Raw genomic sequence first — 288,358 nt, forward strand, 5'->3', positions numbered from 1 at the left:
GATGTCAGGTAAATCTGTGGGTGTTGTCACAGACGGGAGATACATTTCTGCCTTGTTTAGACAATATACCAATTATTATCAGGTGTCGGCTGCAGAAGCAGCCAGAAAGATGGAAAACTTCAGCTGTTCAGAATGAGGCAATTACGGCCTCTATAAGTAATCCAGAGGATTACTACTGATTGCTGCATCCTGAGGCTTTTTGAGTGAAGGAGAGCAGTGAACAGAAATACTTCTGAAGAGGTGAGGTGCTTTTTCCTGTGGGATAAAAATCAAAAAGACTATTTGTTTTCTGCTGTATGACCAGCAGTGTCTGCCCAGCACTAGGCTGTGCCAGACTCCATAGATAGGTTCCTGTGTGGTGAAGGTAGACGCCCCAAGTGGCCAGGGTTTATTTTATGTTATTTTGTCTATGCTGTTTGGATGCTTGCAATTGTTTCCAGCAAGATGGAAGAATAAACCAAATTCTTTGTTTTCAACCGTCTTCGGCTGTTTCTCTGTATCGTTCCGTGTGTAGTGAACCCATGCAGGGGGTAACACCCCCCCGCTACCGAGCTAATCCCTTACAAGTGCTATAAAAATGCACTGATTACTGTGTGAATGATACTGGCAGTGAAGGGGTTAACCAGTAGGGGGCAAGGAAGGGGTTAAGTGTGTCCTAGGGAGTGATTCTAAAGGCCCGTACACACAATCTGACTTTTTGACAACAAACCTTCGACGGACCTGTTTTTGCAGACAATCCAGCTGTGTGTACGCTCCATCAGACAAACTTTTTACTTTTTCATCGTACAAATGTTCGCTGTGAGAACTGACAAACTTTCCGGCAACAAATGTCCTACGTCGGCTATTCCGATCATGTGTTCACAAGTCCATCGGACTAAAGTTCAAAGTACAAACACGCATGCTCAGAAACAATGCTAAAGATCAGACAACAATAGCAAAAGCTGCCCAAAGGGTGGCGGTAAAGATCAGAAAAAACACGTAGTACGTCTATTATGTCACTACGTTCATGTTTGTTGGCTGAAAAAGTCCTGCCGTGTGTATGCAAATCAAGTTCACGGCCAACGCCCATTCCGAGCACAATCCACAGAAAAGTCAGTTGGAAGTCCGATCGTGTGTATGAGGCTTAACTGTGAGGGGGCTGGGCTACCAGTGACACAACAGTGATCACTGCTCCCGATCACAGGGAAAAGTAGATCACTGTCCTGTCACTAGGCAGAACAGGGAAATGCCTTGTTTACAAAGGCATCTCCCCGTTCTGCCTCTCGGTGACACGATCGCGGGACACCGGTGGACAAAGAGTCTGCGGGTCCCGGGGACACAGTCACTGAAACCGCGGCGGGCACACGCACGTGCCTGCTAGGCGGCAGATTCAAAGCAACGTACCTGTACGTTGCTTTGCCTGCCTGTGCCATTCTGCCAAGGTAAATGTACGTTAGGCAGTCAGCAAGCGATTAATGACCAAGCCATTTTTTGCGTCGCTTTAACTGACAACTGTGCGACCGTGCAATGTTGTACCCAAACTAAATTAATGTCCTTTTTTTCCCCACAAATAGAGATTTATTTTGGTGGTATTTGATCACCTCTGTGGTTTTAATTTTTGCGCTATAAACAAAAAAAGTGAAAATTTTGAAAAAAAAACAATATTTTTTACTTTTTGCTATAATAAATATCCCCCAAAAAAATAATTCAGTTTATGCCAATATGTATTCTTCTACATATTTTTGTAAAAAGAATCGCAATAAGCGCATATTGATTGGTTTGAGCAAAATTTATATCGTCTACAAAATAGGGGATAATTTATGGTATTTTTATTATTATATATATTTTTTTTACTATTAACGGCGGTGATCTGCGATTTTTAGCGGGACTGCGACATTGCGGCGGACAGATCGGACTTTTGACACTTTTTTGGGACCATTGACATTTATACAGCGATCAGAGCTAAAAATAGCCACTGATTACTGTATAAATGTCACTGGCAGGGAAGGGGCTAACACTAAGGGGCGATCAAGCGATTAAGTGTCTTCCCTGGGAGGTGTTGCTAACTGTATGGGGGCTGGGCTGACTGGAGTAGGAGACAGATAGTTGTTTCTAATCATTAGGAACAGACAATCTTTCTCTCCCAGAAACAGAACGGGGATCTGTTTGTTAACACTGACACATCTCATTTCCACCTGTCTCTGGAGCAATCGCGGGTGGCCGATGGACATCGAGTCCTACAGACCCGCTGGTTGGCTCCCCCATGGTGTTCTGCCAGAAGCGAAGGCACTGCGGGAGGGATTCCCCCATCCACACAGACTGTGTTGATGGGGGAATCAAGCAACTTTTTTCCTTCCACCCATGGTGGATGGAAAGGAAATTGCGTCAGCTCCTATCAGTCTCCCAGCCCCATAGAAGTCCATGGGGAAGAACTGTGCAGGCACAGATGTCAGATCAAGAAGCCAACGGAGGGATGTAAACAATTCTGTGGGCCTCAGGGTGAGATCTAGGTAAGTATAGCATTTTGGGGTGTTAGACCTACTTTGAAAGTGGGGAGCAAAAGGGAACGGAAACTGGAAAAGTTTCCTTAGCCATTATGCCGCGTAAACACGATAATTTTTCGGCATGAAAAAAACGTAGTTTTTCAGCATGTCCAAAAAACGAAGTTTTTCCAACTTCATCATTAAAAACGATGTTGCCCACACACCATTGTTTTTGAAAAATGATAAACAAAGTGCGGTGACATACACCACGTACGACGGCACTCTAAAGGGGAAGTTCTATTCGCCTTTGGGCTGCTTTTAGCTGATTCCTTGTTAGTAAAAGACAATTTGCGCTTTTTTGTCTGTTACAGCGTGATGAATGTGCTTACTCCATTATGAACGGTAGTTTTACCAGAAGGAGCGCTCCCGTCTCATAACTTGCTTCTGGGCATGCGCGGGTTTAAAACGTTGTTTTTGCCCACACACGATCATTTTTAACAACACGAAAAACGACATTTTAAAAAACGACGTGAAAAAATGCAGCATGTTCAAAAAAAAAATTGTCGTTTTTCAGAAGCCGAAAAACGATGTGAGGCCCACACACGATCATTTTAAATGACGTTTTAAAAAAACTTCGTTTTTTTTCATGCCGAAAAATGATCGTGTGTATGCGGCATTAAGTTCAGAGATAAGCACAGCATTGATCATGTCCACTCACAGAAATTACTAATCATTTACTAATAGACAGACAGATTTATCTTAATTTGAATATCTGCAATCTATTCTTTAAGTACCTTTATATCTTGCTCTTTCAATACTATTTCTTATCTTTAATATGGGATGTCACCTTGAAGGCAAACATTATTTCCAAAGTACATTCAGATAAAAAAGACAAAACTTCCATTAATGAGTCTCGAAAACATGAAACAAAAGAGACGTTAAATTTACGCTGATATGGATAGTTCTATATTTATTTCTCAGTTGCAGGAAATAAAAAGAAGTCAGTAAAACATATTTGCCCATTATCTTCTGAGGAAGTCCATGGAGATTAATTTGCAGTCACTTTCCCATTATAGTTTTGCTGGAAGAAATAATCGAGAAGATGGATTCGAAGTTTCAATGTTATTTTAAATTTACAGAAAATTTGCTCGGCCTTAGTTTGTTATTTCAATTAGTCTGCGTGAGCCAATCAGCTCACAATAGAGGAGCATGCAACGCTCTATAAAAGATGAAATACCGTAGAACCGCTTAAACTCTTCATTATAGAAAGTCAGTTTTTCTATCCTAGAGGCCGTATAGAATCATTGATCTATGTGTAATGTAGGCTGAATGACTGTACTACATATCAAAGGACAAATACTGAGAAAAATTGATTTAATTGAATACTTCAGCCCCGGACCATTTTGCTGCTCAATGACCGGGCCACTTTTTGCGATTCGGCACTGCGTCGCTTTAACTGACGATTGCGTGGTCGTGCGACGTGGCTCCCAAACAAAATTGCCGTCTTTTTTTTCCCACAAATAGAGCTTTCTTTTGGTCATATTTGATCACCTCTGCGTTTTTTTGCGCTATAAACAAAAATAGAGCAAAATTTTGAAAAAAAATGAATATTTTAAACTTTTTGCTGTAATAAATATCCCCCAAAAATATATAAAAAAAACTATTTGTTCCTCAGTTTAGGCCAATACGTATTCTTCTACAAATTTTTTGTTAAAAAAAATCACAATAAGCGTTTATTGATTGGTTTGCGCAAAAGTTTTAGCGTCTAAAACATAGGGGATAGTTTTATGGCATTTTTATAAAAAAAAAATGTTTTTACTAGTAATGGTGGCGATCTGCAATTTGTATCAGTACTGCGACCTTATGGTGGACACTTCGGACACTTTTGACACATTTTTGGGACCATTGGCATTTTTATAGCGATCAGTGCTATACAAATGCATTGATTACTGTTATAATGTCACTGGCAGGGAAGGGGTTAACACTAGGACGAGGAAGGGGTTAATTATGTTTCCTAGGTGTGTTCTAACTGAAGGGGGGGTGGGACTGACTAGGGGAAATGACAGATCGCTGTTCATACATTGTTCATACGCGCGCCCCTAGTGGCTGAAATGCAAAATCACGTAATATTACGTGATTTTGACCAGCCGAGCCGACCTGCCACCGTAAAACGGCGGCGACTGGTCGGCAACTGGTTAAAAAGATTCTGTCACTTTGATTGTGCAGGGTAAACTAACCGTGAATCTTCAAAGGGGCGACCCCATCCCCCCTATGTTCACCTAACTAGCAACCCCTCTTCCAGCTCTGCAGCTGTACTGAAATTATTGGTATTGGTGACCCAGTAGGTAAAGGTGTCACCCCCCTGATCATGTGACAGTGATCAAGCCTTATTATTGGCTGCTACAGCAGAGCACTGTCACAGGGGAGGAAGTCAACTGCTCCTCCATATCCAGAAGTGAGACAGAGGATGGAGCAGTTATTAGACATGTGCAGAACGAACGTATTTGTTTTGTTTCGATTCGTTATTTACATAAATTAATTTAGTTAAATTTGTTTCATTCATTTCATTTGTTTTCATGATTCGTTTAGTTTATTTCTTTTTTTTTATCGATTTCAACTAGTTTTCAAATTCAAAAAGTTTTCGAAATCAATTTAGAAAAGTTTTTGAAATCAATTTAGAAAAGTTTTCAAATTTGAAAAGTTTTCGATTTCAAATAGTCTTTGAACAGTTTTCCAATTTCAACGTGGAGAGCTGATGCTATGCATGTAAAATAGAATAGATAATAAGGGAATAGAATATAATTTTTTTTCTATTATATTCCTTTATTTTCTATTCTATTTTATTCTCTTTGGAAATTGGAAAACTTTTCGAAAACGATTTGAATTTCGTACGAATCGAATTTCGTCATTATGGATTTGTTTAAATTCGGTACTATTCTAATTCGGAAATTCAGATATATCCAAATTTCCGAATAACAAAAATTGGTCCGATTTTTAATTCGGAACAAAACAAACCGCACATGTCTAGCAGTTATGCAGCACTGATAAGTGCAGCACTATAAGAGGATCAGGGGACCCATGACAGATACAGATACACCGGCGTAATTCGAAAATCCCGCCGGCGTATCATTGTTTTGTATTCTCAAAACAAGATACGTCAGAATTAGGCTCGGATCTGACTGGTGTAAGTCACTTACACCGTCGGATCCTAAATGCAATACTACGCTGGCCGCTAGGTGGCTTTTACGTCGATTTCAGCGCTGCATATGCAAATGAGCCGATTCCCGAACGTTTTTGCGCCGCTTCGCCGTAGTTTACGTCGTTTCCGTAAGCGTAAGGTTACCCCTGCTATATGAGGGGTAACCTTACGTCAGTCCGCCGTATGCCATGTTAAGAATGGCTGTCGGGACAGCGTCTGCTTTTTCTGTCGTTTACGTAACTCGTCACGAATAGGGCTGTGCGTTAATTACGTTCACGTCGAAACCAATGTATTTGCGGCGTACTACGGAGCATGCGCACTCGGCTACGTTTAAGGCTGGCGCATGCGCAGTTCGTTCGGCATGGGGGCGCGCTTAATTAAACACAAGCCGCCCCCTTTGAATTACGTGGTGATACGCCGGGCCATTTACACCACGCCTCCGCAAATTACAGAGCAAGTGCTTTGAGAATAAGGCACTTGCTCCACAAAGTTGCGGCGGCGTAGTGTAAATAGCTTACGCCGGAATCTACGTGAATCTGGCCCATTGTGTTTTTTTTCAAAATTGTCGCTCTTCTTTTGTTTATAGCGCAAAAAATAAAAACCACAGAGGTGATCAAATACCATCAAAAGAAAGCTCTATTTGTGGGGAAAAAGGGGGGTCAATTTTGTTTGGGAGCCACGTCACACGACCGTGCAATTGTCATTCAAAGTGCGACAGCGCTGAAAACTAAAAATTGGTCTGGGCAGGAAGGGGGTGAAAATGCCCGGTATGGAAGTGGTTAAATCTATGCATGTGCTGTTGATGTGTTTTTGCAACCCATTTTGCGATTTTTGCGAAACATTGATTTTGCTAGAAGGAGGTGTCTGTTGTCATGCAGGAAAATGTACCAAAAACGCATGTACATGTGTTTTTCACGTGTTTTTGATGCAAAACCATTGAAGTCTATGGAGCCAAAAACATAAATGCCTAGCAGGAAACTGCATAGATGGGAACAAGACCCATAGTTAAATGTTAAAGGTTAAATGGATTTTAGTGCGTTTCTGTGGCTCTGCAAACTCACTAAAAAAATGCATAGATTTTGGCCAGTTTTGTTTAATTCTGTTGATTTTTGAAACAGCTCAATTATATTAGATGTGTGTACCGGTACCCCTGAACTTGTCAGACATAATCACAGGTATGAGCATACTGCTGGTAGAGCCTGTTGCCATTACTGATAAACTATTCATTATGTTGTACAACATGGCCCTCTGCTGGCCAAAAATATTACTAATGCCAAAAGTCTCAGAATTACAGTGGATGTAAAGGCAGGATATTTTAGGTAGATTCAGAAAGAGTTAGGCCGGCTTATCTACAGATAAGCCGACCTAACTCTGAATCTGCACCAACCTATGTTTAAGTGTATTCTCTAACAGAGATACACAAGATACGACGGCTTGCGCCATCCTAGCTTAGATTGCAATGTTTCTGATGGCCGCTAGATGGCGCTTCCATTGCGGCCGGCGTAGATTATGTAAATGAGGGGATACGCCGATTCACGAACGAACGCCAGGCCGATGCAGTACTTTTACGCCGTTTACGTAAGAGATAGGCCACGTAAAGTTAGTGCTAGGCTCTAGTGGAATAGTAATGTTAAGTATGGCCGCCGTTCCCGCCGCGAAATTCGAAATTTTTACGTTGTTTGCGTAAGTCGTCCGCGAATCGGGATTTATGTCGTTTACGTCCACGTCGAAATCAATAGACCCGTACGGCGTACTTACCCGCAATGCGCACTGGGAAATGTAGTCGCCCGGCGCATGCGCAGTGACAAAAAACGTCGAAAACGTGAGGTCAAGCCTCATTACCATGATACACGCCCCCCTCCAAGTCATTTGAATTAGGCGCCCTTACGCCCGCTCGTTTGAGGCTACGCCGCCGTAGATTAGCAGGTAAGAAGATTGAGAATCATTACTAGCCTAGCTAATTTACGCGGTGTAGCCTAAACAGGCTAGGCCGCCCTAAAGTTAATCCCTTGTACCTGAATCTACCTATTTGTTTTAGTTCATTCCCTGCATTCCCTTTTACAGTTTCCCACTGTAGGTCTTCAATCACTAAGCTCCGAGTCTCTCACTAGACAACCAGATCCCAGCCTCCCGCTGGATCCCCTGAGCTCTTCAACAACTAACCTGCTGTATACTCCTCAAGCGTCACCCCCACTAACCCGCTGGGTATGCATGGCAGAAGGAAGCCTCTTCTAAGGATGATGCACAAGAAAGCCTGCAAAGACAAGACAAGCAGACTAAGGACACGGATTACTGGAACCATGTCCTGTGGTCTTGTGAGACCAAGATAAACTCATTTGGTTCAGATGGCGTCAAGCATGTGTGGCGGCATCCAGGTGAGGAGTACAAACAGGGCCGGCCTTAGGGCTCTTTCACACATACGGACAAACGGTCCGTTAATTACAAGTCCATTTACGGACTTGTAATGAAGCCCTATGGGATTGCAGACGTTAGCGGATGATGCATCCGCTAACGTCCACAACCATCCGCGTCCGCAAAGATCCGCTTTTGCGGACGGAAGAAAACCCTATTTTTCTTCCGTCCGGCGGAACGGATCGGATGAATACGGACACGCGGTCCGTATTCATCCGATTCCCCATAGGGGAGAGCGGAGGAGAGACAGGGCGGTCTCTGCACAGACATTAAGCAGTACACTGCACTTATAAAAAAAAGAATTTACTTACAGAAAAAAGTTTTTACATCCGCTGCCTGCCTCTGTGGATTCTTGCCCTCCTTTGTCTTCTCAGTGCGCATGGCATATGAGCTCCTCATTCCTGCTCCTCATAGCAAGGCAAGGACAGCCGCCCATGCCGTCTTTCCGTCAGAATCCGCCTGTTGCCTGCCAGGCGTACCTAGAGCATTTGGCACCCGGGGCAGATCCTATTTCTCCCCCCCCCCCCCCCACATTAAAATATAAAAACACCCCACTGTGCCCCCTGCATCCTCCAATATCTCTGTCACTACTGTGTACCCCTCTCCACAACTGCATCCCTCTACATTACACAGCACCCTGCACCTCTGGACCCCTTTACATTTCACAGCACCCTGCACCTCTGGACCCCTTTACATTACACAGCACCCTGCACTTCTGGGCCCCTTTACATTACACAGCACCCTGCACCTCTGAGTCCCTTTACATTACACAGCACCCTGCACCTCTGAGCCCCTTTACATTACACAGCACCCTGCACCTCTGGACCCCTTTACATTACACAGCACCCTGCACTTCTGGGCCCCTTTACATTACACTGCACCCTGCACTTCTGGGCCCCTTTACATTACACAGCACCCTGCACCTCTGAGTCCCTTTACATTACACAGCACCCTGCACTTCTGGGCCCCTTTACATTACACAGCACCCTGCACCTCTGAGCCCCTTTACATTACACAGCACCCTGCACCTCTGGGCCCCTTTACATTACACAGCACCCTGCACTTCTGGGCCCCTTTACATTACACTGCACCCTGCACCTCTGGACCCCTTTACATTACACAGCACCCTGCACCTCTTTACATTACACAGCACCCTGCACCTCTGGGCCCCTTTACATTACACAGCACCCTGCACCTCTGGGCCCTGTTACATTACACAGCACCCTGCACCTCTGGGCCCTGTTACATTACACAGCACCCTGCACTTTGGACCCCTTTACACTACACAGCACCTTGCACCACTGGGTCCCTTACATTACACATTAACCCTGCACCACTAAACCCCTTTACATTACACAACACCCTTGCACCACTGGACCCCTTTACATTACATAGAACCCTGCATCTCTTGACCCCTATACATTACACAGCACCCTGCACCCCTTTACATTACACAGCCCCCCACAGCTCTAGACACCTGTATGTTACACAGACACCCCCTACAGTGCAGACCCCTCCCCCTACAGTGCAGACCCCCCCTTACAATACACACCCACCCCTACAGTGCAGACCCCCTCACCTACAATACAGACCCCTCCTTACAATACAGAACCCCCTCTACAATACAGATTCACCCCTAAAGAGCAGACCCCCCTACAATACATACCCCCCTACAATACAGAACCCCCCTCCTACAATACAGAACCCCCCTACAATACAGACCCCCCTACAGTGCTGACCCCCCTACAATACAATACCCCCCCTTACAATACAGACCCCCCCCTACAATACAGACCCCCCCTACAGTGCCGACCCCCCCTACAATACAGAACCCCCCTACAGTGCCGACCCCCTAAAATACAGACCCTACAGTGGGGACCCCCCTCACCTACAATACAGACCCCTCCTTACAATACAGAACCCCCTCTACAATACAGATTCACCCCTAAAGAGCAGACCCCCTACAATACAGACCCCCCCTACAATACAGAACCCCCTCCTACAATACAGACCCCCCCTACAGTGCCGACCCCCCTACAATACAGAACCCCCCTACAATACAGAACCCCCTCTACAGTGCCGACCCCCCATACAATACAGAACCCCCCTACAGTGTCGACCCCCCTACAATACAAAACCCCCCCTACAATACAGACCCCCCCCCCCCCCCCCCCGACAATACATAAATTTTAAAACGTGTTCTATTTTTTTTCACCGATGGAAAAAAAAAAAACGATGGGGCCCTCACACAATCGATTTGTCCGATGAAAGACTGTTTTCATCGGATAAACCGATCGTGTGTACACGGCTTTACTGTTTAGATGTTGAATTGTAAAAGCTGCGGCAACTGCAAGCGTGCTGATCTTACAGGCTTCTCAATCTGACAGAAGTTCGCTGCTTTTAAAATTCAGCATGTAAACATTGACACTGAGTTATAAGTACTGTATTTTACTATATAAGCTCAGTTAACTGTTAAAAAAAACCGTATAGAATGCAAAATTCCGGTGGGTGTAACAAGATGTCCGCTTGCCACCTTCTCTGTGTATCCTTACTATGTACGAGGGCAGGTGTAGCAAGATGGCGGCGATGAAACGTCACTTCAGTTACACTTTCAGATAGGTCGCCTAATCTGATGAAACACAGGCAGAGGGAATGCTGGGAGTTGTAGTTCTGCACAGCCAGTAGGGGGGGAAGTTTGCCATTGTGATGTAATAGGAACCCTGCTAGCTGCAATGTTTTCCCTCAATGGGAGGTCAGTATAGAGGAGGGGGGATGGGGACTGCCCCTTAGATGTGTGTATTGCTGTCTCTGGTTTCCGGGGGAGCTGCAGACCTCCTTCCTCCTTCTATCACAGCACACAGTCTGCATGGAGAGCACAGTAAGTAATGGGATGTTATGTGGTTTGCATGCTTCCTCTTTGTTGTATGGCAGAGTGCAGATCACATGATGTCTGCCAGCACCCCTCACCCCCCTGTACATGGGCACAGTGTGATCAGAACTCTGTGTATCACTGTGATTGATAAGACTTGCTCCTCTATGTGGACACATTGGAGCTGATTTACTAAAGCAATATGGGCAGCTGGGGGAGGGTAAAAACAGGAGGTGCAGCTTCATCTTGCCCCCCCCAGCCCCCACCTATATTCTATCTTTACAAGCAGATGGGGTAATGATAGGAGGAGGATATGCATCTTTAACTGGTGGCACCAGCATTTGTGTGGACCTGGCACACAGATCTGTATGATTTATCTATTTTTTTTTTTATCTCATATGAATTTGGATCCTTCTTGAATATTTTGTGGCATTAACCACTTGCTTACTGGGCACATATACCCCCTCCTGCCCAGGTGAAATTTCAGCTTCTGGCACTGCGTCGCTTTAACTGACAATTGCGCAGTCGTGCGACGTGGCTCCCAAACAAAATTGACGTTCTTTTTTCCCCACAAGTAGAGCTTTATTTTGGTGGTATTTGATCACCTCTGCGGTTTTTATTTTTTGCGCCATAAACAAACAAACAAAATCAACGTTTTTTACTTGTTGCTATAATAAATAGCCCATTTTTTAAAAAAAAAAACATTTTTTTTCTCAGTCTAGGCCGATACGTATTCTACATATTTTTGGTAAAAAAAAAAATCGCAATAAGCGAATGGTTTGCGCAAAAGTTTTAGCGCCTACAAAATAGGGGACAGAATTATTATTATTATTTTTTTACTAGTAATGGCGGCGATCTGCAATTTTTATCGGCACTGCGACATTACGGCGGACACTTTTGACACATTTTTGGCACCATTCACATTTATACTGCAATCAGTGCTATAAATATGCACTAATTACTGTATAAATGTGACTGGCAGGGAAGGGGTTAACACTAGGGGGTGAGGAAGGGGTTAAATGTATTCCCTATATAGTGTTCTTACTGTGTGGGGGAAGGGGGGTGACTGGGGGGGTGACCGATCTGTGTCCCTATGTACAAGAGACACAGATCCGTCTCCTCTCTCCCCAACAGCACGCTGTCATTGTGAGAGCCGGCAATGAGAAATGATCTCATATGTAAACATATGAGATCATCTCTCATTGGCCGCACAGATCGCCTAGCAAACGGCCACTCCGATTGGCCGTTCACGGCGATCTGTGATTGGCTGTGTCCAAGGGACACGGCCAGCACAGAGGTTCCCCGCTGCGCGTGCGGGGAACGCGGAAAGGGGCGGCCGTAAAAACACGGCGCCCCAGAGAAGTAGAACCACCCTGCGGCCGTATATAGTCCTACGGCCGTCGGGAAGTGGTTAAAACAAAAAAAAAAAAACATTTTTTTTTTCTCAGTTTAGGCCGATAAGTATTCTTCTACATTTTTTTGGTAAAAAAAAAAATCGCAATAAGCGACTGGTTTGCGCAAAAGTTATAGCGCCTACAAAATAGGGGACAGAATAATTTTTTTTTACTAGTAATGGCGGCGATCTGCGATTTTTATCGGCACTGCGACATTATGTCGGACACTTTTGGCACCATTCACATTTATACTGCGATCAGTGCTATAAATATGCACTGATTACTGTATAAATGTGACTGGCATTGAAGGGGTTAACACTAGGGGGTGAGGAAGGGGTTAAATGTGCACCTGCATAGTGTTTCTAACTATGGGGGAAGGGGACTGACTGGGGGAGGTGACCGATCTGTGTCCCTATGTACAAGGGACACAGATCGGTCTCCTCTCTCCTGACAGGACGTGGATCTGTGTGTTTACACACACAGATCCACGTCCTTGTCTCTGTAACCGCCGATCGCGGGTGCCTGGTGGACATCGCGGCCGCCAGGCACGCGCATTGGCATCTCTGTGATGTGGCGGGTACACGGCCCCCCAGTGGCTGGAGGCCGTATATAGACGGCCTTCCGGTAATTAAGATCCACACAGCGGCCGTATAAAGTCGGACGGCCGTCAGGAAGTGGTTAAAGTGGTATTAACCACGTCAGCCCCGAGCCTCTTTCTGAGATTTGGTGTTTACGGTTTTGTTTTGCTAGAAAATTACTTATAACCCCCCAAACATTAGAAAAAAAATTAAAATAAATGATATATATATATATATATATATATATATATATATATACACACACACACACACACACACACACACACACACACACACACACACACACACACACACACACACACACTTACACCCTAGAGAATAAAATGGCGGTCGTTCCATGTCACACCGTATTTGCACAGCGGTCTTTCAAGCGCACTTTTTTTTTTTTTTAAAGTAAGACAACATTACAGTTAGCCCAATTTTTTGTTTTTCATATTGTGAAAGATAATGTTATGCCGAGTAAATGGATACCCATCATGTCACGCTTCAAAATTGCACCCGCTCGTTTTATTATTATTTTTTATTTATCCCTTTTTATTTTTTTACACTGTCACTTTTATTCCTATTACAAGAAATGTAAACATCCCTTGTAATAGAAAACAAGCATGACAGGTCCTCTTAAATATAAGATCTGGGGGCAAAAAGACCTCCGATCTCAAATTTACACTAAAATGCAATAAAAAATAAATAAAATGTAATGTCATTTGAAAAAAAAATGTCTCTTTAAGAGCCCTTTAACACCGAGCTGCCCCGAGCGTCGGCGGTAAAATGCAGCTATTTTTAGCGGCGCTTTACCGTCGCATTTGCGGCGCTTTTCGGCCCCCCGCTAGCAGCCGGAAAAGGGTTAAAACCGCTCGCAAGGCGCCGCTGCCCATTGATTTCAGATAGAGAAAGGAGCTGTGTGTTAGTGGGCGTCCTGACTCTCCCGTAGTCCAAGGAAGGGGGCGAGCACGACACTCCACACCAGGGAGAAAGCCTTGCATTACTGTGTGGAGTTACAGACAGAAGAACAGGAAGTGAGGATTTCTCAGAAGAGAAAAGGACATTTAAAAGCAAAATGGAAGGATGAGGTAAGTGAGGGAGGACTGCACTAAGGTAAAGGAAGCTATTTAGGGGGGAAAAAAATTCCTTTAGAAGCCCTTTAAGGTTCGGTTCACACTGCCACGGCTTGTCATGCAGCTTGAGAGTTTAAAGTCGCATGACAAGTCGCACCCCATTAATTGCAATGGAACTGTTCTAAGGCTCCATGCACACTTGCGTTTTTTTAAGCTCCTAGAAGATAAATCTTGTTATCTTTATGTGTTCATGCACGCTACCTTAGGTCACGGCAGTTTACACCCAGCCTTAGTGTAAGACTGCCATCCACTCCTTATACACTGTGCTGCACAATCTACACTGCTGGCCGTGTGCACAGTGATTGTACAATATACTCTGCTGTACATTATACACCCCACACTCTGTGACTGTATAGAAGACATTGGACTAGATTTAGAAAGAATTTACGCCGGCGTATCTATTGATACGCCGCGTAAATTAAAAGTTGCGCCGGCGTATCTTCTTTCTGGATTCAGAAAGCAAGATACGCCAAAATTAGGCTAAGATCCGACTGACGTAAGTCTCTTACGCCGTCGTATCTTAGGGTGCATGTTTACGCTGGCCGCTAGGGGGCGCTGCCGTAGATTTCAGCGTAGAATGTGCAAATGAGCTGGATATGCCGATTCAGAAACGTAGGTGCGCCCGGCGGATTTTTTTACGTCGTTTGCGTAAGGCTTTTTCCGGCGTAACGTTACTCCTGCTATATGAGGCATAGCCAATGTTAAAGCGGGAGTTCACCCGAAAAACAATTTTTAACATTAGATTGAGGCTCATTTTGTCTAGGGGAATCGGGTGTTTTTTTTTAAATCGAAGCAGTACTTACCGTTTTAGAGAGCGATCTTCTCCGCCGCTTCCGGGTATGGTCTTCGAGACTGGGCGTTCCTATTTGATTGACAGGCTTCCGACGGTCGCATTCATCGCGTCACGAGTAGCCGAAAGAAGCCAAACGTCGGTGCGGCTCTATACGGCGCCTGCGCACCGACGTTCGGCTACTTTCGGAAAATCGTGACGCGATGTATGCAACAGTCGGAAGCCTGTCAATCAAATAGGAACGCCCAGTCCCGCAGCCCATACCCAGAAGCGGCGGAGAAGATCTCTCTCTAAAACGGTAAGTACTGCTTCGATTTAAAAAAAACTACCCGATTCCCCTAGACAAAATTAGCCTCAATCTAATGTTAAAAATAAAGTTTTTGGGTGAACCTCCACTTTAAGTATGGACGTCGTTCCCGCGTCGAATTGTGAAAATTTTACGTTGTTTGCGTAAGTCGTTCGCGAATAGGGCTTTGCGTAAATTACGTTCACATCGAAACCATTGACTATTTGCGACGTGATTAGGAGCATGCGCACTGGGATACGTTCACGGCGGGCACATGCGCCGTTCGCGAGAAACATCATTTACGTGGGGTCATGTTTTATTTGCATAAAACACGCCCACCTCTTGACAATTTGAATTTGGCGCGCTTACGCCGACAGATGTACGCTACGCCGCCGTAACTTAGGGCGCAGGTTCTTTGTGAATCCAGCCCCAGCCTCACTAAGTTACGGCGGCGTAGCGTATCTGAGATACGCTACGCCCACACAAACTTACGGCGGGCTATCTGAATCTAGCCCATTGTTTATAAAGAAAATAAATATTTTTAACAATTTTTATAATTTGATTTATTATTCTTTCAATCTTTAAAGCAGTGTTAAACTCCTGCTAACAAAAATGAAATAAAATAGTCTCCTAGAAGCTTTATTGCTTAACCACTTCCCGCCTATGGCCGATTTACGTCCGGGAAGTGGTTTTGAAATCCTGACTGGACGTCCATGGACGTCCTGCAGGATTTCATGCCGCGCGCGGCTGTGGGGGCGCGCAGCGCGGCGATCGGTGATGCGGGGTGTCAGTCTGACACCCTGCATCTCCGATCTCGGTAAAGAGCCTCCGGTGGAGGCTCTTTACCACGTGATCAGCCGTGTCCAATCACGGCTGATCACGATGTAAACAGGAAGAGCCGTTGATAGCTCTTCCACACTCGCTTCTGACAGACGCGAGTAGAGGAGAGCCGATCGGCGGCTCTCCTGACAGGGGGGGGTTCGCGCTGATTGTTTATCAGCGCAGCCCCCCCTCGGATCGCCACACTGGACCACCAGGGAAGCCCACCCTGGACCACCAGGGAAGGGCAAAAAAAAAAAAAAGCCTGAAAAACAAAAACAAAAAAAGTCTGAAAAAAAAAAAGCATTAAAAAAAAAAAAAAAGATGCCAATCAGTGCCCACAAATGGGCACTGATTGGCAACATGGGAATCAGTGCTGCCCCACAGTGTCCATCAGTGCCACCCCACAGTGCCCATCCATGCCCAGTGCCCACCTATCAGTGCCCATCTGTGCCACCCATAAGTATCCATCAGTGCTGCCTATGTGTGCCCATCAGTGCTGCCTATGTGTGCCCATCAGTGCTGCCTATGTGTGCCCATCAGTGCTGCCTATGTGTGCCCATCAGTGCTGCCTATGTGTGCCCATCAGTGCCGCCTATGTGTGCCCATCAGTGCCGCCTATGTGTGCCCATCAGTGCCGCCTATGTGTGCCCATCAGTGCCGCCTATGAGTGCCCATCAGTGCCGCATACCAGCGCCGCCAATCAGTGCCACCTCATCTGTGCCCGTCAGTACTACCTCATCGATGTCCATCAATGCCATCTCATCGGTGCCTATCAGTGCCGCCATATCAGTGCCCGTAATTGAAAGAGAAAACTTACTTATTTACAAAAAAATTAACAGAAAAAAATTAAAACGTAATTTTTTTTCAAAATTTTCAGTCTTTTTTTAGTTGTTGCGCAAAAAAAAAAATCGCAGAGGTGATCAAATACCACCAAAAGAAAGCTCTATTTGTGGGAAAAAGGACGCCAATTTTGTTTGGGTACAGTGTAGCATGACCGCGCAATTGGCATTCAAAGTGCAACAGTGCTGAAAATTGGCTTGAGCGGGAAGGTGCGTAAGTGCCTGGTATGGAAGTGGTTAATGTACTACACTTGCACCACATACAGTATGTATGCACCACATATTGGCACTTTATGGCAGACTTGCCTCTCAAACCTCCAGTGCTGTGCTGTCACCGCTCCAGCTTAATCCAGGTGCTTCTTCCTTCTCCCGGTCTTCTTTTTGCGGTCGCCCTCTCCAGCTGCTTGAATGGCCGGGCCGCGATAACATCCCTTCTACACATGGAAGTCACTTCATCACAGCACAGAGCGGTGCCGTAAATGTGGTCTGAGTTGCACAAGCGCCAATTGGATTACCTTACTGCCGACAGGCTGGGAGAGGCATTTATGATGGTAGAGACCACTAGGGTCTCCTCTGTTATAAAACTCTGCCTGTCAGTGCTTTCTTTTTATTTTTTACCTTAAAGCGGGAGTTCACCCGAAAAACATTTTTTTACATTAGATTGGGTCTAATTACAGGAAGCAGAATCGGGTGTTTTGATTAAAATCAATGCAGTACTTACCGTTGTAGAGATAGATGTTCTCCGCCGCTTCCGCGTATGGTCTTCAGGACTGGGCGTTCCTATTTGATTGACAGCCTTCCGACGGTCGCATACAGCGCGTCACAAGTTGCCGAACGTCGGTGCGGCGCTATATGGTGCCTGCGCACCGACGTTCGGCTACTTTCGGAAACTGGTGACGCGCTGTATGCGACGGTCGGAAGGCTGTCAATCAAATAGGATACCCGGAAGCGGCGGAGAACATCTATCTAAAAAAAGGTAAGTACTGCATTGATTTTAATCAAAACACCCGATTCTGCTTCCCGTAATTGGGCTAATGTTAAAAAATAGATTTTTTTGGGTGAACCTTCACTTTAAAGTGATACTCCTAGTCATACTTGACTCAACTGTGCAGTTTGTTTTGCACAGAGTGGCCCCGAACGATCCTCTTCTGGGGTCCCACGGCGGCTTTCTCGGCTCCTCCCTGCATCAGATAACCCCCTCTGGGAAGCGCTCTCCCAAGGGGGTTACCTTGCGGGTGCACTCCCGTGTCCAGCATTTGGTGTCCATAGCCGCCGAATGCTGGACTCGTTGCCCGTGTCATTGGATTTGATTGACAGCAATGGGAGCCAATGGCTGCGCTGCTATCTATCCAATGAAGAGCCGAGAACCCATGGTGAGAGCGACGGCGGGATCGCGCTCACGGAAATTTGGGGCTCAGGTTAGTAAAATGGCGCTGGGGTGCTGGACAAGGCAAGGTGTTTTTTTACCGTAATGCATAGGATGCATTAAAGGAGTTGTAAAGGAAACCTTTTTTTTTTTTCTGAAATGACTGTTTACAGGGTATAGTTACATAATAGTTAACTGATTCCTTTTAAAAATGATTAAAAATAGATAAAAATCAATCATATAATGTACCTGTAGTTTCTAGTTTCGTTGTTGCATGTTGTTTCCTGCTTCTGTGATGTACAGAGCCACAGAGCCAATACAGGGCAGTGATGGTTTGGAAAACAAAACTGATTGGTGCTGTGGGGTTTTAGACACACAGTAATCACACCTCCTTGATTTGTGACCACAGTGAGAAAGCTCCCAGTACTGTGGTTATCAGGAAACAGACAACCAGGAAGTGTGGAGATCAGAGAAGAATTACAGCAACTTGAGAGCAAAAACGTATGAAAAAGATCTTCTACATTGTTTTTATTGGTATTTTATCAAATATTTGTGAACTACATGGTGAACTTGCTTACCAAGCTGTCTCTTTTTTTTTTTTTCAGGCATGAAATTGCAACTAGAATTGTGACCTGGCCTAGACAATGGAATTAGTATATGGTACGTTTTTTAGTCAATTACACCAAAGTCTGTTTTTACAATGCCATTTATACTGTATGCGTTATCTCCTGGCTATTTCACTTCAAATACACAAATAGTCGTGTAGCAGGGAGCTGGCTACCTTACTTGCAGCATCAGAAGACACTCTGCAACATTGTTGCAGTGAGACTGTTTCCCTCTAGTGCCGGTGTTCCGTCAGATTAGCTGACCCGTCAAAACTTGTAACGGAAATGACCTTCCATCACGGCCATCTTGGTACACCCCGCAGTAAGCCTGCAGTCTGAAGTCACCAAGCGGACATCTTTTTTACAGGATGTCTTGCATTCCACACTTATTTTTACCACTAAACTGAGCTTGTATCGTGAAATACAGGATTTAGAAATCCATGACCCTGTTTTGATGTTGAATTTTAAAAGCAGCAGTGTTCTGTCAGACTAGCAAACCTGTGAGATCAGCAGGCTTGCCGCTGATTTTAAGATTCAACATCAAAACAGTGTCGCGGGTTTCTAAATGCTGTATTTCACGGTGTAAGCTCAGTTTAGTGGTAAAAATGTGCAAGATTTCAGTGGGTGTAATAAGATGTCCGCTTGGCGACTTCTAACTGTAGGCTTAGTGTGGCCAAGTGCGGGGTGTACCAAGATGGCTGTGACGGAATTTCACTTCCGTTACGAAATCTGACAGAGGTCGCCTTATCTGATGGAACTCCAGCTAAGACTCTGTGCTGTCACATCCTGTCAGCAGAGTGAGTACCACCAGGGAGCAAAGCTACATGGAATTTGTAGTCCCAGGACTCAAGTTTCACATCCAGATTGAACTGTATGGAACTACAAGAGCCAGCGTGCTCTAGAAAAAAGGATCCAAAGACTCCATCTTGTTTGCCTGAGGGAATTCAGTTACCACGAGGCAAGGGAAGAGTGGACTTAGGAGAGAGGTGCTGCCTCCCGGGTTTTTTTGTGGGTATCCATATACGGTTGAGGACATCCAACCCGAGAGAGGGGGATCCCAGGTGCATATCCAGATGCACCTGCATTGACGGTGTGAGGTGAGCAGTCGGGTCCCTAGAAGAGCCTGCCTGTTCCAGGACATTCGTTTGAGCCTTGACCGCAGGATCGGTGAGAGGCCTTTTGCCCATTTTCAGGAAACAAAGACACTGCATACAGAGTTGAATGGACACTGTATACAGACATTATTGCTGTTAGTCACCTTGCTGACACTTGTAGTGCCACAAGACATCAGGCCACTCGGATATAGAGACGCTGTATACAGACACCATTCCCCTTATTCACCTTCCTGAGGAAGATCCTGTATTCTTTGTTTGGTAATCTGTGCCCATTGTACTGATTTGCTCTGCCATTCAGGGTTTGAATCCCCTGAGAGCAGCCTTTAATATAGTATTGAGCTAGTCTCTGTCTCTATTTCTCTCTCTCTCTCTCTCTCTCTCTCTCTCTCTCTCTCTTCTGTCTGTCTGTCTGTCTGTCTCTCTGTCTCTCTCTCTCTCTGTGTCTCTCTGTGTCTCTGTGTCTCTCTGTCTCTCTCTCTCTCTCTCTCTCTCTCTGTGTCTCTCTGTCTCTCTCTCTCTCTCTCTGTCTCTCTCTGTGTCTCTCTCTCTCTCTCTCTCTCTCTGTGTCTCTCTCTGTGTGTCTGTCTCTCTCTGTCTTTCTGTCTCTGTCTCTGTCTGTCTCTGTCTGTGTGTGTGTGTGTGTGTGTGTGTGTGTGTGTGTCTGTCTCTCTCTCTCTCTCTGTCTGTCTCTCTCTCTCTCTCTGTCTGTCTCTCTCTCTCTGTCTGTCTCTCTCTCTCTGTCTGTCTCTCTCTGTCTGTCTGTCTCTGTCTGTCTGTGTGTCTCTGTCTGTGTCTGTGTCTCTCTCTCTCTCTCTCTCTCTCTCTCTCTCTCTCTCTCTCTCTCTCTCTCTCTCTCTCTCTCTCTCTCTCTCTCTCTCTCTCTCTCTCTCTCTCTCTCTGTCTCGTTAACATCTCGGGAAATCAGGGGTTAAATGTGTGCCTAGCAATGTTTACTGTGTGTTTTTTTTTAACTAGGCAATGTGCTGCTTTTTAATCCCTGTTTTGCACCTCATCAAATTTTCTGAGATTGTGGATTTGAGGTTTTCATGAGCTGTAAGCCATAATCATCACAATTATGAAAAATCACGGCTTGAACTCTCTTGCTTTGCATGTAATGAGTCTATCTCATATATTAGTTTCACCTTTTAAGTTGCATTAGTGAAATAAATGAACTTTTGCACGATATTCAAATTTTTCGAGATACACCCGTATGTGTGTGCACAGACTTTGTCTTTTGCGGGACCCGATCGCCGCCGGTGTCCCGCGATCGGGTCACAGGAGCTGAAGAACAAGGAGTGGTGTGTGTGTAAACACACCTTCCCCGTTCTTCTGTGTGGCAGTGTCACTGATCATCTGATATAGGGAACGACGATCAGTGACGTCACACCTACAGCCACACACCCCTACAGTAAGAATTACTCCCTTAGGCTGCATTCACACCTAATCGCAGCGTTTTGTCCCGCGAATTGCGGCGAAAAATTGCAGCGTTTTGTCACCGCGATTTTAACCCCCAGGTCCACATCTCCTATGCCGAACGCAGAAGCCGCCTGAAAAAAAGGGTTCGGGACTTGTTTTGAGCTTCAGGCGCTCGGCGTTTCGGCATTCGGTTTGGAGATGTGAACCATCTCCATAGAGGGCAATGGTATTTCTCCCCTCCAGCATATCGAGCGTCGGGCGTAAATACGCCTAGGTGTGAATGGAGCCTTAGGGCACACTTAACCCCTTAGCACCCCTAGTGGTTAACCCCTTTACTGCCATTGGCATTTTCACAGTAATCGGTGCATTTTTATAGCACTTTTCGCTGTGAAAATGACAATGGTCCCAAAAATGTGTCCGATGTGTCCGCCATAATGTCGCAGTCACGAAAAAAATCGATGATCGCCGCCATTACTGGTAAAAAAAAAAAATATTAATAAAAATGCCATAAAACTATCCCCTATTTTGTAGACGCTATAACTTTTGCACAAACCAATCAATAAACACTTATTGCGATTTATTTATTTTTCTACCAAAAATATGTAGAAGAATACGTATCGGCCTAAACTGAGGAAAATTGTTTTTTTATATATTTTTTGGGGATATTTATTATAGCAAAAATTAAAAAATATTGCATCTTTTTTTTTTTTTAAATTGTCGCACTATTTTGTTTATAGCGCAAAAAATAAAAATCGCAGAGGTGATCAAATACCACCAAAAGAAAGCTCTATTTGTGGGAAAAAAAGGACACCCATTTTGTTTGGGAGCCATGTCGCGCGACCGCGCAATTGTCAGTTAAAGCGACGCAGTGCCGAATCACAAAAACTGGCCAGGTCCTTTACCTGCATAATGGTCCGGGGCTGAAGTGGTTAAAATGCAACTGTATAAATGGGTTCCAAGATGGGTTCATCACTTTCTAGAGGATAAAGTACACAGCATACATTTAGTTCCTTGATTATCTATGAATGAATGTATAGATAAAAAAAACAGTACAAAGAGCACAGGCAATCCTGCTAACCATTAAACATTGTTTTCTACACAGGGCACAATGGGCAGAAGGTACCCCTGGAAGATCTGCAGTGGTTTTTGGCAAAGTCAAAGGTCTCCATCAGTCTGGCGGTTACCGAATACTCTTCTTTTTTCGATGGTTTAAAGGAGGGAAGTTTTCTGTCTGAAGAGGAGTCACTGGTAAAGTGCTTTTATTCACTATATAGTCCTTTACAGCTGGAAGAAATGTCAGCTAAAAGAAATACCTTTTATGCCCACAAGAGGGCCCTCAAGTACCGATTAGAATAATACCTTTAGCAGGGGTCTTGAATTTTACAGAGGTCCGGACAGCAAAATGTGTTGGCCCAGATTCAGTAAGAATCTGCGCCTTTCTTACGCAGGCACAGGGCAGTGTTTTTGCCCTGCGCCCGCGCAAATTTTCTGCGCTGCCAGCGATTCACGGAGCAGAAGCTCCGTAAATTGCGGGGGCGCTGTTTTAACTTGCCCGGCGTACGGGCGCCTAATGTAAATGATCCCGCCGGGGGCAGGAATCATTTAAATTAGGCGCGCTCCCGCGCCGAGCGTAGAGCGCATGCTCCGTCGGGAAACTTTCCCGATGTGCATTGCGGCAAATGACGTTGCAAGGACGTCATTTGCTTCAAAGTGAACGTGAATGGCGTCCAGCGCCATTCACGATCCACTTACGCAAACGACGTAAAATTTGAACGTCGCGACGCGGGAACGTGGCCATCCTATAGCATTGGCTGCGCTTGCTATTAGGATGTGTAACGTTGCGTGAAACCCGACGTACGCAAATTTCGTAATTTGCGTATGCAGGGCCAGCGCAAGTTTGTGAATCGGTGTTAGTATGCAATTTGCATACTATACACAGATCACAATGGGAGCGCCCCCTAGCGGTTTTCGCTAGAATGCAGCCTAAAATCTGCGTGGCATAAGAGCCTTATGCCGCGCAGATTTTAGGCTGCAGTCGGCTTAGCGATGTTCCTGAATCAGGAGCATTCGCTACGCCGGAGCAAGTAAGCAATTGCGCCGTGTAACATATGGTTACACGGGCGCAATTGCTTCTTGAATCCACCCCATTGTTAAAAAACATGATCTCAGTTCAAATCTGACCCCCCCCCCCCCACGATCTTTATCCTTCATTTCCTCGATTCTATGTAACCTGTTCTCTGCTCAAAGCTGTCGGGGGGGGGGGGGGAGCTGGAAATAGAGAAGAGATACAAAATATAATTTTATTCTTTTAGATCAAAAGGATAAACTTCTGTCTGTAAATTAAATCAGTTTAACCACTTCCAGACCGCCGCAGTAGTTTTACGTTGCTACTTTGAAAAGGAATACCGTTGTTATGGTAGCAGCGGGCGGTGCGCTTCAAGATAAAAGTGGTCTCTGCGGCGATTCGCTGCAAGATCACTTTTATGGGGCAGCGGGTGCCCCTCCCGCCGTTCCCTGGTGCCCTCCGCCGCTTACCGGAGCCGTCGGTAGCGGTGGAGGCGATCGCGTCCTCTCCACAGGCTGACATGGAGACTAGTGAGGGGAAGATGGCCCCTACCCGTCTCCATATCATTGCAGGGCGGAAGCGACGTCAAAACATCACTTCTGCCCAATGCTCTTAAAGGGATTTTTTTTTTTTTTTTTTTTTAAATGAGATTCTTTTATTTATTTATTTTTTTATTGCATTTTAGTGTAAATATGAGATCTGAGGTGTTTTTGATCCCAGATCTCATATTTGAGAGGACCCGTCATGCTTTTTTTCTATTACAAGAAACATCCTTTGTAATAGGAATAAAAGTGACCCAATTTTTTTTTTAAAAAAGAACAGTGTAAAAATGTAAAAAAAAAGTCAATGTAAATAAGAAACATGCCCCGTCCCTCCGAGCTCGCGTGCAGAAACAAATGCATACGTTGGTAGCGCCTGCATGTGAAAATGGTGTTCAAAACACACATGTGAGGTATCGCCAAGATCGTTAGAGTGAGAGCAATAATTCTAGTCCTAGACCTCTGTAACTCAAAACATGCAACCTATAGAATTTTTTTTTTTTTTTTTTTTTTTTTAAACGTCACCTATGGAGATTTTTAAGGGTAAAAGTTTGTCGCCATTCCACGAGCGGGTGCAACTTTGAAGCGTGACATGTTTGGTACCAATTTACTCGGCGTAATGTTATCTTTCACAAAATAAAAAAAAAATATTTAGGCTAACTTTATTGTTATTATTAATATTATTATTATTTTTTTTTTTATTATTTATTTTAAAAAAAAAGTGTATTTTTCCCCCAAAAAAGTGCGATTGTAAGACCACTGCTCAAATACGTGTGACAGAAAGGGTGTTAAAAAAAATATATATATATATAATGTTTGGGGGTTCTAAGTAAATTTCTTTAAAAACAAATATTTTTTTTTAACTTCTAAATACCAAATCTCCGGCGGAAGGAGCTGCAGATCAGGACTGAATGGCAGAAGCTGCCCAAGTTATATGTGAACAAGCGGGTGATTACCCTGCTTGTTAGTTTGTTTCGTGGCCCATGCACCCCCTGGTCTCCGCATTTCACATTGAGAATCACAGCGTTGATGCTGTCACTCAGGGTGCACACACGTGGGTTGTGAGCACCGCTGCGTGTAGCCATCTCAGGACCATCGACCATGTCAACAGTAACAACTGTAAAAGTGCTTAACCATATATACAGTGCCTTGCGAAAGTATTCGGCCCCCGTGAACTTTGCGACCTTTTGCCACATTTCAGGCTTCAAACATAAAGATATAAAACTATTTTTTTTTTTTTTTAAGAATCAACAACAAGTGGGACACAATCATGAAGTGGAACGAAATTTATTGGATATTTCAAACTTTTTTAACAAATAAAAAACTGAAAAATTGGGCGTGCAAAATTATTCAGCCCCTTTACTTTCAGTGCAGCAAACTCTCTCCAGAAGTTCAGTGAGGATCTCTGAATGATCCAATGTTGACCTAAATGACTAATGATGATAAATAGAATCCACCTGTGTGTAATCAAGTCTCCGTATAAATGCACCTGCACTGTGATAGTCTCAGAGGTCCGTTTAAAGCGCAGAGAGCATCATGAAGAACAAGGAACACACCAGGCAGGTCCGAGATACTGTTGTGGAGAAGTTTAAAGCCGGATTTGGATACAAAGATTTCCCAAGCTTTAAACATCTCAAGGAGCACTGTGCAAGCGATAATATTGAAATGGAAGGAGTATCAGACCACTGCAAATATACAAAGACCTGGCCGTCCCTCTAAACTTTCAGCTCATACAAGGAGAAGACTGATCAGAGATGCAGCCAAGAGGCCCATGATCACTCTGGATGAACTGCAGAGATCTACAGCTGAGGTGGGAGACTCTGTCCATAGGACAACAATCAGTCGTATACTGCACAAATCTGGCCTTTATGGAAGAGTGGCAAGAAGAAAGCCATTTTTTAAAAATATCCATAAAAAATGTCGTTTAAAGTTGGCCACAAGCCACCTGGGAGACACACCAAACATGTGGAAGAAGGTGCTCTGGTCAGATGAAACCAAAATCGAACTTTTTGGCAACAATGAAAAACGTTATGTTTGGCGTAAAAGCAACACAGCTCATCACCCTGAACACACCATCCCCACTGTGAAACATGGTGGTGGCAGCATCATGGTTTGGGCCTGCTTTTCTTCAGCAGGGACAGGCAAGATGGTTAAAATTGATGGGAAGATGGGTGGAGCCAAATACAGGACTATTCTGGAAGAAAACCTGATGGAGTCTGCAAAAGACCTGAGACTGGGACGGAGATTTGTCTTCCAACAAGACAATGATCCAAAACATAAAGCAAAATCTACAATGGAATGGTTCACAAATAAACATATCCAGGTGTTAGAATGGCCAAGTCAAAGTCCAGACCTGAATCCAATCGAGAATCTGTGGAAAGAACTGAAAACTGCTGTTCACAAACGCTCTCCATCCAACCTCACTGAGCTCGAGCGGTTTTGCAAGGAGGAAGGGGCAAAAATTTCAGTCTCTGGATGTGCAAAACTGATAGAGACATACCCCAAGCGACTTACAGCTGTAATCGCAGCAAAATGTGGCGCTACAAAGTATTAACTTAAGGGGCTGAATAATTTTGCACGCCCAATTTTTCCGTTTTTTATTTGTTAAAAAAGTTTGAAATATCCAATAAATTTCGTTCCACTTCATGATTGTGTCCCACTTGTTGATTCTTCAAAAAAAATTACAGTTTTATATCTTTATGTTTGAAGCCTGAAATGTGGCAAAAGGTCGAAAACGAATACTTTCGCAAGGCACTAATATATATATATAGGGGGGGGGAAGACAGAGAAAGATCGGAATCTCACCACAGATGCATGAGGGGTTCACCCTGTCCGCACCGGACCACCAGTCGCCAGGCTATCGCGCTGAAAGAAAAACCGGTTACCGTATTTATCGGCATATACCGCGCACTTTTTTGCCCTGAAAATCAGGGCAAAATCGTGGGTGTGCGGTATACGCCGATACCCGCTTTCCCGCGCCGAGTTTGAATACTGCGCCGGCATATACCGAGCGCAGTACACTCGTGTATAGTTGGGCAGGCTCGGCTCCTCTCGCGCTCACGTCCTGGACATGAGCTCGAGAGTAGCCGAGCCTGCCCGACTATACACGAGTGTACTGCGCTCTGTATATGCCGGCGCAGTATTCAAACTCGGCGCGGGGATCGAGCGGGGAGGACGCCGCAGATGGACGCCGGACCCGACGAAAAGGACACCCAAAGCCGCAGACGGACGCCGGACCCGACGAGGCCGCCGATGGACACCGCACAAGACACCAAAACTGTAAGTACTAAAATGTTTTTTTTTACAAGAATGTCGGGTCCACTTTAGGGGTGCGCGCTATACGCCGGAGCGCGCAATACCCCGATAAATACGGTATGTTAAGCAATGTCCGCAGTCTACGCTCCGTATCATGGGGGGTTTACATTCCTGTTGTGACCTAGAGTTGGGTCCGCTAGCTTTAGCAGGGATTCGTCCAAACTAGAGGGGATATAATTGGGGTCTGAAAAATGATCTGTCCAGAGAATCCATCGGGCAGTGTGCGCATCTCTAGTGTCTTTACAGGTTGCGATCCTGCTTGTTAGTTTGAAAAGACTTCTGCTCTCTGTCCCGATCTGCAGCAGTGAGGCCCAGGAGAGGACACCCAGCTGTGGCAGGACTGCGGTCCGGACAGGACTGTCGCTCACTTTTCTTTAGCCAGTGAATTGATTCAAGCTTCTTTTGAAGTTGCTTTTGCATTCATTGACCTTTACTGGCAAGAAAAGCCGATTGGACCAAAACAAAATCCCGCACACCAAGTCGACGCATGCTTGGAAGCATTGAACTTCGATTTTTTCAGCACGTCGTTGTGTTTTACGTCACCGCGTTCTGACACGATCGGTTATTTAACCAATGGTGTGTAGGCACGACTGACCATCAGTCAGCTTAATCGGTTAACCAATGACAACGGTCCTTCAGACCGTTTTCATCGGATGGACTGATCGTTTGTACGAGGCTTTAGATGTTGTGGCTGCATTCGTTTTTTCCCATTTCCTTTTTTAGGCTGTCTCTTTCCTTTTTATTTTCACCTGGTGATCCTGCCAGTAAGTCTGTTCTTCAAAAGAACAAGCTCTCCTGCAATTGTGTCACTTATAGAGATGAGACAAACCATTTAACACACTCGTGGGGTGCTTACAGTGATTAGCTTTTTATTTATTCATGTAAAACCTTTATCCCAAAAAGAAAGAAACTGCTGTAACTGCTTATTAACTGTGAGCTGGAGCTTGTCTTCAATTTGTTAGTGCATTTGAATCTGCTAGTATATTTAACACATTCCCTTCCCCCAAAACAAACAATACTGCTGTACCCCCTGTGCTCCTTCATCCAGATTTAGGGCACGCTAACACAGGAGGTGTGTTACTGGCCAGATCACTAGGTGAAAATGAGGGGGGGGGGCATAAAAAAAAGAAAACAAATGCAGCCACCAAATCTAGTGATGGGTAAGCTGCAATATTTTACCTTTTTTGGTTTGTGGTTTAATACAGGGCTCGACAAATCCCGGTCGCCAGGTCACCATGGCGACTAGAAATAGCGTACTGGCGACTTGGCTTTTTTTTTTTGTGAGCTGGCACCATCTGGTGGTGGCCGTTGGTATTACAAGTTAAGCATTACAAGTTAAACAGCAATTCTAATGTTATTTTTCACTATTTTCACTGACATCTTCTTCCCTCTAATTAGAACCCCCAAACATTATATATATTTTTTATCCTAACACCCTAGAGAATAAAATGGCGATCGTTGCAATACTTTCTGTCACGCCGTATTTGCGCAGCGGTCTTACAAGCACACTTTTTTGGGAAAAAATTACACTTTTTTTAATTAAAAAATAAGACAACAGTAAAGTTATCCCCATTTTTTGTAATATTATGAAAGATAATGTTATGCCGAGTAAATTCATACACAACATGTCACGCTTCAAAATTGTGTCCGCTCGTGGAATGCCGACAAACTTTTACCCTTTAAAATCTTCATAGGCGACGTTTAAAAAAATCTACAGGTTGCATGTTTTGAGTTACAGAGGAGGTCTAGGGCTAGAATTATTGCTCTCGCTCTACCAATCGCGGCGATACCTCACATGTGTGGTTTGAACACCGTTTACATATGCGGGCGCTGCTCACGTATGTGTTCGCTTCTGCGCGCAAGCTCGTCGGGACGGGGTGCGTTTTCTGGCTCCTAACTTTTTTAGCTGGCTCCTAGATTCCAAGCAAATTTGTCAAACCCTGGTTTAATACCTCTTTACCCTAGGGTTATACTTCTGCGTGTGGTTGTGGGTGCAGCAATCGCATCGATTCGGTGAAAACGCACTGCTCGGTGGAAATTCTGAATGGCACCCCCACGCATGTAAAATTGCGGTGCGGGTGCGAGAACCACAGGGAAATCCCATGGTCAAAAAGACCACGCGATTTTCCTGCGGCCACGTTTTGGGAAAGGCGCATGCACAACGCGGCCCGCAGAGATGTGAACTTGGGGTTAGAATAAACAGTAAAGAATGATGGTGTATGCAGAGTGTGAATATGACTGTCCCTTGTATAAATATATAAAATAAACACACATTAATACAGTTGGATATGTCAAGCGGATGTATTTTACAAAGTGATCTCTCATCTAGGAGCTGCAGGCCGATAAGAAGTCTGTCCATCAAATTGTATATGACTGTCTATGCCGCATAGAAGAAAAACCCTTGCTGTTGCAACATTTCTTTTGGCACTTATTGCAGAAACCCCTGCGGAAGCAATATCCTGATCTAAAACCCATTTATAAAGGTAGGTTAGAAAACCATCAAAGTGCTTGTAAACCCTTACCTATATCCAGTAACATGACTAGTCTTCAGGTGATACACAGAGAATAAACCAATCTATTCTACAGAAGTTGTACCTGTTTATCTTCTCTTCTTTCCAACTATTAAAAATGCAGAATTTTATAAAGCTTGTCTAAACTTTCAGAAAACGGGGTGCGGAGTGTTGAAATTGCACACTGTGTAGCGTCGGGCTGGCCGATTTAATTAAAGTAGATGTAAACCCTCCATACACCCAGTGAAGTTAACAGCCTCAGATGATGCACAGGGATGAAACATATCTCCCTACATAGGGCCAGATTCTCAAAGAATCTGCGTTGGCGTAGTGTAAGCCATTTACACCACGCCACCGCAACTTACAGGAGCAAGTGCCGTATTCTCCAAGCACTTGCTCCGTAATTTGCGGCGGCGTAGTGTAAATGGCCCGGCGTATGGCCGCGTAATTCAAAGGGGGCGGCTTGTATTCAAATTAAGCGCGGCCACGCGCCGATCGAACTGCGCATGCGCCGGGCGGAAAAAGAGCCCAGTGCGCATGCTCCAGCTCACGACGGAAAACCTCAATGACGCCGACGTGAGCGTCATTGATGTAAAGTCGTATTCGCGGACGACTTAGTAAAACAACGTAACCGACGGAAAAAGACGACGCTGACCCGACGCCATACTTAACATGGCATACGGCGGACTGGCGTAAGGTTACCCCTCATATAGCAGGGGTAACCTTACGCTTACGGAAACGACGACTACGCGACGCAAATTCGTTCGGGAATCGGCGTATCAGGCTCATTTGCATAGTTAAATGAGAACTGAACGTAAACGCCACCTAGCGGCCAGCGTCGAATTACATCTAAGATCCGACGGTGTAAGTGACTTACACCTGTCGGATCTTGGCCGTATCTATGCGAAAATGATTCTAGGAATCACTCGCATAGATACCCGGGGCCAAAAACAGGGATACAACGGTGTTTCCTGAGATACACCGTCGTAACTCTTTTGAGAATCTGGCCCATAAGCTTTACATGTATATCTGCGGTGTTCACATTTATATACTGTTTAGAAAGTTTAGATCGTGTTGGGAGATTTTCTCTTCCTGTTTAACACAGAGTGTGATGTCTCGGCATACGGCCAAGATAGCTAAAATTGCTGATTGGAGGAAAGGCACACACCCCCTCTCATCATAGGCAGAGACTCTCAGAGGTGTTTTGTAATGGGGCCAGCTCCCTGTTAATCTATTTTAGCAACCTCCCCTGACAGAAATGTCAGGCTGCTTTTATTTGATGTGTCCAAGAATTTGTCAGGGGGTTATCAGGCTGATAACAGAGGAACTGGTTAGGAGAGAGCTATGGGACTTGGCTCACTGAAGAGAGATAACAAAATACTGCAGATATATGTGCCCAGCTCAAATTTCATGAATCGGATTTACATCCACTTAAAGGCTGCGGCTTTGCCCCCTGCTGGAGCAGGATGCACACTCCGAACCGGCGCCCTCTGGTGGACCGTGCTGTGATGAGCGTGGCTTGCTCTCACTGCCCGCCCACCTCCGACATCATCTTCCCAGGTTGATAGGGGTTGAGGTTGTGGGTTTGATCGGTCGCCCGCTGCTGAGTGGCAGGGAGTGCTGTCTATCGGTGATCATCAGTGTTGCCTATCGGTCCCCATTAGTGCCACCTATCAGTGCTTATCAACGCAGTCTCATCAGTGCTGCTTATTAGTGCCACCTCATCAGTGCCCATATGTTCTGCCTATTGGTGCTTATCAGCGCATACTTATCAGTGTCGCCTGTCAATGCCCACCGGTGCCACCTAATCAGGGCAGCCTCTATGCCACCTATCAGTGCTCATCAGCGCAGCCTATCAGTGCCACTTTTTTCGCTTGGCACCAGACGTGAGCAATTCTTATTGCCTGATGCCCTGGACATGTATTTCTTTGCACTGGGCAGCTGATTTAAAAAACTGGCTCCTAACATTTTTAGCTGGCTCCTAGATTCTAAGCAAATTTGTCAAGCCCTGCTTTTACATATACAGCTGCAATATTTATTTATTTATTACCTGTTTTAAAGGGGTTGTAAAGAGAAATAAAAAAAAAAAATAACAAACATGTTATACTTACCTCTACTGTGCAGCTCGTTTTGCACAGAGTGGCCCTAAGCCTGGTCTTCCGGGGTCCCTTGGCGGCTGTCTCTGGTCCTGCCCGCAAGAACTTTCCACCTTCATGCGAGCGAGCTTGCATGGTGGTAAGTTCTTGCGGGCGCGCTCCCGTGATACAGCCGGCGGCTATAGCCGCTCACCGTATCACTCGGGCACGCCCCCCGGCGCGTTGCGTCATTGGGTGTGATTGACAGCCAATGGCTGCGCTTCTTTCAGTCCATCCACTCTAGATTAATCAATGACCAGGCTGAGCGGCGAAGAGGATGTTGGGTGAGCGCCGCAGGTGAAACGGGCTCAGGTAAGTAAAATGGGGGGGCCGGTATTGTTGGATGTTTTTTTACCTTCATGCATAGGATGTATTAAGGTGAAAAAAACTTTACCTTTAGTGTCCCTTTTAACTGTACAAAGTTTGTGTCTACGGAATATGTTTTCAGTTTTTTCTCCTTTTTTTTTAATAGCTTTCTGTTCTTCTTGCAGAATACAAAGAAGGAAAATACAAGAAAAGTGCCCTGGTCAGTAGTGACATGGATAAAGACCGGATGACATTTACTCAGGATAAAGTAAAGATATGTTTGGCAGTCACCGATCTTTTCCCATTTGTACATGGATTGCAGGATCTGACTTTTCTCTCTGAAGTAGAATCTCTGGTAAGTATTTGTATTTATTTCTGTGAGTTTACTAAGCAATATTTTTCTTACTGACACTATGGGAAGAAGAATCCTTAAGCAGTATTAAACAAAAAAAACAAGCATTTATTATATTGCAGCTTACCAATTCTTCGATGTGATGTCTTTTTATTTTTTTTACTTTTATTTTTAACCTGGTGATCCAGTTGGTAAGTCTGTTACTCAACTTTCTTTACCACAGGGCTCGACAAATCCCGGGCGCCAGGTCGCCATGGCGACTAGAAATGGGGTCCTGGCGACTTGACTTTTTTTTTGTGAGCTGGCGCCATCTGGTGGTGAGCCATTGGTATTACAAGTTATTACCACCAGATGTGTGAGTTGGCGCCATCTGGTGGTGGCCTTTGGTATTACAAGTTAAGCATTACAAGTTAAACAGCAATTCTACTGTCATTTTTCACTATTTTCACTGCCATCTTCTTCCCTCTAATTGGAACCCCCAAACATTATATATATTTATTTTTTATCCTAACACCCTAGAGAATAAAATGGCGATCGTTGCAATACTTTCTGTCATGCCGTATTTGCGCAGCGGTCTTACAAGCGCACTTTTTTGGGAAAAAATTACATTACTTTTTTTAATTAAAAAATAAGACAACGGTAAAGTTATCCCCATTTTTTTTAATATTATGAAAGATAATGTTACGCCGAGTAAATTCATACCCAACATGTCACGCTTCAAAATTGCGTCCGCTCGTGGAATGCCGACAAACTTTTACCCTTTAAAATCTTCATAGGCGACGTTTAAAAAAATCTACAGGTTGCATGTTTTGAGTTACAGAGGAGGTCTAGGGCTAGAATTATTGCTCTCGCTCTACCAATCGCGGCGATACCTCACATGTGTGGTTTGAACACCGTTTACATATGCGGGCGCTGGCCACGTATGTGTTAGCTTCTGCGCGCAAGCTCGTCGGGACGGGGCGCGTTTTCTGGCTCCTAACTTTTTTAGCTGGCTCCTAGATTCCAAACAAATTTGTCAAACCCTGCTTTACCATACCAAGCTGTCCAGACAAAGTGGCAGTTAAAGGATTGGGGCAAACCATATACCCCTGACCGGGGTGCCTACAATGGTCAGCTCTTTATTTATGTAAAGCTTTTATCCCAAAAGGAAAAAAAAAATATTGTCATAATTGCTCAAAAGTGTTAGCTGGCATTCAGCTTTAATTTGTTAGTCAAGTCCATCTAAATCTTCTAGCGCATCTAACACTACCTTCTCCGCAGATTAACAATGTTGCTGTCCAAAGGTGTCTCCGTTGCTCCTCCATCCAGATCTGACCATTGTAACACAGAGCTGCAACACAGACAAAACCGGACAGCGAGGCACAATCTGAGAACTACGGTCTCCCCCCGCTGTTTCTATAGGTTTCAATTGTATATTACTGGCAGAATCACAAGGTGAAAATAAAACAAAAAGCCTAATGAAAAGAAAAACGAATGCAACCACCACAGTTAAGGATTGGTAAGTTGCAATATATTAAAGTTTTTTGTTTTTGGGTTTAATACTGCTATCAGGATCTTCTAAAAAACATTTTTTAGAGTAAGGCAGAGCACACACTAGCACTACCCGCTCTGCTTTATGGGTGGCTGGGTGTAAACGGACTTCACTGTCTGTTTAGGCCCCATGCACACGAGATGCTGGTAAACGCGAGTTCAGAGGCATTTGGACAGCTTTTTCAACTGCCCCTGAACACATTCAATGTTATTCTATGTGTCCATGCACACAGTCACGTTTTTCGGCAGTTGTGTTTATGCTCTATTTTTCAGAAGCAAATAAATGGGTTCAGACGCAAAAGTTTCCGCGGTTCAGACGCAAAAGGCGGTACCAGCGTTTTGCCGCGATTTCGTTTATAGGCGTTTTTAAAGGTGACATATTTTTTTACATTAGAGATCTCAAAAATGATGGCAAATGATGAAAAACCATTAAAAACACATACAAAATTTAATTGCTTGCATTGCATTGTGGACAATCAACAACTTGTGGCAGGTGACGTGGCAAGTGGACAATCCACAACTTGTGGCAGGTGACATGGCAAGTGGACAATCCACAACTTGTGGCAGGTGACGTGGCAAGTGGACAATCCACAACTTGTGGCAGGTGACATGGCCAGGTGATGTGGCAAGTGGACAATCCACAACTTGTGTTAGGTGACATGGCCAGGTGATGTGGCAGGTGACGTGGCCAGGTCATGTGGCAAGTGGACAATCCACAACTTGTGGCCAGGTGACATGGCCAGGTGACGTGGCAGGTGATGTGGCCAGTGGACAATCCACAGCTTGTGGCAGGTGATGTGGCAAGTGACACGCTAAATACACGTACACTACTCTCTCAGCTGCTACTCACTCTGGTCTCACAAAATGGCTGAAATGGTTAAATAATACAGTTTTTTTAGCTTGGGGAGGGTCTTATGATGTTTCTTAACTAAACGCTTATAAACGCAAACGTGGTAAAACGCTGCAAAATTCGCGGCAAAAATGGGCGTTTTAAACGCAGTTTTTTGCGTTTGAAAACGTGTGTTCAGATGAGTTTGCATCTGCGTCTCGTGTGCATGGGGCCTTACATCTGACTGCCTTTAAATCCAGTCTGTTTAAATGGACAGATATCCTTCGTTTTTTTTTTTCATATCGGACCTGATCAGACCTGGTGGTAGGCCGGGGGAAACTGGCACAAGTTCATTTACACCCGCCTCTCCATAGGATTGCATGGACCTTCTGATCAGGCTCACCTGAAAAAAAATGACAGGCGGACTATTTTGGATTGCCCGTGTGAAAAGGGTCTTAAGCTGGACATTGAATTTCAGCCGAAATATGTTCTGTGGGGTTTCCTGTTTATTTTAATTGACTTTTGTCAAAGTAGCTGGCAGGAAATTCTCAGCTGAACGGTGCCCGATTCCAAGGCATTGGTCATGTAGTTTCTATTGAAGGGAAGGATCCATGTTCCAGCAAAGCCACCAATTTCTATGGCTCTTGCTGAATGCCGGTCCCCCCCAAGAACCTTTTGTCAGTGGCCATGTCATGTCTTTGACCATCTGATTGCTGACGGAGGAAGCGCCTTTCTATGATTTCTGAGGTATATATGGTCAAAAGATACGTGTGTAGTGGTGTGTTTCTACGAGTTCCTAACATCCATACACGTCCATACGTCACACTTGTGGACAATAAAGAGTCTTTTGCTTTGTTTTGTTTATTTGGGGATTAAACTTGGTTGGGGGAAGGGATATGGGATGCCCATAGAACAAATTGGTATTTGCCATGTTAGAGTGGATCCAGCTTTACATGGACAAATGGTTTACTCATTAGCGATTTATATGTTACACTCCTCAGATGGGATAAAAAGGCGGACCCTAATCCTGGCAGACTTTTCACCTCAGAACTTTCCCGCCTCTGCACTCTCCCTGCAGATCCTTACCTCAGGACACTTCTCCTCCTGCATATCACTTTCCTGTCGCAGATTAGTACTCCTGTCCTGCCATCTTCAGCCCACTAGGCCTTACTCTGAATAAGTTCTAGTAGTTTCAGTTGATCCTGAATAGGCCAGGGGCCTGCAGTACAGTACCCCTTTTTGTGGACATGAACATTACTTGAGGAAAATATTTGATGATACCAGTGCTCCCGACTTGCAAATCCTGCGCCCTCGGGCTGCATCAATATAACACAAACTCCACAGTCTCTCCTCTGGCTCTACACCCAGCTCCTGTTCCAGGACACCTTTCCATGACCGTGTCAGGAATGGCTCCCTTCCAGATCTCCCTGGCGTGCCTCTTCCAGATCTCCACTGTGCATTACTCACCGACTCCTGCCATGAGTCCTTCCTGAAGAATTTGCCCGGACCATGCAGACCAACTGCTCTCCAGCTCCTATTCCAGGACACCTCTCCATGACCGTGTAAAGAGAGGCTCCTTCCCAGCTCCCGAGCTCCTCCGCTGGATCCTTCTGTTCACCCAGACGACAACACCCTTACAGTAGGCTGACTGAGGGAATATATAGGAGGCCCGCCCCCTGCCAATTCCAATTTGGGGATTGGTCAGAGCTCCCACATACACCCCATGCCACACCAACTCTCAGTCCTGCCCCTTTTCCAGAACATTCTCACTGGTTACTAGTTTGACAAAAAGACCTGGAAGCTGATTGGTTTCTATGCAGAGCTGCACCAGCTTTTGCACTCTCCAGTTTTCATAAATGAACCCCACAGATCCGCACTGCAGCTATTGGTTTCAAGTGCTAATCGAATGGTGGTTTTGCAGCAAAACTGTTTTGACAGAAGTCGTTCGTTAGAAGCCGGTATTGAACAGACTGTGGTACACATGGACCTAACTTTGGCCAGATCAGCAGAATTTCCAGTCTGTGTATAACTGCTTAAACTGAATGTAAAAGTAAACATACTTGCCTGCTCTGTGCAGTGCAAACACATGAGCGGTGCTATATACGTTTAAGGACTACATCACCTGCCCTGCTGCTCTGCTACCACTACACGTAAATGGGTGCAGGCCCTGCTGCAAACCGGAACATAAGAAGAAAAAAGTGGCTGGGTGGCCACACTGCAACGCAGTCTTTTATTGGTAGATAAAAACATAGACCATACAGCTCTACTGACGTGTTTCACGCCCAAAAGTGGTGCTTAATCATAGCTCCATAGCTATGATTAACCACTTCCTGCCCCCAGTACGCCATATGACGTCCTTGACTTTCAGTGGGGATATCTGAATGATGCCTGCATCATTCAGATATCATTCTTTTCTGCCGGAAATTTTGTGCACCGTAAGAAGGACCATAGCGGCAGTTCCGCCATTTGATCGTTCTTACAGGGGACGGGTTGCTCCGCTGCTTCTCCAGGTGCTCCCATGCCATCGGGGACCTGGAAAAAGAATCTCCCACCGCCGGATGAAGAGCACAGAGCTTTCCGTTGATTCCGTCGGAGGCCTGGGCGCAACATTATGTTGTCACGTCCGGGCCACGGATGTCAACAAAGCGGCGATCTCGGCTGGAAAGCGTATGATCTGTCTTTTTTTTTTTTTTTTTTTTTGATTCTTCGATTTCATTCTTCGATTCTTCGATCTGATGCTTTCCAGCCTGGAGGAGAGATGTGGAGTCTTATAGACCCCATATCTCTCCATAAAGAGGACCTGTCACATACCATTCTTAGGGATGTTTACATAACTTGTAATAGGAATAAGTGTTACTAAAAAAAAATGAAAATAAACACAGAAGTGACCACACGCAAGTCCCGCCCACATATGTAAATACCGTTTAAACCACACATGTGAGGTATCGCCGCGTGCGTTGGAGCGAGAGCAACAATTCAAGCACTAGACCTCCTCTCTAACTCTGAACAGGTACACACATACACAGGTTCTCACAGCACACATGAACTGATGTACTCGCGGGCACCTCTGTACTCGGGTATTCACAGCACTCTACACAGGTACTCACAATACATAGGTACTCGCAATCCTAACAATACATGAGTGCTTCCAGCATTGCTGCAGAAGTTGAAGGGTCAGCCTGTCAGTGCTCAGACCATACGCTGCATCAAATTGGTCTGCATGGCTGTCGTCCCAGAAGGAAGCCTCTTCTAAAGATGATGCACAAGGAAGTCTGCAAACCGCTTGCTGAAGACAAGCAGACCAAGGACATGGATTACTGGAACCAGGATAAAACTTATTTGGTTCAGATGGTGTCAAGCATGTGTTGAGGCAACCAGTTGAGGATTACAAAGACGAGTGTGTCTTGCCTACGATGGAGTGTCATGGTCTGGGGCTGCATGAGTGCTGCAGGCACTGGGGAGCTACAGTTCATTGAGGGAACCATGAATGCCACCATGTACTGTGACATACTAAAGCAGAGCATGATCCCCTCTCTTTGGAGACTGGGAAGCAGGGCAGTATTCCAACATAACGACCCCAAACACACCTCTGCCTTGCTAAAGAAGGTTAGGGTAAAGGTTATGGACTTGTCAAGCATGTCTATAGACCTAAACCCTATTGAGCATCTGTGGGGCATCCTCGAATGGAAGGTGGAGGAGCACAAGATCTCTAACGTCCACCAGCTCTGTGATGTCCTTATGGAGGAGGGGAAGAGGACTCCAGTGGCAACCTATGAAGCTTTGGTGAACTCCATCCCCAAGAGGGTTCAGGCAGTGCTGGAAAATAATGGTGACCACACAAAATATTGACACTTTGGGTCCAATTTGGACATTTTCACTTAGGAGTGTTATCACTTTTGTTGCTAGCGGTTTAGAAATTGGCTGTGTGGTGTTATATTGAGGGGACAACCAAATTGACACTCTTATACAAGCTGTACACTCACTACTTTACATTGTAGCAAAGTGTAATTTCTTCAGTGTTGTCACATGAAAAGATATAATAAAATATATATTCACAAAAATGTGAGGGATGTACTCACTTTTGTGAGATACTGTATATAGAAGCAGGAGATGATTGTTACCAAATCGGACTGAAATCACTATTTATGGGTAATCCTTTTTAGGGGAACTTATGCTTAGTTTGGATGAGGTTTGCCACGGATGACTGCCAGCTTTTTTCCCCAAAAAATTAAAATGCACACGTGACTGTGTGTCCTTATTAGTGGAACAGTCAATGGAAAAACAGTAGTTTTGGTGATCGGATCGTGCCTGCACGTCTATACGCTATTTAACTGCTTGGGACCCGCGTTATAGTCAAATGACGGCTACAGCACGGATCCCAAAATCCAAGTGGACGTCAATTGACGTCCGCCCCTTTGTGCGTTCCCCGCGCGCGCTCCAGAGCGCGCAGCGGGGAAACTCAGTGTTGCCCGTGTCCCTTGGACACAGCCAATTACAGATCGCCGCGAACGGCCAATCAGAGTGGCCGTTTGCGATGCGATCTGTGCGGCCAATGAGAGATGATCTCATATGTAAACATATGAGATCATCTCTCATTGCCGGCTCACACAGAGACAGCGTCCTGTCTCTGGAGAGGAGACCGATCTGTGTCCCTTGTACATAGGGACATAGATCGGTCACCCCCCCTCCACCTACAGTTAGAACACAATGCAGGGAATACATTTAACCCCTTCATCACCTCCTAGTGTTAACCCCTTCAATGCCAGTCACATTTATACTGTAATTAGTGCATATTTATAGCACTGATCGCAGTATAAATGTGAATGGCGCCAAAAATGTGTCAAAAGTGTTCGATGTGTCCACCATAACGTCGCAGTCCCAATAAAAATCGCAGATCGCCGCCATTTCTAGTAAAAAAAAAAAAAATAATAAAAAATAATAATTCTGTCCCCTATTTTGTAGGCGCTATAACTTTTGCGCAAACCAGTCGCTTATTGCGATTTTATTTTTTATTTTTTTTTTTACCAAAAATATGTAGAAGAATACGTATCGGCCTAAACTGAGATAAAAAAATGTGTTTTTTTTTTTTTTTTATTGGGATATTTATTATAGCAACAAGTAAAAAATATTGTATTTTTTTCAAAATTGTCGCTCTTTTTTGTTTATAGTGCAAAAAATAAAAACCGCACAGGCGATCAAATACCACCAAAAGAAAGCTCTATTTGTGGGGGAAAAAAATACGTTAATTTTGTTTGGGAGCCACGTCGCACGACCGCGCAATTGTTAGTTAAAGCGACGCAGTGCCGGAAGCTGAAATTTCACCTGGGCAGGAGGGGGGTATATGTTCCCAGTAAGCAAGTGGTTAATGTCTTCAGCCAAGAAACCACGGCAGTGCAACTGTTATACATTATCTAACATCTAGCAACCAGTTTTCTTAGTCTATTGTAGAGTAAAAGGTGAAAATGCATTGGTTTCAAATTGCTAATTGCCCTGTCGGTGTAATGATAATTCACATTAACCCTGCAAATCTGATTGGTCATGTTTTACAGAAACTGCAGGCTGATCGAAGGCCAGTGTCACGAGTTATATACGAGTGCCTCTCGCTGATTGAGAAGAAGGATATGAAGTTAAGCATTGTCTTTGAATATATATTCCAGGAATGTTACCTGAAGTTATACCCGGGTCTCCAGGAAATATTACAAGGTTCTTTTTTACCTATGTTTTTTATTTATTTTTTAACTAGCAAAAGTGTGTCCGTTCCAGAATGGGCAAGGTTGGACATATGACAAACAATTTGCTTGTTGGGGGATAAAAGGGACCACACACACACACACTACACGCATCTCCCCCTCCTTGCAAACGGTATAGAGCCCTGGTGCCCAACCTGTGGCCTGAGCGCTGCATGCGGCCCTTTTGGTAAATGATGTGTGGCCCTCGGACCTCAGCAGTCTGTATTAGGAACATTGATTAAAGCGGAGTTCCGGCCACAATTTCACTTTCTAAATATAAATACCCCTGTAATACACAAGCTTAATGTATTCTAGTAAAGTTAGTCTGTAAACTAAGGTCCGTTTTGTTAGGTTGTTACAGCATTTAGACACTTTATAAAATAGAAATTGACTGGGGCCATCTTAAGTGTGGGCATCATGAAGCCAGACTGTATGACTTCCTGGATTTCAGCCTTGCAGATCTAGCACATGCTCAGTGCTGCACAAGCAGTGTCAGATCAGGTTTCAGCACCTGTACTGTCCAAGTCACATGATTCTTTGAGACTGGGGAGTGCACAGACTCCTGGAAAGTTACACCCACCACATTCCCAGGAGTCTGTGCGGTGTAGGTTAGGAAGCATTAAGCACCTAGGTGCAGGAAGTGGGAAGATTAACTATTCTGCCTAGCAACAACATTTTGAAGGCATCTAAAAAAAAAAAAAAAAATTCGTAAAGGACTAATGACATTTTTTTAAAACTACTGATGTAATGTTATATTTATGGGTGGAACTCCACTTTAAGGTAATTGCATTGATCTCTACTAGCCTCATGTTACTATCGTGGCACTGTACTACTCTGGGCAGGAGATTTTAACATTGATGATCACTGTTAGAAGCAATCAGTTTTATGCATGACATCCGTTCATGGCCATTATGTACTATTGGGATAGCTGTGATTGAGCACAGATATCACATGGTACAGTGCACTGTGATTGGCCCTGTCTGTGACCAATCACAGAGATCATTACATTAGTAAACAATAAATGACTATGAATGTAAGCCATTCATTGTGTATAACTGTCATACATCACATGATACCAGGGCCAGCCCAAGACACTGATCTGTCATCCGCTGTGTTAAGTAAACACAGTGGGCGTCAAATGGAGCTGCACTGTGGCTGCCAGAGCGCACAGGAGGCATGTGACTAGGAGGAAGCCATATGTTGTCCTCCCAAAACCAGTGAGCTCCCACCCAGCTGTTATATATATATATATATATATATATATATATATATATATATATATATATATATATATATATATATATATATATATATATATATATATATATATATATATACTGCAAGGGGGGCAATTAAACCACTCTGTGTCTCCTCTTGCCTTGGTTGACTAGAATCTCCATAATCCAGACGGGACAGAAAGCCCATAGAAAGATGTTACAAATGATCACCAGCACCACAATAGAGGGCCATCTGCATGAAGTTTGTTTTGTTAAGTTCGCCTCTCTCTCTCTCTCTCTCTCTCTCTCTCTCTCTCTCTCTCTCTCTCTCTCTCTCTCTCTCTTCCCCCCCCCCCCCCCCAATTTTTGCCTCCAATACCACATGGAGGCTCCACTTATTGGTCAGTGTAGAGAATTTACATGCTCCCACTTTTATCCCATAATGCAGTGTCTGGAGACTGAGAGGCCTATCGCCAGGTCTGGTCATTGTTGCATGAGATGCTTATACTATAAGCAGAAAGCCACTGGTCCAGTTTGCTTACCAGACCTATTCTGTGACCCTTATTATTTTACATTTTGTAGCAGTTACCGTATTTTCCGGCGTATAAGACGACTTTTTGGATGCAAAAAAATGCATCCAAAGTCGGGGGTCGTCCTTTACGCCAGTGACAGTCTCCGTGCTGCGAGCGTCCATGATTTAAAAGCCGCTCCTTTATCTCAGCGTGTCCTGTGATAGGCGGAACACAAAACTTCCCAGCAGCGCCTATCACAGGACACGCTGAGAAGAAGGCGCGTCTTTCAAATCATGGACGCTCGTGGCACGGAGACTGTCACCGGCCTGGAAACAAATCAGCAAAACGTGAGTGTTGGCACAGTGGGGGGCAAGTGATAGCACAGTGGAGGGCAAGTGATGGCACAGTGGGGGCATGTAATGTAATGGCACAGTGAGGCATGTAATGTAATGGCACAGTGAGGCATGTAATGTAATGGCACAGTGAGGAATGTAATGTAATGGCACAGTGAGGCATGTAATGTAATGGCACAGTGAGATTTGATAAAAGCCTGTTTCTGTCAGCGGTTCCGGCTACCCCTCAGCTTCCAGAAAGACTAGTAGGAAGGGGGAAGTCTTATATGGCGAGTATATCCCAAAACCCAAATTTTTCCTGGAAAATTAGGGGGTCGTCTTATACGCCCAGTCGTCTTATACCCTGACAATTACGGTATTCTATAATCATAGCTACGGCAAGAGGGAGAGACCGGACCTGGAGAGAAGGGATTTTTTTTTTTCCCCAGATTTTGAACTTACTCATTTTATTCTTCTTTGCTTTCCCCACGCAGAACCCGGTGAAGAACAAGTGGAGCTGTTCGTTGGGTGGAAACACTGTTCTGAATATATGCAGAACGTTTTTCAGGTTACCAAAACTGGCATCTGCCAAGCTATAAATGAACTGTTTCCATTCATATATGGCCTGCATGATGTTGGACTGCTATCGAGGATAGAATTACTGGTAAGAAGCATGCAAGCAAGTCTATTGTGAGTTTAAGGCTTCATTTCCATGGAAGTTTTTACAGCCACTTTTCTGAGCTTTTTTTGCAGCTTAAAAACGGCTCTACATGTTAGTCTATGGCCTCATGCCCACCATGACGTTTTTGAGCTGTAGATGGCTGAGCCGTTTTTAAGCTGCAAAAAAAACCCAGGACCAGTGCGTTCTAAAGCTCCACCCTTAGAGCTGTAAAAACGCCAGACGTTAAACGCTCAAACACGCAAAAACGCTAAAAACGCTACCGCTGCGTTTTTGAGCTCCAGCTAAAAAAAAAAAAAAAATGGGAATGAAGCCTAACCCTAAAGATTTTGTAGTATTTGATATTGTAAGGCAAGGCAATCACAGACATTTTATATAGAAAAATGTCTTCCAACGACTACACTGAAGTAAAAGCATTAAATAAATGGAGTATTAACCACAAAATGTATCACAAAGTCCTTTAAATCACAACTAAGGTATATCTTTCTTAATGATTAATGAAATATTAATATTAATGGTGCAGTCTGTGTATTTTCGTGCCTTCCTGGGTAGCATGGTGTCAATGAAAGTTTTTAAAAGCAGATTGTGGAAAAATGAGGATTACATACACTTTAATAGAATAATGGTACACTTGCTCCTACTGCAAGTGGCCAGGCACTATAGCTAGCTTTTGTGTTCTTCACCTATAGTGCCTGGCTACCACTCCAGGGCAGGCGCAAACTGAGCACAGCAAGCAGTTGGCAGACAAAGGCAGGCTGAGTTCTAAGTGTATTCAATATCTGGTCTGAGGTCTTCAACAAGGAAATCCAAACTAGCAGACAAACGGGGAGCATGTATCGCATGTTAAACACAATATCGCAAGCATTAGTCTGTAGACTTGGCTGGCCTAAATCAGGTTTGGTCTCCACCCAGAGACTGGCCACATCAATCACCTTGCAGGTAGACAAACAGACAAGGAGAATGCAACACAACCAAACCCAGGTTGCTGTGATGGAGCAGGAGTGTTACAAGCTCCCGGCAAATGCCTTGTGATTCTTTTTACCAGCTGTGTAACATCCATCCAAAATAACTGATTAAACCTGAACTTTGGGATGCAAAAGAAATCCTTGCATGGGGGTTTCCTGCACTGCAAGGGTTGAATGCTTAATACTTCTAGGGACAGAATAAAAGGCTGTAATACCCTGCCTCTTCTTACCAAATCAGCGTTGAACACAGTATGCGGATGTGACGTCACATCCAAATACTGAGTTCCACGCTGGTTCTGGCAGCGTGGCGGATCTTCCAGGGTGTCTGACACACACCTGCACACCTCCGGCCAGCTAGGAGACCAGCAGATTGGATAACCTGGGGAGAACCTCTCACTGGCATCCCATAATATTTTAGGAGTCTGTTTACACATTCCTTCTTGTAAGTGTTTTTAACTGTTTTGACCAATTAAAGTTTTTTTGTTTTTACTACACTTAGAAGCACCTTCTTTGTGCTAGATTCAGCAAGAATTTACGCTGGCGTATCTATTGATACGCCACGTAAATTCAAAGCTGCGCCGGCGTATCTTCTTTCTGTATTCAGAATGCAAGATACCCTGAAATTAGGCTAAGATCCGACTGGCGTAAGTCTCTTACGCCGTCGTATCTTAGTTGCATATTTACGCTGGCCGCTAGGTGGCGCTGCCGTCGATTTCAGCGTAGAATATGCAAATGAGCTGGATACGCCGATACAGAAACGTACGTGCGCCCGGCGGATTTTTTTACGTCGCTTGCGTAAGGCTTTTTCCGGCGTAACGTTACTCCTGCTATATGAGGCATAGCCAATGTTAAGTATGGACGTCGTTCCCGTGTCGAATTTAGAAAATTTTACGTTGTTTGCGTAAGTCGTTTGCGAATAGGGCTTTGCGTAAATTACGTCCACGTCGAAAGCATTGACTATTTGCGACGTGATTAGGAGCATGCGCACTGGGATACGTTCACGGACGGCGCATGCGCCCTTCGTGAGAAACGTAATTTACGTGGGGTCATGTTTTATTTACATAAAACACGCCCACCTCTTCAGAATTTGAATTCGGCGCGCTTCCCCCGGCAAATGTACGCTATGCCGCCGTAACTTAGGGCGCAGGTTCTTTGTGAATCCAGCCCCAGCCTCACTAAGTTACGGTGGCGTAGCGTATCTCAGATACACTACGCCCGCACAAACTTATGGCGGGCTTTATGAATCTAGCCCTTTCTGTTCAATTACTCGCTTTGCTAGCCTGGGCTCATATTATTGCTTAATGTGTCTATAAAGGGAATAAAAAATTATTGGTGGGGGGGGGTTCAAGTTTGAGAGATGCCAAAAGCTGGGATGGGTTTTAATCCAATTTGGCGTGTACAATTTTTTTCTGGCTTGCTTTAATATAAAATGACATTCATCCCCTGTTCTTGTGTACTCTGCAAAGGCTGTGGCTGAGCTAGCTGTCATGGTGAGGTTGGAAGTGACAGACACCACATCCTAACACTAAAATGGGAAATAGGAACATAGGGCCTAATCCACAAAAGGGATACGCCGGCGTTTCTACTGATACGCCGTCGTATCCCTGTTTCTATCTATGGAACTGATCCACAGAATCAGTTTTCCATAGTTAGGCAGAAGATCCGACATGTGTAAGGGACTTACACTGTCGGATCTTAGGATGCAGTACCGCAGCCGTCGCTGGGGGCATTTCTCGTCGAAATGCCGCTTCGGGTATGCAAATTAGCACTTACGGAGATCCACAAAGCTTTTACGCTTCGTTTTTTCTCCCTAAGTATTAGTTTGCCATCGCAAAATTAGGGCTGCTTTTACAAGGCCTAAACTGTTTACACCTTGTAAAAGTAGACCCTTCTATCCCGCGTCGCTGTCTTTTTTTATCTTTTTTTTTATTTTTTTCCGTCGCAACTCGTTTTTTTTTGTTTTTTTTACGCCCGTCACGATTCTCAAAACCCGGTGCAACGTAAAATCACGCAAAGCACGTCGGGAAAATGACGTCGGGAGCATTCGCACTACGTCCGGCGCGGGAGCGCGCCTAATTTAAATGGGACTCGCCCCATTAAATTAGGAACGCCTTGCGCCGGACGGATTTAAGTTACACAGCCGAAAATTTCTAGGTAAGTGCTTTGTGGATCGGGCACTTAGGTAGAGATTTTGCGGCGGTGTAACTTAAACGGGAAAAAATATGTTGCGCCGGGTTTTTATGGATTAGGCCCATAGTGGCAGCACACTAATTGGTAACAGTAATCAAAGAAAACATAATTTTATTGCCTCCTTATAGTTTAAACCCAACAAATCGATTAATTACGGGGGTTTCGTTTACATTGGAAAAGATGCTATCCACCGAGTTGTGTAAAAATATGTTTTGCATAACATATACCAGGGATATGCAATTAGCGGACCTCCAGCTGTTGCAGAACTACAATTCCCATGAGGCATAGGAAGACTCTGACAGCCACAAGCATGACACCCAGAGGCAGAGGCATGATGGAACTTGTAGTTTTGCAACAGCTGGAGGTCCGCTAATTGCATACCCCTGACATATACTATTCTACGAGCTCTAGTGGTAGATTAATGGTTGGCATTTGCATCGAGCCAACAGTATACGTTGATTGATCATATTTTTTTTTTTTTGTTATTTATTGTATTTTACCTTGTCTTGTATCTAACAAGTGATTACATTTTTTTTAACATGCACACTGTCATTATAATTGTATTTAAAGAATTGTTTGTTTGACAGACGCTGCAGGCTGACAAGAGACCCACAAAGGATGTATTGTACGAAGCCCTGTCTTTCATCGAGCAGAAGAATGAAATAGAAGCACTTTGTGCCTATGTGTTTTGTGAGTTCTACATAAAGCTGTTTCCTCCCCTCAAGGTCATCCTGCGGAGTAAGTTTTTCATAGATGTTATTCTAACACTAGACTTAAAGTGGTTGTAAACCCTAACCTATACGCAGTGCACTGACTGCTCTCAGGTGATACACAGAGATTAAACAAATCCTGCTACGTAAATTGTACCTGTTTATCTGCAGCCCTCTCTCCTCTACAGTCATTCAAAGTGCAGAATTTATACAGAATCTCTCAGCCCTGAAAAGCATGGGGTGAGAAGCTAAAGTTTCACACTGCAGAGTTTTAGTGAGAGCTGATTGGAGGGAAGGGACACCCCACCCTTTCACACTGCACACAGGAACTTAGGCTGTCAATCACAGGCTGTGTGATGGAGCTCCCTCCCCATAATTTTTTTCTTTTGGTGTCAGGAAAGCATGTCAAAAGTGACACATGCTAATAGCAGAATAAGGAGGCAGCAGAGTGAAGTTACACTTAATTCCCTGGATTGATGCAAGTACACACTATAGAGACATACAGTGAGGAAAATAAGTATTTGAACACCCTGCTATTTTGCAAGTTCTCCCACTTGGAAATCATGGAGGGGTCTGAAATTGTTATCGTAGGTGCATGTCCACTGTGAGAGACATAATAAAAAAAAAAAATCCAGAAATCACAATGTATGATTTTTTTAACTATTTATTTGTATGATACAGCTGCAAATAAGTATTTGAACACCTGAGAAAAACAATGTTAATATTTGGTACAGTAGCCTTTGTTTGCAATTACAGAGGTCAAACGTTTCTTGTAGTTTTTCACCAGGTTTGCACACACTGGAGGAGGGATTTTGGCCCACTCCTCCACACAGATCTTCTCTACATCAGTCAGGTTTCTGGGCTCTCGCTGAGAAACACGGAGTTTGAGCTCCCTCCAAAGATTCTCTATTGGGTTTAGGTCTGGAGACTGGCTAGGCCACGCCAGAACCTTGATATGCTTCTTACAGAGCCACTCCTTGGTTATCCTGGCTGTGTGCTTCGGGTCATTGTCATGTTGGAAGACCCAGCCTCGACCCATCTTCAAAGCTCTAACTGAGGGAAGGAGGTTGTTGCCCAAAATCTCGCAATACATGGCCCCGGTCATCCTCTCCTTAATGCAGTGCAGTCGCCCTGTCCCATGTGCAGAAAAACACCCCCAAAGCATGATGCTACCACCCCCATGCTTCACAGTAGGGGTGGTGTTCTTGGGATGGTACTCATCATTCTTCTTCCTCCAAACACGGTTAGTGGAATTATGACCAAAAAGTTCTATTTTGGTCTCATCTGACCACATGACTTTCTCCCATGACTCCTCTGGATCATCCAAATGGTCATTGGCAAACTTAAGACGGGCCTTGACATGTGCTGGTTTAAGCAGGGGAACCTTCTGTGCCATGCATGATTTCAAACCATGACGTCTTAGTGTATTACCAACAGTAACCTTGGAAACGGTGGTCCCAGCTCTTTTCAGGTCATTGACCAGCTCCTCCCGTGTAGTCCTGGGCTGATTTCTCACCTTTCTTAGGATCATTGAGACCCCACGAGGTGAGATTTTGCATGGAGCCCCAGTCCGAGGGAGATTGACAGTCATGTTTAGCTTCTTCCATTTTCTAATGATTGCTCCAACAGTGGACCTTTTTTCACCAAGCTGCTTGGCAATTTCCCCGTAGCCCTTTCCAGCCTTGTGGAGGTGTACAATTTTGTCTCTAGTGTCTTTGGACAGCTCTTTGGTCTTGGCCATGTTAGTAGTTGGATTCTTACTGATTGTATGGGGTGGACAGGTGTCTTTATGCAGCTAATGACCTCAAACAGGTGCATCTAATTTAGGATAATAAATGGAGTGGAGGTGGACATTTTAAAGGCAGACTAACAGGTCTTTGAGGGTCAGAATTCTAGCTGATAGACAGGTGTTCAAATACTTATTTGCAGCTGTATCATACAAATAAATAGTTAAAAAATCATAAATTGTGATTTCTGGATTTTTTTTTTTGATTATGTCTCTCACAGTGGACATGCACATACGATGACAATTTCAGACCCCTCCATGATTTCCAAGTGGGAGAACTTGCAAAATAGCAGGGTGTTCAAATACTTATTTTCCTCACTGTATGCTTTGTTCTTATTTCATGTTTTTCTACTTACTTGAAAATCTTTTTCTTGGAGTACATCGAGGGACACGGAAAAAGGGATTTTTAATACAGCTTACCTGTAAAATCCTTTTCTTGGAGTACATCACGGGACACAGAGCGGCATATTCATTACTATATGGGTTATATGGAGTACCTTCAGGTGTTGACACTGGCAATCTCAAACAGGAAATGCCCCTCCCTATATAACCCCCTCCCATAGGAGGAGTACCTCAGTTTTGTAGCAAGCAGTATGCCTCCCAAAATGGTCCCCAAAAAGAGGGGTGGGAGCTCTGTGTCCCGTGATGTACTCCAAGAAAAGGATTTTACAGGTAAGCTGTATTAAAAATCCCTTTTTCTTTATCGTACATCACGGGACACAGAGCGGCATATTCATTACTATATGGGATGTCCCAAAGCAATGCTCACAATGAGGGGAGGGAGAACATCTCCAAGACAAAAGGATTTAATTTAGAGAAATACTCAAATCATAATAAATCCAACTTAGTTGAGAAAAATAATCTTAAATTTTAAATTTAACTCAAAAAAGAGGAGCCCCCGGAATCCGAGGGTCTCAAACTGCAGCCTGCAGCACTGCCTGCCCAAAGGCTGTATCAGTATTCCTTCTTACGTCCAACTGGTAGAATTTTGTAAACGTGTGGACAGAAGACCAGGTTGCCGCCTTGCAAACTTGAGCCATAGAGATCTGGTGGTGTGCTGCCCAGGAGGCGCCCATGGCCCTAGTAGAATGAGCCTTTAATGATACTGGAGGAGGCAACCCTTTCAAGCCGTAGGCCTGAGTGATTAATTGCTTAATCCACCTAGAAATGGTGGACTTTGCAGCTGCCTGCCCCTTCTTGGGCCCATCCGGTAATATGAACAGCACATCTGTTTTCCGGATCTTCTTTGTAGCTTTAAGATAGGCCTTCATGGCCCTGACGATATCCAAGGTATGCAGCAACCCTTCCTTTCTGGAAGTAGGTTTAGGGAAGAAGGATGGTAATACCAAATCCTGGTTCAAATGAAAACTGGATATAACCTTCGGTAGGAAGGAAGGATGAGGGCGGAGAACGACCCTGTCCTTATGAAAAATAAGATATGGTTCCTTACAGGATAAGGCCGCCAGTTCCGATACTCTTCTTGCGGAAACTATGGCGACCAAAAATACTAACTTTCTTGTCAGTAAAACTAAAGGAATTTCAGCCAACGGCTCAAACGGTTGTTTCTGTAAACTTGACAGAACAAGGTTTAAATCCCACGGGCAAAGCGGGGATTTAACTGGAGGTTTAATACGTAAGACCCCTTGAAGGAAGGTCTTAACCAGCGAGTGGGTGGCCAGCGGCCGCTGAAACCACACTGACAGAGCAGAAATCTGTCCTTTGATTGTGCTTAATGCCAATCCTTTATCCACTCCTAGCTGGAGAAAACTTAATACTCTATCGATGGTAAATTTGCGAGAAAGCCATCGCTTGGACTCACACCAGCCTACATAGGCCTTCCAGACCCTGTAATAAATCACCCTAGAGACCGGTTTCCTGGCTCTGATTAGGGTAGAGATTACTTTCTGAGACAGACCTCTACCCCTGAGAATCAGGGATTCAGCTTCCAGGCCGTCAAATTTAGATGCCGTAAGGCAGGGTGGAGGATCGGACCTTGCGATAGCAGGTCTGGCCGTAGAGGAAGAGTCCAAGGGTCTCCCACTACCATCCTTAAGATTAGTGAGTACCATGCCCTTCTGGGCCATGCTGGAGCTACCAGGATGACTGGTATGTGCTCCACCCGGATCCTGCGCAGCAGGCGGGGTAGTAACTGGAGCGGGGGAAACGCATAAAGAAGTTTGAACTGATGCCAAGGGCAAACCAACGCATCGGTTCCGCAGGCCATCGGATCCCTTGAGCGGGACATGAACCTGTCTAGCTTCTTGTTGAGTCTCGATGCCATGATATCCACGTCCGGCACTCCCCATCTTTGGCAGAGTGCTTGAAAGATTTGTGGATGCAGAGACCATTCCCCCGGCAAAAGAGTCTGGCGGCTTAAGAAGTCCGCCTGAAAGTTGTCCACTCCTGGAATGAATATTGCCGATATGCAGGGCACATGAGCCTCTGCCCATAGGAGAATCAAGCTCACCTCTCTCTGAGCGGCTTGACTCCTGGTTCCCCCTTGGTGATTTATGTATGCCACGGCCGTGGCATTGTCTGATTGAATTCTCACCGGGAACCCCTGCAATTTTGACGTCCAAGCCCTGAGGGCTAGTCGAGCAGCTCTGAGCTCCAAGATGTTGATGGGCAACTGCTTCTCTGGCGTTGCCCAAGTACCTTGGCGAGTGCAACCATCCAAAATTGCTCCCCAGCCCGTCAGGCTGGCGTCTGTGGTCACTATCTTCCAAGCCACTGGGCTGAAAGACTTCCCCTTCAGTAGATTCTGAGGGTCTAACCACCAACACAGACTTTGTCGGACTCTTGATGAGAGCGGCAACGGGATATCCAAGGCCTGTGGCCTTCTGCTCCATGCTGACAGGATGGCTGCCTGCAGGATGCGAGTGTGGCTCTGGGCATATGGTACCGCCTCGAATGTGGCCACCATCTTGCCTAGTAACCTCATACATAGGCGAATAGTCGGTTCCTTCTTGCTTAGAACCAGTAGGATTAATTCCTTGATGGCTTTGACCTTCCTCAGAGGTAGAAACACTCTTTGTTGTTCTGTGTCTAATCTCATGCCGAGATATTCCAACTGCCTTGTGGGCAGGAAAGCTGACTTTTCTCGATTTAGGACCCAGCCGAACTTCTCGAGGTATTGGACCGTGAGGGCCACTGCTCGCTCCAAGCCGGGAGACGAGTGATCTATGACTAGGAGGTCGTCCAGGTATGCTAGGATCGTGACCCCTTGGATCCTTAGTTTGGCTAGGATTGGAGCTAGGACCTTCGTGAACACCCGGGGGGCCGTAGCCAACCCGAAGGGAAGCGCCACGAATTGGAAGTGACGCGAAGCCACCATGAAGCGTAGATATTTTTGATGTGGCTGATAAATTGGAAGATGAAGGTAGGCATCCTTTATGTCTATGGACGCCATGAAGTCGTCCTTTTGGAGTGTGGTAGCTGCTGACCGCATGGATTCCATCCGAAATGAGCGGATCTTTAGGTATGTATTTACCATCTTTAGGTCCAAAATTGGCCTGACATCTCCATTGGACTTCGGGATGATGAATAGGTTGGAGTAGAAACCTAGCCCCTGTTCCAGGACTGGTACCTCTACTATTACTTCCTGGGAAAGTAGATGATTTAATGCCGACATTAATGCGGCTCCTTTCTCCGGATCGTTTGGAATCCTCGACTCCTGGAAATGAAGAGGAGGAAACTTTAGGAAATCTAATTTGTAGCCCGTGGCCACGGAAGACCGTACCCACTCGTCGGGAATGCTGGCTTCCCAAACCTCTGAAAAGAGTCGCAGCCTTCCCCCCACCTTCGTGGGTGGGGGCGCCCCTTCATAAGGTCGGCTTGGGGGCTGGTTTTGCTGGTTTGCGAACCCACTGCTTTCTGCCTCTAGCAGCCTGTCCTTGTGATTTGCTGTTGAAGCCGAAGTTTGCTTTCGCAGGAGGCCGTCGATACTGTTTGGCATTAGAGGGCCCCTGCCCAGGGGAGTACTGTCGTTTAAACGCAGGCCCCTGAAACTTCCTCTTAGTTGGCAAGAGAGTACTTTTGCCATTTGAAATGGTTTGAATGTATTTATCTAGGTCTTCTCCGAAGAGTCGTCCTCCATGGAAGGGGAACCCTACCAGGAGCTTCTTGCATGGGGGCTCGGCCTCCCAGCTTTTTAACCATAAGAGTCTTCTCATATGGATAAGGGATAACGATAAACGTGACGCTTGCTGGATAGAATCCTTAATTGCGTCTACTGTAAAACATATGGCCCTAGGGACATCCGAAAATTCTTCTGCCTGCTGGGCAGGAATAAGTTTAAGCATCTGCTTAACTTGATCCGATAATGCTTGAGCAACCCCAATCGCAGCCACAGCTGGCTGTACTACTGCCCCTGCAGTAGTGAAGGAGTTCTTAAGTAGTGCTTCCAAGCGTTTATCAACTGGATCCTTGAATACCTGTATGTTTTCTACAGGGCATGTTAATGATTTGTTAATACATGAGATGGCTGCGTCCACTGCAGGAGTAGCCCATTTCTTGGAAAATTTATCTTCCATAGGATATAGGGCAGAGAATCTTTTAGGTGGTAAGAAGATTTTATCTGGCTTGTTCCAATCTTGGAACAAAACTCCCTCTAGTAGAGGGTGGATCGGAAATACTGCATTGCTTTGAGGCGCCCTCAGTGAGCCCAAAGCTGAAACCGTAGATACCTGGAGATCTGGTACTGGCAAGTTGAATGCATTATGGACCAAGTCCATTAAGGCTTGAATCCACCAGCTCTCCCCTTGGGAGACTGCTCCCGACTCCTCTGTATCCGGATCTTCGATCCCTGAACCTACTTGGTCCTTGTCCAAGAGGTCGTCCAATTCCCCTGAGGAAAGGACCTCCTCTTCTGAGGGTCCGCGCTCAAGCGACGGAGATCTAATCCGTTTACTGCCCCGCATAGCTGTGGCTATCATTTTTCCCATTCTTTTCTCCATCTCTCTTAAAGAGGTGAGTAATACCTCGTCCGTGACCATCTTAGGGTTGGACTGACCCGCGCCAGCTCCAGCCCCAGATCCCGATGGCCCCAAGGCTCCCTGTGGGGAAAGCAGCGGCATAGCTTTGTCCGAGACCTCAGACTCTCTGGGGGAATCCCCACCTCTTGTACCCTCTGACCCGGATGCCATGGTACAATACCGAGGTACACCTGCTACCTATTGGTATTTGGAACTATAAAAGTTAATTGCCCAAACACCTGTTTGGGGGATAAAAAATGCTTCCTCTCCCCTAGGTGACTTTTCTTTTTTTTTTTTTTTTTCGTTTTTGTTTCAAATCCAGGAAAGAAAAAACATTCTGTCCCCCTGAGTAGTATTGCAAAGAAAAACTATGAGATGGAAAAGAAACAGCCTATTTCTAGGCTTGAAAACAGTTTTCTGAAGACTGCAATATCCTTTCTGGCCACTGTGTGTCCTCGGCGCCCCGTGCTGCCGCTCTGGTCTTTCCTCCCCAGTTCCAAAGTATTGAATGAGCTGTATGGAACAAACAAGGAAGGGCCGCCCCCTCCTTAAGCCACTGACCCGCCCTTCCCCCCCCCAGCAATCTCAAACAGGAAATGCCCCTCCCGACAGGGGGGGGGGGGGGTTGGGAGGAAGGGACCTCTCTGCTCCAGCAAACTGCAGCCTGCAGCCTGGAACCACGAGGAGGTCAGCGTTTTGCCTGCTTTGCAGGCTCTGAGGAGGAAGACTGAATGGAGCATCGCCTGGAGGCTTGCAGGTAAGCACAGCTCTCTGACACACACATATACTTTTATATCACACAGGCCCCACTCAATGCTTTTCCAACACTACAAGGGAGGTCACATCTTATGGGGAATAATACATATAGAGCCATCCTATCTTTATGATATGTGACTAGTTTGCCAGATGCAGTGCATAACTTTAGGCATGTCCCCTGTGACCCCCCAGAAAAAACCTGCTAAGAACCAAGTTCCGCAAGTTTTCCCCTCACTTACCTGCTCCATGCCGCAGGACTTTGCCAAGCAAGAGGCCCAATCTTCCCCCATCTCCGTGGGGATGTCTAGACCTTCAGGCCCTGGGTTCCTATGAAGGATCCACTGTCCTGGGCCCATATAGCACTCTGGCAACAGAAACATTAGGCACCCAAAGGTTTCTAAGTTCTGGGCCCAGGGTCCAGCTCTCTAAAAAGAAAAGCATTATGGGCTATACCCCAAGGGTTTGGGGTCCGGTTACTGACCACTTTAGCGCTGAGGCTTTTTTGGACAGAACCGGTAGCTCACCTAATCCCAAGGATGCGGAAAGGCAAGCTAAACCATGACTAACACCTAAGACACTGGCGTAAAAACTGAGGTACTCCTCCTATGGGAGGGGGTTATATAGGGAGGGGCATTTCCTGTTTGAGATTGCCAGTGTCAACACCTGAAGGTACTCCATATAACCCATATAGTAATGAATATGCCGCTCTGTGTCCCGTGATGTACGATAAAGAAAGTAATTTAGTTTTGGGTTATACTGAAACCTACAAGAGTATTGGACACAAGCAAACAAACAAACAAACTGTAGGCCAGCGCAGCATAGCTCTTCCTTCTACTAGTAGCATGCCTCAGTTTGGTAAGAAAGCAGTGCTGAGAGGAGAGCATGATTATAAACACAAAAGGGGTGGGACTTATGTTCCTCAATGGACTCCAAGAAAAGTATTTTAAAGAGGAAGTAAACCCTCCAGAAACGTTTCCTTAAAAAAAAAAAAAAAAAAAAAAAAAACAGCAAGAGAAATGCATAATGAGTTAGTATGCATATCATACTAGCGCATTAAGAATTACTTACCTGAGATCGAAGCCTCCGCAGCAACCCTCGTTCCTCGCCACCGCCATGATACCCGGAGTGCCTTTTGGGTATCGCTGCTCCGGAGCAGCGATGACATCCGTGCGGGAGCCGTCAGGGACGGCACGATCCCATTCATTTACGGCACGCTCATTGTGCCAGCGACATCGGCGCAATCTTTTCTGCAAATATCTCCTTAACCGTGTAGGTTAAGGAGATATTTCTTGCACCTACAGGTAAGCCTTAATCTAGGCTTACCTGTAGTGTCTAGTGGTCTGTAAGGGTTTTGTTTCCAATGAGGGACAAAGGAAGTTCATGGGGACAACCAAAATGACTGTATTTATTGGCGTATAACACTCACTTTTTGACCCTGAAAATAGAGGGTAACTGTGCCTGCGTGTTATACGCAGGGGGCTGTGTAAGGTTTTTTTCCTGAAACTTCCCTCTTAAAGTTAGGGTGCGTGTTATACGCCTGTGCGGCTGGTCGGCAAGTAGTTAAAAGAGGCACATCTAAGTATGCAGGAATCCAGGGTAAAGCGATCCACATAGACCTTCCTCCTCACCGCCGGCTCTCACCACTGTCAGTCTGCAGTCATTACTGGGAAGACTACCCTGCAGTAGAGCGATCTGAAAGCGAGGCTTGAACCGCTCGTGGACGGGACGACATCAATGGTGGTGAGGAGGATGGTCTATGTGGACAGCTTTACCCCCGGATCCCTGCGTACTTAGATGTGCCTTTTTTAATCATCAACCACGCGTGTTTCTAAATGTTGTACCTTAAATACTCCGTCGTATCTCTCAGAGTATCTATGCGGCTGATTCATAGAATCAGTTACGCATAGATAGCCCTAAGATCCGACAGGTGTAAGTGTTTTACACTGTCGGATCTTAGGATGCAATACCGCGGCCGCCGCTGGGGGGAGTTTGCGTCGTAAACCAGCGTTGGGTATGCAAATTAGTAGTTACGGCGATCCACGACGGTTTTCCGCGTTCGCTACGTCGCTGCTAGTCTAGTTTCCCGTCGCAAAGTTAGTAGTCGTTTTAGGTGCCCTAACTTTACACAGCACACGTATGTGCTGTATAAAGTATGGCCGTCGTTCCCGCGTCGAAATGTAAAAATTTTTTCTTCTTGCGCAAGACGTCCGGGAATACGGAAGTACGCTACGCACGTCGAAAAAATGACATCACTTCGCGCAAAGCACGGCGGGAAATTCAAAAGGGAGCATGCGCAGTAGGTCCGCCGCGGGAGCGCGCCTAATTTAAATGGCACACGCCCCTTTGAATTACGCGGGCTTACGCCGGAGGCCGCCAGCGTAAGTTTTCATGCAAGTGCTTTGAGAATCAGGCACTTGCGATGAAAACTTGCGGCGGTGTAACGTATCTACGATACGCTACGCCGCCGCGATTCTACGTGAATCTGGGCCAATGTGTATGATAAGTAATGATAACGTTATGGCCAAATTAACCACTTCCCGACCACCTCATGTAGATATACGTCGGCAGAATGGCACGGACCGGCACATCAACGTACCTGTACGTGCCTGCCTAGACGTGGGTCGGGGGTCCGATCGGGACCCCCCCCCCCCCGCTACATGCGGCGGTTGGATCCCCTCGGGGAGCGATCCGGAACGACGGCGCGGCTATTCGTTTATAGCCGCTTCGTCGCGATCGCTCCCCGGAGCTGAAGATCGGGGAGAGCCGTATGTAAACACGGCTTCCCCGTTCTTCACTGTGGCGGCGTATCGATCGAGTGATCCCTTATATAAGGGAGACTCGATCGATGACGTCAGCCACACCCCCCTACAGTTGTAAACACACACAAAGTGAACACTAACTCCTACAGCGCCCCCTGTGGTTAACTCCCAAACTGCAACTGTCATTTTCACAATAAACAATGCAATTTAAATGCATTTTTTGCTGTGAAAATGACAGTGGTCCCAAAAATGTGTCAAAATTGTCCGAAGTGTCCGCCATAATGTCGCAGTCACGAAAAAAAATCGCTGACCGCCGCCATTAGTAGTAAAAAAAAAAAAAATTAATAAAAATGCACTATCCCCTATTTTGTAAACGCTATAAATTGTGAGCAAACCAATCGATAAACGCTTATTGCGTTTTTTTTTTTACCAAAAATAGGTAGAATAATACGTATCGGCCTAAACTGAGGAAAAAAAAAAATTTAGATATGTTTTTGGGGGATATTTATTATAGCAAAAAGTAAAAAATATTGCATTTTTTCCGAAATTGTCGCTCTATTTTTGTTTATAGCGCAAAAAATGAAAACCGCAGAGGTGATCAAATACCACCAAAAGAAAGCTCTATTTGTGGGGAAAAAAGGACGCCAATTTTGTTTGGGAGCCACGTCGCACGACCGCGCAATTGTCTGTTAAAGCGACGCAGTGCCGAATTGTAAAAACCCCTTGGGTCATTTAGCTGCATATTGGTCCGGTCCTTAAGTGGTTAATAGGTTCACAGATGAATGTGAAAATGGCTCTGGCATCTACCTGAAAAATGTTCTGGTTTCTTGCAGGGTTGAAAGAAGCAATAATGTTGGATAAGAATCTACCCTCAGCAGGTAATCTACTACAGAACCACGTGTGGAATTTGTGTCTTTATTTAAAAGAGAAGAACATATAAGAAATAGACTCAAAAACAGACCAACAGTAGGTCAAAGTGTATGCCAGGACAGAAGAACAGATATAGTACATCTCTGCCATACGTGTGCTTTTACCCAAGTTTTATTCTTTGAACCTCTTCACTACACTAAATGCATTGTGTATGTCTTGGCTTAAAAAGAGTGAAGGCTCAGGGCTGTTTAGTCAAAGTGATCTGGATCAGTCAATCCAAAAAAATGTAAATCTAATACAGTAAATAAAAGAAAAAAAAAATGGAAAGCCCATTTCCCCCTGCTCTCTGTTACAGCAAAAGCAGAGTCTACAAATCAGCTCATTGTTTCAGTGAATCGCGTTGTTCAGATGCATTAAAGCAGAACTTTACCTATAACGACTTGATAAAAGGTAATGTTCTTTAGCAAGGAACATAGGGCCAGATTCACGTAGGGGAGCGGCGGCGTAACTTATCGTAGATACGTTACATCGCCGCAAGTTTTCTTCGCAAGTGCCTGATTCACAAAGCACTTGCGATGAATACTACGCTGGCAGCCTCCGGCGCAAGGCGGGCCAATTCAAATGGGCGTGTGCCATTTAAATTGTGCGCGCTCCCGCGCAATTCCCGTGACGTAATTTTTTCGAACGGTGACGCGCGTAGCCCACAACTGGGCACTGACTGGCAACATAAGTAAATCAGTGCCGCCCCACAGTGTCCATCAGTGCCGCCCATGAGTGCCCATCTGTGCCGCCCATGAGTGCCCATCTGTGCCGCCCATGAGTGCCCATCTGTGCCGCCCATGAGTGCCCATCTGTGCCGCCCATGAGTGCCCATCTGTGCCGCCCATGAGTGCCCATCTGTGCCGCCCATGAGTGCCCGTCTGTGCCGCCCATGAGTGCCCGTCTGTGCCGCCCATGAGTGCCCGTCTGTGCCGCCCATGAGTGCCCGTCTGTGCCGCCCATGAGTGCCCGTCTGTGCCGCCCATGAGTGCCCGTCTGTGCCGCCCATGAGTGCCCGTCTGTGCCGCCCATGAGTGCCCGTCTGTGCCGCCCATGAGTGCCCGTCTGTGCCGCCCATGAGTGCCCATCAGTGCCACATACCAGCGCCGCCAATCAGTACTACCTCATCGATGTCCATCAGTGCCATCTCATCTGTGCCCATCAGTGCCGCCATATCAGTGCCCGTAATTGAAAGAGAAAATGTACTTATTTACAAAAAAAATTACAGAAAAAATAAAAACGTAATTTTTTTTCAAAATTTCCAGTCTTTTTTTAGTTGTTGCGCAAAACAAAAAAAAAATTGCAGAGGTGATCAAATACCACCAAAAGAAAGCTCTATTTGTGGGGAAAAAAGGACGCCAATTTTGTTTGGGTACAGTGTAGCACGACCGCGCAATTGCCATTCAAAGTGCGACAGTGCTGAAAGCTGAAAATTGGCTTGGGCGGGAAGGTGCATAAGTGCACTGTATGGAAGTGGTTAAGGAGATGATGGATCCCTGAGTGGGCAGATGGTCAGTAGGGGAGTGTTGGTTATTTGACTATAGAGATGGGCTCAGGCGTGATCCCATAGCCCCAACCCACCTGAGCAATCCTGCCAGGAAGGCGTCCCTACCCACCACCAATCACAGGCAGCGTGTGTATGTGCTGCTGTGGGCTATGAAATGCCTCACTAGCTATTATTGGCGGTGTGCAGTGAGGTTTTCCTGGTGGGATTGCTCAGGTGGGAAGGGACTATGATTCAAACACGCCTGAGCCCATCCCTACTTCCCTACATATTGGATATCAACCTGCAAGCTGGAAAGAAATAATTCTAGGTCCCTCATTAATTTTTAACTCTAAACTTATGAGCTGTAAAGGCATTTAACCACTTGACATCCCGGCAATTGACTAAAGACGGCCACAAGGTGGCTCTCAATTGCCGGGAGGACGTCTATAGACGTCCTCCGCTCCTCCGGCCACTGGAGGGCGCACGAGTGTGTCCCCGCCGCATCACTGAAGTGCCGATGCGCGTGCCTAGTGGCCCCGATGTCTGCCAGGTACCCGCGATCGGCAGATACACAGACAAGGACGTGGATCTGTGGGTGTAAACCCACAGATCCACATCCTGTCAGGGAGAGGAGACCGATGCTGTGTCCCTTTTACATAGGGACACTGATCGGTCACCTCCCCCAGTCAGTCCCCTTCCCCCACAGTTAGAAACACTATGCAGGGCACACATTTAACCCCTTCGGGGGCGAGGGCCCCCGAGTGTTAACCTCTTCCCTGCCAGTCACTTTTATACAGTAACCAGTGCATATTTATAGCACTGGTCGCTGTGTAAATGTGAATAGTCCCAAAAATGTGTCAAGTGTCCGATGTGTCCGCCATAATGTCGCAGTCCCAATAAAAATCGCAGATCGCCGCCATTTCTAGTAAAAAAAAAAAAAAAATCCTAATTCTGTCCCCTATTTTGTAGGCACTATAACGTTCGCGCTATTTTTTTATTTTTTTACAAAAATACATAGAATACATATCGGCCTAAACTAAGAAAAAAATAGTTTTTGCTATAATAAATATCCCAATTTGTTTTAAAAAAAGTAAAAAATATTGCATTTTTTTCAAAATTGCAAACCAATCAAACCCTTATTGCGATTTTTTTTTTTTACGAAAAATCTGTAGAATACGTATCGGCCTAAACTGAGGAAAACATTTTTTTTTTTATATATATTTTTGGGGGATATTTATTAGAGCAAAAAGTAAAAAAATAAAATTTTTTTTCTAAATTGTCGCTCTATTTTTGTTTATAGTGCAAAAAATAAAAACCGCAGAGGTGATCAAATACCACCAAAAGAAAGCTCTATTTGTGGGAAAAAAGGACGCAGATTTTGTTTGGGAGCCACGTCGCACAACCGCACAATTATCTGTTAAAGCGACGCAGTGCCGAAACCTGGCCGTGTCCTTTAGCTGCCTAAAGGTCCGGGTCTTAAGTGGTTAATGTAGTTTTAATCCGTTTAATAACACTATAATGTGTTGTGTGAAGTAAAGTCATGCTACATAAAAACCATGTCTTTTTTTTCCAGATTCTATAACGTCTCCTGGACATATTAAAAAGTCAAAGGACAGGAGAGATAGTCCCGACCCTGAAAAACACAAAGCAGCCGATAACTCAAAGCCATTGTCACAGAATGGCCCAGCCCCAAAGAGAGCACTCCATAGGTAAGTCACTTAGTTGTCAGTGCACGGAACACACACAGTATATTCATCTTATTACATAATGTAGCGCTGTTGTAAACCTCAGACAGACATAAAATATGAACAAAGCATATCCCTCTATAGTGTATACTTTTCTCAGTTAAGAGCAGCAAGTGTCATTTCTGTCTGCTGCTTCATTCCTCTGCTATCAGCATGAATCACTTCTGGCAAGCTTTCCTGACACCAAGAGAAAAATGGTGACAGGGGATGGACCTCCATCTGATTGATAGCCACAGCTCTGTTCCTGTGTGGAGGGGTGTGTGTCCCTGCCCTCCAATCAGTTCTTAGAGGTCTCCTCATTGAGCTCTGCAGTGTGATATAATCTCCCCAGCCCCTTTTTTTTTGACAGCTCAGACAAGCTTTATAAATTCTTGACTTTGAACGTATTTAGAGAAGGCTAGGATTTCCACATATATATATATATAATCAAAATTGTAAGTCCTGAGCTACTAGCCAGGCCTTATGAGTTGCTCGCCACCTGTTTCCCCACCCAAACCCTACCTTGCCCCGCCCCAAAACACGCTCTTGTAAATGATCTCATGAAATAACAACACTATTAAATATTTTATTCAGAAGTTGCAAAAATAAATAACAACAACAACCAGTACGCCTCCCCCTCCAACGCAGTACACCTCTACCTTCAACACCTCCTCCAATGCCTCCCGTCTCCATCACACCTATGTCTCCAATCCCTTCTCGCCCTAGCACACCTCTATACCTATAATACCTCTTCCCAGTATGTCTCTACCTCCAATGCCCCCCCCCCGCAAACCTGTGCTTTTAAAGACCCCCCCCAGCACACCTTGTCTTCCCACCTCCCCTCACCAGTGTACTTATGCCTCCAATTCTGCCCCCTCCTCCAATTCTGCCCCCCTACCCCCATTCTATCATACCTATGCCTCCAATTCCGCCCCCTCCCCCCATTTCATCATACCTATGCCTTAAATTCTGCCCCCCTCCCCATTCTATCATACATATGCCTCCAATTCTCCCCCCCATTTTATCATACCTATGCCTCCAATTCTGCCCCCTTTCCCCATTCTATCATACCTATGCCTCCAATTCTGCCCCCCTCCCCTCATTCTATCATACCTATGCCTCCAATTCCACTCCCCCCTTCCCCCACCTATCACATGGTATGATAGATGGGGGGGGGCATAATTGGAGGCATAGGTATGATAGAATGGGGGGAGGGGGGCGGTATTGGAGGCATAGGTATGATAGAATGGGGAAAGGGGGCAGAGTTGGAGGCATAGGTGGGATAGAATGGGGGTAGGGGGGGTGTTGGAGGCATAGGTATATTAGAATGGGGGAGGGGGCCTTCACTCGTTTCGAACTACAGGCCAATATCCTTGCTTAATGTAGATATTAAACTCTATTCAAAAATCCTAGCAAACAGGCTGATATCACTGATTCCGGGCCTTGTTCTACCCAATCAAGTAGGTTTTGTCCCTGGCAGGGAAGCCAGAGACAACACCATCCGTACACTAAATCTACACCACTGGCTCACCTCATCAGGCACTAAGGGGTTCCTACTCTCCCTCGACGCTGAGAAGGCGTTCGACAGGGTGGCCTGGGATTACATGCGGGAGGTTTTGAGGAACATAGGACTCCTTCCTCGCATGTTCGCGCATATTGATGCTCTATACTCTAATCCCTCAGCCAAAGTTAAGGCTAATGGCCTCCTGTCGGACGCCTTCTCTATTAGCAACGGCACGCGTCAGGGCTGTCCGCTGTCCCCCTTGATCTTTGTCCTAACATTAGAACCCCTATTGAACAGAATACGTGACAATACTGACATCAAGGGCATCCCTTTTGACCGCAGAGAATTCAAAATCGCAGCCTTTGCCGACGACATACTATTATCCTTACAAGCCCCCCGAATCTCTTTACCTAACCTATTAAAGGATATTAATTACTTTGGGACATTGTCCAACCTTAAAATAAATTACACTAAATCTCATGCACTCAATGTGACACTGTCCCCCCAAGACGTCTCTCACTGTCAGGACTCCTTCCCTTTTCAGTGGAAAACTGAGGCCATTACCTACCTAGGAATCCAAATCACTAGAAAGTTATCAGATCTATATAGCGAAAACTTCCTTTCCTCCCTCACTAAAACTCAATCAGACTTGAAAGAATGGGCCGCACTAAACATATCTTGGTTCGGACGTTCAGCGCTCGTGAAAATGGTTGTCTTACCTCGCCTTTTATACATAATGCAAACTATCCCAATCCACTTACCCCCCTCTTTTTTCGCGACATACAAAAAGGCCTGCTCAGCCTTCATATGGAAGAATTCAACCCCACGCATTAAATTCTCGCGCCTAACCTGTGCAAAGACGTCGGGCGGAATTGGGCTCCCTGACCTGAACAAGTATTACCTAGCTTGCCATCTAACCAGAGTAGTCGACTGGAAAACTCACAAAAAAAGCAAACCCTGGGTGATGTTAGAGAACTCCTTTTCACAGTTCTTGACACATACTCTACCTTGGGTGACGCCCAGATACTGGCCCCCATCTATCAGGCAGCACCCTCTCATTCTCCCCTCTCTTCTAGCCTTCAGGAAAGCGATGTCTCTCTTCAACCTATCCTCACAACCAGGTCCGCTGACTCCCATGAGAGAGAACCCTGAGTTCCCACCGGGAGAGTCCAAAACATTCCTGCAAAGGGAATGGCCACACGAGGAGGTTCTGGCTTGTCATTTCTTTCAGAAAGGCCGTCGGCGTTCCTACGACGAGTTGAACTCCGATTCTCGTACGGGTGCCTTTCCCTTCTGGTCATACAGACAACTGTCACACTTCTTTACCTCCACAAACGCGAACGACCCCTGGAATAGAAGTCTTACGCCATTCGAAACACTATGTACACGCTCTACGCCCCAGAGACATCTAATCTCATGTATTTATGCTCTTCTGCAAGCTGACAAGGACCCCTCCCTGACACAGTCGCTACATACTTCCTGGGAGGCAGATTTACAACTGACTCTCACGGAAGATGACTGGGAATCCATTTATACATATGCTCACAAAGGCTCGATGAACGTAGCTATCCAGGAAAATGGATATAAAATCATCACAAAATGGTATAGGACCCCAGCCCGCTTACACAAGTTCTCACCCTCAGTTCCGAACACGTGTTGGAGGTGTCAAAATGCAATAGGCTCCATGATCCACATCTGGTGGGAATGCCCTCGGCTCCAACCATTTTGGAGAGAAGTTCACTCCATAATCTCCTCGGTCACCACCTATACCTTAGACTACACCCCAGCTCAATACCTTTTACACCACACATCCCTCTCCCGACACGCCTACCAGAAATCATTGGCCATGCACATGGTCAATGCGGCCAGACTCTGCATCCCCACCCACTGGCGCTCATCGGATGTCCCAACCATCAGAGAGTGGCTGGCCAGGGTGTCCAAAATTGAGGAGATGGAGGAATTAATTTATATTGCCCAAGATCGTATTCAGAAGTTTACAACGACGTGGGCATGTTGGTCACACTTCAGGAACTCAGATTTGTACAAGTCCCTCTTCCCTTGCTAGCAAGAAACTACTTGTCAGAAGGATTCTCACGACCTGGACCCACAGCACCTCCCCCCCCTCCCCTCTTTTCCCCCCTTTTTTTTTTTTTTTTTTTTTTTGTGTGTTCTTTCTTCTCTTTCCCCTCTCTTCCCCCTTTTTTTTTTTTTTTTTTTTCTCCCTCTTCTTTTCTCTCTCCGTCCCCCTCTTCAACTGGGGCCCTTGGCCCCTCCGGCGATATAACCGACCAACACCTCCCCCAGGCCCCCTGACTGAACCACAAGAGTCGGTTATCAATGACTTGTCCATAGGCTTATGGCATTTAACTGGTGTTATTATGTTAAATACTACATGGCGCTACCTTACGTACTCACTGATGCCGTGATCAACTGTGTTACCTTGCTTATGTCACGCCATAATTGTACTACCAGAAGTATTGTCATACTTTGTTTGTACTTGTGCATTTTTATACGCATATATGTATGACTATCTTTTTCCTTAATAAAAATCTTTTTTGTGGAAAAAAAAAAAAAGAATGGGGGAGGGGGGCAGAGTTGGAGGCATAGGTATGATAGAATGGGGGAGGGGGGCAGAAATGGAGGCATAGGTATGATAGAATGGGGGGAGGGGGGGCAGAAATGGAGGCATAGGTATGATAGAATGGGGGGAGGGGGGCAGAAATGGAGGCATAGGTATGATAGAATGGGGGGAGGGGGGGGGGCAGAAATGGAGGCATAGGTATGATAGAATGGGGGGAGGGGGGCAGAAATGGAGGCATAGGTATGATAGAATGGGGGGAGGGGGGGGGGCAGAAATGGAGGCATAGGTATGATAGAATGGGGGCAGAAATGGAGGCATAGGTATGATAGAATGGGGGGGGGGGGGGGGGCAGAAATGGAGGCATAGGTATGATAGAATGGGGGTAGGGGGGCAGAAATGGAGGCATAGGTATGATAGAATGGGGGGAGGGGGGCATAAATGGAGGCATAGGTATGATAGAATGGGGGGGGGGGGGCAGAAATGGAGGCATAGGTATGATAGAATGGGGGAGGGGGGCAGAAATGGAGGCATAGGTATGATGGAATGGGGGAGGGGGGCAGAAATGGAGGCATAGGTATGATAGAATGGGGGGAGGGGGGCAGAAATGGAGGCATAGGTATGATAGAATGGGGGGAGGGGGGCAGAAATGGAGGCATAGTTATGATAGAATAGGGATAGGTATGATGGATTGGGGGGGATGATTCAGACCCAAGCCTCCAATTAACCCCCCCCCCCCCCCAATCCAGCACATAAATTCTCTCAATCCCCCCCTTACTCCCAGAAAACTTCTTGTTCAATCCCCCAATGCCTCCAGAACATCCGAACAGACTGTCACATTCTCACATACCATTGTCCTGCAGCCACGGGGGTCAGGCATCGGCGGACTCCATGGATGTGTGGGAGTTGGGGAGGGGTGGTCCCAGACGGCTGGTATACTTGTTGCAAAGCTGCTAGCCTGTGTGAGGTGGTGAGGGGCGGTCCCAAGCGGAGGTCAAGAGGGGCGGTCCCAAGCGGAGGTGAAGAGGGGCGGTCCCAAGCGGCGTTAACTTATACATTTCTATTCACAAATCTGCTACTAGCCTGTGTGGGACAGAGATAGGTGGAGAGGGGAGGCGCTAGCTTGTACACTTCCTTGCAAAGCTCTGCTTTACTGCTAGCCTGTACAGTGCGGGGGATGTCAGGGAGGTGGAGAGGGGCGGTCTTAACCACTTAAGACCCGGACCAAAATGCAGCTAAAGGACCAGGCCCCTTTTTGCGATTCGGCACTGCGTCGCTTTAACTGACAATTGCGTGGTCGTGCGACGTGGCTCTCAAACAAAATTGGCGTCCTTTTTTCCCCACAAATAGAGCTTTCTTTTGGTGGTATTTGATCACCTCTGCGGTTTTTATTTTTTGCGCTATAAAGAAAAATAGAGTGACAATTTTGAAAAAAAAAACAATATTTTTTACTTGTTGCTATAATAAATATCCCCCAAAAATATATAAAAAAAAAAAATTTTTCCTCAGTTTAGGCCGATACGTATTCTTCTACCTATTTTTGGTAAACAAAATCGCAATAAGCGTTTATCGGTTGGTTTGCGCATAATTTATAGCGTTTACAAAATAGGAGATCGTTTTATTGCATTTTTATTCATTATTTTTTTTTTTTACTACTAATGGCGGCGATCAGCGTTTTTTTTTTTCGTGACTGCGACATTATGGCGGACACATCGGACAATTTTGACACATTTTTGGGACCACTGGGGTAGATTCAGAAAGCAATTGCGTCTGCGTAACCATAGTTACGCAGCGCAATTGCTTAGTTGCGCCGGCGTATCGACTGCTCCTGATTCAGAGAGCTCGATACGCCGACTGCAGCCTAAGATATGACTGGCATAAGGCTCTTATGCCGTCGTATCGTAGGCTGCATTCTTACGATGGCCGCTAGGTGGCGTTCCCGTAGTGGTCAGCGTATAGTATGCAAATTGCATACTAACGCCGATTCACAACCCTACGCGAGCCCTGCGTACGCATTTTACGTCATTTGCGTTCGTTGGGTTTTGCGTAAGGCTGCTCCTGCTATTAGCAGGGGCAGCCAATGCTAAGTATACCCGTCGTTCCCGCGTCGCGAATTTTAAATTTTACGTCTTTTGCGTAAGTGAATCGTGAATGGCGCTGGACGCCATTTACGTTCACTTTAAAGCAAATGACGTCCTTGCGACGTCATTTGCCGCAATGCACGTCGGGAAAGTTTCCCGACGGAGCATGCGCACTATGTTTGGCGCGGGAACGTGCCTAATTTAAATGATCCACGCCCCCTACGGGATCATTTAAATTACACGCGCTTACGCCGGCCATTTTTATGGAGCGCTTCCGCAAATTACGGAGCTACTGCTTCCTGAATCAAGCGTAGCATAAAAACGTAACGCAGCGCCTCCGTAAAAAGTGCGCGGCACTACCTGAATCTACCCCACTGTCATTTAAAGGGTAAAAGTTTGACACCATTCCACGAGCGGACGTAATTTTGAAGCGTGACATGTTGGGTATCAATTTATTCGGCGTAACATTATCTTTCATAATATTAAAAAAAATGGGGATAATTTTACTGTTGTCTTATTTTTTAATTAAAAAAAGTGTAATTTTTTTCCCAAATAAGTGCGCTTGCAAGACCGCTGCGCAAATACCGCAGAAAGTATTGCAACGATCGCCATTTTATTCTCTAGGGTGTTAGGATAAAAAATATATATAATGTTTGGGGGTTCTAATTAGAGGGAAGAAGATGGCAGTGAAAATAGTGTAAAATGACATTAGAATTGCTGTTTAACTTGTAATGCTTAACTTGTTATACCAACGGCCACCATCAGATGGTGCCAGCCCCCCCCCCCCCCTTCCAAGCCAAGTGGCCAGGACCCTATTTCTAGTCGCCATGGCGACCTGGCGCCCGGGATTTGTCGAGGCCTGGCTTAATCTCTGGCCTGAATACTCCAAAGATGACTGCTTACTTCAGTGAACTAGAACAGTGATGGGGATGCCTGAAATTGTACCTCAAGCTCTGGGCAGACTTCTGGTAAAATGGATAATCGTCAATCGCACAACCAGGTTTCTAGGGACAATCTGTACACAGTGTATAGAAAATTGTCAATTCTTACTATATAGCCTCGTACACACGGGCCAGAATCTCGTCAGGAAAGAAACTTCGTTTTTCCTGACGAGATTCTTGGCAAGAATCTCTTGCCGCCCGAGTAAACACACACTCCTTTCAAAAGAACCGCGGTTCTTTTGTAAGGCAAGAACGCAGTGACGTCATCGCGTACGACGAGCATGCGCTCGTCACATTCGATGCCGTCGCTGCCATCTTGCTTCACCCTACCTATGCCGTGGAAGCTACCGCGCATGCGTCAGAGTCATTTCGATCATGCGCGGGTTTCCACGGTGACGGGTAACGCTCGGGTTTCTCGTCGGGAAACAGACCGACAAGAATCTTGACGAGAAAATAGAGAGCAGGTTCTCTATTTTTCTCGTCGAGATTCTGGGAAGATTTCCAGACGAGAAACCTGAAAGCCTCGTACACATGCTCCGTTTACTCGGCGTGTGTATGAGGCTTATAGATAGAATGTAGTGAATTTTGGAATGTTCCATTGGGGTAGATTCAGGTAGCAATTACGCCTGCGTATCCATAGATATGCAGCGTAATTGCCAAGTAGCGCCGGCGTATTGACTTTCTGTATTCAGAAAGCTCGATACGCCGACTGTAGCCTAAGATATGACTGGCATAAGGCTCTTATGCCGTCGTATCTTAGGCTGCATTCTGACGCTGGCCGCTAGGTGGCGTTCCCGTAGTGGTCAGCGTAGAGTATGCAAATTGCATCCTCACGCCGATTCACAAACGTACGCGCGCCTGGCGTTCGAGTTTTACGTCGTTTGCGTACGGCGCTTCCGTCATAAGGCTGCTCCTGCTATTAGGAGGCGCAGCCAATGCTAAGTATGGACGTCGTTCCCGCGTCGCGTTTTTCGAAATTTGCGTTGTTTGCGTAAGTGGATCGTGACTGGCGCTGGACGCCATTTACGTTCCCGTCTAAGCAAATGACGTCCTTGCGATGTCATTTACCGCAATGCACGTCGGGAAAGTTTCCAGACGGAGCATGCGCACTACGTTCGGCCCGGGAACGCGCCTAATTTAAATGATCCACGCCCCCTACGGGATCATTTAAATTACAGCGTTTTCAATTCATTTCAATGGAGAGGGGCGTTTTTGGATCGTTTTTTTCAGCGCTCAAAAGCTGCTCCAACGATGCTGCTTCCAGGACTTTTCTCAACGCTCCTCCAGCGCAACGCCTCAGTGTGAAGGGGTCCATTGAGATGCATGGGGAGCGTTTTATGAGCGTTTTAATAGCGCTATTTTTACTGCGAAAACGTGGCAAAAACGCACCAGTCTTAAAGGAGCCCTTTTTTTTTTTTTAAGGGTTACAAGCACTTTAATTGAACAAGCTGAAGTTGGAAGCTGATTGACCGCCAAGCAAAGCTACACCACATTTTGCACTCTCCAGTTTTAGTAAATGATCCCCCTTGTCTCCTTAAAGGGGTTTTCCACCCATTTTTGAAGTTTATTAAAAGTCAGCAGCTACAAAAAGTGTAGCTGCTGGCTTTTAATAAACTGACACTTACCTGCTCCAGCATTCCAGCGATGCGTCGGCCGGGGAGGGGGGGAGAGGAGCGGAGCCCCGGCCGGCGCGTCGCTGGAATGTCTTCAATGTCACTGTGGGCACCCGGCCGTGACAGCTTTCGGCTTCACGGCAGGGCACACACTGCGCATGCGCGAGCGGCGTGGCGCCGTCCGATTGGACAGGCGCTCGCCTACAGGGAGGGGCTGTGAAAAGGCGATTAAGCTAATCGCCTTTCCAGCCCCTCGGCGGAAGGAGGAAGTGGGACAGGAAGTCCCCTTCTCCTGAAGCCCCCACTCCCCCCCCCCCCCCCCAAAAAAATTACATGCCAAATGTGGCATGTAAGGGGGCGAGGAGTGGGTTAAGAGGAAGTTCCATTTTTAGGTGGAACTCCTCTTTAAGGCCCGTACACACGATCAGAAAATGGGACGCAAAATACTGCAAATCGTTCGTACTATAACCTGATTGTTAGTACACCGCTTTTGAGATTGTACAATTTTCATTTAATCGGTACAATTTTCATCTGAAAATACACTACAACATATTACTTCCAAATGTTTGTTCTGTCGATTGGAGAAATTTCCTAACTCTAGTAACTTCTTAATTTTCATTATGCGATGAGCATAAAATAAACGGGCGATCATTCGTTTGTACCAGGCATTACAATACTGGAAAAAATTATTTGCGCTGTAGTTATCTGAAGCAAAATTGCATTGGATTTAACGTGTGTGTCTTATTGTATAGTTAAGTTGACTGAGGTCTACTGCCAAATCAACAAGTGGCTATACTATCCACACAGACTGGGTCTAAGGAGGTATGTCCTTGCATACTGTATATTGGCATGTGAAACAGAACACCAGTTAGTTGTGGCTTTTATGCTATTTATGAAGTCTGTTGAAGTGCGAAAAAATAGGAATGCTTAAAGTGGAGTTCCACCCATAAATATAACATTACATCAGTAGTTTTAAAAAAAAAATGTCGTTAGTCCTTTACGAAAATTTTTTTTTTTTTTTAGATGCCTTCAAAGTGTTGTTGCTAGGCAGAATAGTTAATCTTCCCACTTCCTGCACCTAGGTGCTTAATGCTTCCTAACCTACACCGCACAGACTCCTGGGAATGTAGTGGGTGTAACTTTCCAGGAGTCTGTGCACTCCCTAGTCTCAAAGAATCATGTGACTTGGACAGCACAGGTGCTGAAACCTGATCTGACACTGCTTGTGCAGCATTGAGTATGTGCGAGATCTGAAAGGCTGAAATCCAGGAAGTCATACAGTCTGGCTTCATGATGCCCACACTTAAGATGGCCCCAGTCAATTTCTATTTTATAAAGTGTCTAAATGCTGTAACAACCTAACAAAACGGACCTTAGTTTACAGACTAACTTTACTAGAATACATTAAGCTTGTGTATTACAGGGGTATTTATATTTAAAAAGTGAAATTGTGGCCGGAACTCCGCTTTAAGTGGTTGTTTTGTCTTTTTGTCTCCTTGTATAGCTCGCCAACAGGTACAGGACTTCCAGAGAAAATGCCATTGGTAGCTGGACCTTCGGACATCAAAACTGTAATAAAAATATACAAATGCGATTATGGCCACTGCAGAAGGGCTTTCAGCAATCTTTCCAAATTTAAAGCCCACAAAAGCAAACATAAAGGTGAGGACATATTACTTATAAAAATGAATATTGATTGAAAACCCAACTATAGGCATACTGAAAATTCTCCCTCACAGTGGGGCTGCGCCCGCACTACAAGGGTTAACTGCTTGCTAGGGGGCATAGAATTTGATGTCAGTGCTACTATTACTTGTTTTAGTGTCTTATTTAACCTTTTTCTTCCCCAACATATTTTTACCTTTGGTCCTCACTGATAATTGGGAGACCGAGAATGTGTTCGACTTTATTCACTCACCGAGTGTTTAAACTTTCAAACTTGGTGGTAAAAAAATTCCCCTATTCAGAGCTTAGTCTTAGGTGGATTACATCACACCACAGGTCATACTACCACTAATACCACCACTTCTGCCCAGAGTTCTTATAAGGTAATGAGGCATGTCCTGGAAATACCTGCTTTAGAAGTGGTAAATAAAGAGGACATTGAAGAAGACCCAGAGGTGGTGTTAGAGGAGTCCATGAAAGATTTCTCCGATACACCTGATGTTATGGCTTAATGCAATATACTTGCCAATATACTCACTTCATTGTCGCATTTGATTATCCTCTGTCTCGCCATGCTTTCTTTGGGTACGTAGGGCCAGATTCACAAAAGAGATACGACGGCGTATCTCCTGATACGCCGTCGTATTTCTGTGTTACGGCCGTCCTAACTATGCGACTGATTCATAGAATCAGTTACGCATAGCTAGCCCTAAGATCCAACAGGTGTAATTGAATTACACTGTCGGATCTTAAGGATGCAATTCTAGGCCGGCCGCTAGGTGGCGAGGCCATTGCGGTCGGCGTAGAATATGCAAATGACTAGTTACGGCGATTCCCGAACGTCCGCGCTGCCCGTCGATCTAACTTTACGTCGTTTCCGTCGAGTTACACCGCGTAAAATTAGGGCTGAGCCCTAGTTGTTCTAAGCCATGTTAAGTATGGGCGTCGTTCCCGCGTCGAAATTTAAAAAACCACGTCATTTGCGTAAGTCGTCCGTGAATGGCGCTGGACGCTATTTACGTTAACGTCTAAACAAATGACGTCCGTGCGACGTCATTTAGTGCAATGCACGTCAGGTAATTTACCCGACGGAGCATGTGCAGTACGTTCGGCGCGCGGGAACGCGCCTAATTTAAATGGTGCCCGCCCCATTTGAATTGGGCAGGGCTTGCGCCGAGCGCATTTACGTTACACCGCCGGAAGTTTACAGGTAAGTGTTTTGAGAATCGAGCACTTACGCTGTAAACATGCGGGGGTGTAACGTAAATGAGATACGTTACGCTGCCGTGGAGCAACGTAATTGTATCTGAATCTGGCCCTAAGAGACTAGCAAAGTCAAAAAAGACATTTCCCATTCATGAGTAAATAGAATTGGCTATTTATGATGATTGGGTTTGTGCCAGAGCACTTACAAACATTTTACCATAGTTTTCTGTGTTGATGACCTAGAACAGAGGTCTCCAAACTGTGGCCTGGAGCCGAATGTGGCCCTTTGCTAGGCTTTATGTGGCCCTTGGGGCACTATTCCTCCCAGCGACGCCAATGATGGAGCACTATTCCTTCTTTGACACCAATGACTGAACACTTCCTTCCACTGACACCAATTATGGGGCACTGGGAAATGGAATAGAAGGCTTGGACTTTTTAGGCACAACCAAACGGGTTATAGATCTAAAAAATATTTTATTATACAGTGGGGCAAAAAAGTATTTAGTCAGCCACCAATTGTGCAAGTTCTCCCACTTAAAAAGATGAGAGAGGCCTGTAATTGTCATCATAGGTATACCTCAACTATGAGAGACAAAATGTGGAAACAAATCCAGACAATCACATTGTATGATTTGGAAAGAATTTATTTGCAAATTATGGTGGAAAATAAGTATTTGGTCTCCTCTGCAAACAAGCAAGATTTCTGGCTGTCACAGACTTGTATCTTCTTCTTTAAGATTGGAGGAAAACCACCTGACTTTCAGAAGACGAATCAAAACTCTGCTCTTTTGAGGTCATGAGTCATAAACAACTAGCGCCCAGAAGCGATTCAGTTCGCATGTGCTGCGCTCTATAAATTTTTCATTCATTCATTAAGATGCTCCCCTGTCCTCCACTCATTACCTGTATTAATGGCACCTGTTTGAACTTGTTATCAGTATAAAAGACACCTGTCCACAACCTCAAACAGTCACACTCCAAACTCCACTATGGTGAAGACCAAAGAGCTGTCGCAAGACACCAGAAACAAAATTGTAGACCTGCACCAGGCTGGAAAGACTGAATCTGCAATAGGCAAGCAGCTTGATGTGAAGAAATCAACTGTGGGAGAAATAATTTAGAAAATGGGGGCTCCACGCAAGATCTCACCCTGTGGGGTCAAAATTATCACAAAAACGGTGAGAAAAACTCCCAGAACCACACAGGGGGACCTAGTGAATGACCTTCAGAGAGCTGGGACCAACGTAACAAAGGCTACTATCAGTAACACACTACGCCGCCAGGGACTCGGATCCTGCAGTGCCAGATGTGTCCCCCTGCTTAAGCCAGTACATGTCCAGGCCCGTCTGAGGTTTGCTAGAGAGAGGATGATCTAGAAGAGGATTGGGAGAATGTCATATGGTCAGATGAAACCAAAGTAGAACTGTTTGGTAGAAACACAACTCGTCGTGTTTGGAGGGGAGAGAATGCTGAGTTGCAACCAAAGAACACCATACCTACTGTGAAGCATGGGGGTGGAAACGTCATGCTTTGGGGCTGTTTCTCTGCAAAGGGATCTGTGTACATGAAAGAATGTATGGAGCCATGTATCGTGAGATTTTGAGTGCAAACCTCCTCCCATCAGCAAGTGCATTGAAGATGAAACGTGGCTGGGTCATTTCAGCATGACAATGATCCCAAACACACCGCCTGGGCAACAAAGGAGTCTCTTCGTAAGAAGCATTTCAAGGTCCTGGAGTGGACTAGCCAGTCTCCAGATCTCAACCCCATAGAAAACCTTTGGAGGGAGTTGAAAGTTTGTGTTGCCCAGCGACAGCTCCAAAACATCACTGCTCTAGAGGAGATCTGCATGGAGGAATGGGCCAACATACCAGCAACAGTGTGCGACAACCTTGTGAAGACTTACAGAAAACGTTTGACCTCTGTCATTGCCAACAAAGGATATATAACAAAGTATTGAGATGAACTTTTGATATTGACCAAATACTTATTTTCCACCATAATTTGCAAATAAATTCTTTCCAAATCAGACAATGTGATTGTCTGTCTGGATTTGTTTCCACATTTTGTCTCTCATAGTTGAGGTATACCTATGATGACAATTACAGGCCTCTCATCTTTTTAAGTGGGAGAACTTGCGCAATTGGTGGCTGACTAAATAATTTTTTGCCCCACTGTACATATAAAGAATATGTTAAGCCTTCTATTCCATTTCCTTGTTCCAAATTGTTTATACTAGAAGGACCACTCTGTGATGAAACAATTAATATTTTCCAATTATGGGGCACTATTCTTCCCACTGAATATCCAAAAGCTCTGCCAGTGTCATCCCTTGAGGATAGCAGCCTTGAACCCATGGTCTATGAATAGGCAGCCTGTGTTCTGTACTGTACTCCAAGATATGAAATTTACCGGTAAGTCAGACCTGCTATGCAGGAATATGAATAAAATGCCACTGTGTGACACTTCAAATAAAGTAAAAAAAAAAAGAAGTGTAATGCACTAAAATGCGCAATGCACTAGTCCAGTGGTTCTTAAAGTGGAGGTTCCCCCTAAAAAAAAAAAATTCTAACAATACATTGAGAAGACTGGTTACACTGCGGGTATGCTGTTTTTTTTTTGTTTTTTTTCGTACATACCTCGATATCGCCGTTTTATCCCTCGGCTTCCAGGTATGATTCTTGTGGGTCTGGGCGTTCCTAGTTGATTGACGTTCTTCCGACCGACGCATACTTGACGTCACAACTTTCCGAAAGAAGCCGAACGTCGCTGCGCAGGCGCCGTATAGAGCCGACTTTATACGGCGCTTGCGCAATGACATTCGGCTTCTGTCGGAAAGTCGTGACGCGGAGTATGCGCCGGTTGGAGGAACGTCAATCAACTAGGTCCAGCAAGAATCATACCCGGAAGCCGAGGGATGAAACGGCGATAACGAGGTATGTACGGAAAAAAAAACAGCATACCGCAGTGTAATCAGTCTTCTCAATGTATTGTTAGAATTTTTTTTTAGGGGGAACCTCCACTTTAACCTCAGTCCTTTAAGTAACCCCAATAGGCTATGTTTTGCAAATTTCTCTTAGAAAAAATGGCTGTCCCAGTTGGTTAGATAAATATAAGCTGCTGGAGGTGAGCTTCAAAGTGAACTTGTTGGTTTGGATAGGTATACTTTATTGCCTTCTCTAGTCTGGTGGGCCTCCATGGCAGTTGACGATCATTATCTCAGAACACCATTGTAGATGGTATCCATCTCTTTCTCAAGCGAACGTCTTTATAGTAGCCATGTACAAACAGGATGGGGCACATCACAGCTAAAATCCACTATATGAATAAAGAAATGGCAGCAGCACTATTGACTCATTTTTTATTTTGTGTTGAATTCCCCCAGGTCCTAAAGAGAAGGATCCCATCTGGCAACCGTCAATAAGACCTTAACAACGGTGTGCACTATTGTGGGGCAAAGTCATTCGGATTGTTGCAGAGACTTCCTTTTTTTGCTCTATACAACACTAGAACCACTTTTTGGAGAATCAAGAAGATTCTACAAGCAACAAGAAGAGCTGTTCCTTTAGTCACACCTGATCAGAGGGCCCAGTTTTCTTTTAGACATTTTAAAGAAAGTCTTTTATATGGGAAGTATGAAAACGGACATGTCGTTTCTGTACACGTGCTGGCATCCAGCAGGGCAATCAAACGTGACAACAATGCTTCTTCATCTTGGACGGAATCGATTTTATTATTATTTTTCTATATACTACATGTTGTTTTCTTTCTTGAGGGGGGTTGTAAGTTGGTAGGGTTGTATATACAATGTTTATATGGTAAGCTAACCAAAAAGTACCTTCACTCATTTGGTCCCTTTTTGGTCTGTTTGTTAATAGCAAAACAATTTTAATAGATAATTTTCTATGCTTTCTGCCTCCGCTTGCAGTCTTATCCATGATGGTGTTCCCAGCTATCTCTGAAAACTACCAGACCCCACCCCTATGGTATGGAGAAGAGACCGCCAGTGCACCCTTTACTTGCAGCCTTGTTTTGTGTCAGTGACTCAAAACTTAGTGAAGGAATGGTGAGAACCATGGCCAGAATTTGCATATGATCTCAATGCTTTTCATAGTGCCAGAACAAGTATGCGGCAAGTGAATGGGAAAGAAAACCTGATTCTGCGTATTTGCTCTGGGTCAGTGCCTAAGGCCTTGTACACACGATCAGACATGTCCGATGAAAACGGTCCGCGGACCGTTTTCATCGGACATGTCTGCTGGGAGCTTTTGGTCTGATGTGTGTACACACCATCAGACCAATTCCCCGCGGACAGAAAGCGTGGTGACGTGGCGGCGACGATGACGCGGCGACGTGCGCGAACCAGGAAGTTCAATGCTTCCACGCATGCGACGAATCACTTCGACGCATGCGGGGGATTTCGGTCCGATGGTTAGGTGTACTAACCATCGGACATGTCCGACGGACAGGTTTCCACCGGACAAGTGTCTTGGCATGCTAAGAAACTTTTGTCCGCTGGAAACCTGTCCGCTAGGCCGGAAAACTGTCCGCTAGGCTCTACACACGGTCGGACATGTCCGCGGAAACTGGTCCGCGGACCAGTTTCAGCGGACATGTTCGGTCGTGTGTACAAGGCCTAAGAAAGCACTGGAAATTTTGGATTAGCATGAGCGTTTAAAAGGGGAGTTCAGCAATGGAATCCTCCTATATTGTTACAGGTTTTCTTTGTAGCTAGGGTTGGGTTAGCATTTTGAAAACTTGTTTGTTTTTATAGGTTTTTTTTTTTTTTTTTTTGGCAATTTTTTTTTTTTTTTTTACATTTTAAAGAAGTTCCAGTTTATAAATCGCATTTTACAATTTCCAGTTACAGATAAATGGTAATAGAAATATAGTTTGACAATAATATTCATGGCAGTACTATGTCATTTATACATGAACAGAAACAAAAGAAAACAATAAAGTTGCAGAGTTGATCAAAGAAGTCTGGTGAATAATTCCTTTTTTTTAGAGATAATGACTGTGGGAGATCATGGATGTATGGATTGCATGGGTTGTTACTGACCTACGGTAAAAATTTCATGTCAGTAGCACCTTTTAAAAACGAATATTTACCTAGAAAAATGGTGATGTGTTCAATACCTATTTTACCCACTTATCAGCATAGAAGAGAAATTTTGCAACTATATTGTACAAATGGACAAGATCTTGCATCAGATTATCCAAAAGAAAGAAATTGACTACCCCCGAGCCATTGATCAAGTGTGACTCAAATTCTGCAAGGAACCTGCCTCATCCATCCCATAGTTCTGAAATTCATGTTCAAAGATTCCGGAGACTTGCCAGCATATACAGCGGTTAAAATGAGTACTGTAACACTCGATCAGGTCGGGTGCAGCAGGGGCAGGCGGTCAGACATGGATAGTCTGGACAGGTCAGCGCCGGCAGCTCCTCCTCACTGCCTATGTAGAGTCTGTCCTCTTCTCCTCCATTGACAGTCCTGGCTGGCGACCCTTTCCGAGTCCTAGGCCCTCCAGTCATGACTTTTGTTGGGTGAATCCTAAAAATAAAAGAAACCAAGCGTCACTATGCACCCCCCGCCCATGCGCAGTTTCAAAGTCAGCTGAAAGACCTTTTTACGGGTGGTCGCCATCTGTAACGGACATTTACAGATGGCTTGTAAATTGACCCAAAAAAAAGGGAAAAGGGACGGGGAAAGCACTCGCATTGGCCGCATCTGTTAGTAATATAAACAAAAAAGGAACAATGGGCCAGATTCAGAAAGTACTTACGACGGCGCAGCGCCGTGTACGCCGTCGTAAGTCCTAATCTGGCCCGTCGTATCTATGCGACTGATTCTTAGAATCAGTTACGCATAGATATCCTTTAGATCCGACAGGCGTAAGTCTCTTACGCTGTCGGATCTAAACTGCAATTATTTTTTTCCCCGCTAGGTGGCGCTTCCGTCGGATTCCGCGTTGAGTATGGAAATTAGCTAGATACGTGAATTCATAAACGTACGCGCGGCCGACGCAGTAAAGTTACAACGTTTAAGTTAAGCTTTTCCCGGCGTATAGTTGCCCCTGCTATATGAGGCGCAGCCAATGTTGAGTATGGCCGTCGTTCCCGCGTCGAAATTTTAAAAAGTTACGTCGTTTGCGTAAGTCGTCCGTGAATGGGGCTGGACGTCATTTACGTTCACGTCGAAACCAATGACGTCCTTGCGACGTCATTTGGAGCAATGCACACTGGGATTTTTTTGGGACGGCGCATGCGCAGTTCGTTCGGCGCGGGGACGCGCTTCATTTAAATGATACACGCCCCCTACCCGCCGAATTTGAATTCCGCTAAGCCGCCGCAACTTTACATGCAAGTGCTTTGTGAATAAAGCACTTGCCTGAAAAACTTGCGGCGGCGTAACGTAAATTACATACGTTACGCCAGCAGAAAGATCTGCTGATCTTTCTGAATCTGGCCCAATGACTCAAAAAAGTAGCAATTGATGGTCGGATTTTAGAGGCAAGACGGAAGTATATAAAAAATACAAATTTATTACAAAAATTTAAATTTAAAAAAGAACAATAGAGATAATAAAGGTCAAAGCGATGTACAGAGGATATTGTCCATATATACTATTCAATCTATATGGTTTTATTATCTCTATTGTTCTTTGTTAAATTTGTATTTTTTATATACTTCCGTCTTGCCTCCAAAATCCGACCATCAATTGCTACTTTTTTGAGTAACTGTTCATTTTTGGTTGTAAATTGACCAATATTTACAATCTGTCCATAAATTTATGGGCAGTTGGCAACCCTGCCTCTCTTCAGATGTGAGGGGGTCATGGTTTGCAAACCAAGTTAATTTCTACTGACATGTTTAAACTACACAGAGTTATGTTATACAAATTATGCTTAACTACTTCAATACCAGGCACTTCCTGCCCAAGCCAATTTTCAGCTTTTGTCGCTGTTTGAATGACAATTGCGCGGTCGTGCTACACTGTACCCAAACTAAATTTTTATCATTTTGTTCCCACAAATATAGCTTGCTTTTGGTAGTATTTGATCACGTCTGTGGTTTTTATTTTTTGCTAAACGGAAAAAAAAAAGAGCGATTTAAAAAAATGTAATAAAAAAAAAAAATGTCTGTTTCTGTTATAAAATGTTGTAAATAAGTAAGTTTCCTTCTTCACTGATCCTGTTTACATCGTGATCAGCTGTGATTGGGCACGGCTGATCACATGGTAAAGAGCCTCCTTTGGAGTCTCTTTACTGAGATCGATATAGAGGTGTGTCAGACTGACATACCGCACCACCAATCGGCACAATGCGTGCCCCTAAGGGCATATGACGTCCAGTCAGGATAACTAAACCACCGCCCGGCTGTCATTGTGCTATAGGCCGGGCGGGATGTGGTTAAGGATGGTGACACTAATTTATCTAAAAGGGGTAAAACCCATTTGAAAAGCACAAAAGCCTACTGAGACGGGACCTTACACTGCTGTCATTTCTTTATTCATATAGATCTCACCGTGTCACCAGTTCTTTGCATAACAATTGACTGGTTAGTCTGTAAGGTTTTCCTGCAGGCTGGATTACGTTTGTGTTCCCTACATTATCTGAAGGACACAGCATTGCTCCAATATACACAGGGGTCAAGTCCTGGGGGAAAAAGTGTGGGAACTCCCACCCAAGATCCGATATGAAGGCAGGGGAAGAAACGTAGTGGGCAGCTGTGCTGGCAAGCGCTGCTCACTAGTACAGCATCGCGAGGAGGGGGAAAGAGCCTGCGGCTGCCATGGCGTTACTAAGGTTGGTGTCACCCCCCCACCATCTATAGTCGCCCCTCAGTACAGACCCCCTCCATCAGTGCAGACTCTCCACTAAGTATAAACCCCCTCCCTCAGTACAGACCTTCCTCAGTACAGACCCCCCTCCATTAGTACAGACCCCCCAGGACAAGCCACCCCCCCCTCCATTAGGACAGACTCTCCCACAAACCACCCCCCTCCATTAGTACAGACCCGCCCCCCCACAAACATCCCCCTCCATTAGTACAGAACCCCCACAAACCCCCCCCCTTCCATTAGTACAGACCACCCCCTACAAACCACCCCCCCTCCATTAGTACAGACCCCCCACAAACCTCCCCCCTCCATTAGTACAGACTCCCCTCCTTCCATTACGACAGACCCCCCCACAAGCCACCCCCTCCATTAGGACAAACCCCCCCCCACAAACCACCACCCTCCATTAGTACAGACCCCCCAGGACAAGCCACCCCCCCTCCATTAGGACAGACCCTCCCACAAACCATCCCCCCTCCATTAATACAGACCCCCCACAAACCCCCCCCTCCATTAGTGTACAAACCCCCCTCCATTAGTACAAACGACCCCCCCTCCATTAGACCAGACCACCCCCCCTCCATTAGACTAATGGAGGGGGGTGGTCTGTACTAATGGAGGGGGTGGTTTGTGAGAGGGTCTGTACTAATGAAGGGGGGGGGTCTTTACTAATGGCAGTAGTACAGACCCCCCCCCCCACAAACCACCCCTCCTCCATTAGTACAGACCACCCCCCCCCACTTAGTACATACCCCCCCACAAACCACACCCCCTCAATTAGTACAGACCACCCCCCAAAAACCAACCCCCTCCATTAGTAAAGACAAGGATAAAAAAGAAAAAAAATGTGTCCCCGGATTTAATTTAAAAAATCTGGTCACTTTACACTGTGTGTGTTCTAACTGTGGGGGATGGGGCTGACTATAGGAGATGCAAGACCATGGTTCCCAGCTCGTAGGAACACACAATCTCTCTCTCCTCACAGAACTGGGATGTGCGTGTGTGTTTACACACACACTTCCCCGATCGCTTGTGGCGGGCGGTCATCACGACTGCCGTTCACGATCATCGACGCCCTCTCCGGTGGTGCGCGTGCGCCTGCTATCCCACTTAAAAGGAACGACGCACAGCTACGGCGGTTCGTGGGATCGTACCGACTCTTTTGCCATAAAACGACGGTGGCTGGCCTACAAGCGGTTCAAGAAAGGCATTAAACGGGCTTGTTTATTATTGCTTACTGGTAAGCGCATAGATTGGATGGTGCTGGTGAATCACGATTGTTTTGGAAGTCACTTTCTGTCCAGCACGGAGGATTGTGGAACTTTTTCATAGATTTATTCCATTGGGACTTTTTTATGATTTGCAATAATGTGTTCTTTGATGGAAATCACTAGCACATGTTAATAAGGAATATTTGACAGATTTGGAATTTGATGCACTGTGTGTTCTACATATTAAAGGGCCAGCTACACAAACAAAAGTTTTTTTACACATCATTCAGATATCATCTTTTTCAGCCGGCGATTCCCTGCACCGTAAGAACAATCGTAGAGGCAGTTCAGCCGTTTGATCATTTTTACAGGTGGTGGGAGGGGATGTCGCCCCCGCCCCTCCCGGAAAAGGAATCCACCGGCGGCAGAAGAAGTTCACCATAGCTGGTGACCAGATGATCCACGGAACTCTCTATGATCTTCGGAGGCCCGGCGCGACGTTATGACATCACATCCAGCCTGGTAAATGTAAACACATCCGTTTTCCCCGGATGGAAAGGCTGAGATCGTTTTTGTGATCTCAGTCTTTCCTGCCTAGAGGAAAGATGTGTGTCTAGACCCACATCTCTCCATAAAGAGGACCTGTCATGCCCTATTCCAGGGGTAGGCAACCTCAGCCCTCCAGCTGTGATGAAACTCCATGAGACGTTGCAAGACCCTGCCAATCACATGACTCCTAAAGGCAGAGGCAGGATGGGATATGTAGTTTCACCCCAGCTGGAGTGCCGAGGTTGCCTATCCCTGTCCTATTTCTACAAGGGATGTTTACATTCCTTGTTAGACCCCTTTCACACTGGGTCGGTTTGCAGGCACTATAATGCTAAAAATAGTGCCTGCAAAGCGTCCTAAAACAGCCGCTGCTGTCTCTCCAGTGTGAAAGCCCCGAGGGCTTTCACACTGGAGCTGTGCGCTAGCAGGACGGTAAAGAAAGTCCTGCTAGCAGTGTCTTTGGATCGGGGAAAGAGTGGTGTTTATACCGCTCCTCCACCGCTCCTGCCCATTGAAATCAATAGGGCACCGCGACTTTACCCCCGGCAAAGCGCCTCTGCGGCAGTTTTTAACCCTTTCTCTGCTGCTAGCAGGGGGTAAAACCACCCCGCTAGCAGCCCAATAGCGGTGCGAAATTGGCGGTAAAACGATGCTAAAAATAGCAGCACTTTATCGCCGACGCCGCCCCAGTGTGAAAGGGGCCTAGTAGGAATAAAAGTGGACAAGAAAAAAAGGGGAAAAGTGCAAAGAAAAAAATAAACAATATAAAAAAAAGATTTAAAAAAGATTTAAAAAAGATTTAAAGTGTCCCCGCCCCCACTTGCTTTCACGCAAAAGCGAGCGCATACGTATGTCATGCCCACGCGAAAGCAACAATTCTAGCCCAAGACCTCTGTAACTCAAATCTTTTTTTAAAGAGTCGCCTATGGATATTTTTAAGTTCCGAAGTTTGGCGCCATTTTACGAGTGGGCGCAATTTTAACCACTACCCGACGGCCGTACGACTTTATACGGCCGCGGGGTGGTTCTGAATCTCTAACAGGCCGTGTTCTTACGGCCTGCGCGCGCAGTCAGCGGCGCGGGCGCGCGTGCTCACCGCATCGCTGAGATGCCGATGCGAGTGCCTGGCGGCCATGATGTCCGCCAAGCATTCAGGATCGGCGGCTACAGGGACAAGACGTGGAGCTCTATGTGTAAACACAGAGATCCATGTCCTGTCAGGGGAGAGAGGAGACCGATCTGTGTGGTGATCAAATACCACCAAAAGAAAGCTCTGTTTTTGGGAACAAAATGATAAAAATGTAGTTTGGGTACAGTGTTGCATGACCACGCAATTGTCATTCAAAGTGCAACAGCGCTGAAAGCTGAAAATTGGTCTGGCAGGAAGGTGTATAAGTGCCCGGTATTGAAGTGGTTAATAAACTCTTTTTTTTTTAAACGATGGTACGAATTCTAACAGTCAATCAGTAAATTGTCACATCTGTTTGCAGTAGATGAAAGGTTGAGAGTAATAGATATAATTGGGGTAAATGGTACAGTTCTGTACACCAGAGATAAAAGAGGGACATTTAAAGGAGGGGGAGGGGGGAGGGGGGATTCCTGAGGACAGAGATCCCCCCCACTGAACTGTCAGTTGCATTGTCCCTATTGAGGAGCAAGGCAGGAGACAAAGTGAAAGCAACCATGAGCAATCACTTCCGGAGGTCACAGGAGTAGGCTCCACTTCCTCTTAAAGGCACAGTCAGTGCTGGAGGACTCAGTGAGAAGCATTGGTATTTCTTGCTGCTATGAAAGCCCCGGAGATATTAATAGGAAGATTTCTATAGCCCTCCTCCCTCTTCTTCTCATTACAGACGGCAGGAACAGAATAAGGAGTCCAGCTGAAGTTTTCCCACTCTAAACAGAAACTGGTAAATATTTACTTACACTGTGAGAATTTGTAACTAATGTGGGAGTCGTACAATAACACTTGTCTTATGCTGGATTCACACCTATGCATTTTTAGTGCGTTTTGCAGTTTTGCACTACAGTTCATTTAACATTGTTTTCTATGGAATACGTTCTGTAGTGCAAATCTGCTAAAAGGCCTAGATTCTTACGGCGGCGCAGCGTATCGTATTTACGCTGCGCCGCCGTAAGTTTGAGAGGCAAGTGCTGTATTCACAAAGCACTTGCCTCCTAACTTACGGCGGCGTAGCGTAAATGGGGCTGGCGTAAGCGCGCGTAATTTAAAATGATGATGAGGGGGGCGTGTTTTATTTAAATTTAGGTTAACCCTGTGTTTTTTACGAACGGCGCATGCGCCGTTCGTGAAAGAATCTCAGTGCGCATGCTCGAAATTCCGCCGCAAATCGTCATTGCTTTCGACGTGAACGTAAATTACGTCCAGCCCTATTCGCGAACGACTTACGCAAACGACGTAAAAAAATCAAAAATCGATGCGGGAACGACGTCCATACTTAACATTGGCTGCGCCTCCTAATAGCAGGAGCAACCTTACGCCAAAAAAGCCTAACGTAAACGTCGTAACTTTACTGCGTCGGCCGCGCGTAGGTTCGGGAATTTGCGTATCTAGCTAATTTGCATACTCGACGCAGAATTCAACGGAAGCGCCACCTAGCGGTAAAAAAAAAAATGCAGTTTAGATCCGACGGCGTAAGAGACTTACGCCTGTCGGATCTAATGGATATCTATTCGTAACTGATTCAATGAATCAGGCGCATAGATAGGACCGCCCAGACTCAGAGATACGACGGCGTATCTGTAGATACGCCGTCGTATCTCGTTTGTGAATCTGGGCCTATATGCCTAGGTGTGAATCCAGCCTTATACAGTAATAACAATGGGGTTGATTTACTAAAACTGGAGAGTGCGAACTCTGGTGCAGCTGCGCATGGTAGCCAATCAGCTTCTGACTTCAGCTTGTTCAATTAAGCTTTGACAATAAAACCTGGGAGCTGATTGGCTATCATGCACAGCTGCACCAGTATTTGCACTCTCCAGTTTTAGTAAATCACCCCCCCCCCCCCCCCCCAATGTGTTACTTGCATTCAAGTTTTGGATAGAGAGGCCCGGATTCACATACAAGTTAAGCCGGCGTATCTCCAGATACGCCGTCGTAACTCTGAGTCCGAGCCGGCGTATCTATGCACCTGATTCTTAGAATCAGTTACGCATAGATTTGTATTAGACCCGACCGGCGTAAGTCTCTTACGCCGTCGTATCTTAACTGCATATTTACGCTGGCCGCTAGGGGCGTGTACGCTGATTTACGCCTTAAAATATGTAAATCAGCTAGATACGCGAATTCACAAACGTACGCCCAGGCTGACGCAGTACAGATACGCCGTTTACGTTAGGCTTTTCCCGGCGTAAAGTTACCCCTGCTACATGAGGCGTACATGCGGCGTATCAATATTAAGTATGGACGTCGTTCCCGCGTCAAATTTTGAAAATTTTACGTCGTTTGCGTAAGGCCCCTTTCAGACTGGGGTGGGAGCTGTGACGGTGGCGGTATAACGCCGCTAAAAATAGCGGCGCTATACCGCCGGTATTGCCGCGGGAATCAGCCGCTAGCGGTGCGGTATTAACCCCTGCTAGCGGCCGATAAAGGGTTAATACCGCCCGCAATGCGCCTCTATAGAGGCGCATTGTGGGCGGTATTGCCGCGGTTTCCCATTGTTTTCAATGGGAAGGAGCGGTATACAAGCCGCTCCTCTCACCGCTCCAAAGATGCTGCTGACAGGAGATTTTTTTCGTCTCCCGCCAGTGCATCGCCTCAGTGTGAAAGCCCTCGTGCTTTCACATTGAGTCTGCAGTGAAGGAGTTTTTCAGGCGGGATAGCAGCGCTATTTTTAGCGCTGTACCGCCTGAAAAACTCCTCAATGTGAAAGGGGCCTAAGTCATCCGCAAATGGGGCTGGACGTCATTTACGTTCACGTCGAAAGCATTGGCTTCTTGCGGGTTAATTCGGAGCATGCGCACTGGGATACTTTTACGGACGGCGCATGCGCCTTTTCGTAAAAAGCGTCATTTACGTGGGGTCACATTAAATTTAAATAACACACTCCCGCATCTACCACATTTGAATTAGGCGGGCTTACGCCGGCCTATTTACGCTACGCCGCCGCAACTTTGGTTTGAGAATACGGCACTTGCCTGTCAAAGTTGCGGAGGCGTAACGTAAATAGGATACGTTACGCCCGCACAAAGATACGCGCATCTACGTGAATCCGGGCCAGAGGATATTGTTGTCTGTGCTCCTGTTAGAGAGGTTCACCCTCTCTATGGGGTTGATTTACTAAAGGAAAACAGATGGTGCGCTTTGAAAGTGCAGTTGCTCCAAAGTTTAGTAAATGAGAGGAAGCTCTGCTGACTTTTATTATCCAATCATGTGCAAGCAACAATGCATTTTTTTTTTTTTTTTTTTTAATGTTTGCATGTGATTGGGTATTTTTTGTAAAAAAGAAGATTGACCTAATTTACTAAGATCTGGAGCAACTGCACTTGCAAAGTGCACAGTCTATTTGCCTTTAGTAAATCCACCCCTATTTGTCCTGTTTACTATTATCAGTGAAAGGCAGTGTTAAAGCGGAGTTCCGCAGATATATATATATATTTTTTAACCACTTCCATACCAGGCACTTACGCACCTTTCCTGCCCAAGCCAATTTTCAGCTTTCAGCGCTGTCGCAATTTGAATGACAATTGCGCGGTCATGCTACACTGTACCCAAATAAATTTTTTATCATGTTGTTCCCACAAATAGAGCTTTCTTTTGGTGGTATTTGATCACTTCTGCGATTTTTATTTTTTGCGCAACAACTAAAAAAAGGCCAACATTTTTGAACAAAATTAAGTTTTTATTTTTTTCTGTTAATTTTTTTTGTAAATTAGTACGTTTTCTTCTTCAATCATGGGCACTGATGGGCATCGATGAGGTGGCACTGATGGGCACTGATAGGCGGCATTCATAGGCAGCACTGATGGGCATTCATAGGCAGCACTGATGGGCATTCATAGGCAGCACTGATGGGCATTCATAGGCAGCACTGATGGGCACTCTTTGGCGGCACTGATGGGCACTCTTTGGCGGCACTGATGGGCACTCTTTGGCGGCACTGATGGGCACTCTTTGGCGGCACTGATGGGCACTCTTTGGCGGCACTGATGGGCACTCTTTGACGGCATTGATGGGCACTCTTTGGCGGCACTGATGGGCACTCATGGGTGGCACTTATGGGTGGCACTGATGGGTACTTATGGGTGGCACTGATGAACACTGAGGGGTGGCACTGATGGCATTGCTGGGCATCATTTTAGCCAGTGCCCATGTTGCCAGTCAGTGCCCATTTTTTTTTTTATTGGTGTGTTTTTTTTGCACTGGGTTTTTTTTAGCACTAGGGGGCACTCCCTGGTGGTCCAGTGTTGCCATTCGTGGGGGGGCTGCGGTGATAAACAATCAGCGCGAACCCCCCCTGTCAGGAGAGCCGCCGATCAGCACTCCTCTACTCGCGTCTGTCAGACGCGAGTGAGGAAGAGCCGATCAACGGCTCTTCCTGTTTACATCGTGATCAGCCGTGGTTGGACACAGCTGATCACGTGGTAAAGAGCCTCCGCTGGAGGCTATTTACCGAGATCGGAGATGCAGGGTGTCAGACTGACACCCCCCATCACCGATCGCTGCGCGCCCCCACGGGCATGGGCCGGCATGAAATCCTGCAGGACGTCAATAGACGTCCAGTTAGGATTTCACAACCACTTCCCGGACGTCAATTGACTATTGACCGGGCGGGAAGTGGTTAAAGATAGCAGCTACAAATACTGCAACTGCTGATTTTTTTTATTTATTTTTTCTGTTTTTATTGACATAAAGGAAACAAAAACAAAAGAAAATAGAAACCAGATAACAAATTCCCACGCAGGGCATATGAGCATGGAGCATAAGATAGAAGGTCACATGTAGAGATATAAAATAAAACATAAAGCACGCTGTAAAGGTATAAATTATAGACTAACACTGATCCACAGGCCGAGGCCGGGGATTCGTGCGTTATGCACGAGCCTATAGGACAAGGGTCTAAGGTAGATAAGTAGGTAGGTAGGTAAGGGGTAGCAGAATTGACTGCAATAATGAGGAAAAAAAAACAGCAGCTGCTGACTTTTAATATTAGGACTCTTACCTGTCTAGGGCACCCCTGATGTCCTCACCTGAAGCCGATCTGTCCCTTGGCTCCCGGATGTAGGTGCCGCCATCTTCGGTAAGGGAATCAGCCTGGTTCCCTACTGCGCATGCGTGAGTCGTGATGTGCGTCCTGACTGGTCCCTGCTGTCTTCTGGGACCTTTTTTCTTCCAGTATACAGCAGGGGGGGGGGCAGAGGAGGGGCCAGACATGGCGTTCACTCCAGTTACCTGGAAAGTGGTGACCACAGACGACAGCCTTCTGGGCTGGGGGGGCAGTTCTAGAAGAAGCATCTGCCCAGGGGAAGTGGTCTGGGGCCGAAAAGCTCCTACCCATCAACATTCTGGAGATTCGGGCAATTCATTTGGCCCTCAAAGTTTGGTCTTACAGACTGCAAGGCTGGCCTGTTTGGGTTCAGTCCGACAATGCTACGGCCGTGGCCTATATCAATCACCAAGGAGGCACCAGAAGTCTGGATGCCCAAAAAAAGGTGAATCACATCCTGGTCTGGGCAGAAAGGCATATTGCTCGCCTATCTGTGGTCTTCATTCCAGGGGTAGAAAATTGGCAGGCGGATTTTTTAAGCTGCCAGCAGCTGAGTCCAGGAGAATGGTCTCTACACCCCGACATGTTTCAAATCATATGTCAGAAATGGGGAACCCCAGATGTGGACCTGTTGGCTTCCAGGTTCAACGCAAAGCTGGACAGTTTTGTGTGAAGAACAAGAAATCCCTGTGCTCAAGGCTCAGATGCCCTGACGGTCTCATGGGATCAGTATTCCCTGATTTATGCATTGCCTCCAGTTCCGCTTCTCCCACGATTCCTTCAGAGTCGAGAAGGAAGGAAAGTCATGGATTTTGATCGCCCCGGCTTGGCCCAGGAGACCCTGGTACGCAGAAATCGTAAGGATGGCAGTAGGAAGACCTTGGGTTCTCCCACTACACACAGACCTACTGTCGCAGGGTCCAATATACCACCCTGCCTTACAAAGTCTAAATTTAAGACTAAGTTTGGCTGTTGGGACCCACATTCTGAGAAAACGTGGGCTCTCAGGGCCAGTCCTATCAACTCTGGTTAATGCTAGGAAGCCGACCTCCAGGCTCATCTACTACAGAATCTGGAAGGCATATGTTTATTGATGTGAACCCAGAAAGTGGCATCCTAGGAAGTTTGCCATTAATAGGATTCTTGCCTTTCTTCAGTCGGCCTTAAATATGAAGTTGGCCTTGAACATTATCAAGGGCAAAATCTCGGCCTTATTTGTATTTTTTCAAAAACCGCTTGCCTCTCATTCACTAGTTAGGGCCTTTGTTCAGGGTGCACTGCCGTTGAATCCGCTGGTTAAGTCTCCCATGTGCCCATGGGATTTGAATTTGGTATTATCTGTTTTACAGAAGCTACCTTTTGAACCTTTACACCAGGTTTCTCTAAGTCTGTTGACACAGAAACTGTTTTTTCTTGTAGCCATATCCTCATCAAGGAGGGTATCGAAATATTGTGTAAAGAACTGTATATGATTATTCATGAATACAGGGCGGTGCTGTGTCCTCACCTGACTTTCTTACCTAAGGTGGTTTCAGGTTTTCATCTGAATCAAGATATAGTTTCAGGTTTTAGTTTCAGGTTTTCATCTTTTTTCCAGAGCCACAGTCTGCGGAGGAAGAGAGCAAAACAAGTAAAAAATTTGCAATAAACCAATGCCTCAGGTATCAAATCAGCACCATAGATATGTGTAAGGTGGGCAGAGTCAGCAGGCAATGGTTTACAAAGTCTGACAGAAAGGATAAAGCCTGTGAAGTTTGATGGGGGTACACACTCTCAGGGCTGCCATCAGAGGGGAACAGAAACCATGTCCAATTCTATGATAAAACAACAAGGGAAGAGGCGCCTCTGGATGTAGTAGTTTAAAACAATTTTTAATAGTAAAAGCATAGGTAATGGTCACTCACATTTTAGAGGTGACAGGTAAGCATGTAACAGATATTCCCGAGGAGGGAGGGGTGTCATCCGGCCGTCACTTTCTTCCGGGTCCTGCTGGAGCGCTGTATGGGGGGGTAGGACTTCCACCGCTGATGAAGAGTAGCCAGCTGCGATGGGGGATCCTCAAACCGAGGCGTGAAGCGCAGATGGACAGCAGGCGGGGGATGATGACATCACCGAAGAAAGAAAGTGACGGCCGGATGACACCCCTCCCTCCTCAGGAATATCTGTTACATGCTTACCTGTCACCTCTAAAATGTGAGTGACCATTACCTATGCTTTTACTATTAAAAATTGTTTTAAACTACTACATCCAGAGGCGCCTCTTCCCTTGTTGTTTTGCGGAGGAAGAGAGTCTACACTCTGTAGATGTTGTAAGAGCGGTAAAGGTTTATCTGCAAGCTACGGCTCAGATAAGGAAGACTGATTGTCTATTCATTCTGCCACAAGGCCCAAAGAATGGGCCAGGCAGCGTCAAAATCCACTATTGCAAGGTGGATTCGACAAGTCATTATTTAGGCCTATGGTTTAGAAAAGAAGATCCCTCCTTTTTTAGGTGAAAGCGCACTCGACTAGAGCAGTTGGTGCTTCATGGGCAGTGCATCACCAGGCCTCCATGGCTCAGATCTGTAAGGCTGCTACTTGGTCTTCGGTCCGTACATTTACTAAATTCTACCAGGTAGATGTGAGAGGTTACGAGGATGCCGCCTTCGGGCGTAGTGTGCTGCAGGCAGCAGTATAGATCCTCTGGCTCGATGACGGTCTTATTCTGATCTGTGTCTCCCTCCCCTCAAATTTTTGCATTGCTATGGGACATTCCATTAAGTGATTAAAGGCTCTGTGTCCCATGATGTATGATTAAGAAAATTGGATTTTTTAATACAGCTTACCTGTAAAATCCTTTTCTTGGGAATACATCACGGGACACAGAGCCCCCACCCCTCTTCGGAGTTAAACGTGGAACACTTATTGCTTTGCTACAAAACTGAGGTACTCTCCATTTGGGGTTTTATAGGGGAGGAACTAAATTTTAATTGGGTTTGCCAGTGTCCAATCACCTGTGGTGACTACATAACCCATTAAGTAATTAAAGGCTCTGTGTCCCATGATGTATTCCCAAAAAAGGATTTTACAGGTAAGCTGTATTAAAAAATCCTATTTTTATAACAGAAACAAAGAAAAACATATTTTTTCCCAAAATTATTTATTTAGTTTATTTAGCAAAAAATAAAACCCCCAGATATGATTTAAATAAAAGGAAGCTCTATTTGTGGGAATAAAAATGTAAAAATAGTGTTGCATGACAGCGCAATTGTCATTCAAAGTGCAACAGCGCTGAAAACTGTCCTGGGCAGGAAGGGGAGTGCCTGGTATTGAAGTGGTAAACACTAGCTGTGAAATTCATAAAGAATGTTGTAGGTGCTCTTTAGAATTCCAGTGCACCCCCACATGACAAATGTCCGTGAGTGCCGCAGATTCATTTACAAAATAGTTTTATTAGTTGAAAAAATAAATTCAACAAATTAGTATGACCGTGTGATGGTTACATCAAACACGACATAAAAAAAAGAAGATCCCAACAAAGGGATGCAATAAACATGGTACATTATTTTCCAATACAAAAGGAAACATCGGCCCGGATTCACATACATCGGTGCATATTTATGCCGCCGTATCGTATCTTCTTTACGCTACTCCGACGCAGCGCAGAGAGGCAAGCACTGTATTCACAAAGCCAGTGCTGCCAAATCTGCGCTGGGTTTCTTAGGCGTAAGTTGTCATAAGTGGAAGTGGGAGTGAGCCATGCTAATAAGGCGTGACCCCATGCAAATGATGGGCCGAGCTCCAGACAGATACGAATGGCGCATGCGCCGTCCCGTGGACGCATCCCAGTGCGCATGCTCAGCATAATTACGGAACGAATGCTTAAAATACGACGGATCACTGCCTACGGCGTGAACGTAACCTACGCCCAGCCATATTCATGTACAACGTAAACAACGTAAAATACGACGGCTTGAGTTCCCTGGTCCATAGCTTTGCATGGGTTGCGCCTCATATATGGGGAATAACTTTATGCCGGATGTACGACTTACGCAAACCGCATATATTATGCGCCGGGCGCAAGTACGTTCGTGAATCAGCGTATCTCCCACATTTGCATATGTGCATAGAAAATCCATGGGAGCGGCAAATGTGCCCAGCGTAAATATGCGCATATGATACGCCGGCGTAGGCAAGTTACGTCGGTCGGATGAAGCCTATTTTTAGGCGTATGTCAGTTTGTGGGCACGGCGCACAGATACGACGGCGCATATTTACACTTATGCGGCGTATCTCGAGATACGTCGGCGTAAGTGCTTTGTGAATCCGGGCCATCATCTTTAGACCGCAATAATGAACATTCAATGCCCCGGAGTTTTTTTTTTTTTTTTTTAACAAAAAGATTTTTATTGATGTATAAACAGAGCAAATATACAGTTGCCAGACATTGGTTATACATAGATCAGCAGTAAATGCAGTTTAGATACCTGAAAGCAAGTTAAAACAACACATAAGGTGAACGTCCATGTAGGAGCACGCACTCCCTGTACCAAAATTGACAAGAAAAAAAAAGGGTACACAGACAGAGATAAAAATTGAGAAAGAGGGAGACGGAGTGCATAGCCTAGATTCAATAAATACGTCAGCACTTGTATACCCCAAGTAACCCCCGAGACCCCCCCCATACAGAAACACACATGTTGGGAACAATAGCAATAATACACATTCTACACTTGAGACGGATATAGGTTTCAATGCCCCGGAGTTTACTGTATGACAGGCAAAAACCTGGACGTCCTTAGCGATAAAAAGAGAGGGCATATATACATATATGAATTCATGTACCTATCACAGACAGGTATATGAATCTGTCATTGCTGAGACATTGTCGGCCACCAGTGGGGGATGTATCCCCAGGCGCATTAAGGTGCCGGCTGGGAGACTCCCAAGCCAGCATCTGAATATAAACAAAGGATTCTGGTGTCATTGACCAAACATACTTGGAGTAGCGCTACTAGGGTTAATGTCAACTGGTGCAGTAAAACACCACATGACACCCCCATCGGACTCTCTCCTCTCTAGCTATGCAGCTAGCTACCTAGTTTCGGGCCTGCAGTGGGTCGGCACCAGCTCCTGTAAATGCTGCAGTTGGTGCCGCAGTGCCAATTCATGCACTGTCACAGATAGGGTGACACCATCCCACTTCCTACTTGATGGTGTCACCACTCTAGCGGGTGTCACCTGGGTACGATCCACACCTCCCCACACCTTCATAGCGACGCCACTGTATACTTAGACAAAAAATGTCATCAACATCCTCTCCTATTTGTTTACATTCAGATATCGTCTGGGGAATCTCTTGGTCGGCAACTGAATGGGGTCGAGTGACATCACAGTTTGCTAAGACGCCAGGGGCCGCCAGCTTCTTAAAAACGGTGAGCATTGAGTGGGAAGCTGTCATAATCATGAAAGCTTCCCAGCTCAGACCTGCCCAACTCTGAGCACAGGGATACCTCTGTACGCCAGTTCTGCATTAATCTTAAAGTGGAAGTAAACCCTTCAATTTGATAGTTACAAAAACAGTTAACATTCCCGGCATGCCGGAAATGCTAGCTGTCACATTTGTTTGTGCTCTCAATCAAACTGCCAAACCATCCAATGGCTGGTTTCATAACAGGTCACATGTACAGCATCATGGCAGTTGGAGATTAAACGGAGGTCAAGATGGCCGCTTCCTTGGCTGAAAACGATAGGAGGGTTTACTTCCACTTTAATTACCGATACTTTGCTAACTTTGCAAACTGGCAGTCATTTTTTAAGAATCTGTTGCAAACATAGCGACATATTTGTAAAGTGGCGCTACATGAATTTTTGCGCAGGTGTAAAAAAAAAAGCCACAACTGTTGCAAGGCTTCCTTGAATTTCTCACAAGCCCTTTTAAATGAGTCCTACCTACAAAAACGATTGCAAAGGCTTTATTGATTTCCACCCCATGTGGTAAAAGCAGAGGTGTCATTAAAACAAATTGTAAATGCACATTGACCATGAAATACATCAATTAGCAAAATACAAGAAAATAAATCTCTATTTGCCTGCACTGTTCATAATGAATGTAATGTAAATATCATTTTACTAAAGTTGGTATTACTACTATTCTTGTGCACAGGATACATCAGGCATCAAGAAAAGATATCGTTGGAAGATATGAACTGGTTTTATGGAAAATCAAAAGTCCCCATTTGCCTGGCAATTACTGAATGCGATCCTTTCCTGGGCAGATTTACAAAGTTGGATATCCTATCAGAGGAGGAGTCCCTGGTCAGTATTTTTTTTTCTTCACTATTGCAGCATTAAAACTACTTTCCACATCCCTGTTACTGAATATTAGACATGTGCAGTTCGTTTCGTCCCCAATTGAAATTTGGACAAATTTTTCATTAATCGGAAATTCAGATGGAACAAAGGGCCAGATTCACAAACGAGATACGACGGCGTATCTACTGATACGCCGTCGTATCTCTGTTTCTAACTATGCCACTGATTCATAGAATCAGTTACGCATAGCTAGCCCTAAGATCCGACAGGTGTAATTGAATTACACTGTCGTATCTTAAGGATGCAATTCTAGGCCGGCCGCTAGGTGGCGAGGCCATTGCGGCCGGCGTAGAATATGCAAATGAAGACTTACGGCGATCCCCGAACGTCCCGAACGGCCCGTCGATCTAAATCTACGTAGTTTCCGTCGAGTTACGCCGCGTAAAACTAGGGCTGAGCCCTAGTTGTCTTAAGCCATGGTAAGTATGGCCGCCGTTCCCGCGTCGAAATTTAAACATCAACGCGTAAGATTGCAATTGCAATTGCGCTGGACGCCATTTACGTTAACGTCTAAGCAAATGACGTCGGTGCGACGTCAGTTAGCGCAATGCACGTCGGGTAATTTACCCGACGGAGCATGCGCAGAACGTCCGGCGCGGGAGCGCGCCTAATTTAAATGGGACTCGCCCCATTCGATTGCTGCAAATTTCCAGGTAAGTGCTTTGTGGATCGGGCACTTAGGCAGAAAATTTGCGGCGGTGTAACTTAAATCGGAAAAGTTAAGTTGCGCCCGGGCTACGTGAATCTGGCCCAGAGTTCCTGCACTTTTTTCACAGCAGGAACTCAGTTCCCTTTGCAGGACTAGAGCAGCCGAGCCACCCAAGCCAATCCTTCACTAAGCGGCGATGCCCAGCTCGAGTCACTGTCAGGGGCAGGCGAACCTTGGTAATGCTTTATGTTACTGGCCGCTTCCTGTATATGGATTCATCAGGTAGTGTGCGGGTATTCCGTCACTTCCTCCATGCCGCAATGTCTCCTGGGAGCTTTTGTCATTGTTCCCAGGAGATATTGCGGAGGTCTGACGCGAGTTATTGTGGGATTTAGAAAGAACTTGCTTCTATCTAAATCCCGCGATAACCTGCGGCAGACCTCCGCAATGAAGAAGAAAAAAAAACATGCAGTTTAGTAATTATGCATATGAGCGTATCAATATTTTTTTGGTGGGGGAGTGGATCGTGGGTGGGAGTTCCCACACTTTTTTCCCCAGGACTTGACCCCTGCTGCATACAATAGAAAAGAATGGAATAGAAAAAAAAGAATAGAATAAAAATTTGAATTTCAAATAGAATAAATTCAAATTCGAATGGAATAGAAAAAAAACAATAGAATAGAAAGAATGTAATTATTTACCAAGGTTCAAACAGAATAAATTTGAATAGAATAGAAAAAAACAGATTAGAATATAATAGAAAATAAAAGAATAAACAAGACTAGAATAGAAAAGAATAGAATAGAAAAAAACAATAGCATAGAATAAAAAATATATAACCATCTTGTAACTGACAATTGTGTGGTCATGCAACGCTGTACTCAAATTGATATACCATATTTTTCGCTCCATATGGTGCACTTTTTTCCCCCAAAAAAGGAGGAGAAATGCCTGTGCGTCTTATGGAGAGAATACTGACCAGCCGCCGCTGTGTTACAATATCGGGCACCTCCCCTCTCCTTTCCCCGCTATGTCTTCTGGGTCCTGTAGGCTGGCTGTGGTTCAGGTCATTGGCGCATGCGCAGTGACGATCATTCATTTCTGCTCAATCAGTGAGGTCAGACGCCAATCGAGCCGGGGGAAACAAGAGGCCGCCATCTCCAGCGTGTCCTCTGCTGGAGTGACCATGCAATGTGTGTACATGGCGACAGGTATCTAGTCATTCTCAGGTCTTTCTTTATCAGACTGCACCTGCAGTGCTATGCATTGTATATAGCCTGAATTTGGTGACAGGGCGATATTTGTTTGCTGCCTGGAAGATATCTGGCACACTTGATAGATGCCTATTTTTAGGCATCAGCTTTAATTGGTTGTGTAAGTTACAAACTATAGTATATTAATTAGATGTGGACATCTTCTCCTGTGCTCCAAATCAGCAGTATTTGGTGCAGAATATTTTTTTTCTTGTTTTCCTCCTCTAAAACCTAGGTGCGTCTTATGGTCAGGTGCGTCTTATGAAGCGAAAAATATGGTAATTTTTTCCTACCAATAGAGATTTATTTTAGTGCTATTTGATCACCACTGGGTTTTTTATTTTTTGCGCTATAAACGAAAAAAGACTGAATATTTTGAAAAAATAAATAAATATTTTTTACTTTCTGCTATAAAACATTTCCAATAAAAAAATAAAATGTCTTCATACATTTAGGTCAATATGTATTCTACTGCATATTTTTGGTTTAAAAAATCCTAATGAGCGTATATATTGATTTATTTTACACAAAATTATAGCGTCAAAAAACTATTGTGTGTGTGTGTGTGTGTGTGTATATATACTGGAATTGTTATTTATTTATTTTATACTAGTAATGGTGGCAATAAGCGACTTCTAGCAGGACTGGGATAGTATTGTGGGCAGTCCGACTCTAACTGACACTTTGTGGGAACCAATGACACTAATACAGTGATCAGTGCTAAAAATATGCACAGTCACTGTACTGGGAAGGGGTTAACATCTAAGGCGATTAAATGTGTGCCTAACCAGTGCTTATCTGTGTACTGTGTGAGGTGCTTTTACTAAGGGATGTGCTGTTTTTTTTCCTGCTTTGCAGGGAAACAAAACCCGGCACATCTCCGCTGACCGGACAGAGCTCTCTCCTGTGTTCCTCCTCACTGATCAGCGGGTGCCAGTGGTCATCCATTGCCAGCCCCCCCATTAGTCTCAGCTTATACTGAGACTAATCACAGCACAGCCGGCGCACCCGCGGCACATGCCCCCTACCTGGAAATGCAGAATTAAGTTATATAATATAATTCTCCACTTGCTTTCCGGGTCCCATGCTGAGTGGTCAGCCTGATGCATTGTGAATATAGGTCGGCCAATCAGCACAGGAGCCATTCAGAGAATGTCACCTCCTTGCCTCTCTGTATCTATTGTCCAATGCAAAATGCAAAGCAGTCTCTGAATTGTGCCCGTGCCAAGTGGTTCAGAATTTCACAGGGCAGCCGCTCAGCATAGGTCCAGAAAGCAACTGGAGTTGCTGGAGTAATGGTGTCTCCTTCAGTGATTTCCAGCTTCCGGGGGCATTGGCCAGCTATGGTGTATACATACTTTCATTGGTCCAAACTGGACCAATGTAACTACCGTATTTATCGGCGAATACCGCTCACTTTCTTCCCCTTAAAATCAGGGGAAAATCGTGGGTGCGCGATATACGCCGATCCCTGCTGATCCCCCTAGAGCCAAGCCGAGTCGAGTGTACTGCGCACTCGGCTAGGCTCGGCCGCGCTCGGCTCCGCCCGCCGCAGCCTAGAGCCGAGCCGAGTGTACTGCGCACTCGGCTAGGCTCGGCTACGCCCGCCCCAGCCTAGAGCCGAGCCGGGTGTACTGCGCACTCGGCTAGGCTCGGCTCCGCCTGCAGCCACTCGAGAGGAGCAGAGACAAGCTGAGAGGAGCTGAACACACAGGAAATCCGGCTCCTCTCGGCTCGCACCAAATCCAAAATCGAACACCGGACACGCTGGACGGAGACTGACACCTCCAAAGCCGCAGACGAACACGCTGAACGGAGACGGACACCTGGATGGAGGCCCCAGATGGACACCTCCAAAGCCGCAGACGGACTCCGTGCAAGGAAGCCGCAGACGGACACCCACAAGGCTGGACGGACCCCGCACAAGGCCGCAGACGGACGCCGGACAAGGCCGCCGATGGACGCAGGGCAAAAATGTAAGTTTTCTTTTTTTACCTTTCTAAGCTTGGGGTGCGCGTTATATGCCGGCGCGCGGTATACCCCGATAAATACGGTATTTAAAAACATACAGTGCCTTGAAAAAGTATTCATACCCTTTGAAATGTTCCACATTTTGTCATGTTACAACCAAATGCGTAAATGTATTTTATTGGGATTTTATGATAGACCAACACAAAGTGGCACATAATTGTGAAGTGGAAGGAAAATTATAAATGGTTTTAATTTTTTTTGCAAATAAATATGTGAAAAGTGTGGGGCATTTGTATTCAGCCCCCTTTATTCTGATACCCCTAACTAAAATCTAATGGAACCAGTTGCCTTCATAAGTCACCTAATTAGTAAATAGAGTCCACTTGTGTGTAATTTAATCTCACTATAAATACAGTTGTTCTGTGAACCCCTTAGGCCTTGTACACACGGTCGGACAAAACCGATGAGAATGGTCCGCTGAAGTGGCCTGACGGTCTGATGTGTGTACACACCATCAGTTCAAAATCCGATCGGGTCAGAACGCGGTGACGTAAAACACACGACGTGCTGAAAAAAACGAAGTTCAATGCTTCCAAGCATGCGTCGACTTGATTCTGAGCATGCGCAGGTTTTGAACCGATGCTTTTCTGTACTAACCATCGGTTTGGTCCGATGGGGCAGCGGTCCATCAGTTCGGTTTTGAAGCATGTTTTAAAATTTTGGACAGAAGGAAAACAGACCGATAGCCTATACACCCGGTCGGTTTGGTCCGATGAAACTGAACTTTGGTTCATTCTCATCGGTTCGGTCCGACCGTGTGTACGGGGCCTTAGAGGTTTTTTAGAGAACCTTAGTGAACAAACGGCATCATGAAGGTCAAGAAACACACCAGACAGTTTAACCTCCCTGGCGGTATGATTCTGTCTGGAATTACGTACCAAAAGCGGTACAATTATTTTGCAAGGAAATTTGGCGTTTTATACTGTAGGCCTGTAATTTTTAGAAATAACTCACTTAAATCTGACCAAGCAAGAGTCTTGTAGGCATCCCGGGTATGATTTTTTTTAAAAACAAAATTATAAATTATAATATAATAAATAATTATAAATAATTATAACAAATAATAATATAATTATAATAAAAATGATTCAATAATGTAATCAACTCAATATCACTGAAATTTGCTCAGTTGCAGAATTGTCGCTGTCATTATTTTTATTTTTTTATGACGAATTTCCCCACAAATCGCTATCGCACATTTCTGCAAGTGATTGTAATTTATTATCGCTGTTTTCTAGCTGATCTAAAACCATTTTTGACATAAAGGGACACTTTTGGACAATCTACAGTTTTTAGGCAGAAAGAACATTTTTTATTATATAAAAGTACATGTAGGGCACTGGGCAGACCACTAGGGACAAGGGGGGTGTGTATTTTTTACATACAGTACTGTAATCTATAAGATTACAGTATACTGTATGTAAAGTGTTTGTTTACTTTTTTGAATTTGGCGCCGTTCTCCGCCCCCGTGCGTCGTAACGTCGCAGGGAACGGAGATCGGCGGCACACGGGGAGACTGTGAATCGAGCGAGGAGGTCCCGCTCGCTCACACAGCGGGGTGGCATCGCTGGGTCCAGGGACAAGGTAAGTAACTTGCCTGTGGATCCAGCGAAAGGTAAGCCGCGCCGCTGCACACTCTGCACGTCCAGCCCGAGCGTGACTCGGGGTTACCGATCCTAGCATAAAAAATCAACCCCGAGTCACGCTCGGGTTTACCGCCAGGGGGGTTAAGGACAACTCGTCGTAGTGTTGTATGTCACTGCGTTTTGGCACGGTCGGATTTTTGACTGGTGGTGTGTAGGCAAGACTGATGAAAGTCAACTTCATCAGATATCCGACGAAAAAATCCATCGCATTGGATTCCATCAGATATCCGATCGTGTGTACAGGGCTTAAAGGGGTTGTAAAGACAAAATATTTTCCTCTTAAATTAAAATCTGACAGTAGCTGATAAAGTAAAAAGTAATGTTTTGCTTTATAACTAGTTTGATACCTGTTGAAATCGAGCTGTTTTATTCACCTCCAGCACTCCTGAATCATTATTCTCACTGACTTCCTGGTTTGCGGTGCGCATTCATTCTTGCTACATCACGGCCTAATGGGAACTACAGTTCCTATTAGGCTTAGCCTCCATGCCTGTGAGGGATAAGAGAGCATCTTCACGCAGGGCTGTAGTCATAGGGAGGGGGTGAGCACATTCTGCTTTCCACCATGCAAAACGGCTCAGATGCTGGTGGAAAGCAAGAAGAGGAGAGACAGGAAATGGCATTTTCAAACCTGGATTACTATATTTTGGAGGTCAAAAGGAAAAACGAGGTAAGTGATATTTAAATGCTCTAGCTTACAGCAATCAATTGATCTAATAAAAAACAAACCTTTAGTGTTCCTTTAAGAAGGATAAGAAATTCTACCAATTTCCATCTGTACAAGCAAAAATTCTTCTTTTAAATTTTCCTTGCACCCGATGGTTATTCTTTACAAAGTGACGTTTTACCATATTTGCATTTGCTAAGGAAAATGAGTGCAACTTCACTTGCCGTTGGTAAACCCACCCACTGTGTATCTTTCTTACAGGAGTTACAAGCAGATACCAGGTATGTCCATCGAGTCATCTATGAAGCTTTGTGCTGGATAGAAGAGAAGAACTTATCTTTAGAGAATTTCTTTGACAACTTGTTCCAGAAACCGTTCTTGGTTCTATATCCCAATCTAAAGCCTATCGCTGAAGGTGTGGTAAATTATTTACCTAAGATATTAATACATCTTGTTTTCTTCACTGTTTTAATCTTATACTGTAATGCCGCATACACAAGATCGGAATTTCCGACAAGAAATGTTCCATGTGAGCTTTTGGTCGGAAATTCCGACCGTGCGTAGGCCCCATCTGACATTTTCTGTCGGAATTTCGGACAGCAAAAATGTGAGAACTGGTTCTCAAATTTTCCAACGGCAAAAGTTCTTGTCGGAAATTACGACTGTCTGTATGCATTTCCGACGCACAAAAATTCTACGCATGCTCGGAATCATTGAACTTAATTTTTCTCGGCTCTTCGTAGTGTTGTACGTCACCGTGTTCTAGACGTTCGGAATTTCCGACAACATTTGTGTGACCGAGTGTATGCAACACAAGTTTGAGCCAAAATTCAGTCGGAAAAAAAATCCACGGTTTTGTTGTCGGAAATTCCGATCCTGTGTACGCGGCATAAGTTACATTTACCAGTGTGTTAAAAGAGTCTAAGTGTGGTGTAAGTAGGTGTACAGTATTTTACAATTATGGTACTTTTTCATTATTACTTTAGTAATAAGTACGGGATATGATGATTTTTACATTGCAATATCAGCTTAGTATCTGCCATTTTAGCAAAATGTGCATGTGAAATCGCTAGCAGTGGAGTATGATTTCACAGTGGTATGGTCCAGAACAGAGGCGGCCCGCTCATTAGGGGTGCCATCCCTCTAATCCATGCGCCTGGCCCCTAATCTAATCATCATGCGGGGCGCCGGACGCATGGTTTTCAATGGCATTTTTTTGAAGCACATGATTAGAACCTGAGGTTTTAATTGGTTTAAAAAATGATGGGCTCAGGGAGCAGAGCTCTGCGCCCCGAACCCACCCAATTGTGTGATGTGTGTACCTGCAAGAGAGAACAAGCTCTCTTGCGGATGTAGCAGTTACAGGAATAAGACAAACCATTTACCACTGACAAGAATGCTTACAATGATCAGCTTTTATTTGATTATGTAAAACCTTTATACTACTTATAATTCAATTTGTTAGTTCATTTAATTCTGCTAGTACATCTTACACTCCGCCCCCCACCCACCCAGACAGACAATACTGCTGTCCAAATGTGCCTCCTGTGCTCCTTAATCCAGGGTGGGTGATGCTAATACAGGCGGTGTGTTATTCACCATATCACCAGGTGAAATCAGAGGGGAGAAAAAAAACGAATGCAGCCACCATCTAATTTCCCAATTTCCCTCTGAGATTAATAAAGTATTCTGAATCTGAATGAATTAATTGTGTAGTCCCACAGGAATGAATGGAACAAATAAGCAGGGACAGGGTTCCAATATGTTGGACTCTGGATATTTCTGTATTGTGATATTTTCAATCCTTGTGATTATGCCTGGAATGTGCATTTTCAAGAATTTTTTTTTTGGGGGTGGGGGGGGGGGTTATTTAACCACTTAAGACCCGGACCTTTATGCAGGTAAAGGACCTGGCCAGTTTTTGCGATTCAGCACTGCGTTGTTTTAACTGACAATTGCGCGGTCATGCGACGTGGCTCCCAAACAAAATTGACGTCCTTTTTTTCCCACAAATAGAGCTTTCTTTTGGTGGTATTTGATCACGTCTGCGGTTTTTATTTTTTGCGCTATAAACAAAAATAAAGCGACAATTTAAAAAAAAAATGCAATATTTTTAACTTTTTGCTATAATAAATATCCCCCAAAAAGATATGAAAAACATTTTTTTTCCTCAGTTTAGGCCGATACGTATTCTAATACCTATTTTTGGTAAAAAAAATCGCAATAAGCGTTTATTGATTGGTTTGCGCAAAATTTATAGCGTTTACAAAATAGGAGATAGTTTTATTGCATTTTTATTAATTATTATTTTTTTTTACTACTAATGGCGGCGATCAGCGATTTTTTTTCGTGACTGCGACATTATAGCGGACACATCGGTAAATTTTGACACAATTTTGGGACCATTGTCATTTTCACAGCAAAAAAATGCTATAAAAATGTTTACTGTGAAAGTGACAATTGCAGTTTGGGAGTTAACCACTAGGAGGCGCTGTGGGGGTTATGTGTGACCTCATATGTTTTTCTAACTGTAGGGGGGCGGGGCTGGACGTGTGACGTCATTGATTGTGTTTCCCTATATTAGGGAACACACGATCAATGAAGCTGCCACTGTGAAGAACGGGGAAGCTGTGTTTACACACAGCTCTCCCCGTTCTTCAGCTCCGGGGACCGAGCGTGGGACTCCGGCAGCGATCGGGTCCCGCGCCTGCGGTCACGGAGCTTCGGATCGGGTTGCCCATGGCTGGGCACTTAAAGAGGATGTACAGGTACGTGCTTGTGCCCATCCGTGCTATTCTGCCGACGTATATATGCAGGAGGAGGACCTTAAAGCGGGGGTTCACCCTATGAACGGAAATTTTTTTTTTTTTTTTTTCTACTACCATAAAATCAGGCATTGTAGCGCGAGCTACAGTATGCCTGTCCCGATTTTTTTACCCCCGTACTCACCTTGTAATCGTACATCGAAGATACCGGGGAATGGGCGTGCCTACGGAGACGGAGGATGATTGACGGCCGGCTCTGGCGCGTCACGCTTCTCCGGAAATAGCCGAAATAGGCTTGGCTCTTCACGGCGCCTGCGCATAGCCTGTGCGCAGGCGCCGTGAAGAGCCGAGACCTACTCCGGCTGTCTTCGGGGAGAGTGACGTGCCAGGGCCGGCCGTCAATCATCCTCCCTCTCCATAGGCACGCCCATTCCCCGCGGGAGCCGAAATCTACAATGTACGATTACAAGGTGAGTCCGGGGTTAAAAAAATCGGGACAGGCATACTGTAGCTCGCGCTACAATGCCTGTCTCGATGGTAAAATCATGTGGGTGAGGGTGAACTACCGCTTTAAGTGGTTAATGAATCAAAAAGTATACAACCAATCAGGATGTCTCTTTCAGTGATGTGACTTCAGTAAACTACAATCTGATTGATTGTTTTGGGGCACTGCATTTTTCATCATCATCTCTATCTAAGGCAAGCCTGTGTGTATTGTAAATAACCTAATCACAGTTATTTGCTGTTATGTTACCAGAATACAGACAAGGTAAATACAAGAATGGTATGCAGACAACTACAGAGAAGGATTATGACCAGATGATTTTTGCTGAGGAAAAAGTAAGGATTTGTTTGGCAGTAACAGACCTTTTCCCATTTATACACGGACTGCAAGATCTGACTATTCTATCTGAAACAGAATCACTGGTGAGGTTTAATTTTTTTTTTTTGCTGAGAAAAAAAATGATCAAACTTTTTATTTTACTAAATATAACTTTTTCTAACATTCACAATTAAAGCATTAGTTCACTTTTGCAGAAAAAAATTACTGGACACCCTTCCCACTCCCCCAGTCCTTGTTGTATTTATCTCTGGTGATGCTGAGTTGTCAGCACCCTGCAGCCGATCCAGCAGTCTGGCGATTTGAAATCAGATTAATTCTGATTGGCCAGCGCCATCTCAGATTTGTCTTATCTCAGAAGTGGTGCATGGAGAAGAGCGGATATTTCATATCCAACTTCCAACCTGATGACTGGCGATGTGAAGATTGGTGAGGGAGTATTCAAAAAGCAGAAAGAGAGGTGGAGGATGGAGTTATTCAAGTAGAAGCAAGGAAATCTTTGCACTACAGGTCCTCAGGTACAGCTTCCTCTCCGGCAAGTAGAACAGTAAGCAGCAAAGTAGTGACATCACCAAATCTCACTCCAAATCTTGTTAGCCTACCAGTCAGAGATATCATACTCCTAGGCCTCGTACACACGATCAGTCCATCCGATGAGAACGGTCCGAAGGACTGTTGTCATTGGTTAACCGATGAAGCTGACTGATGGTCTGATGTGCCTACACACCATAGGTTAAATAACCGATCATGTCAGAACGCGGTGACGTAAAACACAACGACGTGCTGAAAAAAACTAAGTTCAATGCTTCCAAGCATGCGTCGACTTGATTCTAAACATGCACAGGTTTTTAACCGATGCTTTTGCATACTAACGATCGGTTTTGACCTATCGGTTAGGCGTCCATCGGTTCAATTTTAAAGCAAGTTCCTATTTTTTTGACCGAAGTTTAACTAACCGATGGGGCCCACACACGATCGGTTTGGACCGATAAAAACGGTCCATCAGACCATTCTCATTGGATGGACCAATCGTGTGTACGCGGCCTTAGATGAGCTCACATTGCAGATATACAACTAATGGGGATTAAGGCACAGGGTGTGCACTGCTATTTTTCAGGAAGAATTAAATTAACTATTTTAAATGTTCCTTATAAGACAGCAAACCTTCGCTTAGCCTCTATTCACAGCTGCACAGAGAAGTGAGTTAGAAGCAACTGCAGTACACTGAGCTTCCCAGTGATAGGATGTGCGGCGAGGGGGGGGTGAGCATAAGTCTAATCATGGTAGGAGAGCACACTGAGTTACCACCACAGAACTGACCATGCTGTGCTGCCATGACTGGTGTAGTCAGTTTTTACTAGGGAAGCCAAGGGATTGTCAGGAACACCAGGGACTTCACATAAAGGAAGCGATAGAAAGAGAACCGGCTACTTTCTCAGAAAAGTACATGGTACAGCAGACACATATCAGGAATATGAAATGTTGGGTTTACGTTTTCTTAAATTGAGTGTACTAACAGTTGTAGTGTTTAGTACAGGGGTGGCCAACCAGTGGCCCGCGGAGCCCTCTGATGTGGCCCGTGACCTCCTGCTCTGGAATGGTGGGTTGGCAAGCCCAGATCACAGGTTGCTGACCCACCATACCACAGCATCAGTGTGGTGAATGAATCTGGTGGTAAAGGAAGAAAGTAGCTGCGGAGCAGAGCCCCATGAGCCGATGCTTCCTTTTCAGCGCCAGCTTTTACACAGGCGGAGTCTATGGCAAAGTTCAGCTAACCCCCAGGATAGACACAGGTGCACTACGCTGCACCCGGGGTGTGGGTAAACCACAGAACATCAGTGTGAAAGCAGTCTAAAGCCCTTTTCACACGATCAGCCCGACCAAATCGGGCCCTCAATTCACCTCTATAGAGTGCCAGATGTCCGTTTATGCCCACCTTCCTCCAATCCGAAAAACAGAAGGGAGTTCGTCCCTTTTCATCTGGGCGGATCAGAGGGCCTATAGAGTAGCCGTAACCTGTCATCCACCCGCTACGCTCATTGTGGCCCCCGACTGATTACCAAGTTCCTTAAGTGGCCCTCGATCTTCAAAAGGTTGGACACCCCTGGTTTAGTAGATGGAATTAGTAACTCCAGACCTAATTGTAGTTTGTTTAAAATGGCTTCGTGCAATTCAGTAGAAAATAATGTGTATGAGGCTAGGCGCCTTTGATAAGATTGCAATTTTACAGAAACTTCAAGCAGATGGAAGGCCAATTTCTCGCGTGATATACGAATGTCTGTCGCTGATTGAGAAAAAAGACTTGAAATTAGGTGTTGTCTTTGAGTACATATTCCAGGAGTGCTACCAGACTCTATATCCAGACCTGCAGGCCATATTACAAGGTAATTTCTCTTTCCTTCTATCAATAGGCCTCTAATTGAAAAGAATAATATAGCTCAGCAGTTACATATTAAATGTTCAACTTCTAAAGAAACTTACTTATTCACCTGTGTTTGCTATACAGAGTCCAATGTGGAACAAGATGAACTGTTCAATGGGAAACATCACCTTGAGTTCAACCAACCAGGTGGTCTTCTGGAGTTTTATGAACACAACAAATTTGACATCTGTGCTGCCATTGATGAATGCTTTCCCTTTTTAAATGGATTGCACGACATGGGACTCTTATCTAAATTAGAGCTACTGGTAAGCTAAGGGTTAAGTATTTTAAGGAAATGATATATAATGAGACTCTGATATTGGCAAAAATAATTTAGTTCTTACCAAAGCAGAGGTGTCCAACCTGCGGCCCACAAGCCGCATGCAGTCCAAGATGGCTATGAATGCCATCACAAAATCGCAAACCTACTTAACCACTTCAATACAGGGTATTTTCACCCCCTTCCTGCCCAGGCAAATTTATAATTTTCAGCGCTGTCGTACTTTGAATGACAATTGCGCAGTCATGCAACACTGTACCCATATTTTTATAATTTTTTTTCCACAAATAGAGCTTTCTTTTGATGGTATTTGATCACCTCTGTGGTTTTTATTATTTGCGCTATACACAAAAGAAGAGCGACAAGTTTGAAAATAACACACTATTTTTAACTTTTTGCTATAATAAATATCCCAATTTAAAAAAAAAAAAAAAATTTTTTCTCAGTTTAGGCTGATAAATCGCAATAAGCGTATATTGTTTGGTTTGCGCAAAAGTTCTGGGCCCAGATTCACGTAGATAGGCGTAAATATAAGCGGGCGTATCGTAGTTACGCTACGCTGCCGCAACTTAGAGAGGCAAGTGCTGTATTCAAAAAGCACTTGCGTCTAAAGTTACGGCGGCGTAGCGTAAATCTGCCGGCGTAAGCGCGCCTAAATCAAATGAGGAACAGGGGGGCGTGTTTTATGTAAACTAAGCATGACCCCACGTAAATTACGCTTTTTTCGAACGGCGCATGCGTGCGCATGCTCAGTATCACGTCGAATTTTTTAATTAAATTACGCCCGCTCAATGCCTAGACGACGTGAACGTAACTTACGCCCAGCCCCATTCACGGACGACTTACGCAAACGACATAAAATCCGACGCTGTTCGTACGTTTCCGACGTTCATACCTAACATGACTTACCCCTGCTTTATGAGGGGTAACTTTACGCCGGCGTATGTCTTACATAAACGACATATCTTGATACGCCAGGCGCACGTACGTTTGTGAATCGGCGTATCTAGCTTATTAGCATATTCGACGCGGAAATATACGGAAGCGCCACCTAGAGGCCAGCGTAAATATGCACCCTAAGATACGACGGTGTAAGAGACTTACGCCGCTCGTATCTTAGCCGAATTTATGCGTAACTGATTCTAAGAATCAGCCGCATAGACACGACGGCTCTCATTCGGACTTACGACGGCGTACATTCTTCCCAAAGAAAAATCTCCCATTCTTCACAATCACGTCTTTTTCATGTTTTCGGCAGCGCCTATATCTATGAGCAACTATTCAAGCGCACAAAGGGCAAAATTAGAACCAAAATATCCGGTGAGCACCTTGAAAATTCATTGAGAATTACTACTCCATCCATTGAACAGGATATTGACGCGTTAGTTTATCAAAATTAGTGTCAAATATTGCACTAGTTTGTTACCCTCCTTTACTTTTAGTACTCAGATAGGTACATTATATATATCTGTGATCCTTGGCTTGTGATCTGCCTGACTTTTTTTGCTCACCAGCTGTCCTTTTTGTTAATGTATTTTATGTGCGGCCCAAGACCATTTCTCTTCTTCCAATGAGGCACAGGAAGGTCAAAAGGCTGGACACCCCTGTACTAAAGTGTGCTCAAAAGCTTTTGTGTTGTGTTTTTTTTTTTAAAGTGGAAGGCATTAGTTGGAACAAATGAAGTCCACATTTAAAGAGGAAGTAAACCCTGATGGGTTCTACTTAATCTTTGTTTCCCTGCATCGAATAGTAGCCCATTATGTGTCACTTACCTGAAACCGAAGCCTGCAATGTCACCGCTGTCCCCTCTTCCACAAAGCGTCCATCTTCCTTCCAGGTATCGCGGCTCCGGCGATGTGATTAGCCAGAGCCGCGATAACGCATGGGAGCCGCCAGTCACAGCACAATCTCCTTTAGAAACGGCACGCTCGCCGTTTCTAAAGGTTCCTAAAGTGCGATTGCGCCGTTATCTACGGCGCATGCGCCATAGACATCGGTGCATGTCTCATTTGGAAGTATCTCCTAAAGGTCCCCTTCACATGGGGACAGATCTGCTTACAGCATGTTCGTTTTCATCAGATCTCACCCGATCCGATCCACCATGGACGGATGGCGACATATCGCCATCCGTCTAATTTTAGCGGAGCGGATGTCAGCGGACATGTCACCACTGTCATCCGACTTTTCATAAAGAAGAATGGAGCAGCCTTTCAGGTCTGCCGAAAAATCTGACAGGTAGACCTGTACGGCCCGACCGTGTGAAAGGGGCTTTACCGTGGAGGTTTGGGAGATATTTCGAGCACCTACAGGTAAGCCTTAATCTAGGCTTACCTGTAGGTAAAATTGGTTGTAACGGGTTTACAACCTCTTTAAAGGGACAGGCAATACGTTTTCATGCTTTGAGGGTACATCAAACACAAGATGTGGGTCTTGGTAAAAATGTATTTTTCCTATAAACCTATGAACTTAAAAAAAATATTTAAATAAAAAGTCTATTCTGTTGAATTCTTTACATGATCTTTTTATTTGGCAGAAGCTCCAGGCAGACAAGAGAATGGCTAGGCATGTGTTGTATGATGCTCTGACTTTGATTCAAGAGAGAAGGCGCATAGAAGTATTCTTTGATTATGTGTTTCGGGAATTCAACATCAACCGCTTCCCTGCTCTCAAGATTTTATTCAGTAGGTCATGCTAAAGACATTGCTGGGAATCAAGCCGGGGTAAACTTTGGGCCCAACATGCAGTCTTGTTCCTTTTTATAATTCCTCATTTTCATAAAGGTATATACTTCTGGTTGGCATATCTGGCTTCATTGTTTGGCACTACGACTTTACAATATTTTGGGACTGTAGCCAGCTATATTTCTTCTGTGCATTGTGGAAGACTCAATTATTGACAGTGAAGGGTTGATGCACTGTGCAGTGAGTTAAGGTATTATAACTCTTAGATGGCAAGGTAGATGACAACATCACCATTAAACCACCAAGGCAGTAGGGTGTGATTCTTTGAGATACCGTATATACTCGAGTATAAGCCGAGTTTTTCAACACATTTTTTTGTGCTGAAAATGCCCCCATCGGCTTATACTCAGAGTCACCTTTTTGTGCCTGATCTCCCAGACTTTGGGAACCCGGTACCGGCTGGCCATAGGTCCTCTGGACATACATGGCATACATGTAGCCCCTCTTTTCCTCTACAAGTGTGCAAAGTTTGTTGTCCGAGGGGCCTACGACCGGGAGAACCGATTTTTCAAAGCCGGGCACCCCTTCCATAGATTCCGATGTTAAACTGTCATTTCTCTGGTGATTTTGGGGACCCAGTACCAGCCGGTCGTAGGTTACCTGGACCCAGAACTTGGCACACATGTAGCCCCATTTCTTTCGTTGTCTGGGAGACCTAGGGCTGGGGAGCACCGATTTTTTTTTTTCATACCCGGGCACCCCTTCCACAGACTCCTATGTTAAACGTCAGTCTAGTCATGGGCACAGTGAGGCATGGGCACAGTGAGGCATGGACACAGTGAGGCATGCACATGGACAACCTAGGCTTATACTCGAGTCAATACGTTTTCCCAGCTTTTTGTGGTAAAATTAGGTGCCTCGGGCTTATATTTGGGTCGGCTTATACTCAAGTATATACGGTAATTTAAAAACAAAAGGGGAAATTAAAAAAGAGTGGTGCAGCATCCGGTCTGTCACCGAGGGGGCAGAAGAGAAAGCCAGGGCACCCCTAGGGGGTTGGGCCACCCTGTACTTCTCAACCACTGCTTTCCTCCACCCCCCTCTAAAATGCCACTGTCCTACCCCATACCATTCTCATGTCCTTTCAGCCTCCAAACCTCAGCCCCAACCCTGTCCTTGCCCTCACCCTACCTGCCTAACACCCCCCCCCCCTTTTTTTTTCTTCTCTTTTTTTCCTCCCTCCCCTCAGTCTCTTCCCTTCTCCCCTTTCTTTTCATCTCCCTCTCTTCTTTCACTCCCTTACCCGCTCCTCTTCACCCTTCGCTCCTCTCTTGGTCCTTTTCTTCATCCAGAGACCCTCTCTCCCCCCTATTTGAACCCCCTGCGGGGAGTTTGATGCCCCGTCTTACACGTACTATGCCTGACTGACATTCACTGAAATCTATTTACTTAGAATACCTCAAACTTTACAATATCTGGCCCATACAGCATTGGGACTTCGGGCTCATTGCATGGCACCCTAAACCCTGAAAGCTTTTCCCATGCACGTGGGCCCTGATTACTCACTCCTGGTTTTACTTGGCATATACCTGGTTGCCTTATGTAACGATGTATTGTTTCTTTTACGGACATGCCGCTCTGTATGGTATTTTGGGGAAAATGTACCTTCCTTCCTCTCACTTGTTGTTATGTTGTTCATGACCCACTGGGTCTTTATTCCTGTATTTGTGTAGCACATACCGGTTAGGGGTTGCAGATGAATGGGTTTCTCGCTTCTTCACAGCCAGGCAAATTGCATTTTTAGCTTTTGATTACATATTTATTACTAAGGAGGATAATAATACTCTGTGCATTCTACAGATTTGGAGGACATTACGATGCAGCAAACCAGACAATGCAGGTTAAAGCACATTTACTACGGTGAACTGTCAGATCAAGACTGGGAATTTGTTGATGACATTAAGACACATGCAGGTTTGTAAAATGTCATTGTAATTGTTATAGGAACTAGAAAAGCTACAATTTCTGGGGAAATTGTGAAGTGTTCTTGCTTCCACCATTAGTCTACAACTGTGTGGTTGGAGTGGCTAGAGTAACTGTGTAAATCCGTAAGAAAATGTTGAAGAAGTGAGAATAGTTGGAAAAGTAGGTATGGTTTTAATGTTTTTTTCTTTCAAAAACTTTTTTTTTATTTTTTTTAAATGATTTTATTACATTTTTCTTTAAAAAAATAAATACATTTCAAGTGTTTTTTTCAAAAATTTACTTTTTTAAAAAAAAAATTTTTATTTTATTGATGATAAATAGTGATCTTGCGCTACCGCATATTGGAAGGAGCGAAGGGAACCGTAAGACAGCGCATTTTGCTGCATTTAAACCCTACAAGCCCTTGTTTTCTTTATACATTGTAAGAGTCCATGTTTATGTGTGTGTAACTATTAAAGGTACTATTTTAACTTTAAACTTATCCATCAAGATCATTGATATATTGGAAGATTGACCCTGTTTGTTCCCATCATCTATTTTAAACAGAACTTTATTACATCCTGCATTCCCTTATTGTTCGTTGTTATATTGAACCATTCTTCACACTTGGCCTTATCCATTTTTGGCTTTTCCATATATTTTTGCACGTTTTGCAATTTTGCACGTTTTTGTACTTTGCACATTGTTGCGATTTTGTGCACTTTGGGACTATTGATCACATACTTTATGTAGTATACTTTTGCTGTACATTTCTTTACCGAATAGTTATTTGTTTATGTATTTACACTAATCATGTTTTTATTGTAATCAGGCAAAGCACTGAGTCACTTTCTTGCAGTTTGCACATATTTGTATTCTTTAGCGCAAGATCACTATTTATCATTATTTATCTTTGTGTACAGTGAACACTTTCAGATCTAGCAGCTTTTTAGCTCCAGCTTCTTCTAATTTTACATATACTCACCAGTAGCGCGAAAAACATTTACTTTTCATTTTATTTTATTATTTTTTTCCCAAAAAAAATTTCAAAAATGATTTTATATAAATAAAATCATTTGTTTAAAAAAAAATCTAAAATTCTAAAATTATTTTATTTTTAAAAAAAGTTTTTTTTTTTTTTAAACTGTAAAAGATATCAAACTGAAAAGATATAGCCGGATACCTGAAAATGTTATGAACATTTTAAAGTTTGTTTGGCGTCTGTAGGTGAAAGTATGAAGGAGCTGAAACTTTTGGGAGCAGAAGAAGATTTTAAGGATTTAATGCCGCGTACACACGATCATTTTTCGGCATGAAAAAAACGTTGTTTTTAAAAAATGTCGTTTAAAATGATCGTGTGTGGGCTTCACATCATTTTTCGGGTTCTGAAAAAGGATACATTTTTTTCCGAACATGCTGAATTTTTTAACGACGTTTTAAACAATGTAGTTTTTCGGGTTTTAAAAAATGATCGTGTGTGGGCTAAAACGACGTTAAAATCCCGCGCATGCTCAGAAGCAAGTTATGAGACGGGAACGCTCGTTCTGGTAAAACTACCGTTCATAATGGAGTAAGCACATTCATCACGCTGTAACAGACAAAAAAACGCGAATCGTCTTTTACTAACACAAAATCAGTTAACCTCCTTAGCGGTATCCCCGAGCGTGAACGGCGCCAAATTCAAAAAAGTAAACAAACACATTACATACAGTATACTGTAATCTTATAGATTACAGTACTTTATGTAAAAAATACACACCCCCTTGTCCCTAGTGGTCTGCCCAGTGTCCTACATGTTCTTTTTATATAATAAAAACATTTTTTTCTGACTGCAAACTGTAGATTGTCCATAGCAACCAAAAGTGTCCCTTTATGTCAAAAATGGTTTTAGACCAGCTAGAAAACAGCGATAATAAATTATAATCACTTGCAGAATTGTGCGATAGCGATTTGTGGGGAAATTCGTCATAAAAAAATAAAAGTAGTGACAGCGACAATTCTGCAACTGAGCAAATTTCAGTGATTTTGAGTTGATTACATTATTGAATAATTTTTATTATAATTATATTATTATTTGTTATAATTATTTATAATTATTTATTATATTATAATTTATAATTTTGTTTTTAAAAAAAAATCATACCCGGGATGCCTACTAGACTCTTGTTTGGTCAGATTTAAATGAGTTATTCCTAAGAATTGCAGGCCTACAGTATAAAACGCCAAATTTCCTTGCAAAATAATTGTACCACTTTTGGTACGCAATTCCAGACAGAATCATACCGCCACGGAGGTTAAAGCAGCCCCAAGGGTGGCGTCATCCGCATGGAACTTCCCCTTTATAGTGCCGTCGTACGTGTGGTACGTCACCGCGCTTAGCTAGAGCATTTTTTTAAAACTATGGTGTGTGGGCAACGTTGTTTTAATGATGAAGTTGGAATAACGTTGTTTTTTCTACATGCCGAAAAATAATCGTGTGTACGCGGCATGCTCTCATTGACTTCATTGTTAAAAAAGTGTTAAAAAGCTTACTATTTTAAACGTTATAAATAGAAAAAAAGTTGAAGAAGTCCCATCATTAGCTGAAAGAGCTGAACATTTTAAAAGTTTAATGGTTTTAATAGCTAAAAGTATGCAGAAGTTTCACGGAGCCAAATAACTGAGCCAATTCCCCTTAGCGTTGTGTGGGAGGAGCTACAATTCCCCTCAGAGCTGTGCGGGAGGAGCTATAATTCCCCTCAGCGTTGCCAGGAAACCAATGTTTATGTAGGCTCTAAGCACAGACCAGAGTTTTTTGCGTCTCCTGAATACTTGTCATTCTTACGGCGAAGAGCTTTATATTGTGAGAATCACAAGATCCAGACCTACATTTTGATACAAAGTATGTCTCTGAAATATTAAAATTGAAGGCACAGATCTTCGCCGTTGGGCGGATTATTCCTAATGGTTTGGCAGAATTAACCCTGTCAAAATTACGCTTTTACCCAGGTTACTCTATTATTTTCGAACTCTACCAGTGGCTGTCCCGAGAGGAGATTTGCAGTGTCTACAAGACGAGGTTCTTCGTTTAATATGGGGTAATAGAAGACCTCGACTGAGCAAACAGATTTTATATTCCCCAAAATTAAAGGGGGGTCTGGCTCTTCCTAATGTTTGGGGGTTTTAAGTAATTTTCTAGCAGAAAAAACTGTTTTAGTCTTGCAAACACCAAATCTGAAAAACACCTAAGGTCTGGAAGTGGTTAATGGTAATCAGATATATTCTTTCCAACATTTTAAGGACAAGATGCAGGTACCTGATAGTGAAATATTCAGATTTAATCAAATGATATCCTTTGTCAGATGCAAACTTAATCTTATTACTGAGCCACTTACACTTACAACATTTGAGTTGGCTTGCCAGGCAAGGGACCTATTGAAGGGACGGATATCTGCAGTCTATGCTTTACTCACTGAACCAAACTCAAAACTTTCCTATATGATGCAGTGGGAAAAAGACTTGAATATTACTATTGAATTGGGATTGGGATTATAATGTCCCGGTGTCTAATTCCTTTTACCCTCTTAGAGATAGAGAGGGACCAGAGAATGAATTAATCTCTGACGAGTCTCAATATTTCCCACAGAACAGTAGGGCTGGCTATGCCCCCCCCCCCCCACTTACCAACCTTATACCAGACCTTTTAACTCTCGAGGTCCGCCAGAACCAAATGGATCTAACCATTTACACCCAGGGTGTAAAAATACAAGGAGAGGAACTAGAGGGGGAAGTCAGAGTAGAGCAGCTAAAGCGACCAAAAATGTAGCAGGAAGGGGTATCTTTAACCTCAGTACTAAAACACTCACCGATTCTGAAAAATCGATCTTGGATAAAGGCCTTAAATTTGCGCCCCCAAAGAGCCTAGATAAATTCCATACGTTTTATGGATATTCATAAATTTATCAGGAAGTTGAACATAAAAATGTACATGACAGGTGTTTCACACACTAGTTTTGCGAAAGTAAATGAATATGTCCACTCGGACATAACGCATCCTTGTTTAACCCCCCAGGTGCCCTGGCCCCATCCCTTAAAATATTTCGGTATGTGCTTATAAGGGATTTGGAAGTAATGGAGGTTAAAAAAGCAAGATTGAATAAAACCCTTCAGGAAGGATTAGATTCCCTTTGCAATAATAAGGAGTTGGTAGTGAGACCAGCTGATAAGGGAGGGGGCATTGTTGTTCTAGATAGGGCTGACTATTTATGAGAGATGCATAACATTGTGGATGATACTCAGACGTACACTTTGTTACCTGGGGACCCTAAGACTAAATATACGAAAGATCTTAAATTATTGGTAAAGAGGGGATTTTATCTCCTTACCTCTAAAGAAAGGCTATATATGGTACCTTGGGCCCCCCGTACACCAACGATTTATTACCTACCCAAATTACATAAGGATCCTGTCTGCCCCCCGGGACGTCTCATTGTGAGTGGAATTGATTCTATCATGTCCCGGGTGGGCAGATATATTGATTTTTATCTACAACCCCTTGTGAAGAAGATCCCTTCCTATGTTAGAGATTCCAAGCATATTATCAATTTACTATCTAGATGCTCCCCTACAGTGGGCATGTGGATGGTAACCGTGGATGTAACATCCCTATATACCATCATTCCTCATGAATTGGGGTTTGATGCAGTGCACCACTATATGGAACGAAAGTCTGGACTTCCGGGGGAAACAGATCGAGTTTGTTATGACCCTTTTGAGGTTTGCAGCAGCCTCAAACTATTTTTGGTTTGAGGGGAGTTTTTATAGGCAGGATACGGGAGTTGCCATGGGGGCCAAATATGCCCCCAGTTTGGCAAACCTTTTCATGGCCAAATGGGAGGAGGATGTCATCCTTTCAAGGGATATGCCTCAGGTGACCCTTTGGGCCAGGTATATTGATGAAATCCTCCTCCTATGGGCCGGTGATCATCAGGACTGACTGTTTTTATGGCATCTCTGAATAATAACCAGAGGGGAATACATCTTAAATATGAAGCCAGCCAATCGGAGATCCACTATCTTGATTTAAGGATTAGGATCGAAGAGGATCGATTTGTGACCTCGACTTTCTTTAAAGAAACAGATAGAAACTCCTTTATACCGATCGACAGCTGCCATCATAAACCATGGATCACGGCGGTTCCAAAGAGCCAGTATCTTAGGCTCAGGAGGAATTGCACTGATACCAAAGATTTTCTGACTCAGGCAGATGTATTGACAGGTAGATTCTTGGAGAAAGGTTACTCGATGGAGTCCCTGCAGGTGGCCAGAAATATGGTTCTGGCCACCAACAGGGGCGACCTTCTGGCTGAGAGAGTTCCCATGGAGGGGGATCAGTTCCCAGTAGGAGTTCCATTTAAAACAACCGAGGGTCATCTTTAGGGGTGTACAATCCTTGAGGAATCAGATAGCAGTTAATGTTTTGAATTCCCCAACAGTAATTAGTTTTTTGACCAATTAACAGGGTACTACAGGTGTAGATGGTGTAGAGGTTCACCTCCACGTCCACTAGTCACGAGTATACTATAAAACCATGTATTACTGGAGTTGTGTATTTGCTGCAGTGCCTTTGTGGCCTGCAATATGTGGGATGGACTAAGCGATCCTTGCAAGTCCGTCTCAATGAACACATTACCAATATCCTGGCTGGCTTCAAAAACCATTTGGTTTCTAAACACTATCTCTTGAAACACGATAGAGACCTGTCCAATACCCTCTTTTTGGGGATCGACAAGTTCAAACCTAATTGGAGGGGGAGTCATTTGGTAAGGGAAATCTCCAGGATGGAGATGACCTGGATACATCGATTAAAGACATATGCCCTCCATGGGTTGAATATTGAAACGGACGTTAATGCGTTCATAAACAATGCTTGAGAGTGTTTTGGGTATTTTCTACTGTGTAAACTTGTTGTGATATGCATCAGTAGGCACGTATACGACATACGCCTTGCAGGACTGTACCCAGCAAGGCGAATATATAATCTACACACTAGAATTTTTAAATTATTCTTATATTTTTAGATTTCAACTTTCATAGGTGTATCTTTTTTTTTTTTTTAAAAGGGGCACACTTATGAAGGTTTCTAAATTAGTATATTGAATTTGGACACTATTAAGGGGTATAGGTAATTTTAGAGGAACTATAAGCTAAATATGAATTAGCTCACTTTTTAGGAATTTGAGAAGGGTAAAATACTTCTCTCATAGACTATGTACATTCACCCTCACAGCTATATTTATATAGTAATAAACTGTCTTTTATTCAAAAGATGGGTTTGCACACACAATTAATGACATGTAGTATGTTAATTTTTCATATTCCCTAGTGATAGGGGATTGAATAATTCCTCCCTATGGGTAATACATTTTTCACGTTTTTTTTCACATATAGAGTGTATCTCCCTTTGGAGAACTCTAGTGTGGGTTTTAAGAATAAAAGGAATAAGTTAATAGTTATTTATCTAAAGATAATTTCACGAGATTGACTAGTATCAATTGCATGAAATGTAGAAATGCTTACTTGTTAGTTGATGTATTGACCTCCCTTGTGGATATTATCAATCAATCCAGTAGGTGTCACTGTTTGGAGGTTTTACGCTATAATCTATACACATGGAATAACTTTATATGGGTTTAGGATGAGATTCCGAATCTACACAATGGTTTTTAATATTATTTTCAAACTTATTGAGCCCAGTGAGCGGGAGTGCCTGTCCGTTACAGGGAGGCTCTATAGTTTAATTTTTTTTAGTTAGGACGATGCACCATACGTTTAGCTAACTTTCCATGTGGTGTTGGCATTTTTGCCCATAGTCAAAATGGCGTCTTCGTTGCCGCTGTCTTGCATCTCACAATGAGGTCTGGATCTATAAATAAGGTGATTCACTGCTACGCCCTATCCCATTGAAAACGTCTGTCTTATGACGAAACGCGTCTGGGAGGACGTGTAGTGATGTCACCACGCCGAGGAGGAAGGGCTCCGTTCGCTTGCTGGCCAGCAATTTTTACATGACTGATTTTATCTGTGTTTTTGTAAGTACAACTTACTTTTTTTTTTTTTTTATAAAATATGCTATGCGGAGTTACGCTATGTTGCATCCTCTCTGTTTACACATGACCTTTTGGTGGAGCTTGTGGGAGTGAAGGAAGCCAGTTCCAGGAATCTGTAACCTGTGGGTTCACTACAACTTTAAAGGCCGCGACTGGGCTATAGCCGACTGCAAACTGAGCTTGCCCTGTCTGGTAAGCGGCTTTGATACCTGGTGGCGGGTCTTCACAGAGAGTGTGCATTATTTGTGAAAGTCACGGTGGTGATTAGGAGCATATCGTACAAGATTCGATCTATCTGGGTGCACAGTGAAACGTGTACCCCGAGGGCTGTACACATATGTTTTTAATAACTTTTAGTCTCAGTGGACTTTTGGTGCAGTTGAAAGTTTTGGTGCATTGGCGCAGCTTTAACCCCTTGTTGTCTATATTGTTTGTGCATTGCATGCTAGCTGCTGCCTCCCTCTACACTCAATCTGTTTTTAACCTGTTGAGTACTCTCTTTGAATGTTAATATTTGACTAGTGCAGTTTTTTCTTCCTTGAATACTATTGATTTATCGGATTGGCAGGACATGGCCTAATATTTATCTAAAGTCTCCATCAATACCACGTTAATTGAAGCCAACTATAAAACGCTTTTACGTTGGTATATATTACCGACTCGGGTGGCCAAAATGCATCCGTCCACTTCGCCTAACTGTTTTAGGCGCTGTGGTCAATTGGGGACAATGTATCATGTTTGGTGGCAGTTTCATAGATTACCTGATGGGGTGCCCAGGAAATCAATGAAATTAATCACATATATACTGTTAGCGACGAGGATAACAATAGCCCGGCATTGGAAACAATTGGTTATTCCTCTGGACTATGTCAAAAATAAAGTCAACTGGATTATGATTAATGATAAACTAAAATGATAAACAAAATTTGATAAAATCTGGGACCCGTATATCCATTATATTTCGGTTCCCCAATGAGCTCTGGGCTGACCCTCTTTTATTTCCTCTCTCTCTCTCCCCATCTTTATTTTAAGTTATTTGAATTCAATATATACTGGGTCGTTTTGGAACCTTGTTTAGCTTTAAGGTTCTCAGGAATTGGTATAAAGATTCCCTGTTATGTCTTAATCATTATTTCTCTTCGACCCCCCCCCCCCCTTCCGTTGGATCCTATGACTATACTCAGGTTCCTGTATGTTCTTGCACAAGGTTATGATCCTGACTGTTGAATAGAACTGCCTTTTGTTAGATCGGATCTACGTATTCTACTTCTTAATTTTATTTGATGGACTTTATATCCTCAACAGATCTACCTGAGAATTTCCTGGGACTTTTGTTTATTCTCTGGTATTCATAGATCATACAAAGTTCCTTGTGTTTTTGTTCGATATTTTTTGTATTTATGTCTTTGTTATTGTAGCTGCTTGAATATTGGCCTATGTACACTGGCTATTTCTGTCCTTTTTGAACTTCTTTTTCTTTAATAAAAACATTGAAATGTAAAACTGAAGGCACAGTCGCAGTTTAGATATTGCCCTTCAAATTTTAGGTGTCTAGACTGTAATTTCAATGGATGTCAATGGATGGCGTGAGTTGCAAACAAATGGTCATATTGTGAAAACGATCAGTATTATGGCTTAGCAGTGAACATGTGTAGTGGCAGCAGGGATAGCTGAACTTTTTGATATAAGATATTTGTGTAGGTGGGCTTGAAAATGAGGGAGTGGTGGCAGTTTAGAAATCATGTCCTGATTTTTCAGTTTTTGTCAGCGCACACTCTAGTTTCGCTATTCATTCCTATGGGACAAATTTTGCCACAAAAACTACGATATTTTGTGAATGATTTGGCGAAACCTTCCACAAAGTAATAGCCCACCAATCGGGCACAATCCGCATGTTTCGGTATATATTACTTGTCTATGTAGTGTAAAAACTGTGGGAGGAGTTAGGGTGTTAAATTTGGCTATAATAATAATAATAATATATATGTGAGATAACAATAAGTGATCTTGCTATGCAAGAACACTTAACAATAAGAGCTTAGCGTAATGCATTTCATTTAAAAAAGGGCACTCATAAATGTAAAAAGTTACATCGTCCACTGTCATAGTCCTTAATTTAGGCTGTGTCACTGTCACCCATGCCATGCATAAATGGGGAGGCTTCAATTTCTGTATGCTGTTATTTCCCTGTGAAGTCTCAAACAACACATGCTTGTATTCTCCCTAAACTCTGAGGGCATCTAAACATCTTCCTTCTCCAGAAAACAAAGCTGGCACTGACCTGCTGCTGACTTATTACAACAACTGGAAAATTGAATTTTTTATAACATATCTCTTTTTCGCAAGTGCAAGAGGCCACAGATGATGGTTTTAGTTTGAAGCCCAACTCTAGCCATAACCTTCTATTTTGTTTTAGATGGAGCGGGGTAGGGTTAGAACCTATGTCATGGTTTATATCTGTCATGTTTTATTTCCTGTTGAGGAAATTTCCCTTCACATTCTGTCAGGACAGGAAACCTCTCAGACGAGAATTTTTTTTAATTTGTGATACCAGTGATACCACCAATGCATTGTTTTCTTATTTTGGTATATTATTTACCTTATATACATATATTTACTTTCTATATCATCCAAATCTGCTTCATCCTCCACTGGAAAAGGTGTAAGGTCTTCACTCCAGCAGAAAGTGAAAAAAGAGCAACATCAGGAAACCAAACTCCACATCCCAAAAGATGGCAACTGGAATATCACCAAGATCAGAGGTTTGTTTATACCATGACCATGTAACCCTTGTTTCAGAAACACTATTATTTACTGTAAGAGGGTTCTTTACTGTAAGAGCAGCAAGGATGTGAAATTCCCTTCCACAGGCGGTGTTCTCAGCAGAGGCACCGATAGTTTTAAAAAACTATTAGATAAGCATCTGAACGACCACAACATACAGGTATATACAATGTAATAATCAAGGGGATGACACTTTTAAGAGAAAAGAAAATAGTGCTGTGTACCCCAAAAATGCAAGAAGGGAAGTTCTCCCCACTGGGGGTTTTCAAGGCAGCAGGAGTTGGAAGAAATGGAACAAATACATTTGTAAAATTATACTTTATTGGTGGCAACCATGACAAATGGACATTTGACAGTTAAATGGGTTGTAAAGGTTCGTTTTTATTTTCTAAATAGGCTCCTTTAAGGTAGTGCATTGTTGGTTCACTCACCCTTTCCTTCAATTTCCTTTCTAAATGTTTTTTTTTCTTTGTCTGAATTTTTCACTTCCTGTTTCTCCTTAGTAAGCTTGCCCAGCCCCAAGGGAGGGGGCAAGCAAGCTGACTAGCCCCCAGCCAGAATGGCTCGGATGATTAAAGCTTACTGAGGAGAAACGGGAAATGAGAAATTCAGACAAAGTAAAAAAAAATTAGAAGGGAAATTGAAAAAAACACCTTTACAACCCCTTTAAGAAATGAGCTCTGGTACACAAAATTAAAAGGTCAATACAAATGCAAACACACTGTATCACACAACATCATTAGGGTAATACAATGTCGGGAAGGTACATGAATCTTGACGCGTTTCGATTCCTCGGGGTCTTCTTCAGAAGATATGTTTGCTGTGAGGGAATTGCATTTAATCAATAAATGTATAATTTTAAAACATGTTGCTAGCATAGGTAGGCATTACAACGCATATTTACCAATCACACTGTACTGAGAAAGATCTCATGACCAGAGGTCCTCTAAAAAAACTCTTCATACCACCTAGAAAGGCGGGGAGAAGGAGAGGAAGACCACACCTGCAGCAAATTAACAGGGAACACTGTAGTGGGTATATAATATTTCACAAACATGGGGTTCTGTAGTTTAATGCAAAGGTTTAATTATACATAGCTAGAAGTTGAGTCAGGCTCACAAGTAAAAACCCACGTGCCTGTATATGGTAAATATATACTAATTAAAGGATAGCAATCTCAAATATGTAAATGAGCAAGATACGCCGATTCACGTACGTACTTACGCCTGTCGCAGTAATCTACGCCGTTTACGTAAGGCGTACGTCCGGCGTAAGTTTACCCCTCATAAAGCAGGGGTAAGTCATGTTAAGGTATGGACGTCGGAACAGCAGTCGTATTTTACGTCGTTTACGTAAGTCGTACGTGAATGGGGCTGGGTGTAAGTTACGTTCACGTCGTACGCATTGAGCCGTCGTATCTTAGGTAGTATATGCAACGTGATTCTGAGCATGCGCCGTTCGTACGGCCATGCATTTCGTGGGGTCGCGATTCATTTTAATACAACACGCCCACTACCTGCTTACGCCGGCTTATTTACATTATGCTGGCGTAAATATGGGAGCAAGTGCTTTGTGAATACTCAGCTTGCCTCTCAATGTTACGTTGGCGTAGCGCATATGAGATGCGCTACACCGGCACAAAGATACAACAGTGTACCTGAATCTGGCCCAAAAGATAAGGTCATAGAGTGTATGATAAGGTAGACAATTACACCTGTATCACTCTTATAGAAGAAAGGTTATATGTTTTACAAAATATTTCTAAATAGAATAATTAAGATTAAGAAGGAATGTGAAAGTGAGATGGGAAAGGGTGAAGAGTGAAGCTAGAGAAAAGGATGAAGGGTAAAGCGTGGTTGGTGGGATGCAGAGTTATATGCTAAACAATGGGCTCGTCCGGGATTTGAACCCGGGACCTCTCGAGAGAATCTCGAGAATCATACCCCTAGACCAACGAGCCTTGATTGCACAAAACCCTTTTTGTTTTGTTTTTTTAAGTCCAATAAGTGCTTTTTGATAGCCAAAGCCAAGTGCCTCCTACAATGCCATCTGCATATTTTCACCCCCCACCAACCACGCTTCACCCTTCATCATTTTCTTTTCTCTAGCTTCACTCTCACCCTTTCCCATCTTCAAATTCCTTCTTAATCTGGTGGTGTTCTTACCTATTATTCTATTTAGAATTTTTTTGTAAAACATATAACCTTTCTTCTATAAGAGTGATACAGGTGTAATTGTCTACCTTATCATACACTCTATTACCTTATCTTTTATTGTTAGTTCTGAATACTACATCTCTACCAGATTGTTATCCTTTAATTAGTATATATTTACCATATACAGGCACGTGGTTTTTTATTTGTGAGCCTGACTCAACTTCTAGCTACCGTGTTTCCCCGAAAATAAGCCCCGGGTCTTATATTAATTTTGGCAATAAAAGACACAGTAGGGCTTATTTTCGGGGTAAGTCTTACCATGTAATGTGCTCCCCCTTCTCTCCCCCTCTCCCCCCTGCCTGACAGGAATCCCCAGTGTGAACTGAGTTAAAATGCTTGTAAAATCCTATAATCCACTCTATTACAGTATTATATATAATGTACAATGTGTGGTTTCTGTAATATAATTGTGCCAAATACCTTCATTATAGCGCCACTCTGTGCTTCTGTGACCCGCCGGAGATCTCTTCCCGGCATTTATATTACAGAAACACACACATTGAACATTTAGGGTTCCCACCTCATCCCTTTAAACCTGAACACATATTAATTACACAGGTTCTGTGGCTGATTAAGGTGGTAATTAAACTCACTTGGTGCCTTTCCTGCATTAAATTAGCCTCAGAACCTGTGTAATTCATATGTGTTCGGGTTTAAAGGGATGAGGTGGCAACCCTATGTACATTGTATAATACTGTAATAGAGTGGATTATAGGATTTTACAAGCATTTTAAACTAGGGCTTATTTTTGGGGTAGGGCTTATATTGCAGCCCTCCTGGAAAATAATGCTAGGTCTTATTTTCGGGGTAGGTCTTATTTTCGGGGAAACACGGTATGTATAATTAAACCTTTGCACTAAACTTCAGAACCCCATGTTTGTGCAATATTATATACCCACTATGATGTTCCCTGTTAATTTGCTGCAGGTGTGGTCTCCTTCTCCTCGCCTTTCTAGGTGTGCTAAATTGCTCTTGTTGGTGTGACTCTTTGTAAGCCACGCACGGTTTGATGGGGTACGCTCCCCCTCGTGGAGCATCGGCTGGTCGAGGGACTTTGTTTTGGGATCATATGAAGACTTTTTTAGAGGACCTCTGGTCATGAGATCTTTCTCAATACAGCGTGATTGGTAAATATGCTTTGTAATGCCTACCTATGCTAGCAACATGTTTTAAAATGATATATTTATTGATTAAATGCAATTCCCTCACAGCAAACATATCTTCTGAAGAAGACCCTGACGGGTCAAAACGCGTCAATATTCATGTACCTACCGACATTGTATTACCCTAATGATGTTGTGTAATACATTGTGTGTGCATTTTTTGTATTGACCTTTTAATTTCGTGTACCAAAACTAATGTCCATTTGTCATGGTTGCCACCAATAAAGTATAATTTTACAAATGTATTTGTTCCATCTCTTCCAACCCCTGCTGCCTTGAAAACCCCCAGTGGGGGAAACTTCCCTTCATACAATGTAATAATGACATATAATCACACACATAGGTTGGACTTGTGTCTTTTTTCAACCTCACCTACTATGTAATAATGGGGGGGATTTACTAAAGGCAAATATACTGTGCATTTTGCAAGAGCTTAGTAAAGGTGGTAAAGCTCTGCTGGCTTCCATCATCCAATCATGTGCAAACAAAAATTGCCTTTAGTAAATCCACCCCTATAGGACTAAGACCCCTTTCACACTGGGGCGGTTTGCAGGCGCTATTGCGCTATAAATAGTGCCTGCAAACTGACTTGAAACAGTGGCTGCTGTTTCTCCAGTGTGAAAGCCACTGGAGTGGTGCGCTGGCAGGACGTAAAAAAAAGTCCTGCTACCCGCATCTTTGAGCAGTGAAGGGGCAGTGTGTATACCGCTCCTGCCAGTGTGTATACCGCTCCTGCCCAGTGAAATCAATGGGACACCACGGCTATACCGCCGGCAATGTGCCTCTGCAGAGGTGCAGGCGCCGCAAAATTAGCAGTAAAGCGCCGCCAAAAATAGCGGCGCTTTACCGCCACCGCACCTCCCGCCCCAGTGTGAAAGGGGCCTAACAGAAAGCACACCAGCATCATGTGACAGCTTCACCTGGCAGCCATAATGAAGAAGTCTGCCCTTGAAATGCATTCTCCGTTAATCACACTAGAAATCAGTGATGCTTCACCCCCTTCTCTTGAGCATAAATGTATAGTCCACCGTGGTATATATTCCATGATAACCCCTCTCCTGCAACAATTACATATGCTATCAACCTCTACTGCACACCAACCTGTAATTATTTTCCCTTCTCAACATTGCACATCCTACACCTTCCTCCCCTAACACTTTGGTTCACAGGGCCAGTTCTGTCACTAGGACACATGTGCCTTGCCCTAGGGTGCCATTGCTGTTGTGTTGGATCCCACTGGGCTGTTCTGTGTGGTGCAGAGTGACAGAGGGCGTTCCTAATTGATTGACATGCTTCCGACCGTCGCATACAGCGCGTCACGAGTTGCCGAAAGAAGCCGAACGTCGGTGCGCAGGCGCCTTATAGAGCCGACTCGCAGTCCGGCTTCTTTCGGCAACTCGTGATGCGCTGTATGCGACGGTCGGAAGCATGTCAATCAATTAGGAACGGCCAGTCCCGCAGATTATACCCCGAAGCCGCGGTGAATATATATCTATAAAACGGTATGTACAGCAACGATTTAAAAAAAAACACCCGATTGTCATTCTAAAAACTCGCCTGAATGTAATGTTAAGATTTTTTTTTGGGGTGAACCCCCGCTTTAAGATGCTTGTTTATCCATACAGAAAGAATTGGGGGTGTTTAAGGTTATATTAAAAGAACCTATATTAATATAAATGTAGACGTGTTGTGATGGATGGGCATGGACTCGTAGACACTAATGAACACATTCAGTCTGTGATGTACACAGAATAGGACAGGTGGACTCGGACTAACAGACAGACATAGCTGGGTGAATACCCAAGTAAAATTGGGCTGTGTCACTACTAGGAAACTCAAGGCCTACATTAAAACCCTTTACACAGAAAACTTGATTAAATGGGAAACCTCTCTGACAAAATCAGTAAATTTGTGGTACCACTGACCACCAATGTATTTTTTTTTCACATGTATGTATTATAGTATATTATTTACATTATATATGTTTTTTTTGTTTTTTTTTACATTTTATATCATTAAAATCTGCTTCATCCTCCACTGGAAAAGGTGTAAGGTCTCCACTCCAGCAGAAATGTGAAAAAGGGCAACATCAGGAAACCAAATTCCTCATCCCTAAAGATGGCAACTGGAGTATCACCAGGAAACGGATCAGAGGTTTGTTCATAACATGGCCATGTAGCCCTTGTTTCAGAAACACTATAGGGCAAACAAAAAGCACACCCATTATCATGTGACAGCTTCAGGGCTCAAGTCCTGTGGGAACGGAGTCCCTGCACTTTTTTCACAGCAGGAACGCAGTTCCCTTTGCAGGACTAGAGCAGCCGAGAGCAGCCGAGCCAATCCTTCACTAAGTGGCGATGCCCAGCTCGAGTCACTATCAGTGGCAGGCGAACCTTAGTAATCCTTTATGTTACTGGCCGCTTCCTGTATATGGATTCATCGGGTAGTGTGCGGGTATTCCGTCACTTCCTCGATGCCGCAATGTCTCCTGGGAGCTTTTGTCATTGTTCCCTGGAGACATTGCGGAGGTCTGCCGCGAGTTATCGCGGAATTTTTCCAAAGCATGCGGTTTAGTAATTATGCATATGAGCGTATATTTTTTTTTTTTGGTGGGGAGTGGATCTTGGGTGGGAGGTCCCACACTTTTTTCCCCAGGACTTGACCCCTGGACAGCTTCACCTGGCAGCCATGATGAAGAGGGTCCGTACTTGAATTGCATTCTCCGTAAAACACACTAGAAACAGCAGCTGCATGCTGCAACATGATCACCTACAGTAATTTATTCTATGCACTAAGGGTCTCTTCCTGTATTTCTGAAGAATGTTTGTGAATAAGGATGGGCTCAGGCATGTTTGCAACTCCACATGCCCAAGCCCGCCAAGAAGGTTACACTGTGCAGAGCTAATCACAGGCAGTGAGACATTTCCCTATCTATGCATCAGATCTATGGAGCTGTGAACACGCCTGAGCCCATCTTTATTTGTTATTAACAGTCTTAACCCTTGTTTAATAAAGGCTTCATGAAAGTGTCATACACTGCTGGTACCTTATGATTGATATATATATGATTGATTTAAAGATTACTAATAATGAAATTTGATAAAAGTGTTTTAATGGGCTCTGTCTAGGAGAAGGAGATGCAGCACTCAGGGCCAAATCCACAAAAGGGATACGACGGCGTAACTGCTGTTACTCCGTCGTATCCCTGTTCCTAACTATGGAACTGATCCACAGAATCAGTTTTCCATAGTTAGGGAGAAGATCCGGCATGTGTAAGGGACTTACACTGCCGGATCTTAGGATGCAGTACCGCATCCGCCGCTGGGGGCATTTCGTGTCGAAATGCTGCCTCGGGTATGCAAATTAGCACTTACGGAGATCCATGAAGCTTTTCAGCTTCGTTTTTTCTCCGTAAGTTTTAGTTTGCATACGCAAAATTAGGGCTGCTTTTACAAGGTGTAAAGTTAGTACACCATGTAAAAGCAGACCTTTCTGTCCAGCGCCGCGTTTTTTTTTTAAATTTTGATTTTTTTTTTCCTGCCGTATCTTTTTTTTTTCCCGACGCAATTGACCCGTCATTGACCCGTCACAATCCACAAAGCTCGGCGTAACGTAATTTCGCGCTATGCACGTCGGGAAAATGACGTCACGAGCATGCGCAGTACGGCCGGCGCGGGAGCGCGCCTAATTTAAATGGGAATCGCCCCCATTTGAATAGGAACGCCTTGCGCCGGCGGAATTTAAGTTACACAGCCCAAAATTTCTAGGTAAGTGCTTTGTGGATCGGGCACTTAGGTAGAAATTTTAAGGCAGTGTAACTTAAATGGAAAAAAATAAGTTACGCCGGTTCTTTGTGGATTTGGCCCAAAGAGCCTGTCAAAAGTCTGTGCTGACAAGTAAAATGCTAACAGGAGGAGAGAGATAACCTTATAAGTTTGCTGCTGCTCTGTCATTGTCAAATCTCAGCCTGGGGCAATGAGATGACCTTTTGGTGTTGCTTAGGTGCTTTTACTTCAGCAGCATTTTAGGACATATCAGTGGTGCTTCACCCCCTTTTCTTAAGCAGAAATGTATAGCCCACTGTGGGCATCAATTACAGATGCTACCACCCTCTACTGCACCCCAACCTGTAGCATGTTGACCACTGATCATTTATTTATTTATTTATTACACCCCCTACTCCTTCCTCCTAACTAGGGACGAGCCTGCGGATCGACTCGAACATTGTGTATTCGCTGAATTCCGAACATTATGGGGCGTTTGCGGCAAATTCAAGCACCGCAAAACCCCTCATAATGCACTGTGAGATCGCAGTGCATTGATGTCTGATGATTGACCAAAACATGCACCTGACCTAAATGCTTTGACCAATCACAGCTCACTCTGCTGTGAGAGCCATGATTGCCCAAAGGCAGGGTCCATCGGGCGGCGTGATTTACGATGGATGGACATTGCTTTGCTGCTTGCTCGGATAAGGGTCCAGTATAAATTTTGGGAGGGACCCTACACGTTTTTTTTTTTTACTTTGGCGTGGAGTTTCTCTTACTATCCATACTAGACCCAAAGGGTCTATATTGCCAGGATCTGGAAATACATTACAGCCGCAAGCAATTTCAAATTACATGTTTTCCTTTTAGAAAAGTAATCTTGCTGCAGCACAGTAAAACACATCAGAAAGATACGCCACTCTACAGGCAGACTTAGGCCGCGTACACACGATCGGTTAAACCGTTGAGAACAGTCTGATGGACCGTTTTCATTGGTCCAAACCGATCGTGTGTGGGCGCCATCGGTTATTTATCCATCGGTTAAAAAAAAGCCAACTTGTTTTAAATTTAACCAATGGATTCCTAACCGATAGTTAAAAAACGATCGTTAGTAGGCACAACCATCGGTTAAAAATCCACGCATGCTCAGAATCAAGTCGACGCATGCTTGGAAGCATTGAACTTCGGGGTTTTTTCAGCACGTCGTTGTGTTTTACATCACCGCGTTCTGACACGATTGGTTTTTTTAACCGATGGTGTGTAGGCACGACTGACCATCAGTCAGCTTCATCGGTTAACCGATGAAAACAGTCCATCAGACCGTTCTCATCGGATGGACCGATCGTGTGTACAGGGCTTAAGGGGACCACCCCCCCAGGAACAATACTTAAAAGAATATTTAGCATTATTATAGCATTATTAAAATTACTGCTCCTGAAAAAACTTCTGTTTTTAAAAAAAAAATTTTTGCATTGATACATGTCTCCTGGGGCAGTACCTGGGTCCCCATACACTTTTCATGGGGGGTGTTAGACTCATCCCTACTCCTAACACTGTGGATCACAGGACTTATTTTGGCATTAGAATACATATGCCGTGCCCTAGGGTTCCATTGCTGTTGTGTTACTGAGGCCTCGTACACACGGTCGGTTTGGTCCGCTGAGAATGAACCGAAGTTCAGTTTCATTGACCAAACCGACCGTGTGTATTGGCTAGCGGTCTGGTTTCCTTCGGTCCAAAATTTCTAAACATGCTTCAAAACCGAACCGCTGGACCGCTGGGTGATCGGATCAAACCGATGGTTAGTACAGAAAGCATCGGTTCAAAACCCACGCATGCTCAGAATCAAGTCGACGCATGCTTGAAAGCATTGAACTTCGTTTTATTCAGCACGTTGTGTGTTTTACGTCACCGCGTTCTGACCCGCTCGGATTTTGGACTGACGGTGTGTACACATATCAGGCCGTCAGGCCACTTCAGAGGTGAACCGCTGAAAACGAACCGACGGACCAGTCTCATCGGTTTGGTCCGACCGTGTGTACAAGGCCTAAGAGTCTTGGATTACACAGGCTGTTCTGAGTGATGCAAAGTGACAGAGGGTGCCTCCTCTTACAGCCCCTAGGCCCATGAAGAACCTCCAATCTCCCTTCATTACCCTTCTAACCCACCTCAGCCATAGAGCTTCCCAACCCACTAAGTATGTGTTTCAAAGGGGATGGTGAAGCTCAAGGTATTTGGCCTAGGGTAGACATAAGCATAAATCCAAAATCCAGCTCTGATTTATTCGAACCCCCCAACTACACCACCAAATCAGCATTGTAATACCTGGATAGAAGCAGCACAAGTCCTGGCGGGGCCAGCATGTTAGAAGTAGATTCATGTGCTCTTGGGCTAAGCATAGTCCAGCAGCTTACATGTAAGCAGACCTTTCCTGTTCCCCATGCAGGAACATGTGCCTGTATGGTGGGGTGGGCTGATGTCATGCCCAGTTCCTCATTGTAACGAAACATCCCACACTCCGCTTAAAGGGTCACTAAAGGATTTTTTTTTTTAGCTAAATAGCTTCCTTTACCTTACTGCAGTCCTGGTTTCATGTCCTCATTGCTCGTTTTTGCTCTGATGTTGCTGTAATACTGCTCTGTTCTGGACACTTCCTGGTTGTCTGGCTCCGTATGAAAAAAGTCATGGGAGAGTTTAGTTTTGTTTTCCTAGCCATGACTCTCTATGGCACTGTCCAGCACAGAGGCATAAAATAACATGCAAAGACTAAACTAGTTTCACTTTCGTTTTTGGATCTAAGAGGCACATTATATGATTGTTTTCTTATCTATTTTTAATCGTTTTTAAAAGGAATCAGTTAACTATTATGTCTCTATACCCTGTAAACAGTCATTTCAGCAAAAAATAAAAATTTCCTTTAGTGATCCTTTAAGTGCTTTTTTTGTATACCACTTCCTCCCAGTCCGAATCTAGATATCAGATATTGAACCGTTGACAACAACAAACAAGACAATACTTGCTTGATTGCTGAACATGGACTGTTTATTAGAACCAGAATACAAGTCTTATATACAGTAGAAGAGGAGGTTCACCCCTCCTGATCATATTACTCTAACAATACACCTGTAACAAATTAACATGAGCTAATCCCTTTAAGCAGCCGATGTGACTCTGTGCCCTTCTGGGCATTGTTATGATAACTCAGGATTTCACTACAGGTCAGACTTGTTAGCTTCACACATTAGATGACACATTATCATAAGTATAAACACAGGACACCTTCACAGAATAGCAGGAGCTCCAGCAGGGGTCGGCCCATCTCCTACATTGTACAGAGGTCAATGTGATCCGCTCTCTCAACTAACATGTTGAGTTCAGAATCAAACAAACCAAGAATAGTCTTTACATATATCCCGGGAGATATTGTGGATAAATATTACTGTCCCCTTTTAAGTAATCCAAAACATATTTTCTCACTCACCCCGTGTCAGGATGGCACAGGGTGACTAATGCTGGCCATACACTATACGAAAATTCGGCCGAAAATCGGTCGTAAAGAAAGATCTTTCGTTTTTCGGCCAGTTAATGGGCACAAAATCGAAAATCGTTTGGACGTTTTTGAGCCGAAAAAACGAAGGACAAGTTTGGGAATTTTCTGCCGAACGAACGATAAGTTGGAAGGTTAATGTGTTTCCCGTCCGAACTTTCTGCACTAGGTATATGTAAAAAAAACGAAGCATTTTTTTTTTTTATGTCCACTGAAAGATTTATCGCCCATTACATGATGGCAATATCGTTTGCACTCACGAAAGAACTTTCGTTTTTCGAAAGTTCGTTCGGACGATTTTTCATGGAATGTATGGCCAGCATTAGACATAGGAGGTGCATGGGGAGCTGAAACAAAAGTTTCCCAACCTTTCCAAGGGATTCTGGGTTCCACGGGCCCTCCCGTCACACTCATGTATAACCCTTTTGTAGTAGCACATATGAATGCTGTTGAGGAGATCAATGCTGCAGGTATCAATGGTGGTTTTCAGTTCTGCGGCAGCCAACGGTTCAATTTCCAGGAGACCCAGGGCATTTCTTAGGGCCTAGCAACACCATGGAGTATTGAGCTATTATTTTACGATGCCTGTTTATCCATACAGAAAGGATGGGGGGGGGGGGGTTAGGGTTATATAAAAATGAAAGAACCTATATTAATATAAATGCAGGATGGAGGGACATCGACTGACGTTAATGAACAAATTCCGACTTTTAATGGACATAGACTGACAGACATACAGTACATACCTGGTGAATATGCAAGTAAAATTAGGCTGTGTAATACTATTAAACTCAAGGCCTACATCAAAACCCTTTACACAGAAAACTTTTGGACCTCTTTAATAAACAAATACATTAATTTGTGGTACCACTGACCACCAATGTATTGTTTTATTCACATGTATGTATTCTGGTATATTATTTACATTATATATGTTTTTCTTTACATGTTCTATCATCCAAATTTACTTCATCCTCCATTGGAAAAGGTGTAAGGTCTTCACTCCAGCAGAAAAGGGAAAAAGGTCAACATCAGGAAACCAAACTCAACAGCTTTAAAGATGGCAACTGGAGTATCACGAGTAAACAGATCAAAGGTTTGTTCATAACATGGCCATGTAACCCTTGTTTTCAAAAACACTATAGGGCAAACAAAAAGCACACCAGCATCATGTGACAGCTTTACCTGGCAGCCATGATGAAGAGGGTCCTCCCTTGAAATGCATCCTCCGTAAAGAAAACTAAAAACCGCAGCTGCATGCTGTAACCCGGTCAGCTACAGTGAATTTCTTCTATACACTAAGGCCTTGTACACACGACCGGACATGTCCACTGAAACTGGTCCGCCGACTAAGAAACATGTCCGCTGGGAAGCTGTCCGGCGGACATGTCCGCTGGTTAGTACGTCTAACCAGCGGACAGAAATCCCGCGCATGCGTCGAATTGATTCGACGCATGCATGGAAGCATTGAACTCGCGCGATAGAGAACGTCGGTGTCGTCTACGTCACCGCGTTCTCTGTCTGCGCGGATTTCGGTTTGATGGTGTGTACAGCCATCAGACCGAAATCTCCCAGCGGACATGTCTGATGAAAACGGTCCGGCGGACCGCTTTCATCGGACTGTCCGCTCGTCTGTACGGGGCCTAAGGGTCAAGTGGGTCTCTTCCTGTATTTGTGAGTTTGTTTGTGAGTACCAGTCTTAGCCATTGTTCGTTAAAGGCTTTATGAAGGTGTCACACAATGCTGGTATGTTTTATGATTGATATAGCTTTCCATAAAGATTCCTGATCATGAAATTTCAGGAAAGTGTTTTACTGGGCTCTGACTAGGAGAAGGAGATGCAGCACTTAAGCCTCATACACACAACCAATTTTTCCCTACAAGAAAACTGCTGGGAGAGCTTTTTGCCGTGAAAACTGGGCGTGTATATGCTCCCTCGCCGGGAAAACTGCCGTGAATCCCGGTGGGAAAAATAGAGAACCTGCTCTCTATTTTCCCACTGGGATTCCCGGCGTTTTTTTCCCGCCAGATTTACTACACTTGCCAATGAAAAACACTGCGGGGCAGTGCCGAGGGAGCATAAGCCCTGTACACACGGCCGGGATTCCCGGCCAAAGCTCTCCCGCAGTTTTCCCATTGGGATTCCCGGCAGACTTTATACCGCTGGGCATCCCGGCCGTGTGTACAGGGCTTAAGAGCCTGTCATCTGTCCTGTAATGTGCTGACTCAAGGCCTACATCAAAACCCTTTACACAGAAAACTTGATCAAATCCTTGGGACTATAAAAGAAACAACGGGCAGGGCCTAACTAGGAACACATCTATAAACTGTATAAAGCGTACATTCTGATAAGAAATATGCAGTTTGTATAAGTGTAATTTAGAGTGAGGGGGTGTTATGATAATACCAATGTAGATAACCATTGTAATTTTCATATCTTACTTTAATACAGATGCTAAGAATGTTAAAGTCAAACTGGAGTTCCCCAAACAAGTTTTCAATGATGAATTTCCCGTGACATGTGGCAACAAGAAGGGGACCTTCATGAGAGAACACTGGAAAGGAGGTAAATGTTTTAGAGCAATGTGCACACTGGTGACAATTACCGTATTTATTGGGGTATTGCGCGCACCCCTAAAGTTGCCCCGAAATTCCTGTGGAAAAAGGATTTTTGTACTTACAGTTTTGGTGTCTTGCGCGGCGGCCTCGTCGGGTCCGGCGTCCGTCTGCGGCTTCGGGTGTCCTCTTCGTCGGGTCCGGCGTCCTTCTGCGGTGTCCTCCCCGCTCATTTCCCGCTTTCCCGCGCCGAGTTTGAATACTGCGCCGGCATATACCGAGCGCAGTACACTCGGGCAGGCTCGGCTACTGTCGCGCTCACGTCCTGTACGTCCAGGACGTGAGTGCGGGAGGAGCCGAGACTGCCCGACTATACATGAGTGTACTGCGCTCGGTATATGCCGGCGCAGTATTCAAACTCGGCGCGGGAAAGCGGGGATCGGCGTATATCGCGCACCCACGATTTTGCCATGATTTTCAGGGCAAAAAAGTACACGGTATACGCCGATAAATACGGTACTCCTTTTATGTACCTCTTACCACCATAGGAGACACTTATGCTTGTGTCCCTTGGGTTCCGGATTCTCATTGACCTTCCCAGCAATGCCACACTCTCTGACACAACTAATGAAAAGGAAAACTGCAATAAACACTTCAAGGATGTTAAAACGTTGTAAATGAATATGTACAATTATAAACAATAAACAAGCAGACTATTGAATGACATGGTGAAGGTGCTGTCTAGGGGACAATGCTATGACAATGATCCAGCAGTCTTTGTCGAACCCTTTCCTACTGGCCAGTATGTTGGGGCCCAAATCTAGTGTTGGAGCGCCCAGATAAAGTTCCTCCAAAGTCGGGCATATGCGCCTGCACTGTGTCTCGAACAAACAATACTATTCCTCTTTGACGTCATACAGTGTCCTCCCTGGATTAGGCTGCGCTCTGGCATGATCTGCCACCCACTGTGTCCGCTAGGTCAGTGTATTGGCCTGCTGCCAAAACCATGTGGCCATTTACAGTTAATCACAATAGTACACATTTCATTCAGAAAATATGGTTGCTTATAACAGTGATTATCACTGTTATAAACAATCATAGTGTGTAAAAAATTAATCCTGATCACCTTCCCAGAGAAGTACTATGGTAACACTCTATTTCTGTGGTCACAGTTTAAAAAACAATTGTAAAAAAAGAGAGAAAACATAATAAAAAGAGCAAAAATATAAAAAAAAATTAACAATTATTATTTTGTTATATAGATTTTTAGAAATACAGTATATACCGTATTTATCGGCATATAACACACACTTTTTCCCCCTGAAAACCAGGGGGAAATTGTGTGTGCGTGTTATACGCTGATTCCTGCTGCCTCGGAGTGGAAGGAGGGGAAGAGCCCTGCTAGATTACACAGAGCCGCAATCTCCTGTGTAATCCAGCACTGGCGAAGCTGCAATGATGGGCAAAGGTAAGGCTGTAGATGGACACTAAGCAGGCTGCAATGATGGGCATGTTAGAGGCTGCAGAAGGGCACTAAACAGGCTGCAATAATGGGCATGTTAGAGGCTGCAGATGGGCACTAAACAGGCTGCATATATATATATATATATGGATAACTTTCCTACAGACTAAATAATATACACAGGTTATTTTCACCAAATAAATCATATATCAGTGTACAGTGGCAAAATTATGTGATTCCCTGCAGATTTTGTAAGTTTGTCCACTTGCAAAGAAATTAAAGGTCTATAATTGTTATCATAGGTGTATTTTAAATGATAGAGACAGAATATCAACCAAAAATCTGGAAAAAATTTAAGAAATACAAAATTACCATCAAACCGGGGTAAGGATGATCATGAGAAAAGTGAGGGATCAGCCCAGAACTTCACAAGAGGATCTAAAGGCAGTTGGGACCACAGTCACCAAACAAACCATCGGTAACACAATACGCCGCCATGAGTTGAAATCCTTCAGCACCGCAAGGTCCCTCTCCTGAAGAAGGCACATGTACAGTCATGCCAATGAACATCTAAATGATTCAGAGAAGGATTGGGAGAAAGTGCTGTGGTCAGATGAGACCAAAATGTAGAGCTTTGGCATTATCTCGACTCTTCATGTTTGAAGGAAGAAAAGTACTGACTATGACCCTAAGAACACCATCCCCACAGTAAAGCACGAAAATGGAATCATTATGCTTCAGGGCTGTTTCTCTGCTAAAGGTGCAGGCCAACTTTACCGCATTGAGTGGCCAATGGACGGGGCCATGTATTGTAAAATCTTAGATGAGAACTTTCCTCCCTCAGCCAGAACACTGAAGATGGGACGTGGATGGGTGTTCCAACATGACAATGACCCAAAACATACCGCCAAGGCAACAAAAGAGTGGCTCAAGAAGAAGCGCATTAAGGTCATGGAGTGGCCTAGCAGGTCTCCTGACCTTCCTGACCTTAATCCTATAGAAAATTTATGGAGGGAGCTGAAACTTTGACTTGCCAAGAGACAGCCAAGAAACCTTAAGGATCTAGAGAAGATCTGTAAAGAAGAGTGGACCAAAATCTCTCCTGAGATGTTGTGTGCAAACCTGGTAACCAACTACAAAAAAAATGTCTTTCCTTTTGTGCTTGCCAACAAGGGTTTCTCCACCAAGTCATGTTTTGCTTGGGAATCAAATAATTATTTTATTTTACTCACTGAACTGCAACTCAATTTATAACATTTGTATTATGTGTTTTTTTCTGGATATTTGGTTGATATTCTGTCTCTATCATTTAAATAACAGCTATGGTAAGTGGGCAAACTTACAAAATCTGCAGGGGATCAAATAATTTCCCCCATTTTCTTAAATACTAGTGGACTGGCTAGTATGTTGCCCCACTGGCTTTAATACCTAAAATGACACTAAATACCAGCCGCCCCAGTTGTACTGTGGCAGGTTGGCTCTCCTGGGCGAATCACCGTCATTGTACATAGGCCAATTTAAGAGCTCCAGGGGCGCGGTGAGGCCAGCGGCCACAATGTCCACAGGGCACCCGCGATCGCTCCTGAGAGAGACAGAATGGGGATCTGTCAATGTAAACATACAGATCTCCGTTCTGTCAGGGGAGAGGATAGACAGATCTGCTGTTTGAGTGATTAGGAACAGCGATCTTTCTACTCCCTGTCAGTACACTCCCTCCACAGTTAGAAACACCTCCCTAGGGAACACTTAACCCCTTGATCGCCCCTAGCGTTAACCCCTTTCCTGCCAGGGACATTTATACAGTAATTGGTGGCTATTTTTAGCACTGATCGCTGTATAAATATCACTGGTCCCAAAAAAAAATATCCATATACATCTAACCCTTAGCGGCTTTCTAATCTATTTTTGCCATCACTTCTGTATGTTAGGAACAAGCAGTGCACATTAGTTGCGGTCATGTGTACTGCTCTATGCAAACTACGCATCCCACAGTTTATAGTCCTTTTCAGGAGTGAGCAAGAGATGGTGGCTGTGTTCCTACATACAGTGGGACCATGGGGAACAAATGTAGCCACCCTCTAAAACAGGGGTGCCCAACCAGTGGCCCGGGGGCCACATGTGGCCCGCAGAGCCCTCTGATGTAGCCCGCGACCTCCTGCTCTAGGATGGCTGGTTGGCAAGCCCAGATTGCAGGTTGCCGACCTGCCATCTGAGAGCATCAGTGTTGTAAATAAAGCCAGCGGTAGAGGAAGTAAGCGGCTTTTCAGAAAGTGCACCACACCTGCAAGATATAATAGACGTCTATGGCAAAGTGCAGCTAACCAGTGGGAAAATCACAGGTACATTGCACAGCAAAAGACCACAGACCATCAGTATAAAAGCAGCCTTAGGCCCCTTTCAAGCAAACAGTCCGACCCAATCGGACACTCCATTCACCTTTATGGATCGGTGGATGTAAACACAATTTTTGTCCGTTTACACCTGCCTACCTCCAATCCGATCTGCTAAAAAAACAGAAGTGGATCTGTCCCCTTCCATCTGATTAGATCAGAGGGCCCATACAGTAGATTGGGCTGTGTGTGTCTGCTTGGCACATGCAGACTGGACATAGACCTGTCATCTGCCCACTCTGCTTATTGTGGCCCGCGACTGGTTACTAAGTCGCTTTAAGTGGCCCTCGGCCTTCAAAAGGTTGGGCACCCCTGCTCTAAAAGGAAGTCACTTTTAAGCAATGGGAACAGAGTGATTCTTTGTGCTGGCATTGTCCAATCAGAATTGATCTGATCCATCTCAGAGGTTCTGCAGAAACAAGAAGGAGAAGAGCAGGGGAAAGAGCATCCTTCTTATCTGTGTGTCTTCTTGTTTCCATTATGTAGATCCTAGGAATGACATGTGCATTGAATGCGATGGCCGAAGGTTTACTGTGACCATGTTTCAAAAATATGGAGGAAAAGAGAGCAGCAAGAACTGGAAGAAAAGCATTTACAGTAGTGGGATCTCAATGGAAAAACTATTGCAGGTATGGTGATATGTTAATAGAAATAGAAACCACCCAGCCCAGTGAAAACGACATGATTTACTTCCACCTTCATTTATCTAAAAATATATATTTATTGGATGAATTGTTGTAAACTGCATTAAAGCATTCCAACAATGCAAAGGACATTGCTGACATTTTACAAGCTATAAGAACAAAAAATGTAATATATCGCAACTTAGGTAAAGTGCCTGCATTCATTTTTATTTTTTAAGGCTAAGAACATTTTTGGTTAGTACAGAAAATACCTATTGATTTTGCCAAAAATTAAGTGTTCTTATAATTTCCTGTAAACTAACTTACATAGTCATGCTGAAAAAAAAACACAAGTTCATCTAATTCAATCAATAGAAGAAGAAAAATATTATACATATAACCCCCTTAATCTCCTCTTCTTAAGAGAGAATAAATTCAGTTCCTCTAATCGTTCCTCATAGAGTCTTAGCTGAGCTCCTCCATGCCTCTTATCAGTTTGGTTGCCTTTCTCTGCACTTTCTCCAGTTCCCCGATATCCTTTTTATGAACTGGGGCCCAAAACTGAACTGCATATTCCAGATGAGGTCTTACTAATGATTTGTACAGAGGCAAAATTATAACTCTCTCTCTGGAGTCCATACCTCTCTTAATACAATAAATTATTTTGCTAGCTTTGAAAACTGCAGCTTGGCATTGCTTATCATGATCTACCAATACACCCAGATCCTTCTCTACCATTGACTCGAGGATTACGATTATCCTGTCAATGATTTGATTTGATTCTGCGATGCATCATGATTACTGCCCATGCACCATTTTTTTTTATCTGTTCTTTAAAAAAACACAGCAGACAACCTAAAGAGGAGCTCCCGGCTCCCCCAAAATACTAGAGCAGATGGTCAGAGACTCCGGACCTGATACAAGAGATGGCCAGAGACTGCGGACATGATACAAGAGATGGCCAGAGACTGCAGACATGATACAAGAGATGGTCATAGACTGCGGACATAATACAAGAGATGGCCAGAGACTGCCGACATGATACAAGAGATGGTCAGAGACTGCGGACATGATACAAGAGATGGTCAGCGACTGCGGACATGATACAAGAGATGGTCAGAGACTGCGGACATGATACAAGAGATGGTCAGAGACTGCGGACATGATACAAGAGATGGTCAGAGACTGCGGACATGATACAAGAGATGGTCACAGACTGCGGACATGATACAAGAGATGGACAGAGACTGCGGACAATGTCCTCATAACATCCCCCCAAGCGACAATGTATGCCATTTCATTAATTATGGTTTATGTATGTCTTGTTGTCTTGGTGATTTATTCACATCACAACTTCATTTGATTAATGGTTTTTAATTAATGGTATGATTAATGGTTTTTCTCATCACTGCCCCACACATGCAATGCATTGCTGGGGCAGTGATGTGGGGAGGACAAGCACAGGACGCTGGCTCAGGTCTTCTACAGTAGTCTGTGTGACAGTGAGCCAAGGAGGACTCTCTGGAGACTGGGAGTCGGGGGCACTTGCTCCACGTGTCTCCTCTCCTGCAGAATCCAGCTCAACACAGGGTGATGCTGGGAATGACGTCAGTGGATGGCAGGAAAAGAGGGCACGGCTAGCGCCCACAGCTCACTTCGGCTCCATTTGCAGAGGCAGGGCATAGCGCCTTTCGGCTGCTTTCGTGGCTAATGTCCACGGCTCTGTTTGGAGTGGCAGGACACAGAGCGGATGACGTCACCCAAACATCAATTATTTTGGTCGGAGCATCGGTTCTGAATCGCAGACGGACGAATCGCGATGCATCGATTTCCTGCGATTAAATTCAACACCCCTACTAAGCAGGAGGAGAGGATGCCGTGTCACCAGTGGGCAAGAAAAGGATGCCCATCGAAAATAATGGAGGATGAATTACAGCCCTCACTAAGCTTTGCAGCAATAAGGCGGAGGGAACCAGATTTTCCCAGGCAAAGTTTGCTCCACAAGTTGGCTACCCGGGCAGAGTTTGTGAGAGGACCGTCTAAGATGCCATCTAAGAGAGAGCTTGTGGTAGTGTAAGATCACTGCCATGTGTGGGACGACCAGAGACCACAGAGCGTGACCTGAGTGCAGAGGGACAAATCTGCTGCCAGGATAAGGACCTGGTGTCCTGCCCACCATGAATGCAATTGGGCAACCCAGAGTGAGCAGACACCTGATCGGATGGATCGCTGCTGCATCGCTGGGTCTGGTGAGAGAGCTTTGTGGCTGCTACTTGTTAACACCTACCAGCTACCCTATGGCTCTAGTACTCCCTGCACATCCTATTGATTTCTTTAAAGTGTACCAACAGTTACTGGGCCCCAACGCTTAGCCAGCTTTGTTTTTTGGGATGCTGGGGTGGAGAGGGAAATTGCATGGGGAGGGGCAAGAAAATATTCGCCCAGGGTCCAATCAATATTAAAGACAGCCCTGGAGAAATGTACCTTGTGACCATTGTCACGGTGCCAAATCGCAAAAAGTGGCCTGGTCTTTGGCCAGCCAAATGGTCCGGTGCTTAAGTGGTTACTGAATGTTTTTTACAGTTTTGCTCCAACGGGAGGTAAGGGAAAATCTTCCAGTGGGGACACTGTTACAATTTCACCTCCCTTTAGAAAGATTTGCTCTTAATTTCTTTTGTAGAAAAGGAAATCTCCTCAATGGGACACCCTCAACCAAAATGACAGAAGCCTTAACAATTCCCTCCTCTATGCAAAACAAAGAAACGTTTTGGATTTAGATATACTTTAACAACAGTGATTCCTTTCATTAAGCCTCTACTTTTAAATGTGTTTATATGTGTGCGCAATCACATTTTTTTAATTTATTTTTTGCAGTTCAGTATCCTGAGATTGCCCTGCAACATTAAACGTAAGTGTCTCTCATCATATGTCTGAAGATTTTTCTAGTTATACTTCCTTCATACTCATTTCTGAGAAAAGCCTGGAGTATAGGGGTGCTGCTGGCTAACTGGAATCAACACAGAAGAGAATATATGTCACCAGTTCATCATGGATCCTTATCATTTAAAAGCCATTCCATCACAACTAGTGCAGGTGCAATGTTTCAGAGCCATAACAAAGGGGTCCTGCATGGCCCCAAAACATTGTATCTGCACTTATTATGATGTGATCGGTTTAATGACTATCTGCACTATATGGTGTGCTGATGACTTATATTCACTTCTAAAGATACGACACAACAATTTAGGAATAGTGCCAACTTTTCCAGACACTTCCTGGTTTGAGTGGAGGGGAAGGAAGATTATGGCGTTTGCTATGTCCGCACGCTGGCGAGCAAAGTTTTGGTAGCTCTGGATGATTTTTTTTGCCCCAATGATGTTGAATCCACATAGCATGATCTAGTAAAGGTGATCTCAAAAGTTTATTTTAAAAGTGGTCATAAGAAATGTAGCACAACAGATTCAGTTCCTGCAGTTGTTCCATAGTTACATAGTTACAGTGCCTTGCGAAAGTATTCGGCCCCCTTGAACTTTGCGACCTTTTGCCACATTTCAGGCTTCAAACATAAAGATATAAAAAACTGTAATTTTTTTTAAAGAATCAACAACAAAATTATTCAGCCCCCTTAAGTTAATACTTTGTAGCGCCACCTTTTGCTGCGATTACAGCTGTAAGTCGCTTGGGGTATGTCTCTATCAGTTTTGTACATCCAGAGACTGACATTTTTGCCCATTCCTCCTTGCAAAACCGCTCGAGCTCAGTGAGGTTGGATGGAGAGCGTTTGTGAACAGCAGTTTTCAGTTCTTTCCACAGATTCTCGATTGGATTCAGGTCTGGACTTTGACTTGGCCATTCTAACACCTGGATATGTTTATTTGTGAACCATTCCATTGTAGATTTTGCTTTATGTTTTGGATCATTGTCTTGTTGGAAGACAAATCTCCGTCCCAGTCTCGGGTCTTTTGCAGACTCCATCAGGTTTTCTTCCAGAATGGTCCTGTATTTGGCTCCATCCATCTTCCCATCAATTTTAACCATCTTCCCTGTCCCTGCTGAAGAAAAGCAGGCCCAAACCATGATGCTGCCACCACCATGTTTCACAGTGGGGATGGTGTGTTCAGGGTGATGAGCTGTGTTGATTTTGCGCCAAACATAACGTTTTGCATTGTTGCCAAAATGTTTGATTTTGGTTTCATCTGACCAGAGCACCGTCTTCCACATGTTTGGTGTGTCTCCCAGGTGGCTTGTGGCAAACATTAAACAACACTTTTTATGGATATCTTTAAGAAATGGCTTTATTCTTGCCACTCTTCCATAAAGGCCAGATGTGTGCAGTATACAGGGACTGATTGTTGTCCTATGGACAGAGTCTCCCACCTCAGCTGTAGATCTCTGCAGTTCATCCAGAGTGATCATGGGCCTCTTGGCTGCATCTCTGATCAGTCTTCTGCTTGTATGAGCTGAAAGTTTAGAGGGACGGCCAGGTCTTCGTAGATTTGCAGTGGTCTGATACTCCTTCCATTTCAATATTATCGCTTGCACAGTGCTCCTTGGGATGTTTAAAGCTTGTGAAATCTTTTTGTATCCAAATCCGGCTTTAAACTTCTCCACAAAAGTATTCCGGACCTGCCTGGTGTGTTCCTTGTTCTTCATGATGCTCTCTGCGCTTTAAACGGACCTTTGAGACTATCACAGTGCAGGTGCATTTATACGGAGACTTGATTACACACAGGTGGATTCTATTTATCATCATTCGTCATTTAGGTCAACATTGGATCATTCAGAGATCCTCACTGAACTTCTGGAGAGAGTTTGCTGCACTGAAAGTAAAGGGGCTGAATAATTTTGCACGCCCAATTTTTCAGTTTATTTGTTAAAAAAGTTTGAAATATCCAATAAATTTCGTTCCACTTCATGATTGTGTCCCACTTGTTGATTCTTCAAAAAAAATTAGTTTTATATCTTTATGTTTGAAGCCTGAAATGTGGCAAAAGGTCGCAAAGTTCAAGGGGGGCGAATACTTTCGCAAGGCACTGTACATAGTTAGTGAGGTTGAAAAAAGACACAAGCCCATCCAGTTCAATGTGTGTGCGTTTATGTCAATAGTACATTGTATATCCCTGAATGTTGTGGTCGTTAAGGTGCCCATCTAATAGTTTTTTTGTATCTTTGAAAAAGATCTAAACAGAATTACTTTGGTATCTTCCGCTTCAATATATATATATATATATTTTTTTTCAGGGAGACCACTATAAAGACGTTATGATGTGTGCATATACTGAATCTATATAAATATACCAGCAGAATTTTTACTGCTTGAAAAGAGAAGCGGAGAACTTGCAGCTTATCTTCTAGGAAACCTGTAGACTTTATTTTATACAATTATTCCTGAAGATCCCTATGACCCGAATAAATGCCAGAATTAAAACGAGAGGACACAGGCTTCATATCAAACACCCTCCTGGTCACAGCTACCAAGCAGCAAAAGGCATATAACACATGAAAAATCTTTTATTATTTGTCACACTAAGGACCCACGTTACTGGCAAGTATTAGAATGTGTGTGACAGCTATCATGGAACTTTATGGTTAAAGCCCATTTGAAGTCTCGCACCTTTTTATCTTTTTATAGTCCTAAACTCACACTTGTCGTGATTTGTGACTGATTTATGGTTATAAATTCCTTTAAAATACATTTTTATTTCAGTGAAAATCCTGTTTACAGCTCCATCTTTCACTACAAGTGTCCTTAAAGTGGGATTAAACGCTGCTTTTTTTTTCTTCTCTCCTGGACAAGGGTTGCCACTTGTCCAGGATTCACCTGGACAGTTTGGGTTTGGAATCATGCGTCCTGGTTTCAGACAGTCTAAAAAACCGAACACATTATTCATACCAGACATTGGCTTCCCTGCAGGGTTGCTTGCTGTAGTTTTCTAAGCTGAGAGTGGCTGTCACACTTTCTTTCACACTGCCCAAAGCCAGTACTAACAATCCCCCCCCCCCAACACACACAGACGGGAGAGGAGAGAGGGCCTGATCTGCACCTCTTCCTCCCACCCCTCTGTGTCTGCCCACACTCCAATCCCCAGAACTGTGCCTCAAAAAAGGAAAGTGAGGACTGGAAATTCCCTGAGCATTCTTTGTGTTAGAGTCCCCAGAGTTCTCCCTTACATCAGAGTCTGCACAGTCCCCCCTTTCAATGAATAGGGAGCTCTGTGAGTTCAGATGTAAAAGGGGAGCTCTGTGAGTTCAGATGTAAAAGGGGAGCTCTGCGAGTTCAGATGTAAAAGGGGAGCTCTGCGAGTTCAGATGTAAAAGGGGAGCTCTGCGAGTTCAGATGTAAAAGGGGAGTTCTGCGAGTTCAGATGTAAAAGGGGAGCTCTGCGAGTTCAGATGTAAAAGGGGAGCTCTGCGAGTTCAGATGTAAAAGGGGAGCTCTGCGAGTTCAGATGTAAAAGGGGAGCTCTGCGAGTTCAGATGTAAAAGGGGAGCTCAGCGAGTTCAGATGTAAAAGGGGAGCTCAGCGAGTTCAGATGTAAAAGGGGAGCTCTGCGAGTTCAGATGTAAAAGGGGAGCTCTGCGAGTTCAGATGTAAAAGGGGAGCTCTGCGAGTTCAGATGTAAAAGGGGAGCTCTGCGAGTTCAGATGTAAAAGGGGAGCTCTGCGAGTTCAGATGTGAAAGGGGAGCTCTGCGAGTTCAGATGTGAAAGGGGAGCTCTGCGAGTTCAGATGTGAAAGGGGAGCTCTGCGAGTTCAGATGTGAAAGGGGAACTCCGCGAGTTCAGATGTAAAAGGGGAGCTCCGCGAGTTCAGATGTAAAAGGGGAGCTCTGCGAGTTTAGATGTGAAAGGGGAGCTCTGCGAGTTTAGATGTGAAAGGGGAGCTCTGCGAGTTTAGATGTGAAAGGGGAGCTCTGCGAGTTTAGATGTGAAAGGGGAGCTCTGCGAGTTCAGATGTGAAAGGGGAGCTCTGCGAGTTCAGATGTGAAAGGGGAACTCCGCGAGTTCAGATGTAAAAGGGGAACTCCGCGAGTTCAGATGTAAAAGGGGAACTCTGCGAGTTCAGATGTAAAAGGAGAGCTCTGCGAGTTTAGATGTAAAAGGGGAACTCTGCAAATTAAGATGTAAAAGGGGAACTCTGCGAGTTCAGATGTAAAAGGGGAGCTCTGCGAGTTTAGATGTAAAAGGGAAGCTTTGCGAGTTCAGATGGAAAAGAGGAACTCTGTGGACTCTGACATAAAGGGGAACTCGTGTTATTAACTTCATATGATTAGAAATGTTATTCAATAGCAAAATATATGTATAGTTTATACTATAAAAGAAAATTGCTGTGCGCCACTAAAGTGTTTGGGTTTGACTTGAAGAAAAGGTGGCAACCCTAAAAGTGCCCCAGGTGGTTCATGCTATAATGTGCTAGTAGGCACCACATATTAGCATTTTATGACATACTGTACATACCTGCCCAACAACACCATCTTCTCCCAGTCTTCCTTCTGGGCTCTGTTTGTTCAGCCCCTTGAATGGCCAGGCCACAACAATATCACTTCCACACATGTGCATGGGAGTCACAACATCACAGCACAGTGTACATTTCCATTGACAGGCAGGAGAAAACAATGATGACAGAAGAGACAGACAAGGGTCCCTTCTTTCATAAAAACCCTACCAGTCTCTTTTGACTTTAATTCCACTTTAACCAGACATACAGTACAGTGGAAGGGAGATGGTGTGTCAGACAACTTGTGTTACTGAGTGCTGATTACCAAGAGCACTGGGTCTAACTCTGGACACCCTGAACAACTGCTGTAACAGTAAATTGAAGGTAAGCCCATAAAAATAGATGTGAGTAAAATGTATATAAATTTCTTCGACTTCATTTGGGATTTAACATTTTACATTGTAAAAAATAACAAACCCTCAAACATATTACTGTACAAATAATACAGTCGGTGCTACAGCCCTTAACTGTTCTTAATGTGAATGGCAGAGTTGACCACTGTTTGCATTTATACCATGGAGAATGTCAAGAATGGGGTTCTATAGGTTTATGCAGCGGAGGAGGCGTTGGGGAAGTGTAGGGTGTTATATGCTAGGTTAGCAAGGTATGTAGATAATGTGTACACGCCTCAAGGAAGCATCAGTCATTTTGAAGCTTAGCCAGTCTGTCAAATACAATGCCAAAATGTCAAAAAATACTCGCTATTCTCTTATTCTCCATTCAGATGTCACTCTCATCTTTAAAAGCAACAAATCATTTATATGAACTAGAGAAGCCCACCTTCTAATTACTATAGTGATCTGTGAAACTGCATCCGGAAAGTATTCACAGCGCTTCACTTTTTCAACATTTTGTTATGTTACATTATGCATTAAATTGATTGAAAGTTTGCTTGAAATCTTTGCAAATTTTTAAAAATAGAAAATGAAGAAAAAATCCATGCACATAAGTATTCAGAGCCTTTGCCATGACACTCAAAAATTAGCTCAGTTGCATCCTGTTTCTACTGATCATCCTTGAGATGTTTCTACGATTTTATTGGAGTCCACCTGTGGTAAATCCAGATGATTTGGAAAGGCACACACCTGTCTATATAAGGTCCCACAGTTAACAGTGCATGTCGGAGCACAAACCAAGCCATGAAGTCCAAGGAATTGTCTGTAGACCTCCAAGACAGGACCGTATCGCAGCACAGATCTGGGGAAGGGTACAGACAAATTTCTGCAGCATTGAAAAACCCAATGAGCATAGTGGCCTTTATCATCTGTAAATGGAAGAAGTTTGGAACCACTAGAACTATTCCTAGAGCGGGCCGTCCATGCCAAACTGAGCGATCGGGGGGGAAGAAGGGCCTTAGTCGGGGAGGTCACCAAGAACCCAATGGTCACTCTAAGGCCCCGTACACACGGTCGGACAAAACCGATGAGAATGGTCCGACGGACCGTTTTCATCGGTTTACTGCTGAAGTGGCCTGAAGGTCTGATGTGTGTACACACCATCAGTTCAAAAGCCGATCGGGTCAGAACGCGGCGACGTAAAACACACGACGTGCTGAAAAAAACAAAGTTCAATGCTTCCAAGCATGCGTCGACTTGATTCTGAGCATGCGCGGGTTTTGAACCAATGCTTTTCTGTACTAACCATCGGTTTGGACCGATCGGGCAGCGGTCCATCGGTTCGGTTTTGAAGCATGTTTTAAAATTTTGGCCCGAAGGAAAACAGACCGACGGGCTATACACACAGTCGGTTTGGACCGATGAAACTGAACCTCGGTCCACTCTCATCGGTTTTGTCCGACCGTGTGTACGGGGCCTGACAGAGCTGCAGTGTTTCTCTGTGGAGAGAGGAGAACCTTCCAGAAGAACAACCATCTCTGCAGAACTCCACCATTCAGGCCTGTATGGTAGAGTGGACAGACGGAAGCCACTCCTCAGTAAAAGGCAAACAGCCCACCTGGAGTTTGCCATAAGGAACCTGAAGGACTCTCAGACCATGAGAAACAAAATTCTCTGGTCTGAGAAAACAAAGATTGAACTCTTTGGCCTGAATGGCAAGCACCATGTCTGGAGGAAACCATCATCACCTGGCCAATATCATCCCTACAGTGAAGAATGGTGGTGGGAGCATCATGCTGTGGGAATGTTTTTCCATGGCAGGAATTGGGGAGACTTGTCAGGATCTATACAGAATTATGCTTAATGAAAACCTGCTCCAGAGCGCTCTGGACCTCAGACTGTAAGGTTAATTTTCCAAAAGGACAACGACCCTAAGCACACAGCCAAGGTAACAAAGGAGTGACTACGGGACAACTATGTGAATGTCCTTGAGTGGCCCAGCCAGAGCCCAGACTTCAACCCGACTGAACATCTCTGGAGAGATATGAAAATGTCTGTGCACCGACGTTCCCCATCCAACCTTATGGAGCTTCAGAGGTCCTGCAAAAAGAATAGGAGAAACTGCCCAAAAATAGGTGTACCAAACTTGTAGCATTATACTACTAAGACTTGAGGCTGTAATTGGTGCCCAATGGTGCTTTGACAAAGTATTGCCCAAAGGCTGTGAATACTTACAGTATGGTACATGGTATTTTCTTTTTTTTATAAATTTGCAAAGATTTCAAACAAACTTCTTTTATGCTGTCATTATAGCAGTACAGTGTATTGTTTTTAGAATTTTGAGGACAATAATGAATTTAATCCATTTTGGAATAAGGCTGTAACATAACAAAATTTGGGAAAAGTCAAGCGCTGTGAGTACTTTCCGGATGCACTGTACCAATTCATCTTGCACTGTGCTGTCAATGGAGATATTTCTCCATTCTACTGGAAACCAGGGACAGAAAATCTAGGACTACTGTCCTCATCTGCATCTTCATCAAAACATAACAATACCCATTGGCGGCTGGTGTTTATTTATTTTGGGGGGGCTGTGAACAACCACCCCCCGGGGTCTCGCGGCCAGTCCTCCAGCCCTGCACTTAAACGATCTACGTCCCGGGCGTGATTCTACGGGTGGCGGGCATCTCCTCCTCCTCTGCATCACAGCGGCTTCTGCCATGGGTCTCCTCCCTCCTCCTTCTAGGCATCCAATAGGATGTCCTGTCCTTTCAGGCAACCGGGTGACGGGTCTCAGGACCCGCTTCCTGATTGGAGGATCAGTGTGAGAATAGCGAATATCGATTCCCTATTCTAACACAACTGGGTGAGCCCACTTTTTTTTTAAGCCTATTAGAGCCCCCAGCTCTAATCACGTGCTTTAACCCCCCCCCCCCCCCCCCCCACTGTAATCCATGTGACGGCACCCTGCATGTAAATTAGGGTGCCGGATGCATGGACACCACAAACCACTCCACACTGTCCCAATGCCTCCATTGCATATACTTATAAAACCACTTCTCTGCCCCCAGCCTTAGAATACTACATTGTTCCCGGTCCAATTAGCCTCCATGGTATATGTGCCTGACATCAAAGCAAGACATCAACTCAGCCTGTGTATGTGGTCACTCTAAAATGAATTGTATTACTTCCTACAGAAGAGATAAAATGCTGAATCTATAGATCAGTCAAATTTAGACAAACGTTTGTATTATTAAATAATGGGCTTCGGAGTAGGTGGCAGGTTCTCATGTACTGTATATTGCTGGCTTTACACATATCTTGTTATTTGGGTTTCTGGTTGGCACAACAACGTTTTTTTAGGACTTTGTAGAACATTTTTCAATCACTTATGGAACCAATGTAAATACAATACAAATGCATAAGAAGTTGTACATATATTATAAGGTATATTTGTTACGTTAAAAGGTATAATTGATCAAAGTGAAAAATAAAACTCTTTGGAGCCCAATGTTAATTCTCTCCACTGCAGTTTAAAGTTGAACTGCATACAGCTATAACAGAACTGCATACAGCTATAACAGGACTGCATACAGCTATACACACACATTACTAACTTTTCTGCCAGGGGATTTGTCATGCTGTTCAGCCAATCTTGTTGTTTACACATAATTTGCCATACTGTGCACTGAATGTAGAAATGTTAGAACCCCATCAGGTTTTTATTGCTGTCTGTGTCTCTGCTGGGAGAATATTGATGCAGGGATCTCTCCCCTATGCCATCAGAATACACAGATAAACGCTGCAGGCATTGGGCCAGATCCATGTAGAAAGGCGTACATAAAGGCGGGCGTAGCGTATCGTAGTTACGCTATGCCGCCGCAACTTTGAGAGGCAAGTGCTGTATTCACAAAGCACTTGCGTCTAAAGTTAAGGCGGCGTAGCGTAAATCTGCCGGCGTAAGCGCACCTAAATCAAATGAGGAACAAGGGGGCATCTTTTATGTAAACTAAGCATGACCCCACGTAAATGACGTTTTTTTTCGAATGGCACATGCTCAGTATCACGTCGAATTTTCAAATTAAATTACGCCCGCTCAATGCCAAGACGACGTGAACGTAACTTACGCAAAGCCCTATTCGCGAACGTTTTACGCAAACGACGGGAAATGTTACGATGTCCCGACATCCAGACTTAACATTGCGTACGCCTCATAAGGCTGGGGTAACGTTACGCCGAAAAAATGCGCCGGGCAGACGTACGTTCTGAGAATCGGCGTATCTAGCTAATTTGCATACTCTACGCGGAAATCAACGGAAGCGCCACCTAGCGGCCAGCGTAAATATGCACCTAAGATCCGACGGCGTACTAAGACGTACATCAGTCGGATCTAGCCCACATTCAGGCGTATCTTGTTTTGTGAATACAAAACAAAACATACGCCGGCGCATCGTAGAACTTACGCGGCGTATCAATAGATACGCCGCCGTAAGTTCTTCGTGGATCTGGGCCATTGTGTGCAAGCACCGATCTATTGTTGGTTTTCCAGCATGACTGACAGCAGCCAGTGGTTAGACCGGCTTTTGTGGAACAGACAGTGGTACACATGTACCGAAAGGAACCGGTTGTCTTTTGGTACTCATGTTCCCGGCTTAAAAAAGGATATCCCATGACTTTGAAGAGATCTCATCTTACTTGTTATGTCTCTGGGGCAGATAGTAAAAGCAAATGCCCAACATTAAAAACAAAAGCCGATATGGTCCTAACCCTTCAAAAACCACAAACAAACATTTTTGCCTCACACTGGATTCGCCTGAAGTTCCACTTAAACTTTGTCCTTCCTGGAGTTGTTGTAGATCCCAGGCTATTAACACGTAGAACAACAATGAAGTTTCCAGCGGACTTTGGTCAATTTTTAAACATTTTATAAAATTTTACTGTAAAAAAAAAAAATGTATAAAAGCTTACCAGTTTATAAGCTGGATTTTTATATATTTTTTGTGTTTACTTGTGTACATTTTTCAATTGCTCAGAAAGAAACATTACAGGGAGCATCCATGATACTGAACTTGAAAAGCAACCTCCTCTTTTCAAGTCTTATCTTTAGCGCAATAGCTGTAAAGAGGATCCTGCAGTGATCTGACAAGGCCGTCTCCTTATTCACCTGGCTGGCTTCTAGAGCTACGCTTCCTATAGGATGAGTTCTATTGTACAAGGAGTTGCAAGTTAAACTCCTGGGGCCAGATTCACAAAGAGATACGACGATGTATCTACAGATACACCATCGTATCTCTGACTTACACTGGTCCTATCTATGCGCCTGATTCATAGAATCAGATACGCATAGATAGGGCTAAGATCTGACAGTGTTACACTGTCGGATCTTTTTTTCCATTTAAAAATGGCGCCGGGGGCGTTCCCGCTGATTTACGATAAATAATATGTAAATCAGCGAGATACGCAAATTCACGAACGTACGCGGACCCGACGCAGTCTTCTTACGACGTTTCCGTAGCGGCTTTCCCGGCGTATACTTACCCCTTCTTTTATCAGGCGCAGCCAATGTTAAGTATAGCCGGCGTTCCCGTGTCGAATTTGAATTTTTTAACGTGGTTTGCGTAAGTCGTTCACGAATACGGACGGACGTCGTTTACGTAAGCGTCGAAACCACTGACGTCCTAGCGACGTCAGTGGGAGCAATGCACGCCGGGAAATTTCGTGGACGGCGCATGCGCATTTAAATCGGCGCGGGAACGCGCCTGATTTAAATAGTACACTCCCCCTAGCCGCGGAATTTGAATTCCGCCGGGGGATTTAGGATCCGCCGCCGCAAGTTTGGAGGTAAGTGGTTTGTGAATTAGCCACTTTCCTCTCAAACTTGCGGGAGCGGATCTTAAATCACGTAGATCGAGCGGATCTATAGATCCGCTGATCTACGTGAATCTGGCCCCTGTTCTCATAGTAGTTGAAATGTAAAATACCTTTAATTATGCTTAAAGTGGAGGTCCGCACAAAAATGGAACCCCCGCTTTTCGGAACCTTCCCCCCTCCGGTGTCACATTTGGCACCTTTCAGGAGGGGGGGGGGTGCAGATACCTGTGTAATACAGGTATTTTCACCCACTTCTGGGCATAGATTAGATCCCTGCAGAATCTGCGGGGGTCTACGTCACCTCCCGTCCCCCCGCTGTCTTCTGGGAAACTCAGGTCCCAGAAGACAGCGGCGACCAGTGAGGACGCTCAGCGTGACTCGCGCATGTGCAGTAAGGAACCGGGAAGTGAAGCCACAACGCTTCACTTCCTGATTCCCTCACTGAGGATGTTGGCAGGGGCAGCTGAGAGCCGAGCGAGTTATCGGCTTCGGCTGCCGACATCGTGGGCACCCTGGACAGGTGTCCATTTATTAAAAGTCAGCATCTGTAGTATTTGTAGCTGGTGGACACACTTAACCTTTTGATCGCCCCCTAGTATTTAACCCCTTCCCTGCCAGTGTCATTTACACAGTAATCGGTGCATTTTTATAGCACCGATCGCTGTATAAATGACAGTGGTCCCAAAATAGTGTCAAAAGTGTCCGTTCTGTCCGCCATGTAGCAGTACTGATAAAAATCGCAGATCGCCGCCATTACTAGTAAAAATAATTAAATAAAAATGCCATAAATCTTTCCCCTATTTTTTAGACTTTTTACTTTTGGGCAAACCAATCCAATATACGCTTATTGCGTTGTTTTTTTTTTTTTTGTCTGAAATCTGAAAAAAATAACTAAAAGGAACAAATCCTACCATGGATCATGGATTTCCTCATCATTGCACCACAAAAAAATAGTTATTCTATTAGTTTGGGAGCTGATCTCGAAAACAATTGAGTAATGTCCTCAATACTTTTTGTACTTGCACTAATTTGCACGAAGTTCGCCAATACGGCTACAATGACTTTGAGTTGGCCACTAAGATTTTTGGAATGAAATCTCTTAGGCCCCGTACACACCATAGAATCTATCCGCAGATAAATGCCAGCAAATGGGTTGCAGCGGATAGATCCTATGGTGTGTACACGCCAGCGGATCTTTTTCCACGGATATTTTTCCCCTGGGATGGATTCCAGCAGATCGGATATTTGCTGACATGCACAACATATCCATCTGCTGGAATCAATCCCAACGGATGGATCCGCTGGTCTGTACAGACTTACCGGATCCATCCGTCCGAAGGGATCCCCCGCATGCGTCGTAATGATTCGACGCATGCGTGGAATTCCTTATATGACAGCATCGCGCACGTTGCCGCGTCATAATCGCGGCTACGGCGCGACACGTCATCGCCAGAGGATTTCGGCGCGTATTTCAATGCGATGGTGAGTACACTCCATCGCAGAGAAATCTGCTGAAATCCTCGAGAGGATTTATCTGCGGAAACGGTCCGCTGGACCGTATCCGCGGATAAATTCTCTCATGTGTATGGGGCCTTAAACGAAACAGTATTTTTTGTATGGACCTCAAAAAATAATATTAATCAGAATTGGCAAAAAAATAAGTAGTGATTTTCAGAGATTATATTGGCACAGAAAAGTGAACCTATAGTATGCCCATATAGGACAAAGCAAAAAGTTTATTTACCCCCCCCGGTATATATATATTTAGTCTATTTTTATTGTTTTTCAATTATGTTCTTTGCAGTTGTTGCCTATTTTCTGTGCATGTTATTGTATTTTTGTATGCTGTCATTTTACAATTGTATTTTTACTTCCATCCTCAGTCTATTTCTTTCTGTGTTAAAAATAAATAAATAAATAATATTAAGGCCAATGAAAGGGCATTTTTGATACAAGAACATGTATAGAATAGTTGAAAGAAGATTTTGTATTAGTTAGAAGTCATTTTAAATCCTATTGCACAGATGAAAAAAGCTGAATTTAGCTTTCCCCATTGCCTCCAATGCATTGCATCAAAATAAGAAAAGTTATTATTTTCAAAGATTTATTATTATTATTATTATTATGCATTCAGCCATCCAGTATTGCTATTTGCATTTGTGCTTGACTGTCTTTTGTCCATTGTATTATGTATTAAAGCTTTCTTGATATGTGGACATTTTTCAGTGATTGCTCTTTAAAGACTTGAAGCAATAAATTTATATTTTTATGACTGTGCGTTACATTGTGTGCTGCAATGCTAGTGCTTAATTAAAGTGGTTGTCCAGTCAATTTCAAAAATTAAAAGTCAGCAGCTACAAAAACTGTAGCTGCTGTCTTTTAATAATAGGACACTCACCTGCCCCAGGATCTAGTGATGTCCTCACCTGGTCGGTTTCTTTACTGGGCTTTAGTTCCTGGCGCCAACATACTAACTGTGGGCAGCTGACTGTGGCTGCTTGCAGCTTTACAGCCAGCTGCTCACTGCACATGTGCGAGCCATGCTGCGCTATTTGATTGGTCCCACAGTTTTCTGTGACATGTCCTAGAAGGCTGAGGAGAAAAGTGTGACGGATCTTGGATACCCCGTATGGGAACCTCCGCCAGACCTGTGTCTTCTGTCCTCCAAATGCACCCGCAGCTGGCAGACTCGCCATAACCAGCCCTTAACCCTTCAATCACGAGACACGCCACACAGGTGTTGAGGGTTAAACATGCAGAGCATAAAACTGTTTATTAGGTACAAAACATACACCTTTAAACACGGTTAGGTACACTCCCCTTAGCCTTGTCATAGAGGGGGTAGGGGACAAGGAAGAACCAATGGGAACTCAACACTTCTACATTGAAACAGAAACTACAGTTGAAACACATGAAGGGATTATGATAAGCAGGCAGCCCCTCCTTACACATCCCCTGCTGGGATGTGTCTCCAGACTTTTTGGCCCAGATTCTCGTACGAGTTACGCCGGCTTATCTCCAGATACACTGTCGTAACTCTGAGTCTGAGCCGTCGTATCTGGGCGCCTGATTCAGAGAATCAGATACGCCAGAATTTGTATAAGATACGACCAGCGTAAGTCTCCTACGCCGTCGTATCTTAACTGCATATTTACGCTGGCCGCTAGGGGCGTGTACGCTGATTTACGCTTAGAAATATGTAAATCAGCTAGATACGCCAATTCACGAACATACGCCCGGCCGTCGCATTACAGATACGCCGTTTACGTTGGGCTTTTCCCGGCGTAAAGTTACCCCTGCTATATGAGGCGTATCAATGTTAAGTATTGACGTCGGGCCAGCGTCATAGTTTTACGTCGTTCGCGAATAGGGCTGGGCGTCATTTACGTTCACGTCGAAAGCATTGGCTTCTTGCGGGTTAATTTGGAGCATGCACACTGGGATACATTCACGGACGGCGCATGCGCCGTTCGTAAAAAGCGTAATTTACGTGGGGTCACATTAAATTTACATAACACACGCCCACATCTTCCACATTTGAATTAGGCGGGCTTAAGCTGGCCTATTTACACTACGCCGCCGCAACTTTGGTTTGAGAATACGGCACTTGCCTGTCAAAGTTGCGGAGGCGTAACGTAAATAGGATACGTTACGCCCGCACAAAGATGTGCGCTTCTATGTGAATCCGGGCCTTTGTCTATATGCCATGACCTAACATAATTACAATAGGGGGGATGGGGTGCAGGTGATATAGGGACCTTCATTACTTTGGGAATACCACCATCAGTACAATATATGCCTTTTTCACCTAAAAGTAATTTTTTTGTGGAATAAAAGTATATATTTAGCCCAACCGGGCCAATAGGTTTAGGTAGCCGGAAACGACTCCACAAGCTCAGCCACAAATACCGTGTTCACCAGGTTCAGCCGAACCGGCGACCGCGGACACAAATGTCTGGAGGTGGCATCTACTCCAGGTGGTGGGAGACGGCAAATAGCCCTCCAGATCTCCTGTTCTCTGCTGGGCCATAGTCAGTGGGTAGGAGGAAAGCCCACAGCCTCTTCCAAAACACACAGTGACAGTGGGTTCTGACACAAAAAGAGGGGGCCGAACTTCAGCTCAGATAACTGCGGCGATCTTACCAGAAGTGGGGGGGGGGGGCAGGTACCTGTCAAAACCAGGTTCACGCACCCCCAAAAAAATGATGTCCCAAATGTTAAGGAGGAAGAACACATACTTTTGATATTTAAATCTGTCTATCTTGTAATATGATACGTTGAAAATATGACCAGCTGCACACGGCTGAACATAATCGCTCAGTTGGGGAGATCGATATAATAACTTTACATAGTTGGTATAGCAGCTCCGACTGGAGCTGGGTTGAATGAAAAAACTAATAGTGTGTACCAGGCTTTAGGCTGGCCATACATTATTCAGGTTTCTAATGTAATTTTCCTTTAGATTTATCAAAATTATATAATATGAGGTCAAATCTAAACAATTTCAATTTGTATGCAATCAGGCAGGCCCTTGTACTACATAAATGACAGCAAATCCAAAGAAAATGTAACAAGAACATTGTATAATGTAGGGCCAGCTTAAAGTGTTACTAAACCCACAACAGTAAAAATCAGTCTGCATCTGTAGTAAAGCATGCTTGTTACATACTCACTGTGGAACCTAAGGGGTTAATCCTGTGCATTGTGTAAAAAAGGCTGTTTCATCCTATCCTCTCTGAACCCTCCCTTCTTCCACAGTCCCCAGGGGAGATGGGGTGTCCCAGTCCCCAGGGGAGATGGGATGCCTGTCCCCAAGGGAGAAGGGGGGCCCGGAACCAGAAACACTGCAACACACACACCTCGGCCAGGAGGGCCACACACGGGGGTGGTGGGACGACTGCCCATATAGAAGGCGGCAGGGCGGCGACCCCAAACCAATGGTCCTCAGACACAGGACACAGGAAGGCTGCTAATCAGTGGTGAGTCAGGACGCTCTCAAACGAGTCGGCTTCACCTTAGGAATAGCGTGCTGCAGGACGCCTCCGGCTTCTCAGAGATAGATCAGTCAGGCAGGGTTTGTCCGGCCCTCCTGCTGCAGCACCCAGGATCTCCAGGTTCTTCTCTCTCCCATCCCCTTTGGCTCCTCTCAAGGTAAGGCCCCACCATCTGGCCAGGTCTGTCCTCCGACCTGGTGGATCGAATGCGGCCATCCTTTTCAGGATAAGCCGCGGCTTTCGATCCCGGAAAACGGACGACAGACACACCCCCTCTGCTCCCCCATCGCATCCCAAACCTGCACCGCCATCTCCCCGCTACCCCCCTGCCATCCTCTACCATCTGGGGCCCGGAAAAACCCCGCCACTGGTTCGCGGCTGCCGCATCCAGGAAAGTCTTCAGCCGCGGCCTAGCGGGACTTCCGTGATTCTCCCTGCTTATAGCCACACAACACACCAAAAACCCCCCAGGCCCCCAAGGACTCTCCCCGCGTCGCCCCTGCAGGTCCCCCTCTCTCCCCTCACCATCCCCCTACCACAGCCCCCGGCTTGGGCCTAGTCCCGGTCGGCGGCCATCTTGGTACTCCCATTCCAAGTATAAACACCCCCCCCCCCACTCACCCTCACCTCCACAGCCTGTTTCAGCCTGAAACTAGGTCCCATCGGTTAACCCAGGGGCACGCATCGCAAAGCAATTGATCCAGGGTTTCACCGATCGCCAGTGAGGAATCAGGAAGGAATTTTTTCCCCGGTCGCTGCAGATTGGCACAGCACGCCTGGGGTTTTTCGCCTTCCTCTGGACCAATTCGGGGTGGGAAGACTTAAGCGAGTGACGATTCACTTGGTTACTCTTCCTCCCAGTGCCCGCAAAAGCCCCCTTATCATCATCACTTCCCTGCGTCTTTTCTGCAATCATGGGTTATCTGAAATATTCTGCAGAAACCATTTGGGGACTAAAACCATTCGCCTCTACACTTCCTACGGTCACCAAAAAAGCTCTAAAGAGGGAGCAACTGTTAAGAATCAATCGACGATTAACAGTCAAAAACTGCATGCAGGTACACCAGCCCAAACGCATATCATGTGCTTTGGTTAACACAAGATCGGCAGTAAAACTGTCAAGAAATCTACGATTTCATCCTCCAACACGATCTAGATTGCCCCGCGTCGCCCCGCGTCGTCGAGGCGATCAACCCTCCTGATTGGCTGCTGAGGAGAAATATCCACACGACCCTGATTCTACTGCTGCCACCTACTGCCGGGGGTACCTGAAGTCCCCAGACAGGATAGGCACACAGTACAACCAGAGCTGGAACAGAGGCCTTAAATTGCGCCAAATAAACCTGGTCAGAGTCAATGAACCCTCTGGCCCCCTTCTAAATTTACAACAGCACCTGCTATGAAAGTAGCCAGGCGCTACACGCGCATGGGCGGTAAAGCCACGCAAACAGCTTTTTTCTGATGTAGCCTCAACGGAAGTGACGCAGCTGAGGCTTCGCATGAGTCAAGTTTTTTTTTAGAACAAAATCTGCACCCTATCAAAAACTCCATCCGCGCCATAGGAGGCTGAATTGACCATGCGCGTGCACAAGAATGAGTTTGTTCCGTACGCCAGATTGTCACATAAAAAAGCCATCAAATACACCAAGTGCTCTCGCCGCCGCAGGCTAAAAGAATCCTATCAAATACACATAAAGCTAAGGAGATACATGGAGAGCGAAGAAAAGATATTGGGGCAGATTCAGGTACCTGCGCGCCTAGTTACGGCGGCGCAGCGTATTGTATTTACGCTACGCCGACGCAACTTACAGGAGCAAGTACAGTATTCACAAAGCACTTGCTCCGTAAGTTGCGGCGGCGTAGCGTAAATGGGGCCGGCGTAAGCCCGCGTAATTCAAATGTGGAGGGGGGGGCGTGTTTTATGCTAATGTGTGATGACCTGACGTGATTGACGTGTTTTACAAACGGCGCATGCGCCGTCCGTGTACATATCCCAGTGTGCATTGCTCTCAAGTACGCCGCAACGACGTATTGGTTTTGACGTGAATGTAAATTACGTCCAGCCCTATTTGCGAACGACTTACGCAAACAACGTAAAAAATTCAAATTTCGAAGCGGGAACGACGTCCATACTTAACATTGGCTGCGCCTCCTAATAGCAGGAGCAACGTTACGCCGAAAAAGCCTTACGCAAACGACGTAAAAAACTACCGCCGGATACACGTACGTTTGTGAATTGGTGTAACTAGGTAATTTGCATATTCTACGCCGAAAACGACGGGAACGCCACCTAGCGGCCAGCGTGAGAATGCACCCTAAGATACGACGGCGTAAGAGACTTATGCCAGTCGTATCTTAGGCTAATGTCGGCGTATCTTGCTTTCTGAATACAGAAAGAAGATACGCCGGCGCAGATTTGAATTTACGCGGTGTATCTATAGATACGCCGGCGTAAATTCTCTCTGAATCCGGGCCATGGTGTTGTATCATACAAGATGCAAAGCAAGTAGATGAGCGGGTGTATTGGGTTGTGAGGCATTTGATCCAGAGGAAGGCGAAAACCCTTAGCAAAGCATGAGCCAATGTGCTCCAGCTGGGAATAAAAATTCCTTCCTGACCCCTCAAGAGGCAATCGAATATTTCCTGGATCAGCCCTGTGTGTGGGGGAGGGCTGGCAATTGGAGCCCCACCCTTCGTGGTAGGTGAGTGGAGATGTGGGAGTCGCTGTGTGGAAAGCGGGGAGGAGGAACCATCCCCCACACAGAGCTCAGGAGGGAGGAGCCATAGTGCGGACTACTGGCGGGTCACGGAGTGTCTGTGCAATCTGCCGCCTCTGAGGAACTACAACTCCCAGCAATCTCTATCCACGTAAGGAACTACAACTCCCAGCATGCACTGTGTAAGTAATGGGGGTTCACCTCCCAGCCTGGAATAAGATGCCGTGGGACTACATATCCCAGCATGATTTTTTTCTATGGAGATATTACAGGTGCCAGTGATCTCTACATAACCCAGTCTGCTCCCCTCCCCCTCCTCAGGAGGAATAGCACCCCCCCAGTCCCGCCACCCCACTCATCTCCCACTGCCCTATACCCCTCCCCGCAGGCCCCACCGACCCACCCGAATCCTGGGGGGAGGGGACCCACCACCCGTGGGAGAGGAGTGTGGGGTGCAATTACCCCTGAGGAGGGGGAGGGGAGCAGACTGTGGTATGTAGAGATTGCTGGGACCTGTAGTACACCTATAGGGGAAAAAATCATGCTGGGATATGTAGTCCTGTAACTTCTTATACCAGGATGGGAGCTGAAGCTCCATTATATACTCAGTGCATGCTGGGAGTTGTAGTTCTCCATGCGGACAGAGATTGCTGGGAGTTGTAGTTCCTCTGAGCCTGAACAGAGGAGGCAGATCCCCGGACACAAGACATGCCGTGACACGCCTGTAGTCTGAACAATGTCTCTTCCCTACAGAGCTCCGCGATCGAGCTGCTTCCTCTTCTTCGCTCTCCTTAGGCTGCATTCACACCTGAGCGTAGCGTTTTGCAGAGTTTTTTACCGTGATTTGCGGCGACAAAACACAGTTTTTTACCGCGATTTGCCGCGATAAAACGCAGCGTTTTTTTACCGCGATTTTGTACAGGTCTAGGGTCACCAATATAAAACGCCCAACTACGCTCAATTCGAGCAACAAAAAAGGGTCCGGAACTTGTTTGAGCTTCAGGCGTTCGGCGTCAGGCGTTTTGTAATGAACCATCTCCATAGAGAATAATGTATTTTTTCCCCTCTAGCGTTTTGGGGCGTCACGCTTCAGGCGACAAAACGCTCAGGTGTGAATGCAGCCTTAGAGCCCATTCACACCTCCGCGACAAAACGCCCGACGCTCGTGCCGCTGGAGGGGAGAATTCCCATTGCTGTTTATGAGATGGTTCACATCTCATAGACGCCGTACGCCTGCCGCCTGAAAAAAAGTCCCGGACCCTTTTTTTCAGTCGGCATTGGCGTTCGGCCATACAAAGCAATGGGAAGGCTTTGTTGAGAGAAAGAGAAAAAAAAAAAAAGTTACGCGTACGCGGTGTATCTTGTCGCGGAGGTGTGAATGCAGCCTTAGACTGCCACTGTCCCTTTTTCCGCTCGGCTATTTATACGCTCAAGCCACGCCTACTCCGACGTCACAATCTAAGGCTCCAGCTGTTGCGTATGTCAGGTAGAACTAAGTCACCTGTCACGCTCACGTGATGCTAGCAGAGAAGACGTTCCCTTCGCCCGATTGGCTATTTACTGGGGTCAGGCCACGCCCACCCCATCCTCTGGTCACGCCCGTCCCATGCGCTGATCACGCCTACTCCCATCTCAGCCGTTGTTCTGTCGCGAAGCACTGCCTATCAATCTACTACATAAGTCTTACAGGCCCCGCCCAGTGCCTCTAAAGTCTCCACCGCCCCGGCCCTTCTCCTCACAGGCTCCGCCCACCATCTTTTACATTGCAGGAGTCCTTCTCCATTCACATGTTTGACATTTCAACTCCTCTACAAGCCAACTTGATTATGTTCGTGTGCCCTCTGTGCGCATGCGCGATAGGAAATCTGGAGCTGACGATTGGCTGGCGCCGGAAGGAGCAGTGTAGGTTGTGTCCTCTGCGTGCAGTGTGTGAGTGATCGCTGATAGGAGACAGACATGGCGGCCAGAAGTGTGAGGGTGCTGGGCCCGAGGCTGGGGGCGCTGCTGAGGATGCAGAGGTCACCTCTGGGGTGAGTAGTGACAGACTGACGCCTATCATCTGTGTAATATGCACCAAATCGGGGCATGCTGGGACCTGTAGTAGTTCTCGGTCATGTAACGTCCCTCTACAGTGGCCATGCTGGTACTTGTAGTGCTGTAGGAGTTGGAAGGAAGAGTTGTCCCCTAGATCCTGGTCTCCAGGTACTCTACATTCCAGGAAATGTCTGTAACATTGTGTTTTATTTTAGAATGTAGAAGGATAGTAAGATGTCACCATGGTAGAGGGTCCCTGGACGCTACAGAGGCGGCTGGTGCTCAAAATTGTTGGGGGGGCGCAAACAAATTGCAGCCTCACTGCGCCCATCAAACACAGCTACTGTGCCCATCAATTGTCGCCACTGTGCCCAGCAATTGTCACCACTATGCCATCAAACACAGCCACTGTGCCCATCAATTGCAGCCACTGTGCCCATCAATTGCAGCCACTGTGCCCATCAATTGCAGCCACTGTGCCCATCAATTGCAGCCACTGTGCCCATCAATTGTCGCCACTGTTCTCTGTAAAATGCCACTGTGCCCTGTAAAATCCCCCCCCCCCCGCCTGGCACTTACCTTTCTGGGGTCAGCCATCCTGCTTCTACCGTCGGATGTCTTCTCCCGCCCTTGATGACGCTTTAGCCAATCAGGTTACCGGTAACCAGAACCGGTGAACCTGATTGGCTGAGACGCCTGTCAGTCTTATCCAAGGAACGCACCCCCCCGTGCGTCCATTGGATAAGCATCTGGAAGCCGTTTACAGCCTGATTGGCACTTCCACAGCCAACCAGCTGCCGTTATTCAGATGGCCGGCGCTCGCCAGGGGGCCGGCCATCTGAATAGTCGGCGGCAGCGGCGGCAATACATAGATTTGTGCAATGCATGAATCTATGTATTGTATTACAGTGGCGGTGCGAGAGCGAGAGGGGGCGGCGCTCCGGCGCCCTCTATGGACGCACCGCCACTGCCCCTATTACAATACATAAAAGATGGCAACACACGGCTGGGTGAATATTTGCCCCTGTAAACTTTGCCTTACTGTTTCGAAAGGGCATCCTGCCGTGGGAGAGAAAGGACTCCTGGGTGCACCCACAGAATCCTAGAAGATGGTATGGTCCATGGGAACCAGAAAGAAGTAGCTTATGGGTGCACCCCCAGAGTCATAGGAGATGGTATGATCAATGGGACCAGAGAGAAGCATCTTCTGGGTGCACCTCGAGACTCATAGGAGATGGTATGGTCCACGGAGACCAGAAAGAAGCGCCTTCTGGGTGCACCCCCAGAGTCATAGGAGATGGTATGGTCCATGGAGACCAGAAAGAAGCAGCTTCTGGGTGCACCCCCAGAGTCATAGGAGATGGTATGATCCATGGGACCAGAGAGAAGCATCTTCTGGGTGCACCTCGAGACTCATAGGAGATGGTATGGTCCACGGAGACCAGAAAGAAGCGCCTTCTGGGTGCACCCCCAGAGTCATAGGAGATGGTATGGTCCATGGAGACCAGAAAGAAGCAGCGTCTGGGTGCACCCCCGGAGTCATAGGAGATGGTATGGTCCATGGAGACCAGAAAGAAGCAGTGTCTGGGTGCACCCCCAGAGTCATAGGAGATGGTATGGTCCATGGAGACCAGAAAGAAGCAGCGTCTGGGTGCACCCCCAGAGTCATAGGAGATGGTATGATCTATGGGACCAGAGAGAAGCATCTTCTGGGTGCACCTTGAGAGTCAGAGGAGATGGTATGGTCCATGGAGACCAGAAAGAAGCAGCTTCTGAGTGCACCCCCAGAGTCATAGGAGGTGGTATGGTTCATGGGGACCAGAGAGAAGTGGCTTCTGTGTGCACCCCCAGAGTCATAGATGTTGCAGTCCATTGGGACCAGAGAAAATAGGGTTGTGGGTGTACCCCAGAATCATAGATGATGGTGGAGGCCATGGGGACAGCAGAAAAGAGGATTCTGGGAGCACCCAGGTTATTGGAGATTAAATGGCCCATAGCAGCCTTTTTCAACCAGGGTACCTTGAGGTATTATTAGGTGTGCCTTGGCAAAATGCCTAAAAATTGCCCAAGAATTGTATACAAGCATGCCTTTTAGTTGCACAAAGCCACAGATTTTTTTTTATTGTGCACCATTACAACCTTCTAGCTGCCAGTGCCCAAACAACCAATGACGTCATCAGTTAATAATGATAATGACGTTTGCTTGCACAGCATCCTTGTTTGACCCTCCCCTGCCCATCTCCATCACCACTGGGGTCGCATTATCTGTGTGAGGGAGAAAAACTGAAGAAGAGACACATTGGAATTCTAGTTAGTAGCAGTGTTCAAAAGGTGCTGTATCATGTAAAACTATTAGAACTTTTTTTTACATTTTAGAATGGGTGCCTTGACTAAAAAAAGCTTCTGGGTGCACCCTATAGTCATAGGAGATGGTACAGTCCAGGTTGAGCAGGGGGAAGATGGTTCTGGGTGCAATCCAGAGTCCTATGAGAGGATACAGTCTTTGGGGACTGCAGAGAAGAGGGTTTGGGGTGTCCAGCTTATTGGAGATGGTATGGTCTTTGGAGACCAAGGAGAACAGGCTTTGAAATGCACCTAGGTTATTGGAGATGGTTTGGTCCATGGGGTCCATAGAGAAAAAGCTTCTGGGTGAACCCCAGAGTCATAGGAGATAATGCAGTCCATGGGGACCAGAGAGAATAGGGTTGTGGGTGCACCCCAGAATCATAGAAGATGGTGGCGTCAATGAGGACTGCAGAGAAAAGGGTTCTGGGTGTCCAGGTTATTGGCGATGGTATGGTCCATGAGGTCCCGAGAGAGAAGAGGCTTCTGAGACATGTTGGAATCGTAAGAAATGGTGAACCTGTGGACCAGAGAGGAGAAGATTCTGTGTGCACTTGGGTTATTGGAGATGGTATGGTCCATGGGGACCAGAGAGAAGCCGCTTCTGGGTGCTCCCCAGAGTCATAGGAGAGGGTACAATCCATGGGGACCAGAGGGAAGCCGCTTCTGGGTGCTCCCCAGAGTCATAGGAGAGGGTACAATCCATGGGGACCAGAGGGAAGCCGCTTCTGGGTGCTCCCCAGAGTCATAGGAGAGGGTACAATCCATGGGAACCAGAGAAGACATTTTATTGATGTACTACAGTCAAAAGAGATGGGGTACTCCAAAGGGGCTGCAGAGAAGAGGATCCTGGGTGCACCCCAGAATCGTAAGTGATTGGGCAGCCCATGAGGTCCTGAGAGAAGAGGCCTTCTGAGTGCACCCAAGTCATAGCAGACAATGTAGTCTATGGATCAAAGAAAAGTGGATTCTAAGGTCACCTCAAAGTCATAGTAGATAATGGTGCCTATGGGGACTGCAGAGAAAAGGCGAATCGAGTTACGGGAAATGGGTCAGTCCAAGAAGACCTGAGAGAAAAGATTTCTGGGTTTATCCAAGTCATAAGAGAAGGTGCAGCTTGTGAGGGCCTGGATCTCATCACATTGTCATTGTGGAGAATGCCTTCCATATACTGTGTCTGATTCACCAACCTTTGCATAGTAGGCAGTACGTTTTTTTTTTTGTTTTTTTTTTCATTATGCAGCAAGAAGTTGTTTGACCTGACTGACATGTACAGGTTTTTTTGTTTTTCTCTCGCTGATTATGGATTTCCATCCCTAATCTTAGAAGTGCACAAGACAAGTAATACAGAACCTGTCCTATTTGATTATTCATTGCTCAGGGCTCTTTCACAAGGAGCGGATCCGTATTGATCCGCTCCGTTAGCCCGTTTGGCTCAGCGGGGATTCCTCCGTTAATCCCCGCTGAGCTGTCGGCGGACAGGGCGGTCCCCGCACACAGTGCAGAGACCGCCCTGTCTCTCCTCCGCTCTCCCCTATGGGGAATCGGATGAATACGGACTGTATGTCCGTATTCATTTGATCCGTTCTGCCGGATGGAAGAAAAATAGGGTTTTCTTCCGTCCGCAAAAGCGAATCTTTGCGGATGGTTGCGGACGTTAGTGGATGCATCATCCGCTAACGTCTGCAATCCCATAGGGATACATTACAAGTCCGTAAACGGACTTGTAATAAACGGACCGTTTGTCCGTACGTGTCCGTACGTGTGAAAGGGTTCACACTGCTGCGATGCGGGAAACCTACCAATCCACTGCGGGTTCCGGCATCGCATGTTTCACGGCGGCAGTTCACACTGCCCTATGCAAACTGCTGGGAGTGTCAGTTAAAAGTTAACGACACCCCCAAATCAGTTTGCATATCACAGTGCGATCTGCAAACTCGGACAGGAATCGGATCACATGGGTGTGAACACCTATGCGATCCGATTCTGCTGCGGACACAAAAAAGGGTCCTGTGTACGTTTTGATGCAAATCCAGCCATACGATCTTTATGGCAGAAATCGCATATCACAAAGATCGCATGTGATTTTCACTGCAGTGCGGTGTGAATCGCATCCGATCTCTTAGACCTGGTTCAAATTGCTGACGACGGAACCGTCCTAATCGGTGCAGCGCTGAAAATGCAGAGTCGCACCGAATTCAAAAAATCATTTCTGAAACCCGCACAGATGTCTGTGAAATGGCGGCCCACATCGGGGCTGAAATGCGGGAGTGAAATCATGCGCGTTCAGCTGAACTCGCACGGCTTCATTCCCGCTGTCAGTGTGAACCTGGGCTTACAGACTAATTCCTGTAAGTATATTATTAGGACGGGGGACCTGGTGCATAAGGGTTCCTGGTGGGAGTTGAACCAAGGACTCCAGTGATTTAGAAGCTACACAATATTGTTCAGAGAAGACACTGGAGGCCCCTATTCTGGACTATGACTCATTTGTCCTTCATGTCTGTGAATGATTGTACAGCAGTTGCATCATTACCTTACACTGCGTCTACCAATCTACTGAGTTACCCAATACCAGACTGTTTTCATACAAATGTTCTGAAGGTAAAAGCTGAGCAGCTGTATTTCTGATAGAGGATAAGATGTCTGAACCATCGTTCATTTATTTTTATTTTTTTTCCTACTTATTGCAAGCAGGACTTTTAGAAATTGCTTGTGAAATAAGCCTTTATTGTCTGCTAATCCCCTTTTATTGGGATATGTGAATTGGTAAAAAGAACACTAGTTCTGTGAATGTCAGATGAGAGCTCTTGGTCGGGAATCCCGACCGTGTGTATGCTCCATCAGACTTCTTCCAACGGAAAAACTGCTGGAAAAAGATAGAGAGCAGGTTCTCTATTTTCCCGTCAGGATAAAATCCGATCGGAATTTCCTATCGTGTGTACAAATTTCTATGCACAAAATTCTGATGCATGTTTGGAAACAAATCGACACATGCTCAGAAGCACAGAACTTAATTTTCTCGGCTCGTCATCTTTTACGTCACCGCGTTCTTGGCAGTCAAAAGTCTTTTGTGTGACCGTGTGTATGCAAGGCAGGCTTGAACGGAATTCCGTCGGAAAAACCATCCAACTTTTTCCCGACTGTAATTCCGCTCGTGTGTACAGGGCTTTAGAACCTTCAAACATATATTATATAATTTTTTAGCAGAGTTCCTAGAGAATAAAATTAAAGTAACAGTGCATAATTTTCCCTTTTAAAATACAATATAGAAGTAGCAACAAAAATAATAAATGTGTGACTCAGGCCCCGTACACACGACCGGATCTATCCGCTGGGATTTATCCGCAGATCAGTTCCAGCGGATAGATCCGGTGGTGTGTACGTCCGAGCGGACATTTATCGGTGGAAAAAATTCCAGCCATCGGATTTCCAGCGGATAAAAATTTCTTGGCATGCTAAGAAATCTATCCGCTGGAATCCTGTCCAGCGGATTGATCCGGTGGTCTGTACAGACTCACCGGATCAATCCGTCCGCTCCTCTCCCTCGCATGCGTCGTAATGATTCGACGCATGCGTGGAAGTCTTTATCTTTCAGCGTCGCGCACGTCGCTGCGTCATCATCGCGGCGACGGCGCGACACGTCACCGCGGATGGATTCCGCACGGATTTCGATCTGATGGTTAGTACAACCATCAGATCAAAATCCGCCAGAGGATTTATCCGCTGGAACGGTCCGGAGGACTGTTTCCAGCGGATAATCCTCTCGTGTGTATGGGGCCTCACTCACTAGGGAAGGGATTATTGTCAAACTGACCAGCCACACATTTTTTCACTATGACCTTGATTTGCTGCTGGCCAGTGGAGGGGGGTTCTTATTGGTGGAAGTATTTTCAGCTGTGGATGCTTGGTGGTAGTTATCCTTGTTCTATGTCACCTTCCACAGATTACAGCTCCCCGTCATGTAAGGGAGATTTGTTGGTAGACTGTTCCTGGCCATTGTTCCCCATTTCCGAGCTAAGTGCCCAGATTGTGCCAAGTATCGTTTGCTCCTGAATTTTGTTATTGGACTGGTCAATAAATCAGAAATTTGGAGGTTGATTTACTAAAACTGGAGAGTGCAAAATCTGGTGCAGATATGCATGGAAACCAATCGATTTCCTAGTTTTATTGCTGAAGTTTAACTGGACAAATTGAAGTTAGAAGCTGATTGGGTACCTGTGCAAAGCTGCATCAGATTCTAAGTGCTTCAGGTTTAGTAAATCATCCCCTTGGTGTCATCAAATATTGACTTGTAAGGTTTTAGGTTTTAGACTTGCCTGTCTCCAGGTTGGCTTTAGTGACCCTAATAAAGCATCACTATATACCAGGGTTTGACAAATTTGCTTGGAATCTAGGAGCCAGCTAAAAAAGTTAGGAGCCAGAAAACGCGCCCGTCCCGACGAGCTTGCGCGCAGAAGCGAACACATACGTGAGCAGCGCCCGCATATGTAAACGGTGTTAAAACCACACATGTGAGGTTTCGCCGCGATTGGTAGAGTGAGAGCAATAATTCTAGCCCTAGACCTCCTCTGTAACTCAAAACATGCAACCTGTAGATTTTTTTACACGTCGCCTATGAAGATTTTAAAAGGTAAAAGTTTGTCGGCATTCCACAAGCAGACGCAATTTTGAAGCGTGACATGTTGGGTATCAATTTACTTGGCGTAACATTATCTTTCATAAAATTAAAAAAAATGGGGATAACTTTACTGTTGTCTTATATTTTTATTAAAAAAAGTGTAATTTTTTTCCAAAAAAGTGCGCTTGTAAGACCGCTGGGCAAATACGGCGTGACAGAAAGTATTGCAACGATCGCCATTTTATTCTCTAGGGTGTTAGGATAAAAAATATATATAATGTTTGGGGGTTCTCATTAGAGGGAAGAAGATGGCAGTGAAAATAGTGAAAAATTACATTATAATTGCTGTTTAACTTGTAATGCTTAACTTGTAATACCAACGGCCACCACCAGATGGCGCCATCTCACACATCTGGTGGTAATAACTTTTAATACCAATGGCTCACCACCAGATGGGGCCAGCTTCCAAAAAAAAGCCAAGTCGCCAGGACACCATTTCTAGTCGCCATGGCGACCTGGCGCTCGGGATTTGTCGAGCCCTGCTATATACTATGTGTCTGGTAGTTTGAATGACGTCACCTATGTGCTTGTTGCTTTGTGTAGGAGGTGTCCCCGAATGATGTGCACGGCGGCTCAGCAGCCCAATAACCCCTCAGCAGAGGAGGAGAAGAATAAGAGCCCAGCAGAGGAGAGCACAGAGCAACTGGCTGCAGAGAAGGCTAAACTGGAGGATCAGATCAAAGCAATGACAGTAAGTTATGAAGTGTAGAGAGCTTGGTTTCCTGATAAAGGCCAGGGATTCTGGAGATCAAGTATGTCATGGTGGCTGACTTACATTTTTAAGGACAGTTAATGGCGCTTTCAAGAACAAAGTTTGGAAAGGAAAATGTGTATTAGATTTGGGTCTTGCTGCTTAGTAACAAAAGAGGGAACTTTCCTTCCACCGTCTTTTTATGAGCTACAGCAGAGCCTTAAATTGCACATTGTCATTTTACTAGTTACTAGTTCCTTAAGGCCCCATTCACACCTAGGCGTTTTTACACCTGAAGCGCACTGCTCACAAACGCCAGAGGGGAGAATTAACATTATTCCCTATGGTGACTGTTCACACCTGAACGCCCAAATGCCTGTCGCGCGAAGCTCAAACAAGTCCCGGACCTTTTTTTGTCGCGCGTATCGTGCGGTTTGGGCGTATCTGAGCGTTTTTTTTTTCCCATAGAAAGTAATGGGAAATGCGCGAATTGAGCGACAACGGGCGTTTGCTACGGGCGTTTCGTCGCTTTAATAAATTGAACTTGTCGCCCATGCAGAAGATTAAAAAAATCTACCAACATAGCAACAAGTGATGAAAAGATGATCATTTTTCCTATTGGCTAAAATGAAAAACGCCGAAGTACAAAAACGTCGCACGACGCTGTATGCAAATGCGCGCGACAAAACGCCAGAAAAAAACGCCCAAAAAAACGACCGACGCTCAGGTGTGAATGCAGCCTTGTGTTTTTGTTTGTTTCATAATTCTAGATTTTACATACAGTGCACCCAGGAAGGTATTCACTTTTTCAACATTTTGTTTAGAGGTCGACCGATATGGGTTTTTCTCTGGCCGATGCCGATTTTTAGAAATCGGGGCGGCCAATTGCAGATATATGATGCCGATTTTTGCGACCAATATTTTACACAGATTTTTTTTTGGCAGGTGGCATTAATTTGCACTGGCAGATGGCACTGGTTGGGGGCACTGATTGGCACTGGTTAACACTGGCAGGTAGCACTGGATGGCAATGGCAGGTTTTTACAGCCGATAGTGTAAGTGTGAAACTGAATGCTCTCTGCAGCGCCACGGTGTGTGAAACTGTATAGAGAGAGAGAGAGAGGAGCTGACGAATTCAGTGTGATGTCAGAGGTGGGGCCACATACACGTAGCGGCTCGCCCAGATCCCATTGGCTGGTGTTGGATAGCTGGGTACCGCCCACCCCCGACATCCAACCTCAATTTTGACAGCTCCTCTCCCTCTCCCTCCCTCCACACACCGTGGCGCTGCTCTGCCAACAGTGTGGAGAAGGGAGAAAGATTCTCCATTCTGCTGGCAGAGTTGCGGTCAGTGTTATATCGGCCATATTTGGATAACAATCGGCCGATGCCTATTTCTCCAAAATGGACAAATATTGGCCGATATATCCGTCGACCTCTAATTTTGTTATGTTACAGCTTTATTCCAAAATGGATTAAATTACATTATTTTCCTCTAAATTCTACAAACAATACCCCATAATGACTGTGAAAGAAGTTTAGAGTCAGCCTGTGGTAAATTCAGTTGATTGGACATGATTTGGAAAGGCACACACCTGTCTATATAAGGTCCTACAGTTAACAGTGCATGTCAGAGCACAAACCAAGCCATTAAGTCCAAGGAATTGTCTGTAGGCCTCTAAGACAGGATTGTATTGAGGCACAGATCTGGGGAAGGGTACAGAAAATTTCCTGTTACATTGAAGGATCCAATGAGCACAGTGGCCTCCATCATCTGTAAATGGAAGAAGTTTGGACCCACCAGGACTTTTTCTAGAGCGGGCCGCTATCGGGGAAGAAAGGCCTTAGTCAGGGAGGTGACCAAGAACCGAATAGTTACTCTGACAGATCTTCAGCATTTCTCTGTAGAGAGAGGAGAACCTTCCAGAAAAACGTCCATCTCTACAGCACTCCACTAATCAGGCCTGTATGGTAGAGTGGCCAGATGGAAGCCACTCCTCAGTAAAAGGCACACGGCAGCCTATCTGGAGTTTGCCCAAAAGGCACCAGAAGAACTCTCCGACCATGAGAAACAAAATTCTCTGGTCTGATTGAACTGTTTGACCTAAATGGTAAGCATCATGTCTGAAGGAAACCAGGCACCACTCATCACCTGGCCAATGCCATCTCTACAGTGAAGCATGGTGGTGGTAGCATCATACTGTGGGGATGTTCAGCGGCAGCAACTGGGAGACTAGTCAGTACCCTAAGCACACAGCCAAGAAAACAAATGAAGGACTACGGGACAACTCTGAATGTCTGAGTGGTCCAGCCAGAGCCCAAATTTGAACCTGATTGAATATCTCTGGAGAGATCTGAAAATGGCTGTGCACCGACGCTCCCCATCAAACCTGATGGAGCTTGTGAGGTCCTGCAAAGAAGAATGGGAGCAACTGCCCAATTTATAGGTGTGCCAAGCTTGTAGCTTCATATTTAAAAAAAGACTTGAGGCTGTGATTGGTGCCAAAGGTGCTTCAACATAGTATTGAGCAAAGGCTGTGAATACTTCTGTACATGTGATTATTTATTTTATTAACTGTTCAAAGATTTCAAACAAACTTCTTTCACGTTGTCCTCATGGGGTATTGTTTGTAGAATCTTGAGGAAAATAATTGAACCCATTTTGGAATAAGGCTGTTACGTACCACAAAATGGAAAAAGTGAAGCGCTGGGAATACTTTCTGGGTGCACTGTATATAAGACTGAGGAAAATTGCCACAAATTGTAGAGATTACAAGGGATTGGCGATGAAAGTGCCTGTTTTGGGACACTCAAAAAGTGTAAGTGGCCAGTATTTCTTATTACAGGAACGCACACACTCGTGCATTAAAGGGTCACTAAAGGAAAACATTTTTTTTGCTGAAATGACTGTTTACAGGGTATAGAGACATAAAAGTTCACTGATTCCTTTTAAAAATGATTAAAAATAGATAAAAAGCAATCATATAATGTGCCTCTAGTTTCACTTTCACTTGTAAACTGGTTTCATGTTCCTGTGAACTAGAGAGACACACAGAACAAAAACAAACAAATCCAGGGCAGTGTTTTGTTTTTAAAATGAATCTGATTCTGGGAAGTTTTAGACACACAGTAATGACAGCTTAGACCACCGTGAAAAGCTCCCAGTACCTTGGTTATAAGGAAACCGACAAGCAGGAAGTGTGGAGATCACAGCAGAATTACAGCTACTTCAAAGCAAAAACAAACAATGAGGACATGAAACCAGGACTGCAGTAAGGTAAAGGAAGCTATTTAGATAAAAAAAAAATTCCTTTAGTGCCCCCTTAAACATATTATTTTATATTGTCATGTGTTCGCTGCTCAGAGTAGTTTACAATTTATTCTGATTTTATTTTTTTCTTGTTTTGTGCTGCTGAGATTATTTTGTAAAACCCCTAAATTTGTCAGTTTCTTAGTGTTCCGAGTCAAAACATATGTTGACCCCCCAACAGAAAAGTGAACAAATTCCATATATAAAGTTGGCCATAGACGGATCGAAATTTAGCTGATTCAGCAAGGACTGGACGGATTTAGATTCATCTGTAGCTGTTCCTCAATGGGATGTTTGTCGTTTTGGCGGCTGCAGCCTCTGATCAGTGTATTCAGGCAGTGGAGATTCCCGTTGTCCAGAATACAATGACCTGACAGGAGGATTCCTCTATCCTCCTCCTTTCTTTTTTTTTTTTTCTGGTTAGCCTGCTGGCTGAACCAAAAGAAAGCGAATCGTTTATAGCCGGCTTAAAGCGGGAGTTCAACCATTTCTTTTTTTTTCTTTTTTTTTTTTTTTTTTTTTTTTTTTCCTTAGCTTCCTGCTTGTTCGGTCTAGGGGAATCGGCTATTTGTATTAAAATATGATCCGTACTTACCCGTTTTCGAGATGCATCTTCTTCCGTCGCTTCCGGGTATGGGTCTTCGGGAGCGGGCGTTCCTTCTTGATTGACAGTCTTCCGAGAGGCTTCCGACGGTCGCATCCATCGCGTCACTCGTAGCCGAACGTCGGTGCGGCTCTATACTGCGCCTGCGCACCGACGTTCGGCTTCTTTCGGAAAATCGCGACGCGATGGATGCGACCGTCGGAAGCCTCTCGGAAGACTGTCAATCAAGAAGGAACGCCCATTCCCGCAGCCCATACCCGGAAGCAACGGAGAGGATGCATCTCGTAAACGGGTAAGTAATGCTCATATTTTAAAACAACTAGCCGATTCCCCTAGTAAAAACAAGCAGGAATCTAAGGCTAAAAAGTGCCCTCTAAGGGTGAACCACCGCTTTAAGAGTTTGGGTACAATATTTGAATCAGGCGTTTGTGCACCTCTAATCTATTTATTCTATTCCCAGGACAAGTACAAACGAGCCCTAGCAGACACAGAGAATTTACGGCTCCGGAGTCAAAAGCTGGTGGATGATGCAAAGCTCTATGGTAAGTGTTGGAGCTGGAGAGGAAAGGGCTAGTGTATCCTGCAGCATGTCTTTCTACAGGACCTCAATACAATTCAATGCAAGCTTCGACTACATACAGCAGGGGTGTCAAACTCAATTTGCTTGTTTGCCACTTCAGCATTACGGTTTCCCTCAAAGGGCCAGTTGTATAAGCACCCCACCCCCTTTAAATCAGATGTCAAGAGCCCCCAACCATCAGAAGTCAAGCATCCCACCCCCCACTATCCCTTTCATCAGTGCACCTCCTTGCCTTGTGCTGCTGGACAGAGGAGGATCTGGTGAAGGAGTCCTGTTCTCTCTGTTGCTGACTGCTGAGACCAGGTGGGGGCAGAGACGAGGGGGGGGGAGGAGAGGGCCACATGAAATGACCTGGAGGGCCGGATTCAGCCTGCGGGCCTTGTGTTTGACACCTGTGACATACAGTATACACTGCTGAGCCAATCCCAGCGAGCAATGTATTCTATTGATGAATGCAGAGCCCGCTTGGATTGTAGTAACAACCTCTGCCAAATCCAGCAGGCTTTGTATTCATTAATAGATTACATCACTCGCCAGGATTGGCTCAGCGTTTGTATACTGACTGTATGTAGTCGAAACTACATACAGTATTAACGCACATCCAGCATAACTGAACAGGACATAGTGGAAGTGGGCAACTACGTAGTAGGTGTCATTGAGAACAATGTCGATTGATAAATTGGATAGGACAATGCCGGTGAGTCCCCAGACTGTATCTAAGAAGATAAATCCGAGGGCTCATAGTATTGGGGTATCTCATTTAATAATTCCCCCCCCTGCAATGTGGCCAGTCAACTAAAGACTTGTTGGAATAGTGATGATTATTGTGGCGGATGTAAAGTATGCCCGTGTGTCTACATTTTAGATCGGAGGTGTGTGTGTGTTTTTTTTTTTTTTAAATGGTGTTGCCTTTGAAGCGGGTTTGTTTTATACGGAAAGTATAGCCCAATTTTCACTTGAAAAATAGGGGGTCGTCTTATACGCCGCCAAATACGGTACATAGTATGTAAATGTATTGTATCCACCATGAATTTGAAAAGGGATCAGTAATTTCCTTCTATAATTACTGAAAAATGGAAAAAACTGTGCAAAAAAAAAGTTAAAAAAATAAACGAACACCTATAACCGTTACAATATGTTCAATTTGGAAGCTGCGATTAGCATGTAAACAATTGTTACAGGAAAACACATAGAAATAAAAAATATATAAATCGCACTACCCCCTAACCATGTGATAAAGGATAAATCGCCAAAATGAAAAAAAAGCAAAGAATCAAAACAGTGGTACACTCACCTCTGCCTGTTCTTCAGCTCCTGTGACCCGATCGCGGGACACCGGCGGCGATCGGGTCCCGCGGGCACGGTCATGGTGCTTTGGCCTGGGTCGCGAGCGCGCCACTGGCGGCACGCGAACGACCCACGGCTGGACACCTGTAACGCTCGCGACACGGTCCGAAGCTCCTTGACCGCGCCTGCGGGCCCCACGGACCCAATCGCCACCGGTGTCCCTCGATCGGTCCCCGGAGCTGAAGAACGGGGAGAGCTGTGTTCTTCATTGTGGCAATGTCGGTGATCGTCTGTTCCCTGATCTAGGGAAAGATGATCACTGACGTCACACGTCCAGCCCCGCCACCCTAAGTTAGACACACATATGAAGTCACACTTAACCCCTACAGCGCCCCCTAGTGGTTAACTCCTAAACTGCAATTGTAATTTTCACAGTAATCGGTGCATTTTTATAGCACTCTTCGCAGTGAAAATGACAATGGTCCCAAAAATGTGTCAAAATTGTCCGATGTGTCCGCCATAATGTGGCAATCACGGAAAAAATCGCTGATCGCCGCCATTTGTAGCAAAAAAAATGTTTTTTATAAAAATGCCATAAAACTATCCCCTATTTTGTAAACGCTGTAAATTTTGTGCAAACCAATCGATAAACGCTTATTGCGATTTTTCTTTTTTACCAAAAATATGTAGAAGAATGTTGTGTGTGTGTGTGTGTTGTTTTTTTTTTTTTTTATTTTATTTTATTTTTTTTTATATATTTTTTGGGGGATATTTATTCTAGCAAAAAGTAAAAAATATTGCATTTTTTTTCAAAATTGTCGCTCTATTTTTGTTAATAGCGCAAAAAATAAAAACTGCAGAGGTGATCAAATACCAACAAAAGAAAGCTCTATTTGTGGGGGGAAAAAAAGGAAGCTAATTTTGTCTGGGAGCCACGTCGCACGACCGCGCAATTGTCGGTTAAAGCGCCGCTGTGCCTAATCGCAAAAAGGGGCAAGGTCCTTTAAAGTGGATGTCACCTGAAAAAAAAAATTAAAAGCCAGCAGCTACAAATACTGCAACTGCTGACTTTTAATATCAGCACACTTACCTGTCCTGAAATCCAGCGCCGTCTGCCATCCTCGGTGAGGGAACCAGGAAGTGAAGCGCTCCGGCTTCACTGCCCGGTTCCCTACGGCGCATGAGCGAGTCGTGCTGCGCCGTGCTTCGCCGTGCTGTCTGGTTCCCGCTGTGTTCTGGGAGCCAAGTTTTTCCCCAGAACACAACGGAGGGGACGGGATCTGACGTCCTGCCCGCAGTCTACCCGCAGACTGTGTGGCCGGAAGTGGGTGCAAATACCTGTCTTTAGACAGTTATCTGCACCCCCCTCCCCCTGAAAGGTGTCAAATGTGACACCTAAGGGGGGGGGGGGTTCCGATCAGCGGGAGTGGAGGGGGAGGGTGGAGCTCCGCTCTAACCTGCATAATGGTCCGGGTCTTAAGTGGTTAAAAGCATATAATTAAGGTTCTCACTCCAGCCACGCAGCTCAAACAAATCCAGTCTTTAAGCTATGAATCTCATCCAGCAGGGATGGACTGGCCATCGGGAGGACCGGGAGATTCCCGGTGGGCTGGTCCCTCAGTGGGCCAATTTTCAGTGACAGCTCCGAGTCTCTGCACTCTGCTGACCGCTGCTTATCAGAGTCAGAGTACTGTATAAGCGAGGGCTTGCTGAGCCGCAGCTTGTGCGGGCTGTTTTCGTTCCCGCACGCTGCCACAAGCTACACTTTTTACTGCAGAGAGAGCCGAGTCAGCCGACATCTCTCCCTGCAGTCCCCGGCTGCCTGGTCCTGATACACACACATTGCAGAGTGCAGTGGGGAGAACTGAGCCCGGGGCCCGCCCCCTCCTTCTCCTGCTGTGTGATATTTCCTGTGTACACAGAGGAGGAGGAGGCTCACCACGCTGCTGAGTCAAAGCTGCTCGTCTGAGACTGCCTGAACAACTGCAAAGTAAGTTTTCCAGAGGTGGGGAGAACAAGCCTACAGTTCACTTTGAGTGATTTGGGGGGAGAGGATATGTTTTAGGGCACTTTAGGACTTGTGCTAAAAGGGGGCTTGTATATGAAATCCACCCCCCTTAGCACATATCCTCTCCTTCCCCCCTCAAATCAAAGAGATACTGTCTGCCACAGAGGGGGGTGGACCTTGGCACCCCACAAGTGATGTGCACAAATGCTCCAGGTGCCCAAACTAATGCCCCCCTTCCAGACAAGTTAGTGCAGCAAAGTGAAAAACACAGGAACACGTTGTGCGATCTGTGCAATGCACATGTCACCCGGGTGCAATTTCAGCCCAATTATGTCCGCACACTCTCTGACCCTCTCCTGTAGTATGTTTGCAGTCTCTGACCCTCTCCTGTAGCATGTTTGCAGTCTCTGACCCTCTCCTGTAGCATGTTTGCAGTCTCTGACCCTCTCCTGTAGTATGTTTGCAGTCTCTGACCCTCTCCTGTAGCATGTTTGCAGTCTCTGACCCTCTCCTGTAGCATGTTTGCAGTCTCTGACCCTCTCCTGTAGTATGTTTGCAGTCTCTGACCCTCTCCTATAGTATGTTTGCAGTCTCTGACCCTCTCCTATAGATGTTTTCAGTCTCTGACCCTCTCCTGTAGCATGTTTGCAGTCTCTGACCATCTCCTGTAGCATGTCTGCAGTCTCTGACCATCTCCTGTAGCATGTCTGCAGTCTCTGACCATCTCCTGCAGCATGTCTGCAGTCTCTGACCATCTCCTGCAGCATGTCTGCAGTCTCTGACCATCTCCTGTAGCATGTCTGCAGTCTCTGACCCTTGCCTGTAGTATGTTTTGCAGTCTCTGACCCTCGCCTGTAGTATGTTTTGCAGTCTGACCTTCTCCTGTACTGTGTCTGCAGTCTCTGACCCTTGCCTGTAGTATGTTTTGCAGTCTCTGACCCTCACCTGTAGTACGTTTTTGCAATCTCTGACCCTTGCCTGTAGTATGTTTTGCAGTCTCTGACCCTTGCCTGTAGTACATTTTGCAGTCTCTGACCCTCTCCTATACTATGTCTGCAGTCTCTGACCCTTGCCTGTAGTACGTTTTGCAGTCTCTGACCCTTGCCTGTAGTACGTTTTGCAGTCTCTGACCCTTGCCTGTAGTACGTTTTGCAGTCTCTGACCCTTGCCTGTAGTACGTTTTGCAGTCTCTGACCCTCTCCTGTAGTATTTCTGCAATAAAGGAGGGCACAAGCATGAATTAATTTATGTACTGCCACTGCTGGTCATGGTCACTGATGAAATAATGTTTTTGTGCGTGTTTGCAAAATTAAAGTGGGCCGGTCTGGATGAAGTCCAGGGCCAAATTTTTGTCCCAGTCCAACCCTGTCATCCAGTAATGGTTATGGATCACCAGCATATACACCCCACATGCAAGAGACAACAATGGCTCCACATATCGCATTAAACGTATAAAAAGTTTATTAAAAGAGTTGGTGTTACACTTACAAATGTTGCAGAAAAATAGGCCTTAAATCTGGTGTGCCGGCCGGTACACAAAATCCAGACACCCGTCCTGCTGGGGGATCGTTTGGAGCTTGAGGTGACCATTTTTCTGCAACATTTGTAAGTGTAACATTAACTCTTTTAATAAACTTTTTATGTGGAGCTATTGTTGTCTCTTGCATGTCGGGTGTATATGCTGGTGATCCATAACCATTACTGGATGAGGTTCATAGCTGGTAAGGAGCCATTTCAATTGATTGGTGGAGGATTCATCACTTTTTGGACACGTTTATTCATTAGATTTTGGATTTCTGCACAGAGCACCGGTGTTCAGCATTTATTGACAAATCATTCAATGCACTTATGGATTATATTATTTTTGTTGTTCAGCTTTTAGTTCAATATTTTTTTCAATTTATTTATTTGTCATCAACACAATTTTTAATGGTCACTTTATATTATATATTTATCAACTGGCATGAGATGCTTTACTATTGGACATAATTCGAGATTTTCCTAGCTTGTGACGGAAAATATTAATTATATGAAGACAGGAGGCGAGTATCTTATGCATTATCTTTCTTTAATAATGCCCATAGCAGAAATACAGTAAACATTTATTGTAACTTAAAAAATTCAAAGAACTACCCTTCCCAGCAGTCCCTGGGCCAGTGTAGCCCCTCCCAGACCGTAGCCTATATAAGGGACTGTCTGAGGCAACCTATTCCTCTTTCTTCATGCGAATTAGTGTAAACAGGAACCGAAAGTCCAATTAGACATCTCCGCGGCTACCGGGAACCTTCCGACCGGAACACAACATCCGAATCTGGAGGAAACGAAAGGACAAGGCCAACACGGACCAACTTCATCCGGACCAACTTCATCCCAACGGGGACTATAGGAAACCCAAACCATTCGGAGCAGACCGGTCAGTTGTCCTCAGGAACATGGACCAACGGATTCAGTCAACGGCATCCCGACTCCGGATCTGGAACGCAGTAGGAACCTCCATCTGCGGTGAACTAAACCCATGGATCGAAACGGACAGCAATCCCAACGGGGATAGTGAAAACGAACTCCCGGGGCGTACCAGCCTCCGACTTGCAGGGTGCGTGGTTCATCAGTCTAGAACGAGAGAGAGACAACCTCGTGACAGGGTTGGGTTGGGAGGGAAGATACTCGCCTCCTGTCTTCATATAATTAATATTTTCCGTCACAAGCTAGGAAAATCTCGAATTATACATCAGACAGGAGGCTCATATCTTATGCAAGTTCAAAGCTATAAAAATGCATATGACCAATAACAATCAAAATAATCCACAACACTGACATAGATATGTGTACCTCCTGTTCAAAGCGGGATTGGCGGAAAAGCGGTCGCTGACAACAGTCCGCCGCTATAGTAAGTCACAGAGGAAACCGGGAAGAGAGGATTAACGTAGGAAACGAGGAGTTGAAAGACTTGCGAAGATCGCAGCGAGGCTGTCAAGGACATATAAGTCTGTAGACAGCGGACCACATACAGTTGTGGATGTGCGGGGAAGAACGGGTAGAAAACCGATCGAAGTACCGTCTGGTCCAACGCACGACGGAAAAAGACTTGAGTCTCTGAGGCGAGGAATGACGCCTGGATATGTCCAAAGCCTTGACGTCTGACCCACGATGATGGAAATCAGACACAAGAAGACAGTAAGCTCGAAAGACGGTAACCTCAAAACAGAGTGTCAACGTCCCCCAGCCCGAGAACATGATTATGACCTTGGAAAAATCCCAAGTGTGCTGGTACATTGGGCGATTTAAACTTAAAGCCTTCAAAATTGACACACCAACGGATCCAAAGAGTCCGCCAGATAATTGGCTATTACAGACCCTGGCGCTTGAACGGGGTCGACCCGTCGTTGATCACACCAAGTAACACAGAGTCCCCAGGTAGATCGAGATGCCGATCTAGTCCCGGGGCCCAGTCCAAGGCAGGGAATCCCTAGCTGTTCCCGAAAGGTCGTAGTCTATGACCGGAACCCCGATACTAACCATGTAAGGAGAGGTAGGATGTGCTTCGTGAGTAGAGGGTGCAGATCCCCGTTCGGACCAGCGAGGAGGTGGAGGGAATGAGGAAACAACCTGGGGAGTTCCACCGTCATCCTCAGAAGGAGGGGAAACCATGGCTGCGTCGGCCACCACGGAGTGAACCGCACGACTGATGCCCTCCGGCTCGCTAAGTGAAGGAGGACCCTGAGGGTCACCGGGAACAGGGGAACGCGTAATGTGTCCCCTGTGACCACGTTTGGTGGAGGGCGTCCACATGGTGCGCCTCCGGATCCGGCCTCCGATACAGGGAACGAACAGGTCCATAGAGAAGGATCCGCGAAGTGAGCGAGGATCAGGAACCCTGACCGGTGCGGTCGCCAATCGTTGGAATCGGTCAGGTAACGAGAATCCAATCTGCCACCCTATAGGGATAGTCTGTGGCATATCCCGCAATCGGGACGATGTTGCATTCCAGGCAGAAGTGCCCGAAGTCTTACTAGATCCGCTAGGATTCTGGATCAGGGGCCCAACAAGCGATCGACGTACCGGACTGCGGGTACGTTGTCCGAACGCAATAGCACACAGCAGATGGACGTGCGTGGCAACAGACTTCCGATGGCAAAAAAAAAGGCCGTCAGGGGTGTACGTGTTGATGTGCAGCCGAGGGTTCTCTGCGGACCACGTCCTACCGGAGGACGAGGGACTGCACCGAGCACCCCAGCCGAGGCGGCTGGTATCCGACCCTATGACGAAATCCGGTGAGGAGTTGAAAATGTCTCGCCGTTCCATTTGACGACATGACTTAACCACTACCGTAGGTCCACCATGGCTTCACTTAGTTTGTATAGCGAAGCCCCTAGTGAAGATGTAGAGTCTCGAGTCTCTGGAGGGTTTGACAGTGAAGAGGGGCTGGAGAGTGGCCTGGATTGACACCGGGAACAGGCCGACTAAGCGAGTCAGTCCGCGTAAGGACACCCGCTGCTGCCCAGCATGATACTGATGTCTTTGCGGATGGCGGCTAATTGGGTATGGGTAGCCGAAGGATCGCTCGGTTGGTGTCCACCAAGAACCCCAAAAAACTCTATCTCCTGAAATGGGGAGATAATAGGTGTTCGTGATCTATGAGGAGTCCCAGATCGCGAAGCGATCCGACCATCCAGGAGGCATGTTCGCTCGCTAGGCGAGGGGAACCAGCCATTAGAAGTAGGTCGTTCAAGTAGATGTTCAACCTCACCCTTGTTCCACAGGGCAGTAAGTTGGTGAGATTTCTCAAGCTCCCACCGGACGAAAAACCGCCTTTCTTCTTCCTGATCGGGAAGATGTTGTTGAGGAAGTTCAAAGAGAGCGGGTCCATCTCTACTATCGGCTGTTTGGTCCAAGGTCTAGCAACCTGTTGTCCATTAGGACGGTGTTTAGGTTTGAAAAACTGAATGGGATGGTGAACCAGGTATACGCCTGGTAATATAACTCCATTTGTCCTACCGTCTTAAAGATATCATCAATTAGCGTGATCCCATTGTGCTAGGTCAACCGGCTTACAGAGGCGGTAGCCTGCTCACTAAGGCGTAGGGTTAGGTGATAGGTCCAGAGATCTAAGACCCAGTACTGTGAGGTCCCAAAGGCCCTCTCTATTCCCTTCCTGGAATACTGAATGATTATGGGATCCACCTCTGGAGTGAGCACCACCGTATTTGGTAATGGAAGGGTGAGTATTCCACCCTCAACTTGTCCGGTTAGCGTACCGATCGATCTCCGGGTCCAGCATTCGATCTATTGGATCACCTCAGGTAGAGGTGCCCAGTCACCGGAGTGTGGGTGGCCAATCACCTCCTGATTGAAAAATGGTACTCCACAAGAGTCCAATAAGGTTTTACCCTGGGACCTAGGGTTGGCGTCGTCATGGAGCGCCATGTGCCCACTGCTCACATAATCATCATCATTATCATCATCATTTTCATCCTCAGACTCAAAGGTGTTAGCCGCCTCGTACTCCGCGGACGACTCTGGAAGAGTCCACGAGGAGTCTGGCTCAGTCCGTCTAGCGGATCGCTGCCTCTGCATGTGCATCTCCTCGGGGGTCGATTGGAGTCTGGGAAGGCAGTGGGTCGGCAGGCCCGGGAGGGTACTGCCTGGGGCATGTTATTTACTTCCCCTGCCGGGGAGTCAGAGAGTCGGCAGTCCTGGGAGGGTACTGCCTGGGGCATGTTATTTACTTCCCCTGTCGGGGAGTCAATGAGTCGGCAGTCCTGGGAGGGTACTGCCTGGGGCATGTTAATTACTTCCCCTGCCGGGGAGACGGAGGCCATATTAATGTGACGGCGCATACGGGACGCCATGCCCTACTCAGGGGCGTTATATCCTTGCCGGGAGATCCGGACATAGGGGTGCATGTGGGTTTGAACAACCTATGCCCTGGTAGTCTGGACGCACCTACCGACCAGCTCAGGAACCAGTGCAGGTAGGGCCTTCCAGGGCTGCGTCCACCACTTCAGTGGCACCAGTAGGGAGTAAAGGATCTGTCGCCAGCCACAGGAGAGGAGTCAGCTGTCTGCGGACAGCACGGGCGTGCAGCACAGGAAGATACGGAAGTTATGTACTATAACTTGTATAGTAATTACTATAATTCATTCAATTATTGTTATAATTTTTTTTTTTTTTTTTTTTTATATATATATATATATATATATATATATATATATATATATATATATATATATATATATATATATATATATATATATATATATATATATATATAATGTGTATGTATATGTATTTATTTATTCTATTATATATAAAGTATAGTTTAATAGTTTATATTTTAAAATTTGTTTATTATATATATATTTATATATTTATTTATTCAATCATATAGATTGTATAAATTATTTATTTATAGACATTTATGTTCATAGATTTATTTATATTTATTTAATAAGTCAATAATTTATTCATTCGTATAATTATTTAAATGTATTATTTATTTACATGTATTAGTATATTCATTATATGTAGAATAGACTACAGGGGAATAAATTCCCAGAACAAGAACTGATGTTTAATGTAACTGAAGGTGAAGGAGTGACAGAAGCAGGGGAGGGGAGGAATTCCCCACCAGCTAGGTGTGAGTGACAGAAGTTAGATGAGGGGAGATATTCCCCACCACAAGGGTAGCTAGACGTGAGGCTCGGGGCCGTAGTCTCGCGAGACTACGGCCTAACGTGATTCGCATAGATCAGTGAGATCTACACAGAGTTCCAACCATACAGCCGCCCGCACCCTGGCGTGGCGGCGATGGGGAGAGACGGTCTAGCACGCGGAGGATGGGGTCCCCAGGACAGGTCCGCAGCAATGGCGCCGTCGATTCGCGACAATAGCGCGATTGGTGCAGGGAGATCCTCACCGCCACGTCCCCCTCAGAGATGAGACGCTCTGAGGAGAAGGAGAAGAAGGGAGGTAGGAAAAAAGGCGCCGAGATGTTAAAATGGCGCCGTCCTACCTCCAGTCAGAAAACGAGCAGTGTGCAGAGCGCACCGGGGGGAAACAAAAGAAGCAAAGCAGCGGTATATTGTAAAATAAACAAATAAAGAAGCCCCATGACTGTAAGATGTACACATCAGAGGAAACCGCGTTCTCTACAAAACGGGTGGCACAGATAGCAAAGTGGGAAAAGCATACAGCAAAAACTAAACGTTTATAATTTTTAGAAATATCAGTTGTGCTTCATAAGACAGAAGGTTGATAGAACAACACACAGATGAAGGTCTGAGGGGATCAGAGGGTATATACAGATACAGGTGGAAGTTGAAGGGAATAGCGGAGGAGGGAAAAACCTCCGTAGCTGTAATAAAAGCCGGGGTGGGAGGGGGGGGGGATCCCCAGCACCCTGTGGAAAGACGATGTGACATTAGGATCTACACAAATTAAAAAAGGCTGCTGATAACCAAATAACAAGCAAGCCTACATAAAAATTATAAACATAGAGTAATGTACTTATCTGAGTTCTGGCTATGAGCAGAAAGAAAGAGGAAGAGGTTACCTCAGACAGTCCCTTATATAGGCTACGGTCTGGGAGGGGCTACACTGGCCCAGGGACTGCTGGGAAGGGTAGTTCTTTGAATTTTTTAAGTTACAATAAATGTTTACTGTATTTCTGCTATGGGCATTATTAAAGAAAGATAATGCATAAGATATGAGCCTCCTGTCTGATGTATAATTAAGTATCACATCATTATATGCCATTGGTTATATATTTGTATACCACTGTTTTAATTCTTTGGTATTTCTAATTTTGGTGATTTATCCTTTTTATTAGGTTAATCACATGGTTAGGGGGTAGCACAATTTATATATTTTCTAATTCTAGATTTACTAACTAGATATTCAAAATGGCCACATTGACCGACACTCCATCGACTTGATATAATTGCCTATATGGAGATTACATGTTTAATTTTTCTTTTTCTTAGCCCTGAATGAGTCTTTTTCTGAAATCCATGGACTGTGTCTATTGTCCCTAACAACAATTAAAGATTTTAAACAAATTGCAAGTGAGATAGAAGTTTGTAGTAGGTACTCCTAAACACAATTAGAAGTTCTTAATCTGTTGAGTGACTGGATGATCGTGATCAGAATGGCAGCAGCCTGGGCCCAGAACTGGGTTCTTGCTTCTACCATAAACTAACCTCCGGTGAGGAATACACAGTCTATCTTTAATGCATTTGAATTAAAGAGTAACTCCACTTTTGTTGGGGGGGGGGGGGGGACATTTCCCTGTGTGTGTGTGTGTGTGTGTGTGTGTGTGTGATCTATGTACATTGTAGGGATTTCAAAAAACTTTGCTGCAGATTCCTAGCTTTTTGTTATTCTAAAGAAATGGCTGTGCCTGTGTGTGTGTGTGTGTGTGTGTGTGTGTGTGTCCAAATGCAAAGCTAATCTAATGGGAGTGATTTTTCTCATTTTTAACTAGCTCCTGCACCTGCGAGGCTCTAATTGGGAAACTTGCAGTGTCTGCATCCCTTTTTAGATGTATTTTTTCCCTTTTTGGAAGTATCTCGCCAAAAATGTTATTTTTGTTGCAGGGGATGCCCATAATCTGATATGTATCTTAGTGCAGATTATGGGTAAATCAGTGAGCCAATCACAAACAGGAAACTATGTTTCTGGGGGTGTTCTATATACGATCTGTGTACAGAAACACCTCCAGGTTGCCATTTTGAAATGCATTTTTATAAAAAAAAATATTGAAAGCGAAATGTAATTTTTAATAGCTTTCAATTACAATATGCCTTATGTAGCAATTGTGTATACTAAATACATTAACCTCATATATACATATACATTAACCTCTACCCACATCCAGCACTATCGTACACCTACCACACATGGTAACCTAGACAGACATAAGTTTTAACTCTACTATATTCTATCCCAACAAAATACATTTTGGATGCTTCACTTGTATAAGGCAGTGAGTTTCCAAATGCAGTGATTCTGTTCAAACTGCCGTAAGCTTCACAAACCCATCAAATTGGATTAGGGAAAACCACATTTTAACCAACTGCTATGTATTACTGCCCTTCACCCTATCCCATTTAATTAGAACCATTCTTGCTGATTTTTCTCAGGTATTCAGGGTTTCTGCAAGGACCTGCTTGAAGTAGCAGATATATTGGAAAAGGCAACCCAGAGTGTCCCCAAGGAGGAAATCAAGGCTGACAACCCCCATTTGAAGAACCTCTATGAGGGCCTGGTCATGACTGAAGGTCAGATGCACAAAGTTCTCAAAAAGCACGGCGTTCAGAAACTGGATCCTTTGGGTGCCAAGTTCAATCCCTACGAACATGAAGCCTTATTCCATACTCCCATGGAAGGGAAGGAGCCCGGTACTGTAGCTTTAGTCACTAAAGTGGGCTACAAGCTCCATGAACGTACCTTACGGCCTGCGTTGGTGGGAGTTGTTAAAGGAACTTAATATTTGTTGTAAAGTTTATTAAATGGCCGCATATGGCCTTTCATTCCAGGAAACTTCAATTTTTAATAAAAAAGCCATTTAACTTTTGGCTTGTTACACGTCACCCAAAGAAGAGATTAGAATTGGACTACGGAATGTCACGGAGACTTTCATTCCAGTGTTGTATAAGGAAGAGACATGGTGATGAACTTTATAATTGTCCTAAATGTACAACATGATTGCTATGTTGTGTAGTGTTTATGCTGCAGAGTTACCAGCTGAGGTTTCCTTCACAGCATGTGTTGTTGGGATATATTACCCTGAATAAACCATTTATTTTTTTTCACAAACCTCAGGCTTTGTCTTTTTATGTGCAAAAGTTCAGATTTCCATAGAAATTGTTTACCACTCCTAGCTCCAAACTTTGCCCTGAACTCGGAGGGTAAGATTTCGTGATGGGGAAAAGTACAGCCTTAAAATTATTTTGTAGGCAAACATCAGACCACTTCTTACGACCTAATGAGGTTCCTGGTCTTATTTGCAGAGGAATTGTATTACTAGATGGAGGAACCCAAGGTGGCTGAAGATTTATTTCTTTATCGTACATCACGGGACACAGAGTCTTAATCATTACTATCTGGGTTATATTCCACCATCAGGTGCTGGACACTGGTGTAATCAATTAGAACAGGAAGTTCCCTCCCTATATAACCCCTCCCATACTGGGAGCACCTCAGTTTTTTTCACCAGTGTCTAAGGTGTTGGTCACGAATTAACATGTGCTCTGAGGAGCTCCACTGGAGGGATCCATGCTGGATGTAAAAAGCCTCCATAAAATCCGGATCCGTCCAAGGTGCTTCATAGCCAAAGTGGACGGTACCCGGGCCTCGGTACGAAGAACGAGGTTTTGCCTATAATGCTTCTCTCTGAGAGCTGGACCCTGGGTTCCAGTACATTGGTCGATGTCAAAGACCAAATATTTTTTCTGTTGCCAGGGTGCTATATAGGTCCAGGGGAGAGGTGACCTGCTATGGACCCCAGTCCCTGAAGGTCTGAGACGAAGCCCGCGTTGAGGGGTGAAGGCTGGGCCTCTTGCTTTGCAATACCCTGCAGCATGCAAAGGTAAGCGGAGGTACCTACGGGACTTGGTCCGACAGTGGGTTCTCCATTGGGGATTATGGGTCTCGCCTATTTTTTATGCTTCTATGCATGGGCAACTTAACCACAAAGTCTTTTGAGACAGGATGGCTCTGGCACCCATATACCTCCCCTAGTGGGTCCTAGTCCTCCGCTGAAGGGGCTATTGGGTCTTGCCTATAATGCATGTGTGCCTTGGCAAAGAAACCACTATGTCTGTTGAGACAGGATGGCTGTAATACCCATAGATCTCCCATTCAGGAGGTTGGTACCCCTACATGAGTATGTCTTATCTGTTTTCCACGAAGGGCCCTAAGAGGACATGCCGGGTGTTTCGCTTGCCATGCTTTCCAGGAACGGAAGCTCAAGGTTAGCTGATCTAGGGTGCGGCTTACTGCCTCCGCTTCAGGCTCTGCCACGATGGGGGGGGTCCCTCGTAGTCTCTACGGCTCCTTGGGGGATCTCCCTCTCCCCCGCCTCCACCATTCCCCTACGCGCGCGTGCGTGAGAGGGGCGCGCTTTGAAGGCGGGGGGACGATGTGGTTGCCGCTGGCGCACGTGCGCCGGCTCATGGTGCAGACGCAGGGCGGCCCCTTCAAAAGGCCCAGACGTCAGAGAAGCCAGGGGGACACAGTAGCTTGAGCACGTAAGCACCTTGTGGAAATTGGATACAGATTCATTTAAGACACCTACTCGGCATCTAGCTGTGTTAGCAAGCATTATTTGCTAGACTAAGTTCAGCTGTTGATGCACCAGGGTTAAAGTTCCTCTGCTTTTTGCTTAGGACTCTTTTGTCTCCCCGTAAAAGAGGGTTCAGGGGTAGGAAGGGGTATCGCCACCTAAATCTGGTGGCCCCTTTTTATCATGCTTGCATGATACTATCCTCCCCTGTAGAGACTTAAGATAGCTCACATAATTAGCTATCAGCCCTGTCAGGCATGAGCCTCCCCCAACATTGCAGCACTCTGCATATGTTTTGTTGCATTGCATGTAAGGTCTATAAGAGGTTAACTGCTATATTCACAGCAGCCTCACAAGCAGAAAACAGGGTGTGTCCCTTTCCCTGCTCTAAATCCTCAAACAAGGGATTGAAAGACCTGAGGATGAAGGTTCACTGTCAGAGAACAGATAACAGGTGTTAATGAGGAGAAAACTATCAGAAGCCCCAAAAGCTCTGGTTGCAGCTGCAGTCTTTTCAGAGATCCAAGCTGCATATAACTTCACTTAGCCTAGACGGCCAGAGCCTCTGTCTCTTTAAAGTCCTCATTCTGGTGTTGGCTTCAGGCTAACCGAATGCACAACAGGGGGGGTGCACATTTGCTGCTGTGCACATGGCTAACGTTGCAGGTTTGCGGAGACGCACATCTGCAGAGCATAGCTGCCTCTTTACAGTCCACATGTTTGCAGTGAAGTACATGAGTTTGGAATGTTCAAAATGCATGTGGGGTAAAAACCGGTAACAAAGCATGTTTTATTGTTGATCACATAAAGAGACATGTTGTTTTGTTCGTATGATTTTATATGTTCACATAAGGGTGTTTAATCACAGCAAAGTGCCTAAAATCGCATAAAAATGCTTAAGTGCATAAAGATGCGGGATCTCACATGGTTACTTGATAACCCAGGTCCTTGATTACCCAAGGTTATTTAGGTCACACAGAGAGGCTTGTTTCCACAGGAATGCCTAAAATCGCATAAAGATGCTTAAGTGCATAAAGATGCGGGAGCACACATGGTTACCTGATAAACCAGGTCCTTGATTACCCAAGGTTATTTAGGTCACACAGAGAGACTTGTTTCCATAGGCATGTCTAAAATCGCATGGAAATGCTTAAGGATGCGACATCACACATGGTTATCTGATAACCCGAGTCCTTGATTATCCAAGGATATTTGGTCGTACGGAGAGGCTTGTTTTATACAGGAGTGCCTGAAATCGCATAAAGATGCGGGATCACACATGGTTACCTGATAACCCGAATCCTTGATTACCCAAGGGTATTTGGTCACACAGAGAGGCTTGTTTCCACAGGAATGCCTAAAATCGCATAAAGATGCTGGGGTGCATAGAAATGCGGAATCACACAGGTTTACCTGACAAACCACAATCCTTGATTACCCAAGGATATTTGGTCACACAGAGAGGCTTTTTTCCACAAAAAGGTCTGAAATCGCATAAAGATGCTGGAGTGCATAAAGATGCGGGTTCACACATGGTTATCTGATCACCCGAGTCCTGGATTACTCAGGCATATTTGGTCACACAGAGAGGTTGTGTCCGCAAAAATCGCATTAAAAGGCTTAATTGCATAAAATTGCTGGATCGCACAGTGGTGCTCGATCATACAAGAATCCTTGGTCCCACAAGGGTACTTGTCCGCACAGGAGTGCTTAAGATGCATAGATGTTGGATCGCATGAAAATTTGCTGAATCGCATAAGAATGCATGTTTGCCTAGAGTTTGACTTAGGAGGCATTATAATTAGGTTTCCTTAATTATACAGGATTCCTTGGCCTTACATAGGCGCATACTTGCTTGCAGGATGCTTGTTCATAGCTCACATGCTATATGTATGCGTGTATACAGCACGCCCCCTTTTTTGTGTGTTTGCGGAAAACATATTCTTATGAACTCGCGCTTCTATGAACACACGCTTCCATAGAGGCATATGGCTTTAAAGGTTGCCACATGCACATAGGGGGAGCTATTTGCATGTGTGTTTATTTACAAGGCTGCTAGGGCCCGCCTCTAGCAGGGCTAAAGGCCCAGAGTTTAGCAGTAATGTCATTCCGAGGCAAACCCGTGCTGACAGATCAGTCAGTAGCATGGCTGGGCCTAGGGGAGTCCAGCATGATTAATTATCTGGAACTCCTGGGTTAGGATCCCAGTCTAGAGGGAATATGCTGTCTTTATTCAAACACAGTTCCCTATGCTCAGTTTTATTCAAGGCTGATATAAACTTTGCTCTGTCGGCCTGGAACGAGTGGATCCTAACTTGGCATTATCCTAGGAGTCTTGTCCCAGGGATATGCTGGAATTTCAGTTTAGGGTTCTTAACTGAATGATTGGCAGAAGGGAATATCCTTCATACCCGTTACCTGGGAGCAGGTTGCGAGGACTGGCCTCTAGGGATAGAATCCAGGCCTGGAAGAGACCACGGCACAGGGAAGGTGGTCAAGCTCCTAGGGAGCCTTATCTGCTAGCTTTCTAGAGCTACGGAGGGAGCATCCGGCTTAAGGACCTGAACGTTTAGGTTACAGGGTTGCTCTGTCTGAATACAATCTGACTATGCCTCTCTAGTGGTTTACTTTGGTTACCAGAGAAGAGCTTGTGCCTTGCCTATTGTCAATTGTCATTTCATGGAATGCTAGATTGGCAGGCGATTCGCTGGAGCCATCAACAATGGGGTCCGGGAGATTGGCCTCTACACCCCGACTTTTTTCTGACCAAATGTCACAGAAACGTTACCCTGCACATAAAGGGTGTTGACGTCCAGGTTCAACAAGGGATTTAACAACTTTGTGTCAAGGCCAAAGGATCCACCCGCATGCGGGACAGATTTTTTAGTGACCCTGGGGGCCCAGTTGTCGCTGGTTTATGTGTTATCTCCCCCCAGGGCCGCAACCTTCGTGGCTTCCATGCTACATCAGAAGAGAACGGAAGCTGGCTTAATTGCTCCAGCATAGCCCATACAACCTTACTGCGCAGGGACAGCAGAACTGATCGTAGAGGACCCAGGGTCCCTTACAGCTTGTCCAGGCCTGCTTTGCAGGGTTACATCCTGTCTTGCATACATGGGTATTAATGGTCTGGCTGTTATAGCCTGCATTCTTGAGGATCGGGGCATACAGAATCAGCGGCAGTTACCTTGATTCATACAGGACAGCTGGCCTCCAGGACCAGATATCCTAGGATATGGAAGGCCCATATTCCTGGTGTGAAACCAAGGGGTGGAATCCTTGGTAGTGGGTCCTAGGTAAAATTCTTACCTTTCTACATTGGAAAAGAGATGGAGCTGGCCTTAAGTTCCATCAAGGGTCCGATCTCGGCACACTCTTGATCTGGGCCGTTATACAAGGGGTGACAGGTATAAGTCCGCCAGTTAAGGCGCCCTTGTGCTCGGAGGATTGGATCCAGTATGCTGGCTTACAGAGTCAGCACCTTGGGCTGATGCACCATAAATATTTCCCTTTATCCTTCTAAAGAGGAAATTGGTGTTCTTGGTTGCGGCTGCCTCCGCAAGAGAGTATTGGCAACTTTCTTTGTATAGAGCCATACTTAATTATTTGTACAATAAGGGTGATGTTAAATACTCACCCAACCTTATTGGCTAGAAGGATCCAGTGTTCATTTGAATTAAGATATTCTTGCCTTCCTTTTCCTTTTTTTCAGGACCTTGATCCGCGGAAGGAGAGGTTATTGCTTTCTCTTAATAAAGATAAGAGCAGTTAAAGATCTAACGTTTTGTTGCCAGAAAGCCCCTAGATGGGGCGGGCAGTGTTCAGATCGGCTATTAAAATGGCTATGCGCTCTCTCGTTATAGTAAGAGAGGTCAAGACCTATCTGAAGCGGCTGCTCGGATACGGAAGACTGATGTTGGTGCGCTACCAGGAGGCCCCAGCAAGGGGCAGGCAGCGTCTAAATCAACTATTGTCAAATGTTGATTCATCAGGTTATTATTCAGGCTTGTGGTTTATAGAGAGGGCTTCCCCCTGTTTCTTTTTGGGGTACACCCTACCAGGATAGTAAGCACTTCATGCGGGGTGCATTACCAAGCCTTTATGACTCAGATTTGCCAGACCTGCAACTTGGTCGTTTGTGCTTACGTTCACTAAATCCTATCAAGTGAACATAAGACGGCAGGAGGATGCAGCCTTTTTTGTTGGCACAATATGCGGCAGGCAGCATTAGGATTCCTCGTGTCTGATGGCAGTCTGCATTGTTGGTGTCTCCCTCCCCTCAGTAAGCATTGCTTTAGGACATCCCAGATAGTAATGATTAAAGCGGTGGTTCACCCTCCTTAACATCATTATACCATTACATTCGGCATCGTAGCGCGAGCTACGGTATGCCGGTCTTAAATTTTTAATCCCCGTACTCACTGTGCTATCGATCATTGAAGTTTCCGACTCCCGCGGGGAATGGGCGTGCCTATGGAGAGGGAGGATGATTGACGGCCGGCTCTGGCACGTCACGCTCCCCGAAGACAGCCGGAGTAGGTCTCGGCTCTTCACGGCGCCTGCGCACAGGCTATGCGCAGGCGCCGTGAAGAGCCAAGCCTATTTCGGCTATCTCCGGAGGAGCGTGACGTGCCAGGGCCGGCCGTCAATCACCTTCTCTCACCATAGGAACGCCCATTCCCCGGAATCTTCAATGATCCATAGCACAGTGAGTACGGGGATAAAAAATTTAAGACCGGCATACTGTAGCTCGCGCTACGATGCCGAATGTAATGGTATAATAAAAAAAAAAAAAAATTTTTTTTTTAATAGGGTGAACCCACGCTTTAAGACTCTGTGTCCCGTGATGTACGATAAAGAAAATAGGATTTTTATAACAGCTTACCTGTAAAATCCTTTTCTTGGAGTACATCACGGGACAGAGTCCCCACCCCTCTTGTTTGGGGGTATTGGGACACTTATTGCTTGGGACAAAAACTGAGGTACTCCCAGTATGGGAGGGGTTATATAGGGAGGGAACTTCCTGTTCTAATTGATTACACCAGTGTCCAGCACCTGATGGTGGAATATAACCCAGATAGTAATGATTAAGACTCTGTGTCCCGTGATGTACTCCAAGAAAAGGATTTTACAGGTAAGCTGTTATAAAAATCCTATTTTTTCATAGAGATCCTTGTTCATGTTGGGTCTTTTATCAATGTTTCTCTGTACACCAAGTGTGAAAATCACTTTCTAAGGCACAAATTCTATGTGATTGGGCAGTACTGGTAATGAGAACGCTTTAAGGCAGCAGTCCCCAAACCTTTTGGCACCAGGGCCTGGTTTAATGGCAGGTGCCAATTTTCTGGCCTCATCCCCCCTCAATATCAGGTCTCCTTCACATCAGTTTACCTTTACATGTAAGGACTGCACTGTAATGTAACAGGGACTGCTCTGTGAAGGGGGGGCTGTGAGATGAAGGCATGTGTAAAGGGGGCCTGCAACAAACCAAACTGACCCTGGCTAACAGTTCACGTTAAAAGCAAGGGGTTTAGTTTGCACACATTTACAAATACATGCATAAACTGCAGCGGCCACGTCGCGACACCCTAGTGTACTGCAGTCCTAACTATAAATTTGAGTCTCAAATTCTAATGTCTCCTGAGTTGGAGTACATATATAATGATGGATATATTAAGGGCAGGTATGCTTGGAGGGAGCCCACCCCTCGTTAAAGGTAGAGACGCACTGGACACCCAGCAATAGCACAATGGCAACAAAGGTATCTAGTGCGTCCCAGCAACAATTCACCAACTATACAAACAAATGACAACCACCTCAACCTATAACTGGCCTTGGCAGCAAGGAGCACATGAAAGGACGTCCCTGTACCTTTCAGGGGTGAGCTCCCTCCAGGCCCTTAAAGGAGAAGTCCAGCCTGAGCTTTTTAGGGTGGGCTTCTCCTATGGGGTCACAGGAGTGCCAATTTTTTTCATGCTGCATCCACCAAGGTAAATATGAATAGGGAATAAAAAAAAAAAAAACATACTTCTCTTTTAATCTAACCATTATTAAATATGTGCTCCAATGTCTAAAATTAGTTAGGATTGCAGTACACTGGGGTGCCATAACGTGGCATGTATTTGCAAATGTGTGTAAACTAAACCCCTTGGCTTTTAACATGAACTGTTAGACAAGGTCAATTGGGTTTGTGGCTAGTAAGTGAGCTGGGATTTTTTAGTTTGTTGTTTTTTTTTTTTTTTTGTAACATGTGTTGCTCTTCCATGTGATCCTTGCTGCAAAGGCCAGTTATAGGTTAGAGTGGTTGCCATTTTGTTTGTAATGGTGCCAAAGCACTATGCAGTTCCATACAGCCACATTTAAAAATAAAATGAATGTGCTGCTGTGCCTGCGCAAATGCAAGCCACATCACCCACATAGATGTGAACCTAGACTTAAAGTGATTGCAAAGTCTCGTTTTTTTTTTCCCTATAAAAAAACGTTATACTTACCTGCTGTGTTGCGGTGGATTTGCGCAGAGTAGCCCAGATCATCCTCTTCTCGGGTCCCTCTTCTATGATCCTGGCCCCTCCCTTCTGTTCAGTGACCCAACAGCAAGCAGCTTGCTATGGGGTCACCGGAGCCAGGTTTTGGCTCCCTGTGTCCATTCAGACATGGGGTCCTGCCCCCCTCTCTCCCCTGATTGGCTAGCTGACTCAAATAGTGGTTGTTGTTTCAACAAGGTATTAGCGTTATTATATTCCCTTTGCTGTTTGTTTGCCTTACCTTGTAATTATGGGCTCTCATGTTGTAGCTGCAGTTAGTGGTGCTGTGACTGAGTCCCCCTTTTGGCCAAGGGAACAAGACAACTTCCTGTTTTGGGTCTCACAGAATCCAATGCATGCTTTGCCATCTGCTCTCTGTTGCAATACAAATGTGGGACTGCTAATGTACAAACATCTTCCAGCTGTATGGTGAGCGCTCTGTGTCTGAATGCTCTGCCTGCTTGGGGCTGTGTCACATCTATTTACTGTTTAGCTCTCACCTGCAGAGTACTAAACTAAGACCAAGGGATTGAGAGCAGCTGAGCCAGACCATAGGGTGCACAATCAATCTGTGCATGCATGGCAAAAGCCTGCAGCGGCCTACCCAGGGCCATGTGGTGTGAGAGATGGTATCCGACTCTGATTACCGCTCGCTCACTTGCGCAGTGGCCTACCCAGGGCCATGTGGCATGAGAGATGATATCCAGGTAGGATTACTGCTCGCTCCTGAAGAGGCCTACCCGGGGCAATTTGGTGTGAGAGATGCTATCCAGCTAGGATTATCGCATGTACTTGCTCTCCAGCAGTGGCCTACTCAGGGCCATGTGGCGTGAGAGATGCCATCTGGCTTTGTATTACACGCACTCACACTCCTTCAGCAACCTACCTTGGGCTATGTAGCAAGGCAGATGCCATCCGGCTAGGATTACCGCACGCTTGCTTGCTCGCTCCTGCAGCGGCCTACTCCGAGCCATGTAGCGCGAGAGATGCCGTCCAGCTAGGACTACAGCACATGCACTAGCTCCTGCAGCGGCCTACCCAGGATCATGTGGTGTGAGAGATGCAACTTGGCTAGAATTACCGCACGCATGCTCCTGCAGCAGCCTACCCTGGGCTATCTGGCATGAGAGATGCCATTCCGTTGGCATGAATAGGATTGCCTGCATGGAGATGCACAGAATACCCATGCAATTCCGTGCAGGTAAACATGGCACACTATAGTACGCTCTGTATGAACGAGACTCTACAGCAAAAGCTGCTTCTTTTTTGCAATGGATTTTTTTCTTTCCAAATTGGAATTGGGCTTTAAAGCTGAACTTCAGGAATTTGTATTTCTTTCCCATGCAGTTGGGTTATGTCCGCATTGCACGAGTTAACTGCTTGTCAAGGGGTTAACTGCTTCTGTCAAGGGGTGATCAGAGAGGTGTGTACTGACCCCGATCCTCTACTCCAGTGGCCAACAGCATTCCCCAGCAGTGGACTGTACCGGACGTCCTCACTTCAAGAGAATGTCTACGGCAGGATGACGTCAGGAACAGTCCACCACACGAGACTGCAAGACCACAGGGGGACGGGACAGAAAGGGGGGGGGGGTTGGTGAAGGAGCCACAGGTACCGATCTTGTGCTGAGAGGATCAGTAAACGTATATCTTGGCTCTCTTCTCCCCCTAGACAAAAACCTAGCAGTTAACCCTTGCAATGCAACCACAGCCCACTGAATGGAAATAATAACACCCAAAGTTCAGCTTTAACTCACCCAGTAGCAAGACATTAGTAGAAAAACCCTCTAGCAGAGCCACAGCCACACATGGAAAAGCGGATTGGTGGATCTGTGACACAAAACCTGAACGTAAATCAAACCCTCTTCCATTTATGGAAACCCTTACCCTGCAACTACAAACAAACTCCCAGGAGACCGTCCGGATTCTACTCTGCTATAGGCCTCCTGGCCCAAAATCGCAGTTTCTCCCATCATTGACGGACTTTATCTCCACCTATAGCCTTAACAGCAAACACCTTTTGCTGCTCAGGGACTTCAATCTCTGGGCCAACTCCCCGCAAGACCCCGTTGCCGACGCCTGCATTGATCACTTCGAAGGATTAGGGCTACAACAACTAGTATGTGGGCCCACACATGCTTCAGGTCACACACTCGATCTTATTTTCAGACAAGATCTGGAAATAAAAATCTTGGAAAATGAACCATTGCCATGGACAGATCACCATGCAATTAAATTCATTATTTCCGACCCTTAACTAAAACATCAAATCTAGTGACAACACACTGGACTAGATGTCAGAAGAAGCTCCACTCGGAACTCTTCAAAGCCACGTTAAGGAAAAAAATAAATACAATTCAGCAGTATCAAACGGCTGAAGAAACGCTGGATACCATAAACACAGCCCTATTACAGTCAGCCGACTTAATAGCGCTGAAACGTAAAACCCGCATCCGGAAAAATAACTCCAGCTGGTTCAACAACCAACTGGCATTACTGAAGCAAGAGCGTAGAAGGGCGGAAGCCGCCTGGAAAAGAAGCTCTTCAGATGAGAACCTTATCGTCTACACAGCAACAAGAAAATACCACAAAGAAATCTTCAAAGCCAAGAAAAACTATTTTTCCGAGGCTATCAACAGCGCCCTTAATCGCCCACGCAAACTCTTTAAATTGGTCACTCAGACCATGAATCCAAGATGTCTTGAAGCCACCAATTCGGACTCACAAGAATTTTGCAGTGAATTGTCAGATTACTTCATTAATAAAATCGAGGGGATCCGACAAAGCATTCAGCAAAATAATTCCCCCCTCAACTCTCCCCGTAATGATTTACACAATACCTGCAGTAATTCACCACAACCAGGTAAGTTCACGCTGGAACCTATCTCTATCCATGCCACTAAAAATATCATTGGTACTCTGCGTAACAGTACCGCGCCGAATGATATCATCCCCACTAAACTGCTGAAGGAATGTGCCGACATCCTGGCACCTCCTATCACGTAGCTTATCAACCAATCCTTCAGGGAAGGCATAGTGCCCTCCCAGTTGAAGGAGGGTATAATTCGACCCATCTTGAAGAAACCCAACCTGGACCCCAAGGACCCACTCCACCATCGTCCAATAACAGGTCTAAATGTACTCTCAAAGGTAATGGAAAAAGTAGTGGTACAACAGCTGCAACATCATCTAGATACCCACAACCTACTTGACCCATTTCAATCGGGATTCCGGCCTGGACACGGGACAGAAACCACATTGCTCAAAATATGGGACAACGCTCTCGAGGCCGCAGACAAAGGAGTATCTTGTCTTCTGGTTCTGTTGGACCTGAGCGCAGCCTTCGACACAGTAGACCACAAGCTTTTATTGACTCGGCTAGCTGAAGTAGCCAGAGTCGCAGAAGGCGATTTATCTTGGTTCTCCTCTTTTTTGGAAAACCGATCGCAAATAGTGAAGTTAGGACCTTTCACTTCTGAGAAACGCACATTATCGTGCAGAGTCCCTCAAGGATCCCCCCTGTCGCCGGTGTTATTCAACATCTATCTTCGCCCTCTTTTTGAGATTATTAGCAGTCAAAAACTGCTCTACCACTCATATACAGACGACACGCAACTATATTTCCGCATTTGCAATAAAAAGGATCATCACCTCAATCTAGAGACATGCCTCTCTTTGATAGAGGACTGGATGACAAAGAGTTATCTTAAACTCAACGGAGAGAAAACAGAACTTCTCCTGTTTCACGCCAAGCGTATGAATCAACCTACAACAACTTGGACCCCCCCGCCCATTCTGGGCAAAATCATCACCCCTAGCGCCAAAAGTCTCGGGGTCATCTTTGACTCTCACATGACATTGGACGCACAAATAGGGTCAGTAGTCAGCGGATCTCACCATCTGCTGCGCCTACTACGCAGACTTACTCCTTTGATTCCCAAGGAAGACATAGCGGTCGTGGTGGGAGCTATTGTAAACTCAAGATTGGACTATGCAAATGCCCTTTACCTCGGACTCCCCAAGTACCAAATCGCTCGTCTACAAGTCGTTCAAAATACGGCCGCTAGACTTGTGACTGGGAAAAAAACCCTGGGAATCAATCTCACCTTCACTGAGAGCCCTTCACTGGTTACCAGTTAAAGACAGAATCACTTTTAAAGCACTCTGTCTAACGCATAGATGTATCTATGGGAATGCTCCCCATTATCTATGCGAAAAAATAAAAGCTCATAATCCCAATCGCGTTCTGCGTTCCACCAATCAAAATCTCCGCCAGATACAAGTCCAAAGGAGATAGAAGATTCGCGGTCCAAGGGCCTAGACTATGGAACGCTTTACCAACCAGCATTCGGTTGGAGGAAAACCACGTAGCATTCAGGAGAAAGATCAAGACTCCTCTCTTTTGATACCAAAGGAGACAGGAACAACAAGCGCCCAGAGGCGATTAAATTCGCATGTGCAGCGCTATATAAGTTTTCATTCATTCAACACACGTTTAGGTAGGTTTTGGAGCATTATGCAGCGCGGCAATCGGTGGTGTTGTGTGTCAATCTGACACACTGCTTCTCCGATCGTGGTATGGAGCCTCCTTACCACATGATTAGCTGTGACCAATCACAGCTGCTCATCGCATGAATCAGGTAGTGCCGGTAAACAACATTCCTCGGTTTGCGCTGACGGAGAGACGATTGGCAGATCTCCCTGTCAGAGGGGGTCTGTGCTGTTAATCAGCACAGCCCCCCCCCATCAGCTGCCAGTCAGTGCCCCATTAAAAAAAAAAAAACAACACAGATTTCAGTGCTGCCTCATCAGTGAAGGAGAAAACAAAACTTTATAACCAAGATGAATAAAATTGATTTTTTTTTTTCCAAAGTGCGACAGCGCTGAAAGCTGAAAATTGTCCTGGGCAATAAGGGGAAAAAGTGCCCGGTATTGAAATGGTTAATAAGGCCTCTTTCACACAAAGGCATTTCCTAACTGCCAGTAAAAACACTGAGCGCTTTTGAAGAGCTTTCCGGTCATTTCAATGAAAAATACATTATTTTTCCCCATCACCTTACCAACGCACTGCCCCAATGTGAAAGCAGTCATTGATTTTAACGGAAATGGGTTTTCGTGAGCTTTTCAGGAGTTTTTATTTTGCGTGAAAGGGGTCCAAGATTATATATATAATGTAATTATTATACAGGATTTATATAGCGCCAACAGTTTACGCAGCACTTTACAATATAAAAGGGAGACAATACAATTAAAATAAAATACAAGAGGATTGAGAGGGCCCTGCTCAGAAGAGCTTACAATCTATTAGGGTGGGGCAGGTGGTACAAAAGGTTGTAACTATGGGGAATGAGTTGATGAAAGTGGTAAAAGATTAGTTGGAGACGTGATAGGCTTCCCTGAAGAGGTGAGTTTTCAGGGATCGCCTGAAAGGTAGCAAGAGTAAGGGATAGCCGGACAAGTTGAGGTAGTGAGTTCCAGAGGATGGGAGAGACTCTGGAGAGATTATATATAAATAAATAAAAATACACAAACACCACCTTCTGACTTTACAATCCCTTTAACCATAATATATTTTGTTTTTCACTTCCTGAATTTTCGCCTAGGCAAGCATGACATAGGTCCAGTGGTTGTTGTGAACCAACACACTTGTGCAGACATGCCGCAGGTCTGTAGAAAAGGGCAGATCCCCCCCACATGTGCAGAAAGCTGCAGCTCTCTGGGCCACCAGTGTATAGGAAGAATCCCTTTAGTTCTCCCATATAGAGGAGTTTATCTCCCAAGGTTGAGACATTAGGTTCTTTCATTCTATTAACCTCCCTGGCGGTATGATTCTTTCAGAAAAAAGGTGCTGAAAGCGGTACCATTATTTGCAAGGAAATTTGGCGTTTTATATTGTAGGCCTGTAATTCTTAAGAATAACTCACTTAAATCTGACCAAACAAGAGTCTAGTAGGCATCCCGGGTATGACATTTTTTTTAAAACAAAATTATAAATTATAATATAATAAATAATTATAACAAATAATAATATAATTCAAATAAAAATTATTCAATAATGTAATGAACTCAAAATCATTGAAATTTGCTCAGTTGCAGAATTGTCGCTGTCATTACTTTTATTTTTTATGACGAATTTCCCCACAAATCGCTATCGCACAATTCTGCAAGTGATTATAATTTATTATTGCTGTTTTCTAGCTGCTCTAAAACCATTTTTGACATAAAGGGACACTTTTGGTTGCTATGGACAATATACAGTTTGCAGGGAGAAAGAACAGTTTTTATTATATAAAAGTACATGTAGGACACTGGGCAGACCACTAGGGACAAGGGGGGTGTGTATTTTACATACAGTACTGTAATCTATAAGATTACAGTATACTGTTTGTAATGTGTTTGTTTGCGTTTTTGAATTTGGCGCCATTCTCTGCTCCCGTGCGTCGTAACGTCGCAGGGAACGGAGATCTGCGGCACAGGAGGACGCTGTGTGAATCGAGCGAGGTGGACCCGCTCGCTCACACAGCGCGGTGGCATCGCTGGATCCAGGGACAAGGTAAGTTACTTTGTCTGCTGCTGCAGCGAGGCAAGGCCGAGTCTGACTCGGGGTTACCGCTTTTGGTAAGAAAATCTCACCCCGAGTCAGACTCGGGAATACCGCTAGGAGGGTTAACAGGTTAGGACCCACTAATTCGGGGCACTTTGTCGCAGTAAGTGGGCTTAGCACTACTATATGACCAAACCCCCGTATTTTTGAATATGTTCAGGTGTTTTTAACTAGCCTTGCAGGATAAATGTCATTTTTGCATGTGTTTTGTATGGTCTGGGACCAGCCAGAGACGCACTGTATCTACAGATGCACAGGATCTTCTTCCAAGATGACAGCCAAGACAAAGCTGGACTCCAGGAACTACCAAGTTTCTTCTCCATTTTCACATGTAAAACAATCAGGGCATCAAGAATTAAAAATTGTAGCTAGAGAGAGTGAAGTTATTCAATGTTTTTTTTACCACCTTTACTTGAGATGCAATGATCCAGAAACAGTTGTCGTTTCACAGAAACATATTTATTACATCATGGGAAATGGAAATCATGAATAAAGATATTGTATTCATATCATACACAAAACAATAAATTAAAACAGCAATAAGACTCATTGATACAGAAATAATCCCCAGTTTCAGTAAGGAGGAATTATTTTCCCGAATGCCTCTGACCAACTGCATTATAATACAACCATGCTGGACAAACCTTTTACAGTCCCCTGCAAGAACAAAATGCACACATGTAGTATCTAGAACAGAATAATAATACACAAAAAAAAAAAAATATACAAAAAATTGGATTTGTGCAAATATATGAAGCTTGTCTTTTAACACTATGAAGGTCGAGGAAACTTCCCAAAAAAAAGGCAGTGTGTGAAAAACCACAGCATTTGCATATATAAATTCTTTTAGAGAACAGGCTGATCAGTAAAGGGACAAGGACAATGTTTTTCCATATAATCCACAGACAAATGGTTTAGTTGGGTTTGTTGGAAAAAAAAAAAAAAAAATGAAATAATTGCTGGCTCAGGAAATGAAGTCTCACTCTTCAGGGTAAAGAAGTCCAATGAGACCGTGGCCACTTACAGAACCAAAAACTGGTGCACAGAAATAACGTTATTTACAGGTAGGTAGTGTCTGCACAAGATGGGTTTTATTTGCAGGTTTTGAAGAGGTGTAATCCCCAAAATAGAAAGTAATCACACTTGGGGTGCATTCTCCTTTGTACCCCAATTCTTGGTTTGCAGCCCCAAGGGTCAATTTCTCAGTTGCTTGGTACCGTTAAAAAGATCGAAGATGTCAATCCGATTCTAGGACCCCAACATGCACATCGTAAACTGCTGGTTTAGATCAAAAAGGTCACTTAAAGCGGAGGTTCACCCTAAAACAATTATATACAATTATATTGTAATGACATGCAGCATACTTCCGACATGTACAGTATGCTGGTATTTTTTTTTTTTTTCGCTGTACATACCGTTTTATACTTTTTTTTTCTTTGCTCACTCCCGTGGGAAATAGGCATTCCTATGAAGAGGCGTCGATGATTGTTGTGCGAATAAGGCGCGTCACGCGTTCCGAAAATAGCCGGACTGGGACTCGGCTATATACGGCGCCTGCGCAGTAAGCTCTACACGGCTCCTGGTCTGTGCGCAGGCGCCGTATACAGCCGAGTCCCAGTCCAGCTATTTTCGGAACGCGTGACGCTCCTTATCCGCACGTCAATCATCTACGCCTCTTCATAGGAAAGCCTATTCCCTGCGGGAGTGAGAAAAGAAAAAGAACTATAAAACTGTATGTACAGCGAAAAAAAAAAAAAATACCAGCATACTGTAGCCGGCGGAAGTATGCTGGATGTAATGGTATATAGATTTTTTTTAGGGTGATCCTCCCGCTTTAAGTTTTAAAATAAATTAAAATACATAGATATACATTACAAGAAAATGTGGCTGTCCTCAGGAGGAAACAAAAGGCAAAATTAAAAATCCCAATGTAAAAAAATAAATAAACAATCCACCCATGTGTTTGCATACAAAACCTTATTAAAAAAAAAAAAAAAAACACATTTGACATCCAGCCTGTGTAATAACAAAGGCTCCCTCCATAGATACAATAGAGAAATTAGTGTAGCCACCTAGTACAGGAAGTGTGTTTTTTGCAGGATGTCTAGGTGCAATTAGAAAATGTTTAATAAAAAAAACAAAAAAAAAAAATGCAGCCGCCTCATCTTCTAACAACTTGTAAGCTGCAACACATTACTTTTTGGAGTTTAGATACACTTGTTGGACTTTGTCATACTTTAAAAAGAATGACCAAATCTATTGGTTTCTGAAAATTTAGTGTCCTTTGTTAACAGTTCACACAGGTCCTTGCCAGCTGTTTTATGATCATGTACACTCACAACAAGGTATCCCACAGTCCAAAGCACATCGGATCAGAGAACAGGTTTCACAGCGGCCATTTAGGACGGTGCAAATTTCAGTGGCAGGGATCAGATTCCTGCTGTGACCGAGCGGCTGGCGAATGCCTCTGGAATCCGATTCCTGCAAATACAATTTGCACCGGCCTAAATCATCAGTGTGAATGTAGCCCAAGGAGATGAGAGCTTCTTATATATCTTTTATCAGGTCAGACAACAGGATCTTTCCAAAAAGAACTTGCTATGTAATGGATTTGAAATGTTTTTGTTATCCATTCAGACAAAAACTAGCAAACAAACTGAAAAAACCGGCATGAAAATCTGTTGCCTTGAGGAAATCAGAACAGCTTACTTTAAGAAGGCAGTCAAGAGAATAAAAGTAAACTACCCAGGAGGGAAATGGTAAGAGTCTGGCTCTTAAGCTGATCATTAAATGTTTGCAGGTTTTTGATCCAGAACAAAGTACATAAATAATTAAAAAAAATAAAAAAAAAAGTTTAAATGTCCTATCAGCATTCTTGTTCTCAAACAGCCAGGCAATTTGCATCTTCAATAGTCTCTCGTGACATTTGTTACAGGTGCTGTGGCACCAGTGTGCATCAAAATGGATCATGTTCACCTTTGGAGACCAGTATTCTATAGTGTAAAAGTATCAACATTTTTGTTTAAATAGCCCTGTTGCCCGTTGGTATAGTGGTACAGCACCTCTACCTTTTACTGTGGTGCTTGCCTAATATGCGCTGTTCATGAAGTATTTAAAAAGAAAAAAAAAAAAAACCACACACACAGCTCTTTGGTCTCATTCACATCACACCAAAAAATGTTTTTTTTTTCTTTTTTTTAACACAGGCGTCTTGATTTTTTTTTTTTTTGCCTCTAAAATCAAATCATCCATGTTAGCCTGTGTGTCCATGCACACATAGGCACTTAAGAGGCAGAAAAGAAAAAATGTAACGTACTCGTTCAGAAGAGGAGCATTTGGGCAGAAAGAAAAAAAATAAATGTATACACACAAGCATTCTAATGGCCAGAATAAATTAATGTTCTGGCCAGCAGAATGCATTAACCTCAAATGCGTGACCATGCATTTTTTAAGCTGCTTGTCTCCTGTAAAGAAAAAAGGTGTCCAAAAAGGAGCACAGTGTGCATGGAGCCTAAGGCTGGATTCACACCTATGCAGTTTCAGTGCTTTTTGTATTTTGCACTACAGTCCCTTTTAACATGGGTTTCCTATGGAACACGTTGTGTAGTGCAAATCAAAAGCACTAAAAATGCCTAGGTGTGAATCCAGCCTTACAGTTGTCTGAGATTTAGATCCAAATGAGAAGCCTTGATTTATGGCCACCATGACACCAGTTTCAGCAAGAAGAAATTACAAATCTAAAATTGAAAAAAACATTTTGCCGCGTGTGTCCTATTTTGGACTAAGAAGACATTAAAATGAGAATTTTAATGACTGGCACCGTTTATGTATAATCATTTGCTTGCATAACTTTTAAAAATAAAATCTAGCAAATAAATATTAGAAAATAAATACAATGTCACAGTTCTCATCCCTGACCTTATTGATCATGTTGGTGCTGTAGGCGCTCATCCTTCAGGTTTTCATCGACTCTCAGCTAGGTTTTGTGACCCGATATGGGTTTGGTGCCACAACTAGAGATTGTACCCAAAAAACGGGTATGACTGTGTACATCAGCGCTGGGAGACCACCAGATTGTAGGTTAAATACCAACATAAAAAACATTCATAAAACCTGAAGGGCACCACCAGTTCCTATGTATTTGTACAACCACAAAGGCAGCCAAGGAGAGATTAAAACAGAATCAAAGTGCCCGCATACACAGGTCTTTATGCATAAGGCACACAGGGTGCATAGATGGTGGCAAAAACAAAATAAAAAAAAATCACCACATTTACATAAAGAGCAAAACTAAAGCTAGGATATACAAACTAAGCTTCCTCTATCCTAAAAGACAACCAAAAATATTCAACTAAAAAGATACAATTGTGTGCGGTCGTCTAACCAAATGTGTGTGGTTTCCAGGACTAAATGCACACATGGATTATGGAAAACAAAAACCCATCCAGAGATAAGTAGTAATGCCCAGATACCCATAGAGTATCAACCACAACTTTGTAATGGGCCAACCTTGTGTGATCTGGATAACTAGAGCTTCTAAGTCCACCCTGAGCTCGTTTGGCTGGTCTTCTCCTATGGGTCATAGGCGTGCAATTTGTATGGAAAGCAATTCAGTCTGCAAGGCTCCTAGTTTCCAAACTTTGAGGAAAGATCAGAACAAATAAGTTTTCCTGATGTCTTTGGGAAAAGTTCCAAAGGGCAAAGTCTGGGAAATCCTGGCTTTCACAGTGGTCACTAGAATATCTGCTCCTGTTGGGAGATTTCACCCAGTTTCCATTCTAGTGACAACCGTAAAATTTTACAAAGTCCTCCAAGACACAAGGAAGAGTTGATCCTTTCTATGGAGACTTTGAAATAAAAAGCGGACAAAAGTTCTAACCCTTCCTTATAATCTGGGTGAAGACAGGCCCGTCATGTTTACACACCATCATTGTACTTGCATCTTAGGCCTGATCTGGCCTAGCCAAACACTCAGCAATGCAGATTGACATAGGAGTGGTTGAATTGCCCACTAAACTTAAAGATGGCAAGAAGAAGAAGAAAAATAAAAAATCATGAGATTCCATCATCCACAAAATGCACATTAGAATTTCAACAAAATGGTCACCTGCACTACAAGAACCAACATGCCCTTCATTCAAGGCACTCTACAAGCCATCTACAACTTTAGTAAAAAATATAATATGCATACAACTCCTTCAGTTTCCTGATGATTTCTACATGACATGTATATACAGTTATATACAAATTCTTTTTGTTTTGTTTTTTAGATACTTCACCACAGCCAGCCAAATTTCAGTTAACAGTCTAGAGATGCAAGGACATTGAAGATTGGTTTCTGTTTTTACTATGAGTAACTGTGCATTGATCCAATTAAATAAGGATCATTAATATTTATAATCTACAATGGTTAGAAAATTAGACCCTCCAATTAGAGATACTTGGCACTTAAGAAAAACTCCCAAGAAAAAAAAAAACAACATTTAAAATCTGCTGGTATACAAGGAATTAAGTGTAAGGAGGTATATGCCACCTCATGTAAGGAGGTGCATGCTACCTCCTGGATACCCATCTTTTGTTTACAATTTACTGGTCCACTACAGTGAAAATTATAGGAAAGGAGAGATACAGACATCCTACACAACAACTATTCTACCTCGGGCATGAAATGTGAACAAAGCATATCCATTAATAGTAGGTACCTTTGTAAAAGCACTATGCATCATTTCTGTCTGCTGCCTCGTTCCTCCGCTATCAGCCTCTGCTATCATTCTGACACCAAGAGGGAAAAAAAGGTGACAGGAGGGACCTCCAGCTGATTGACAGCCTTAGCTCTGTTCCTGTGTAGAGGGGGTGTGTCCCTTCCCTCCAATCAGCTGTCAGAACTCTCCTCACTGAGCTCTGCATAGTAACTTCAGCTCTCCGCCCCCTTTATTGAACTCAGACAAGCTTTATAATTCTGCACATTGAATATATTGGAAATATGCCTGCAGATAAACAGGAGGATGGAGGGAGGATTTGTTTAATCTGTGTATCACCAGAGATCAGTCACTTTGCTGGGTATATGCGAGGGTTTTTACGATCACTTCAAATTACAGAAAAATCTAAGCTAGCCACAGAACACACAATTCATCCCTGTACAACATGTTCTCCTGGGCTAAATAGGAGTTGTAAGCTTACATGTTGCACAGCAGTGGTTCTCAACTTCAGCCCTCAAGTACCCCCAACAGGCCATGTTTTGGGAAGTTCTCTTAAAGCGGGAGTTCACCCTAAAAATAATTTTTACCCTTAGATTGATGCTCATTTTGTCTAGGGGAATCGGCTAGTTGTTTTAAAATCCGAGCAGTACTTACCGTTGTAGAGAGCGATCTTCTCCGTCGCTTCCGGGTATGGTCTTCGGGACTGGGCGTTCCTATTTTAATTGACAGTCTTCCGAGAGGCTTCCGACGGTCGCATCCATCGCGTCACTAGTAGCCGAAAGTCGGTGCGGCTCTATACTGCGCACCGACGTTCGGCTTCTTTCGGAAAATCATGACGCGATGGATGCGACCGTCTTCCTCTCGGAAGACTGTCAATCAAAATAGGAACGCCCAGTCCCGCAGCCCATACCCGGAAGCGGCGAAGATCACTTCAAATTACAGAAAAATCTAAGCTAGCCACAGAACACACAATTCATCCCTGTACAACATGTTCTCCTGGGCTAAATAGGAGTTGTAAGCTTACATGTTGCACAGCAGTGGTTCTCAACTTCAGCCCTCAAGTACCCCCAACAGGCCATGTTTTGGGAAGTTCTCTTAAAGCGGGAGTTCACCCTAAAAATAATTTTTACCCTTAGATTGATGCTCATTTTGTCTAGGGGAATCGGCTAGTTGTTTTAAAATCCGAGCAGTACTTACCGTTGTAGAGAGCGATCTTCTCCGTCGCTTCCGGGTATGGTCTTCGGGACTGGGCGTTCCTATTTTAATTGACAGTCTTCCGAGAGGCTTCCGACGGTCGCATCCATCGCGTCACTAGTAGCCGAAAGTCGGTGCGGCTCTATACTGCGCACCGACGTTCGGCTTCTTTCGGAAAATCATGACGCGATGGATGCGACCGTCTTCCTCTCGGAAGACTGTCAATCAAAATAGGAACGCCCAGTCCCGCAGCCCATACCCGGAAGCGGCGAAGATGCATCTCGAAAACGGTAAGTACAGCTTCGATTAAAAAAAAACTAGCCGATTCCCCTAGACAAAATGAGCATGAATCTAAGGGTAAAAAGTTGTATGTCCGGGTGAACCCCCGCTTTAAGGCCCATACACACGATCGGATATTCCGACAACAATTGTGTGATGGACGTGTTTTGTCTGATAATCCAAAAGTCTGTATGCTCCATCAGACAATTTTTGTCAGAATTTCCGACAGCAAATGTTGGATGGTCAGGCACTCAAATGTGTTCCGATGTGTTATCTGATCGCGTGTACACAAATCCAGCGGACTAAAATCCAAAGTACAAACACTTATGCTCCGAACCAATGCTAACCATTAGCACAACATTCGCAGAAGTTGCCCAAATGGTGGCGCTAAAGAGCAGAAAAACCATGTAGTTTGGTGGATGTTGGCTGAAAAAGTTCTGCCGTCTGTATGCAGAACAAGTTTACAGCCAACACCCTTTGGACAAAATTCCACGGATTTGTCAGATGGCAGTCAGATCGCGTGTATGAGGCTTTAGATAAAATAGCTGTCCACAATACCAAGCCACTGGCTCAGATTTAAAGCACCTGTGCAAGATGTAGGTAAACCTGCAACCATGGCCTGTTGGGGCTACTTGAGGACTGAGGTTGAGAACCAATGTTTTACAGCACCAAATGTGGAGCTTCACCATAGTTTTCATGCTGCTAATAAAGTGGACCTGTAGTGCTAAAAAATAAAAACATCATTGATGCTGTATAACAGGGATCTTCAAACTACGGCCCTCAGCTGTTTAAGAACTACATGTCCCATGAGGCATTGTAAAACTAACATTTACAGACATGACTAGGCATGATGAATTGTAGTTCCTGAACAACCGGAGGGCCATAGTTTGGAGACCCCTGCTGTATGAGATAAACTCATAAAAAGTTTGGAAGCTCACAGGTCAGGGTATCAAAGGACAAATGCATATTCAATAAAAATGCACTAGTCCAGCCCCCCCTAGCCTCTAACCCAGAAACCACTTCTTTAGTGTCCTTCATGGTCTAGACCAGTGTTTCTCAACACCAGTCCTGAAGGTGCCCCAACAGGTCATGTTTTCAGGCTTCCCATTATTTTGCACAGGTAATTTGATCAGTTTCACTGCCTTAGTAATTAGCACAGCGGTTTTATCGGAGGGAAATCCTGAAAACATGACCTGTTGGGGCACCTTGAGGACTGGAGTTGAGAAACACTGGTCTAGACCAGGGGTCTCCAAACTATGGCCATCCAGTTCAGGAACTACAATTCCCATCATGCCTAATCATGTCTGTGAATGCTAGTTTTACAATGCCTCATGGGGTGTGTAGTTCCGCAACACCTGGAGGGCCGTAGTTTGGAGATCCCTGCTCTAGAGTATGATCTTCAGCCCAAGTTGTGTCTGAACAGTAAGGCATGCTATAGATTATGCAATTCTTTTTCCTGCAACCATGGGTTCCCCCATCAACAGTCCCTCCTGCAAAGCTATTGCCACTGGCAAGAATCGCATGCTTGATATCTGACATGCTGGTTGTACCCAAGTCAATCGATGGATCAACCTGGGTACAATCATCCTGCCAACAGATAGATCACAGCCAGTCCCTGCTGAACTGGCTGGAATTCAAACCATCTATGGCTGGCTTAAGCCTTCAGACACTAGGAGTTTAGTCCCAATAAAGTCTATGCAGGCTCAGTCAGGGCTAAAGAGGAAGAAAAAACCCTGCAAAAGAGTCCCAGTAGTCCTGATGGGGCAACTGTGGCCAAACATGGATCAGTTTGGATTCTCCCATGCACACAAGTGAGGTGGACAAGAGACTCCTCCCCACTTATTGTATGCCGACAGCGGGCACTCCTACACCAGCCCACCTCTCGACTCAGAGAAAGCTTTGTATTTATGGATAGAATACAAAGCTGCCTACGAGTAGCCGAGTGACACGCAGCCCGACTGAGATGGTATGGTCTGGTCGCACACTCAGAACACATTGCTGTATACTGTATGTAGCTGAGGCTTCATACAATTTATACAGCGCACATTTCAGTTTGGGAAACAGTTTGTCTGTGCCAGCTGGGTCCAAACTATTTATGGTGACAGTAAAGCTGGGAAATCAGCTTTAATCAACTATTGCCTAGTCCAGGCTTAAAAACTAAAAATTGTAGGACACCAGCCTTATATACAAAAACAATCACAACAGAATGGCCACACCATCCAGATACTCAAATAACAAAACTAACCGTTTTTAAATCCTCTTCTGGCAAGCGCCCGCCATCAGATTCGACAAGCATGCTATCCATGGCACAAGTAATAATTATGTGATGTCTTCTACAGTGCTGGGCTACATAGGGAACATGAGGTTGGTCAGCATTTTTCTGGTCATTCACAGGGGTCTTAAAACGACATCATATTCCTATAGACCAGAATTAAACCCTAAATTAACGTATGGCATAGAACGGCAAAAACCATGGCGGACTCATGGACTTGCTTTGGATCAGCATTGCAGTTTACAGAGTGATGTCCAAAACACAGACTAGTCCGTCTACCTGGTGAAGATTTGTCACAGATGGACTCAAAACATCGGCATACACTAGAAGACCAAAAGTATGTAGATGCCCCTCCAAATGATTGAATTCAGGCATTTCCAGTAAAGGATGCTGTTAACGCCACAGCATACAATACAAAGACCTTTTAGACAATTGTGTGCGTGTAGCAATAGTTTGGGGAAAGCTCTATCCCGTTTCAGCATGACTATGACAAAGTCATAAAGACATGGTGATGTGGAGAAACTCAAACGACCTGCACAGAGCCCTGACCTCAACCCTACGGAACACCTTTAGGATTAACCGGAATAGTAATTGGGAGCAGTGGCGACCCGTCCATTAGGGGCACACGGGTGCCGCCCCCATCCATGCGTCTGGCCCCCTAATCTACATACAGGGTGCTGGATGCATGGATTCCAATTGCAGGGGGGGGGGGTTGAATTATGAGATTAGAGCCAGAGGCTCGGGGCGCAGAGTACTGTGCTCCGAGCCCACCTATTTGTGCGAAAATAGCGAATGAATATTCACCATTTTCACACTGAATCTCCTCCCTGCCAATCAGGAACATGTTCCCCGATTGGCCGAAAGGAGAAGCCATCCTATTGGCCTATGAGGAAGGAGATGGACGGCTGGAGGAGACTGCGGGGGGAAACCAGCGCTCCACCTCTAAGCACAGGGTGAGTGAGCTGGTGACTGGGAGGGAGGGTGTGTGTGGTGATCGGTGTGGGCTGGAGTGACAGGGAAGGGGGGGTCCATGGTCAAGACAGTCTACGGCTCCCCCAACCGGTGGAGCACCAGCCGCCACCAATTGGGAGCCAGGAATCCTCATCCAACACCAATCCCTTCCACAGACACTCCAATCAGGAAAGTAGTGGCGAAATGGGACGACACCAAAATGACGCCCAATAAGCTCATACACAAGTGTGATGGACAGGCATTTACAAGATTTTGGTCACATCGCTATAAACACACAAGAGAGGAGATTAGGACCCAATTGGTGTAAAATACAAAAAACTCGAACAAGCATGCGCACTATTTGCAAGATAGACTCCAGGCATCTAGAAAATATAACATTTAAGGCATGCTTCCAAAATTTTTTAAAATAGTAGTTTTCAATCCGGGTATTATAAATATCCGCTTCCTACAATCCCCTGCCAAACAGGCAAAAGGAGCAACAGCACTTTGAGCCAGACTGCTGTACTGACATTCCAACACTGTGAGCCTGCTGACCGAGAAGGGAGCAAAAAGGGACATCATGAGCTTAGTAGTGGGGTGTTGCTCCTTACGGACCCACAAACAGGTTGGGGGTAGGTCCTTACCAAGCACTACTAGTAAACTCCAAAAAAAAATAAAAAAATCCAAGGATTTAGTTGCACTGTCTAGGCTGGATATTGCACAATACTAAGTGAACAGAATTACAAATCTTTTAGCAGTAATTTGGTATTTAGTAGTCTGCCTGGAGTTCTCCTTTAGAGTCGGTTCACACAGCAGCGGCACGACTTCGGGGGCAACTCTGCAAGTCATCCTGAGGACGACTTCAGAGGCGATTTGCAAAACGACTTCTGTATAGAAGTCAATGCAGGTCGCCCCGAGCCGCCCCCGAAGTCGTACAGGAACCTTTTTCTAAGTTGGAGCGACTTGCGTTGCTCCTATTAGAACGGTTCCATTGGATTCAATGGGACGCGACTCGTCAGGCGGCTGAGCCACCTGTCGTGTCGCCCCAGTGTGAACCGGGTCTTAATGTCTACTAGCTGCATGCAGTTGTACAAGTTGAATGTATAAAATGCAATACCATTACATAGGTAGAAATGTAAAAAAGGACAAGAACACTATGCGGTTGTGCACGTGCACACACACACACACGTTTTCAAGCATTGGTAAAAAGCCTGCAAAAGACCACGGGTTGATCCAGCATACAATGCCTTAACTCCACCAATTATCCAATCTAAAACAAAGTGCTCTATAACACATCCATCGCGTCACGAGTAGCCGAACGTCGGTGCGGCTCTATACGGCGCCTGCGCACCGACGTTCGGCTTCTTTCCGAAAATCGTGACGCGCTGTATGCGACCGTCGGAAGACTGTCAATCAAATAGAAACACCCAGTCCCGCAGCTCATACCCGGAAGCGGCGGAGAAGATCGATCTCTAAAACGGTAAGTACTGCTTCGACTTTAAAAAAAACTACCCGATTCCCCTTCACAAAATGAGCCTCAATCTCCACTTTAAGCTTGGACAAAAAAAACACACACAAACAACTGGAGGCTGATTGGTTTCTATGCAAAGCTGCACCAGGTAATCTCAACCAAAACTCAACCAGGACCACTTGCTCGGTCAGATGAACACATACAGTCTAGGCCAGGGATATGCAATTAGCGGACCTCCAGCTGTTGCAAAACTACAAGTCCCATCATGCCTCTGGGTGTCATGCTAATGGCTGTCAGAGTCTTGTTATGCCTCATGGGATTTGTAGTTCTGCAAAAGCTGGAGGTCGGCCAATTGCATATCCCCGGTATAGGGTATAATTTGACTGGATTGTGTAAACCCTCACACTTGTTGGTGCATTCCGTTTATCTGCAGATCAGATCAAAAAAATCTGGACTTGCCTGGGCAGCTTTAAAAAGCAGGACTAAACCCTCCGATTTAAAGGTTTAAAAAAAAAAATAGTTGCATTCCTGACACATGCTGAGAATGGAATGGTCACATTGGTTGAGCTCTCAGCCAAACCATCAAATGGTTGGAGTCATAACTGGTTACGTGTGCAGCATCATGGCAGTTGAAGATCAGAGGCCAATATGGCAGCTTCCTTGGCTGAAAAAGGACAGGAGGGTTTAGTTCTGCTTTAAGCTAGCCACTTACAATAAACCTCAAGCAGGAATCGTACTGTACAGGTGTTCCATCAGATTAGCGAACCCATCAGACCAGCGAACAAAAGTGACGTTCCACGGGTTCGCCAAGCTGACAGAACACCTGCAGTCAGAAGAAGGCATCGGACATCTTACTATACCCAGCTACGGCTTGAATTTCTGAGTAATTTTAGCAATAGTGAGCGTATATAAAAATAGTATATTGACATCTGTGATGCTGTTGAATTTTGAAAGCATAAAAAAGGTTTAGCGCAGAGTAATGCGGGATGTACCAACATGGCCTCCGTCACCTTCCTACTGCTGGCATCTAGCTTCTTTCAAAATTTAACATCAAAACAGCATTGCAGATGTCAATATACTATATTTATATACTAAATGTTATCATTTTATTACTAAAAATACTTGGAAATTTAAGGCGTAGCTGGGTCTAGTAAGCTGTCTGCTGCCACCTTCTAACTAGAGGTCGACAGATATGGGTTTTTCTCTGCCCGATGCCGATATTTAGAAATCGGGGCGGCCGATATATGATGCAGATTTATGCGACCGATATTTGGATTGGGATGCATTGTGGAGGGGGATGGATGGTGCTGGATGTGGGTGGGGATGCGTTGTGAAGGGGGATAGATGGATGGTGCTGGTGGTGGGTGGGGAATGCATTGTGGAGGGGGATGGAGCTGGCCGTGGGTGGGGATGCGTTGTGAAGTGGGATAGATGGATGGTACTGGCCGTGGGTGGGGATGCGTTGTGAAGGGGGATAGATGGATGGTGCTGGCCGTGGGTGGGTGGGGATGCGTTGTGGAGGGGGGGATGAAGATGATTGAGTTGCATTGTGAAAATGGATGAGGATGAGAGTTACATTGTGAAGAGGCTGATATCCACCCAGAGTCATCCTCATCCATTTTCACAATGCAACTCAATGCCAGCTTGTCAGTCTCAGTCAGGCGTCCCATCAAAGGAGATTAAAGTCTGCAGGGGGCACAGCAGCAGCACACATTACAATTTTGACTTGCCCTCCATCCATGCAAGGAAGGAAGGAAGAGGAGGTAGTGCTGGCCGCGATCACCTCCTAGGGGGGAGTTACTAGTCAGACAGGCGGCAGCGGCTCGGGCTTGTGACATGTTTGAGGATGCTTTCTTCCTCTGCTACAGCCCGCCAAGGTAGGGGGGCGGGGCTTGGCTTGGGCGGTGCTCGTGAAACTTGTTCTTCTCCTCTATAGGGGCCGGCGCGCAGGCTATCGGCGGCACGGGTGAAGGATTTTTTTTCCCACGTGCTGCTGTAGGTGGAGCGGGGCACTGGTCAGCAGGGTTTAGTGTGGCAGCCGAAAATCTGCCTAATTGTCACAATAATCGTCCGATGCCGATTTCTTAAAAACTGCCAAATATCAGTCGACCTCTACTTCTAACTGCAGGTGTTCTGTCAGACTAGCAAACCTGATAGCGGTGGAACATGTCCGCAGTTGACAGGATGTTGCTTCTGTTTGCTGATCTGATAGAACACAGGCTGCTGCAAAAGAGAAAAAAAGAGAGGGCAAAGGACTAGTTACCAGTATAACCGGTGGCTTCCTGCAGCTGATCCTTTACCATGCCTTGCCTCCACAAAGACAGAAGTCCACCCCCCCCTTCCCCCAATGACCAGTGGGGTACAATTTAAGAAGCAGCAGCAGCACAGAATGCAGCAAGGAGATCCTTGCACTACAGCTGCTCAGGTACAGTTTCCTCTCCAGCAAAGAGCAGCACACTATTGAAATCATCAATTCTCAGAAGAAATCAAGCGAGAACAGCAGTGCCTTAGATAATCTCACGCTTCAGGTATACCATTATAAGGCACAAGACATGCAAAAAGTACAATTTTTCAGGATACCGCTTAAGCACAACATTTCTAGACATTCCCTTAAGATGGCATATTACTTTTAGAGTTCAGGTCCACATTATGAATTGGCAACAGCCAAGTAGTCCAACGGCCTACATTAAAGGGGTTTGTAAAGGTTTGTTTTTATTTTCTGAATAGGTTCACTTACCTTTTCCTTCGATTTCCCTTCTAAATTGTTTTTCTTTGTCTGAATTTCTCACTTCCTGTTCCTCCTCTGTAAGCTTGCCCCCATCATCCGAGCCATTCTGTCTGGGGGTCAGTCAGCGTGCTTGCCCCCTCTCTTGGGACTACAGCGCCTCCCCGCAGGGATGTAGTCCCAGGGGAGGGGGCGAGCACGCTGACTAACCCCCAGCCAGAATGGCTCGGATGATGGGGGCAAGCTTGACAAGGAGGAACAGGAAGTGAGAAATTCAGACAAAGAAAAACAAACCTTTAGAAGGGAAATGGAAGGAAAAGGTAAGTGAACCAACAATGCACTAGCTTAAAGGAACCTATTCAGAAAATAAAAACAAACCTTTACAATCTCTTTAACTATCAGATTTTACAATCACGCGTGTGGCCAGCTTTTTTTTTTTTCCCCAACAGAACCTGTGAACCCTTATTGGTCACAATTGTCTTTCACCCAACTCTACCTAGTCTGATCACTCAGCTGGGCATATTCAGTATGCGCAAGTACCTCATCAACCAACCAGACCTCTGCTTATCTCATGAAAATGTGAGCCATTGATCAACCTGGAATGCAATTGACTGCTAAAGCCAACACCCTTCTTTTCCTATTCCTTCACTTCTACAGCACACACCAGAGACATTGTCCAAAGTTTTAGAACGTATATTTCACGTCATACAATTTAAAACCTTGTTAACCGCAACACACAAAAGGTTTTTATCCTCCTTTCAGAAAAAAAGGCCTTCAAAGCACTACAGGAAAACAAGATCTTCATATTATCGATAATAACAATAGTAATAAAAAAAAACTGCACATATAATACAAGTTCACTCTTAATAGAGTATGAAGTCTTATTTACATTACATAGGCGTCCATAATTATTAAAAAAAGAATGTCAAGAGGCATCTCGAGATATCCAGCCACTTTCTGTAAGGAAATTTAAAATCCTTTTCTTTAGGACTTTATCTAAGTAACTAGGCAGGCGACTCTTTGAGGGAATTCCCTGTCTTTTCTGCAGATGGTCCTTAATGATAATTGTTTTGACAGTCAAGTAACGAGTAGGACTTAAGTTTAGAGAGCTGCAAAGCACTTTCTCCCTGTCCGATAGAAGCTCGAAGCCAGGTAGGTTTTCAATAGCAGCAAACTCTCCATCTTTCCCGTCTTCACGGCCCCTCTTGGAGCTTGCAGTGTTTTTATTTTCCTTCCTCTTTTCCCGCTTGTGACGAGCCGCTTCATACTCGGCAGACTCCTCCATCTTGGTGATGCCATTACGCCGGTACCTTTGCAGTTCTCTAAGCTTAGCCCTCAACATTCGCTCCTTATGCATATTCTCAAAGAAGTCCTCTATCTCCTTGTTGGACATGAACTGATAGAGCGGCCGCAGTTTTGACCGCAGTTCCTTTTCCTCTTTCGAAATTTTCCTTTTCGCTGGCTTGTCTTTATCCTTTTTATCTTTTCCCAAAAAGCCTGGCACCAAGTTATATTCCCGAGCTATGCTCTTCCTCCGCTGCCTCTCCTTTAATTTCCGCACATACATGTCTACGCAGCATTCTTTAAGTTCTACCTCCACATCATCATCATCGTAGTTCACAGACAGGCCGCTGATGAGAGTTTCAGCATCCTGGTCATACTCAATTTCGTAGTCATCCCGGAGAGGCATGTACCCCAGCTGCTGCTGTTCTTGGACGGTGATGTCTAAGGGAGGCAGTGGTGTTGTCAGACTGGGAGACAGTGGGCCCCCAGTGGGACAGGTGTGATCCGTTACTCTGTTGGGAATGCTGTCTGGGATGCACGCTTTCCCAAGGTTTCCATGTATATACATGCTGACATAGTGTTCCATCACTTCCTGGGGAGTCCGGTTGGCACCCACATGCGCAGCCATATCCTCCTGAGAAGAAACACAATAAAAGAAAATAGGTTACTTAACATTTTTGGGAAACAACATGTATTAAAAGCTCATCTTGTAAATTACGGTGGAGATTCCTCCCCTGGCGCTATTATCCGACATTTTCATAACTTGGGTGTCTCCACATGACCTTCAGTCATTTCTGGGGACGAGGAAGAGTGGAACGTCCCCCTTTTAGGCGATTAATTTCCCATTCACACCTATCCTATAATGTCCATGGACACATTAAGTGCATTGTTGTTAAAGTGGTCGTAAACCCATTATATCAACTCTATGCCACAGTTAAGCCTATATTAAGGTTTACCTGTAGCTACTCTTTAGATCTCCTAAACCTGCATGGTTTAGGAGACATCCCCCTGTGTCTGCATGTGCCAAAGTGATCGGCACATGCGCTCACTGAAGCAATGGCACATGGTGCCGTTGCTTCAGTTAGATGTGCCGTTGCCGGCGGCTCCCACGCACATGCATGGGAGTGACGTCATCACAGCTCCGGCTGATCACAGCGCCGGAGTCGCGATACCTGGAAGTAAGCTCCGGGAGCGATGTCCGTGGCCGGAGGGGCTGGGGGGTGTGCAGGACGGCTGCGGGGGCTTCGATCCATCTACTAGCTCATTATGCCTTTGTCTTGCAGGTTTTATTTATTATACAATATATTTTTTTCTTTAAACCCAAAGAAGGGTGCGGGGAGAAGATCCCGTCCCGCTGTCATGGCTGCATGAGCAGGAACATATTCCACCCTAAGTCCCCATTCACATCTAGGCGTTTTGTCGCAATTCGTGGGACAAAATGCCGCCAATTTGTCTGCCTAGATGTGAATGGAGCCTAAAAATGGGTGGAACGGGTAACATGTTCCCAAAGGTGAACTTATCGTTTAACATCCATAAAAATAAAAGTCTATTTTTATGCTGATAAAGGTAAAAGACAACCAAAAAGGGGCCATTGAGTTGATGCAATATTGAACACAACCCTATACCTGACCAAGAACTTAACATTGGATAATTGTCCCGATAAAAATACTCTGATAATTTCACCCATATATCAAAACATTTCTTCTGCAAAAAGAACCAAAAATGACATCAAACACCATTACCAAAGACGAAAGAACCACGGCTCTAAATCTGTGCCGTCACCTCTGGGTCAAATGACAGGTAGACAGATGGGCCATATAAGACCCCCTTAATCTGTAGAAAGAATGCATCAGTCACACATTTTACTACTCGCCAGCTGTCAATACTGTGCTGTGATTAACTTTCTCAGCAAGCGCCACGTTTTCTCCTCCAGCTTCCACCAATTACTAGAAGACCTCCAGCCAGCCAGGTCTTTGTCTTATGAATGGCTTCATCTGAATAGAGAAGTCCATTCATGACAAAAGGTCAACACCTCCAGTCAGCCCAGGGATGATAACTGTTCTTAGAGCAGTTGGCTCGTTCAAAAGGGAATAAAAAAAAGGGGGGGGGGGCAGATCCCGCCAAGCTATCAAAACTGGATAACATTTGCCAATAAACTGACATTATTAACCTGCATCAGCCGTCTTCTACTGACCTACAAGTCTATTCAAAATGTGACAACTTCCTCCAAGGCTGGATTCACACCTAGGCAGTTTTAGTGCTTTTTGCACTACAGAATATGTTCCATAGGAACCATGTTAAATGGACGTAGTGCAAATCTGCAAAATGCAAAAAGCACTAAAACTGCATCGGTGTGAATCCAGCCTAAAGGTATGCATCAAAATTGGATGAGCCCCTTATCTTCAGGTATCAGACACACAGGGCTGCTAGCTGTTTGAACAATGATGACCCATAAAAATTTATAAAAAAGTTAAAAGTGGTTCTGAAGGTTTTTTTTTAACCTTCATACATTCTATGCATGAAGGTAAAAAACCTTGAGTATGCAGCACTCCCCCAGCCTCCTAATAGTTACTCAAGCCTGATCTGGATCTAGCGATGTCCACGAGCTGAAGCTCTCAGACTCCTCATTGGCTGGGACACAGCAGTGTGGAGCTACTGGCTCCCACTGCATCAATCACAGCCAATGATGGAGCGGTGCCGGGCCATGCTCTGTGCGTCTCATGTACACAGAGGAGGCTCGGGAGTGAGCATGGGGACCCAAGAAAAGGAGAAATTGGGTCTGCTTCGTGCAAAATCATTCCATAAAAACAGGTAAGTATAACAAGTTTATTATTGAAAAAAATATATTTTTTAAACGGAAGCTTTAATATGACTTTAAGCAATGAGGTGTTTTGTGGGGATTTTCCACAAAAGTGAATTTACACACATTTTACAAATCAGTTACAGCATAAAGAGTCCATAAAACACCAGCCATCTTAGCTGGCAACGGTAGCTCAATTTTCCAATTAAAGGCCAATATAAATATTTTGCACCCCGTTGTACCCAAATTTAGGGAGTAATATGCTGCAAATGGGATCCCCTCACTTGTGCATTTGCAGCCCAGTGACTAAACTATGTGTGGGAATGACATCATCCCAGCCAATCAAAATACCTGGGGATCTGAACCTGAAAGAAGACTGGCCGAACATCTCGGCAACCAGAAAGGGACGGCATTGCTGAGGTTAGTAGGGTTGCTATACACCGCTGCTCCAGTTTAAAGCAATACTAAAGTCTGTGCTCTGTTCAATGGTTTTACACAGAGCAGCCCCAATCTTCCTCTTCTCAGGTCCCTCCCTCCTGCCCCCACATCAAGCAGCTTGCTATGGGGGCACCTGAGCCAAGCCGCAGCTCAGTATCAATTCAGTCACAGAGCCGCGGTTTGGCCCCATGCCCCCTCTCTCCTCATTGACTGATCGACAGCAGGAGGAGGAGCCAATGGCACTGCTGCTGTGTCTTAGCCAAATCAGGCGGGTGAGTCCCAGGTGGCCGAGGCACTCATGGACATCGCTAGATCAAGATAGGGCTCAGGTAAGTATTAGGAGGGGCTACTGCACACAGAAGGTTTTTTTAACATAACTACTTAACCACTTAAGCCCCGGACCAATATGCTGCTAAATGCCCAAAGGCGTTTTTACAATTCGGCACTGCGTCGCTTTGACAATTGCGCACTCGTGCGACGTGGCTCCCAAACAAAATTGGCGTCCTTTTTTCCCCACAAATATAGCTTTCTTTTGGTGGTATTTGATCACCTCTGTGGTTTTTATTTTTTGCTCTATAAACAAAAATAGAGCGACAATTCTGAAAAAAATGCTATATTTTTTTACTTTTTGCTGTAATAAATATCCCCCAAAAACATATATAAAATTTTATTTTTTCCTCAGTTTAGGCCGATGCGTATTCTTCTACCCATTTTTGGTAAAAAAAAAAAAAAAAATCGCAATAAGCGTTTATCGATTGGTTTGCGCAAAATTTATAGCGTTTACAAAATAGGGGATATTTTTATTGCATTTTTATAAAAAAAAATTTTTTTACTACTAATGGCGGCGATCAGCGATTTTTTTCGTGACTGCGACATTATGGCGGACACTTTGGACAATTTTGACACATTTTTGGGACCATTGTCATTTTCACAGCAAAAAATGCATTTAAATTGCATTCTTTATTGTGAAAATGACAGTTGCCGTTTGGGAGTTAACCACAGGGGGCGCTGAACGTGTTAGGCTTCACCTAGTGTGTGTTTACAACTGTAGGGGGGTGTGGCTGTAGGTCTGATGTCATCGATTGTGTCTCCATTATAAAGGGGATGACACGATCAATGCGCCGCCACAGTGAAGCACGGGGAAGCCATGTTTACATACGACTCTCCCCGTTCTTCAGCTCCGGGGAGCGATCGCAACGGAGCGGCTATAAACAAATAGCCGTGCCGTCGTCCCGGATCGCTCCCCGAGGGAATCCGCCTGCAGCAGGGGGGGTCCCGATTGGACCCCGGACCCGCGGAAAGGCAAGGACGTATATATATGCCCTTCTCCCTGTCCGTGCCATTTTGCGGACGTAAATAGTCGTGCGGCGGGCGTTAAGTGGTTAAAGGACCAGCCGCCGCAGTACTGTGACTGCTTCCTGAATGGTATGTTGGCTCATACACAGCGATTAGTGGGCGTGCACACCCACTCGCCAGCAAGGCAGACAATCAGTGGGTGGGGCTGGCTCAATGTGTGTGACATGTCTTTTATTTCTAATTTTGCACAATAAAAAAAGAGCAGTTTTTATTCTCTTTTTATTTTTTACCCATAGACATAAGTCGGTGTTTTGAAGAAATTAGTGGTTTTGAGTTGAGCTTTGTTTGGTGCTATAAAATTAATACGAAAGGTTTTTAAAAAAAGGACTTGAAAGTGACCAAAAAAAAAAATCAGCTTGAATCAGTTGGAATATTTTGGCCATGTTTATTTTTTGTTGAAGATAACGGAAGTCGTCCATAATGTATACGCACATTTCCTGCAACAGGAAGCACGCCGACATTACTTGGCACAGCCAGGTGTGCATTTTGTAAAATAATATTTTCTCTCGACAAAATTACAATTGGTTACAAAGAGATTTTTCACAGGTTTCAGGATTAGAAAAAAAAAAACTGTCTTCTGTCTATGGCATGGGTCCTCAAACTACGGCCCTCCAGTTGTTCAGGAACTACAATTCCCATTATGCCTAGTCATGTCTGTGAATGTCAGAGTCTTGCAATGCCTCATGGGATGTGTAGTTCTGCAACAGCTGGAGGGCCGTAGTTTGAAGATCCCTGGATGGTGATGTGCTGGTCACACACTGGAGGGAATATACCAACCAATCAGCTTCCATCTTTCACGGTTTAACTGCTTAAGGACCGCCACAGGGCGACATACGTCAGCAGAGCAGCACGGCTGGGCATAAGCACCTACGGGTACATTGCCTTTAAAAGCCCAGCCATTGGTCGCGCTCGCGACCCGGTGTCCCGCGATCGGGTCACAGAGCTGAAGAACGGGGAGAGGCAAGTGTAAACAAACCTTTCCCTGTTCTTCCTAGTGGCAGTGTCAGTGATCGCCTGTTCCCTGTCACGCCAGGCCACGCCCCCTACAGTAAGAATCACACAATAGGGCACACTTAACTCCTAAAGCGCCACCTAGTGGTTAACCCCTTCACTGCCAGTGTCAGTCTCACAGTAATCAGTGCATTTTTATAGCACCGATCACTGTAAAAATTACAATGGTCCAAAAAAAAAAAAAAAATCCGCTAGTAAAACATAAATAAAAATGCCAAAAAAAAATCCCCTATTTTGCGCAATATTCGTAGATATTTGCAACTTCAATGGTGCATGTGCTGTCTTGAAAGGGCACGCCGTGCCGTTTCAAGCTGCTAAAGGCAGCTCCTGCGCATGTGCTGGAGTGACGTGATGCGAAACGTCAGCTTTTCTTTTGTTGTGCTGTTTTTTGCTGTGGCATGTATTTTGTGATTTTTGGCTCGGACCACAGGAATCAGATTACCTGGTTCTCTTTGGCTGCATTCACACCTAAGCGACAAAACGCCCGACGCGGAACGCTTCTGTCGCTAGAGGGGAGAATTCCCATTGCCGTCTATGGAGATGGTTCACATCTCATAGACGCGCAACGCCTGTCGCCTGGAAAAAAGTCCCGGACCCTTTTTTTCACGCGACAGGCGCGTTTTCCCATAGACAGCAATGGGAATACTTTAGAAAAAAAAAAAAAGATACATTTGTAATCGCGGCAAATCTGCCGCTACACGCGTACGCGGCTGTCGCTTAGGTGTGAATGCAGCCTTTGAGCGGTTACCCACTCTCTCATTATGGGTTGCAACAGTTAGCGGTCGGCCGCCGTGGCCATGCCCCCAGCCCAACTTACTAGACCATAAAAAAAAAAATGGTAGTGGGCAGTGGCTGGCGGCTATTTTGACATAAGTCAGGGCGGCCTGGGAGGCAATTGCCACCCTGCCCCCTGGCCCAGCCCTCCCCTGCATGCATCAGCCCCCCCCAGATTCCCCCCTTTTACTTACATGAACCCGGTATTGGGGAGGAGCACACCAGCTCCAGCCGGTGTCTCGGGTCCTGATTGATAGCAGCGCAGCCATTGGCTCCTGCTGCGGTCAATCAAATCCAATGAAGTGGGAGCAGGGGCAGAGTTCTGCTGTCTGTGTCAATGGGATGCAGCAGCAGGACACAGGAGCGTGGCCCTCCAATGGGGAACTCCAGAAGAGGGAGGCGCCAGGAGTGCCGCTGAGGGACCCCAAAAGAGGAGGATCGGGACACCTCTGTACAAAACCAAATGCACAGAGGAGGCAAGAATAATAAAGTTTTTTTTATTACTATTATCATTATTTTAATGTCACTAGCAACTTCAATGTCAGTTACCCTCCCACATGATGTCTGTTAGTGCCAGATTGCCTGCCACCCTATGACAGTCATGCTATAAGTCGCTGATCACCGCCTTCATTACAGTACAGTGTCATATAGCTGCATACATTCCAGTATATACAGCATAGTTTGTAGGCGCTAGAACTTCCACACAAACCAATATACACTTACTGGGATTTTTCTGTCATTTTGGCCAAACTTTATACAGAAATGGGATTTTATTGGATGTGTTTATGTAACAAAGTAGAAAATATTAGGGGTTTTGCACAATTTTCAGTCTTTTTTTTTTTTTTACGTATAATAAACCCAGAGGTGATCAAATACACCAGAATAAAGCTCCATTTCTGTGAGAAAAAAGCTAAATTTGCGCACAGCGTTTCATAACCGAGCAATCGCCAATTTCACCTCCCTTTGTGAGCAGGCCAATTTTTGCGATACAGCGCTGTTACTTTTACAATTGCGCAGTCGTGTGACACTGCGCCCAAATAAAATGCATGTCCTTTTTTTCACCCACAAATAGTTTATTTTGGTGGCATTTGATCACCTCTACAGTTTATTTGTTGTGCTACAACACAAAAAAAAAAAAAAAAAAAAAAAAAAAACAGACAATTTTGATTTTTTTTTTACTTTCTGCTTTAACCACATAGCGACCAACGCACGACGATATGTGTCGACACAATGGCACAGGCAGGCAAATGGGCGTACCTGTACGTCACTTTAAAATTTGCCACTCAGCGGGCGAGCGCCTCGTGAGTGCGTTCACCGGTCCCGGGAACTCGATGCAAAGGCAGAACAGGGGGATGCCTTTGTAAACAAGGCATTCCCCTGTTCTGCCTAGTGACATGTCACTGATCAAATGTTCCCTGTGATTGGGAACAGTGACGCATCACTGGTAGCTCCTCCGAGCCCTAACAGTTAGAATCACTCCTTAGGACACACTTAACCACCTTCAGCGCCACATAGTGGCTAAACCCCTTCACTGCCCGTGTCATTTACACAATAATCAGTGAATTTTTATAGCACTGGTTGCTGTATAAATGACAATGGTCCCAAAAATGTGTCAAAAGTGTCCACCATGCAGTCACTATAATAAAAAAATAAATAAATGGTGTGATCATGAAGGAAATGAAACCTTCTGGAGGGCAATTGGTTAAAAAAAAAAAAAAAGCACCCTCGTGCACAAATGCAAACGCACACATAAGTAAACAGTGGTCACACCACACGTGAGGTACCGCCGCGAACATTGGAGAGCAATACTAGTAGCGCCGTACTTCACAATTAAGGTAATTGTAAAGGGAGAAGTTTTTTTATCTTAATGCATTCTATGCGTCAAGATGGAAAAACCTGTGTAGCAATCCAGTACACTCCTCCTGATTGGCTGAGAGAGCAGCGGTGCTATTGGCTCCCATGGCTGTCAAAGTCAGCCAAACAGAGGAGGCAGGGCCAGGTCCGTGTCTGGATACACAGAGCTTTGACTCGGGTACCCCCTGTAGCAAGCTGCTGACTGAGGGGCACTCAAAAGGAGGGAGGGGCCAGGAGCAACAAAGAGGGAGCCGAGAAGAGGAGGATCGGGGCTGCTCTGTGCAATAAAAAAAAAAAAAAAAAAAAAAAAAAATTATATATATATATATATATATATATATATATGCCTTTACAATCACTGATAACCTGTAAAGGGGTTTTAAAGCATTACCTATGGACAATTTTAGGTACCATCGTTTGTCGCATTCCATGGCGTGCTCACTTAAATCTTGACAGGTTTGGTATCTATTCACTAGAGCTGCACAATTAATCGTTAAAATAAATCATGATCTCGATTCAACCCCCCCCCCCCCCGACGATCTCCAATGCAGAGTTTCCCGATTCTTTCATATAACAAGTGGAGAGATTTATCAGCTGTCAACAGAAAAAGTCCAGGCAGTCTGCCAAGTTTTTAACAACATGAAACATTGTAACTAACTTCCTTCTTAGATCAAAGGGATAATAAACTTGTGTGTGTAAATGCAGGAAGTTTAACCACTTAAAGTCTAAGGGACAGATCCACAAAGAAATTACGCCGGCGTATCTATTGATAAATTTCAAAATTCCCACGTCGTATCTTTGTTTTGAATCCTCAAACAAAGATACGACAGCATCTCGGCTTTATCCGACAGGCGTACGTCTTCGGATCTTAGATGCAATTTTTTGGCGGCCGCTAGGTGGCGTTTCCGTCGCAATCCGGGTTAAGTATGCAAATTAGCTATTTACGGCGATCCACGAACGTACGTCGGCCCGGCGCATTTTTTTCCGTCGTTTGCGTTCGGCTTTTTCTGGCGTATAGTTAAAGCCGCTATATGGTGGCGTACTCAATGTTAAGTATGGCTGTCCTTCCCGCGTACAATTTTGAATTTTTTGCGCAAGTCGTTCGCGAATAGGAATTTGCGTAGAATGACGTCACCGTCGTAAGCATTGGCTGGTTCCGGTTTAATTTCGAGCATGCGCACTGGGATACCCCCAGGGACTGCACATGCGCAGTTAAAAAAAAATGTCGTTTACGTCGGGTCACGACGTATTAACATAAAACACGCCCCCATCACAGCCATTTGAATTTGGCTACGCCGCCGTAACTTTATGGTGCGGATTCGTTGTGGATTCAAACAAAACAAAAGTAAGTTACAGCGGCGTAGCGTATCTTAGATACGCTGCGCCGGGGGGATTTGTATGTGGATCTGGCCCTAAATCTGTTTCTGACATTTGTTCAAGTTAAAAAAAATAATTATATATATATATATATATATATATATATATATATATATATATATATATATATATATATATATATATATATAGAAAATTCTTACCCCCAATATATCATTTAGCAGAGACCCTAGGGAACAAAATGGCAATATTTTATGTCACACTGTATTTGCCCAGCGGTCTTTCAAATGCATATTATTATTTTTTTTTTATGTGGAAGATGATGTTAGATCGCGATTCTCGCAGCGTATCTTATAAGCAAAAATAAAATAAAATTGTGATTCTAATTTTAGCCAGAATCGCGCAGCTCTAAGATTCACTCGACGCAACATCATCTTTTATATTTTACACACAAAAAAAAACGAATCACCCCGTGTGGCGTGGTTTGCCCCCGATGCCCGGGACACGTCTCATTTACCGGCTGTTTCCTTTTCTGAATGAGCACAGTGAGTGATTGGTAGCAATCCCTTGCTGTGTCAATTCATGATTGACGCATACTAAACTGTGTTTACTATGTTTTTGTTAGTGAATGGACAGGAAGCCGCTCAGCACAGAGCAATTGCTATTCATACACAGTGCAGCTGAGACTGCAGAGAAAGGGGGGGGAGGGGTCTCTGTGTTCAGCCCCTTTGTCTGTTTAGACCCCCGATGTTTCACCGAAGCCCCCAGTGGGGCTCCTTAAAGAATTGTAAAAAAAAAAAAATCTGGACACCGTTTGCTGCCCTACTGGCACTACCCATGTGTCTGAACTTCGGGGCGCACACACTTAATACACACCTGTGTCTATGGGGTTTGTCTGCACTAAAGTTGATGAATATATCTTTGCATTTGAGAAATAATTGCATAAATATTTTGTAACATATAAAAAAAACATCACAACATGCACATTTTATTCTCCATGGCTCTCAGAGAAATATAGATGAGATTTGGGGGTTCCAATTCATTGTGTAGCCCCATAGGTGTCCATTCTAAGAATGTTCCCTCCCCCCCAACCAAACACAAGGCATGCTGGGAACTGCAGTCCCACCCCCCGATCACCGAGCTCACCCAATTGCCGAAGCCGAACTGTTCGATGGCATCGAGCAGCAGCTGCTCTTCCCTGCTCGTCCAGCCCCCCTCCGCCTCGGGGCCCCATAGCGTGAAGCGGCCGCCGTCCACCAGCTGATAGCCGTGCCACCGCCGGTGGTTGCCGATCTCCGCGCCCGCCGAGAAGCACTCGGTGCACAGCTCGATGTCCTGGCATTCCGTGCAGCGGAGGCGCAGGTTGGTCACGTCGGCCAGGCAGTAGACGCAGTACTTCTTCCCCAGGTCCGCCATTTTGGGCCGCCGGAGCTGCTGTTGTTGGGAAGCTCGATTTCCCACTACTAAGCCCCGCCCAGCGCGCCCTCGGCTGCGCATGCGTCTGCGGCGGGAGCGCGCCGTCCTGGTGTACGATAGGTCGGATTCGCGCGGCTAGAGTGCGATTGGAGGAGAGTAGAAGTGACGTCGGTCGTAGGCTTTGCTGCTTCCGGGCTCTGGCCCCGCCCGCCGTGTCCATGGAAACCTCACAGACGCCGAAATACAGACGTGGTGCGCTTGAGGGAAAGCCATGCAGACTCCAGGGCCCGGTACCGGAGAGGAGAACGGTGAGAGAAACGGGACACCGGCTGGTACCAGTCAGGAGGCGAACAGAGAGCCTGGTACCAGTGGGCAAGAATCTGACAGAGGACATGACACCAGTGAGGAGACTCCAAGAGAGACTGATATTGCTGATTCCACCAATCAGGAGACTGCAGGAGAGCCTGGCACCACTAATGAGGGTGACGCCACTGAAATCACTGCCGCAGAGCCTGGCACCGCCAATAGGGAGGGCGAAACCACTGAAATGACTGCTGGGGAGCCTGACACCACCAATCAGGAGGGTGACACAGCTAAAATGACTGCCGGAGAGCCTGACACCACCAATCAGGAGTGTGGCACTGTTGACACGACTACCGGAGAGCCTGATACCACCAATGAGGAGGGTGACACCACTGAAATGACTGCTGGAGAGCCCAGCAAAGCCAACAGAAATGACACCTCCAATGAAGAAGGTGACACCATTGATGTGACTGCCGGAGAGCGCAAGACGGATGGAGACCAGGCCTCCAATCAGGAAGGTGATGCCACTGACGTGCCTACCGGAGAGGCTGGTGGCGATCCAGATACGGAAAGAGAACTTGGCACCAGTGAGTCAATGGGAGTGGGGGAGGGAAAGACTGGCGCTGATCAGGATATCTCATCAGAAGACCAGAAGGAAGAACTGGACATTGCTAACCTTACAACCGGCGAGGAGGAGGAAGCGTTGAAGGTGACTGATGGTCCCGCCCTTGAGGATCCAAGCTCAGCTAGATATGAAGAAATGCCTAGTGAGCCCCCTGAGGAGCAGGAGGACACCCAAGAAGCCTGGGAGAATGAAGAACCTAAACCACAAGAGGAAGAAGACTCTACGCCCCAAGACAGTTCTGATGACCCATATGAAGATGAAGAGGTCCGAGAAGCTCTTATACAACAGTACCAGTCACTGCTTACAGAAAAGGAGAAGGTGCAGCAGCAGAACTCTCACTTCCAACATAAACTCTACGAGTACTTCCGCCGAAAGAAAGGAGAAGACACCCGGCCAGAGATGGAGAAGCACGTCTCCGACCAAGAACAGCGCTACCTGAAGTACCTGGCCACGCTGGAGGAGATGAGGAAGACGTTTAGAGAAGACACGGTCCTGCATGAGCAGCAGATTGAAGAGCTCAGGGTCCGCTGTCAGGAAGTCGTAAGTGAAGTGGACAAGGAGTGGGCTGCTTTCCAAGAGCAGAAGAAGAAAGTCGCTTTATATGTCGTTAACCGAGGTGCCGGGAAACACGCCGCATCGACCTTTTCTCAAGAAATAGTCCAGCTCCAAGCCAAGGAAGAGCGCAAGGAGAAGGAAGTAATACAGGTCCGCCTGGAGAACATCAAACTCAAGAACCAGATCAATCACCACGACTTTACCTTGCGCTCCAAAGAGGAGCTAGCTGAAGGTTTGCACCTCATCGACTTCGAGCAGCTTAAGATCGAAAACCAGACCTACAACGAGAAGATCGAGGAGAGAAACGAGGAGCTCCTCAAACTAAGAAAAAAGATTACCAACACCGTGCAAGTGCTGACTCACCTGAAAGAAAAGCTGCAGTTTGTGCAGGTCGAAAACCAAGACCAGAAGGACCGGCTGATGGAAATCGAGGCCTTGGTGGCTCACAAGAGGGACATTCTAACGAGAACAAAGCAGGCCAGAGACAGCCTGAGGATGGACAACCTGAACCTCAAACAAAAATGTGGGCTGCTTGGTAACGAGACTTTACTTCGAGACTTTGAGGAGAAGGTCGATGCCACCGAGGAGCTTCGCCAGAAACTGGAGGACCTGAAACGTCGTCATGCTGAGCTAACCCTGTCCAGCAAGGGAGTGATGAAGAAAATACAAGACTCCAAGTTCGTTCTAGAAAGTTAATATTCCAATGTGAGTGCAGCACAGAAAAGTGGTACCTTCATCCTGGCCAATCCAAAGCATGGAAAGGGTGAGAGAGAAATGTGTGGGCACCATCATAGATTACACATAATATGATAGTTAAAAGTATAAAAAAAATCTCTTTATTAAAGTAAAACTATAGGCAACACCTTTCTTTTTATTTCATTTTGGATAGAGTAAGGGAGAGTTGTAACCCCTTGTCTTTTTTTTTTTTTCTTTCGCCATCTATGTCCTAGAGCTGCACGATTAACATGAATCGTTATCGCAATTTTTTCCCTGTTGCGATCTTGACAAAGTATTTCCCAATCTTTAGTATGCATAGAATTCGCTGCTTTCAGCCCTCAAAAGAAAGGAAGAAAAAATCTGGGCAGTCTGCCAAGTATCACAACATTCTTTAGTTAAGTCTAAACATTGTAACAATTTGTCTTTTACATCAAAGGAATAGACTTCTGTGTATAAATGAGGAAAGTTTAACCACTTAAGACCCGGACCAAAATGCAGCTAAAGTCCTAAATGCCCCTTTTTGCGATTCGGCACTGCGTCGCTTTATGTTTGCAAACGGTTTTTATTATGGAAAAAGGTCAAAGTATATAAAAATTACAATGTAGGTACATGTATGCATACAAAAATCTTTAACTGTGAACATTGTACAGAAAAAGAGAAAAACATGAAGGTGTTAGTTAGTAGACATTTATTGCGCAGTGGTGCGACGTGGCTCCCAAACAAAATTGGCGTCCTTTTTTTCTCACAAATAGAGCTTTCTTTTGGTGGTATTTGATCACCTCTGCGGTTTTTATTTTTTGCGCTATAAACAAAAATAGAGCGACAATTTTGAAAAAAAATCTATATTTTTTACTTTTTGCTATAATAAATATCCCCCAAAAATATATAAAAAAAACTTTTTTTCCTCAGTTTAGGCCGATACGTATTCTTCTACATATTTTTGGTAAAAAAAAATCGCAATAAGGGTTTATCAGTTGGTTTGCGCAAAATGTATAGCGTTTACAAAATAAGGGATAGTTTTATTGCATTTTTATTAATTTTTTTTTTTTACTACTAATGGTGGCGATCAGTGATTTTTTTCGTGACTGCGACATTATGGCGGACACTTCGGACAATTTTGACAAATTTTTGGGACCATTGTCATTTTCACAGCAAAAAATGCATTTAAAATGCATTGTTTACTGTGGAAATGACAGTTGCAGTTTGGGAGTTAACCACAGGGGGCGCTGAAGGGGTTATGTTTCACCTAATGTGTGTTTACAACTGTAGGGGGGTGTGGCTGTAGGAGTGACGTCATCGATTGTGTCCCCCTATAAAAGGGATCACACGATCGATGACGCCGCCACAGTGAAGAACGGGGAAGCTGTGTTTACATACGGCTCTCCCCGTTCTTCAGCTCCGGGGAGCGATCGCGGGACCCCAGCGGCGATCGGGTCCCGCAGCTTTGGATTAGGTCGCAGGCGCGGCTGGGTACATGTGCAGGACGTACCTATTCATACATGTGCCCAGCCGTGCCATTCTGCTGACGTATATGTGCAGGAGGCGGTCCTTAAGTGGTTAAACACTAAACTTTTTTTTTTACATTTGTTGTTATCAAGCTAAAATATCATTTTTTTTTTGCTAGAAAATGACGTAGAACCCCCAAACATTATAATTATATATATATATATATATATATATATATATATATATATATATATATATATATATATATATATATATATATATATATATATATATATTTTAGTAGCGACCCTAGAGAATAAAATGGTGGATGTTGCAATATTTTATGCCACACTGTATTTGCGCAGCGGTCTTTCAAATGCATTTTTTTTGGAAAAAATTACTTTAATGAATTAAAAATAAAATAAAAAATAACCAGTAAAGTTAGCCCAATTTGTTTTGTATAATGTGAACATTTTTGAATGAATGAATGAATGAATGAAAAACTTATAAAGCGCGGCGCATGCGAACCGAATCGCCTCTGGGCGCTTTTTACGCTGAGAGAATTGTGATCTTTATTCTAAGCAAACAAATTGTGATTCTCATTTTGGCCAGAATGGTGCAGCTCTACTATGTCCCATTGCAGAGATTTCCCTTCACTTCCTGTCCCACAGCCAAACAGGAAGTAAGGGAAATCCCTGCAAATTAGGGAAATCTCTTGGGCACCCCTGGTCACTGGAACTAGTGTCCCAATTGGAAGATTTTGCCTCTATTACTTTTCTGGGCATAATGGAAAATACTGGATTTTCTTTTACTTTTAATGATAATGGTAAACGGAGCAAATAGAGAAGGTTAAAGTGATTGTAAAAAAAAAAAAGTGCTCCTGTCCCTAAGGCATGAGATATACAGTATTGCCCTTAAAGAGACAGCAGCACTTTTATTTTTTACACTTTAACCCTCTCACTTAGCACAGTGGTTTTGCCATTTCTAGTCCATTTCTACGTTGTAAAATATCTGGCTGATCCTGCCTTTTCCTGTCTTTCCCTCTGTAAACTGACCACGTGTATTAATATGGCTGCTGATCTCCGATAGCGTGGTCAGTTTACATGCCTTCCTCATCCAGCTATCTCCTCAGCGCCTCTGCATTTCCCCCACCTCCCTGTCCCATCCGTAGTCTGTGCGAGAGCCAATCTCCTCTCCTCTCCTCTCGAGCCTGTGTAGATCTATTCCCTGTAGCTGCTCCAGTGCTTGTAAAGTAAAGAAACATGTATAAGACCCCTTTCACACTGGGTCGCTTTGCAGGAGCTATAACACTAAAAATAGTGCCTGCGAAGCGCCTTGAAAGAGCCGCTGCTGTCTCTCCAGTGTGAAAGCCCTGAGGTGCGCTAGCAGGACGGTAAAAAAAAGTCCTGCTAGCAGCATCTTTGGAGCGGTGTGTATACCGCTCCTTCACCGCTGCTGCCCATTGAAATCAATGGGTACTGCGGCTATACCGCCAGGAAAGCGCTGCTACTGCAGCGCTCTGCGGTGGTTTTAACCCTTTCTCGTCCGCTAGCGGGGGTTAAAAGTGCCCCACTAGCGGCCGAATACCCCCGCAAATATGACAGTTAAGCGCCGCTAAAAATAGCGGTGCTTTACCACGGACACCCCAGTGTGAAAGGGGCCTTCATGACTTTGGTCCTCAGTTTTAGGTCCCTGTTCAGTACAGTGTGTTTTCCTAAAATTAGAATGCTAAATACCTTTTTTGCAGAGCCCTGCCTCTGTTAGCGTGTATTCATCATAGGGGAATCTCAGCCCCTCCCACTGTGTTCTCTTAGATGGGGAAGGGAAGCATAGGGAGGTCACATGACAGGGCAGCAGGGCTCTGCAAAGGAGGTGTTTAGAATTATAATTTTAGGAAAACACACACGCTGTACTGAACACAGCCCTAAAACAGAGAGAATCAAAATACCTAATACATGTGACTTTACAACCCCCTCTCACTGACACCAATGATGGGGCACCATTCCTTACAGTGATACCAGAGATGGGAAACAAATTCTCCCGCTGACATAAAATATGGGGCACTATTCCTCCAACTGACATTAATGACGGGGACAGAATTCTTCCCACTGACACCAAAAATGGGGCACTATTTCTTCCAACTGACACCAATCATAGAAAAATAGACCTTTTATCTCCACAAAAAATACACATACTGTATATCAAGATAAAGCATATTGCCCTATACCAGGGGTCACCAAACTGCGGCCCAGGGGCCAGATGTGGTCCTTAGCTTGCCTTTATATGGCCCTTGGACACTATTCCTTCCCCTGATACAAGGCACCTTCCCTCCACTGACACCAAAGACGGGCCCAATTCCTCCCACTGACACCTATGATGGGGCACTATTCCTCTCACTGGTACCAATGATGGGGCACTATTCCTCTCACTGGTACCAATGATGGGGCACTATTCCTCTCACTGACACCTATGATGGGGCACTGTTCCTCCCACTGACACCTATGATGGGGCACTATTCCTCTCACTGGTACCAATGATGGGGCACTATTCCTCTCACCGACACCTATGATGGGGCACTATTCCTCTCACTGGTACCAATGATGGAGCACTACTTCTCTCACCGACACCTATGATGGGGCACTGTTCCTCCCACTGATACCTATGATGGGGCACTATTCCTCCCACTGACACCAACAATGGGGAACTATTCCTCTCACTGACACCAACAATGGGGAACTATTCTTCCCAGTGACACCAGAGGCAGGGAACTAATTCTCCCTCTGACATCAAATATGGGGCACTATTCCTCCCACTGACACCAATAATGTATTTTTTTTACTCCCTCTGGGTGCCAAGCCTATGGCATTGTTTACTCCCACTGGTCACAGTCCGCCCCCCCCCCCCCCTAATATTTGAAGGGCAGTAAACTGGCCCTTTGTTTTGCAGGTTTGGAGACCCCTGATCTAAAGCAAACACGCCTCATTGGGATCCTTTACTGAAGCCCATCTCCACATACACAATTTATTGCACAATCCCATATGTGTGTAATAAAACATTTTTCAAAAACTGTAACTTGACTTTCTATGCAGTTAATTGTGCAAATAAAGTATCTATTATGCGATTTTGTTGTTGTTATAAACATGTGCCTATAATTCAGACTTTATTTTGAGATGTTCAGCTTGTTAAAGGAGAAAAGTCCTCCGCTTTGTCCGTGGAAAATCCCATCGTGTGTACGAGGCTTTAGACCGACATTTCCGCCAAGACAAATCCCAATTCAATGCATTAGGTGAGGTTTACTGCTGCCACTAGAAGGGGATGGAAGTACTATGATTTTCCAGGGGTAAGGGGCAGAGAGAGGAAGGGGGGCATCTTACCGGGTAGAGACTCAAGTCTAGGAGCATCTAAATGGGCCCCCCAATTGCACCGGTAGAAGAGAAGCAAGGTCACTGATGTAAAAGCCATAGGGCTGCTGTACCAGCATGGCGCCAGCACGCAAACATCACTCAATAAATTCCAACCTTGCCATCTTATACATCAGAGCCAGATATGGAAGTGAGGAGGAAAAGGAGAGGTTCAGGAGATAAACAGAGGACAAAACAAGGAGGCAGGTATAGGCTCGGTTACCATTTATATCTCGCTGTGTACATGTCGTAGTGTGCCAGAGGTTATAATGTGGTATGGATTAGAGGAGAGCTGTAGATGAGCATCACCACCTTCCACCCTGGTATAGATCATAGAGGTGAGCTGATCATGTGATACATACTACTTGTATTCATTTATTTCTTAGGCTCAATTCACACCTATGCATGTTGCTTTTGAGCGTTTCTGCGGTGCTTGCTGCGTTTTACGACACGCGTTTTTACCGCAATTTGGGGTCTTCTGTTTGTTTGTTTTAGCTGGAATTTTTTTTTTTTTTTTACATTTTCTTTAACAACCAGCTATAAACAGGTTAAAAAAAAACACGCAAATCGCGGTAAAAAAGCAGTACTTGCGTTTTGGATGCGGGTCCATTGAATTCTATTACATGCAAAACGCTGCTTTTTGCAGGTAAAAAGGTCCCCGACCCTTTCCAAAAACGCAGAGGCACAAAAAAGCATTGATGTGAACATGTTCCAATGTTAAAACATTTCCCTGCATTTCTGAAAAATGCATAAAAAAAAAACCGCATTAGTGTGAATGGAGCCTTAGGGCCCTTTCACACGGGCGGACAAATGGACCGTTTATTACAAGTCCGTTTACGGACTTGTAATGTATCCCTATGGGATTGCAGACGTTAGCGGATGATGCATCCGCTAACGTCCGTAACGATCCGCGTCCGCAAAGTTCCGCTTTTTCAGACGGAAGAAAACCCTATTTTTCTTCCGTCCGGCGTAACGGATCGGATGAATACGGACACACGGTCCGTATTCATCCGATTCCCCATAGGGGAGAGCAGAGCAAACACAGGGCGGTCTCTGCACAGTGTGCGGGGACCGCCCTGTCCGCCGACAGCTCAGCGGGGATTAACGGAGGAATCCCCCCTGAGCCAAACGGGCTAACGGAGCGGATCAATACGGATCCGCTCCGTGTGAAAGAGCCCTTACAGCTATTGTCAGTAGTAGGGATGAGCTCCGAGTTCGACTCGAACATTGCCTGTTCGCCGAACAGCGAATAATTTGGGGTATTCGCGGCAAGTTCGTGTGAACTTTAGAACCCTGTTTAGGTCTATGGGACTCGAACGTTTGAAATCCAAAGTGCTAATTTTAAAGGCTAATATGCAAGTTATTGTCATAAAAAGTGTTTGGGGACGCGGGTCCTGCCCCAGGGGACATGTATCAATGCAAAACAAGTTTTAAAAACTGCAGTTTTTTCGGGAGCAGTGATTTTAATAATGCTTAAAGTGAAACAATAAAAGTGAAATATTCCTTTACATTTCGTACCTGGGGGGTGTGTATAGTATGCCTTTAAAGTAGTGCTTGTTTCCCATGCTTAGAACTGTCCCTGCACAAAGTGTCATTTCTGAAGGAAAACAAAGTCATTTAAAATCACTCCCGGGAATACAGAGAAAAGTCATTCATAAAAAATAAAAAAATGTGTGGGGTTCCCCCCAAATTCAATTAGGGTCTGGTGTGGATTTTTGGGGGCAACTCCACACCATTTTTTTTAAAATTTGGGGTGGAGTTCCCCTTAAAATCCATACCAGACCTGAAGGGTCTGAAATGGATATTTGGGGGAAACCCAGCATCATTTTTTTTTTATTTGACGCAGGGTTCCCCTTAATATGCATACCAGACCTGAAGGGCCTGGTAATTGAATTTGGGGGGACCCCCACACATTTTTTTTTTATGAATGACTTTTCTCTGTATTGCCGGGATCGGACAATTCATTATAGCCACGAGTGATTTTAAATTACTTTTTTCCTTCAGAAATTACATTTTGTGCAGGGACAGTTCTAAGCACGGGAAACGAGCGCTACTTTACAGGCATACTATACACCCCCCAGGTACGAAATTTAAAGGAATATTTCACTTTTATTGTTTCACTTTAAGCATTATTAAAATCACTGCTCCCGGAAAAACTTCTGTTTTTAAAACTTTTTTTGCATTGATACTTGTCCCCAGGGGCAGGACCCAGTCATTTAGGACAATGACTTGCATATTAGCCTTTAAAATTAGCACTTTAGATTTCAAACATTCGAGTCCCATAGACTTTTATGGGGTTCTAAAGTTCACACAAACTTTTGGTCTGTTCGTAGGTTCTGGTGCGAACCGAACGGGGGGGGGTGTTCGGCTCATCCCTAGTCAGTAGTGTCGACAATTTACTCAGTGCTTTACATATTGTACATTCACATCAATCCCTGCCCTCAAGGATCGAACAATCAAAGGTCCCTATCTCACATACTGGGCCCAATTATGACAGGAGCCATTCACCTACAGGGAGTGTGGGAGAAAACACACATAAGCACAGGGAGAATATGCAGACTCCATGCAGGTAGTGTACCGGCCAGGATACTAACTGCATGGAGTTTACATGTTCTCCCTGTGCTCTGTGTGGGTTTCTTCCGGGTTTACCATGCTGGTAGGTTTAATGGCTCCTGTCTAAACTGGCCCTAGGATGGTGTTGGTGTAGGTATGCAAGTGAGATATACTTAAAGTGGGTTGTAAACCCTCACATATACCCAGTGAAGTGACTGGCCTCAGTTTATACACAGAGATTAAACAAATCCTCCTACATACGTTATACCTGTTTATCTGCAGTCTTCTCTTCTCTACTTGTGTTCAAAGTGAAAACGAATGCAGCCACCACATCTGATTGTTAAGCTGCAGTTAATTGTATTTTTCTGTGTTCAATACCACTTTGTAAAGAAAATAAAGTGTACAGTTTACTACTACTTTAAAGGTGATCAAAAATGAGACATGGCCTTGAATGGAGCATTCCAAGTACAAGAAGACTTAAAAGCTATATTGCATTGGTCTGTCATTTCCAACATTCAGGATAACCGAGAACCGTCCTACATGTCATCTTATGGCCTTTCGTGAAGTCAACATGTGCTGTTGGGAGGGGTTTTTTCTTTTGGGAATTCCATCCCTTACTTATTTTTCTTGTACTTGTTGCTTCAATGTGTTTGGTGGAGACACCATGGTGTTGGGTTCCTATGTAGTCCTGAAACTCTACCATAGTGCTGGGTTCTAAGACAGCAAGGCCTTTAAAAAGAGGAAGTAAAAGGCACAACAAAAAAAAAACATGCAAGACAAAGGCATAATGAGCTAGTATGCATAGCATACTAGCTCATTATGTAATACTCACCTCCGATCGAAGCCCCCGCAGCCGGCCTTGTACACCGCTCGAGCGGCCGACATCTTTCCCAGGGGTTACTCGGCTCTGGCGCTGTGATTGGCCAGAGCCGCAATGACGTCACTCCCGCGCATGCGTGCGGGACCTGCCTGTCACGGCATGGCCTACCATTGGAACGGCATGATCGGCGTTGCTAAGGTGCATGCGTCGTAGACATTGGCGCCCATGATTTTAGTAAATATCTCCTAAACCGTGTAGGTTTAGGAGATATTTCTTGCACCTACAGGTAAGCCTTAATCTAGGCTTACCTGTACGATCGCGGCGATACCTCACTTGTGTGGTTTGAACACCGTTTTCATATGCGGGCGCTACTCACGTATGCGTTCACTTCTGCGCGCGAGCTCGTCGGGACGGGGCGCTTTATAAAAAAATATATATATTTTTCTTATTTATTTTTATTTATTTTATTATTTTTTACACTGGAAAAAAAAATGTATCACTTTTATTCCTATTACAAGGAATGTAAACATCCCTTGTAATAGAAAAAAGCATGACAGGTCCTCTTAAATATGAGATCTGGGGTCTAAAAGACCTCACATCTCATATTTAGACTTAAATGCAAAAAAAAAAAATTGAAACTGTCATTTTTTCAAATGACAAAAAAAAAAATGTTTCTTTAAGACGCTGGGCGGGACTGACGTTTTGGGGGCGATTTTTCCCTCACTCGCAACCCCACACAGCTGCCGAACGGACCCGATCGCCTCCGCCGCTACCGACGGCTCCGGTAAGCGGCGGAGGGCCCCCTCTCCCGCCGCCGATAACGGCGATCTCGCGGAGACCGCCGTTATCGTTGAGACCCGCTCACACTAAAGATGCTCACACAGCAGCTGCTGCCGTTACCGAGATATCCATCTTTAAAGTTAGGCCGTATAAAGTCGTACAGCATTTTGGAAGTGGTTAAGAACCATGGGCGGAAACCTGATTGGATTGAAATAGAGAGTATGGCGGCTCCTAATCATTCGTTAGACAATCTACTGTGGTGTTCCCGAAAGTCCAGGCCTGCAATAATGTCTCCTTCATTGTCTCAGTCCTTCAAGCTTTGGGATGATTTGAGGTGTCTTCCTTCTTTGATATCGGACATTCAACCTTTGGCACACATCTTTCGTAATCCCCTGTTCGGTCCGGGAATGAACGTTAAAGCCTTTCAATGGTGGTTGGACAAGGGGATCTATAGAATTGGGGACTTCCTTTCTACCTCTGGCCCGCTTTCATTGCAGCACTGTGTGAGGAGGTTGGGGATGCCGGATTCTGAAAAGATCCGATACTCTCAAATACTCCACTTCATATCTTTAATTTGGAAGAACAAGCCCTGTCCTCCAAACTTCACTCGCTATGAACGCTGGTGTAACCAAATGACGGAGCAAAAGGGAGGCATTTCCATTATATACATGTCAATTTCAGAATCTACCTCTAAATTCTTTTACATGGAGGCGTGGGAGAGGGACCTACAGGAATCCTGGGATCTGGAGGAGTGGCATAAGGTAGGAATGAAAGCTTTTAAAGGAATTGTTAATATTTCTCTGATAGTTTTAATGAGATGGTACCTAGTCCCCAGTAGGTTGGCGGCGATGTTCCCAGCTGCTTCACTCACTTTCGTGAGTGTCATGCCCAGGGCTCCATGCTTCATATTTGGTGGGAATGCCCGAAAATTAGGGGATACTGGAATAAAATCTTTTATCTCATAAGAAAGATATCGGGCATTCCGGTGGAGAAATCCCCCAAAATAGCGTTGCTTGGGGTTCACATCCCACAGGCTCCTAAGCATACTCAAAAATTAATAGCTTTCATGCTTATGGGAGCAAAAATCACTTTGGCCAGTGCCTGGAAGCAACCTCTGGTTTCATTTTCGGCAGCCAAGAGGAAGATATCTTGGATTATGAATCAGGAGAAAATGGTTAGTTCAATCCTAAATACCACTAAACTCTTTGAAGCAACATGGGAACCCTGGGCCAGATATGCAGGAATATCCCTTAAGCCGGGAATCTTGGGGTCCTCCACGAGCGTTTGAAATCTGCAGCTGGCAATGCTTTCTTCTCTTTTCTCATCCCTCTTTTCTTATTTCTAGCTTTACTTCTCTGTTATTTTTTTTTATTCTTATTTATTGTTTTGTTTTTATTTATTTTTTACTTCATTGTTTGACAGCAGTCAGTTTAATTCACAACTCTTGAGTTAGAGAATGTTTCTTCTGTGGTATCATACCCAAGAGATATTTTCTGCTTTGGATATTATTGTTGGATCATCCCTGGTTACATTGAGCCACTGGAATTTAACAATATGTTCCTCACTATTGGACTCTCACGTGGGTCTGGGGATTTCAGTTTCTTCAGAGCCACGAGTTCGGTCCAGCCTTTAACGGTGTACTTTCTGAATCTAACACTTTAAGTCGACTCCCGACACAGTTTGTGCCCATTAGGGGTGTCGGGATGGACTTTGGAACTAAGTGCACTTATCAGGTTTTCCTGCCTTTATAAGATCTTTTAGTACATAGTTGAGTAGGATGACCTATTTAATATTGAGTGACGATTATTAATCTATATCGAATAATTAATATGTATTGTGTGATTTTCACTGCGCCCCAGGATGTTCTGGTGGCATTGAATTGTACTGTACTGCGAGGATCACCTTAAAGGCCCTGGCTGGGGTTTGCAGCCGCAAGCACACATTGCTTGCCATTTGGTAAGCCTCCAATTTTTACTGGTTCAAGGTGTTTTTATTTGCTCCTCAACATTTGTTTACTCCTATATGAACTATATTTTTGTGGACGCAGTAGGACTGAATTTATCCTCTTTCTAGTCCCTCATTGATTTGGGTTACTGGCTTCATAATTAATTTTCCTCAATTTTATTGCTTAGATTTTTTATTTTAGCGCAACAACCTTTCCCCTTTGTTCTATGTTGTTGTGTTTGTATAACACTCCGTTGTTGCAGTTTTACTAGCAATTTATTGTCTTTTAGCGCGGTAATTTTCTTCCTTTGTTCCATAATTGTACTGTACTGCTCTTCAATAAACTTCTTTTTTTTAAAAGAACCATGGGCGGAAGAGAAGTTTTGATGTCGCTTCCACCCTGCAATGATATGGCCATCTTCCCCTCACTCATCTCTATACCACAGACCAAGAAGGTTCCGATCGCCTCCGCCGATGGCTCCAGTATGCGGCAGAGGGCACTGGGGAGAGGCGGCAGGGCCCCTCTTCCGCCGCCGATGAAAGTGATCTTGTAGCAAATCCGCCACAGAGACCACTTAACTTGAAGCGGACCACACACTCTTGAAGAGGATACCAGGGTTATGCTACCATAACAAGGGTATTAGCGATGTAAAAACGATGGTGGGTAGTCCGGAAGTGGTTAAGCACATGATTAGAGCCAGAGGCTTCAATTTGCTAATAAAAAAAAAAAGAAAGAAAGTGGGCTGAGGGCACTGCACCCTGAGCCCACCCAGTTGGGTGACAATAGCTAATTAATATTCGCTATTATCTTCCCGATTCTCCTCCCAGGCAATCAGGAAGTGGGCATTAAGACCCGATTGGCTGAGAGGAGAAGCGATCGTCTTGGCCACCGAGGAGGAAGCCACAGAGAAGCCGTTGTGAAGCTGCCAAACAGGAGGAGATGCAGGAAGGAGCTGAAGCTGCCTGGGACCTAGATGGGGCAAGTGCAGGGGACTAACTGACCAACCGGCTTGTTTGTCGTCCCCACCAAATAATGGAGCACCAGCTGATACTTACCTGAGATCCCTTTCTATCCAGCGATGTTGTAGAAGTGTATTGGCTGCCTGGACTCCCCTCCTCATTGGCTAAGACAGCAGCATGGCACCATTGGCTCCGGCTGCTGTCAAAGTCAGTCAGCCAATGAGAAGAGAAAAGGGGATGGGGTGGGGCCACAGCCACATGTCTGAATGGATACAGCTGGCAATCAACATGGACGGGGTGGCCTTTCCGCCAGAGCACTTCACACAAGGGTATTTTTTAGTCCATTGACCAGAGTGAGGCTTTACCAAGTTAATCATGAAGACACACTTTGTCAGGGGTGGTTTACACATAAAACCAGTCTGTATTTCTGCCTATTCTTGGCTCTGTAGGTGCGGTTCCCAATAAATAAGGGATTTGGTATGACGTGATCCTGTGGCTTCCATTGGTTCATGCTTAGAGGACTGGCAGCAGTCCGGTCTACACCCTGCTACTGCACAAACCTTTGGGGTCAGTTAAAGAGCTGCAGTGCCTCTTGAAAAAGCACTTCCATATTTCTAAAAGGTACCCGCTTTTGTAAACAAGCTTCAGGCTAAGAAAAGGAGTCACATGCTGTATGTGGTGCTTCTGAGATTCTTTGGCACTTTCAGTTCCACTGATTTGCATTGCAGTTGCATCAAGTTGTTTTTGTATGGGGAATGATTTGTATGGGAAGATCTGAGGTGCAAACAAAAGCCATGTTCATGAGCCCTTATAAGCTCAACAATAGCAAGCTGTAGCCACAATGGCCCAGATCCACGAAGCAGTTACGCTGGCGTATCTATTGATACGCCGCGTAACTTCTAGGTTGCTCCGGCGTATCTTTGTTTTGTATCCACAAAACAAGATACGCCTGAAGCTGGGCGAGATCCGACTGGCGTACGTCTTAGTATGCCGTCGGATCTAAGGTGCATATTTACGCTGGCTGCTAGGTGGCACTTCCGTCGATTTCCGCGTCGAGTATGCAAATTAGCTAGATACGCCAATCCACAAACGTACATCCGGCGCATTTTTTTACGTTGTTTCCTTAAGGCTTTTTCCGGCGTAAAGTTACCCCTGCTATATGAGACGTAGCCAATGTTAAGTATGGACGTCGGGCCAGCGTCGAATTTTCCGTCGTTTGCGTAAAACGTTCGCGAATAGGGATTTGCGTAGAATGACGTTCACGTCAAAAGCATTGGCTTGTTGTGGGTTAATTTCGAGCATGCGCACTGGGATACCCCCACGGACGGCGCATGTGCCGTTAAAAAAAACGTTGATTACATGGGGTCAATAGGAATTACCATAAAACACGCCCCGTCTCATCCATTTAAATTGCAAGCCCTTACGCCGACACAGTTACACTAAATTCTTTGAGGATACGGAAAATACGCTGTAAGTTACGGCGGCGTAGTGTATCTGAGATACGCTACACCGGACGTATAGATGCGCCAAGGTTCGTGGATCTGGCCCAATGTATGTCTCCTCGTGTATAGGTTTGTGGTAATGATTACAAAGGGGTTGACTTGCTAAAGGCAAATCCACTCTGCACAAGTGCATTTGAAAGTGCAGTCGCTGTAGATCTGAAATTAGTGGAAACTCTTCTGAATTTATCATCTAAATCACGTGCAAGAAAAAATGCAGTTTATTTATTTTCCTTGCATGTCCCCTTCAGATCTACAGCGACTGCACTTCCAAGTGCACTTTTAGTGCAAAATGGATTTGCCTTCAGTAAACAAACCCCCAAGGTTTACCTCTCAGCCAAAATGATCCACGGAGCTTCAGCTGTACTGCCGAGTTCCTGCTCACCCTTGTAAAAAACTTTCAAATACTGCAATCACCGGAGCTCGACTGTACACTTTAAAAGCCTTTGGTAAAAATCCATGGCCAAGACTGTGGTACAAAAAAACATGTTTTGGCCATGCAGCCTTAAGGCCCATACACACGATTGGATTTTCCGGCGGGAATTGTGTGATGGCGAACTTTTGTCCTAAAATCCAACCATTTGTACGCTCTATTGGACAATTGTTGGATTTCCCAACAACAAATGTTGGATAGCATCCTTTAAAATTTTCGACAACAAAATGTGTGTTGTCAGATTATCCGATCGTGTGTACACAAGTCCTTTGGGAAGAAAAACCAAAAGTACAAACACGCATGCTCAGAAGCAATGCTAACCATAAACACAACATTAGCAGAAGTTGCCCAAAGGGTGGTGCTAAAGAGCTGAAAAAACACATAGTTTCATGTTTGTTGGCCGACAATTCTTTGCCGCTTGTATGCAAGACAAGTTCATGGCCAACGCCCTTCGGAAAAAACTCCTACAATTTGTCTAAAGAAAATGTGATTGTGTGTATGAGGCTTAAAGGGTCACTAAAGGAAAACATTTTTTTTGCTGAAATGACTGTTTACAGGGTATAAAGACATAATAAACTGATTTGTTTTAAAAATGATTAAAAATAGATAAAAAACAATCATATAATGTACCTATAGTTTAGTTTAGTTTTTGCTGTTTCCTGGTTCTCTGATGTACAGAGCCAGAGAGCCAACAGAGGGCAGTGATGCTTTGTCTAAAACCCCTCAGCACCAATCCAGTTTCGTTTTACAAACAGTAATCACACCTCCTTGATTAGTGACCACAGTGAGAAATCTCCCAGTACTGTGGTGATCAGGAAACAGACAACCAGGAAGTGTCCAGAACAGAGAGGAATTACAGCAACATCAAAGCAAAAACGAACAATGAGGACATGAAACCAGGACTGCAGTAAGGTAAAGGAAGCTATTTAGCTAAAAAAAAAAATTCCTTTAGTGACCCTTTAAGTCGGGGCTCTTACAACAGGTTTGAAAGTATTTGGAGAGTGTTGTTGGAGGACAGGGTGTCTTAGGCCGCGTACACACGATCCGTCCATCCGATGAGAACGGTTTTGATGGACCGTTTTCATCTGTTAACCGATGAAGCTGACCGATGGTCCGTCGCGCCTACACACCATCGGTTAAAAAACTGATGGTGTCAGAACGCGGTGACGTAAAACACAACGACGTGCTGAAAAAAAACGAAGTTCAATGCTTCCAAGCATGCGTCGACTTGATTCTGAGCATGCATGGATTTTTAACCGATGGTTGTGCCTACTAACTATCGGTTTTGACCTATCGGTTAGGAATCCATCGGTTAAATTTAAAGCAAGTTGTCTTTTTTTTAACCTATGGATAAATAACCTATGGGGCCCACACACGATCGGTTTTGACCGATGAAAACGGTCCTTCAGACCGTTGTCCTCTGTTCAACCCTAATGGACCCTAAGGCCTCGTACACACGATAGGTTAATTTACTAAAGGCAAATCCACTTTGCACTACAAGTGCACTTGGAAGTCACTTTAGATCTGAGGGGGAAGATCTGAAATGAGGGGAAGCTCTGCTGATTTCTATCATCAAATCATGTACAAACAAAAATGCTGTTTATTTTCCCTGCATGTCCCCTTCAGATCTACAGCGACTGCACTGCCAAGTACACTCGTAGTGCAAAGAGGATTTATCTTTAGTAAATAAACCCCACAGTTTATTTTACAGCGCGCCTAGCCTATTAATAAAACAGACAGACTAGGATGAAACACACCAATACCTTTTACATAAATTTATTTACTAAAACCATATTTACACTTCAAAAAAGTACAGTTGAGTTTTATTATATTACCTTCCCCAATTTGAACAATTCTACACAGATAGCTGTACACTTTAAACATGATTGCTATGCTTCTCATACAATTGCATAACAAGGACGGCCTCTGTACAACAATTTTACACGTTTGCCGTATGAAAACTTCCAGGAAGCATGAATGGTTACATACGATGAAATAGAACCAGAATTTCATGACAGTACAGGATTATTTGGACTCTTAGAAGCAGTGCAATGAGCAGGGACAATGTTATCCAAAACAACCAATAAGAATGAATGAATGAATTCTTATTGGTTACCATCATTTGCTGCCATTTTTCCTTACAAAGTATAAGCCCATTGATGCAGAAAAGAATAAAATAAAAAATGCAATGATCCAGTAACCTCTAAAAAAAAACTAGATCAGAGGTCTGCAGTTGCGGATGATCATTGCCCTTTGTATCGTTCTGATCCTGTTCATTTATAAACGATCTGAGATGAGTTTTGCAATGGAATGTGAAAAAAACCCTCTGAACACAAATCTTGACCATCAACAATAATGCCATAAAGACTTCTACATCCTATAGACTGGCCTGCAAGTATTGTCCAGAACGTCCAATCCTCTTCTAACCTTAGAAACATGAAAACTAGAAGCCGATTGGTTGGCATGGGTACATACAGCCAGTCTGCTTCTTTCAGCTGTAAGTATAGACCATGGGGGAAATTTACTAAAGCTGGAGGGTGCAAAATCTGGTGCAGCTCTGCATAGAAACCAATCAGATTCCAGGTTTTATTCTCAAATCTTAAAGCGGAGTTTCCACCCGCAATTCCTCTAAAAAGTCAGCAGCTACAAACACTGTAGCTGCTGACTTTTAATAAGGACACTTACCTGTCCTAGGCACCCACAATGTCGCCCCCGCGATCGTGGCAGGTCCTGGCGCCGCCATCCTCAGTAAGGGAGACAGGCAGTGGAGCCTTGCGCATGCGCGAGTCTCTCGGCGCTTTGTGAATGGGCGGCTGCTCTCTGGGATACACACATAGGTAGATTCACAAAGAGTTAGGCCGGCTTATCAGTAGATAAGCCAACCTAACTCTGAATCTACGCCGGTGTTTGTTTAAGTGTATTCTCAAACAGAGATACGCTTAAACAAAGCTAAGATAGGCCGGCTTGCGCCGTTCTATCTTAGCTTGCAATGTTTCTGTTGGCCGCTAGATGGTGCTTCCATTGCGGCCGGCGTAGATTATGTAAATGAGGGGATACGCCGATTCACGAACAAATGCTAGGCCTACGCCGTCGCATTACGTCGTTTCCGTAAGGGATAGGCCGCCTAAAGTTATTCCACCTATGAAGTGGAATAACAATGTTAAGTATGGCCGCCGTTCCTGCCGCGAGGTTCAAATTTTTTACGTCGTTTGCGCAAGTTGTCCGCGAATCGGGATTTACGTTGTTTACGTCCGCGTCGAAATCAATAGGCCCGTACGGCGTACTTAGCCGCAATGCGCCCTGGGAAATGTAGGCACCCGGTGCATGCGCAGTACGCAAAAACGTAAAAAAACGTGAGGTCAAGCCTCATTTCCATACTACACGCCCCCCTCCTAGTAATTTGAATTAGGCGCCCTTACGCCCGTTCGATTTAGGCTACGTCGCCGTAGATTAGCAGGTAAGTGGTTTGAAAATCACTACTAGCCTAGTTAATTTACGGCGGTGTAGCCTAAAAACACTAGGCTAGGCCAACCTAAAGTTAGTCCTCTGTACGTGAATCTACCTAATTGTTCCCAGAAGGCAGCGCGCCCCATTCACCAGAAGACAACGCGAGGACGACGAGGAAGAAGACCTGCTGTGGACTAGGAAGAGGCAGATTAGGAAGATCCGCATAGCAACCGCAATTTCTTTTTTTTTTTTTAGGATTTTGGTGACTTTTTTTTAGGGTGGACCTCCACTTTAATGGAGCAACCTAAAGTTAGAAGCCGATTGGCTACCATGCGCAGCTGCACCTTAATTCTGTGTGCCCCGGTTTTAGTAAATCTCCCTCTTTGTTACTATATCAATGTTGTTGATTTTTTTATGCTTTGATGAGAACATTGATAACACCACCACACACACACTGCAGATTTGTATATGATCCCTGAATCAAGTAGGACACTAAAGATCCTTACCGGTTTTTAAATAATTTGGTATTCTAACCAGAGAAATTGTGTAAATGATTCAAAAGCACATACGCTACCTTTCTTAATATATTCCCCCAAATTGTGCAAAATTGAATATTGCATTGCTGTTAGTTTTCTTCCTCTCTGACATTACTCACAAGTAAATAACATACATTATATACAAAAAGTAGAATAGAACTATATAATTACCTCCTAAATATACACAACCAAAAAACATAAAAAAACAAAAACAAATCGTGAAATTGGACTTACAATTTTTACAGCATGTCTCAGAGACAGTTTAAAATTTTACATATAAAATGGGTTTTAGGTGACATTTTTAATTTTTGCTTTTTTTATTGTCCACATATGACAACATTATGTGACAGTGAAAGGCATTCAATACCAGACGAAACAGAGAAGAGTCATTTTTTTTTTTTATTATTATTAATTTTAAAAACGGCAAAATACTAAATCTGTGAATTGTAAACAAATATACTGCAGCACGGCTAAACCTATGTTACACCCCACGGATTTAACCCCTACTATTAGGATCTCAGCGGTTCCTTTCCATACATTTACTCCATTGACGGATTATTGGGGAACTGTTTTGGCTTTTATGTCCATCTTGCCATCAGCTTATTGCATTCAGTGTTTTCCTGAACTTCAGCGCTTTTGGTGTATTTTATTCTTTAAATACAGTGGAACCTTGGATTATGAGCATAATCCGTTCCAGGAGACTGCTTGTAATCCAAAGCACTCGCATATCAAAGCGAGTTTCCCCATAGAAGTCAATAGAAACAAAAAGATAATTTGTTCCGCATTGACTTCTATGGCATGCAATACCGCATGTGGACAGAGGTGGGGGTGCCGGAGAGCATCGAAAATACTCGGCTGATCTCGGAAACACAGTAACGGAGTATTTCCATGCAATTCCAAGTGTTTTCAAAAAGCTCTGAGTGTCACCAGCACCCCCGCACCTCTGGCCACATGCGGTACTGCACACAACACTTGCAAACTGAGTTGAGATTTAAAAAAAAAAAAAAGGAGTTGCTCGCCTTTCAAAATGCTTGTTAACCGCGTTACTCGTAAACCAAGGTTCCACTGTATACTGGCATTAAATGATAAGAAAGATGTATGCGTTCCACTACTGCAGTCAGAGATAATTTCTAGACAACAATCACTGTTGTTTCGGTCTTTAATAAAGGCAGAGAGTGTTGCTGTACCATCTGGTGACCAACCATCCAACATCTTTTACTGCTCTATGCTACGAAACGACAACAAGAGAGGGGTGCACCGACCTAGCGCATTAGCACAATACATTTTGTTTCCACTCTATCTTGGCTCTGAGGAAGAGGGTTCACTCTCGAAACGAGTCAGCATGACCACAGACGGCTCCTGTTCTTCCCATACTGGTAGAATGCATCAGTCCTGAAGGGGATTGGTTCCACTTGCTAGGACATGCGTACTTATATTTTCTCAAACGCATGATACAACGCTTGTTATTTTACGTTGAATAAAATGTATTGTGGTAAGGCGCTAGGTCTGTGTGCCCTTCTATTGTTTCGCAGTCTATAAAACGACACCATTTGTCCTAAGGGGGCAGCAAGTTTGCAGGCGCCAAGAAAGAAATCCTACACTATACACACCTCACGGTTCACCATTTGAGTACAGAACGACTTGTATTCAGTACTGTTCTATTCTAACCTGCTGAAAGCTCAATTGTGAGCGGTTTGGTTTGGACATATAAAATCACTGCCATTTACAGCTACTTGGGTGGGTGGTAACCCACATTTTAGGTCCTTCCTCCTTCATTCATAAAAGCAACTTCTTATACAGTCCACAATTACAGAGCCATTCCGCCCAACTGGTCTGACCCTTCCCTGGATCCTTACAGTTCGGGATTACAACTAGTATGGAACCGATAAATGGGACTTTTCAGCCAAGACACTGTTATCGCATGAATTTTGCATATACTACAAGGGAATAATCCATTAGTGAGCATTTCTGTACTACGTGGTAGATTCTCCATATTAGTCAGAATTAGGACTACAGAAACTCAGCTGTAATGCCCAGCAATGCCTGCCATAGCTGTAAAGAAAGGACACTTTTCATGCTGTATAGGAGAGGGAACAAAGTCTGCCTCCCTCCATCTAAAAAGGAAAAAAAAGAAATATGTAATAAAAAAGGACCAAGAATTTCTCCTAAATTCCAATTACAGACTAGCAGATGCTGTATGGACCTTTGATGGGAGTACAAGCACTACCGGCTGTTGTTCGAAGTCACTGGGACAGGCTTGTGCTGGTAATGATTTCTACAATCGCACTGTACTAGAGATATGATTCATAAAAGGTTCTAATAAGCCAACTGGATTAGATCAAACGTTAATTAAACCCTTTATAACTAAAGAGTGGAACATTTAATCACCTTTTTGGAATTATCCTTCAAGTGTCTTTAATGTTGTCGTTCAATACAGGAAAACATGAGTACTGCGCAAGAAAGATATTTAAAGTGACCCTGTCATAAAATAAATAAATAAATAAATGGTGTTTAAGGCTGGGCTCACACCTATGTGAATTGATGCGGGTTTCGCCGCATCCAGATCGAACGACAGGAGAATGTGACCGGCTCTCTATGGAGCAGATTCACATATCTCTGTTGCGGCGCGGCTTGCACAGGAGTGCTGCCAGTCTTTTGCTCAGTTTCAGGGCCAAATTTAGGCCCAAATTCGGCCCAGATTCATCCCTGAAATGGAGAACAGGGACACACCGGACCCCTCCTGTAAGCCGCATCTGTCGGAGATGTGAACCCAGCCTAAAAAGAGAATACTACTAGTTTGCAGTCCCAGCAGAGGTAAATGGAATTTCCTCCTTCTTTCAGAGCTATACTGACTGCTAGAAATCTTCAACATCTAACACTTTTTGGACTGCCAGGTACCCATGTCCTCGGCTCCAGGTACACATTTGTAACCTAGCAGCTAGAGACTGGAACCGGAGCAAGCGCTGGGGAGCACAGGCATTCAACATACCAGAAAATGGAACATGCAAAGCAGTCAGTATAAAAGCTTTGATCCACTGCCTGCTGGTTTGGCAAGAGTTTGACGTGTGAATGGCATCTCCCAAAAGGCGTTGCCAACATCGAATAAAGTATGTTACACAGAAAATTGCAATACACCCCATGGGAATTTACAGGTAGTCAAGTCCCACGGGGTTACTGCAAATCCATAGGGGTATTGTCTGTAAAGTCACATGGGGGGTACTGTAATTTTTTGTATAACGGTCTGGTAAGAAGTAGCATTTTTCACAAGCTGTTTTTTTTCTTCCTCCCCCGCTCCCAAACCACCACTTAAGGCCTCATGCACACTGTACGTTTTGCCATTTCTCCTAGACGCATTTCCTCCTGGCAGTGGTGTTTGGGAAGCAAAATCTTGATGCTTAGAAATGCATGCAACACGTTTAGGTGTGTCAAGCGCTTTTGGCCTTCATTTCATTGGCCAATAGTAATCTATTCTGGCCACTGAAATGGGTTAATATTCAAAAGCTAAAACAGTCTAATGTTATTGCGCATTCAGACGCTTCAAGTTTTTTCTGCCAAAACACTGCTCCTCCTAACACCTATGTGCGCATGAACACATAGGCCAACATGCAGGGGCGTTTAGAGAGGAAAAAAAACACCAGACGCCCCTAGGAGCAGTGTTAAACGTCCAGTAAGTGTGAGGCAGAAGGCTCCGTTCACACTTGTGAGACTTGTCATGCAACTTTGGACATCAGAGATCAAAGTCGCATGGCAAGTCGTTCTCCATATTTTCCAATAATAACCCTTTCATATATGTGAGACTTAAAGTTGCAGTAACTTCATGCACTACTTTGGTGCAACTTTCATGCAACTTAAGGGCCATAGAGTTCAAAGTTATCCCTCAAAAGTTGTATGAAAGTCGTACCTGAATGTTATACAACGCAAGCATTGCCCATTATCACTGGTCACTATCCAAACTTAGAGTCGTATAAGGGCACTTTCACATTGAGGCGCAGGGTTGGGGGTGCATCGTAAAGCGCCGCTAGTTTTAGCGGCACTTTTAACCTCCGCTAGTGGCCAAATAAAGGGTTAAAAGCGGCGCTTTGCAGGCGCTTCGGCAGCGCTGCCCACTGATTTCTTGTAAAGTGCCCCAGTGTGAAAGTACAAAGCTTATGGGCTGATGCAGATGAGTTACATCCTCCAGTAGCTTGCTATATTCATCAGCAACTCCCAATTGTGACATCTTCCTGCAAGTACATTCTCCATGAATATTACAAGAAAGTGAGATTCTTCCATACCTATAGCAGCTGGGGGGAGTTGCAGATTCTCCCTATCGGTGTCCCCAAAACAAAAAGCTTTGGGTAAAGCTGGCTGTTTTGAAGTCATATCTAAAAAAAAAAATATAAAAAAAAAAAGCTTTAATGTGCCTCTCTGACCCAACAAGAAAAAGACCCCTCCTTTTTCCTCCTCTAAATAAACCATTTGTATTGGACTTCTTTTGAATCTATTCCTTGCCATGTTGTGTCGCTCTTCTTCTTTGCCCTGCATTTTGTTTCATTAAGAAAGGATGAGATTATGAAAAGTAATATACTAAATCTAGGTTCCAGAACAGACAATTTCAAACATCAAAAGATAAAACAAACAAAATCAAGAACAAACAAAAACAAAACTCACGCAACATTTTCATCATTAAAACTATTAAAGATCATGAAAGATCCAGCGTGACTCTTCTGTGGATTAGAAAATGTATAATGAACTTTGGTGACAAGTGAAGCTAATCAAACATTTAGTCATAGGTGACCAATATTCCAGCATTTATCCATTGGTGTTTAGTAAGAACACGAAGAAAGGGGATTTCAGTGGTTTATCCCAAAGCAACCAAAATTTCAGTCCTCACACTACGCAAGCTCATCTCCTTTTGGCTACTTAAAGTTATAACATTACATAACCCTTCAACTCATTGGTATTCATTAAAACCAAATATTTTTAAAGTGCTTAGATTAACATAATGGGGGGATGAGTTTTTTGGTCACTAAATTATAATCTGAGATAAGAAACAGCAAATACTCGAGTTTAAATTTCTCATGCCACTCTGCAGTTTTCAAAAGCTGGTCCATAGGTGGTTCAAACTCAAGCCGATTTCTGTAGAATTGCTGTGGGTGGCCCCATCAGCACCACCTGGCTTGAGATCTAAAAACGGAATGAGCCAGGTGGAAAACGAAAGCCTAGTACACATGGGCTAAATGTTAGCCAACATTTGGCCCCTGTGTATGGCAGCCGGTCCGTCTCAAGCTGGCCATTAGGCCGGCTTCGGTCAAAGGTTTAGGAATAAAAATGGTCTGCCGACCAGCTCTCGATCACCGGTCTCAGGCAACAGCTGAGATCAGACTGGAGTGTTCTGGCAGGGGGGCCACCCTGTCAGAACTCAATAAGCTTAGCAGGGGAGTTTGTTGCACTAACATTGGATTGTTAGTATAGCGGCTCCGACCTCAGCTGACGGTTTAAATACATTCAACCCGAAAAAAAAAACGAACTAGTGGTGTGCATCAGGCTTAAAGCGTCTGGCAGTGACTGCCTCCTATCAGCTGCAGTCACTGTTCAGGTATTCAGGCAGCTGTGGGTGCTCGAATACAATGGTCTGCAGTGGAGATTAAAACCTGCATGGATGGAGGAATGTATTGATTTATTTTGTTCAGCCCTCGGGCTGAAACCGTGCAAACCTAACCATGCAGGGCTAGCTAGCATTAGCAGAAGTACCAAAGAAGAAAAGCTGCCCCAGAGGAGCAACTGCTACTACATGAATGCTTGCTAGGGGCTGCAGGGACTATTTTTTATAGTACAAAGAAAACTCCCCACCAAGTGCTTGTGTGTATTGAGGCATTCAGTGCAGTGAGCTCCTTCTGCCCTGGCATTTCAAGAGCATTTAGTGGGAGTTGGGAGAGAAGTTACTGGCATCCCATTCCCATGCCTGCTTTTTGGGCTCTAAAAGGAAAAGATTTACTGCATCTGATTGTTTCCAGTGTAAAGACCAACATAAAAGTACAAACATCTCACGACAGACTACATTCACGTGAATAAAGTTCAATAGTTTGTGTTATCAGTAGGACAAGACTTGATCATAAAGGGAACCACCAGACCTTTATAACCTGCTAGTCATCAGAGATCCTCACAGATCATGGTTACAGCCCAACTTACTAAAATGACAAAAAGTGGCGGAATTCACAGCAGCCAAACCAACATTTCATTTGATCAGCTCGATATACACAAAAGCCGACAAATGAAAAAGTAATATTTTCCGGATGTCGATGCCAACACTTGCAGCTCAAAAATCACTGGACGAAACCGTACCGACAGTAGAAAGCATCTGATAATGTTGAACAAGGAAAACGATCACATTTACCTTCAGATTTTTTTTTTACAGTTTTTAAATGGTAAAGATATACTGACTGGTTGTTAAAGTTTCTCCCATCACACACATCTTTCCCCTTCCTGAGATTCTGGTCATTTTTGGGTGAAAGCATCCTGAGTGATACCCAACAGTCCCATGAAATCCCAGACCATCTGCACACACTTTTTTTTTTAAGCTATGCACATACAGCCCATGCTTTACCCAATCTGTTTTTTCTACAAGTAATAAGAGAAACATTGAGGTTAATGACCTCCAAATCTAAGACTCAATGCAATGGGATAGTCCCCACTCATGTCAAGGGGGAAATAGTGGAGGAAATGCATCAGTTTAGGCTTTCTCCGGTCATCTTGACATTGCATGAGACATGGAACATTTTTCGGTTTCTGGTTTATGTATGTGTTATTTTACTGTACGCTACATTTCTGATCCAACTTTTTGCCAAGTCATGCCAGAAGGTAGGTAGGTGAAAAGGTGCCTACATGCCCATTGCCTTACCATGTCTACATGTCTTCAGTTTCTGTATTCCACAGTAATCCACTTTCAAAATCAGCTGGGATTAGAAAGTGTAGTGCTGGATTTGGTACATTTGTGTAGACAGACACTGAAATGGAAAAACTACCCATAATGCCCTACTGAGGCCATCAGAATTCCAGTATGAAGTAAAATTATCTAGAAAATCTCCATTGCCTGACAACTCATCACCTGACAAAACCGTTATGACCGAAGGATATTTAAGTGTAATGGAACCATGTATTGGTCCGAGAGTTCAAGAGGCAGACAGGTCCTCTTTACTCCACTGCCAAATCTACACAGACAGAAGGGGTTGATTTACTAAAGCTGGAGAGTGCAAAATGAGTCACACTTCTGCAGAGAAACCAATCGGCTTCTAACCTCGGCTTGTTGAATTAAGCCTTGACAATAAAACCTGGAAGCAGATTGGCTTCTCTGCAGAAGTGTGACTAATTTTGCATTCTCTAGCTTTAGTATAATAAACCCCAAAGTGACAAATTTGAAACTAAACCCAACAAGGACATTCACAATCGATTCAGACAGCTGCCATGGCGGTATCAATTAAATGTTTAACATTACAGACATGAATTTATCTTTGGTAAGTGCCCATCAAGAAAAAATAAAGTACCATTTTTTTTTCTTTCAAACAATGGTTTTCCCCCAGGTTTTATCGGCCTATCACATATAAAATATTAAATCAGGAATAATGTAGCAGATTTAACATTTAAATGTCTTTATTGAGGAGACATTTCTACAGAGCGCTGGCACTGCTGGTACTTTCCTTTACTCCTAGCAGAGGAGTCCCCTATCACACAGGGATTTCTGTTTTGGGAGGTTCAGTCCTTCCAGCTTGCCAAGAGAATGCCATCTTGCTGCCAAGCGCTGTGTTGGCCAAGACACTACAGCCTTGGGCATTCTCTTCTGGAACAAGGAAGCTTGGGTACCTTCTAGAAGTGGAGAATCTCTAAAGCCTCATACACACGATCGGACTTCCAACTGACTTTTCTGTGGATTTCTGTCCAAAGGGCATTGTCTGTGAACTTGGTATGGCTACACACGGCAACAAACACGAACGTAGTGATGCAATAGATGTACTACGTGGTTTTTCTGCTCTTTATCGCCACCCTTTGGGCAACTTCTGCTATTGTTGTCTGATCTTTAACATTGGTCCTGAGCATGCGTGTTTGTACTTTGGACTTGTGTACACACAATCAGATTAGCCGACGTAGGACATTTTTTGCTGGAAAGTTTGTTCTCACAGCGAACATTTGTCGATTAAAAATTCGAAAAAAAGTTTGTCCACTGGAGCGCACACATGGTCCGATTGTCTGCTAAAAACAGGCACGTCGGACAGTTGCCAAAAAGTCTGATCGTGTGTATGGGCCTTAAGCCAAGATTAAGTCGATCCAAATCTAGAAAGTTGCAAGGGGGAATCACATGTTGGCTGCAGTTACCTCTCCTGGATCCCAAAGGGTCAACTTAAATAAGTTCCACCAGGCGACTGAAACTTCTCCTATAAGCCGGGAATAGTTCTAGAACACCAATAGTGAAATTTTTTAATAGCAGCTTATGTTCCACAAGTCCAGAATGAAGGCGTGAATTCTCTGAAGCTACAGGAACCATATATTTATAGACTGTATATTAAACAATTTTTTACTTTATTCAGTTTTGTAATGTTCGACGCAGTCACGTGGAAACAAATTTTGATAGTGGAATATAATCAATTTAGTTCCTGGGAGATAAAAGAAGCCAACATATGATGCAACATGCCAGCAGCAACGCACAACTAAGACATCCGCTTTGAGTAGCCTTTAGCATTAGGTGGAAACGGAGCAGTTGCTGGTGTCTGGCTATGGATGTTCCTGCCTATGGACGTTCCTGCCTTTGGATGTTCCTGCCTATGGATGTTCCTGCCTATGGATGTTCCTGCCTATGGATGTTCCTGCCTATGGATGTTCACCAATAATTATTCCCATTATGGATGACCTAATTTACCACTTCTTGGATACTATCAGACCAAGTATATATCTTAACTTAATTTTAAGTCAACAAGTGCCATATCGCTCTGGGACATTCACATGACTGCTTCTCCCATAGGTCTAAGTAATCATGAAACCGTCCCATATAGAAAATGCTTTATTGTCACAAAATGATTTCTCATAAAAAAAAGCTACAGTTTTCCTTTAGAGGGTCAGTACAACCAAAGCCAACATGGATGTCAGCAGGCTGACCTCATTTGTTTTCTGTCCCTGCTGTTCCATGCTCTGATCTTTGCCGCAAGCACTGCAAATTCAAGCAGGGAGATCCAGTCTCTTTAGACTTTCCATATGAAGTCAAATAAAGGAAAAAAACAATCGGATGACTTGTGGGCCGACACTGAATGCCAGGTCAGAGTAAGAGTTCAGAGCCAATCGGCATCCACCCAAAACTGAAATATTAGCTTTGGGCTGCCTAACCCTTTAATTCATTAGCTGCCCTACTAAAAGTCATGGTCCATGTGCAAAATTCTTATCATGCCCATTTGTTCTACAGCAGAAAAGAGAAAAATAAATCACACACATACCCATTTACATGACTATAAAAAAGCTGAAGTGTGGCTTCATGGATTCAAGGCAATATTTGCCAACCATGGTCCTTCTAGAAAGCTCATGGAATATTTATGGAAAATAGTTGGTCAGCATGTACCCGTCATGCTCGTTACAAATCAATACTCGCCTATCAGCTGACTAGAATCTAGTGATTAGTCCCTAGCTGGTTGATAGCCTGCATGTTTATGAACCAGTGCTCAGCTGCCTCTTCAGTATGCAGGTAACCAGTAACATATTAAGGCCAATTCCAGTGTATTATACAGTCCTGAAATGGAATTGTTATCTTCCCATTGAAAACAAAATCCACCATATTTCTGAAAACACTTCTCCATCCTGAGATTATGTTTAGCGCTTGAGTGCGGGACTTCTGTTCTCCATATCACGATTATCTTTCTGCAATGCCGACAGAATCTGGAACACAAGACATGCAGGGTTTACATCTTGCCATTAATCAAACTCATGCAACAATTAAACTGACCATTTACAGAGAACTTGTTCCATGCCAGGAATGTTTTAGGTTACAAGAATGCCATCAGAGATGAACCACCAAGCTTCATTATTGCTGTCTAATAACATGGCCACCAAGCTACCAATGTTTAAACCACTTAAGGACCAGGCCCATTTCTGAAACTCTGTTGACAAGTAAAAATCTTTTCTTTTTTGCTAGAAAATAGCAGAGGCCCTAGAGAATAAAATGGCAGTCATTGCAATTGTTTATGTCACATGGCAGCAGTTTTTAAAACTCATTAAAAAAAAAAAATCTCATTATAAAAAAATCAAATCACATCTATATCCCATTTTTTGGGAAATATTAAAGATCTTGCAATACAGAACACGTCATGCTTTAAAAATGCGCACGCTTGTGGAAGGAAGCCAAATTACGGTACTTACTTGTAAAATCCTTTTTTGAGTACATCATGGGACAGAGTCAGGCTAATATTCATTACCTGCTGGGTTATACTCCATCTCCAGGTGAATGGACACTGGTAGACCAAAGGTCTTTAGACAGGAAGTGATCCTCTATACAACCCCCCCATACAGGAAGTACTTCAGTTTTGTAAGAAGAACTGAATCCTCAAAAAGAGGGGCGGGACCTTCGTGTCCCATGATGTACGCAAACAAAAGGATTTTACAAGAAAATAGGATTTCAACAGCAGATATAAAACACCTCCAATTCTTTGATGAAGGCCTTTGGAAGAACACCGATAGGGCCGAAACTTGACCTCTGATTGTACTCAAAGCCAATCTGATTTTCACAGCTGACTGTAGAAAATAAATTTTTTCCCAATCATGTATTTCCGAGGATGCCATTTTTTGGCTTCACATCAAGCAATATAAAAGTCTTCCAGACCTTATGATGGCTCTTTCTAGTGACAGCTTTTCTAGCATTCACTAGGGTAGACACTACTGGTCCCGAGATGCCCAGGTTCCTTAAACACCCTGGCTTCAATAGCCATGCCATTAAATTTAGAGACTGTTAATTGGGGTGAAATATAGGACCTTGAGACAGTAGATCAGGGCGACATTGAAGTGTCCATGGCCCGTCTATTGTCTCAATCTCTGGAAACCAGAGTGGAACCCCCTCTCTCCGAATCCTGCGCAACAAATTTGGAATCAGAGGGAAAGCATAAACCAGGGCATACTGATTTAGGCGACACTTTAAAAATGTTTACTCGTTATCAGTTTGGAGTTACCGTGGAGCTCTTCGTGCTAGAAATATTACTCTCACTATAACGTTTAGGGCAATACCTCATGTGTGTGGTGCAATCATCGTTTACATATCTGGGCATGACCTACGTGTTCGCCACTGCGTGCGAAAATCTGCTATTGCTGCAGCCCGCTAATGGTGCAAAATACGAACGATAATTCTTAGATAAGAATTTAGAAAGAAAATTATTTCGAAATTCGACCCATGTATGGCCTGTCAAAAAATGCTAGTTGCCTGGCTTATGTCAAGTTCTAGCTTCAACAGTCACAGGCCTAGAAGACAAAAGCAACAAAGCGGACTTCTCGTGCGCTGAAAATTCTGAGCGGTGATGCCATTTAACGTGTGTCAGTGTCAAAATCTTTCCAGCATCGCCTGTAATCAATATTGCCATGGTGAAACAAGATACTGACTAGTATTTGACGAAATAGGCAAACCAAGTTTTAAGTGTGGAATCCCTGGATCACTTATCTCCAGGCTCCTTGAGGGCGTAGCGGGTTCATGAGCGGGGACCCGGAGTGGAGTGAAGGGACGCACCCAACTCTGCTCTTTCCCGATCCCCCCCCCTTTTTTGTTTCCCCTTTTTTCTGTTCTCTTCTTCATTATTTTTGAATTGTCTTGCTATCAGTTCTGCAATGCCATGTGGGAAAATTTTGGGGTAGGATGCTGCCAGGAGACAGTAAAGTCTCCCCACATACGCTACATTCTTAATTACTATGGTTTAGTGATATTTATTAGGTTGGGAACGCTGATCTTATCGGATGCTGCATCCTGGTTGTAACTATTTCATGACAATTAATTTTAAACATGAACATTTGTATGATGACTTAAACTTGTAATAAAAAAAAAAAACTTTGAATAAAAAAATCTTTCCAGCAAATGAGATTGCCCTCACAGACATGTACATGTATAACACAAGTCCAAGGGACATAGTCAAAAATGCCCACGACAGCTAAAGGTATAAAGAATATACAGACCTGTACAAATGTACTAATCTGTCATTTGGTCCAGCAAATGCTGATGAACTCCTAGCACATCATGTAAGAGTCTTACCTGTGACCATTTCTTATTGCGGCTCTGCATCTGAATTGAGGCGATAGAGGCGAACAGGTCATCGGGGGTCAAGTCCTCCGGGAGTTTGGTTAGAAACTGGGCAATAAGAATGAAGTCCATCCTTGTCAAAATGTCTTCAAATAGTTTCAGTATTCCCAGTGCAGTCCTGAACAGAAACTCTTCTCCGTCCCGGCAGAAAACATCCCACACTCGGCACGCTAAATCCAGTTGTAGAGACTTACTGTACAGGGTAAAAATCCTGCAAGACAGAAGAATTTTACAGACTCAATTATCATCAGTAATACTGCCTAGAGGTCTAAAAAAACAAAAAAGAAACAACGCAGATAAAAACAAAATTGGTCCACACATTTGATTAGAAGAATTTCAGTTCTATCAATCATGAAGGCTCAAAATCATGGGGACATTACCTAAACCAGTCCATGCACAAACACATCCTTCCTAGGAACGGTCACTCCTCCAGACTGACTTTCACCCATCAAAGCATTCTTATATTTATTTTATTATGGTCCTCTGCTTGCATTGGGGCTAATGGCTGTTGAGAGGAGTAATGTGGCAGGTTGCTGTAATGTTTTCAGCAAGCCAAGTAGGGCACCTGGCTGGCTCCTCCACCCACCCATGATCCACCTGCATTGCATAGCCAAGTACAGAGGCCCCCCATCAAGGATGTTACTGGGACTAAAAATAATTAACGAAAATGGAAAAGCTTCAAAACTGTAAAAAAAAAAAAAATATATATGTGGCATGTTACAGTGCCTTGAAAAAGTATTCAAACCCTGTGAAAATTTGCCCATTTTGTCATGTTACAACCAAAAACAAATATATTTTATGTGATAGACCAACACAAAGTGGCACATAGTTGTGATGTGGAAGGAAAATTATAAATGATTTTAATATTTTTTTACAAATAAATATATGTGAAAACTGTGGTGTGCATTTGTATTTAGCCCCCTATACTCTGATACCCCTTACTAAAATATAATGGAACCAATTGCCTTCAGAAGTCACCCAATTAGGAAATAGAGTCCACCTGTGTGTAATTTAATCTCAGTATAAATACAGCTGTTCTGTGAAGCCCTCAGGTTTGTTATTGAACGTTTGTGAACTAACAGCATCATGAAGGCCAAGAAACACACCAGACAGTTCAGGGATAAAGTTGTGGGGAAGTTTAAAGCAGGGTTAGGTTATAAAAAAGAGCTGTGAACATATAACGGAACATTATTCAATCCATTATTCGAAATTGGAAAGAGTATGGCACAACTGCAAACCTACCAAGACATGGCCGTCCACCTAAATTTGACAGGCCAGGGCAAGGAGAGCATTAATCAGAGAAGCAGCCAAGAGGCCCATGGTAACTCTGGAGGAGCTGCAGAGATCCACAGCTCAGGTGGGAGAATCTGTCCACAGGACAATTATTAGTTGTGCACTCCAGAAATCTGGCCTTTAGTGGCAAGAAAAAAGCCATTGTTGAAAGAAAGCCATAAGAAGTCCCGTTTCCAAGAAGCCATGTGGGGGACACAGCAAACATGTGGAAGAAGGTGCTCTGGTCAGATGAGACCAAAAGGGGTGCAAAACTAACACTGCACATCACCCTGAACACACCATCCCCACCGTGAAACATGGTGTTGGCATGATCATGTTGTGGGGATGCTTTTCTTCAGCAGGGACAGGGAAGCTGGTCGGAGTTGATAGGAAGAAGGATGGAGCCAAATACAGGGCAATCTTACAAGAAAACCTGTAAGAGTCTGCAAAAAAAGACTTGAGAGTTCACCTTTCACCTTTCAGCAGGACAATGACCCTAAACATACAGCCAGAGCTACAATGGAATGGTTTAGAATAGATCAAAGCATATTCATGTGTTAGAATGACCTAGTCAAAGCCCAGACCAAAGCTGCATGACTAAAATGAGAAACACAATTTTTTTTCTTAGAATAAAGATCACAATTCTCTCATGATTTTCAGCGCAATGTCATCTTTCACATTATCTCCAAAAATTCAGCCAACTTTACAGTTTCATTTTTAATTCATTAAAGTGTATTTTTTCCAAATAAATTTTATTTGAAAAGACCGCTGCGCAAATATTGCAACAACCAACATTTATTCTCTATTATTAGGATGTGGCAGTTATGTAGTATTAAGGGTGTTTGATTACCATCCTAGGGCAATCTGTAGTCAATCAACAATTAGCTGTCAGAAGTGAGCAGAGAACTCTGCACTTATTACATAGAAATTGGGTAAATGCTGTTTTAAGATCAGAGTGGTGGTGGGGGGGGGGGGGGGACTTTCGAATCACGATTTTGGTTCCTTAATGATCAATCGTGCAGCTTTAGTCCAGACCTAAAGCCAATTGAGAATCTGTGGCAAGACTTGAAAATCACTCTCCATCCAATCTGACAGAGCTTGAGCTATTTTGCAAAGAAGAATGGGCAAAAATGTCACTCTCTAGATGTGCAAAGCTGCTAGAGACATCCCCAAAAAGACAAAGGTGTAATTGCAGTAAAGGGTGGTTCTACACTTTTCTACACTATTTGGATAGTGGAAGGAAAATGATCAATGGGTTTTCAGTTTTTTTTACAATTAAGTGCTACTTTGTGTTGGTCTATCATATAAAAACACAATAAAATACATTAAAATTTTTGGTTGCAACCTGACAAAATGAGGAAAATGTCAAGGGGTATAAATACTTTTTCAAAGCACAGTTTGTCCCTTCTGCATAAAAACAGACACACCAGCCTGTTCAGAGGCATTCTTTAGAACAGACCTGGGCAAACTGTGGCCCACATGCCACATCCAGCCCCTTGGCTCTCTGTCTGGCCCACAATGCCTCCACTATCAGCATACCTCTGTGAAGTTATCAGCTTGGAAGCAAAGGGCTCACAGAGGCATGCTGACAGAAATCCATGTGGAATCTGGAAAGCATGCAAAAACTAGAGGGATAGAGCTGGAGGAGCCAATTGGCATGTCAGGGAGGCTGGTTTCTGAGATGAGAGAGTTGCTTAGGAGACCTCCCCATGGCGCTCTCCTGCCACTCTGTTACCAGCCAAAACTGTCCTTCACTCCGAAGTGTAGTGTAACGCACAACTGTCCTTCCCAGTCAGAGAGCAGTGATCCTGTACACAGCCTACCAGCACTCACCCACCTACCCCGCCTTGCAGCTGCATGGTCTTTCTTCCCCAGGGTGCCAGTTTCCCACAGCAGGTGCCAGTCATCTATCTGATCCTCCTTGACAGCTGAGATCAGGGTTCATTTGCACCTGGTGCAGTGGGACTGTTGGATTATTTTATCCCCTTTTCCAGTGCAGTCCCACTGCATGACAAGGCAAACGCCTTGTCTCTTGTGTGCCTGTTTCACGTCACTGCATTGAAGTGTTGCATTGGCAGTGTGCGCTGAAAAAAAGTACAGCACGCAGTACTTTTTTTCCCCAAAAGCAGCGTGAGGCAACCTACTGCCTTACACTGCTCACAAGCCAATTATACATTTTAAGTATGTGTGACAGACCATTTAATAAAAAAGTGAACAGTGCAATGCATCAAGATCAGTGCATGGTCACTATGCTGATCCCGCTGGACCATATTGTAATTCGCCCGCATTGTAATTCTCCTCCTGGAAAGCAGTAATTCATCCCAGCCTGCCACTGTGCATACAGTGGTCGGTTACTATTGATTTAACCCTCCCAAATAGTCCCAGCTTCTTATCTGGGCCCTTGGGAAAATTAATTGGCAACCCCTGCTTTAGAATGTACACTATGAACTATGTGAAGAACATATGAAAAATAAAGAATTTATAAAAAAAAAAAAAAAAAAAAAAGGAAAATAAGCTAAGCATTCTCAATGTACATTCTTCATTGCCCCTCGGTGCTGGAATGAATAAACCCCTGTGCACAAGAGCTACGTCATTCTGGTCCAGCCAATCAAGATGGCCGAAGATCCTGAATCGGAAAGAAGAATGGGCGAAGATGTGATCGGCAAAGGGAGGAGAGTCAAGTTCTAAGCCTCCAATACGTGAATATGAAATAATGACACTGGCCAGCAGGTGTCAGTCCTGTCTTATTACTGCACACTGACAATTTAAACTCCTAATCTTTCCCTTCTGTATTACGACATTTCCTTCAATTTATTGATCTTGTGCAAAACACCAAAATGGCTCTTAAAATTCCAATTATGTGTAGTCAGTGAGCACTAATATATTCCTTTCACGTTCGCATTTCCCTTTTTTTTTTAAATCAAAACACCAACTGATTTATTCAGGGGCTTTTGCGGCACTTCCCCCATTCTCCCACAATGGGTCGCGTTCAGTGGACCTTCTGCTCGGTGATCACATGTTGGGTAGTTTTTGGGTGGGCATGAAGTGACGCGTCATGACTGCGGCACGTATTGCATTCTGCCTTCCCAGATTTCAGCCCGTTAGATTTTGACAGGCCGCTGGCACCAAGACTGGAAGCTGAACATGTGCCTCCCAAGTGCATGAAGTCACTAAGGCTGGGTTCACACTACGGTTTTCCCATCCGTCAGCCGCATACGATTTCAGTATTGAAAACGTACGGGCCCGGACGGGAAAACTTATAGATAGACAATGCATTGCAAATCGTATGCACTCAGATGCATCCGGGTGCGTACGATTTGCTGGCAAAACGTTTTTTAAACGTACGCAAAACCGTGTTCAACCACGGTTTTGCGGCCGTTCTTAAAACAGTATGGCAAACGCATACGTTTTCCTTTAACATTAATGTCAATGGCAAACGCACATATGTGCGGTTCCATACGTTCCCGTCCGTTTCAGCCGCATACGGTTTTCCATATAAATCGTATGCGGCTGACGGTCGGGAAAACCGTAGTGTGAACCCAGCCTAAGATTGGATGCACAGGGGCAAAATATCTGGTGAGCATAAGGTTTTAATCAACTGCCATTGCACGCGCACCCCAGAGCTGAAGAGAGGAATAATGTACAGGTACGTTATTTTGCGCTTAAGAGCAGTGTATATGTACATGGGGTGGTTCTTAAGCGGCTAAAGTGATTGTAAAGTCTTGTTTTTTTGTTTGTTTTTTTAGTTAAACATAATGAACATGTTCTACTTCCCTGTTCAGTACAGTTGGTTTTGCACAGAGCAGCCCCCAATCCTCCTCTTCAAATCCCTCTTTGGTGCTCCTGGCCCCTCCCTCCTGTTGAGTGCCCCCACAGCAAGCAGCTTGCTATGGGGGCACCCAAGCCACAGCTCCCTGTGTCCATTTACACACAGAGCTGCAGCCTGCCCCCTTTCTCTCCTCATTGGCTGACTGACTACAGCAGGAGCTAAATGGTGCCGCGCTGCTCTCTCAGCCAATGAGAAGGGGAGTCCCAGGCAGACAAGACACTCAGGAAACATCGCTGGATCTAGATGGGCTTCTGCCTTTACAATCCCTTTAAGAAGGCAATGTTGAAGCCCAACTCACTGTACCTCTTAAAGAGGAAGTAAACCCTGATGGGTTTTACTTCCTCTTTTGCCCACTGCAAACCCTGCAACTTAAAAGCATAATGGGCTAGTATGCATCGCATACTAGCCCATTATGTGACACTTACCTGCAAACAAATCCAGCGCTGTCCCCTGTGCAGGCTGCGTCCATCTTCTCGCCCCTCTTCCTTCTGGGGTTGCTCACTCCACAAGGAAGTTGGCTTGAATCCTTTTGCGAGACAACACTAGCAAACAGTCAGAATTTTTAAAAATACAGTGCTTGTATTGCTAAACGCTCGTTAACCGCGTTACTCGCAATCTGAGGTTCCACTGTAGTAGTAGTAGCATATCTGAGATTCATACTAAAACTGGCCTAAATTGAACAATGGCATTTCCTGGAGCTCTCAATTGCAGCCTCACTGTGCCATCAAACACAGCCACTGTGCCATCAAACGTCGCCCTCAATGTCACTTCAGCCAATCAGGTGACCGGTAACCAGACCCGGTGAACCAGATTGGCTGAGACGCGTGTCAATGTTAACCAGGGAACGCACACCCTGTGCGCCCTCTGGTTAACCATTTGGAAGCCGATTAGGGCACACAGGCTGTAATTGGGAGCCGCTGGCTCTGATAGACACTTCCAAAAACACACCCACCGCTGTTATTTCAGATGGCCGGCACTCAACAGGGGGCCAGCCACCAGAATAGTGGGTGGCAGCGGCGACAATACATAGATTCATGCAATGCATGAATCTATGTATTGTTGAGTGACAGTTGCAGGAGAGAGGGGGCGGCGCTCCAGCGGCCACTATGGACGCACCACCACTGCAAGCAGACCAAAGGGGTAAGAGGGAATCATTTGAGTATAAGGCTCCGTTAGCCATAAATATGTCTTATGTATGTTATATATAAACCTGTTAGTGTAACTTGATACTGTTTAAATGAACCCCAAAACACTGACAAAAGCCTACCAGTCTATTAGGTAGAGATCTGGCGTCAGATTGTTTTTCTTGAAGTGCGCAAATAACCTAGGCAAATTTTCTTCAAAAAATACTTCAAATGCTGCAAAGTAGGTCAACATCTACAAAAAAACAAACAGTGAAAAGATAGGATTAAAAAAAATTGCATCATTATCAAAAGCAAAGGACGAGTACAGGCAAGAAACGTACAACAAACACAACTGACTGATAATTCCTAAAGGAGTATTAAACCCAAAGTATTATATTATATCACAGCTTACCAATCAATAGATGTTGTGGCTTCATTAGTTCTCCTTTTTAGGCTTTCCTTCTCTTATTTTCACCTTGTGATCTGGCCAGTGAGTCGGTTTTTCAAAACAACAAGCTCTCTTGCAGATGTAGCAGATATAGGGATGAGACACACCATATACCACTGATGGGTGCCTACAATGATCAGCTTTAGTTTTGTAAAACTAACCCCAAAAAGAGAAAAAAAATTGTTTGGAGTTCAGCTACACTTTGTTAGTGTAGTTAAACCTGCTAGTGCATCTAACCCCCCCCCCCCCGCCGCTCCAGACTGACAATGCTGCTTTCCAAAGGTGCCCCCTATGCTCGTTCACCCAGAGTGGGGGCACTCTAATACAGGAGGCGTGTTACCGGCTAGATCACCAGGTGAAAACAGAAGGGGGGGGGGAGCCTAAAAAGAAAAACAAATGCCGTCACCACATCTAATGAGTAGTAACCTGCAATGTTTAACATTTTTGGTTTGAGGTTTAAGATTGCTCTATCACAGCACATAGCGTTCTAGACAGTGGGTCAAATACATTGCCATTTGTGTCATTTTTTTAATTTAAATATTGAATTACAAAATTGATTATTATACAGCTTTTTGCTCCATAAAACATCTTCTGTGTGGGAAGTGCCTATAGAGGAGAGCAGAAACGAGGCCTTTGCAGGCAATGATAAAATAACCATTCATGAGATAAAGTGTTGATTTATGAGACATTATTGCTTTCAGTGGGTAAAGTGGAACTAAACTCCATCAATGTTCACCATTTTATTCCTTATGCTGTCATCTTTAGTAAATAGATAGGAAGGTACATTGAAGATTATATTTACTTTCTTTTTTTATTTATATATCTCCATTTCTTCAGCTGCTTCCTGATTTCTGGCCTAGGCTAAAATTATGTCATATTCCAGGAGTCTTCATGGGCATTTTTTTCTTTTATCTGGAGGAGGAGGGGTTTTCTCAGCCAAGCACATCCTCCTGCCTGTGTTCCGTCAGATTTTGTATCGGAAGTGACGTTCCTTCACGGCCATCTTGGTACACCCCGCACTCATCGGGCCAGATCCACAAATATCTGCCTATCTTTAGGCAGGCATAGCGTATCTAAGATACACTATGCCGCCGTAATTTAGAGCGTAGTTTCCATATCCTGAAAGAATTTGTGCCGTAAGTTACGGCGGCGTAGTGTAACTGTCGGCATAAGGGCGCGCAATTCAAATGGCTAAGATGTGGGCGTGTTCATTAATTCATCTTGACCCCACGTAAATGACGTTTTTTTTTTAACGGCGCATGCGCCGTCCGTGGGGGTATCCCAGTGTGCATGCTCGAAATCACGTCGCAAATAGTCAATGCTTTCGACGTGAATGTAATTTACGCAAAGCCCTATTCGTGAACGTTTTACGCAAACAACGGAAAATTCGACGCTGTGCCGACATCCATACTTAACATTGCGTACGCCTCATAGACCCAGGGGTAACGTTATGCCGAAAAAAGCCTTACGTAAACAAATGCGCCGGACGGACGTACGTTCTGCTAATCTAGCCAATTTGCATACTCTACGCGGAAATCAACGGAAGCGCCACCTAGCGGCCAGCGTAAATATGCACCCAAGATCCGACAGCGTACTAAGACGTACGTCAGTCGGATCTAGCCCACATTCAGGCGTATCTTGTTTTGTGAATACAAATCAAAAGATACGCCGGCACATCGTAGAACTTACGCGGCGTATCAATAGATACGCCGCCCTAAGTTCCTCGTGGATCTGGGCCATCATCTGTAAGCCTGCAGTCAGACGGCGCCAAGCAGACATCTTTTTACACCCACTGGAGTCTTGCATTTCATATTTATTTTTACCAGTAAACTCCGCTTATATATCGTAAAACACAGTATTTTGAAATTCGTCACACTGTTTTGATGCTATATTTTAAAAGCAGCGGCAAGCCTGCCGATCTCACAGGTTTGCTGATCTGACAGAAGACCGCTGCTTTTAAAATGAATCAAAACAGTGAGACAGATTTCAAAATACAAGCTCAATTTACTGATCAGTGTGAAATGCAAGACTCGTGGATGTAAAAACGATGTCCGCTTGCCGCTTTCTCATTGTATCCTTACTGCAGGCCAAGCACAGGGTGTACCAAGATGGCCGTGACAGAACATTACTTTCATTACAAAATCTGACAGAACACCTCAATGCCTGAGCTAAGGATACAATGCAGGAAGTAAATGCTACAAGAATCATCTGCCCATACTTAAGACGGCTACAGCCAGATATGTCAGGGGATGTTTTTCAAAGTGAGTTACCAAAATAAAGCATAGAGACATGGATGGATGGGTAATTTGCCTTGAATAAAAATTAGTTAAATGGCATTTTCAGTTTGTAATTCTCAAATACAAGTTTAGTTCCAGTTAATTACGTCATGTGAAAAATCATCTTATGATGAAATAATAGTGGAAAAAGGTTACTGCGCTAATTCAAAAAAATTGTGTATATAAACAAAAGCAGCAACACAAAATGTTATACAACATTAAACAAATAGACAAAAAGAAAAAGTTGCGCTAATAAAACGTGATACAGACTGCACTGAGGCAGCACAACCAGTGCAGAAAAAATAATGTGATAACAAACCAGTGATCTACACGTGATAAAAAAAAGTGACCAAAGCAATCATAGACTTGATCACACTCCAAAAAAAAAGTCCCAATAGAGAAATTAATCAATTCCAATGATCTCCCAAGTGAAGGGACCACGTCCCCATCGAGACGAAACGTTGGGAGGTGACGTTCTGACGTCACCGCGTCAAAGTGATCAGACACTGAAGATACGAGCTGCGTGTTTGTGGAGCCGGCCGGCTTAAGTTTTTGCCGTTTTTACGTCCATTTGACGTAAGTGTGCATCTTTTTATTTAATATTAAAACCTGAGGATTTTACGCTATGCAAGTTCTTTTTTCTTCATGTCATATCCTGCATTGGTATAACATATGAGGCAATATCGTACGGTCCCTTCCCTGAAGACACCTATGAAGACACCATCTGTTATATGCCGTTTAAGATCTCCTATAATTAAGAGATCACGGCCTTTCGGTAAGAGGCAGTGTGTGATAGTGGTGGAGGTCTCTATCGTCACCCCTTTTTGCATATGGTGGACCAATAAGCACTTGGGAGATCATTGGAATTGATTAATTTCTCTATTGGGACATTTTTTTGGAGTGTGATCAAGTCTATGATTGCTTTGGACACTTTTTTTTATCACGTGTAGATCACTGGTTTGTTATCACATTCTTTTTTCTGCACTGGTTGTTCTGCCTCAGTGCAGTCTGTATTACGTTTATTAGCGCAACTTTTTCTTTTTGTCTATGATGAAATAACAAATGCATTTAAAATAAGTCATGCAACTTTGTTAATTGACCTAAATGTCAATTAACAAACTTCAAGCAATTTGCCCGATACTTACAAGGCCATGGTCCACTCTGAAAAATGCCATCTGACAGGGTTTATTTAGGAGGTTTGCGAAAGCGATAAAGGCATCAGCAGTATCTAGGTTCAGGATCAAAACAGCAGCTATAAAAGACATGCCCTGTACCTGAAACACAGGAAACAATGGAAGAGCCTATCAGTGATGATCAGGAAAACAGCATCTTCCGCACACACAAGTCTGGGACATGTATTATGTATTGTGGGGACTGCTGCATGCATTTCTTATCCTCACACATAAATGGAGTCATCATAACATGGTTTAAATTCATAGGTATTCTTTGTACAGCAAACTTACATAACCGACATCGGGTCTGTAACAAGTGTAGGCGCCTAAAATACTGTGCAGCATGTCATGGTAAGGACCACCCTGAAATCGAGAAAAAGACAAAAAGGATAACATCAACACAAACTAGATACTGGGCAATACTCTACAGCACATGTGCTCAATGTGGCCCCCAATTTCATGTGGCCCTTGCACCTCTCCAGCATACCCCTCGTCTCTGTAGACCGCAGCACAGAGGAGGACAGAACTTCTCCTACAGATCCTGCAGTTCTCTGTGCAGCCGCACCTTATCTCTGCCTCCCCTGGTCCCATCATTCAGCAGACTCTGGAAGCCGACTTCAGCCTTCCTCTGGTCCTCCCCTCCAGACCCTGCATTTTCTGCTTTCACCCCCCCCCCCCCCAGGTTCTTCCTGGCAACAGCACAAGGAAAGAGGGGTGCATCATGTTGTAAGGGAGGGTGGGTGACTCTTTATTTCTGATAGGGGGGGGCTCTTGACATCTAATCTTACAGATACAACCATAACACTGATCTGGCCCACAATGAAATGGAGATTGACACCCCTGTTCTACAGCCTCTTTAACCTCTTTCCGCTGGCAAGAGGCAGCTCTTTAATGGGATTTTAAGGCCAAAGGGGTTTTGTTGTCTTCCTGATGTAGTGATCACTGACTGGCAGCTCATCCTTCCTGCTCTCGACTGTAAACAGTGACCGAACGCCATCTGTGAGAGTGTGGTCCCAGTGCAGGGGGCACACAATTGTGCACATATGTGGCAGCGCTGAGTTAAAGCTCACATATAAAAGTCTACTGGCGGGAAGGCATTTAAGCCAAAATTACTTAAAAAAAAAAAATTGCAAGCAGGTTAATTTTTTGTGTAGTTTTGTCCTTGGCGCAAAATAGACTTAGGGCTCTTTCACACGGAGCGGACCGTTTCTGGGTCCGCTCCGTGTGTCTCCGTCGGCTCAGCGGGGATCCCCGCTGAGCTGTCGGCGGATAGGGCGGTCCCCGCACACAGTGCAGGGACCGCTCTGTCTCAGCTCCGCTCTGCCCTATGGGGAGCCGGATGCAGACGGACCGTCTGTCCGTCTGCATCAGTTCCGTTCCGCCGGAAGAAAAATAGGGGTTTCTTCCGTCCGAAAACCGGATCCCGACGGACGCGGACGTTAGCGGATGCTCCATCCACTAACGGACACGATCCCATAGGGATGTATTACAAGTCCGTTAACGGACTTGTAATAACGGACAGGCGGAGCGGACGTCTGAAAGGGGCCATACATGTACTTTTTGAATTACCCTCATACCCTGTCTCATATGCAGGCCCGGATTTACTCCCTTTGCCGCCCCAAGGCCGGGTCCTTCAATCCCGCCCCCCGCCTGCGCAGTACAGGGGGGACATTATCCGCCAGGGGACTTTTTCGGCAACAACACGAAGAAGGAGGGGGGGGGGGTTTGCTGCCGAATATGACATTGAGAGGCGGGGGGTGCTGCTGTCGAAAATTGAGAAGCAGGTGGGGTGACATTGAGCATTGGGGGGTCTGACAAAATGACATTGAGAACCGGGGGGGGGGTGGGTGGGTTGCTGCTGCCGAAAATTACATTGAGAGCAATCTCACCTCCTCTTCCCTCTGTTTTCTCTCCTCTCACCATCCGTGACATGACATGGGGGAACTCCGGAAATTAAAGTGAAAGTGTCCTTTCCTCTCAGCCGCAGTGCCGCCCCTGCACCCACTGCCGCCCCGAGGCCTGGCCTTGTCTGGAATCCGGCCCTGCTCATATGTACAATGAAGTGTACAATCCCCGCCAAATGCCATGGCCAAGTAACTCGATTGTGCATCATGTTTACTTTCTCAGTGGCCAATCAATGGCTGAACAAAGAAGACTCTGTACATTGTGTATACCTGCACGTCATGGCAATTACCCCTTGGCTCTATGCGGATTTTTATGACCCTATGCTAAAAAGGCAGAAGGTTAAAGTGGTCATTCCTTACATTAAGGTAAAAAAAATGTTTAGGCATCAGCATCCCCCTCTCCCCCCTTTTACCTACCTGAGCCCTCATTCGATACAGCGCCGTGCACGTCTGCAGCTCTTCTCTCCCCTCACTTCCGGGTCTCGTTGGGGCATCGGAAGTCATTGGCTCCCAGTGCCATCAATCACAACCAGCGATGAGAGAGCAGTGGGCAGAGTAGAAACATGCTGTGTGTGTCAATGGACACACACACAGTGTGGCTTAGGAGCTTGAGTGCCCCCAAAGGAAGACACTTGCTATGGGGGCACTCAGCGGGGGGGTGGGGGTGGAGTCAGGAGTGCCAGCGGGGGACCCGAGAAGGGAAGGATCGAGGCTGCTCTGTGCAAAACTATTGCACAAAGCAGAAAAGACCTTTAAAAAAAAAAAAAACACTGTAGAGCATGCCCGCAAAGTAGCTTATTATTCTCTTCCCTTTGCTAGCCTGTAACTGCCCTATGCAAGCTTCAAGGCGATCCTAGTCACAGTCAACTGCCAAACATCCTAATTGTCATGCGTGAGGAAGAGTTGCATGCTCTCCTATCTGGAGTGGGGCATTTCTCCTCACTTCCAATGGCAATGACCTGAGCAGCAGGGCAATAAAAGGGAAGGTAGGTATACCCTGTTGCAGAGGCCGCCAATAAAGTGAACACTTTGCTTTGATCTGCATAGGCACAAATTCCTCAGAGCCCAGCCTGAGGAAGAGACTTGAAAGTTTCGAACGTGTGCACCTCCCGCGCCCGGAAGTGACGCCGTCTGCAGTCCGCAGTGGAAACCTGACCTCAGCCTGCGAGTTCCGAGGGCGCCTCGGTTCCTGCCGCCGCTGCTGTACAGAGAGGGACATCTCCACGCTGCCTGTACCAGGACATCGAACGGTCCCCGGGAAACACACGCGGATGATACCTATATTCCTGCCTGTACCTACGTATGTTTGTGAGTAGGTCTTTTATATGTTTCTAACATTTTACTTCAATTAAACTTGCTTGCTACGCTTAGAAGGCGCTGCACTTTGTCTTTTTTTGTTTACAAATTGTTGCTGTAACTCAGGGCTCTGTCACAATTTTTTTTTAACTTTAACAGAATAAAAATATTGTTTTAATGCACAACCAACTGTCTATCTAAGCCTATCCATTGACCATCCCCGGATCCAGCTGAGAATGGTTAGAATAGAGCTGGGAAACAAATCTCCATTGATACCTGCAAGCTGAACAATCTTACCAGGAAAATACAACTGTTGTGAAATAGATTTTTTTTTCCCACAAGGTTTTAAACTAATGTCACATTGATTAATGGTGAACAGAGAGTGCGATAAAAGGAAGAAGAAAAAGTAAGTAATTCTGCAGATGTTACCTGCAGTGAAAACCATAAACCAAAATGATCAAGAAATATCGGCAACAGTAGTTCTATTAAAATCCTTACTTTTCTTTTTATATTATTCCTGAACTTGTACTTGAACAAATATATTCAAACATTTAGAATGCAAAAGAAAAAAAATGTCCGAGACAAGAACATATAGCAAATATGGTAACATTGTGACATACCTTCTGGAAAATGCAAAGATTTGGGAACGTCCGAGAAATATCCAGTTTTATGAGCTCCAAGCTGGCTTCGCGGTCAGCTGCAGACAAACCTGAGTCTACAAAAAAAAAAAAAAAAAAAAAAAAAAAAAAAAAAACACAAATGGTTCAATTCTTACGTCACTGTTAAATCTTTTTTTCAGATAGAATATTCTCATCAAATTAAGAGGTTAAAACGAGTGGCTATATATAAATGAACAGTAGTAGAAAGTCATGTAAAAGTGGAAGTCTATTAGACAATCCTAGACTGATTAGGTACAGAGAATGTTCCTCACCTTCATTCTCCACTTCAGAGCCCCCCATGCTCAGGAATTTCCATCGGTCTCTGGCCCGAGATAAGCAAATATCATACAGCTCTGAAATATACACATCAATACATCATTGCTTTTCAAAAGGCTCTTCAATACTTTGCACTCTAGGGCTTCATGCAAATTGGACATTTTAGAGGGAAAGCAGACAGATTTGCAGGATTTAGACTTACCATGGGTAATGTTTAACTCATTGCCAATTGCCAGACTCCAGACTCTCCCTCTGACACTGGGTGGTATTCCCTGCCACCACATTTCTCGAACTTTCCGGGAAGAGCACCTAATGGGAAAAAAAAAAAAAAATGAGTGAATGAGGTTTTCCCCCACATACATTTCGGTAACATTCACCTTTCATTTTCATTGCTCTTTGCGAGAAATGATTTGAGCTTGCTGTATGGTGCCCAATGTCCATAGATTGAAAAATCGAAGGAGGCGTCGGGTGAAAATTTGTTCGGGTTATTTGACAGTTAGTAAGCCAGCTGTCAAAGTACATCCTCCTGGGATGGAGGAATCTGTTCACTATATAGCTTTTTGGGCAAATCGCTTGTATCTAAAATGCCTTCATTAGGGCTCGTTCACACATGTGTCAATACCATGTGTTCATTTATTCAGCATTTTGAAATGTCTGCCATGAATATTACAAATGGTACCACACAGTACTGTTCACACAGGAGTTAAAAGGAAGACATGCTGGTAGGTTAATCAGATCCTGTCTAAAATTGGCCCTAGTACAGCCCTCAAAATGTACACTCGCCTGCTCGCATTTTGCGAGTAAATTTTGAGGGCTGGCGAGTGTGGGCTGCCTGGAAGCAGGGGGGGCGAGCAAGGAGAGTCGCGTCGCCGCTGATGTCGTCGCCGCCTGGTAGTTCAAAGTGCGGGGAACATTACAGCTTTCAAGTCAATAGCGGTGTTCCCTGCCACGAGCGTCATATACAGCCCCTCCCCCTTGTCCGGGCACTTTGATAGACAGAACACCCATCCCAGGATTGGACGGGTGATCTGTCTATCAAAGTTTTGCAGACAAGGGGGAGGGGCTGTATATGATGCTCACGGCGGGGAACACCGCTATTGAATTGAAAGCGGTTCCCCGCGATTTGAACAACCAGGCGGCGACTCCAGCTCCTCTCTCTTACCCAGCACAGGTAGGCTGCGATATGGGGACATTTGGCTGCAATGTGGGCACACCTGGCTGCAAAGTGGGGACACGTGGCTGCAAAGTGGGGACACGTGGCTGCAAAGTGGGGACACGTGGCTGCAAAGTGGGGACACGTGGCTGCAAAGTGGGGACACGTGGCTGCAAAGTGGGGACACGTGGCTGCAAAGTGGGGACACGTGGCTGCAAAGTGGGGACACGTGGCTGCAATGGTAGACATGGGCAGGCTGCATTTTTGGGCACGGAAAAGTAGTTGTTAACCCCTTAACGCCCGCCGCACGACTATTTACGTCCGCACAATGACACGGACAGGCAGAAGGACGTATATATACGTCCTTGCCTTTCCGCGGGTCGACCCCCGCCCCCCCCCCCCGCTGCGTGCGGATTCCCTCGGGAAGCAATCCGGGACGATGGCGCGGCTATTCGTTTATAGCCACTCCATCGCGATCGCTCCCCGGAGCTGAAGAACGGAGAGAGCCAGATGTAAACACGGCTTCCCCGTGCTTCACTGTGGCGGCGCATCGATCGTGTCATCCCCTTTATAGGGGAGACACAATCGATGACGTCAGACCTACAGCCACACCCCCCTACTGTTGTAAACACACACTAGGTGAAGCCTAAAATGTTCAGCGGGTGGTTAACTCCCAAACTGCAACTGTCCTTTTTACAATATAGAATGCAATTTAATGTGTCAAAATTGTCCGAAGTGTCCGCCATAATGTCGCAGTCACGAAAAAAAAAAAAAAAAAAAAAAAAAAAAAAAAAAAATCGCTGATCGTCCCCATTAGTAGTAAAAAAAAAAATAATTAATAAAAATGCAATAAAAATATCCCCTATTTTGTAAACGCTATAAATTTTGCGCAAACCAATCGATAAACGCTTATTGAGATTTTTAGCAAAAATAGGTAGAAGAATACTTATCGGCCTAAACTGAGGAAAAAAATTAATTTTATATATGTTTTTGGGGGATATTTATTACAGCAAAAAGTAAAAAATATTGAATTTTTTTCAAAATTGTTGCTCTATTTTTGTTTATAGCGCAAAAAATAAAAACCGCAGAGGTGATCAAATACCACCAAAAGAAAGCTCCATTTGTGGGGAAAAAAGGACGTCAATTTTGTTTGGAAGCCACGTCGCACGAGCGCGCAATTGTCTGTTAAAGCGACGCAGTGCCGAATTGTAAAAACGCCTTTGGGCATTTAGCAGCATATTGGTCCGGGGCTTAAGTGGTTAATATTTATTTTTCTAACTTAATTCTGCATAAAACATTTAAGTGTCATTTTATGAGAATTTATGAGGGCGTGTCTAGGGGCTGGATTGGGGGGCGGGACATGGTAGGGGTTGGGCGGGGCAACTGGTGGCGAGTACGCCTTGAGGCCTGGCTAGTAGCTCAGGACTTGAAATTTTGAGCCCTGCCCTAGTATATGTATGAATGTGTGTTAGGAACATTAGGTTGTAATTTATTTGAGGGCAGGGACTGGTGTAAATGTACAATGTGTATGTAAAGCGCTGTGTAAATTGACAGCGCTATAGAAGTACCTGAAATAAATGAAAACAAATTATATGGCAAATATTGTAGACAATTTTTGTTAAGCTTCCATATGTTTTACTGAGCACAGACAGTGCAGGAACTTCCCATGCTAATTCTTAAAGGGAGTACACACCTTTTTCTTGCAGCAGTCAAAACTTAAAAGCAGAGTTCCACATAAAAAAAAAATGTTTTAAAGTCAGCAGCTACAAATACGCCCGTGATGCCGGCACCCGAAGCCGATCTGTCCCTCGGCTGCCACCGCCATCTTCGGTAAGGGAATCAGAAAGTAAAGTCACAAGGCTTCACTTCCTGGTTCCCTACTGTGCATGCGCAAGTCGCACTGCGTGATCTGAATGGTCCATGCTGTCTTCTGGGACCTGTGTGTCTCCCAGAAGACAGTGGGGGGGGTAGGGGGAGGTGCCGGACGTGGTGTAGATATCCACGGATATCTATGTCCGGAAGTGGGAGCAAGTACATGGATAACACAGGTATCTGCTTCCCACTCCCCTGAAAGGTGCCAAAAGGCGGAAGTTCAATTTTTGAGAGGAACTTCACTTTAATTTAAATTCATTTGAGCACACCCACCATGTGGGGACACTTCTGGTATTTGTATAATTCTTGTAGTATATCGTAATCAACATATTAATTAAATCCTTTTCTCTACATCACTTTCCTTTTACGCACTTCCTACTAGAAAATCAACGCTTCCATGGGCATTATCGAGCATTTTCATAAACAACGAAAGCGTTAATGAACATTGCTTCCGTCTTCATAATCAACACATGTGTGAACAAGCCCTTCGGCTACAGATCCCCTTTAACCGTCCTAATGCCACGTACACACGATCCGAAAATCGGACAGATCGTCCGACTTTTTCCGTTTACTAGTCGCAAGTAGAAATTGAATAGGTTGCGAACGCCATGAAAATTCTCGTTCGGAAGTGATGTCATGTGTTGTAATGTATTTGTGTTGTATTTTCGGACAACTGTACTGACCAAACGAAAATCGTACGATCTGGTATCATACGAGGAAAGTTTTCGTGCATGTCCGATAAAATATTAATCGGATGAACTGTCATGATCGGCTCACAGAAGCCATGTACCATGTACTCGGACGACATTTTTCATACAATTTTTGGATCGTGTGTACGTGGCATAACTCCACCAAAGTATAAGAAAATCTATTTTTCTCACATGGTTTCCCAGTTGGGTAAAATTTCCGTGTTCCATGTTAAAGCTGCACTTCCAATACTCTCTTCCAGCTTGCATCGCTCTTGCAGTTGTTTCTTCCTCCTCTGGGCCTCTTTGAATTCTGAAAACACAGGATAATTAAAAATGCAGCATGTATGTAATCGTACTCTGCAGGCTGGCATAACCCCGGCTTGAAAGGAAACCTAGAAACTGGAGAATGTTAAATAGCTCAGATGAAAGAGTATTTGTTCGGCTCTATGGGGAAGGCAGAATTCCCCAGTGACTGGCTCATTATAAATCAGAAATCTGGCAGATATAAAGCACAATTTTGGCACAGAGACAAAGTTCTTAATACAGAACAAGAGATAGTACGCCACAATATGAAGGACAGCTAGAGATAGCGCCAGGCAAATTTTTAATCCGGTCAGAAGGCAATGGATATACAGTATTACTGGGGACTTCTAATAAAAGGAAACCTGTACCGGCAAAAATAGAGGCAGCCATTGCTTATCCCTTTCTGAAATTACCAGTTGCCTTGCTTTATGTGGATTCAGTGGCTAAAATCCTGAGACCTGAAACGAATAGGAGTTCTTCATCAATTCCTTGGTTGCATGCTTGTTATTGGTCTATAACTGGCTGAATGGACATGCAGCCCTGCAACTAGCATTTCAGGAATGTGGTCAGCCATGGCAGCCTTGACTTCCTTTTTTTTTAAAGGGAGCACAGGCCTTCAAGTAAATGCGTCACCTGCAAGCTAGAACACATTAAAGTACTCGTAAATCTATGAACTAAAATCTCATAAGCTTTAATATTTTATTGTCAACATTGTTAAATCTGCAATGTTCACTGAAGTAATACTTATTTCTGCCATAGGCGCCTTACTCATATTAATTGTTATAGAAGGACAATGCTCTGTCCCTGTGCTCCTGCATGGTCATTCTGTCACATAAGCTTCCGATGGAGACTACAAGTGGCCACGTCAATAATCAATACGCATAAATCCACTGTTCTCACCATCAGGAAACCCTCTCTGAAAAATGCCATCACTAGAGTGAGAAATGAATGCATGTCTACCATTATGTTCCAATGGGGACACTAGTTCTGGTGACCTGGGGGCCCCAAGGAATTCCCCTTATTTGCAGGGATTGCCTCACTTCCTGTTCAGCTATGGGACAGGAAGTGAAATCACTGCAATGGGACACAGATGGGGAAAAAAGCAAATACATGACATGGGTTAGAACGCTCCCTTATGTACAGAAGATCGGTCCATCCGATGAGAACGGACCGATGGACCGTTTTCATCGGTTAACCGATAAAGCTGACTGATGGTCCGTCGCGCCTACTACACACCATCGGTTAAAAAAACGATCGTGTCAGAACGCGGTGACGTAAAACACGACGTGCTGAAAAAAATAAATAAATTAAGTTCAATGCTTCCAAGCATGCGTCGACTTGATTCTGAGCATGCGTGGATTTTTAACCGATGGTCGTGCCTACTAACGATCAGTTTTATTCTATCGGTTAGGAATCCATCGGTTAAATTTAAAACAAGTTGGCTTTTTTTTTTTTACGTATGGTTAAATAACCGATGGCGCCCACACACAATCGGTTTTGACCGATGAAAAACGGTCCATCAGACCGCTGTCCTCTGTTTAACCTATCGTGTGTACGAGGCCTTACTCTATCCAAAATGAAAAAAAATGTTTTGCCTATAGTTCTACTTTAAAAAGGTAGCTTCTCCCACAAAATGCAGGCGTTTATTCTTTATCCTCAATCCAACTGAGCCCTCCTACAACTATTTAGTTATACTTGCCTGCTCTGTATAATGATTTTGCATAGAGTGGCCCCAATCCTCCTCTTTTGGGATTCCCGGCTGGTGCTCTTGGCTCCTTTTCCCTTCAGAGTGCCCCCATAGCAAGCGGCTTGCTATGGGGGCATTTGTGCGAGTTTAATCCTGAACCAGGCTGTTTGCGCAATTCCATTAAAAATGGCCTTCAAAATCAGTTACACTTACATAAGCTGGACCGAAAGTGATGCACCGGCATGTGCTCCCCTGGCCAGATACGTCACCAATGTTGGTCACTGACGCATTTCTCCCCACCTCCTGGGCATCTTTAGGAGGTTGAACCATAGGTGATTGGTGGTTCCTTACACCTAAAACTCCTCCTACTACACCCATTGCTGTGCACTCCCTCTAATGCCTAATGTAGTTCCCCCTTCCTCCTGTGGCCATTTTAGGTGTATTCAACTTTATGCACTAATGGCCTGAGAAAGTGGACCCTACATCAGGCATTAGAGGAAGTGCGCACCAATGGGTGTAGTAGGAGGCGTTTTAGATCTATAAAAAAAAAAAAAATATCACCAATGGCTCAACCTCTGAAGATGCCCAGGAAGGGCAAATTACGTCAATTGACAGACATCAGTGACATCATATGCAGCTGGTGGAATGCACAGTAGAGCGCACACCAGTGTGTCCCTTCTTTTCCAGCGAATTTTCTTGTATTCTCAGTCCTATGCGAGCAACTGATTTTAAAGGCCATTTTTAATAAATAGAATTATGCTATATAGACTTCCTTTATTGTCCTTCACATACATGCAATTGGCAGACATATATATACCCCTGTGATACGGTCTCTGGGTTATATACAGTCGAGCACCACAAGCCCCAGCATACCATTAACATCCGATAAAGCGCGCATGACTGTTATACAAAAAAAAAAACACACTGGTCGGTGAGGGGGCTCACAGGTGGGGAGCACAGGATTGCCAATGTGCACTGTATTTAAGGAATAGAGCACGTCACAAAAGAACTGCACTTTTAGTTATTACTTTATGAAGAAAACACGTGGAAATTGACTAAATTTCTTTTAATATTCACTATATATATATATATATATGACAGGGTTTGACAAATTTGCTTGGAATCTAGGATCCAGCTAAAAAAGTTAGGAGCCAGAAAACGCGCCCGTCCCGACGTGCTCGCGCGCAGAAGCGAACACATACGTGAGCAGCGCCCGCATATGTAAACGGTATTCAAACCACACGTGAGGTATCGCCGCTATCATTTGAGCGAGAGCAATAATTCTAGCCCTAGACCTCCTCTGTAACTCAAAACCTGCAACCTGTAGAATTTTTTAAACGTCGCCTATGGAGATTTTAAAGGGTAAAAGTTTGTCGGCATTCCACGAGCAGACGCAATTTTGAAGCGTGACATGTTGGGTATCAATTTACTCGGCGCAACATTCTTTCACAAAATAAAAAAATAAAAAATGGGATAACTTTACCGTTGTCTTATTTTTTAATTAAAAAAAAGTGTATTTTTTTCCCCAAAAAAAGTGCGATTGTAAGACCGCTGTGCAAATATGGCTTGACAGAAAGTATTGCAACGATCGCCATTTTATTCTCTAGGGTGTTAGAATAAAAAATATATATAATGTTTGGGGGTTCCAATTAGAGGAAAGGAGATGGCAGTGAAAATAGTGAAAAATGACATATTAGAATTGTTGTTTACTTTGTAATACAAACGGCCACCACCAGATGGCGCCAGCTCACAGAAGGAAGAGCTTGGGACTTCACAAGGCCACAAAGCTGCGGCCTCGATTACCGGCCGTCGCGGGCCCACCGCGATCGCGTGGTGGTGGAGGAGGGGGCACACGGAGACACAGAATCCTGTGCCTCCGTGCGCCCCCACCTCCCCCGCCGCGCAATCGCGGCGGCCGGTAATTGAGGCCGCGAAGCCGCGGCCTCAATTACCGGCCGCCAGGTCACAATTTCTTGTTGCAATTGCGACCTGGCGCCCGGACATTGTCGACGTGTGTGTGTATGTATGTGTATATATATATATATATATATATATATATATATATATATATATATATATATATATATATATATATGTGTGTGTGTGTGTGTGTGTGTGTGTGTGTGTGTGTGTGTGTGTGTAATACTTTTATTGGATGGTGTATTTAATAGACTAGGTAGTGCACTTCATGGTCATGTTTAGTTTTAAAGGTTTTGTACCTTATTAGAACAGCAGCCGGTCAAACACTTAATAATTTATTTATTCATTTAGATTCCGTCACAAGGAGACCACACATTAAAAAAGGAATGGTTTATTTTTCAAAGTTTATTTATCAGACTTGGCACATATTATCCTAGCACGGGCATAAAGATTATTTGGTAGAGGAGGAATGTACACATCGTATTTCTGAAAAGAAGGGGATGGTGTCTGGCCAGGTCTATCAGATTAAATAATTCACTGGGCGGTGTGGTCATACTATGGTGCCTTCTGTACTGCTCAGTCTTATTAAAGGCTGTGTGACTCAAAATCTATTTCTGTGAATTTAATTAAGGTTTCAGCTAATTACATTCTCATTGACAAAAACTGTAAAAAGACGATCAGATTTGCCTTTAGGAAAGGTCTTCTTCCATTGCCCAGCATTTGTTTCGGAGTCCTTAATGAAATGTGAACACTGACCTCTCTCCTCTTTGTGGGTATGAATAATGAGAACGTCAGGAAGCATTGGTAATTGTGCTGTATATCATTTAGAACAAGGAAGCAGTCAATGACAAGCTGCAATAATAAATATCAGCTACATTACACTAACATTCAATCTGCCATGTCCACTCATTAAGGAAATGAGTGCTTCTCCATAGCGGCATGTAGCATCCAGGAAGTGTCCCCTGCTAGACCTCTTATAGGTATGAATAAAACATGGGCCGCTACATAAAAGTCTGCAGTGCTTCATACTATAATGCTCAGTGAATCCAGTGTGTGAACAGGAATCGCATAGAACTTCCTTTCTCAACTACAGTTCCTCCAATGTTTTCATGGGGCTCCTTGAGCAATCAGCAACTTCTGACTCTGGGGTAAGTAATCAAGGACAATGATAATCTTTTTAGATATCTACAAAAAGAGGGCTTTCTTTCCACTGACCACCAATGTAAGGGGCATTCCACCCACTAACCACCAATGCAAGGTGCATTTCCCCCACTGACCACTAATGTATGGAGCCCTTCTCCAACTGACCACCAGTGAAGGGGGGCATTCTCCCACAGATCACCAATCTAAAAATGTGTCTCTTCCTTACGGACCAACAATGTAAAGGAGCATTTCTCAACTGATTAGCAATGTGAGGAACTAGGAATACACTGATACCAGTTTTTAGGACCAAGTACGAGTACAAGTAGTCGCTGATACCAATTACCGCTACCTATTTTCCCCTTGGATGCATTTATTTTTTTACACACAAACGCCCAGCCCACCTGCCTATGCTCTAGTGGTGTAGCGGTAGAGCACCTACAAGAGCTTCTGCGGTTTGGATGTCATATCTCACACTGCCGCAACATCATCCTGCATCTTTTTTCCTAAAGGCGGCAGTAATACCAAGTTCATATATGTGCGGTCCAGTTTTGACCGTAGCCCCCTCTGGTGCGACATTGTTCAGTGGTTCAGGTGTGATTCAGGTGCAAACTGTCAAACTGTATGACCATGGAAGAAGAAGGAAAAAAAAAACGCACCTGAACTGTGCTGGACCGGACTCTTTAAAAACAAGCAGTGGCTGGCCTTCACATATGAACCGGTGTCCCGTCGAGAAATGCCCGGCCGTAACTGCGCATGTGCAGAACGGACCCTCAGAACAGCTGTTTACATCAGCTGTTGTCTCGCGCTGCCGAGGCACGTTCGTGTAGGAGAGGGGCGGATATTTACACGTAGGGGGGAGATATTTACATGAAGGGGGTAGATATTTACATGAGGTGCAGTGCTGGGGGCGGAATTTAATCCAATATATAAAAAGCCGCCCTTCAATTGACTAAACACGCCCCGCAAGTGTTCAAAATGAATAGCAGATAAAGATTTCTTTTGCAGATTTCTTTGCCCATCAATAACAATTCCGCCCCCCAGCACTGCCCATCATTGAAAAATCTAACCCCTTCTCGTAAATATCCGCCCCTCAGCTACATGAACGTGCCTCGGCCACGCGAGACAACAGCTGATAGTAAACTCAGCTGTTCTGCAGCTCAGTACGGCGCATGTGTAGTTTTGTCTATTAGGAGAATCCCGTCCCATGAAGACGAATCGGTCCATCAGCAATTGTATTATTATACCCAGTTTGGATTCAGGTATTTTATCTCACTTTTTTCCCCATGCGCAGTTTCACCTGGGAACTATTGGATAGGGGGGCACTTTTCAATGTAACCGGTGTTCTGTTGAGAAGTTCACATGTCATGCAAATCAGATGAGATTCAAAACACATCCAATTTGAATATATGTGAAAAAGGTCTTACAGTCTGCAGACTTGAAGGTATCGGTTTTAGTATCGGAGCATTTGCACAAGTATTTGTACAAAAAACGATATTGGTGCAACGCTATTAGGAACATTACAATTTTTTTTACTGTGACCCTTTCTTTTCTGGCCAATAATATAGATTTTTTTATTATCATTACTTATTCTATAATTATACAGGATTTATATAGGGCCAACAGTTTGTGCAGCACTTTACAATATAAAGGGGGTCAGTACAATTAGAACACAGTTCAATACAGAAGGAATAGGAGGGCCCGGCTCATGGAGCTTACAGTCACCTATGTATCCATTCACCGCTTATAGCAATTTACTATGCATGACCTGTATATACAGTAATTATTGGATGGGGATCCCCAATATGTAAAAGCAGTCAAGGATTCTCCCAAAGTCTGGTGTGGAAAGTCAGGCCACAGTTTCGTGGTTGGCATGTGTTAATGTAGCACTGAGTGGCATTTAGACCCAGAGTCTCAAAATTCTGTTCCATCTTCAGCCAACAGAGTCCTTAATTATTTTCATACATTCACTGGTAAAACAAATACTTTCAATAACAAATAGTGCAGCGCAAATAATAAAATAAATAACAATAAATAGATATATAAATAACTGTAAGATATCAAAAAAAGAGTCCATAAAGTGCACTGGTGAAATAAAGTCCAAACAAATACTTTGTCTTTACACTAGTGTTATGATAAATGTGTTAATAAGCACCATGAAATGAACTGCAACATATATTCACATCAAACCTCATTAGCCATGCAAGGATGCAACAATCTAAATATCCGTAGGGTATAAAATAGTTGCAAACGAGTTGCACTGAGAACCCTAAATAAAACGTTAAACAGACCTCCATAGGATTGAAAAGCTTTTTAGGGGGGTAAGCTCTAGGACAGTCATACTTTAGTACCTAGTACTAGTACCTAGTGAGTTGTGCACAAATATGTAACCAGAGAAGCTGGAATTTCCAATCTACATTCTTGTTCCAGGCCAAGTAGTGAAACAAGTAAGAGGACTCTGGAACCTGCAAGTCAACAGTAGAAGCTGCTATATTTCTATATTGACAGGTTTAATTTAAACCTTGCTGCATTGGTGCTCCTGGCCCATAGGAAAAGGATATCACAACCCAAAACTTTACCGGTAGGCCAGTTAGCTTCTGCATAGACCTAGTCCTAAAAAAAATTGCATGCGTCACT

At 44.6% G+C, this 288,358-nt stretch overlaps 6 protein-coding genes across 8 annotated transcripts in view; 4 read left to right on the forward strand and 2 right to left on the reverse strand.

The window, feature by feature from the left end:
• Nucleotides 1-10,739: 10,739 nt before the first annotated feature.
• On the forward strand, nt 10,740-77,439 carry LOC120924423. Its single transcript, XM_040335382.1, has 12 exons — nt 10,740-10,951; nt 18,759-18,813; nt 22,392-22,537; nt 29,538-29,691; nt 32,345-32,514; nt 40,420-40,573; nt 43,155-43,324; nt 47,082-47,232; nt 58,312-58,356; nt 61,447-61,582; nt 71,819-71,976; nt 76,574-77,439. Exons 2-12 carry the CDS (start codon nt 18,798-18,800, stop codon nt 76,618-76,620), a joined length of 1,347 nt encoding a protein of 448 aa, XP_040191316.1. The 5' UTR covers nt 10,740-10,951; nt 18,759-18,797; the 3' UTR covers nt 76,621-77,439.
• Nucleotides 77,440-84,528: 7,089 nt separating this feature from the next.
• On the forward strand, nt 84,529-145,489 carry LOC120924424 (nuclear body protein SP140-like protein). Its single transcript, XM_040335383.1, has 15 exons — nt 84,529-84,704; nt 95,167-95,318; nt 101,883-102,036; nt 105,144-105,313; nt 107,458-107,611; nt 107,734-107,915; nt 110,463-110,610; nt 112,471-112,584; nt 122,324-122,425; nt 127,873-127,980; nt 134,129-134,236; nt 135,593-135,706; nt 140,035-140,177; nt 143,046-143,079; nt 145,413-145,489. The coding sequence occupies exons 2-15, from the start codon at nt 95,205-95,207 to the stop codon at nt 145,424-145,426; spliced, it is 1,659 nt and encodes a 552-aa protein (XP_040191317.1). The 5' UTR covers nt 84,529-84,704; nt 95,167-95,204; the 3' UTR covers nt 145,427-145,489.
• Nucleotides 145,490-163,321: 17,832 nt separating this feature from the next.
• Nucleotides 163,322-188,939, forward strand: GRPEL1 (GrpE like 1, mitochondrial). The gene is made up of 4 exons (XM_040335384.1): nt 163,322-163,615; nt 171,187-171,334; nt 175,709-175,790; nt 188,264-188,939. Exons 1-4 carry the CDS (start codon nt 163,542-163,544, stop codon nt 188,608-188,610), a joined length of 651 nt encoding a protein of 216 aa, XP_040191318.1. The 5' UTR covers nt 163,322-163,541; the 3' UTR covers nt 188,611-188,939.
• Nucleotides 188,940-218,800: 29,861 nt separating this feature from the next.
• TADA2B (transcriptional adaptor 2B) lies at nt 218,801-230,479 on the reverse strand. The gene is made up of 2 exons (XM_040335386.1): nt 230,124-230,479; nt 218,801-220,043 (listed from the first exon to the last, which is right to left on the reverse strand). The coding sequence occupies exons 1-2, from the start codon at nt 230,472-230,474 to the stop codon at nt 219,051-219,053; spliced, it is 1,344 nt and encodes a 447-aa protein (XP_040191320.1). The 5' UTR covers nt 230,475-230,479; the 3' UTR covers nt 218,801-219,050.
• CCDC96 (coiled-coil domain containing 96) lies at nt 230,448-232,727 on the forward strand. Its single transcript, XM_040335385.1, has one exon. It carries the CDS (start codon nt 230,665-230,667, stop codon nt 232,570-232,572), a length of 1,908 nt encoding a protein of 635 aa, XP_040191319.1. The 5' UTR covers nt 230,448-230,664; the 3' UTR covers nt 232,573-232,727.
• A 26,700-nt stretch (nt 232,728-259,427) lies between these two features.
• TBC1D14 (TBC1 domain family member 14) overlaps nt 259,428-288,358 on the reverse strand; it is a 174,592-nt gene continuing 145,661 nt past the window's right edge. For all 3 annotated transcript variants that reach the window (XM_040335387.1, XM_040335388.1, XM_040335389.1), the window contains 9 exons: nt 280,864-280,981; nt 277,160-277,266; nt 276,954-277,034; nt 276,643-276,737; nt 273,114-273,185; nt 272,796-272,924; nt 269,070-269,179; nt 262,654-262,912; nt 259,428-260,306 (listed from right to left, as the gene is read on the reverse strand). In XM_040335387.1, coding sequence (XP_040191321.1) covers nt 260,241-260,306; nt 262,654-262,912; nt 269,070-269,179; nt 272,796-272,924; nt 273,114-273,185; nt 276,643-276,737; nt 276,954-277,034; nt 277,160-277,266; nt 280,864-280,981 — 1,037 coding nt within the window. In that variant the 3' untranslated portion in view covers nt 259,428-260,240. The remainder of the gene's footprint in view (nt 260,307-262,653; nt 262,913-269,069; nt 269,180-272,795; nt 272,925-273,113; nt 273,186-276,642; nt 276,738-276,953; nt 277,035-277,159; nt 277,267-280,863; nt 280,982-288,358) is intronic.

The sequence above is a fragment of the Rana temporaria genome, chromosome 1 (assembly GCF_905171775.1).
Source record: "Rana temporaria chromosome 1, aRanTem1.1, whole genome shotgun sequence".
In the NCBI taxonomy this organism is placed as follows: domain Eukaryota; kingdom Metazoa; phylum Chordata; class Amphibia; order Anura; family Ranidae; genus Rana; species Rana temporaria.

Excerpts from the sequence above, each read along its gene's own strand:
- LOC120924423 (XM_040335382.1), top strand. Across the intron at positions 61,583-71,818 it reads CCAAAGAGAGCACTCCATAG|CTCGCCAACAGGTACAGGAC; the intron begins GTAAGTCACTTA and ends CTCCTTGTATAG. Across the intron at positions 71,977-76,573 it reads CCACAAAAGCAAACATAAAG|GTCCTAAAGAGAAGGATCCC; the intron begins GTGAGGACATAT and ends GAATTCCCCCAG.
- CCDC96 (XM_040335385.1), top strand. The coding sequence starts at position 230,665 with ATGCAGACTCCAGGGCCCGGTACCGGAGAGGAGAACGGTGAGAGAAAC.
- GRPEL1 (XM_040335384.1), top strand. The coding sequence starts at position 163,542 with ATGGCGGCCAGAAGTGTGAGGGTGCTGGGCCCGAGGCTGGGGGCGCTG. Across the intron at positions 171,335-175,708 it reads ATCAGATCAAAGCAATGACA|GACAAGTACAAACGAGCCCT; the intron begins GTAAGTTATGAA and ends TTCTATTCCCAG. Across the intron at positions 175,791-188,263 it reads GGATGATGCAAAGCTCTATG|GTATTCAGGGTTTCTGCAAG; the intron begins GTAAGTGTTGGA and ends GATTTTTCTCAG.
- TADA2B (XM_040335386.1), bottom strand. The coding sequence starts at position 230,474 with ATGCGCAGCCGAGGGCGCGCTGGGCGGGGCTTAGTAGTGGGAAATCGA. Across the intron at positions 220,044-230,123 it reads AGTTCGGCTTCGGCAATTGG|GAGGATATGGCTGCGCATGT; the intron begins GTGAGCTCGGTG and ends GTTTCTTCTCAG.
- LOC120924424 (XM_040335383.1), top strand. The coding sequence starts at position 95,205 with ATGAACTGGTTTTATGGAAAATCAAAAGTCCCCATTTGCCTGGCAATT. Across the intron at positions 95,319-101,882 it reads TATCAGAGGAGGAGTCCCTG|GAGTTACAAGCAGATACCAG; the intron begins GTCAGTATTTTT and ends TCTTTCTTACAG. Across the intron at positions 107,916-110,462 it reads TATCTAAATTAGAGCTACTG|AAGCTCCAGGCAGACAAGAG; the intron begins GTAAGCTAAGGG and ends TTTATTTGGCAG.